At 26.8% G+C, this 235,281-nt stretch overlaps 13 protein-coding genes, 3 long non-coding RNA genes and 1 pseudogene across 44 annotated transcripts; 3 read left to right on the top strand and 14 right to left on the bottom strand.

Moving 5' to 3' along the window:
- Positions 1 to 466: 466 nt before the first annotated feature.
- LOC132919179 (uncharacterized) lies at positions 467 to 2,781 on the bottom strand. 3 transcript variants are annotated; one of them, XR_009660596.1, is made up of 4 exons: positions 2,642 to 2,781; positions 2,451 to 2,583; positions 1,160 to 1,385; positions 467 to 1,055 (listed from the first exon to the last, which is right to left on the bottom strand). It is a non-coding gene; the product is annotated as an uncharacterized LOC132919179 (long non-coding RNA). The 3 variants fall into 3 exon arrangements; XR_009660595.1 differs by having other exon boundaries at positions 467 to 1,385; XR_009660597.1 differs by having other exon boundaries at positions 467 to 1,385; positions 2,653 to 2,776.
- A 294-nt stretch (positions 2,782 to 3,075) lies between these two features.
- Positions 3,076 to 11,483, bottom strand: LOC132919169 (suppressor of tumorigenicity 14 protein-like). The gene is made up of 12 exons (XM_060980546.1): positions 11,155 to 11,483; positions 9,846 to 9,906; positions 9,030 to 9,146; positions 8,783 to 8,974; positions 6,945 to 7,153; positions 6,242 to 6,409; positions 6,024 to 6,157; positions 5,777 to 5,944; positions 4,880 to 5,036; positions 4,255 to 4,454; positions 3,551 to 3,764; positions 3,076 to 3,458 (listed from the first exon to the last, which is right to left on the bottom strand). The coding sequence occupies exons 1-12, from the start codon at positions 11,198 to 11,200 to the stop codon at positions 3,262 to 3,264; spliced, it is 1,863 nt and encodes a 620-aa protein (XP_060836529.1). The 5' UTR covers positions 11,201 to 11,483; the 3' UTR covers positions 3,076 to 3,261.
- Positions 11,484 to 13,481: 1,998 nt separating this feature from the next.
- LOC132919177 (modular serine protease-like) lies at positions 13,482 to 21,596 on the bottom strand (annotated as a pseudogene).
- A 2,504-nt stretch (positions 21,597 to 24,100) lies between these two features.
- On the bottom strand, positions 24,101 to 24,429 carry LOC132919184 (uncharacterized). Its single transcript, XR_009660602.1, has 2 exons — positions 24,186 to 24,429; positions 24,101 to 24,133 (listed from the first exon to the last, which is right to left on the bottom strand). It is a non-coding gene; the product is annotated as an uncharacterized LOC132919184 (long non-coding RNA).
- A 3,289-nt stretch (positions 24,430 to 27,718) lies between these two features.
- Positions 27,719 to 34,187, bottom strand: LOC132919178 (uncharacterized). Its single transcript, XR_009660594.1, has 7 exons — positions 33,894 to 34,187; positions 31,816 to 32,676; positions 30,085 to 30,249; positions 29,532 to 29,738; positions 28,860 to 29,065; positions 28,639 to 28,749; positions 27,719 to 28,262 (listed from the first exon to the last, which is right to left on the bottom strand). It is a non-coding gene; the product is annotated as an uncharacterized LOC132919178 (long non-coding RNA).
- Positions 34,188 to 35,261: 1,074 nt separating this feature from the next.
- LOC132919163 (uncharacterized) lies at positions 35,262 to 56,316 on the bottom strand. 11 transcript variants are annotated; one of them, XM_060980520.1, is made up of 25 exons: positions 56,098 to 56,315; positions 53,713 to 53,773; positions 52,415 to 52,531; positions 52,167 to 52,358; positions 48,941 to 49,146; positions 48,186 to 48,353; positions 47,974 to 48,107; positions 47,722 to 47,889; positions 47,421 to 47,580; positions 46,879 to 47,078; positions 46,225 to 46,438; positions 45,917 to 46,132; positions 44,668 to 44,838; positions 44,467 to 44,600; positions 44,219 to 44,386; positions 43,767 to 43,926; positions 43,224 to 43,423; positions 42,536 to 42,749; positions 42,216 to 42,431; positions 41,496 to 41,666; positions 41,298 to 41,431; positions 41,056 to 41,223; positions 40,043 to 40,202; positions 39,349 to 39,552; positions 35,262 to 35,451 (listed from the first exon to the last, which is right to left on the bottom strand). In XM_060980520.1, the coding sequence occupies exons 1-24, from the start codon at positions 56,141 to 56,143 to the stop codon at positions 39,380 to 39,382; spliced, it is 3,951 nt and encodes a 1,316-aa protein (XP_060836503.1). In that variant the 5' UTR covers positions 56,144 to 56,315; the 3' UTR covers positions 35,262 to 35,451; positions 39,349 to 39,379. The 11 variants fall into 11 exon arrangements, with proteins under 11 accessions (XP_060836503.1, XP_060836502.1, XP_060836504.1 ...); XM_060980519.1 differs by lacking the exon at positions 35,262 to 35,451 and adding an exon at positions 35,970 to 38,094; XM_060980521.1 differs by lacking the exon at positions 35,262 to 35,451 and adding an exon at positions 35,970 to 38,094 and having other exon boundaries at positions 39,349 to 39,432.
- A 3,278-nt stretch (positions 56,317 to 59,594) lies between these two features.
- LOC132919165 (uncharacterized) lies at positions 59,595 to 77,284 on the bottom strand. 10 transcript variants are annotated; one of them, XR_009660593.1, is made up of 26 exons: positions 77,052 to 77,283; positions 75,283 to 75,343; positions 74,522 to 74,638; positions 74,274 to 74,465; positions 71,385 to 71,590; positions 70,630 to 70,797; positions 70,418 to 70,551; positions 70,170 to 70,337; positions 69,869 to 70,028; positions 69,327 to 69,526; positions 68,672 to 68,885; positions 68,364 to 68,579; positions 67,115 to 67,285; positions 66,914 to 67,047; positions 66,667 to 66,834; positions 66,215 to 66,374; positions 65,672 to 65,871; positions 64,983 to 65,196; positions 64,663 to 64,878; positions 63,532 to 63,699; positions 63,335 to 63,468; positions 63,090 to 63,257; positions 62,077 to 62,236; positions 61,388 to 61,591; positions 60,983 to 61,198; positions 59,595 to 59,772 (listed from the first exon to the last, which is right to left on the bottom strand). XR_009660593.1 is itself a non-coding variant. In XM_060980531.1 (26 exons), the coding sequence occupies exons 2-25, from the start codon at positions 75,838 to 75,840 to the stop codon at positions 61,419 to 61,421; spliced, it is 3,930 nt and encodes a 1,309-aa protein (XP_060836514.1). In that variant the 5' UTR covers positions 75,841 to 76,107; positions 77,052 to 77,283; the 3' UTR covers positions 60,935 to 61,198; positions 61,388 to 61,418. The 10 variants fall into 10 exon arrangements, 9 of the variants coding, with proteins under 9 accessions (XP_060836514.1, XP_060836517.1, XP_060836513.1 ...); XM_060980531.1 differs by lacking the exon at positions 59,595 to 59,772 and adding an exon at positions 75,813 to 76,107 and having other exon boundaries at positions 60,935 to 61,198; XM_060980534.1 differs by lacking the exon at positions 59,595 to 59,772 and having other exon boundaries at positions 60,935 to 61,198; positions 61,388 to 61,471; positions 77,052 to 77,284.
- A 3,935-nt stretch (positions 77,285 to 81,219) lies between these two features.
- Positions 81,220 to 96,835, bottom strand: LOC132919167 (modular serine protease-like). Of its 3 annotated transcripts, XM_060980545.1 has the most exons (14): positions 92,997 to 93,440; positions 90,720 to 90,780; positions 89,818 to 89,940; positions 89,570 to 89,725; positions 89,139 to 89,255; positions 88,891 to 89,079; positions 88,239 to 88,444; positions 87,931 to 88,146; positions 87,195 to 87,362; positions 86,992 to 87,125; positions 86,737 to 86,904; positions 86,236 to 86,392; positions 85,728 to 85,942; positions 81,220 to 81,493 (listed from the first exon to the last, which is right to left on the bottom strand). In XM_060980545.1, the coding sequence occupies exons 1-14, from the start codon at positions 93,040 to 93,042 to the stop codon at positions 81,491 to 81,493; spliced, it is 1,959 nt and encodes a 652-aa protein (XP_060836528.1). In that variant the 5' UTR covers positions 93,043 to 93,440; the 3' UTR covers positions 81,220 to 81,490. The 3 variants fall into 3 exon arrangements, with proteins under 3 accessions (XP_060836528.1, XP_060836526.1, XP_060836527.1); XM_060980543.1 differs by lacking the exons at positions 81,220 to 81,493; positions 92,997 to 93,440 and adding an exon at positions 96,710 to 96,835 and having other exon boundaries at positions 85,444 to 85,942; XM_060980544.1 differs by lacking the exon at positions 81,220 to 81,493 and having other exon boundaries at positions 85,444 to 85,942.
- Positions 96,836 to 101,225: 4,390 nt separating this feature from the next.
- On the top strand, positions 101,226 to 103,472 carry LOC132919170 (uncharacterized). Its single transcript, XM_060980548.1, has 2 exons — positions 101,226 to 103,234; positions 103,304 to 103,472. The coding sequence occupies exons 1-2, from the start codon at positions 101,741 to 101,743 to the stop codon at positions 103,310 to 103,312; spliced, it is 1,503 nt and encodes a 500-aa protein (XP_060836531.1). The 5' UTR covers positions 101,226 to 101,740; the 3' UTR covers positions 103,313 to 103,472.
- Positions 103,473 to 113,244: 9,772 nt separating this feature from the next.
- LOC132922566 (modular serine protease-like) lies at positions 113,245 to 128,061 on the bottom strand (the record flags this gene model as incomplete). Its single annotated transcript, XM_060986139.1, is given in 13 exon segments — positions 113,245 to 113,565; positions 116,046 to 116,202; positions 117,009 to 117,176; positions 117,264 to 117,397; positions 117,468 to 117,635; positions 118,243 to 118,458; positions 118,551 to 118,756; positions 121,203 to 121,391; positions 121,448 to 121,564; positions 122,232 to 122,396; positions 122,504 to 122,626; positions 124,515 to 124,575; positions 127,998 to 128,061. Coding segments are annotated over 13 exon segments (1,959 nt in total), but the record flags the coding sequence as incomplete, so codon positions are not given.
- Positions 128,062 to 140,868: 12,807 nt separating this feature from the next.
- On the bottom strand, positions 140,869 to 143,714 carry LOC132923515 (RING-type E3 ubiquitin-protein ligase PPIL2). Its single transcript, XM_060987562.1, has 10 exons — positions 143,477 to 143,714; positions 143,142 to 143,352; positions 142,930 to 143,073; positions 142,709 to 142,874; positions 142,490 to 142,638; positions 142,298 to 142,421; positions 141,911 to 142,211; positions 141,605 to 141,794; positions 141,339 to 141,511; positions 140,869 to 141,030 (listed from the first exon to the last, which is right to left on the bottom strand). The coding sequence occupies exons 1-10, from the start codon at positions 143,506 to 143,508 to the stop codon at positions 140,955 to 140,957; spliced, it is 1,566 nt and encodes a 521-aa protein (XP_060843545.1). The 5' UTR covers positions 143,509 to 143,714; the 3' UTR covers positions 140,869 to 140,954.
- Positions 143,715 to 143,850: 136 nt separating this feature from the next.
- On the top strand, positions 143,851 to 148,563 carry LOC132923513 (MICOS complex subunit Mic60-like). 2 transcript variants are annotated; one of them, XM_060987559.1, is made up of 15 exons: positions 143,851 to 144,018; positions 144,095 to 144,192; positions 144,273 to 144,515; positions 144,621 to 144,670; positions 144,868 to 144,948; positions 145,636 to 145,707; positions 145,819 to 145,956; positions 146,017 to 146,155; positions 146,221 to 146,425; positions 146,497 to 146,634; positions 146,709 to 146,834; positions 147,117 to 147,345; positions 147,412 to 147,555; positions 147,653 to 147,938; positions 148,017 to 148,563. In XM_060987559.1, the coding sequence occupies exons 1-15, from the start codon at positions 143,992 to 143,994 to the stop codon at positions 148,201 to 148,203; spliced, it is 2,163 nt and encodes a 720-aa protein (XP_060843542.1). In that variant the 5' UTR covers positions 143,851 to 143,991; the 3' UTR covers positions 148,204 to 148,563. The 2 variants fall into 2 exon arrangements, with proteins under 2 accessions (XP_060843542.1, XP_060843541.1); XM_060987558.1 differs by having other exon boundaries at positions 146,206 to 146,425.
- A 1,197-nt stretch (positions 148,564 to 149,760) lies between these two features.
- LOC132923514 (sphingosine kinase 1) lies at positions 149,761 to 169,251 on the top strand. 2 transcript variants are annotated; one of them, XM_060987560.1, is made up of 9 exons: positions 149,761 to 149,802; positions 150,809 to 151,361; positions 158,884 to 159,025; positions 162,539 to 162,736; positions 162,802 to 163,022; positions 163,111 to 163,262; positions 163,352 to 163,562; positions 163,869 to 164,008; positions 168,207 to 169,251. In XM_060987560.1, the coding sequence occupies exons 1-9, from the start codon at positions 149,776 to 149,778 to the stop codon at positions 168,402 to 168,404; spliced, it is 1,842 nt and encodes a 613-aa protein (XP_060843543.1). In that variant the 5' UTR covers positions 149,761 to 149,775; the 3' UTR covers positions 168,405 to 169,251. The 2 variants fall into 2 exon arrangements, with proteins under 2 accessions (XP_060843543.1, XP_060843544.1); XM_060987561.1 differs by lacking the exon at positions 149,761 to 149,802 and adding an exon at positions 150,409 to 150,646.
- Positions 169,252 to 169,683: 432 nt separating this feature from the next.
- Positions 169,684 to 174,786, bottom strand: LOC132921271 (ankyrin repeat domain-containing protein 54). The gene is made up of 5 exons (XM_060984200.1): positions 174,244 to 174,786; positions 174,000 to 174,144; positions 173,784 to 173,934; positions 173,589 to 173,704; positions 169,684 to 172,748 (listed from the first exon to the last, which is right to left on the bottom strand). The coding sequence occupies exons 1-5, from the start codon at positions 174,565 to 174,567 to the stop codon at positions 172,456 to 172,458; spliced, it is 1,029 nt and encodes a 342-aa protein (XP_060840183.1). The 5' UTR covers positions 174,568 to 174,786; the 3' UTR covers positions 169,684 to 172,455.
- A 999-nt stretch (positions 174,787 to 175,785) lies between these two features.
- On the bottom strand, positions 175,786 to 178,142 carry LOC132922683 (uncharacterized). The gene is made up of 4 exons (XM_060986328.1): positions 177,707 to 178,142; positions 176,713 to 177,023; positions 176,531 to 176,636; positions 175,786 to 176,460 (listed from the first exon to the last, which is right to left on the bottom strand). The coding sequence occupies exons 1-4, from the start codon at positions 177,723 to 177,725 to the stop codon at positions 176,339 to 176,341; spliced, it is 558 nt and encodes a 185-aa protein (XP_060842311.1). The 5' UTR covers positions 177,726 to 178,142; the 3' UTR covers positions 175,786 to 176,338.
- Positions 178,143 to 180,342: 2,200 nt separating this feature from the next.
- On the bottom strand, positions 180,343 to 181,770 carry LOC132922740 (large ribosomal subunit protein bL9m). Of its 2 annotated transcripts, none has more exons than XM_060986411.1 (6): positions 181,681 to 181,770; positions 181,502 to 181,578; positions 181,187 to 181,349; positions 180,931 to 181,100; positions 180,664 to 180,867; positions 180,343 to 180,584 (listed from the first exon to the last, which is right to left on the bottom strand). In XM_060986411.1, exons 2-6 carry the CDS (start codon positions 181,568 to 181,570, stop codon positions 180,417 to 180,419), a joined length of 774 nt encoding a protein of 257 aa, XP_060842394.1. In that variant the 5' UTR covers positions 181,571 to 181,578; positions 181,681 to 181,770; the 3' UTR covers positions 180,343 to 180,416. The 2 variants fall into 2 exon arrangements, with proteins under 2 accessions (XP_060842394.1, XP_060842393.1); XM_060986410.1 differs by having other exon boundaries at positions 181,502 to 181,598; positions 181,681 to 181,769.
- A 4,839-nt stretch (positions 181,771 to 186,609) lies between these two features.
- On the bottom strand, positions 186,610 to 231,670 carry LOC132921038 (single-minded homolog 2-like). 3 transcript variants are annotated; one of them, XM_060983850.1, is made up of 12 exons: positions 231,009 to 231,670; positions 204,759 to 204,999; positions 202,366 to 202,542; positions 202,161 to 202,261; positions 201,733 to 201,822; positions 201,513 to 201,630; positions 201,349 to 201,443; positions 192,541 to 192,728; positions 192,184 to 192,290; positions 191,976 to 192,123; positions 191,682 to 191,907; positions 186,610 to 188,370 (listed from the first exon to the last, which is right to left on the bottom strand). In XM_060983850.1, the coding sequence occupies exons 2-12, from the start codon at positions 204,865 to 204,867 to the stop codon at positions 187,945 to 187,947; spliced, it is 1,785 nt and encodes a 594-aa protein (XP_060839833.1). In that variant the 5' UTR covers positions 204,868 to 204,999; positions 231,009 to 231,670; the 3' UTR covers positions 186,610 to 187,944. The 3 variants fall into 3 exon arrangements, with proteins under 3 accessions (XP_060839833.1, XP_060839834.1, XP_060839835.1); XM_060983851.1 differs by having other exon boundaries at positions 202,176 to 202,261; XM_060983852.1 differs by lacking the exons at positions 204,759 to 204,999; positions 231,009 to 231,670 and adding an exon at positions 202,654 to 202,831 and having other exon boundaries at positions 202,176 to 202,261.
- Between the last annotated feature and the right edge of the window lie 3,611 nt (positions 231,671 to 235,281).

The raw sequence follows: 235,281 nt of genomic DNA, 5'->3' as shown, positions 1-235,281 counted from the left end.
ATTTGAAATTTTGAAATATACTGGTTGAAAAGAAACAGATTTTTTATTTCATATTAAACATGAAGAAAAATCAAATTTCATAGATTTTTTCAATAGTTGAGACTGAATAATTCATTATTATTATTATTAAGGGTACTATTTTATACTATATAACTGGTTTTACTGTTGAATAGTTACTTAAAATAAGTGATTATTCGACATGTAAAGACAATCTCATAGAACTGTCAAGTGCACATAACTGTAATCATAAACAATAAAAATGCCTATTCCATTTTAGCTGAAGTAAAAAATAGAAGAGAATTATTCAACATTTCAAAAGTGTAATGAAACTAGTTAAATATATTTAAAATCTATTAATCAAATATACAATTTTACTTCTAAAAATAATTCTTGTTTGTTTACAACAATAATAATTTTATTCAAAAATTATGATTAAAATTTCAATATCTTACAAAATGTGACGCTTTCTTATATTTCATTTTTAGAAAATCATAGATCAAATTTAGTAACACTTAACTGACAGGAATATTTAAAAATATCACTATGCTTCTCATGTTGCCAAATCAAAAATTTCATCTATTGTTAGTAAACGGCTTTAATTAACCAAATTAATATTATTTAATAATATGTAATAACTAATAAGTACTGTATGTTTTATTATAAACTAATATTTAAAATAAGTTTATGTTTATGATACTCATTGTTTTTCTCTTTAATTATATTTGGTTTAACCTTTAGTCTTTGAGTTTATTTAAACCTTATTTAATAAAGAAATATTAAGAACACAAGTTTTTAATCGTTTTAGAACAAAATACATAGTGGAAGTATGAACAATGATAAGTGCACTCCCGTCTAACTTCATAATTATCGATTGTAAACTGTGAATTTCTTTCTCTGTCCATCTCAAACATGCAGCATACCAAAATATAAGTATTTTCATTCCAACGCACCCATCTATTGTTGCGAAGTGATTAGAAAACACGTTTGAATTTGTCGTGAAGAGTACTTATTAGATCGACTATTCCACTTTTATAAATCAATTTTATTGTACTGATCTAAAAAACCGTAATTTAAAACAAACAATACTGTATGACGCTGAGTTGATTAGTGATATACGAAATACGATAAGCAATTTCAAATTAATAACGAATATTGATACCTTTTAATGCCCGTTTTATTGATTTCGTTTGGTTGTAGTAAAATTATCTGGTTGTTGGTTGACGAACCTGTATTAACAAATGAAGAAAGCGTCAGTTTACTGCTATGATGCCGCTTGCTTTGGTACCATTATCGGGACAATTGGATACACAGAGAATATCAGCAGTACAGGATAGTGGTCGAAAATATATTTGGAACAATAAATTGGTGCAGATTAATCCTGATCCCTGTGGAGAGTCAAAAATTTTAAAGATATTGTTAACACTTCAATACTAGATGTTGGTGATATTGTTAAATGTAAAATAAATAATTTTCTTGTTGATACCAATCACACGATTCTCAAATCGAGATTTATTATCTGTCGACAAAATTTAAAAAAAAATAGCTATCCAGATGACTTAAAAGAGAGCTATAGATAAATAGCTGTCTCCAAAGTTAGAATTGTCTAAGAATATTCTGGACTTGTCTGCGTACGATTTAAGGACATTTAGAAGTTATTCGATACTTTCTTGGAACGATGCTGTATATGAAAGTATGATAACAAATATTAATGATGATTATAACCTTGCTAAGAAGTTTATTATAATATATGATTATAAATAATGTAACTTTTGCTGTGATATTGGTATACGGCATAGGGAAACATTTTTGTATGACTAATTATGGTGAATTATTGGTATTCGATTTCCGAAAAAATAGTACCGTATAATAATATAAACATGTGAAATAGTTGATTTCGAGAAAAATATAATATATATAATGAAAAGATTTCATAGAAATACTAATAAAGTATTAACTAAGTCATCACGAAATCACAAGATAATGAATTCTTAGTGGTTCTCACATCATCTGATATAATTTTAATCACGTAAAAATATTACTCATCCTTCGAATTATGAAAACAAAACAAAAATACAATAATATTTAAAATATTGAATGATGACTAAGTAATATTTAGTAAAAATGATCTGAGAAATAATACAAGGGAATTTTTAGAGAGTCACTTACCTAATATTAACCTATCATACAAATGGCAGTAGCAAATGGTAATCGTAATAAAGTAACTGTAATTAAATCATAATTTCTATTTATAATTAAACTGATGCAACAGCATCATTAATATTAACTTTGTTTGCTAACACGATAACAGCTATATAATCAGAATAGAACCGATCATATCTATAATAGTCTTCTTTCAGATAAATTGTTTCCACCTATAGAATAGATATATTTATAATATAATATTGTACCTGTTTTTAGTTTCTAATATTCTACTTCTAACTAAAACTTACATCCATTATTTGAGTAAAATCATTGTCAATAACTGTGTAATTTCTATAATATTTCCCAACAGCAATTCTATATAGGCCATCGCTTATTGATATTCTATTAGAAAGCATACCATCTTCCAAAAACAATGAGCCGCTAAAATTGTTATTTATTTTAATAATTATTCTTCTTTCTTAGGTCTTAAACATATTACTTTGTTTTTACCAGAAACAACTAAATTTGAACTAATTAATGATCGCCGCATATCATGTTATACTTGGAACTCTCTTTATTTAATCGATACATTTTAGCTTTCCAAGGAGCTGTTCCAACATGATCGTTCATACCATGAATGATCAATGTATCACTATTGGTATATACTTTACCAATCTAAAATTATAATTGAAACAATTATTGATGACAATAATTATTAATAAGTATATCACCTATATAATAACGAATAAAACGTGATGGTGAAAGCTTAAGAGTACGAGTATATCCACGCAATGTTCTAAAAAAACACAATACAAAAATTATATAGAATTATATTATTAAATGTATGAAATATCAAGTTTTATTAATGTTCTTGTATAAAAAAAAAAGTTTTTATTTTAGAAAAGAATATAAAGTGATATCATATAAAAACAAATATTAGGTTGAATTCCACTTAAAAATGTATATAAAACGATTGAACCTCAACAAACAATTTTTTGGTCATCTTAAATTTCAACTTTTATAATAAACACATAAAAAAAGTAAAATAATAAAGTAAGATAAGAATAAATGAGTAACTATAATAAAATGAATACAATTACGTGGAACGTATTTATATAGCTAATTATTCCACATTCCATTAGACTGACAACGTAATTGAATTGGATTATCATCTTGTCCACCTGGTAGTGAATCTTTAAACTTACATGATAGTTTTGCTTTTGTACCATTTACTGATGGATTTGAACAATCAACATAATTACCATTTAGAGTACATTTAACATTTAAACTAGTTGATAATAAAGGCGGACACATTTCTATAAACATAAACATACAATATTCAAACATAATCAAACATTAGACTAATAATATTCAAAAAGATAAGTGAACATTTCAATATACAACTTACTGAAACATAATTTTTTAATAACCGATATCCATTTTCCATTTTCCTGACAAACCCTAGAACTTTTAGGGTAAGCTTTATGATATCCAACTTCACAGTTCTCAATTACAGTGCGATCAGGATTAATTAATGTCCCGTGAGGTAAAATTTCATCTGAATCTTCATAAGTATATACAATACCTTCCACAGTTGGCAAAACACATGCATTTTTTTTAACCTGAAATAGTATGAGTTATAAAAATAAAATTAAAAAATAAATATTATTCCTGACCTGATTGATTTAAAGCAGATGTTAACATTTAGCATAAGGAAGTCATAATCAATAATACAAATTAATAATAATAGGTACCTATTAAGAAATAGATATACGGTCATCATCATAAAAAACTAAATAGTCAATGATATGATTGAAAATTGATTTTAATTATCAAGTAGAATAATAATTATTATTATGATGAAACAATCTGATATACAAAATAAAAAATGAAACATTTTTTTACGTAAAAAAACCATTCAAACGCATTAAATGTTAGTAAAATGTAACACGTTGGTATTATCCATATACTATAACACGACATATTAAGTTGAATTTAAATTAATATTTATAAAAAATTAACTGTTATAAATCATTACATGAAAGTAAATCTAATCAAATAAATACTGATTTCAATTACATTTAGAATAAAATATATTTTTTATATAATTACCGGCATATTATCACTTTCGTAAGATGTATAATTATTATACATTTCACGAAGCCATTTAATGTGGGTGCTAACATTAGTAAAAACTGCAATTGAATTATTTGTATTTGGATCCTTAAGACTCACTATTCCGGTTAAATAATAGAAATTAGAATGAATAAACGTTAAACCTGCACCACTGTCACCTTCACGAACTCCTTGTCCTGAAATTTAAGAAATGTTATTCTAACGACAACAATTATTAATCATACAATCATTCTTGAGAAGTGAGTATAACATATTTTAAAATGATAGATGATAAACACACCAGTTTGTTTTTAATTTTATATTTTAATAATAATAATAATAAATAAATTGAATAATAAAATTATTTAACATTTGAGCAAATCGTTCAAATAATTCTAATAATTTTAATTCATTCAGCTTTACAGTCCTAAACTCACACAGTGCCGTTTATGATAATCTAATGCTTATTAGATACCAAAAGGTAAGGATCAAAAAGTTATATAATTAATTAAAAATAGTGGTTTATATTTATATGCATGGGGATATGATAATAATTATGTATATTGTTATATACTAAATTTGTTGAAAAAACATTGAAATATTAATATATAAATATTTTAACCTGATGTAGATCCGGCACAAAATTTATCAAAAGTGACAAACTTTTTAAAGTCATTTGTATACATGCTTCGACAAGAATTATAATCAATGTACGGTAAAGTTGCTTCTAATAAAACTGGACTTGGTATGTGTTTTTCCGTATTTCCCCAACCAACAATCTGTAAAAGTATAAAATAGTGTAATAATAAGTAAGATTACTCACTTTTAATTGAACTATGTAAATATTGGTAATACATAATATTACTGTAATTAGTTAATTTAAATCCAACTGATTAAAGTTTTATTATTTGAACATCAAACAAATAATAAATAAGAATAATTTTTAATGGTTTTGTAATTTAAATTATGAAGTTTTTTTTAGTATTCTTTTTTATGCAATACGATAGAATATCTGACAGTAGTAATGCTTGTCTTATAAATGCAAGACTGTGCAAGTTAAATAATTATTGAAAACTCTAAGTTAAATTAATACTGAAAAATGTAAGTTTAATTTAATGTTAAATCTTTAAAAGTTACTTTTTTTATTTATTTAACTCGTTAAAAGATAATTTGAAAAAAAAGTAATTTCACTTTGTTAAAAATAAATTACTTTTCTTTTTTCATGTAAAATTAATCACATGCACAGGAAGCAAACAAAATGTTATGAATAAATAATAATTGTTGACAACACGATGAATTTATTTATTGCTTAATAGTTAATATGTTAAAATTGTTGGGGGTTTTCTCTCTAAGTTATAAGTTACTTACGAAAATTAAAGTAACTTGTTAAGTAAATTAGTTAAAAGTAACTTAAATGTTTAACTCGTTAATGCCCAGCCTTCTAAATGGACAATGATGATCGGTTGTATTATACTTATCTGTAAATAACTTATAATTGTAATAATTACAAAAAACCAACCTTTCCTTGAGTTCCATTTGTTACATTATAACTACAATTCCAATCAACACAAATTGGTGCAACAGCATCACTAATATTAATTCTGTTCGATAACACGATAACAGCTATATCATCAGAATAGAATCGATCATATCCATAATAGTCTTCTTTCAGATAAATTGTTTCCACCTGTAGAATTGATTTATTATAGTATAATATTTTACTTAAAATTAGTTTCTATGATTCTACATTTAAACCAAAAACTAACATCCATTATTTGAGTAAAATCATTGTCAATAACAGTGTAATTTCTGTCATATTTCCCAACAGCAATCCTATATAGACCATCGTTTATTGATATTTGATTAGATAGCATACCATATTGCCAAAAACAATGAGCCGCTAAAGTTTTATTTAATTAATCACTATAGATATTTAAATCCAATATATATAAAAAAAAAAAAACAACACAAATACAGTTTTTACCAGAAACGACTAAATTTGGAGCGATTAGCGATCCTCCACATATCAAGTCATACTCGGAATCCTCTTTATTAAATCGATATATTCCTACATTCCAAGGCGCTGTTCCAACATTTGCTGTCCAACCATTATCGATCAATAATTGATGTCTGATATACGATCTACCGCACTCTAAAATAATATTTAAATGTAATTACAGATGACAATAATTGATATGTAATATTACGTGTAGAATACAGAATAAATCATACTGTTGAAGGCTTAAGAATATGTTAGCGCACATTTATAACATCACATATTACAATAATTGTAATGAATAATATTTTTGATAACATATCGAAATGTATATTGTCTCAAAACAATGTTTCAATGTTCATTTTATTTGAAAAAATGTTTTTATTTGAAATTTGAGTACAAAGTGAAATAGTAATACAATGTAATAGCGACATGTCTAACACTCAAAAATGCATTATTCTATAATTTTTTATATGAAGGTGATTTATGAATGTTGCAAGTGAATTTCATAGAAAACAAATATTACATTTACATAATTCAAAGATAACAAATAATATTTAAATTATCAGACAGTAGAAATGAATATATTTCTATAAATATAACAATTTATAACCAATCATTTCTGAACATTGCACGTATAGTATTTGCATAAGTAATTTTTTAAATATTGGTATAACAATACATAACGTACTGAAACATAATTTCTCATATTTTGATGTCCATTTTCCATTATTCTGACAAACCCTAGAACTATTGGGGTAAGCCTTATGATATCCAATTTCACAGTTCTCAATTATAGTTCGATTACTATTTATCAATGTTCCACGAGATAAAATTTCATCAGAACCTTCGTAGGAATATATAACTCCTTCAAGACTCGGTAGAATGCATGCATTCCTCCTTAAACAATAAAACGTTAAAAATTAAAATCATTTTGACGTTTAAACCTAATCTACGTGAAATTATAATAGATTAAATCGTTATATGTCTAATCGTCAGGGAATTTCCCTCTTAATATATATTTGCCTCTTAGAATACACGACATTTTTATAAGTTTTAAAATTCGAATTTTTATTTTATACTTATTATCATCAAGTTTATTTGAAAATACGTCTCATGCTATTCCTGAAGCTTATATACTTAGATATTTAACCTTTCCTATCCTACAAAATGATTCTGATAATAACATTCCAATTAGTTAGAAAGTGTAATTTCAACAGTTAAAAACCCGAAGATACTTTTTATATACAGTGTGTTTCATTTTAAGGGTAACACAAAATATTGCAGTCCGGTGATTTTAGATTCATATAGGGGTTTCATGAGAAAATGGAGAATAACTAAATACACATTTTTTGATATTTTTCAAAATTTTATAACTTTCGGTGTTCGTATGTGTAATAACACTTTTTTTTTAATACCAATAGGTGTTACTGTGTTAGTAATATCAAATTCGGAGAAACAGAAATATTTTAAATAATTTTGAATTCTTTATCATAGTTTTAAAACCAAAATTGACTGAATGACAACGATTAAACGTTTTAGTTTATTGCATTGAATTTGTAAAATCATAGAATAATCGTCAAACAATTAAATAATTTAATTCAAAACATTTGATCGTTGTCATTCAGTAAATTTTGGATTTTGATCCATGGTTAAGAGATCAAAATGACTTGACAAATGTAGTCTATCGAAATCTTGTATTAAAAACACTTGATATAGTTTAAAGATATGCAAATTGTATTGTGCATGGGTACTCTGAAAGGTCTCAAAATTCAAAATTCATAAATAAATGTGTATTTCAGTATTTTCTACTTCCTCCAGAAAACTTCATTTAAATCTGAGGTCACTGGACTGAAATTGTAAGTGATGTTATTTTTAGAAAGAAACACACTGCAATAATATATTAAATTTGATTCTAATTCTGGGTTTTCGTTTATTAAAATTACTAGTCCCATCGATTAATTATTAATTCTATTAAATTATTAAACAAAGTTACACAATATAAAGCTTTTCAATAGTTTTTCTAATAAAAAAAAATAAATATTAACCTATCAAATATTTTTATTTCAAACACATATTGAAAAAAAATGTTACAAAATGATACTTAAAAGCAAAAATAAAAGCTCTCAAAAATCCGCAAAAAAAAAGAAAAGAAAAGAAAGCAAAAAACGTTTCATGTAATTGATTCTAAGGATACTAAATCAAATTAGCTGGCATGGCTTCGCTAATGAGGAATAGAAATAAAAAATTTAAATACTACCCAAATCCGTTATCTACTTAAAACTATGAATAGTGGTGCCTATAATGGTACTTATAGGTTTATTGATAGCTCTAGATTTCATATTATATTTTCTCACTTATAAAAAATTACACAATTTAATGACAGTATAATGTTTATTGTTGTCATTATTAACTAATTAATTACATTTTTGAAAAAATGCATAAGTTAACTTTTATTTGAATAATCCCTTAATAATCTACAAATAAAACGAATGTTATTTTGTTTGGCTAAAAAAAAATAATAAATACTTTTTATTGGACTCCGTCTTTAGTTCTGTTGTATCATTAACAAATTTTAGTGTTGATGTATCCGCAGAGATTGAAATAGGACCAGGACAATTTTCTTCATCAGACCCATCAGCACACTGTTTTACACCATCACATTTACATTCTTTATTTACACAAGCCCCATACTTACACCGAAATTTATAATTTTCACACCTTAAATTTAATGATTTAGTTAAGTATAATGGTTAATTTACTATAATAAACTCACTGAACTGTTTCACATAATGCTAAAGTTTCATCTGACTCATCGATACAATCTGGAGTTCCATCACAAGTTAATGTTCCATTAATACATTGGCCAGATATACATGTATACTGATTTTCACTTTAAAAAAAAAAAAACTTAAATGTCAACATGTGTATGGTTTTGAAATAAATATTTAATATTAACTATAATATTTTATATTACATATCAAAAATGATACATGTAATTATTCTTCAATTTAGTTCAGTTTTGATCGTTTTCCTAAAAAGACGTACTTTTGATGTTTTATTTTTTTTTATCTATATCTGCCAAACTTTAATTACGGATTTACAAAATAAGTTGAGTTATAGATTTAATAAATACGCATTAAAACAGAACAAAAAATATCATTATACAAAGGGCAACTTTATATAAATTAAATGGTAATATAATACAACTATTCTACTGCAACTTATAACTAAAATGTATATTTATATTTATTTGTACTATACACATATTAAAGTAAATACTAATACTGTTTAAAGTACGAAACATTCGTTCAATACTCAGGGATATGGTTAGTTTGACGATTTACACCTTTCTTCAAGCTCAATCTCACCAAAATATTTTTATCTCGATTTTATATTTTACATATATGAATAAAAAAAATGTATAATTATATACAATATGTGTCTATTGTTCTACTGTATTGCTTGTGTATTATTTGATATAGAGGACTAGGGCTCGTTGAGGTTTTTGAGGTCCGGGTCTTCCCCTAAGCTATCATATTTTTATTCTTATTATATAACATTATAATAATTAATATTGTAGTACACCAACATTTTACATGATGAAACAGTTTGTCGTTTTTCAAATATTCTGTCACAAAAAACGTGTATTCCTGAAAAAAATAATTTGTAATGTTAAATGGTGTCATATTATAAATCAGAATTTTTTGTTTTATATTAATATGTTTCTATATTATATTAAGTTGAAACAGAAATATTTAGCATTGTTTTTTTCTTTCTTCGTCGTCTCATATTTTAATTTAAGAACATTTTTTTAAACATATAAAATATATTATACGAGTTAGTATTGGTAAAGAAAAATAAATAAAATATTAATATAATAAAAATAATTTAAAAGTTCATCTATCGAAAATTGTTTAATATTTAAACTATTAAAAATACATATTATTATTATTATTATTATTATTACTTAAATGTTTAATGAAATTATTTAAAAAAAATGTTTTCATTGTTATATTATGTCAAACATTTTGTTGTTGAATTAATAATTTTGTACATATTTTTGAAATTATTATTAAAATTTCTCGATATGTATTGATGTAATGTTAGTGCGCGAGAATATTCCTTTTTGATGCATTGAGGTATTCCATAAATAATATGAACACATTCGTGGTAAGCGTCTCAAATTTATATTTTCAGTCTGTAATGGTCAATTTATAAATTAATTTATTGTTATACGTGGCAAAATACGTTTGAATGTAAAAAAAGATAACATTTAATTATCAAAAGAAATATTACATTACAGTTTGATAAAAATTAAAAACTGAGAAAATAATTGAGGACTAACTTTACATATGACTTTTTTTCACGTGTACATGTTTTGATTTAATAAAGCTCTATTTGTATATATTATACAAATAAAATTATCTCCGCTATAGTCCCAAAAATGTTTATACAAATAGCTAAGTACAATATAAAAAACCACGTACTTTCATTGTGTTATTTTTAATTAAAAAAATTGAATCCAAGTAAAAGTACAACAACATTTTTATTATAAGTAGATTTTATTTTAATTAATTAGTATATTATCATATATTTAATAATAATAAAAATATACTTCAACTTAATACTAGTATAGTAGTGTGTAGTATAAAGTAATACAATATTGTTTTTGCTGACACAATTTTTATCACATTTAAATTTTGCTTAATTAGTATAATATATTTATTTATGACAAATTAATGTTTTCAAACAATTTTATTTTTATTTTAATAATTAAAAACATTTAAAAATAGATGAAAAAATGTTTACCTACATATTTTTTTATATCACCAACCATCTATTCAATGTTTTATATTTTTATATTTTAAACAATAGTATCAAATATTACAAGTACGTACCAAAAATTAAACATAAAAATAATAAACAGGAATACACCACCTTCATGGCTAATGTCGAATTAATATTGAAGCGAAATCTTATAATATACAAGATAAATTATAGAAATATCACTAAACAATATTTTACGATTATGTACTCATAAATTATATCACTGTGATGTTTATTAACCACTAAAATATATTTGTAAGGAACTAATTAATTTTGAACTTTATCAGTAAAATACATTATTTTTAAAACGATCTGTATGTACTGCAATATAATACGAACGATTATAATATCACAATTACAACTACACAACACATAATGTTAAGTCTAAGTCTTATAAATTAGTATTGCAGAATTCAAGATATCAGTCGGTGTAAATAAAAATTATTGTTTATTACCTATAGGCGGAGCTACGTTCGTATGCTCGAACAAACAACATATTACGTAGATAAGGAATGAAAATCAAGCGAGTAAGCAAAATTGTATTAAAATTCAGTGTACAGCCCTACAGCAGCTAAGTCAAGCAACTAATTTCGACATGGGTAAACCAATGTAAAACAGGTTATTCTGATTTAATGACTATGCGTGTACATATATACATAAATGTTATAAACAGTTTATGTGTACATATCAGTATAATATTTAATATATATTACACTCTCATATAAATTATTATAGTAAAATCAATAATTCTAACTTATTTTTTACGATATTACAATAATAATATATAGTTGTAGTAAATATTATAAAAATTGTTGTATGTATGTGACTTTCCTGTTATACAAAAGTTATAAATTCACCTGAATGTTCAGTTAATTACTTACACAAATGATATATTATGCTCTATACGGGTAAATTTTGGGTTATTTATTTGGCCGTTGTACCCATATATTTTTATTAGTTACCCATTCCAATGTATCCTGAAAAAGTGAGTATGTTTATGAAAAAATAACTCTGAGAAATCTTCGGAAGATTATGTCAATGATCAAGACTAAAAAGGTTTTGATTTTCCATTTTTTTTTTTTTTTTTACTAATAAAATTATAAAACAGATTATTATTTTTTTAAATACTGGTACGTATACATTGTTATTAAATATTCACTTTAGATTAGATAGATTAGATTAATGTAATAAACATTTTTTATTTATTCGATTTATTCATTGTAGGCATATATTAACATAATGCCATTATAAAATTATTTTGTTTTTTTTATTATCGTATTGTTAACATTTATATATTAAGTTATTTAAAACTAAACACGAGTATAATAACTAGGGATACTTCATCTTAGTGGCTAATGGTAGGCTTTAATAAAACCAAACATACTTTTAAATATAAACCACAAATGACAATACAACGGTTATATTCAATTAATGATATTTAATACTAAATAATATTCTACCATAAATTTAAAAAAAAAAACATTTAAGTATAGTAAAATATACTATGATTTTATATAATTAACACCGATAAACACAACTTGAGAATTAATAAATATTCAACTTTATAAGATAATAATATTCAGTCGATAATAGCAACATTGACTACAATACTATACACAGAGATCCGGGTCTCTATATTATAATTTCATGATAATGGAATAAAAACTATGTTGATTTATTAATCTCTTACCAGCTAAATGTGTTTACATGATCGATCGAAGGACAAATTACATAGATATATGGCAATACAAATGAAAGTGAATTTCGAATTTCGCTTATATTTTTTTTTATGTATCTATACACATTAATACGCGTGTGATTGAATATTCGTATTATTTAAAGGCAAACAAACAAACATTCATTGTTAATAATTTTCGAATACTTAACCAAGTTTATTTATCTATATAAAAATTGTATGTATAATATTATAATATTTTTATATAGTTCTTTTTTGTGTCAAGCCTGTTTTTTCGCCCACAGTAATGGAGGAAGTATAATTTTATTTTATTTTTTTTCAGTTATCTTTCATATTTTATGTTTTTAGAAATATATTTTTAAAAATACATTATTTAAACTTAGTCAATCATAATTTATGGTAAGGAAGCAGTTATGAATATTTGGGTTAATCTTAATTTTTCACAGACTGTAACTTCTTCATTTATCAATGGGTTCACGGTGAACAGTTCACCGATCACTTACTTATTATTCAGGCATGCACTATCTTGTTATTATATATATTATAATATCTTTAATGATTCTTGAAACTCAATATCCACGTAGATATTTTTTATTATTTCAATAACTGTTACCTACAAAAATAATGACTATGAATGAAATATTGTACCATACAAAATATTTAAACGAGGTTATTTGAATTTGATATGTTATACGTATTTATTTATGTATAAGTCGTAATTTAAATAAAAAATTTCTATTTTTAACAGCTCATACAATTTATTAGGTATACAACTGTTAAACATTTTAACTCAAAAATAAAAAGGCTTAATATTGATTTCAATTATAAGTAGAATTAATTATTTTGGCATTGCCATTAAAAAAAAAAAAAATTGGATTTAGATATATTTTCAACTGCTTAAGATGTATGTTTGTCATATAGCGCACGAATCCAACCAATGTGTGGCTTAACATCTTGAAAAACTGTGATTGAATTATTTTTGTTGGAATCCTTGAAAATTACAACTCCAGATAAATAATAATAATTAGAATGAAAAAACGTTAAACCTGTGCCTCTCTCAACTTTATGAACTTCTTCTCCTGAAATAAAAGACATTTTATTCTAATGACAATAATATTAATAATACGAGTAACACGACCATTCTTGAATAGTAGTTATAATAAGAGTTATATGACAAATTATTTATCGGATTTGGTTTGTTGTTAATTTCATATCATAGTAATAATATTGATAATATTAAATACAATTGAAAAATTATATCGCCTTTGTGCAAATAATTATTGTTTGTAAATAGAGAGGATCACAATAAAAATCATTATTATCAATTAAGTTTATTAATAATTTAGATTTTATGTCTTGGACTTATACAGTGTTAATTATGAAAATAAATGCTATAATATAGTAAATGGTAAACTTTAATAAATTAGATCAACGATTAAAAATAGCTGATAATATGCTAAAAAACTATATTATTGAATTGTGTTTGTAAGAAAAAAATTTAAAGTATAAATAATAAAATATTTTATTACCTAATGGAGGCCCCGCGCAAAACCTATCAAAGGTCACAAATCTTTTAAATCCATTTGTCAACATATCTTGACAAGAATTAAAGTTGATAAATGGTAAAGTTGCATCTAATAAAATAGGACTTGATATGTTTTGTTTAGTTCTTCCCCAACCAACAACCTGTGAAATTATAAAACAGTTTTATAATGTATTTGATTACTCTCCTCCAATGTAACATAAGTAAATTCTTGGATACTATAGCAGAGTTTCTTACTGTATTTGAATATACATAAAAATGGACGATGGTAAAAGGTCTGTAGTTAAATCACAATTTATTTTAACAAAAAAACAAACCTTTCCTGGAGTTTCATCTGTTATATTATATATATCATTCCAATCAACACAAACCAGTGCAACATCTATACTAATATTAATTCTATTTTTTAACACGACAATCGATAAATCTTCAAAATAGAACCCATTAGGTCCATCATAACCTTTTCTCACATAAATTGTTTCCGCCTGTACAATTGTTTAATCTACAATATTTATCATAGTTTATTATATTAAAGTATAATCAATATTAGTTATTAGGATTCTACTTTTACACTTATAACTTACATCCATTACTTGGGTAACATCATTATCAATTACTTTCATATCTTTATTATGTTTTCCAACAGCAATTTTATACACACCATTTATAGATAATCTATTAAATTGCATACCATTATGCGAAAAACAATTAGCCGCTAAAAATATTATGAGTATAATTAGCATTAAATTCATAATGTTTATAATACATTTTTTACTAGAAATTACAAAATTTGGAGCAATTATTGATCCTCCACATATCAAGTCATACTTGGAACTCTTATTATTAAATCGATATATTCCAACATTCCAAGGTGCTGTTCCAACATATGCAGTCTTACCATTATCGATCAATACTTGGTGTCCAACATGTGGTCTACCGCAATCTAAAATAATATATTAATGCAAATATAGATCATATAAAATTAATTAAAATCGATACTTATAATGCAGAATATATAATAATTCTCATACAGAAAACGAGACTAGACGCCATTGCTAATAGTGCAACTGTTCATTTATATGTTTTGTTGTATATACGTCGAAAACAATACAGCAGAAATCGACTATTGCCAGAACATATTTTAATACTAAAAACCCTAATTAAATACTTCTATTAATATAATAAAAAAATTACACGAAACGCATCTATATAGTTGATTATTCCACGTTTCATTAGACTGACAACGTAATACAGTAAAGTTGGAGTATCTTCTTATTGTTCGTTAGTTGGTAGAGTATGTGATTCCTTACATGATTGCATGGCTATTGTTTCGGGTATCGGTGGATTTGAGCAATTAACATAGTCACCATTTAGAGAACATTTAATATCTAACGTATCTGATAATAAAGGTAAAATATAAAAGAATTATAATCAAACATAACCAATCCTTGGACATACAATATTTAAATAAATAATAATTACAGCACACAAATTAAATATATAACTCACTAAAACATAATTTTTCCGAATTCGATATCCATTTTTCATTTTCCTGACAAACCCTAAAACCATTGGATAAGCCTTATGATATCCAACTTCACAGTTTTCAATTACAGTGCTATAATAATTTATCAATGACCCGTGAGCTAAAACTTTATCAGAACCTTCGTAATTATATATAACTCCTTCGACAGCCGGTAAAATACATAAATTCTCCATATCCTGTAAAAATATTAATTGTTAAAAAATATATTTTTTTCCTATAACTGGATTAACTGATTAAGCAAAAGTTGATATTTAATATAACCAATATAATAATTAAAAATTAAAAATAATACTTATTAAGAAATAAATTTACGATCAAGCTCATATGATAGTATGTGATTTCATTGAACAATTTATTATTTTAAATAAACTAGCAATAATAGTAATAATAATAAACAATCATAAATTGCACTAACTACAAATTGTCCAATATAAAACTTCTTTATGCAAAAAAACAATTCAAACTCAATAAGTGTTAGTAAAATATACAATACTTTTATGTTATCTATGTGGTTTTTTCATATTAAGTTTAATTCAAACGCATAATTGTTAAAAATAAATTGTTTTAATTTATTACACAGTGAAACAAAAATAAAAATAGGTTCACGTAAATATTGATTTAAAAACATATAAAATAAATATTTTTTCATATAATTACCATAATATTGGGTTCAGATATTATATTGTCACTTCCATAAGATTTATATTGGTCATACAATTCACGAAGCCATGGGATGTGATGCTTAACATCTGTAAAAACTGCTAATGAATTATTTGTGTCCTGATCCTTTACACTCACTACTCCGATTAAATAATAAACATCAGAATGTAAAAATATTAAACCTGCACCACTGTCACCTTAGCGATCCTCCACATATCAAGTCATACTCGGAATCCTCTTTATTAAATCGATATATTCCTACATCCCAAGGCGCTGTTCCAACATTTGCTGTCCAACCATTATCGATCAATAATTGATGTCTGATATACGATCTACCGCACTCTAAAATAATATTTAAATGTAATTACAGATGACAATAATTGATATGTAATATTACGTGTAGAATACAGAATAAATCATACTTTTGAAGGCTTAAGAATATGTTAGCGCACATTTATAACATCACATATTACAATAATTGTAATGAATAATATTTTTGATAGCTATAAATTGCTCACTAATTTTATGGATTACGATAAATAAGACAATTTAATGACAATATCCTGATTAATACAGCAATATTTCATTAATAAATTCAATTTTTGTAAATATTCATTATTTTCCTTGTGTTTGAAAAATTGTCATTTAGTATATAAAATATATGCCAATGCTGTTCATTATAGTCTAAAATAAAATAATAAATATTTTCTATTGGATTGCATCGTTAGTTTTATTGTATAATTCACAGGTTTTAGTATTACTGGCTCTGGGATTAAATAAGGAACGATACCTACATTTTTCTTCATCGGATCCATCAACACACTGTCTTACACCATCACATTTACTATTTTTACTGACACAAGCACCATATTTACACCGAAAAGTATACTTTGGACACCTTAAATTTAAAAATTCAGTAAAATATGATAGTTATTTTATTAAAATCAACTTACCGAATTTTTTCACATAACTCCAAAGTTTCATCAGACCCATCCTTAACAATCTTGAATTCCATCACAAATTGATGTCTTATCAATACATTGATCAGATATACATTTATACTGGTCGGCGCTTTAAAAAAAAAAAATGTCCATATGTGTAAGGTTTTGAAATTAAGATTTAATGTAGAACATAATATTCTATTTCATGTATGATACTATGATAGTATATTAAGTGCATAATATCGTAGCATATTGTATAATGTAGCTTAAAACCTACATACAAGCATTTGATTGACCCATTTATGTGTTGAGTACTGTTTATAGAGCTTTGTTTACATTCAGGTAAGTTTTCGTTAGATCCATCGATACAATCGTTTTTACCATCGCATTTCGTACTTTTATCCACACAAGCTCCATATTTACATCGATATTCATAACCTTGGCATCTATATCATACAAATATATTATATAAAATTATGTTTTAACTAGTTATTATTGCTATACGCTATAGTTATATTTATTTCATACGTTTGTCTAGCACATAAGTCGTTGGTCTCATCTGAGCCATCTGAACAATGCACGTGACCGTTGCAAATAACCGACGTTAGACGTCACAGTCCATTTGAACAATTAAACGCGTTTTCGGAATTTCTAGAATTGTAAATTCAAAATCCAATTATACAACAAAATATAATGATTAAAAATTACAATTAGTTTTATCCTTATAGCAGCTGTAACTCATTAAGCCATTTTTTTACATTGATTATTTTTTAAGTCAATTGGTTTTAGGTCAGTGACGTCTGTCACTTTTATGTACCACGTGTGCGTACTGGTTACACATTTATTTTAGTTCATTTAACAGTTTCTAAATACACTATATATAAATTATAAGGCTGTATACCACATAATCGTAGTGTTGTTAGTAACTTGCTTACACTCTCCTAATTACTCCCTAAATCCAACTACTCTTCAAGTCTTATAACTGGAAAACTCTGGTTAATTTAATTAAAAATATAATATATGTTGCTTTAATAACGAAAACCCACTACACTTATATTAATAAACATTTTCTTCCCGGGCACCAAGTTCATAAAACCGATCAATCTGATTGAACCATACCCACGTGAAATCTGCCATTTTATCCAAAAAAAAAAAAAAATACAGAATTATTCACATCAAAGTGTTGATAAAGTGTTGTCGTATCTCCAACACAAGCTCTGCTTAAATGATATAGATAATCGAAAATGTTATCTTTAAAAATAATTTATTGAACATTCTTTCTTTTCGATCAATAAAAAAAAAAGTCTTCAATCACCGCCGTATTGAAATACTAGCAAGCAATATATCCTAATTGTACTAAACCATGTTTGTTTATTGTCCTTCTCTGTAGACAATAATACTCTTAAAAGTCACTAGGTCTTACGTTCAACCCTATATATAGTAATTAATGTAAAAAAAGAACTTATGCATTATTATATTGCATTATGCTAAAATGTGTAATGAATAATATTAAAATACAATTTGGTAAATAAATATTGAAAAAATTAGTTTGTTTTGTATTAAGTTTTATCTTAAATAAATTTTTGATTTATGCTAATGTAATTATAATAAGTACCTATTTTAGGTTCCTGTTTTATATTATTCAACGGAAATTAATAATTATTTTTACTAGATAAGTTTTTATACATATTACAATTATGCAGTATTTATAAACATAATATTAACTAGTTGTATAAAAATGTAAAACTGTAAGAGGAACTTCAAATCTAACGTTTTATTCTTTATAGGTTGGAAGGTATAGTATAAAATTAAAAATTAAATAGACACTATACAGGGTGTCTCGTGAGGATTTACCCATTGCAACATCTCTTTGAAATAATGGATATATCACAATAACCTTTATTTTTTAAAGACTCAAAATAATTTATTATTTAATTATTTAAAAACAAAATCAAAGATAACCACTTTGTAGTTTATTTTTCTGAAAAATTTGACATTTCGTCATTTTATTTTCATTAATTTCATAATTTTTAATATTTTTCTAGCTTCGAGAAAAAATGTGAATTATTTAATTCAGTATAAGTTCTGGTGTTAACAAAAATAATGCTAATAAAATAAAATATTAAAACGTCAAAATGTTCAGAAAAAAAACTGTGCGAAATGGCTATCTTCGATTTTTATCGAGAATATTTTTTTAACTTTTTTACCAAAACATTAAATTAATTTCAAATATGAAATATTTATGGTCCTTGTATAATGTACCTGTGATTCTTTAAAAAAAAAAACATAATTATGAAATCATCTCCATTATTTCAGGATGTATCGAAATGGGTAAATCCCCACGGGAAACCCAGTAGAGTAATAAGAGAAAGTTATGAGAAATGTATCAAGTTTGTATGTGTTATGTATAAACGTTTAATAATGTATAGTAGGTATTTACTATATAGCTTGTGTATTATTTGATATAGGAAAAGTTAAGGTTTTTGAGGTCCATGACTCCCCCCAGAACAACCCTACTTTTGACAATTATAATTAATACTATTGTTACCAACATTGTGCAAGATGATACAATTTGTAGTTCTTCGAGCTTTCTGTCACAAAAAACGCCTATTCCTAAAAAAAATAATTAGTAAAATGTAAATTTGTATACTAATTTGTGTATTTATTTTTAATTTTCTGTTAACATGTTCTTTATATTTTACTATTGATTATAAGTAGTACGCTATTTACAATCAATTATTATACTAATAAAGTTATCATTATTAAAGACTTAAAATAATTTTTATATATTTAAATAAGTAAAAATTTACCAAACCTAACATACATACTTTTGTTATTTTATTTTAAATTACAAAAATTAAACCCGAGTTAAATTAAAAACAAGATGTTTGTTATATAAGTACGATTTAGCTTAATGTATTAGTATATTACCATTTATTAAATAATAATACAAGTATAATTAAATTTAATACTAATATGTAGCGAACAACAAAATTTTGTTTTTATAAGTTTTTAAAATTGTCAACATTTTTATAGCATTTAAAATTTTGTTTAATTAGTATAATAATATATTATTAAAGCATATTATTATTTTAGAAAAAATTGTATTTTTTCGATAATAATTAAAAACACTCCAATCGATTATATTATGAATGAATAATTAATATATTTCCTACGTTTTTTTTTTCATTTAACCAACTATTCTATATTTTAAACAATATTAAAATAATATGTTATATTACGTACCATAAATTAAACATGAATATATTAACCAGAAATACGTCAAATTCATGACCAGTGACGAATTACTATTGAAGTTATATTGAATATTTAACAGTTAATTGACAAGCATTATCTTACTGTAATGTTTAATAACCGCTAAAAAATATTTTTTTAAATAATTGTTGAAATTTATCAGAAAAGTACATCGTTTTTAAAAAGATCTATGAATAATAATACATCAATACAACTACACAACATATAATGGTTTGTCTTCTAAATTAATGAAATTCAGGTTATTAGTCAGTTTTGGTATTATTATATACCACCTAAATGCAAACTTGTTTTAAAATTGATTGTACAGCTCTAATGCTATGTCCAGAAGCTAATGATTGTTCGACGTAGGTATACATTAATAACTGTAAAACTGGTTATTCTGAGTTCTGGCTGTATAATTATGTGTATATTTATTTATTCGTTTAAAAATTCCGAGATAAAAACGATAAATAAGGGTTTGGCGTCTTAGGTGATAGTGATTCAAGACGGAATCTCATTTTTAGGGTGATAATTGTGAGACGGATTAACTAAGATTAAACTGTACCCAGCATAATTCAGACACACCTGTTGTACTGCACTGTATCAATTGTTTGTGAATTTCTTATGGCTTATGGAGACCAGACAAAAGCCCCAGATTCTAGTACTTATATCTATCAATGTGCGTAACCAGGATTTTAAAAATGGGGGTGTTAGAGGGTTTCAAATCCACTGCATTGATATCTTTAGAAAAAAAAAATAATAATAAATTATATACTTATGACATTTTAATACACAATATGTAACATGCTAACCACTGCCAATGAACTATTTAATTGTGGCCTTATGTTTATAATAAACAAAAAATTTAATAAACACTGATTAACGCCTGTTAAGAATTAAGTCATTTTTAAATTTATAAGAACATTTTAATATTTAGACCATAATACCATTTATCATTATAAATTACATCATTCTATACACAAAATCGATTCTTCTATACTTAAATTAAAATTCAGTGATTCTGATATGTAAACGATATTGATTTATGTATTTCTTACCTGCAATAAGCGTTTACATGATCACCCGAAGGACAAACTAAATAGATATGAGGTAATTAACATACGAATCAATGAGTAAACTTGTTTTCAAATTTATTTTATACTATTAAATAAAATTCAAATAATAGTTTTAGTATGTATCTATATACGTTAATACGTGTAGTATTATGAGTGATTATTCAGCTTAATTAAAGGCATATATATAAAAATATGCTTTATAAACAATTTTTAAATGCGTAACTAAGTTTATTGTAATTATATTAAAACTGTATGTATATAATACTATTTATACTTTTACATGGTTATTTTTGAACCGATTCTGTTTTTTATCTCTCGCCAAATATTGAAGGCCGTCGAATGTTGAAGTTCGAGTAATTCGTACTGCGTTACAACCGTATTGATTGTGTTCCGTGGCGGGGCACTCCGATATCTCCAACAGAGCAGCGGTCTATTTTCCATATTCTCATCTCTTGAAACACAGGACTCTCGTTCTGTGAGACCCTAAACAAAATGGCTGATGGCTATAATATTTAAAGAATATTTTCATTTAAGCCCGTAAAATATTCAATCCGTCGAAAAATAATTTCAATGTAGGTACAGTAAAACACTCGTGTTTTTTCCACGACGATATTTTACACCCATTTAAATACCTTCAATGTAACGTGGCGTAGTAGAGAAGCACCACAAACTATGAAATAAATTATTGTGACATATCCTAAGACATTATTAGAACAAAAATATAAAATTTATATTTAACACTGAATAGGCTATAGGATGGTTTAACGAACTTGTCTTCGGCTTCTAAAGTTAAAATCAAAGTTTTAAATGTTTAAATAATGTAGTCATGTAAAACTGGATAGAAGATTATTTAGCTACACGTCAACGTTGGGATAATTTTTCTATATTCTTACTATTATTATTAAAAAAAAAATAAGCTCAATGTCCATTAAAATATAATATGTAATATAAGTAGGTTCAACTACAATATTTAGGTGTCTAAGATATTTTAAATTATTTTATACTGCTATTTGCTAGTAACAATACATCATTTCATATTGCTTTATTAACTATGAAATATTTAATCATAAGCTAATACCAAAAATGAAACTTATGTTAAGGTACTTATAGGTAATCGATGCACAATATAATTATAATATAGTGTCGTTACCCGACCGATATTTTTTTTATAGTGCCTAAGTATTCGAGATAACATTATTTTTTTTTTTTAATATACAGTAGATTCTCGTTATTTAAAATCTCAAGGGAAACAGGAAAAATTTCGAGATATCTAACTACTTATTAAAATTTTTAAAAAAAATTGAAAAATTAGTAAATAATTTGAATGCTTAAAATACATAATTTTAATACTTTAAGTACTAATACACTACAAACATGTCAATACACTATGAATATATTTTTTTAAATCTGTCATAAAGTTTGTTTTATATTACTTTTATTTTTGTAAGAATATCAAAATAATTGTAAGTACATTTAATTTATGCTTATTTTCCATTTCATATTATTGTATACGAATGACTACAAATATTGACTTTTACTTGTGATGCGTGAAATCATAATCACTATACTGAATGTGTTGCTTAATTGTTTGTTCTTACATGATAAAAATATAATTTGTGTACTCGAGATAATAAAAAACAAATAATTTTTTCGAGTTATTCAGAGCAAAACGCTATATGTGTAATGGTAGTTTCAAGGTGATTTCAATGTAACATTTTGTAACACGGCGTTCTGTATAGATTATTTAGCTACACCATACTATATTTTCTATCGACTAACATTTTTTATACCTATTAATATTATAAGAGAACAAAAACATAGTTCCTCATAAAATATAGATGTAATAAGCTCACCATTTAACTCATTCAGTTTGTGTTTATCTAAATTCTAAATAATTTTTTTTTGAGATTTTATGAATACATATTTTGAGTATTAAATTAAATACTTTTAACATTCTGGTTTTGAATAGCTTTTGTTAATTTTAAGTAATTTTATGATTGTTGCGTTGTATGTAATATGTGCCTACTTATGTTAATCGCTTTTCTAACAATAATAAACAATTATTATTATAACTTATGACCTAACCTAATAATTTATAAGTATACAAAATTAGAATAAAGTCAACCTTTAATGGCTACATAAATTATATTAAAAGATCAATTTACATATACCTAAAAATAGGAAACACCCACTTCACCACGACAGGCTCAAACATACACTGACCAATACTAGTCTTTTAATATTTGCATGATTTTTGTACAGTTAAATTTCAGTAACTCAATTTATTTTCTTCCTGTTCGTTGTATTTGTAAAATTCCCAAATAGCCTATAAACTATAGAGTATGTTATTTTTAAGACTAAAATAAAATAATAAATACCTCGTACTCTAGTTTGTTGTGCTGTGAATTTGTATTATTCATAGATTTTGGTATTATTGGTTCTGAGATTAAATTAGGATTATCACATATTTCATAAAACCCATCAGCACACTATCTTACGACATCAAATTAACTCTATTTACTGATACAAACTCCATATTTAAATTGGAGTAAGTACTTTTGACACCTTAAATTTAAAAAAATTAGTAAAATGTAACAGTTATTTTATTTAAACCAACTCACTGAACTATTTTACGTAATTCCGAAGTTTCATAAGATGCATCCGGCATCCATACAATCTTGAGCTCCATCAACGCACTGGCCATATTTACATATGTACTAGTATTCGCTTTAAAATAAAAAAAACTTAAATGTAAACATGGGTAATATTTTAAAATCAATTATTAATATGGAATATTCTATATACCTAACATATAATTTATGTAATTATTCATCAATTAGATATTATACAAAAAATTTAGAGCAAAACATCATCTCTCGTGCATTTCTAACATATTATGTTACATAGTATATATTAAATAACTTATAATACTTTGTCCATCAAATATAAGATAGTAAAATATTATATTATATAAGATTTCATTTTACATATTTTATACAATAAATTATGGTTCAGTTAGGTATTTTTATAACATTCAGTGTTTAAAAAAACCACGATAACTGTTTCCTTTTAAAATTTTGATGGAATATATGTATAGATTTTAATATTTTATTATAATATATTTATTTTCAGTTCGTAATCTTCTTTTGGGACATTAAAAATGTATTTATTTTGTTCTTTGAAAATGATTTTTGGTAAAAAAAAATTCGGTCTAGTTGATATAATTGAGAGATAAATGGAAGAATGTTTAAATTTTTTATTGAGAAACTATAGAAATAGAAAAACAAAAAAAAAAATTAAGGAAAAATGGGAAATTTTAGACAAAATCAATATTCAACAAGCATTCATTTTATTTTTTTATTTTTTTATTACTGATACAAAAAATATATAATTATAAATACAAATGAACATAATATACGAGGGTTATAATAAGTTATAATATTTTTTAATAGGATTTAAATGTTTATAGTGATATATATTTATTTATTATTTAGTACCTATAAAATTGTGATTTAATACAAATTAAAATTGAATGTAACTTACAATTTCTCAAAAAATTATAAACACAAATAATTATAAATAACAACGTAAAAAAAAAACAGTAAGAAATGTATTAGATGTAGCATATAATAGAATACAAAATCGCACAAGAATATAATTGTATGTCAGTAATAAACTACGAGTAGAATAGTAGAAACAAAGTCAACCTATAAATATTTATGTTAAAGATTAAGTATTATTAGAAGATAACGCACATAAAGGTAAATTACATTGATTGTGGCTATGTCCATTTGAGATCATTGAATTAATTAGTAATGAATATGAAGTAATACAAAGTGAACGAAGAAGTCACAGCATACATAAGATAAGAATAATATAAAATGATATAATAATGATAAAATAAACGAATAATTAATAATATTACAATATTAAAAATAGCCAATAAATATAAACAAATATGAAACATAAAAAAAAAGTATTTTAAATATAATTTACCTACAATAGTAAAAATATGTTATTTATTTTTTTGATTGTATTAAAATAAACCTAAATTATATTTACATACCTACTCTTTTTTTAATTAACCACCGAGTAATTTCACAAGAAATATTAAAACAAAAAAATAAAAATACACGAACATTAATTATGGCTAGAAACAACCTAATTATACAGACTACTAACGGTAATAACCCAAGCAATTGATTTACTAATAGAGTTGAAAGAAGTTCTAATGACGAACCCACGTGCACAATCATTTAATGAAGTTTTCAAAGTAAATTAGAGGATATAACCACACTAATTTTAGATCGAAATCTATGTCTAGCTATGGAACCTGTATCTACTTTGGTACGAACAGTAATTGAAAACGCGTGATTAAAACACAAGTTTGCATAGAGTTAGGTGAAATCTCGCGGAAACTTATTGAAGTATAGAATTATGTAATTTTTGAAAAAGCGCAAGTTACCTGTATTTATTATATTTTTATGAAAACTGCAATATGTTTATATGTATAGTTTTCATAGAGATCTAAGAGTTAACTAATACATGAAAATATGAAATATTGTAACGAATGCATGCTTAGCTCCCAAACGATTCTTGTGAATTATTTTTTTTATGTTTTGTTTCGATGTTTAATATGTCAGTACTTTCAAAAAAATTCAATCAAATTTTCTTTGAATGTAAAGGTTAAAAAACTTAAAAACTTAAAAATCTTGTTTAATTTTAAAATACCAAAAAAATAACATTTTTTTTTTTGTAAATGTAAGTTTAGGATCAAAAATAACCTATCATACTTACTATTCATTTAATATTTTAGTTGATTTTTAATGACTTTAAGGATTATATATTATTTTTATTTCTAAATTGTAATAATTGAACTGTTATTATAATCAAACTTATATGGACATGTAAGTAGTATTAGTTCTTTAAATATTCAAATTATGTATTTTAAATTATTTACCAATTTTTCAATTTTTTTAAGAGTTTTAATAAGTATAGTTAGATATCTCGGAACTTTTTCCCGTTCCCCTTGAGATTTGACATAACGAGAATCTACTGTAATTATTAATAATTGATACACATTAATTTATTGAAAACATTTTTCTACCTACAAGGAAATTCATTATTTAAATACCTATGCTTGTTGAGGTAAAAATTATTTATAGAGAAAGTCTACAACTTCTACTGTCAACTTAGACTCTTGAATTCTACTAATTATGAACATTAATAATAGTTGATAAATCTATCTAACGTAGTGATTAATATCTGTAAAAGTTACAATTAAATTATTGCTCTGACAATATAGCAAAATGTATATCTACTATATCAGAGTATTTCACGGTGACGGCATTTGATGACATATTATACAAGTTAGTAAATGGTAATAATAACCAATAATGACTAAAATTATAACTTTAATTAAATCACAACCTCATTTTTTAAATAATACTATAAACTAACATTTAGTTAAGGTTAGATTTCCCGTTATTCCAAAACTAACAAAGAATAAATACAGGAGTTGACCAACTGGAGTACGAAAGCACTACAACATCGCTGGCCAAAGTAATAAATGTGAATTTTTAATACAAAAGTTACTATTATTTGATACAATTTTAGGTAGATTTATTATTTATAAAATAATTATAAAAACCATAAAGAATACATTTAAAATAGCCAGTTAGGAAATAGATTAATAAGTGTAAGCAACTTTTTTTTATACATTCGCTATAATTATCATTATTTTGTATAATTTTAAAATATTTGATTTGAACTAATCTTTCAAGTTCAACTGAAACATAAATCAATAATAACATAAAAAAAAATAATGTAATGAATAGTAAAATACGTTCCTAATCAACAAAATAAAATATTGTAATATTTTATAAATTATCTAAATATTTTAAATTTGTCCCAAAAATATTTGTTTTTAGACCTTGTTATTATCTAGCATCACAGTCCGTGCCTATATAAAAGTTAATACAGTTGTATAATGTATTTTTTTCCGTTAAGAACTAAATACTTACATTTTAGTTGACATCTATAAATTTGTCAAATGGTATTTTTTTTTATGTGTATTAGTTAATATGCATTAGTTGTAATTTAAATGGCAAATTTTAATTGTTAACTGATCATACAATTGAAACTGTTTTTTTAAATATTAAAAATTGTAAATTAAGAGAAAAATGTATACAGATATTGCTTTCAATTACTATTATAAATAATTATGATTATGGCATTGCCATTAACACATTATTGGACTTAGATATTATATTGTCATTTGCATAAGATGTATATTTGTTAAATATTTCACGAATCCATTGAATGTATGGCCTAACGTCTTGAAAAACTGCTATTGAATTTTTCATGTTTTAATCCCCGACACTCAATACACCGGTTAAATAATAATAGTTGGAGTGTAAAAACGTTAAACCTGCGCCTTATCAACTTCGCGAACTTCTTCTCCTGAAATTAAAGATATTTTATTGTAAAAACAAAAATTAATAATGCAACCATTCTTTAACGGTAAGTACAACACAATGTTCTAGGATAAATAATATATCGGTTTGTTGTTAATTTCATAATATGATAATAATAGTATTAAATAGTATAGTTTTAACAATAATATTGCATTTGAAAAAACAATGATTATAGAACGAGAGGATCACAATAAAAATCATTATTTTCAATTAAGTTTATTAATAATAAAGATTTACGGTACTGGACTTACACAGTACTGTTTATGATAAGTTAATGCTTGCCAAATACTTAATGCTAAAGCTTAAAATTAAATTAATAGTATCTTCTTTTTCGTTAATTGGTAAAGTATGTGATTCCTTACATGATTGCATGGCTATTGTTTCAGGAATCGATAGATTTGAACAATTAGCATAGTTACCATTTAGAGTACATTTAATATTTAAACTATCTGATATTAATGGTGGACACATTTCTAAGAACATAAAAAAATTATAATCAAACATAACAAAAAATCAGGCAATATTTAAATAGCTAAGCAATAATTACAGCATTAAAATTACAGTATGAGTACATTATACTTACTGAAACATAATTTCCCAGAACTCGATATCCATTTTCCATTTCCAGTACAAACCCTAAAACTATTAGGATAAGCCTTATGATATCCAACTTGACAGTTCTCAATTACAGTGCGATTATTATTAATCAATGTTCCGATAGATAAAATGTCAACTGAACCTTCGTAAGAATATATAACTCCTTCGACGGTTGGTAAAACACATAATTTCCTTAAATTATGAAAATATTAATAATTAAAATCGCATTTTTTATGATAAAAATAAAAATAATTAGGTTCATAAAAAAATTAATCAAAAAAAAACCACCAAAATGCCAAATAAAATTTCGTTTTTTTGAATATAAGTAGTACAAATCAAAATACGTATAGTTACTTAGCAGGACAATAGAAAACAAAACAAATTTAAAAAAATCCATACTCTACTTTTCGCTGTGAGTAGTGGTGCATATAGTGTTTATAGACTTATTATGTTTATGCTACAGATTTCACATTATGCTTTATCAATTACAAAAAATAAGACAATTCAATGACAATATTCAGTTTAATAAAATCATATTTAATTAATAAATTCAATTTTTGGAAACATTCATTATTATCCTTATATTTAGAAAATTTCCAAATAGTCTATAAATAATACATTTATGTTGTTAATTAGTCAAAAATAAAATAATAAATACTTTTTATTGGACTGCGTCGTTAGCTGTGTTGTATTATTCACAGGATTTAGTGTAATTGGCTCTGATTTTGAATTAGGAACTACTACTCACTGAACTGTTTCACATAATTCTAAAGTTTCATCGGACCTATCATTACAATCTCGAGTTCCATCACAAGTTGATGTTTCATCAATACATTGGGCAGATATACATTTATACTGATCTGCACTTTTAGGAAAAAAAAATTAAAATTAAAATATGCACATGGTTTTGAATTCAACATTTTATGTAGAATATAATATTCTATTTAACATATCATAATGTATGATATATGTATTATGAAGGTAATTATTCTTCAATTAGATAGTATACAAAAATTCAAGTATCATAACACATTTATATGTTATACTTACAATAAATAAGTGTCATTATAGAATTCAATGATTTATAGGTTTATAATGTTATAGTTATGTATATTATGTAAAAAATTTAATATTCAGGAATGTGTTTTTAGTGTCATGTGGTAAATTTTTTATAAATATGAATAAAAAAAGTATTCTTATAACCCGCTTACAGGCATTTGGTTGATCCATCGATGTATTGAGTACTGTTTATAGAGCTTTGTTTACATTCGGGTAAGTTTTCGTCAGAGCCATCGAAACAATCGTTTTTACCATCGCATTTCGTACTCGTATCCACACAAGCTCCATATTTACATCGATTTACAGATTTTGGGCATCTATATTATACAAACAGATACATAATATTAAATGTTATTTTATAATTATTGTTTTGTATTTATAAGCTATGGTAATATTTATTCTTTATATTTGCCTAGAACACAATTTTTTGGTCTCGTCCGAACCATCTGAACAATCTGCACGACCGTTAAAAATAGCCGACGTCTCGATGTACAGTCCATTCTAACAAATAAACGCGTTCTCGGAATATCTGTTATTGTAAATTCAAAATAGAGATGTACGACAAACAATGGTTAAAAACTACAAATAATTATATCACAAAAGCTATAATTAACTCTTTACACCATCTTATGGCTTATCGTATTATGTATTTTATAAACATAATAATAACTAGTGAAATCAATAACAAAAATTGAAAATTCTTTGTGAGGCTTTTAGCCCATGTTTTTTTTATAAGTCTTTGTAGTCGATGGCTTAAAATAATTTCATCTTCGGAATGTCACTATATATCTTATCGTATTTATAATCATACAAATGCCTATATTATAATATAAACATCTGTGATTATACAGTAGCGTTGTGCTAATCCAAAGTGAATTGGGGAATGGGGTCCATCGGATTACCAATTCATTCGAATTACTTATAACTGTCACAAAATTGTCTTGTAATTTAAATTTAAATTTTTTTTTCTTTATTAATTTGTGTTTAAGCTATTTGAATACAATAAATAAAATAATTGCTTACATTATTATTTTTTTTAATTAAAAATATTATAATTATTTTCAATAATTATATTATACAGTATTAAATGTTATTATATATAAGTACTACAATAATAGAATGCTGATGGCTATTTATTATTGTATGTATTATTGTACACTCGAAGCCGTTTGGATTACCGTGACTCTTCTACAGACTTAGATGATACTCGAGGTATCTGGTACCCTGAACATCCATAGGATCTCAACAACCGCGATCTAACTGTGTATGCCCCCGGTTGTGGTTATACACTCATGCGTAATAAGTTATATAATGTACCTATACATTTAGAGTAGTATTTTTTTTTTTTAATTAAATATTTTTTCTAATATTTTCAATGTATTAATATTGTGTTCTTGTTTAATATTAAATTATAAATAAATCAATATTAAACTTATTTTTTTTTCCTTAATATACATAAATAATGAATTATGTATAATTAAAAAGGTATATGTATTACGCACATCACGCTCTAGCTGTTTTTACATCACTACTGTAATAACGCAAAAATAAGAGAAATTAAAAATAAGATGGGAAACCTATAGTGAGATTATATTAATTTTAAAGTGACAAGTATAAAGGACACAAGCCTTTAATAAATGTCGGAACTATGGAACCTTTCTCCTACACTTATAAGTGCTAGGGAATTATGGTGACCGTTTATAGATGTAAATATTAGAATTATTTAAAATTACGTTATTACGTTACCTTCCTCCTGATGGTCGGAGGGCTCTCGAGATCGTGATTCGAGAATATAATCAAATACACTGTATACATAGTGATTAAGTGTAGAGAAGCAGATTTACACAAATCAACGCAAATAAAATAATGCTCATGCACCTTACCTTATTCGCTGTTGAACTCGTTAACCAGTAATTTTCTTAACAAAACTAGGATGTGTTGATCACACGAATCCAAATAAAAAACAACACTGAAGCATTTCGTTGTGGTGAAAATGGTCCAGTTGTCGCTCGCAGTCTGTCTCCGGTGTGGTGGGTGTTTTATTAAAGTATTAGGTGCTCATGCACTCTTGAGAGATGTTACTAATTCTAATGGTGCGTACGCACTGATGAGAGAAGACGACGTGGTCAAGCCTGCCAGCGTCGCAGGCGGCTCCAACAAAGGCCTCCGCGTCCTTCGAGAAATCGGCTCTCTCCCTGACGGCGGAGAGCCCCATTGGACCATCCCTTGTCTCTGGCGGCACACGTAAAAGATCACACGCCTTGCGCCATACTGTCGCAATAAAGTGTGAGTTCCTACGTGACCAAACAATGTAAATCGTTTCTTTCATCAGTGATCAATAGAGATTATTGGTTTTTATTGACTGCTATCTGCGTGCGACAACTTTACCGTTATTTATTTAAAAAGATAATAAATTATACAATAAATTATATAATGTGTAAGCATATCATTACACTACAGTAGAGTATAAGATAAATTAATGGGAAATGTATAATCTTTTATATAATATATGAATGTAATAAATCTGTAATAATTTACAGTAGGTGTAAAGCATATATTGCATAGCTTGTTTATTATTTTATATAGGGCTCGTTAAGTTTTTGGGATCCAAGCCTCCCCCTAGCAGCTACTAATTGTCGATACTTATATAATAACATAATAATAGTTAATATTGTTGTTACCAACACATGATGATGATTCGATTTGTCGCTTTTCAAGCTTTTTGTCGCAAAAAACATCTATTCCTGAAACAATTAAGATGTAATGTTAAATTGTGTAATATTATAAATCAGAGTTTAGATTATCCTGGATTTATATCGTGCATATTATAAACTATAAACCGTTGATACATACTTTTCGTTTTAAATAAATAATATCAATATTGTGTTGAATGAGAAATAAAATAAATACCTAAACCTTACAATAACGACTATAATAATAAATTTACTCGAATGAGTCATCATTGGTTGGCTTCTTCCTTCGCCTCATATTTTAATTTAAAAACATTTTTTTCCTCATTTCACATATTTTTTTAGTACTTACTAATAAATTTATAAAAATAGATTTTTATATTAGCTATTCTTTCAATTAAAAATAATTTACTGTATTTGATAAGGCTTTAGGTCAATAATTGGCCCCCGTGAAAAAACCGTCGTATGCGAACAATAATAGACCGGTGTAGTAATTGTATACAATCTCACAATATAAGTAACTGGCCAAAATATTCCGAAAAAAAAATATAAAAACCACTTCATTTTTGAAAATGTTCACAGACATATTATATTTTTTTTAATAAAGTTGTACATTCATACAATTATGATGAGGAACTGATTGTCCAAATAATAGGTACCTTTTTTTTTTCGTGAATACCAATTATATTATATTATTTACTATCGAATAAAGAATATAATAGACACACATATTTTGCAAACATTTTTCATTTTTTAATCCCAAAATCATTTTTACATAATTGGAAAATAAAAATGTACAATATGCATGTAACATATGCATGCAGATACTTTCGTCATGCTATTTTAAATTACAAAAATTAAACTCAAGTAAAATAAAAAACAAAATTTTTATTTTAAGTACAGTTTATCCTAATTTATAATTATATTATCATTTATTAAATAATAATACAAGTATAATTAAATTTAATACTAGTATGTAGCATACGGTATTAAAATAATATTTTTATAAGTTTTCAAAATTGGTGACATTTTTATCGCATTTAAATTTTGTTTAATTAGTATTATAAAATATTATCATAATATGATATAGGATATCATTGTTTTCGAAAAAATTGTATTTTTCTATTAATAATTAAAAATATTTTAATATAGATGGATAAATTTAATGAATTATCTACAGTTTTTTTCATATAACCAACTATTCAAAATAAAAATATATTTTTATATCGTAACTTGTGAGCAATATTAACATAATTAATTATATTACTTACCAAAAATTGAACATGAATATATTAACCAGAAATACGTCACCTTCATGATGAATAACGAATTAATATAGAAATTATAATGGATATTTTACAGTAAATTTACAAACATGTGCACGTAGGTATTATTTAACTATTTTAACTACAATGTTCAATAAACACTAAACAAATATATGTAATAAATGAATTAATAATCAACTTCATCGGAAAAGTACATCATTTTTAAAATTAGTAAAATTCAGGTTATTATACGGCGTTGTTAATTATTACATAGTGCTATCTATACACGGAGCTACGTTCTTATAATCGACCAAAACACATACTGCGTAGATAGGTAATGAAAATTAAGCGAGTAAATACAATTATTTTTAAATTCATTGCACAGCCCTACTACGTCCAGCAGCTAATTTTATTTCAATGTAGGTATACATTTTAATAATTTTAAAACTGGTTATTCTAATTATGTATAGGTATGGGTATATACAGGGCCCCTGGGGATATACCGAATTCCTAGGGGTGATACCCGATTCCGCACATTTTGTAGCACAAAATATTTTTGTTTCTATCTGATCAGAATGTAACACGATTCTGCAGAAAAATGTCTGTGACGTTGTCAGTTATGTTAAAAAAAAAATTCATACGTTTAGTATTAATTTTTATCAAATTGTATTGTAATAAAAATAAACGAATACATTAATAAGCCCGATAAAAAAAAAATTTAAAAATAAAGTATATAAAAAATGTGAAAAGAAGTTGATTTCAATTTTTTCGATTTATCATAAAATTCAAAAGTACCCCTTCCCCCCTCACTGAATTTTTTTTCAGTTACGGCCTTGCGCCGATCCTGAGTACCTACGTCATGGTTTTTATTTCTATCTTTTTCATAACACGGCCGCGTTCGCAGTATTAATCCACAGTTATTATAGGTGCATGTTTTATACACACCACCTAGATAATATATAAATATACATTTTTATAAATATTAAAAATTCAATAAAGTAACAATTCGGATAGTCATGCAAATAACAAGAAAGCAAAAAGGAATGCAAGACAATTTCATACATCGAAAAAAATATAAACTAATTTAAAATTAATAAATCAAGACTAGATTTAGTCAAATGAATGGCATTGAAATACCAGCCTATATATGTATAGATAATCTAAAATCAAAAAATAACACAAAATAATAAATATACTAAATATTTGTCCAGACCCTTAACAAAAGTTCCAATAATAAATTTACGATAAATTATTAAATATAAAAATTCATAAACATTTAAAAAATAATAATGTCTTTTTTTTTATTACAATATTATCGAAAATAAAAAAATAAAAAAAGAGTATAATATTATAATCTTAATATAATATAAAGAAATTGTACATTTTTTTAATTAAAATTTTATTTTACGGGCTTTGAACACAGCAAACTGAGTTATGACATCGTCTAAATGTATTGTTTAAGTCAATGAATTCTCTATGAATAAAAAAAGCAAGTGAATTTAGTCGTTATTGACTCGTGCATTTCTCAAATTACTGAAAGACCATTCTACTCCTGTTACAGTCACTGTAATAATATAAAATATAATATTAGCCAGGTAATGTTAAAAATCCGTATTAAAATAAATATAAACACCTTGATCAGTGATCGGTCTGATTACGACACATAGCCTATAGCAGAGGTGTCCAAACTGCGGCTCGCATCTTATCGTAAAAGATACAAGACATAGTTGGCGCGTACGAACTTATATTGTAATAAATCGTATGCACGACTGCATAACGGCCGTTTATAACATTTTATAAAATTATTACTTTGTTTTATTTTAAAATTTGTTTTTAATTGTTAAATTATATAAAATAATAATAAAAGTAATAACTATTATACTTAATAATTATTCAAAACAAAGGAATTATTTTATGCGAGTTGTAAAAACCCAATGATAACTTTAAAAATCATACCTGTATTTTCTAGGTAAGTACATAGAAAATTAAAAAAAAAAAAAAAATTTTTTGTCTATTTATAACCTATTTAAAGTAATATATCAAAGAATTTTTTTTTTTCAAAAAATTGAAGAGTTGGCCTGGAAAGGGAATAATACCTATTTTAAAATTTATAGAATAATTATATGTAAACTATAATACCAAAAACAATCACAGAAATTAGAACATTTTACACGAAAAGTCCAGTCTTCTATATTAAAATTAAAACTTTAGGATTCTGGTACCTATGTAAATAATGTTGATTTATGTATTTCTTAGCTGCTGTATATGCGTTTAGGTGATCGACTGAAGGAAAAACTACATAAATAGGTGGTAATGAAAATATTAAAATATTAATGAGTGAGTAAACTAGTTTTAAAGTTAATATTGTATACTACTACATCAAATGCAGCTAACAGTTGTTTGACGTTTCTATACTAATGTATAATACGTGTATAACACATATAGTAAAACAGATAAATATGCTTCATAAACAATTTTTGAATACATAGCTAAGTTTGTTGTAAACGTATTAAAGTTGTACGTATAATACTATTATACTTTTGCATGGTAAATTGTGTGCCGAGTCTGATTCTATCGCCAATGGAATGCCGAATGCCGTCGAACGGTGAAGTAATGTGACGTCACAACCGTTTTGATTGTGTTCCGCGGCGAAGGATTCCATGTCTCGTTAACGACTAACCAGCACTCTATTTTTCTTATTTTCATATTTTTAAACACGATGACTTTCGTTATGCGAGACCCTGAACAAAATGACTGCTTACTCTAATTTTTAAAGAGTATTTTCCTTTAAGCCCGTAAAATATATTAACCGTTATTTTGTTTTTCAATATAATATAGTTAAGCGTTTGTGTTTTTCCGTGGCGGTGTTTCACACCAATTTAAAAATAATGTGTCATACTGGCATAGAAAAAAAACTGAACAAACTATAAATTTCTTTGTGATAACATTTATTAAGAAATTATTAGAACAAAGGTGTTATAGTATATATTTAATACTAATGAGTAATGACCATAGAATGGTTTAACAAACTTGGCTTAGACTTCTAAAATTAAAATCAAAGTATTATTTTGTTACTTATACTAACAATATTACTTGTGCAGAATTATTGCAATTTATTTTATTATTTTATTTTTATGATTTAAAATTATCTATTAATTATTTTTCTTCAGCAGATTGTTTTTTATTACTAGGTAAGTCATAATTTCTCCGTTTTTCTTCTCAATCTCATCTGACCTAAGCTTTAATAACAACAATATTGCGTACTCAGATACTTTTCTTATGTTATACTGACTTACAGTAAAAGAGAAAGTATAAATCGATATATATTTTTTTAATATGTTTGAATATTGTGATTATGTAACACGGCATAACATATAGACTATTTAGTTACACATTAGTGTTGGGATAATAAATTATCATAATATATAGTTACTGTTATTAAATATAGCTTTATAGCTATTACAATCTACAATATAGTATTTCTACAAATTATAGTCGTGTTCAATTATATTCCATACTGGCTGACGTAAAAAATAGAGGATAATTATTAAATTATTAATTTCACAATAATATATAAATTATCTATGAATCAGATACTTTTATAAAATTCCATCTCATCATCTTACCATAGTAACTGTATTAAAATGCACAATAGCAGCGTTGAAATAATATTATTAATGTATTTGAATATTATACTGGTTGAAAAAAAACAGATGATTTATTACATATTGAACATGAAGAAAAATCAAATTTCTTAGATTTTTCAATAGTTGAGACTTAACAGTTCATTATTATTAAGGATACTATTTTTCATTATATGACTGGTTTTACTGTTGAAAAGTTACTTAAAATAATTGGTTGTTCAATATTTATAGACAATCTCTTAAACAACTATCAAGTGCACATACATATAGTCATAAACAATAAAATTTCCTATTCCTTGTTGACTGACGTAAAAAATAGAGGACAGTTAAAGAGTTCAAAAAGTGTTATTAAAATAGTTAAATACATTTAAAATGTATGAATCAAATTAACATACAATTGTAATTCTAAAAATAATACTTGTTTATTTGCAACAATAATAATTTCATCTAAGAATTATGATTATATTTTCGATATCTTACAAAATGTGAAACTGGCGCAATCTAAAGGCTACGACCATGGAGTAACAAATGCGATCACCCAATCAATAGTCATCTTCACTATTCTGTAAAAAAGATAAAAAATCGAACAGTTGAACGAGATCGTCCTAGAAAATTCCTGATAACAAAAAATACAGTATAGGAGTGCTTCTCAAATTTTTTTTGTCTTGCCCCCCCCCCAACGTTGTGGTAATATTTCCTAAGAAATTATTTGAATAAGAGGTTATAGGGATTTGTTGATTTACTAATAAGGCTATAGAATGGCTTAACTAACTTGGCTTAAATTTCTAAAATTAAAATCAAGGTTTTACTTTAATATGAATTTTTACTAACAAAATAACAATTATACTTGTGTGTGGAATTATTGTAAATCATTGTATGTATTGTATTATATGAATCAATTATTATCTTTGACTTGTACAGTTATATCAACTCATAGTTAGAGAGGATATTATATAAAACTATAAACAAATATTTTTTGTTTTAATATGTTTGAATAATTTTATGATAATATACAGCGTTACACAAATAGATTTTTCAATTATTTTATACAATTTCTCAATATACGATGAACGTTTTTTAAATATTTGTTCTATATTCATGGTTTGTAAATATAAAAATTTACTTCTCCGTAATAATTTAAATACTTTGTCCGATTGCCTCGAAGCCATTGAACCTATCCTATAACTAGTTATTCAGATTATATAGGCATGTTTATATTTATTTATTTATTTATTATATAAGTAAAATCTCCAAGTATCACTTTAAAATATTCAACTATTTATTTTTTATTAGATAAAAGAAACATACCTATTATTCCATAACTTGGATATAATTAGCTCACTATTTAACTCATTCGGTTATATATTTTTAAATAACATTTTTTCGAGATTTAATAAATACATATTCTGAGTATGAAATAATGTACTTTTTAAATTTTGGTTTTGAATAGCTTTTGTTAATTTTAAGTAATTTTATGACTTTTGCACTGTAAGTAATAAGTAGCTTGGTTAATCACTTTTCTAACAAAAATTAACAATTTTAATTTTAATTATGAAGTACAATAATAATAAACGTGAATTAATAAGTTGTAAAATAATAATATTGTTACTGCAACACAAGATTAATAATACTAAACAAATGCAAATTAATTATATAATGTTTATGTATTACCTATAATGATGATGTTGTATTAAATTAAATTAATATGAACATTTGTTCAAAATGAATATATTAAAAACTGTTTTATAACAGTAAAAATATATCCATAACAATTTTAATTTTAATTAGACATAAAATATGTTATTTAAGTATCTTACTATTGAGCTTAGATAATTATGTTATCGCTTGCTAAGTATATTTGTTATACAGTTCACGAATCCATTGAATGTGGTAATTAACATCTGTAAAAACTCCAATTGAATAAGATTTAAGTGGATTCTCCGAAGATAATATTCCATTCAAATAATAAAAATCAGAATGTAAAAGCGCTAAGCCTGTACCAGTTACATAAAATATACGGTCTGAAATAAAAAGATATTTTATTCAAAAAACATCAACCACTACAATGATTCTAGAACAATTGATATAATACAGATGATTATCATGATTATTATAGTAATAATAAAATTGAAAAATCATTTTGCTCTTTTAGCCAATAGTATATTCAATGTAGTTTATTTATAATTCAGGTTAGCAGTTCTAAACTCATACAATTACGGATATGATTAATATTTGCTTACTAGATACCAAATGATAAAGTTTTAAAAATTATATCATTGATTAAAAATGGTTAATAATATTCAATGATAATAATTAATGTAAGTTAGGTTAGGTTAAACATCTATATAATGTATTTTCGTCAAAATTCAAAATCTGGACGAATTTCACTATCTGAATATCCAGTTCATGAAAAGATTGATTTCACTATGTGAATGCGACATATATTATAAGAGAATAATTGTGTTTGTTGAAAAAATGATTTCAAATATTAATAATTAAATATTATATTACTTGATGCATTTACAGCACAAAACTTATCAGCAAACAAATACCCTTTAGAAACTTTTAAATACATGCTTCGACAAGAACTTTGATCAATATACGATAAAGTTCTTTCACGTAAAACGATTCTTGGTAAGTTCTTTTTGACCATAATTTCCCAACCAATAATCTGTGAAAGTATAAAACAATTTAAGAATTTTTAATATAACTTATGTTTAATTTAACAATATACATTTTAGTTATATTTAATAAGTATATTTAAGTAATTAAAATTCAACTATTAAAGTTTAATCATTTGAAAATTAAACAAATATAAAATACGAACAATTTTTAGTGATTTTACAATTTAAACATTAAAGTATAAGATTTTTTTTATTAAATTCTTAATTTATTATTACAAGAACATTTACATATAGGGTGATATTTTTATCATAAAACACTCATTATTTCCAAAAGTATTCATGTTATTGAAAACATTTTTTTAAGTTTTAAGTTGTTAAAAAACAACGTTTTTATTAAAAAATTATATTTTTAAATATTTTTTATCCATATATTTTTTTAAGTTTTTTACTTTTTTGAATGACAACATAGAGTTTAAATTAAATATCCCAAAGCAGAATAATTTACTGAGTATTTGGATAAACTACTCTTCCTAAATACGATTTTTATGTATCAAAATACTCAGAATATTATTCTGCTTAAGAATATGAAATGAGAGGTCTATGTTGTCATTCAAAAAAGTAAAAAACTTAAAATAATATTTAAAAATATAATTTTTTAATAAAACGTAGTTTTTTAACAACTTGAAATTATGTAACAAAATGTTTTCAAAAACACGAATACTTTTTGAAATAATAAGTGTTTTATAATAAAAGAATCCCCCTGTATATTTATACTATAAACCTATAGAAGAGTGTCTTTTACTATTTTTCTTTCATACAAATGAATAATATTGAATGGTTATATAGTACTAAACTTCAATTAGTTACAATTTTATTTTTATAAATATTTAACAAACAAACCTTTCCTTGAGTTGCATTTGGTACATTATATTTACCACTCCAATCAATACAAACCGGTGCTACACCATCGCTAATAGAAACTTTATCATTTAACACAATAACAGCTATATCATTAACAAAAAATTCACCAGTTCTAGAATAATCTTCATGCAGATAAATTATTTTCACCTTTAAAATTATTTTAATCGATATTTAGTATATCATAGCCATAGTAAAATTTTACTTTTGAATAAATAACTTGCATCCATTATTTGAGTGAATTCATTATCAATAACCGAGTATTCTTGAGTATATTTTCGAACAGCAACTTTATATGAACCATCGTTAATTGATATTAAATTAGACTGCCTACCATTTTCCCAAAAACAATGAGCGACTAAAAATGTAATTTAATTAATTATTTTTTTCTTAGATTTTTAATCATATTGTTCTGTTTTTACCTGAAACGACTAAATTTTGACTAATTAATGATCCTGAACATATAAAATAATAGTTGGAACTCTCTTTACTAAATCGATATATCAATACATTCCAAGGTGCTATTCCATCTTGTTCTGCAGTATTACCATTATGGATCAATAATTGGTCCCTGATAAACGGCCTACCACAATCTAAAATAAATGCCCATTACACGAATATTATTGTAAATTGTTCAGTGTTGGGAAGGAACTCGTTCCAAAAGGAACGGATTCCTGGAAAGAGTTCATTCGTAGGAACGAAGCTTAAAACTGTTTCATTTAAAAATAAAGGAAAAAGAATACGAACGAATTCATTATATTGAGAAACGTGAACGAAAATCACAGTTCCTCATGAAATTAAAAAAAAAAATGTTTAATCATTTAATTTAATTTAAAAAATAAATAAAATAAAGACAAATTAAATCTATATTATTAATTATTATACATTTTTATTTTTTTATATATTATTCAATTGTTTAATACTCAATTCCTATTTAGATTCATTTTTTTTTAAGTCTAATATTCATTTATCATTTTTATCATTCATTTATTGATATCAAAAATATAAAGGTAATATTCTAAAACCCCTAGTTTGGGCAAGTTAAAAAAAGTGGAACGATAATTGGAACGAGTTCCCATAATAGAGGAACTGAATTATATAAATTAAACATTTATGTTTATATAATGTAAAAATACAATTACATGATGTGCATCTATACAGGTCATTATTCCATGTTCCATTAGACTGACAACGTAATTCAATTGGAGTCTCTTCTTGTCCGTTTAGTATCATTTGTGTTTGTTTACATGATTGCTTTGCTATTGTATTGGGTATAGACGGATTTGAACAATTAGCATAGGTACCATTTAGAGTACATTTAATATTTAAACTATCTGATAATAGAGGTGGACACGTTTCTATAATCATAAACATATTATAATCAAACATCGCCAATATGTATATTTAATATTTAAATAGATAAAAAATACTTAAAGCTTACAAATTACAATATATAACTTACTGAAACACAAAATCTCAGAATTCAATTTCCATTCTCCATTTTCCTGACAAACCCTAAAACTATTTGGGGAAGCCTTATAATATCCAATTTCACAATTCTCAAAGACAATACGAAGAGGATTAATTAATGTCCCGTGAGATAATACTTTATCTGATCCTTCATATGAAAATATAATACCTTCCACAGTTGGTAAAACACATACATTATTCGTAACCTGAAATCATTATATTTAATAAACATTTAATTGGAAAAATCAACATTTTTTCCAAACACAATAGCTTTGAAGCAAAAGTTAACACTAAAAACAACCATGTCAACTCAAAAATAAAAAATTAAAATGATACCTATTAAAAAAACATATACAGGCATCATCATATCATAGTCTGTGACATTTTTGAACATTTATTTTAATATTATCCAGTAAAATGATAATAATAATTATTATTATAAAACAATTAGGTTTAAAAAATACAAAATACAAAATTTTTTTACGTAGAAAAACTATTCAAACAAATTAAGTAGTAACACTTTAGTATTACATATGTACTATTATGCCATATTAAGTTTAATCGAAATAAATAATTGTTAAAAATGAACTGTTATAAATCATTAGACGAAAGTAAATCTAATTATATGGATACTGATTTCAATAAATTAAACATAGAATAAATTATTTTTGTATAATTACTAGCATAGTATCACTACCAAAAGAACCATATTTATTATATAGTTCATGAAGCCATTTTATGTGGAGCATAACATTTGTAAAAAGTGCAATTGAATTATTTGCATTTGATTCCCTGACACTCATAATTCCGGTTAAAAAATAAAAATCAGAATGTAAAAACGTCAAGCCTGCACCACTGTCACCTTCGCGAACTGCTTGGCCTGAAATTAAAGATATTTTATTTAAACGACAAAAATTAATCATACGACCATACTTGAGTGGTAGGTATAACACATAGGTAAATGTTATTTGTTTGTTGTTAATTTTCTATTTTAATAATAATTATAAATAAATTTAAAAACAAATTATTTTGCATCACTCAAACAGCACCGTTTATAAAAGATGCTAAAAGGTAATTTTTAATAAGTTGTGGTATTAATTAAAAATAGTGGTTTATATTTTATACACACAAGTATTTTAATAAAAATGTATATTTTTATATATTGTATTTATTGAAAAAACATTGAAATATTAATTTCCAGTATACATAATTAAATATTTTACCCGATGTAGATCCGGCACAAAATTTATCAAAAGTAATAAACTTTTGAAAATCTTTAATTCTATATATGTTCCGACAAGAATTATTATCAATGTACGTTAAATTTGCTTCTAATAAAACCGGACTTGGTCTGTTTTTTTCCGTATTCCCCCAACCAACAATCTGTGGAAGTATAAATAGTTTAATTATAAGTAAGATTACTCACTTTTAATGTAACTATGTAAATATTGGTAATATTTTTTTTATGTAATTAGTTAATTATAACCCGATTGATTAAAGGTCTAAAGGTTAAGCAATTTAAATAATGACCTTTTTTTTAGTCACTATTTTATACAATAAAATTGAGGTATCTTACAGTAGTTGTCCATCTTATAAATTAACAATGTTAATTGGTGGTATAGTACTTATTTGTAAATAAATCATAATTGTAATATTTATTTAAACAAAAACCAACCTTTCCTTGAGTTCCATTTGTCACATTATGTATACCATTCCAATCAACACAAACTGGTGCAACAGCATCGCTAATATTAACTCTTTTTGATAATACGATAACAGCTATATCCTCAGAATATAACCCACTATATCCACGATAGTCTTCTTTCAGATTAATTGTTTCCACCTATAGAATTGATTTATTTATAATATAATATTTTACTTAAAATTAGTTTCTAAGATTCTACATTTAAACTAAAAACTTACATCCATTATTTGAGTAGATTCATTTCTAAAAACTTTGTAGTTTCTATAATATTTCCCAATAGCAATTTTATAGAGACCATTGTTTATTGATATTCTTTTAGATAGCATACCATTTTGCCAAAAACAATGAGCCACTAAAATTTTTTTTAATTAATAAATTATTGTTTCTTTTTAAATTTGAAAAACATGAATGTTTTTTACCAGAAACGACTAAATTTGGAGCAATTAATGATCCTCCACATATCAAGACATACTTAGAACTTTCAATATTAAATAAATATATTCCTACATTCCAAGGTGCTGTTCCAACTTGTGCTGTAGTACTACCATTATGGATCAATAAATTGTCCCTGATATACGGTCTACCACAATCTAAAATAAATGCCCATTAGACGAATATTATTGTAAATTGTTCAGTGTTAGGAAGGAACTCGTTCCAAAAGAAACGGATTCCTGGAACGAGTTCTTTCGTAAGAACGAAGCTTAGAACTGTTTCATTTAAAAATAATGGAAAAAAAAAACGAACGAATTCTTTATATTGAGAAACGTGAACGAAAATCACAGTTCCTCTTGAAATTAAAAAAAAAAATGTTTAATCATTTAATTTAGTTTAAAAAATAAATATAATAAAGACAAATTAAATCTATATTATTAATTATTATACATTTTTATTTTTTTATATATTAATTCAATTGTTTAGTACTCAATTCCTATTTAGATTCATTTTTTTTTAAGTCTAATGTTCACTTATCATTTTTATCATTCATTTATTGATATCAAAAATAAAAAGGTAATATTCTAAAACCGCTAGTTTTGGCAAGTTAAAAAAAGTGGAACGATAATTGGAACGAGTTCCTATAATAGAGGAACTGAATTTGGAGTGAGTTCCTTCTTTGAATGAGGAACGGGGATCTGGAACGAGTTCATATATTAGGAATTGAACGAGGAACGTAACGAGATCCATTTTAAAAAGAACTTTCCCAAAAATGAAATTTTTACACATTATTAATTATTCTACATTGTTATACATTATGAAACATTAATAAAATAGTCAGTATGTTAAATGCAATCAAATTTTACTAAGTAATTTCGTGTTGTGAAAAAATTCTTATGTAGATTGCAAGAATCAGAGTTGAGAGAATCTGATAGCTGATTTACTTTGACTAAAATAATACATAAAAACATAATAATCATTTAGATACAGTAACAGTTCATTCAATCAGTAAATTATACAGAATGTAACTAAATCCAATGAACACTAGATGTCAAACCGTAAGTCCTTACATAAATCACAACACATTGTCCATTCCTCTAGACAAACTACTCATAAGGACAATAGGGTTAGCAACCATTGTTATCAGTCAAACGCATACGTCGAAAACAAGACAGCGAAAATCCAGAAATAGGTTAATTAAACATTTATGTTAATTTAATGTAAATATATAATTACATGGGGTGCATCTATATAGTTGATTATTCCACGTCCCATTAAACTGACAACGTAATTCAATTGAAGTCCCTTCTTGTCTATTTCGTAGTCTATGAGTGGACTTACACGATTGGATTGCTAATGTATTGGGTATAGACGGATTTGAACAATTAGCATTCTTACCATTTAGAGTACATTTAATATCTAAACTATCTGATAATAGAGGTGGACACTTTTCTATAAACATAAACATATTATAATCAAATATAGTCAGATGTCGTATACATAATATTTAAATATTTAAGTAAAGATTACAATACATAACTTACTGAAACACAAATTCGTAGAATTGGATATCCATTCTCCATTTCCCTGACAAATCCTAAGACCATTAGGATAAGCCTTATCATATCCAACTTCACAGTTCTCAATTACAACACGATGCTGCTTAATTAATGTCCCATGAAATAAAATTTTATCTGAATCTTCATAAGAATATATTACTCCTTCGGCAGCTGGTAAAACACATGCATTTTTCATATCCTGGAATAGTAAAAATGAAAAATTATAATTTTTTCCTAAATAGATTGCATTAAAGCAGATGCTATTATTAAACACAAGCAAGTATTTTCAATACAAAATAATGATAATAACACCTATTCAGAAATAAATAATCATCATCATAAAATACTAAATGTTCCACAATATTATTAAACATTTTTTTTTAATTATCAAGTAGAATAATTATTTGTACAAAATAAATGCAACATTTGTTTTACATAGAAAAACTATTCAACATATGAAGTGTTAGTAAAATGTAACACGTTGGTATTATCTATGTAATATTTTATCATATTAAGTTTAATTGAAATAAATAATTGTTAAAAATAACTGCTATAAATCATTACACAAAAGTAAATCTAATTATATGGATACTGATTTCAATAAATTAAACATAGAATAAATTATTTTTGTATAATTACCAGCATGTTATCACTACCAGAAGAACCATATTTATAATACAAATCACGAAGCCATTTCATGTGGAGCCTAACATTTGTAAAAAGTGCAATTGAATTATTTGTATTTTTTTCCTTGACACTCACAATTCCGGTTAAATAATAAAAATCAGAATGTAAAAACGTCAAGCCTGCACCACTGTCACCTTCGCCAACTCCTTGACCTGAAATTAAAGATATTTTATTTTAACGACAAAAATTAATCATACGACCATACTTGAGTGGTAGGTATAACACATAGGTAAATGTTATTTGTTTGTTGTTAATTTTCTATTTTAATAATAATTATAAACAAATTTAAAAACAAATTATTTTGCATCTCTCAAACAGCACCTTTTATAAAAGATACTAAAAGGTAAGATTTAATAAGTTGTAGTATTAATTAAAAATAGTGGTTTATATTTTATACATACAAGTGTTTTAATAAAAATGTATATATTATATATTGTATTTATTGAAAAAATATTGAAATATTAATTTCAAGTATAAATTATTAAATATTTTACCTGATGTGTATCCGGCACAAAATTTATCATAAGTCACTAACATTTGAAAATTATTATCTCTATACATCTTCCAACAAGAATTATAGTCAATGTACGGCAAAGTTGCTTCTAATAAAACTGGACTTGGTATGTTTTTTTCCGTATTTCCCCAACCAACAATCTGTGGAAGTTCAAAATAGTTTAAAAATAAGTTAGATTACCCACTTTTAATTTAACTGTGTAAATATTGGTAATACATAAGTTATGTAAATAGTTTATAAATAAAGCATAACTGTAATATTTATTTTAACAAAATACCAACCTGTCCTTTAGTTCCGTTTGTTACATTATGTGTACCATTCCAGTCAACACAAACTGGTGCAACAGAATCACTAATATTAACTCTGTTTGATAACACGATAACAGCTATATCCTCAGAATAGAACCGTTGAAATCCCAAATAGTCTTCTTTCAGATAAATTGTTTCCACCTATGGAATTGATTTATTTATATATTACATAATATTGTATCTAAAATTAGTTTCTAAGATTCTACATTTAAACCAAAAACTTACATCCATCATTTGAGTAAAATCATTGTCAATTACTGTGAAATTTCTATAATATTTCCCAACAGCAATTCTGTATAGACCATTATTTACTGAAATTCTATTAGATATCATACCTTTTTGCCAAAAACAATGAGCCGCTAAAATTGTTTATTAATTAATCACTATAGCCTTTCAAATCCAAAACACAAATAAAAAACCACAAATACAGTTTTTACCAGAAACGACTAAATTTGGAGCGATTAGTGATCCTCCGCATATCAAATCATACATGGAACTCTCTTTCCTAAATAGATATACTGCTACATTCCAAGGTGCTGTTCCAACTTGCGTTGTCCTGCCATTATAGATCAATAATTGATGTCTGATATACGATCTACCGCACTCTAAAATAATACTTGAATGTAATCACAGATGAATATAATTAATATATATAATAATACCTATAGAATTATGAATAAATTAAACTGTTGATGGTTTAAGAATATGTAAGCCCGCTTTTATGACATCACATATTACAATGAATATAAATAATAATATTTTTGAGAGCATGGTGTATCGCATTGTATATTATCTTGAAACAATGTTTCAATGTTCATTTTAATTTACGAAAAAAATGTTTTTATTTTAAATTCGAATACAAAGTGAAAAAGTAATAAAATGTAATACCAATATACTTAACACTAAAAAATGCATTCTTCTGTAATATTTTTATATGAATGTGATATATGTATGTTGCAAGTGGAATTGAGAGAAAAACAAATATTTTGCACTTCCATTGTCCAAAGAGAACAATTAATATTTAAATTATCTGATAAAAGAGATGGACATATTTCTATAATTATAAACAAAATATTATAACCAAATATAACTAAACATTTGATATATAATATTATATAATTATATAATGTTATGTATTATAATATTTCCATAAGTATAAATTACAGTATAAATATTACACTACTTAACGTACTTAAACATAATTTCTCAGCATTCAATTTCCATTTTCCATCATTCTGACAAACCCTAAAACTATTGGGGTAAACCTTATGATATCCAATTTCACAGTTCTCAATAACAGTGCGATTGTGATTAATCAATGTTCCGTGAGCTAAAATGTCATCTGAACCTTGGTAAGAATATATAATTCCTTCAAGGCTCGGTAGAATGCATAAATTCCTTAAATAATAAAACGTTAAGAATTAAAATCACACTTTGACATCACCCATCCTAATCTACGTGAATTTATAATAGATTAAATCAGTATAAATATGTCTAATCTTCAAGGAATTTCTCTTTGGATATTACTTTTCCTATTAGAATACACGACATTATTTTAAGTTTTAAAATCCGAATTTTTGTTTTGCACATTTTATCATTAAGTTTTTTTGAAAATACGTCTCATAAAATTCCTCTGAAGCTTATATACTTAAAAATGTTTTACCTTTTCTATACAACAATATGATTTTGATAATAACATCCCAGTTATTTAAAACATGTAATTTCAACAGTTAAATATCAAAAAATACTTTTTTTATACAGTGTGTTTCCTTTTAAAAGTAACACGAAATATTTCAGTTCGGTGATCATAGATTCATATGGCGTTGTAATAAAATGTAACTTTTGTTAGTTTTTAGTTCTATTAACAATTTATTTTAATATTATTGTCTGTATAACATAGACTATGAGGATACAAAATACATACATTTTATAATATTATTCAAGCCTGGGGAAGTTAATGATAATTTTTAACTGAGTTAAGTTTAGTCAATAGTTAATAGTTAATAGTAAATCATCGTAAATTGAAACCTGTCAACATGGTCTGGGATTAATATCTCTCTGTATTATTTAATTATTTCCTTGTGTAATAGTTATCCGTTTTTTGTGATTTTTATTCCAGTATAACAATAAAAGTGCGCTTACAGTCTTGTGTTGTTGTTGTTGCTGTCTGCCCTCAATCTCTTCCCTTTTGGGCAGTTTTCCTTCGATACTCAAAGGTTCAGTTCCAGTTATTTTAATCTTATCTACCAATTACTGTTCGAACTTTGAGTTTTCGTGCTGGAGTGTGTCAAACGGCAAAAACAGAAATAACTGAGTTGGTTATTTATGACGAAAATATTTTATAATATTATATTCTTGTTTCTTGAGAATTGTATATTTGTGATTTATGCGTTGTACCATTTATCAATATCATATTATATATTAGTTATTACTTTATTAGTATTAACTATTAACTATTAAATATTATTATTATTACAATATACCCGTATGCCGCGGTATAGAATGCTATACCTACATAATTTATTTATTTAAGTTATTTTTATTAAACAATTCTGGTTAATAGAACAAGAATTCAGTTTAATTTAATTAATTTTAGTAAATGTTTATGTTTATGTTTTATGCAATATGGATCGTAAATCAATAATAATATTATTTTATTTATTATTTAATTATTTATAAAATAACTCAACTTGGATTTGATTAAAAATAACTCGTTATTTATTAAGTTAATGTCAATAAAAATTAATTAAGTTAAAAATTAAGTTAATGAAAATTGAATTTAAAAAGTTAAAAATAACTTAACTTTTTAACTCGTTTATGCCCAGCCTTGATATTATTATGCTCTTTTATAGAGTTAACAATAAAAAAGAGTGGAATTACAGTACTCACAAGACATTTACATATTTTGAGGTTGTATATTCAGCATACCAAAGTATATACGTACCACCAGATTTACGAGGGGTGTATAGGGTGGTGGGTTAATACTAGTTGACTTGTTCTACACAGTAATATAACGCTTTTTACGGCGTAGTCTGTGAGGACGTAGAGTAACTGGTGTCACATACCTGATACTTTACGGATCTATACCTTGGTTTAATAGTTCTCCTTTAGCAGCAGCAGGCGGTGACTCATTGACGGCAGTGATGATCAGCGGTGGCTCATTGGTGAAATTACGGCAGCAGTGGTTAAACGTCAATAGGGGTTGACAGGTTGCGTTATCGGCGTACGTGCTCCAAATCGGCTAAAAACACTTTGATGCTTAAATTCATGAGACGTTTGCCGTTTACAATGCTTTTGACTATGTATATTCGGTCGTTCATGAATATAGTAATCAAAGTACCTACTGTGAATTGCGAGGGTGTGGATTGTTGTACCAGTGGCAATGAGTCGTATTTCTGCATGACTTCGTTTATTGCAGTATATCAGAACTCCAATATGGCTATGTATTCTTTTATACATTTGTCATTGATATACGACTTTAAAATGTATACATGCAATTAATTGTAATGATTGGTATAAATAGTTTTTGTCTTTGATTTGCATTTTGAATTTGGTATTTAAAACACCTGTTGCTATTTAAAAAAATGTAATTGTATTGTGCTTGGGTACACTTAAAGGTTTAAAAATTTAAAATTCATAAATAAATGTATATTTAAGTTTTTCTTCCTCCTCCCAAAAACCACTTTTCAATCTAAGATCACTGGACTGAACTTGTTCGTGATTTTACCTTTAAAATGAAAAACACTGCAGTAATATAATATGTATATAATTTGCTTCTAATTCTGGGTTTTCAATTTAATGTATAAAGTTTTTGACTTCCAGTAAATATTCTGTCTTAGAATCAAAGCGCAACATTTTTAATTTGTTAAAAATATTCAAATTAATATTTGATCAATTAAATATAAAAAAAATAAATAAATATTAACCTAGTAAATATTTTTATTTCGAACACATATTTTAAGAAACATGTTAAAAAATGGTACCTACTTAAAAGTAAAAATAAAAATACTCAAAAAACCACCAATCAAAAAATAGAAAAAAGCAAAAAAAAAGGTTCCTTTAATTAATTCTAAGGAGTAACAATAATATATCAAATTAGCTGGCATAGCTTCGTTAAAGAGGAATAGAAAGAAAAAATTTAAATACCAACAAAATCTGTTATATACTTAAAACTATGAATAGTGGTGCCTATGGTGTTTATAGGTTTATTTACAGCTCTAGAGTTCATATTATATTTTCTCACTTATAACAAATTACACAAATTAATGACAATATTATGTTTATTGTGGTCATTTTAACTAATTAAATACATTTTTGAAAAAATGCATGGGTTAACTTTTATTTGAATAATCCCTAAATAGTCTACAAAATATAAAGGAAATGTTATTTGTTTGGCTAAAAAAAAAAATAATAAATACTTTTTATTAGACTCCGTCTTTAGTTCTGTAGTATTATTAACAAATTTTAGTGTTGATGTATCTGCAGAGATTGAAATATGACCAAGACAATTTTCTTCATCAGATCCATCAGCACACTGTTTTACACCATCACATTTACTGTCCATATTAACACAAGCCCCATACTTACACCGAAATTGATTATTTTCACATCTTAAATTCAAAAAAATTAGTTAAATATAATAGTTATTTTATTAAAATCAACTCACCGAACTGTTTCACATAATGCTAAAGTTTCATCAGACCCATCATTACAATCTCGAGTTCCATCACAAATTGATGTTTCATTAATACATTGACCAGATATACATGTATACTGGTCTGCGCTTTAAAATAAAAATAAATTTAAATTTAAATTTAATGTTATGTTTTAAAATAGACATTTAGCATGGAATATAATATTGTATATTACAATATATTAAATATGATACATATAATTATTCTTCAATTTAGTTCATTATTGTTCTTTTTGCTAGAACGATGTACTATTGGTATTTTTCCTTTTAAATTCCAATCGTCAATTACAGGTTTACAAAATAAGTTTAGTTTATAGTTATATTTTTAAAAAATACACATAACAAATAACAAGGGCAACTCAATGTAATTTAAATGTTATTGTACTACCATTAATTCTACAGCAGGTCAGTAACTTATAACTAAAATATATATTTATATTTTTTTTTACTACTTTTTATATTTAAATCAATAAAAATGTAAAATACTATTTAAAGTACGAATAAATTCGTTCAATATTCAGGAATATGGTTAGTTTGATGAAGTAAACCGTTCTTTAGCTCAATCTCGCAAAAATTTTTTTTATCTCGATCCTGCAGACATTGATAACAATATTTTTCTCCTAAACATGTAATCAATACTAAAATACTTCTACAATATAATATTCTCATTGACATTTACATAATATATAAATGTTACATGGTTGATGGTTGTAATGACGCAACAACGGCGAACAGAGCACTCAACTTACGGCGTGCCATAGTCTATTATATTATAAGTGTTAAGAAAATGCAGTTCTCACCGTACCGTCACACACGTATAATATATATATATATATATATACATATAATATATTACACGTATATACATACATTATAGTTAGGGCTTGGAAGTTGACGCATTTTTAATTTTTTTTTTTTTTTTTTGTTGAACTTTTTAGACGGTGCTCTCCTGGCCACAAATGTATTTCATAAGCATGTGAATCTGAATAACTAATTTTTATTTTGCATTTTCTATGTTTACTACTTTATAAGTCATTTTTTGACATTTTTAGGTCATTTTCCCACATTTTTAGTAATTTTTACTGATTTCACAATGTATAATAATTTACAATATATGTCTACTGTTCTGCAGTATAGTTTGTATAATATTTCATATAGAGGACTAGGGGCTAGGGCTCGTTGGGGTTTTTAATGTCCATCTCTCCCCTTGAACTACCATATTTTCGATTCTTATTATAACATAATAATAATGACTATTATAATATACCAACATTTTGCATGGTGAAACAGTTTGTCGTTTTTCGAGTATTCTTTCACAAAAAACGTCTATTCCTGAAAAAAAAAAATTTAATATTGTTAAGTAGTGTCATTATAAATCAGAATTTTTTGTTTTATATTAATAAATTTCTATATTATAATATTAAGTTGAAACAGAAAGAGTAATCATTGGTATTCTTCTTTCTTCGACTCATATTTTAATTTAAAAACATTTTATTGTTACCATACAAAATGTCTTATAATTATAATACATAAGAAAAATTAATAAAATAATTTAAAAGTAAAATACAAAAATAAATAATTAATGTTTAATATTCACACATGGAAATAACAAATAATTTAAAAGTTCTTCTATCGAAATTTTTACAACTTATATATTTAAACTATTAAAAATAGATAATTTTATTTCTTTATACTTAAATGTGTAAAAAATTATTTAAAAATAAAATTGTATTTTTGTTTTATGTTAAAGATTCTGTTGTTGAATTAATTATTTGTTAAGATTCAATAAAAATATAAATACTTGGATACTCAGGACAAATTGTTGATTTTTTTTTATCAAAAGAAAATTTTCATTACAGTTTGCTAAGAATTAAAAACTAAGATAAAAAAAATAAAACCAACTCCACATACGACTTTTTTTCACGAGTACCTATTTTGATTTATAGGTAAGTACAAATCTAGCGAGACGGTAAAAAAAAAAAGCAGAGCGGTCACTACCATAGTACATTACACGAGCCAGAGTCGACCCTTTGAATGTGTGTAAATTTGCCCATTTTCTTGTGTATTCATGTTTTTTGCGTGTTTTGTAAAATATATGCATTATTACACCTGCATATTTGTATATTTGTCATTTGATTAATTTTTTTTTATTATTATATAGTCAATCATTTACCACTATCAATATTTTTCACTTACAGATTAACATCTTGTATCCTGTGCACTGCGGTTCATTACTCAAATACTTAATACTCTCTAATAGTCTATATAGTCTCTTACGGATGTCGGGAACTGAATAATAGATCTGATACTTACTTCTATGCAGGGTACACATGAAATATACACATATGCACAAGTATGAATACGTAATTTTACGAGCTATAAAATTCATGATGAGTCATGGTTCGAAATAATGTATATATTTTACAAAAAACGCAAAAAACATGAATGATCCCAATGCTACACGGGTTTAAGTAGCAACCTTAGCATACGCAGTGCCACCTGTGGCCGTTTAATCGTGCGACTCATTTTGGGACGTTATCAGAAGCGGAGTTTGGTCTCCTTATTCTAGTCTTCGTGGGTATTGCTATGCCGTTTACGTTTTCGTCGCGGTCACTATTTGTTCTATTAGTCCATGGTCGCGGTCGAACAATGAGCAGCGGTTCCCACCGTTGCCAGGTTGCCTGCACCTTCGCTTATCGTATTCGGGTTTCTGGCAACATTCAGTGTGCATGTACATAATATAGTGCCGCGCCGTGATATTGTTAATTTATTATATAATATTGTTAACGTAATAACCACGTGTTATAATTGTATTCCATTGTTGTAATGGTCAATGGTCCGCGTGAATCGTCAACAATTAATATTAATTATAAACTAAATTTGCAAAATGGTTTGTAAGTCGTATAAACTATAAAGAGAAAATACAAAAAAAAAAAGAACTATTTGAAAAAAAAACATAAATACGATAATATCATGTATGGTTGTAAGTCCAAGGTTAGGTTAATCCAAAAATAATTCCACCGCCATAGCCAAAAAATAATTTTGTAAAAAATCAAAAAAATTATTTCCATTTTATGGGTAACAAATGCCATAAATGTTGAATGAAATGCTAATAAGTAAATTAAATTTAAAATAAATGTATTCTATCTCAATAATTTATTTAAATAATTTATTTACTTTGCGAAAATGTATTGCAACCAATAAACATGTCTGTTCGTAACTGGACTATTTAACAAATTTCCATGAAAAATGTTACTAAATTTGTTTAGTAAAAAGGTCTTAATCTTAATTATTAATTTATAAATAAAATAAATTCTCACAATGTAAATAAATTATTGATATAGAATACATTTATTTTAAATTTAATTTACTTAGCAATTATTAATGATATCAAATCTTTATAATGCTGAAGATGACCAGTTTTTTTGACTTGGCAACTTTTTACATGGAGTTCGACGAAGTGTTTTTGTTGGGATATATAGAATCGCATACTTTCATCGAGTTATTTTTAATTACAAAAATTGAACCCAAGGAAAAGTAAAACAACATTTTTATTATAAGTACGTTTTAACTTAATTTATTATTATATTATCATATATTAAACAATTAAACTATCTACTCAAAGTTCTATATTTTTATATTGTACAAATACTTACCAACAATTATGCATGAGTATATTATCCAGGAATACGTCACCTTCATGGTCAATGATGAATTATACTATTGAAGCGAAACTTTATAACATATTAGATAAATCATGTAAACATCACTAAACAATATTATACAAACATGTATGTATTTTCTCACTGCAATGTGAATTAACCACTAAAAAATATTTGCATACAATTAATTAACATTGGACTTTATCAGTAAAGTACATCATTTTTAAAACGATCTGTATGTACTGCAATATAATATAAACGATTATAATATCACAATTACAACTACATAACACAGGTCATGTTAAGTCTTCTAAATTTGTATTGCAAAATTCAGGTTATCAGTTGGTGTTGATAATTATAATGTATTACCTATACGTGGTGAGACCAAATAACAGACTACGTAGATAGGTAATGAAAATTAAGAAAATAAACAAAATTGATTTATAATTCAGTGTATACTGTACGTCCAGCAACTAATTTCGACATAGGTATATATTATTAACTATAATTGTCTGTAAAACTAGTTATTCTAATTTAAAGGGTATTATACGTATATACATTTTTTATAAAAATTAAAAATGTTATTATATGCATTTAATGTATTAGATTATCTTATAAATATATAATAATACAATTCAAAATTTTATCTTAATTTTTACGATATTATAATAATATGCAGTTTTAAACGTTTTAGTAAATATTATAAAAATTGTTGTGTTTATAAGTATATTACTTACATATTATTCAATAATTTATAAATTCAACTAAACGTTCCGGTGAAGTATGATTGCACGCGTTTTACCTTTTTAGGTATACGATTGCGTGCACTACCAGAAATCAGAATAACAAAGAACATGATTTTAACTATTCAAAGGCGTACGTTTGCGCGTCAAATTGGGTGCAACGTTGCCGAATTGTTATTAAAAAAAAATTTAGCTATATTTATATCAAAATTATTTTTAATATTTAAATACAGATACAAATACATTTATTCAGAAACTAAGAATAATATAATATTAAAAAAATGTTATTATGTACCGTCATAATAGAAAAAAATTATTATTTAAAAAAAATATCCTTAAAAATATATCGTTGAATTTACGTAAATAACACAAAATAAAAAAAGATATTAATTCAAAAACGTGGACAAATTACATTTAATATAATATTTAAATTCAATTTTAAAGTCCCAATACCTCTTTCCAACTATGAGCAAATACTTGAGTAAGTTTTTTGGTGTTTTATTATTTATATAATTTTTGCTTTTAATTTTCAAATTTTCAATTTTTTATAATTCATCCTACGATATTGATTTGATTATTCCTTTGGAAATGGTAAACGGATTTATCATAAACTTATATATTTGGCAACGTTGCTTAAAAGTTAAAATAATATAGCGTGCCGTTATGGACCACGCGCTATCGTATCGTGCCCATTATTACCTACTAATTATTATTGTTAGTAGGTACAGAGTACATTAACTGTTTTAAAAAAATCCCTTTTCCTGTAGTAAGCGTCTACTAAACGTAGACGATGTTTGGAAGAGATTTATGAGTAAGGTATAGCCTATTGATAGCAATGTTTCTTGCAATAATCGTAATGTTAATAATTAACGTAGTAGTATTCATATTCAAAGTATACATTGAAATCTAATCACTCGAGTTTCTACTCTAAAATTATTGTAATTAAATAAAACGAATTGTACATCCCTACTGCTACGTCCAGCAACAAATGATATTTCGACGTAGATATAAATTATTAACTGCAAACTAGTTATTATGATTTAAATGGTATGCGTATCCAGCAGTGACTCGAGTTAAGTAAAAAAAATAAAAATCATAGTAGCCACTATTATATAGTAACAGGAAACTGAGTTGTTTCGTTGAAAAACCGTGTTTTGTACAGGGCAAACAACTGAATATAATATAAAGTCTTATAAGGTATCAATTGATCATGATTTTTTCGTAAATGGAAACATAGGGACAGGCAAGCAGATTGTTTAGATGGCCTAAACTTTATAACCGAAAATGTTCAAGCACTTTTAAGACCAATATTTCGTACGCGACGGAAATATCGTAAAATATTAAATGTCCTCTGATCCACACTCATCCATCCCACTACTATCACTGCTGCTGTTGTGGCGGCGATCTCAACGTACGACAAGTGACGATGACGCCGTATCCACGGACGATTAACAACTGTGGCGACACACCACGTGCGTAGCGTCTACATTTGGTCTTTGCCGGTTCGTCATTGTAAAAATGATCAAAATTCATCTTTAGGTGTAACAAAGTAAAATAAAATGATGACTTTTTTATGAAAAATTAGTCGATATTACATTAAAAACACTTAGTTATAACAACGTGTAAATAAAATCTAAGTTAAAAAAAGTCCTATTGGGATATTACATTATATTTTAGTAATAATTAAACCTTTAAATGAAGTAATATAATATGGAAACTATAAGTATAATGACCTCTTGTAATATTGCAAATACCTATGATGACAAATTTAATGAGATTAATTATAAAGTATATTGTTGTTAGTAATAAGTGTTTATTCAACATATCGTTTACCTTTTTGGCAGAAAGTGTAAGTATACTTTAATAAATATAAATAAATAACCACCATAGTGAATTTCGTGAATTAATTAATAAATTATATACAATATTATGTTGAATAAGTGTTTAATTTTACACTTGATCTCATGTGTCGTCATAGGTAGTTATTTTTTTCAACGGAAAGATTGAGGCAGAATGGTGAAGATGACACTCGGGCAGAAATAAGTAGCAGAACGCGCCAGGAAGATGGGTAGTTTCAAGTTTGACAATCATGGTTAATTCTGTGGACCAAAAACCAGCTATTCAGGGTGGTTAGGGCCCTCCTCAATGCGTATTACATTTTTTTTGAATTTGTTGATTCAAAGATACGTTGTAGTATTGTGGTAAACAGCTCCTATCCGTTCCTTGTTCTCAGAAAGAAAATGAATGGTATTTTTAATATTAAAATATGGCATTTTAATTATTTTCCATATTATATTAGGTCATTAATAGGTTTAATCATCACTAAATTGTAATAAAATGTATAGTAAAATATGCTTTCGTGTGATATCGTAATAAGATAAACAGTTAATCAGAACTTCATTAATTTTCAACTTTGTAAGATAATAATATTCAGTCTATAATACCAACATATCAACATAGATTACAGCACTATCATACACAGAAATTCGGGTCTTCTATATTACAATTTCATGATATACTGATATGTAACAAATGTTGATTTGTATATCTTTTACCAGCTATGAATATACGTTTACATGATTGATCGAAGGAAAAACTACATAGATTGATGGTAATGAAAATAAGAGTGAGTGAGTGTAAACTTGTTTTAAAATTGATTTTATACTACTACACAAATTTAGCTAATATTTTAAGTTTATTCAATTAAAAATATTATGTCAAATACTATAATACATTTACATAGTTCTTTTTGGATAAAGCCTGTTTTTATCGCCTACGAAATATCGAAAGCCGTCAAATGGTCCGACGTCACAGCCGTGTTGACTGTGTTGCGTGGTGGGATGATCTTACCTCGTCAACAACTATGCAGTGGTATATTTTTCTTAATCTCATTTCTTGAACACGGTGGATTTCATTCTCTAAGAATCTGCAAAACACACAGCTGCTAGCTCTAATTTGTAAAGAATCTTTTACTTTAAGTCCGGAAAATACTTTAATCATCATTTTATTTATCAATGAACAGTAAAAAACTCATGTTTTTCAATGGCGGAGATTTGTACCAATTTCCCGTTAATGTAATATACTATTATGACGTTATAATATAGAAATAGAACAAACTATGAACCACGTTGTGGTAATATTTCCTAAGAAATTATTTGAATAATTGGTTATAGGAATTTGTTGATTTACTAAAAAGGCTATAGAATGGTTTAACTAACTTGGCTTAAATTTCTAAAATTAAAATCAAGGTTTTACTTTAATATGACTTTTTACTAACAAAGTGACAATTATACTTGTTTTAAATTATTGTAATTCATCTTATTATTATTTAATTTTTATCATTTAAAATGTTCATTAAATTATTTTTCTCCAACAGATTATTGTTTGTTAATAGATAATTCATCTTCTTTCAGCTTTTTCTCGCAATCTATCCTAACCTAATCACCGCTTCCATTTCGATAACAATAAAATTGCGTTCTGAAATGTTTTTCTTATGTTAGAAATTAAAAATTTAAAACCACTCAGAGAAATTTCAGTTTTATATTATATAAATCAATTATTGTCTTTGACCTGTACAGTCATATCAACTCAAAGTTTTAAAGGATATATAAAACTATTAACAAATATTTTTTGTTTTAATATGTTTGAATAATTTGATGATATTATACGGCAATAAATATGGACTATTTAGCAATTTAGCTACACTGAAGTGTTGGGTTAAAAATAAAATAATTTATATTACTGTTTTATGAATAATTAAGTTAAATAAAAATAATTATAAATGTGTATGTTTTGCTATGTCTACTTCTATAATTTATATATAAAATAATTATAATAATTTTGGTTATGATAACATCAGATATTTTGTAAAAGAAAGGTATTCAACCACAATCATTGTAGGGTGTCCACGATTTCTAAAAATCTTTAATCGTGGGTCAGTGTTCTACAAAAGATAAAGAACCTCTGTAAAATGTTATAACTTATATTTTTAACATGTTTGTTGTTTGAATAATAATTTTCCGTAACACGGAGTTCTAGAACTACATAGATTATTTAGCTACATCTTTGCATAAAAAAATCAACAAGTATCACGTTAAAATAAGCTATTTATTTTTTATTACAGAAAAGAAACATACCTATTATACCATAACTTGGATATAATTAGCTCACTATTTAACTCATTCGTTTATATATTTTTTCGAGATCTGTTGAATATATATTCTGAGTATGAAATATTGTACTTTTTAAATTCTTGTTTTGAATAGCTTTTGTTAATTTTAAGTAATTTTATGACTTTTGCACTGTATGTAATATGTAGCTTGGTAAATCAATTTCCCAACAAAACTAAACAACTGAATACAAATGTAAATTAATTATATAATGTTTATGTATTACCTATAATGATGATGTTGTATTAAATTAAATTAAGATGAACATTTGTTCAAAATGAATATATTAAAAACTGTTTTATAACAGTAAAAATATATCCATAACAATTTTAATTTTAATTAGACATAAAATATGTTATTTAAGTATCTTACTATTGAGCTTAGATAATTATGTTATCGCTTGCTAAGTATATTTGTTATACAGTTCACGAATCCATTGAATGTGGTATTTAACATCTGTAAAAACTCCAATTGAATAAGATTTAAGTGGATTCTCCGAAGATAATATTCCATTCAAATAATAAAAATCAGAATGTAAAAGCGCTAAGCCTGTACCAGTTACATAAAATATACGGTCTGAAATAAAAAGATATTTTATTCAAAAGACATCAACCACTACAATGATTCTAGAACAATTAATATAATACAGATGATTATCATGATTATTATAGTAATAATAAAATTGAAAAATTATTTTGCTCTTTTAGCCAATAGTATTTTCAATGTAGTTTATTAATAATTCAGGTTAGCTAAACTCATACAATTACGGATATGATTAATATTTGCTTACTAGATACCAAATGATAAAGTTTTAAAAATTATATCATTGATTAAAAATGGTTAATAATATTCAATGATAATAATTAATGTAAGTTAGGTTAGGTTAAACATCTATATAATGTATTTTCGTCAAAATTCAAAATCTGGACGAATTTCACTATCTGAATATCCAGTTCATGAAATGATTGATTTCACTATGTGAATGCGACATATATTATAAGAGAATAATTTTGTTTGTTGAAAAAATGATTTCAAATATTAATAATTAAATATTATATTACCTGATGCAAATACAGCACAAAACTTATCAGCAATCAAAAACCCTTTAGATCCTTTTATATACATGCTTCGACAAGAATTTTGATCAATATACGATAAAGTTCTTTCGCGTAAATCGAGTCTTGGCATGTTGTTTATGTTCGTAAATTGCCAACCAATAATCTGTGAAAGTATAAAACAATTTAAGAATTTTTAATATAACTTATGTTTAATTTAACAATATACATTTTGGTTATATTTAATAAGTATATTTAAGTAATTAAAATTCAACTATTAAAGTTTAATCATTTGAAAATTAAACAAATATAAAATACGAACAATTTTTAGTGATTTTACAATTTAAACATTAAAGTATAAGATTTTTTTTATTAAATTCTTAATTTATTATTACAAGAACATTTACATATAGGGTGATATTTTTATCATAAAACACTCATTATTTCCAAAAGTATTCATGTTATTGAAAACATTTTTTTAAGTTTTAAGTTGTTAAAAAACAACGTTTTTATTAAAAAATTATATTTTTAAATATTTTTTATCCATATATTTTTTTAAGTTTTTTACTTTTTTGAATGACAACATAGAGTTTAAATTTAATACCCCAAAGCAGAATAATTTACTGAGTATTTGGATAAACTACTCTTCCTAAATACGATTTTTATGTATCAAAATACTCAGAAAATTATTCTGCTTAAGAATATGAAATGAGAGGTCTATGTTGTCATTCAAAAAAGTAAAAAACTTAAAATAATATTTAAAAATATAATTTTTTAATAAAACGTAGTTTTTTAACAACTTGAAATTATGTAACAAAATGTTTTCAAAAACATGAATACTTTTTGAAATAATAAGTGTTTTATAATAAAAGAATCCCCCTGTATATTTATACTATAAACCTATAGAAGAGTGTCTTTTACTATTTTTCTTTCATACAAATGAATAATATTGAATGGTTATATAGTACTAAACTTCAATTAGTTACAATTTTATTTTTATAAATATTTAACAAACAAACCTTTCCTTGAGTTGCATTTGGTACATTATATTTACCACTCCAATCAATACAAACCGGTGCTACACCATCGCTAATAGAAACTTTATCATTTAACACAATAACAGCTATATCATTAACATAAGATCCACCAGTTCTAGAATAATCTTCATTCAGATAAATTATTTTCACCTTTAAAATTGTTTTAATCAATATAATATAGTATTTCATAGCCATAGTAAAATTTTACTTTTGAATTAATAACTTACATCCATTTTTTGAGTGAATTCATTATCAATAACCGTGTAATCTTGAGTATATTTTCCAACAGCAACTTTATATGAACCATCGTTAATTGATATTAAATTAGACTGCCTACCATTTTCCCAAAAACAATGAGCGACTAAAAATGTTAATTAATTAATTAATTTTTTCTTAGATTTTAATCATATTGTTCTGTTTTTACCTGAAACGACTAAATTTTGACTAATTAATGATCCTGAACATATAAAATAATAGTTGGAACTCTCTTTACTAAATCGATATATCCCTACATTCCAAGCTGCTGCTCCAACATGTGCTGTATTACCATTATTGATCAATAATTTTTGTTCAACATCCGATCTACCGCAATCTAAAATAATATTTGAATGTAAATACATATGAAAATAATTAATATGTAATAATACCTATTACATAAAGAATAAATTATACTGTTGAAAGCATAAGAGGATGTTAGCGAACTTTTATAAAATCATCTGTTATTATAAATATAAAGAAAAATACTTTTTACTGTATGACATACCGAGTTAATTCAATATTGTCTCATCACAATGTTCTACTGTTTATTTAAATAAGAAAATATATAATTACTTTAAAGTCGAATACAGAGTAAACTAATGTGAAACTCATACATATAACCGTCAATTATATATACTGTAAACTTTTATTATTGTTGATTTTATTCTAAATTCTTACAAATGATAAAAGAAATCCATTTTACGTAAAACCCATAATTTGTCTAGAGTAAGAGAGAGAAATGAAGTAAAACGAAGACATCCTCTTTAAAAAGTATTTTTAATTTTAATTTTAACTTTTTTTTTAGAATATATAGACTTTGGACGAATATAATAATTGTACATTATTACACATATGATTAAACATAGTAATTTATAATTGAACATTAATAAAATGGTCAGTATGTTAAGTATAATTAAATAAATAATTTTGTATTGCGAAGAAATTTTAAGATACATTGCACGGATCTGAGTTGAGTAATCCTGAAAGCTGATCTGTTTTGACTTTAATAATACATAAAAATGTCATTTTTATACAGTCATAGTAATATAGTTCATTAAATTAGTAAACATTCAGAATCTAGTAAAAGTAAATAAACACTGTATGTCGACACACATGTCATTACAACAATCACAGCACATTGATTATTCTTCGACGCAAGCTACTCTTACGGAAATTATAACTTGCTGTTATTAATATAAGATCAACCGTTCCTTAAAATTCGTTGTGAAATCGACTTTTGTTTAATCATGTATATAAATTAAACATTTATGTTTATATAATGTAAAAATACAATTACATGATGTGCATCTATACAGGTCATTATTCCATGTTCCATTAGACTGACAACGTAATTCAATTGGAGTCACTTCTTGTCCGTTTAGTATCATTTGTGTTTGTTTACATGATTGCTTTGCTATTGTATTGGGTATAGACGGATTTGAACAATTAGCATAGGTACCATTTAGAGTACATTTAATATTTAAACTATCTGATAATAGAGGTGGACACGTTTCTATAATCATAAACATATTATAATCAAACAACGCCAATATGTATATTTAATATTTAAATAGATAAAAAATACTTAAAGCTTACAAATTACAATATATAACTTACTGAAACACAAAATCTCAGAATTCAATTTCCATTCTCCATTTTCCTGACAAACCCTAAAACTATTTGGGGAAGCCTTATAATATCCAATTTCACAATTCTCAATGACAATACGAAGAGGATTAATTAATGTCCCGTGAGATAATATTTTATCTGATCCTTCATATGAATATATAATACCTTCCACAGTTGGTAAAACACATGCATTATTCGTAACCTGGAATAATTATATTTATTAAACATTTAATTGAAAATTCAACAATTTTTCCAAACACAATAGCTTTGAAGCAAAAGTTCACACACAAAAGGAACCATGTCAACTCAAAAATAAAAAATTAAAATGATACCTATTAAGAAAAAAATATACAGGCATCATCATATCATAGTCTGTGACATTATTGAACATTTATTTTAATATTATCCAGTAAAATGATAATAATTATTATTATTATAAAACAATTAGGTGTAAAAAATACAAAATACAAAATTTTTTTACGTAGAAAAACTATTCAAACAAATTAAGTAGTAACACTTTAGTATTACATATGTACTATTATGCCATATTAAGTTTAATCGAAATAAATAATTGTTAAAAATGAACTGTTATAAATCATTAGACGAAAGTAAATCTAATTATATGGATACTGATTTCAATAAATTAAACATAGAATAAATTATTTTTGTATAATTACTAGCATATTATCACTACCAAAAGAACCATATTTATTATACAGTTCATGAAGCCATTTCATGTGGAGCATAACATTTGTAAAAAGTGCAATTGAATTATTTGCATTTGATTCCCTGACACTCATAATTCCGGTTAAAAAATAAAAATCAGAATGTAAAAACGTCAAGCCTGCACCACTGTCACCTTCGCGAACTGCTTGGCCTGAAATTAAAGATATTTTATTTAAACGACAAAAATTAATCATACGACCATACTTGAGTGGTAGGTATAACACATAGGTAAATGTTATTTGTTTGTTGTTAATTTTCTATTTTAATAATAATTATAAATAAATTTAAAAACAAATTATTTTGCATCACTCAAACAGCACCGTTTATAAAAGATGCTAAAAGGTAATTTTTAATAAGTTGTGGTATTAATTAAAAATAGTGGTTTATATTTTATACACACAAGTATTTTAATAAAAATGTATATTTTTATATATTGTATTTATTGAAAAAACATTGAAATATTAATTTCCAGTATACATAATTAAATATTTTACCCGATGTAGATCCGGCACAAAATTTATCAAAAGTAATAAACTTTTGAAAATCTTTAATTCTATATATGTTCCGACAAGAATTATTATCAATGTACGTTAAATTTGCTTCTAATAAAACCGGACTTGGTATGTCATTTTCCGTATTCCCCCAACCAACAATCTGTGGAAGTATAAATAGTTTAATAATAAGTAAGATTACTCACTTTTAATGTAACTATGTAAATATTGGTAATATTTTTTTTAGGTAATTAGTTAATTATAACCCGATTGATTAAAGGTCTAAAGGTTAAGCAATTTAAATAATGACCTTTTTTTTAGTCACTATTTTATACAATAAAATTGAGGTATCTTACAGTAGTTGTCCATCTTATAAATTAACAATGTTAATTGGTGGTATAGTACTTATTTGTAAATAAATCATAATTGTAATATTTATTTTAACAAAAACCAACCTTTCCTTGAGTTCCATTTGTCACATTATGTATACCATTCCAATCAACACAAACTGGTGCAACAGCATCGCTAATATTAACTCTTTTTGATAACACGATAACAGCTATATCCTCAGAATATAACCCATGATATCCTTGATAATCTTCTTTCAGATTAATTGTTTCCACCTATAGAATTGATTTATTTATAATATAATATTTTACCTAAAATTAATTTCTAAGATTCTACATTTAAACCAAAACTTACATCCATTATTTGAGTAAATTCATTTTCAATAACTCTGTAGTTTCTATAATATTTCCCAATAGCAATTTTATAGAGACCATTGTTTATTGATATTCTATTAGATAGCATACCATTTTGCCAAAAACAATGAGCCACTAAAATTTTTTTTAATTAATAAATTATCGTTTCTTTTTAAATTTGAAAAACATGAATGTTTTTTACCAGAAACGACTAAATTTGGAGCAATTAATGATCCTCCACATATCAAGTCATACTTAGAACTTTCAATATTAAATAAATATATTCCTACATTCCAAGGTGCTGTTCCAACTTGTGCTGTAGTACTACCATTATGGATCAATAAATTGTCCCTGATATACGGTCTACCACAATCTAAAATAAATGCCCATTAGACGAATATTATTGTAAATTGTTCAGTGTTAGGAAGGAACTCGTTCCAAAAGAAACGGATTCCTGGAACGAGTTCTTTCGTAAGAACGAAACTTAGAACTGTTTCATTTAAAAATAATGGAAAAAAAATACGAACGAATTCTTTATATTGAGAAACGTGAACGAAAATCACAGTTCCTCTTGAAATTAAAAAAAAAAATGTTTAATCATTTAATTTAGTTTAAAAAATAAATATAATAAAGACAAATTAAATCTATATTATTAATTATTATACATTTTTATTTTTTTATATATTAATTCAATTGTTTAGTACTCAATTCCTATTTAGATTCATTTTTTTTTAAGTCTAATGTTCACTTATCATTTTTATCATTCATTTATTGATATCAAAAATAAAAAAGTAATATTCTAAAACCGCTAGTTTTGGCAAGTTAAAAAAAGTGGAACGATAATTGGAACGAGTTCCTACAATAGAGGAACTGAATTTGGAGTGAGTTCCTTCTTTGAATGAGGAACGGGGATCTGGATCGAGTTCATATATTAGGAATTGAACGAGGAACGTAACGAGATCCATTTTAAAAAGAACTTTCCCAAAAATGAAATTTTTACACATTATTAATTATTCTACATTGTTATACATTATGAAACATTAATAAAATAGTCAGTATGTTAAATGCAATCAAATTTTACTAAGTAATTTCGTGTTGTGAAAAAATTCTTATGTAGATTGCAAGAATCAGAGTTGAGAGAATCTGATAGCTGATTTACTTTGACTAAAATAATACATAAAAACATAATAATCATTTAGATACAGTAACAGTTCATTAAATCAGTAAATTATACAGAATGTAACTAAATCCAATGAACACTGGATGTCAAACCGTAAGTCCTTACATAAATCACAACACATTGTCCATTCCTCTAGACAAACTACTCATAAGGACAATAGGGTTAGCAACCATTGTTATCAGTCAAACGCATACGTCGAAAACAAGACAGCGAAAATCCAGAAATAGGTTAATTAAACATTTATGTTAATTTAATGTAAATATATAATTACATGGGGTGCATCTATATAGTTGATTATTCCACGTCCCATTAAACTGACAACGTAATTCAATTGAAGTCCCTTCTTGTCTATTTCGTAGTCTATGAGTGGACTTACATGATTGGATTGCTAATGTATTGGGTATAGACGGATTTGAACAATTAGCATTCTTACCATTTAGAGTACATTTAATATCTAAACTATCTGATAATAGAGGTGGACACTTTTCTATAAACATAAACATATTATAATCAAATATAGTCAGATGTCGTATACATAATATTTAAATATTTAAGTAAAGATTACAATACATAACTTACTGAAACACAAATTCGTAGAATTGGATATCCATTCTCCATTTCCCTGACAAATCCTAAGACCATTAGGATAAGCCTTATCATATCCAACTTCACAGTTCTCAATTACAACACGATGCTGCTTAATTAATGTCCCATGAGATAAAATTTTATCTGAATCTTCATAAGAATATATTACTCCTTCGGCAGCTGGTAAAACACATGCATTTTTCATATCCTGGAATAGAAAAAATGAAAAATTATAATTTTTTCCTAAATAGATTGCATTAAAGCAGATGCTATTATTAAACACGAGCAAGTATTTTCAATACAAAATAATGATAATAATACCTATTCAGAAATAAATAATCATCATCATAAAATACTAAATGTTCCACAATATTATTAAACATTTTTTTTTAATTATCAAGTAGAATAATTATTTGTACAAAATAAATGCAACATTTGTTTTACATAGAAAAACTATTCAACCTATGAAGTGTTAGTAAAATGTAACACGTTAGTATTATCTATGTAATATTTTATCATATTAAGTTTAATTGAAATAAATAATTGTTAAAAATGAACTGCTATAAATCATTACACAAAAGTAAATCTATTTATATCAATACTGATTTCAATAAATTACACAAACAATAAATTATTTTTGTATAATTACCAGCATGTTATCACTACCAGAAGAACCATATTTATAATACAAATCACGAAGCCATTTCATGTGGAGCCTAACATTTGTAAAAAGTGCAATTGAATTATTTGTATTTTTTTCCTTGACACTCACAATTCCGGTTAAATAATAAAAATCAGAATGTAAAAACGTCAAGCCTGCACCACTGTCACCTTCGCCAACTCCTTGACCTGAAATTAAAGATATTTTATTTTAACGACAAAAATTAATCATACGACCATACTTGAGTGGTAGGTATAACACATAGGTAAATGTTATTTGTTTGTTGTTAATTTTCTATTTTAATAATAATTATAAATAAATTGAACAACAAATTATTTTGCATCTCTCAAACAGCACCTTTTATAAAAGATACTAAAAGGTAAGATTTAATAAGTTGTAGTATTAATTAAAAATAGTGGTTTATATTTTATACACACAAGTATTTTAATAAAAATGTATATATTATATATTGTATTTATTGAAAAAATATTGAAATATTAATTTCAAGTATAAATTATTAAATATTTTACCTGATGTGTATCCGGCACAAAATTTATCATAAGTCACTAACATTTGAAAATTATTATCTCTATACATCTTCCAACAAGAATTATAGTCAATGTACGGCAAAGTTGCTTCTAATAAAACCGGACTTCTTATGTAGTTTTCACTATTTCCCCAACCAACAACCTGTGGAAGTTCAAAGTAGTTTAAAAATAAGTTAGATTACCCACTTTTAATTTAACTGTGTAAATATTGGTAATACATAAGTTATGTAAATACTTTATAAATAAAGCATAACTGTAATATTTATTTTAACAAAATACCAACCTGTCCTTTAGTTCCGTTTGTTACATTATGTGTACCATTCCAATCAACACAAACTGGTGCAACAGCATCACTAATATTAACTCTGTTTGATAACACGATAACAGCTATATCCTCAGAATATAACCGTTGAAATCCCAGATAGTCTTCTTTCAGATAAATTGTTTCCACCTATAGAATTGATTTATTTATAACATAATATTGTATCTAAAATTAGTTTCTAAGATTCTACATTTAAACCAAAAACTTACATCCATCATTTGAGTAAAATCATTGTCAATTACTGTGAAATTTCTATAATATTTCCCAACAGCAATTCTGTATAGACCATCATTTACTGAAATTCTATTAGATAGCATACCTTTTTGCCAAAAACAATGAGCCGCTAAAATTGTTAATTAATTAATCACTATAGTCTTTTAAATCCAAAACACAAATAAAAAACCACAAATACAGTTTTTACCAGAAACGACTAAATTTGGAGCGATTAGTGATCCTCCGCATATCAAATCATACATGGAACTCTCTTTCCTAAATAGATATACTGCTACATTCCAAGGTGCTGTTCCAACTTGCGTTGTCCTGCCATTATAGATCAATAATTGATGTCTGATATACGATCTACCGCACTCTAAAATAATACTTGAATGTAATCACAGATGAATATAATTAATATATATAATAATACCTATAGAATTATGAATAAATTAAACTGTTGATGGTTTAAGAATATGTAAGCCCGCTTTTATGACATCACATATTACAATGAATATAAATAATAATATTTTTGAGAGCATGGTGTATCGCATTGTATATTATCTTGAAACAATGTTTCAATGTTCATTTTAATTTACGAAAAAAATGTTTTTATTTTAAATTCGAATACAAAGTGAAAAAGTAATAAAATGTAATACCAATATACTTAACACTAAAAAATGCATTCTTCTGTAATATTTTTATATGAATGTGATATATGTATGTTGCAAGTGGAATTGAGAGAAAAACAAATATTTTGCACTTCCATTGTCCAAAGAGAACAATTAATATTTAAATTATCTGATAAAAGAGATGGACATATTTCTATAAATATAAACAAAATATTATAACCAAATATAACTAAACATTTGATATATAATATTATATAATTATATAATGTTATATATTATAATATTTCCATAAGTATTAATTACAGTATAAATATTACACTACATAACGTACTTAAACATAATTTCTCAGCATTCAATTTCCATTTTCCATTATTCTGACAAACCCTAAAACTATTGGGGTAAACCTTATGATATCCAATTTCACAGTTCTCAATAACAGTGCGATTGTGATTAATCAATGTTCCGTGAGCTAAAATGTCATCTGAACCTTGGTAAGAATATATAATTCCTTCAAGGCTCGGTAGAATGCATAAATTCCTTAAATAATAAAACGTTAAGAATTAAAATCACACTTTGACATCACCCATCCTAATCTACGTGAATTTATAATAGATTAAATCAGTATAAATATGTCTAATCTTAAAGGAATTTCTCTTTGGATATTTCTTTTCCTATTAGAATACACGACATTATTTTAAGTTTTAAAATCCGAATTTTTGTTTTGCACATTTTATCATTAAGTTTTTTTGAAAATACGTCTCATAAAATTCCTCTGAAGCTTATATACTTAAAAATGTTTTACCTTTTCTATACAACAATATGATTTTGATAATTACATCCCAGTTATTTAAAACATGTAATTTCAACAGTTAAATATCAAAAAATACTTTTTTTATACAGTGTGTTTCCTTTTAAAAGTAACACGAAATATTTCAGTTCGGTGATCATAGATTCATATGGCGTTGTAATAAAATGTAACTTTTGTTAGTTTTTAGTTCTATTAACAATTTATTTTAATATTATTGTCTGTATAACATAGACTATGAGGATACAAAATACATACATTTTATAATATTATTCAAGCCTGGGGAAGTTAATGATAATTTTTAACTGAGTTAAGTTTAGTCAATAGTTAATAGTTAATAGTAAATCATCATAAATTGAAACCTGTCAACATGGTCTGTGATTAATATCTCTCTGTATTATTTAATTATTTCCTTGTGTAATAGTTATCCGTTTTTTGTGATTTTTATTCCAGTATAACAATAAAAGTGCGCTTACAGTCTTGTGTTGTTGTTGTTGCTGTCTGCCCTCAATCTCTTCCCTTTTGGGCAGTTTTCCTTCGATACTCAAAGGTTCAGTTCCAGTTATTTTAATCTTATCTACCAATTACTGTTCGAACTTTGAGTTTTCGTGCTGGAGGGTGTCAAACGGCAAAAACAGAAATAACTGAGTTGGTTATTTATGACGAAAATATTTTATAATATTATATTCTTGTTTCTTGAGAATTGTATATTTGTGATTTATGCGTTGTACCATTTATCAATATCATATTATATATTAGTTATTATTTTATTAGTATTAACTATTAACTATTAAATATTATTATTATTACAATATACCCGTATGCCGCGGTATAGAATGCTATACCTACATAATTTATTTATTTAAGTTATTTTTATTAAACAATTCTGGTTAATAGAACAAGAATTCAGTTTAATTTAATTAATTTTAGTAAATGTTTATGTTTATGTTTTATGCAATATGGATCGTAAATCAATAATAATATTATTTTATTTATTATTTAATTATTTATAAAATAACTCAACTTGGATTTGATTAAAAATAACTCGTTATTTATTAAGTTAATGTCAATAAAAATTAATTAAGTTAAAAATTAAGTTAATGAAAATTGAATTTAAAAAGTTAAAAATAACTTAACTTTTTAACTCGTTTATGCCCAGCCTTGATATTATTATGCTCTTTTATAGAGTTAACAATAAAAAAGAGTGGAATTACAGTACTCACAAGACATTTACATATTTTGAGGTTGTATATTCAGCATACCAAAGTATATACGTACCACCAGATTTACGAGGGGTGTATAGGATGGTGGGTTAATACTAATTGACTTGTTCTACACAGTAATATAACGCTTTTTACGGCGTAGTCTGTGAGGACGTCGAGTAACTGGTGTCACATACCTGATACTTTACGGATCTATACCTTGACTTAATAGTTCTCCTTTAGCAGCAGCAGGCGGTGACTCATTGACGGCAGTGATGATCAGCGGTGGCTCATTGGTGAAATTACGGCAGCAGTGGTTAAACGTCAATAGGGGTTGACAGGTTGCGTTATCGGCGTACGTGCTCCAAATCGGCTAAAAACACTTTGATGCTTAAATTCATGAGACGTTTGCCGTTTACAATGCTTTTGACTATGTATATTCGGTCGTTCATGAATATAGTAATCAAAGTACCTACTGTGAATTGCGAGGGTGTGGATTGTTGTACCAGTGGCAATGAGTCGTATTTCTGCATGACTTCGTTTATTGCAGTATATCAGAACTCCAATATGGCTATGTATTCTTTTATACATTTGTCATTGATATACGACTTTAAAATGTATACATGCAATTAATTGTAATAATTGGTATAAATAGTTTTTGTCTTTGATTTGCATTTTGAATTTGGTATTTAAAACACCTGTTGCTATTTAAAAAAATGTAATTATATTGTGCTTGGGTACACTTAAAGGTTTAAAAATTTAAAATTCATAAATAAATGTATATTTAAGTTTTTCTTCCTCCTCCCAAAAACCACTTTTCAATCTAAGATCACTGGACTGAACTTGTTCGTGATTTTACCTTTAAAATGAAAAACACTGCAGTAATATAATATGTATATAATTTGCTTCTAATTCTGGGTTTTCAATTTAATGTATAAAGTTTTTGACTTCCAGTAAACTATGTAAAACTATGAATAGTGGTGCCTATGGTGTTTATAGGTTTATTTACAGCTCTAGAGTTCATATTATATTTTCTCACTTATAACAAATTACACAAATTAATGACTATATTATGTTTATTGTGGTCATTTTAACTAATTAAATACATTTTTGAAAAAATGCATGGGTTAACTTTTATTTGAATAATCCCTAAATAGTCTACAAAATATAAAGAAAATGTTATTTGTTTGGCTAAAAAAAAAATAATAAATACTTTTTATTAGACTCCGTCTTTAGTTCTGTAGTATTATTAACAAATTTTAGTATTGATGTATCTGCAGAGATTGAAATAGGACCAAGACAATTTTCTTCATCAGATCCATCAGCACACTGTTTTACACCATCACATTTAATGTCCATATTAACACAAGCCCCATACTTACACCGAAATTGATTATTTTCACATCTTAAATTCAAAAAAATTAGTTAAATATAATGGTTATTTTATTAAAATCAACTCACCGAATTGTTTCACATAATGCTAAAGTTTCATCAGACCCATCATTACAATCTCGAGTTCCATCACAAATTGATGTTTCATTAATACATTGACCAGATATACATGTATACTGGTCTGCGCTTTAAAATAAAAATAAATTTAAATTTAAATTTTATGTTATGTTTTAAAATAGACATTTAGCATAGAATATAATATTGTATTGTTTTGAACCTCTGTCTGTATGCTATACCCAGAATAAGATATAGTTATAATATAATATAATATAGTATAGTGTGTAAGCATATTAACATGTGAACCGATAGAGTGACACGGTTTAGGGAATTCGCTGTGTGGACAGTTTTGAGCCCGAGCGAGCCCCTACCGTGTCTCGCCGTCTGTGTAATATTTAGTGTAGTTCTGGCAGACCATCGAGCAGAGCCTCTGTTATTTTCTTAAGTCTAACAATTATTCTGTGTAACTAATTTCTTTTAAAATTGATTATATTAATAAAGTATTAGTGATAACTTAAACACCGCGTATTTATTACTAGCGAACAAACTCGGTTGTGGAGACGTCCATAACATTTTTGGTTATTACAATATATTAAATATGATACATATAAATTATTCATCAATTAAGTTCATTATTTGTTTGTGTAATATTTGATATAGGGGACTAGGGGCTAGGGCTCGTTGAGGTTTTTAATGTCCATCTCTCCCCTTGAACTACCATATTTTCGATTCTTATTATAACATAATAATAATGACTATTATAATATACCAACATTTTGCATGGTGAAACAGTTTGTCGTTTTTCGAGTATTCTTTCACAAAAAACGTCTATTCCTGAAAAAAAAAAAAATTTAATATTGTTAAGTAGTGTCATTATAAATCAGAATTTTTTGTTTTATATTAATAAATTTCTATATTATAATATTAAGTTGAAACAGAAAGAGTAATCATTGGTATTCTTCTTTCTTCGACTCATATTTTAATTTAAAAACATTTTATTGTTACCATACAAAATGTCTTATAATTATAATACATAAGAAAAATTAATAAAATAATTTAAAAGTAAAATACAAAAATAAATAATTAATGTTTAATATTCACACATGGAAATAACAAATAATTTAAAAGTTCTTCTATCGAAATTTTTACAACTTATATTTAAACTATTAAAAATAGATAATTTTATTTCTTTATACTTAAATGTGTAAAAAATTATTTAAAAATAAAATTGTATTTTTGTTTTATGTTAAAGATTCTGTTGTTGAATTAATTATTTGTTAAGATTCAATAAAAATATAGATACTTGGATTTACAAAAAACGCAAAAAACATGAATGATCCCAATGCTACACGGGTTTAAGTAGCAACCTTAGCATACGCAGTGCCACCTGTGGCCGTTTAATCGTGCGACTCATTTTGGGACGTTATCAGAAGCGGAGTTTGGTCTCCTTATTCTAGTCTTCGTGGGTATTGCCATGCCGTTTACGTTTTCGTCGCGGTCACTATTTGTTCTATTAGTCCATGGTCGCGGTCGAACAATGAGCAGCGGTACCCACCGTTGCCAGGTTGCCTGCGCCTTCGCTTATCGTATTCGGGTTTCTGGCAACATTCAGTGTGCATGTACATAATATAGTGCCGCGCCGTGATATTGTTAATTTATTATATAATATTGTTAACGTAATAACCACGTGTTATAATTGTATTCCATTGTTGTAATGGTCAATGGTCCGCGTGAATCGTCAACAATTAATATTAATTATAAACTAAATTTGCAAAATGGTTTGTAAGTCGTATAAACTATAAAGAGAAAATACAAAAAAAAAAGAACTATTTGAAAAAAAAACATAAATACGATAATATCATGTATGGTTGTAAGTCCAAGGTTAGGTTAATCCAAAAATAATTCCACCGCCATAACCAAAAAATAATTTTGTAAAAAATCAAAAAAATTATTTCCATTTTATGGGAAACAAATGCTATAAATGTTTATTAAAATGCTAATAAGTAAATTAAATTTAAAATAAATGTATTCTATCTCAATAATTTATTTAAATAATTTATTTACTTTGCGAGAATTTATTTCAACCAATAAACATGTCTGTTCGTAACTGGACTATTTAACAAATTTCCATGACAAATGTTACTAAATTTGTTTAGTAAAAAGGTCTTAATCTTAATTATTAATTTATAAATAAAATAAATTCTCACAATGTAAATAAATTATTGATATAGAATAAATTTTTTTAAATTTAATTGACTTAGCAATTATTAATGATATCAAATCTTTATAATGCTGAAGATGACCAGTTTTTTTGACTTGGCAACTTTTTACATGGAGTTCGACGAAGTGTTTTTGTTGGGATACATAGAATCGCATACTTTCATCATGTTATTTTTAATTACAAAAATTGAACTCAAGTAAAAGTAAAACAACATTTTTATTATAAGTACGTTTTAACTTAATTTATTATTATATTTTCATATATTAAACAATTAATATATCTACTCAAAGTTCTATATTTTTATATTGTACAAATACGTACCAACAATTATGTATGAGTATATTATCCAGGAATACGTCACTTTCATGGCCAATGATGAATTATACTATTGAAGCGAAACTTTTTAACATATTAGATAAATCATGTAAACATCACTAAACAATATTATACAAACATGTATGTATTTTCTCACTGCAATGTGAATTAACCACTAAAAAATATTTGCATACAATTAATTAACATTGGACTTTATCAGTAAAGTACATCATTTTTAAAACGATCTGTATGTACTGCAATATAATATAAACGATTATAATATCACAATTACAACTACATAACACAGGTCATGTTAAGTCTTCTAAATTTGTATTGCAAAATGCAGGTTATCAGTTGGTGTTGATAATTATAATGTATTACCAAATACATATGGTGGTGAGACCAAATAACAGACTACGTAGATAGGTAATGAAAATTAAGAAAATAAACAAAATTGATTTATAATTCAGTGTATACTGTACGTCCAGCAACTAATTTCGACATAGGTATATATTATTAACTATAATTGTCTGTAAAACTAGTTATTCTAATTTAAAGGGTATTATACGTATATACATTTATGTATTATTGTCATATAACTTATATTTATTATCTTAACCAATTTTTTTTATTAGTATGGTATATCATACCCGTCTGTTTAATAAAAATGTTATTATATGCATTTAATGTATTAGATTATCTTATAAATTATTATAATACAATTAAAAATTCTAACTTAATTTTTACGATATTATAAAAATTGTTGTGTTTATAAGTACATTACTTACGTATTATTCAATAATTTATAAATTCAACTAAACGTTCCGGTGGAGTATGATTGCACGCGTTTTACCTTTTTAGGTATACGATTGCGTGCACTACCAGAAATCAGAATAACAAAGAACATGATTTTAACTATTCAAAGGCGTACGTTTGCGCGTGAAATTGTGTGCAACGTTGCCAAATTGTTATTAAAAAAAAATTTAGTTATATTTATATCATAATCATTTTTAATATTTAAATACAGATACAAATACATTTATTCAGAAACTAAGAATAATATAATATTAAAAAAATGTTATTATGTACCGTCATAATAGAAAAAAATTATTATTTAAAAAAAATATCGTTGAATTTACGTAAATAACACAAAATAAAAAAAGATATTAATTCAAAAACGTGGACAAATTACATTTAATATAATATTTAAATTCAATTTTAAAGTCCCAATACCTATTTCCAACTATGAGGAAATACTTGAGTAAATTTTTTGGTGCTTTATTATTTATATAATTTTTGCTTTCAATTTTCAAATTTTTATAATTCATCCTACGATATTGATTTGATTATTCCTTTGGAAATGGTAAACGGATTTACCATAAACTTATATATTTGGTAACGTTGCTTAAAATTAAAAATAATATAGCGTGCCGTTAAGGACCGCGCGCTATCGTATCGCGCCTATTATTACCTACTAATTATTATTGTTAGTAGGTACTGAGTACATTAACTGTTTTTAGAACAGCCTTTTCCTGTAGTAAGTGTCTACTAAACATAGACGATGTTTGGAAGACATTTATGAGTAACGTATAGCCTATTGATAGCAATAATCGTAATGTTAATAATCAACGTAGTAGTATTCATATCCAAAGTATACATTGTAATCTAATCACTCGAGTTTCTACTCTAAAATTATTGTAATTAAATACAATTTGAATTGAGTGTTGGGACCACCACGTTTAGACCAAAATCCATGCTTAACTATAATATTTAGGTGATTATATCTTAAATTATTTAAATTTTAAAATTTAATCCGATTGTATATTATGTAAACATATGGTAAATGTCTATTGCAGCATTTCATAAATGTATGTTTCCTGTCCCCTTATTATCCCAATATTATTAATTGTATTATTTAATATTATTTTATTAACTACCTATGAAATACATAATCACGATCTATTAAAAAAAAAATTAAACTTATGTTATAATTTCACGTTGTAGTATACCTATTATAGATTACTGATACAGAATATAATTACGTTATCCAACCGTTTTTCGTTACAGTTCCTAAGTGTCTGAGATAATATATTTTTTTATTAAATATATGCTTGATGTTTGAAAAATAGCATTTCGAAACAAGGTGTTCTAGATAGATTATTTAGCTACATCTCTGTCTCGATAATCTTTAAGTACCCAGATAAAATAATATTAATATAATACTATTATTATTTATTAGCGAAAAGAAACATAGTATTCTATAATACATGGATATAATAAACTCACCGTTTAACTCATTCAGCAATGTATTTTAAAATAACTTTTTTTGGATTATTTTAATACGTATTCTGAGTATGAAATAAAGTACTTTTAACATTCTGGTTTTGAATAATATTTTTTAATTTAATGTAATTTTTTTACTTTTGCTATTTATATAATATGTAACAATGTTAATCGCTATTCTAACAAATCTAAACTACTTTTACCAAAATAAGGGTTAAGTTAACCTATACTTAACACAAAAAATATACTAAAAAATGAATTAAAATATTATACAAATAGAAAATACTAAAATTTACTACGTAATATTTTCTGTGTTTAAATTTAAGGAAAGAGTGGGATTCATAAAATAAAAAAAAATTGTTTTAACATCAATAGATGAAAATGTAATTATTGGAATAAATTAAAATTAACACGCGAGAGGTCTTACGATCGTATGTTTCTTCTGCAGCCACTAAGGTTAAATATCCAAAATGAATATTTGTACACTAATTATGCCATTGACTTCATATTACATCTGATATATTAATATATTAATTTATTTATTTATTAATCGGTACTTATTTATATTGTTATGTACTACCTATACGCGGGGCTAAGTTCGGAGCGTACTTTCTTATGATCGACCGAAGGACAAACTATGTAGATAGGTAACAAAAATTAAGTGAATAAGCAAAATTGTATTAAAATTCATTGTATAGCCCTACTGCTACGTCCAGCAACTAATGGTATTTTGACGTAGCTAGTAGGTATAATATATTAATGCATGCAAACTGGTTATTCTGATAATATAGGTAGGTACGCGTTTACATATATATACATAAATATTATAAATTTATAAAAAATTCATATGTTTATGTTTAATATTAAAATAAAATAATAATTCATAAATAATAAATAATTTATTACTCTATTACTCTAATAATAAATGTATAATGTATCAAATGGTGTTTAGAACGAAAAAATACGTAAACTAAAAAAAAATTTTTTAATTTATACCTAGTTCTAACTTCACCAATTTTGGGTTTATAATACATTGTTGATAGATACAATTTAAAAAAATAATTAATTCGAAAATTAAATTTAAAATTTAGATTGCCGTTATATGCACAAAATACATTAGTTAAAAAATTGTAAACCATAGGAATTTAATATGATCCATTAGTTTAGTTAAACGTCCCGGCAAACAGAGTTGAAAAATATTTATAAGGTAACGACTTATGAGTGATAAAGTTTACCCTGTTTTCTGGGACACACGAACGCAGTATATAATATATTTATATTAGATATTAAATAGTATCATACAAGTTTAGTATAATGTTATATCTTATACACATAGGTCATAGGCGCAATTTCAGTTTTTTTACTTGGAGACCTTTTCCACATTTAAATAAAACATACCCGTGGAGAACTCTGTCCTTTACAACTCCTATTCAAATACCATTTTAAATACCAATAAAATATTATTATTGTCACCCAATTTATTATATTTCATATATTATAAATTATAATACATCTATTACTAAAATGAAAAATATTTTTACTAAAACAAAGAACAATATTAAGGTACTTATATATTATAATTAAAACTATCGACTCAAAATTGATAATCCATTCGATAAATCCCATTCAATATAAATTATTGAACAGTTTTTCTCTACTAATATTTCTGACTGAAAAGTATTTATATCCATATTTTATAAGTCCTAAAAAATAAATTATAAAATTGATCTATCTATTAATATTTAGAAAAATTAATAAAAAATTAAATACTATAATTTATACTGTTTAACAAAAAATTAGCACTTATCATAGTTTCTTTAAGTGATTCAATATTTACCATGGAAAACATAGGTACCGACGAATAATGAATCGTCGCTTAAACTTTAGTCAATTATTTCTTCAAACAACATTTATTGTATTATGTATATTAGATAAATAATCAAAAATTTACTACTTCTACTACTGCACGTTATGCTCCTTTATAAATAAAAAAGGTTTGCATGAAATACTCGCGTTATGAGGTTGATTGAACAATAATGGTAAATAACAAATTTTATGCTAATTAATAATAATAATATGAACAACAATTCTGTGGAAGATAGAGCCGGCTGAAGTGGGGAGGTTGAAAATTGTGCTCCGGCACCAGTCCGCGCGCTTTTACCTTACTAAAATAACACAAATAAAACCAAAAATAAGTTTATTCTTAAGCAATAAATTAATAAATGTATTGATATTAACTGTATGGTACTACTAAAGTATCTATAATCAATGTTTATACCTATTAAAGTTAATAATGAATATTATTATTTTTTTTTTTTAAATACTATTGAGTATTCTATTATAATTATATATTTTATTAATGTTCCTACATGTAGTGGTGCTCAATGGGCTATATTGGTGGATGGCAAAACAGAACAGACCTGCTTCGAAGCAGCACGCGCAAAGGTCGGCGGACTAGACCGATATCACATCCGAAGAGAGATAGAAACGATTAGCACTGTCTATATCTTAAGTACAATTTTACGAGTCAATCGGTTTTCTCAGTGGGTGCAAAAACGATACGGATAGGAACAACGACTTGCGCAAACAATTCCAATTTAAATAAAACAATTTGGAGTTGCTAAGCTCCTCCAAGTCTCACCAAATGACGCCTATGGTTGTACATATTTTTTTCAAAATAATTAATATAATATAAATAATAATTTATTATTTTATTATTTTAATGATAAAATCAAAGGATAATAATTATTATTTTTATTAATATTTTATATACGTTAGATTCATCGAACATATTCACTCGTCACCCCCATTCATTTCTTCTTTTATTAATGCATTTATTCACATTACTATTTTAAATCATTTTAAATTCAAATTCTCACGAAAATAAATATTCATCCTTATTATAAACTGTTTATCCTTAAACCGATTTTAACGTAAAAAAGTTGTCACTGGATCAAATTCTAATCAATTTTGTACAAAATCTTATGTGCGTTATTCTTACATCTGTACAAAAATAAAGAGGTACAACTTTTTTTATATATATCCATTTAAAACACAAATTTTTATAGAATCAATTTAAAAACTTCAAGTATTTCTTAGTAAAAAATGTAAAAGATCTTCAACTTTTTAGCTAAGGTTTCCAAATTTAATATAATGTTCCTCATAAGTAGACCATACTGTAACTAAATAACCTAAAAAATCATAATTATAGAATTTTTAGTTCAAAAATATACAAAATTACGTATTTAAGCGACAAATAACGATGTAACTTATTTTTTTTATAATTTAAAAATATTATTCGTGGAAACTTAAAATTTTTACTTATATTATGAACTTAATAAATACACAATGACATTTTGAAAAAAAGTATGTAGATTAATTTTAAAATATTATTTATTTATATGGTCGTAACTCTCATGATTAACTCGCCCTAAAAGGCTAAAACCAATTACGTCTAGCGACTAGCGTACGAATTGTGTTAAGAACTGAAAGATTATTTTTATACATTTTTCTTTAGTAATCCAAAATATTTATAATAATATAAAATGTGGACAAAAAGTTCTATAACAATCTTGGACGAAAAGGGAAAATAGATATTTGGGCGAAAAGCGAATGGTCATTTTTGGGCGAACAGAGTCTTGCCAAATGGGGCTATATATTATGAATTATTAATATGTATATATTTATTTTTTGTCTAAACTTTTTAGGCCCTAGAGCTAATGATCCGCGTATCCTAGGTAAGTTTTTTTTTTATATTGTGGGTCTTCTAATCAATATTAAAGTTATTAAAAACTCCATTGAAAATATAAATATATCTATTATCTAAGTATTTTATTTTAACCACCCGAGTTTCTATTATAAAAAAAACTGTACCTAATCAATTTCAAAGATCAATCTCAAGCTATGCAATAACTTAACATGTATTTGTACATTATCTGTGTAAAAATATTAAATAGTTTCTCATTTATATTTTTTTAAATAAATGGTGTAACTTACAATATAATTCATCACATTTTTCTGTTTAAATAAAATGATGGAACCCCATACAATTTTCATACCTCAAAATTTTACAGATTTTTTTGATTTATTTTTAGTATTTTATGTTATTTAATTTTCAATAATGCAGTAACAAAATAATATCTACTATAACTATTCTATACTACTATTTTGTTTTTATAGTATTAAGTTCACATGCATACATAGTCATAGATTTTCAATATTATATTTCTATAATATAAAAATGAATCGCAATATGTGTTGGTAAGCGCATAACTCAAAAAGTACCCAACGGATTTTAGTACAGTTTTCACTAATCAATAGGTCTAGATTCAGGGAAGGTTTTAATATACATTTTATTTATTTTTTTTTTCCCACCCGGCGTTGCCTGGGCAAAAGTCACTTCAGGTGAAAACCAAGATTTTAAAATGTAAAAAGATGTTTGTATTTCTTCTAAGTGGTTGCTAGGATACCATAAATATGTCTAATTTTGTTTTATTTTAATATTTAATTTATATTTGATATGCCTCCTATAAGACGAAGCAATTTAGGTAGAAGAACCAGAAATGCTAAAAACCAAGCTAATTACCGATCTAATCGTACTGCACAAGAACGTGACGACGGAAATGAACGTGAAAGAATTCGGATATCACAAACGCGTGAAGCGCGAGCGCGACATTCAACTAATAATCGCGCAAGTTTGAATCGAGCTGCTTTCAGTTACGATGTGTCAATGGACTACAGTAACTACCAATGTGTTGTTATTGGTTCTATGAACTCGGTTTGCTCACACTGTAAGGCATTAAAATTCAAAAACGAAGCCAATGGATTGTGTTGCGCAAATGGTAAAGTGAAATTGATACCATTGGATCCACCACCAGAACCATTGTACTCATTGGTTTCAGGAATAGGAACAGATTCTATACACTTTTTGACACATATCCAACAATATAACAATTGCTTTCAAATGACTTCATTTGGGGCAACAAATGTAGTTCGGGAAAATTTTATGCCAACTTTCAAGGTATGTATTATAGCAGTTACTCATAATTATTTTAGCTGACAATCCATTAATTTATACCACACCATAATATTTTTTTTTATTTACAGATACAAGGGCAAATATATCACAGAGCAGGTTCACTGTTACCAGTGTCAGATAGCGACAACAAATTCCTGCAAATTTATTTTATGGGCAATTCACCACAAGAAATTGATCTGCGTTGTGCACATAACAATTTAGTAAAGAGGTCTATTGTAGAACAATTACAAACTTTATTTCATCAACACAATCAATTGATTATATTGTTTAAAACTGCCCTGGATCTGATGCCATCCGATAATCACAAAATTGTAATCAGAGCTGATAAAACACCTGCAGGTCAAAAAACCAACTACTACACGGGCAACGCCGTGCCGGGACAGCTATTTAAAATAAATACCATAATAATATGACCTTCTTTTTTTAAAAATATATTGTTTACATTGATATTACATACCGGAAACTAAACATGAATATATTAACAAGGAATACGCCACCTCTATGACGAACGGTTAGGTGAACTCTAGTTAAACAAGGGCTTTGCATCCGAATTAACCTGAACCCGCAATACCGACAAAAACCCTTAAAAATCAAACATCTAAAACAATATAACCCGTAAGATTTTTTTAAAAAACACCCGTTAGTTTGATTTTGTAGATAGCTTAACATTAATAATACTATTTACATAAATTAGAGGTAAAATTAATTTAAAACCAAAATCCTAAAAATAAACCGAGTTTGGTTTAAAACAAAATATTTTACGCATTCGTGTTATATAAATTATAAATAGTTTTAAAACAATTTGTTTTGAACTTAAGAATTTTTCGGAGGGGGGGGGCAACCTTCAATAAAAAGTTTTAGGTTTTCTAGACTACTAAACACCGGTATTAACCAATATTAACCAAAGTAATAACAGTTAATAACACCCAAACGTTTGTTTAAATTTATTATTCCGGTGTTTGAACACCCGAATACACCCAGTACCCAAAACCCGAAACCCGAATAATTAACTTAGTCGGGAACGCGGATACATCAACAACTTTGGGTGTAACCATTTGAGTATTAAATGAAGGCAAATAAAAAAAAAATTGTTGTTATTTTAATAACTAAGTACAATAATAATAAATATAAAATAATTAATTATAAACGAACAATTTGTTAATGCAAAAGACTATTTAAACATAATATTATATGTATATAATGCTTATGTATCACCTATAATAATGACGAATTAAATTTAATTTAAATTAACAAATGTTAAAAATGAACTGTTAATAATTATTATTATTTAAAAGTAAAAAAATATTCATATAAATATTGATTACAATTACACGTAGAATACATTATTTTTATTTAATTACCATACTATTAGGCTTGGATATATTATCACTTGCATAAGAAGTATATTTGTTATACAATTCACGAATCCATTGAATGTGGCGCTTAACATCTGTAAAAACTGCTATTGAATTATTTGTATTTGGATCCTTGACACTCACTACTCCAGTTAAGTAATAAGATTCAAAATGTAAATACGTTAAGCCTGCACCACTGTCACCTTGATGAACCCCTTGTCCTAAAATTAAAAACATTTTTTCTAAAAATCATTATTTTTAATGGAGTTTATTAATAATTCAGATTTACAGTCCTAAATTCACACACAGTCAGATATGATAAGTACTCGTATATGTTCACTATAGATAATAAATTCTTAAGTTTAATAAGCAAAATAATTCATTAAAAATAATTAGTAAAACTTACAATCAAATAATATTCTAACAATATATAATATAGTTGAATTTTGTTTGTTGAGAAAAAAATGAAAATATATTTTCAAATATTAATATTTATTAATAAACAACATATTACCTAATGCAGACCCAGCACAGAACTTATCAATAGTCACAAACGTTTGAAATCCATTTGTATACATCTTTCGACAAGAATCATGGTCGATGTACGGTAAAGTCGCTTCTAATAAGATGGGACTTTGTATGCCTTTTTCTGTTTGTCCCCAACCAACAATCTGTGAAAGTATAAAATAGTTTTATAAGATTATGTAAGATTACACTTCTTTAATATAAACATGTAAATGTTGGTAATGACTAATAAGTATAATTAGTTATTTATAATCTGACTAATTAATGTTTTATCATTTTGATAATCGAACAAATATAAAATAAGAACAATGTTAAAATATGATTTTACAGTTTAAATTATTAGATATTTTTTTCTTTTGTATAATACATAAAAATTCATACAGTCACTTACCTAATATTAACCTATCATACAAACGGACAGTAGTAAATGGTAATATAGTAACTGTAATTTAATTAATAATTTCGATTTATAATTTATTAACAAACAAACCTTTCCTTGAGCTCCATTTGGTACACTAAATTTAGAAGTCCAATCAACACAAGCTGGTGCAACACCAACGCTAATAGAAACTTTGTTTTTCAACACGATAACAGCTATATCTTCAGCATGAAATCCATTAGCTCCATAATAATTTTCTTTTATATAAATTGTTTCCACCTATACAATGGTTTAATTACAAATATATATTATATCATACCTATTATTATTAGTTTTTAAGATACTACTTTTAAATTAATAACTAACATCCATTATTTGAGTGAATTCATTGTCAATTACAGTGTAATCTCTATCATATTTTCCAACAGCAATTTTAAATTGACCATCGTTAATTGATAATCGTTTAGACAGCATATCTTTTTGCCAAAAACAATGAGCGGCTAAAAATGTTATTTATTTTAATAAGTATCCTTCTGTCTCAGGTCTTAAACATATTACTCAGTTTTTACCTGAAACAACTAAATTTGAAGTAATTAACGATCCTCCGCATATCATGTCATACTTGGAACTCTCTTTATTTAATTGATAAATTCCAGTATTCCAAGGAGCTGTTCCAACTTTAGCTTTGACACCATTAGTGATCAATACCGTGCTATTTGTATATAATCTACCACAATCTAAAATTATAATTCAACACAAATATAGATTACAATAGTTTATAAGTATTTTCACCTATATAATAGAGAATAAAACGTGATGTTGAAACTTTGAAAGCTTAAGAGGATGCCAACGCAATATTATAAAATGGCACAATACAAAAATGATTAAGAATAATATTATTAAATGCAAGACATATCGAGTTGTTTTAATGTTCTTTTAAATTAAAAAATATATATATTATTATTTTAAAGGCTAATGTAAAGTGATATACTATAAAAATAAATATTGAGCTCACATCCTCTTAAAAATGTATATCAAACGATTGTACCTGACCAAACAATTATTTGTTAATCTTAAATATTATAAACTTTTATAATACATACAACAAAATAATTAAAATACTATAGTAAGAGAGGTAACTATAAATGAGTGACTTAAAATAAAATGCCATTGTTATCATTGTAACTGTTCCTTCATATTCATTACACATAAATCAATAACAAGATAGCGGGAACCGACTTTTGCCAAATCATCTACATATATAAATATAAGATTAATGATCATAAAATTAAAGAATATAATTACAAGGAATGCATCTATATAGTTGATTATTCCACATCCCGTTAGACTGACAACGTAATTCAATTGGAGTTTCTTCTAGTCCATTTGGCAGTATATGTGTTGGTTTGCATGATGGTATTGCTTTTGTATCATATACTGATAGTTTGGAACAATCAGCATTGTTACCATTTAGAGAACATTTAATATCTAAACTATCTGATATTAGAGGTGGACACATTTCTATAAACATAAACATATTATAAGCAAACATAATCAAACATCGGACAAATAATATTTAAATAGTTAAGTAAAAATTACAATACATAACTTACTGAGACATAGATTTTCAACAGTCGATGTCCATTTTCCATTTCCCTGACAAAGCCTATAACTTTTGGGGTAAGTCATATGATATCCAACTTCACAGTTTTCAATTACAGTTCGAAAATGGTCAATCTTCGACCCGTGAGATAAAATTTCATTTGAACCTTCGTAAGAATATATAACTCCTTCGACAGTCGGTAAAACGCAAAAATTCCTTAAAATATTTACAATTAGCACCATATTAAATAAATATATCCTCTACATTAAACTAAACTCTAGTTTAGTTGATTCTTATTAGACCCATGCTCAATGATTTCTTGATTATAACTATGAATTGTAAAGCCAATGGTACCAATAAAATTATTGAAAACTATAGATTTTATATCATATTGTATTAATCAAAGTAGTATAAACCGAATTTATATCCGACAGCTTCGGTATTTCATTAATAGAAGAAAACGCTAATGCCAACATACTTAACAGATATTTTTTTTAAAGTCGCACTTATAGCACAATAATTATAACAAACAAAACAATTTAATGACAATATTAAGTTGATTAAGAACATTATTATCTAATAAATTCAGTAATAAATAGTTTTTAAAAAGTCTGAAAACAACGCGTATGTTATTCGTATAGCTAAAATAAAATAATAAATACTTTGAATTAGTGTCTGCCGTTTGTTCATTAACAGGTGTTGTTGGTTTTGGTTTTGTTGGTCCAGGGGTTGTATTAGGACCCGGACATTTTTCTTCATCAGATCCATCAGCACACTGTCTTATGCCATCACATTTACTTTCTTTACTAACACAAGCCCCATAATTACACTGAAATGTATACTTTTGACACCTTTAATTTAAAATATTTAGAATTATAATATGGTAGTTATTTTATTAAAACTAACTTACCGAACTTTTTCACACAATGCTATAGTTTCATCAGATCCATCTTTACAATCTCGAGTTCCATCACAAGTTGATGTTTCATCAATGCACTGGCCAGATTTACATTTATACTGGTCTTCACTTTAAAAACAAGAAAAACTTAAATGTAAATATGAGTTATATTTTAAAATTAATTATTATTAATATAAAATATAAAATTAATTAAGTATTATACGAAAAAATAAGAGCATAATATCATTAAAATCGTATACATTATACCTAATACCAACTATCATAAATTATTATACAAAATACAAAAAGTTTCTATGTTATAAATAATAAATATGTATATTAATTATATACAAATGGATAATCAGTGATATACACATTTAATATGATTAACTAAACGTCTTTTTAAATAAAAATTAAACTAAGCATGTTGAAAAACCGCTTACAGGCATTTAGATGGACCATTAGGATTTTGAGAATTTATAGACCTACATTCGGGTAAATTTTCGTCAGATCCATCGGCACAATCATTTTTACCATCGCATTTCTTACTTTTATCTACACAAGCTCCATATTTACATCTGTATGCATATTTTGGGCATCTATATCATACAAACAAACACGTAATATTAAATTTTATTTTTGAAACTATTATCTTGTAGCTACATAAGCTATAGTAATATTTATTCCTTACGTTTGCTTAGAACACAATTTGTTGGTCTCGTCTGAACCATCTGAACAATCCGCACGACCGTCACAAACAGCCGTCGACTCAATACATAATCCATTTGAACATTTAAATACGTCCTCGGGATTTCTGTAATTTATTATAAATTCAAAATTCAAATAAGCAACAAAAATGATTTAAAATGATAATTATTCACATTATATTTGCTATAGTTAGCTTATGAATTAATCATCTTTTCACATAAATATTTTTTTTAATCATCGAATCCCTAAAATGGTCAATAAAGCGATGTAGGAACAAAATTTCAAATGGCGCCTAATCTGACATAATCACGATATTTGTAACTAACATTGAAATATGATTTTAAAAAATATCGTTTATTAATGTCATTATTATTTATCAGATGTAAAGAGTATAATAATTCTTGTAATATAATATTAATATATGAATTATTATATTTTATTTTTTTTTTTTGAAATTTATGCTAAAATATATTATTTTAAAAGTATTAATGACAAAATTTACAAAAACTAATGACTGCGAAAAAAAACGATTGAAACAAAAAACCATTAAGTATGAATTGATGCAAATGTTTACATTTTTTATTCTTAACCCCACGGATAATATTCCATAAAAAAAAGTGTTAGTATTCCGCCAGTTGGTGACTCATGTTATAGAGTACATGAGAAAGTCATGAGAAATATATCAAGTTTGTATGTCATGTATGAATGAGTAATAATTATAATATTTACAGTGTGTATCTATTATATATTTAATCAATATAGGTAATTCATGTATTCTTAATATAACTTTCTTTAAGGTTTTTGGAGTGTGCGTCTTCCCCGAAGCTACCCTATTTTTTAGACAATTATTATAAAATTATTTTAATAAATATAATAGTTACCAACACCGTGCAAGATGTTACAGTTTGTCGTTTTCCAAGTTGTCTGTCACAAAAAACGCCTACTCCTGAAACAATTAATTTGTATACAATATTAAATAGTGTCATATTATAAATCAGAATTTTATGTTTTATATTTATATGGCATATAAACTATAAATCATCGATGTACGAGTAATATACGTTTTTGTTTTAAATAAATATAATGAATAAAAAATAAAAAAAATAAACTATATATTATAATATTATCGAAGTAGAAAAAGTTTTCATTGGTTGACTTCTATCTTCACCTTATATTTTAATTTAAAAATACTTCTTTACTCATTTCATATATTTTTTAGTTAGTACTATTATATCTATGAATGTATCATAAACTATGTGTATATTACCTACTCCTTAAATTAAAAATAATAAAGTAATTGATTAAAATCTAGGACAATCGGTCCTAATGGAAAAATTTCGTATGAGAATCTACGATAAGTCTCCATTATTCTAAAAAACAAAAATTGTATGTACCAATATACCAAAAGATATATTATAAGCACTTATATTTTGAAAATTTTCACAGATATATTATATTTTTGAAACATAAAAAATGTAATAAAATAATTTAAGTTAAATAAAAAAAAAAAGTAATAATTGCTTAATATTTTCATGTAGGCAATACAAATGATTTAAAAATTCATCTACAGTTTGCTAAAAATAGATACCGATCAAAATTTGTATCTCATCTTATTCTATTTGAAAATATTACATAAAAATTGTGTTTAGTAATGAAACTAAAATAATAATTTTAAATAATTAATTATGCTACTGTTACTGTTGCTAATAATACAGCAAAAAAAATAAATAAAAAATGAAGACCAATTGTCCATTTATAAAATTATTATCATGGGGTTCGATTGTTTACATAATACGACTTGTTTTGCGAGTACCAATTATTATATTATATATTTATCATTTAATAAAGAACATAATAATATACTACCTATATCATTATATCAACGTCAGGCTCAGGCACGTATTTGAGGAGTGCGGTGGGGGCGATTCCCTCCAAAGCTCGTATATTATAGTCCATTTTAGTATGTATCTTATAACTTATATAAGATTATAAATATTTTATGATCTGTAATTTTTTATTATAAATTTGTATAATAATTACGAATTTACGATTTAAAATAGTATCAGCTAAATATTGATAATGATTGAGATAGAATATATTTTTTTTTTTAAGAAAAGACGTCGCACCCGCATATATTGTTGTCTCCGTCTTACACACGTACTACATAGGCAAAACGCGTTTACGCAGTCTGAATAGAACTCGCTAAAATTTTGGTTCTTAAGTAAAATATATATATATATATATATACATATTATAAAATTAAAAGATAACAGTATTTTGGATGCCAAGACGCTTAGTTTTTTTCCATTATTCCCAATATAATGTTCATTATAACCGTTTAGAATTTAACTTTTCAAAATTTTAATTTAAAAAAAAAACTCATCGTCTTGCCCTTCAAAATATTGTCATATTTTGATTTTATAACATGTATATTTACTCAAGAACCAAAATTGAGCGAGTTCTACTCCGACTGCATAAACGCGTTTTATCTATATAGTATACGTGTGTAAGACGGAGACAACACATGCGGGTGCGACGTCCTCTTAATATAAGAGTACACCAGTATAATTAATGTATCGTGGAGGATTTGGACTATTCCTAAAAATAAATAATCGACCCTCCCAAGGTGAGGTTTCAAATACGTGTCTGGTCAACATAATATATATGTTATATAGTATTTTATTTGTTTGGTCCCAAAATCATATTTACATAAAAGTAGGTACAAATTTGTACTTACGCACGCATATTTTCGTCATGTTTTTGTAAATTACAAAATTTAAATATGAGTAAAATAAAGAACAAGATTTTATTATGAGTACCTACGTTTTATCTTAATTTATTGATATATTATCATTAATTAAAATATAATCCGAGAATAAATAATACTTATTGTATGTAATAATATACAGTATCAGAATATTATTTTTATAAGTCTTTAAAATTTAAGACAATTTCATCGCTATTCAATTTCGCGTAATTAGTATTATATTTTATATGATAGGTATATTATTATTTTCGAAAAAACTGTATTTTTATATATATTAATAATTAAAAACATTTTAATGTAAATGGATAAATGTATTACCTAAATTGTAATTATTTTATATTATATTAACATGTTTTTCCATTATTTATTATTATATTGTAAACAATATTACTTACCAAAAATTAAACATATATATATTAACGAGGAAAACTTCACCTTCATGGCAAATGACGAATTAATATTGAAACGAAAACGTTTAATGTATTAGATAAATCGAATAAACGTCACAAAAGAATATTTTACAAACATGTAAGTATTAACTTTATGTAATGTATAATAAACACTGAGGAATATCTGTTAGGAATGAATTAATTTTTAACTTAAATCAGAAAAGTACATCGTTTTTAAAACGATCTCTAAATAATAAGTATGTACTGCAATACAATATGAACGACTACAATATCACAATATTACAACTAAACAACACATAATGTTAGATCTTCTAAATTGGTATTGCAGAATTCAGGTTATTAGTCGGTATTGATATATTATTATGAGTATTATGACCACCTAAGCGCACGGCTACGTTCGTTTGAACGACTAAAGAACAGACTGCGTAGATTAGGTAGGTAATGAAAATTGAACAAGAAATCAAACTTGTTTTAAAATTGATTATACAGCACTATTGCTACGTCCAACAACTAATGGTATTATGACGTAGCTAATGGGTATAATATTATATTATTGCATGTAAACTGGTTATTCTGATTATGTTGGTATACGTATACATTTATACATAAATATTGTAAACAATTTATTTATATGTAGGTACACAAGTAAATTCAGAGGATTTTTATATTGTTTAATTATATATATAAATATGTATATTACATTTATTATATATTTAACACAAAGTTCAAAATCGATTTTATTACCATTCCCGTACAATAATCTCGATTCTCGACCATTACAAACACCCAATATATAGTATAACTGCAGTAGTTGTATGTTTAATAACATAATATTCTAATTAATTAGAAGAAACCGTACCAACACATTATCGTATAAAAAATAATTGGGTATTCACGAGAGAATATCAATTAGCAATCCTTGGAAAATTTTGTCAAAGGTCAAAACCCATAAAAAAAACATGTTATAGACCGTTATAGTCTAAATATAGTATATTAAACATAATATCAATTTTAATTATTCTAAATAAACAGTATATTATATTATTAAATAGCTTAATTTCATATTATATTTACGTTATTATATATTTGAGAAAAAAGAATATTTAAAAAAATTCTAAATATAAAAATTAATCCAATTTTATATTTTCTGAATAATAATTAATGATTTTAATAATAAAAACAAAGGATAATGAATTAATTGTTTCATTATTATTTTATATAATTTATACTATTATACAGGTTGGATTCACCAAGCATATTCGCCCTCATTTCTTATTTTATAATCAATTTATTTATATTAATATTTTAAATCATTTGAAATTTAAATTCTTATGAAAATAGATATTAATCCTTATATTTTTATATTTCAATATATTTTTAAACCAATTTTAGTTTTTTTGTTGAAATTCATCATTTTAACAAAATGTTTCTTTTCGAGACATTTATAGACATTTAACATTTTCAATTTTTTCTTAGTCTTTTCCTTATATTTAAAATTTATCTCTTGGTCCGGGGCCAAATATTTGATAATTTAGTACAAAATCGCATATATATTGTTCTTATATGATATAAGTTATATCTGTATAGTGTATATAAAATAATATATTATAAATGTATTAATATATTAAAAAATAAATAGACACAATATTGTTATATATATATATATATATATATATTTTCATTTGAAACTCAAATTTTCACGGAATCAATTTATGAACTTAAAAATGAGACACGAATCTAGTTATATAATGTATAAATATTATTTTTGAACTAAAAGTATTGAATTTTTTTTGAGATCGACAGATCGATTGCTGACAATTTCAAAGACGATCATGTTAGAATTTATTTTTAGGGCCAAGCTCACGAAAATTAATCGAAGTTGTAGTATTATTATTTATTATATTATTGTTAGTAATTAGTAATTAGTTTATAATACTTGTTGTATTTTTACACTTTATGCAAGTATGTTTCTTAATAATTATAGTTATTTAATAATAAAAAAAAATTCCTACGGAAGTCGATCATCAAAGGTTAAGTATATTTTAATAGATCGTGAATAAACAAAGTTTGGTCACCCCTGCTGTATACTAACAAAACTGTATAAATAATTTATTTTTCTTACAATAGTGAAAATACCTATTTCAAAAATATATAATTAATCCTAATGCGTCAATTTCGTCAATTTATATTATAAAAATATTTAAAATTACCGAGATTCGTATTATTGACAAATTAAATGGTAATAGTGAAAAACTATTAAAATTTTTTAAAATTATACAGTTAAATTTAAAAATTTAGTATAAATCATATTTTATGGAAAAATAATGGATTTCATACTAACAAAACTTCAAAAAACACATATAATTATTAATTACAATGGTTAATTCAAATACATATGATCATATGAACTGGATCAAATTAAAAAAAAAACATATTGTAAATTGTTCATTTTCAATGAAGAAAATACCAATAGAAAAACAATTACACATTAAATTATCAAAGATTACTCTTAAACAACGATATGAAATTAATTTATTATATTAAAAATTAAATTACAGGAACAGGCTTTTGTTAAAGAAATGTTGAAAATACTTAATAATAGTGTTTAGTCCGTATTCGTTATCCTCTACACAACAGTGTACAGTATACACAAACGCACGTCGATTCGGATTTGAGTTTTAAGGGGCCTCGCTACGGTTATTATTTAAAGGGAAAAGTTTAAGCAATTTACAATTTCGTAGTTAACGTTGTCTGATCTTGATTTTAAAAAATATTTAAATTCTGTAGATCATACGAAACACTTTCCATATTCAATTTTAACTGTGATTTTAAAAAAATCATATTTTCAAGTTTTTATTAACATTTCATTATAATATAAGATTTAATTTTTAAAAAGTATTCTATACGATTCAATTTTGTGCTGATTTTAAATCTTTTTTTAAAATCAAAATTGAACAGCTTAAACCAACTTTAATTTTATCAAAACTTAAGGTTTTTGAGTTAAAATTGATAATATACCCAGGTCTAGAGAACGTATTTGTATGACAAATTATCGTGAAAATTGGTGGTCAATTTCCAAAGCAATAATACCGTATAAACAGATTAGCATGTCACAAATAGTAGTTGGTTTCAAAAACAAAATGAAAAAAATCATATATTATATATTAACATTTTGGAAATCAAACAAATATGAAATAAGAATAATGTTTGGTGGATTTACAATAATAATATTTTTTTTATATGATAAAAGAACGTTCATTTATGCTATAGAAAAATCTCTCACAGTATTTACCTATCATACAAATAGAAAATAGTAAATGGTAGTATAATACTTAACTTACTGTAATCAAATCATAATTTCGATTTTTAATCATTTAACAAATAAACCTTTTCTTCGGCTCCATTTGATACATTATATTTACCCTCCAATCTGGTGCAACAACAGCACTAATAGAAGGTAAAAGTCAATAAAAAAAAATTGTAATAATAATAAAATGTAAAACTAATTTGTCAAACTTTCAAAAACGTATCTTCTAAAATTCTTTTAATAGGTTATTTTCCTTTTAAATTTCGTATTAAAAATACTTCAATATAGTTTAATAAATCTATTACCTACATTTTTTTTCATATAACAACTATTCAATGTTATACATTTTTATATTGTAAACAATATCAACATAAACATTTCGAGTACGTACCAAAAATTATACATGAATATATTAACCAGGAATTCTTCACCTTCATGGCCAATGACGAATTATATTATTAAAGCAAAAATGTATAATATTATATTCGATAAATTAAATGAACATCACTAAATAAAATTTTATATTAAATTGATAAACGTGTAAGTATTATTTAACTGTAATTTATTATAAACACTAAAAAATATCTTTTAACTTTATCAGAAAAGTACATCGTTTTTACAACGATCTCTAAATAATATGTCCAGCAATATAATTATATACACGATTATAATATCACTATTACAACTACACAGTACATAATGATAGGTTTTCTAAATTAGTTTAGTAGAATTTAGGTTATTTTTCGGTACTGATATTATTACATATACCACCTATGTGCGCAATTACATTAAAATGATCGACCAAAAGATAACTACATAGATCGCTAATTAAAATAATATGAGCAACCGAAATTGCTATACGGTGCATTGTACATCACTACGTCCCGTAGCAGCTAATGATATTTCGACGAAGGTTTACATTATATTAACTATAAAACTAGTTATTCTGATTATAATATGATGTATGGGAATGCTTAAATTTATTTATATATTTTATAAGTGCGTATAAATATATTATACAGTATACACATAAATATTATAAACTATTTGTATGTACATCAGTAAATGTATAATAATTTTATATTGTATTATTATATGGTATATTATATTATATTATATTTTAGAATACGTGATTTACTTATCTAGTTATCTAATATTATACATTAGTAATGTAGATTGGATAGTTTACAAATAAACATATAGCTAATATAAATAATTTATTACAATATAGCATTTTTTAAAAATATAAAATCAATTTTTATTACCATTTGCATACAACAAATTCACAATATGATCTCGATTCTCGATTTTATTAAACACCCAATATAATATGACCGTTGTACCTATGTTTAATAATATATTGTAATTAGTTATCCCTACCAACATATCGTGGAAAAAATAATTGGGTATATATATATATATGAGAAAATACCAATGAGAAATCCTCAATAGATTGATTCAGAGGTCATAACCGAAAATTAATGCGTTATTGTCTTGTATGTAGTAGATTAAACATATCACTTAAAAATTTAAACAGTATGTTAGCTTTTTTTACTAAATACTAATCACGATATTATGTTATTTGACGTTACTATTAAAGTAATTTATTTTAGAATTAGTAAATAAGTCCATTAAAATATTTAATTTCATCAAATTCGAATTTAAAATATCTATAAAAATGGAATTTGGATTTTTAATTCAATTATGAATGCGTTACCGAAATCTAAACATGAATATATTAACCAGGAACACGTCACCTTTGAAACCAATTGTGAGCTCTAATTAAAGCAAATATATTTTAAATATAAAACATAAAATTATAGTTCATTAGTTATATTGTGGGTATGTCCATGTACATTATTCAAAATGAAAAAACTAATAATTAAATAAAACAAAATGATTTACACTCACGATATTATATCTGTAATTTAATATAATATATTATTATAATAAGCCATACGCGCCACACTATGCGGACGGTTACAGACATACTGATTCACTGATTTCACAAAATTATAAATAATAATAAATTGAACAAATATTATCGTTATGGTCGTGGTCGTGGCGATTGTTGTCGACGTACGACGATAACGCAAACAATTGGTTTATAAATAACTGTGAAATAAATAATAATCACTGCAGCTCGGCCAATCCTGACATTTTGTTCGTCTCGAACAAGTTTATCTTTTACAAGTTTTCTGTTACAAAACGCATATCCCTGAAACAATTAATTTGTAAACAATGTTAAGTGGTGTACAAGTGTACAATTATAAATCATAATTTTCTTTTTTATATAATGTTATTAATTATTATGTATTTATATCATGAATATTATAAACTATACACCCGTTGATATATACATTTTTGTCTTAATTAAACAATATCTATTATGTTGAATGACAAATAAATACCTAAACCCTACAACAACTACTATAACAATTTATAATAATTGATTAACTCGAAATGGAAGGAGTCTACAACATATTTTGTTGATTTCTTTCTTCTGTTTAAATTTTTAAGTACATTTTTTTTCTTATTTCGCATATTATTTTGGTTCTTTCTGTTAGATCAATAAATATTAATTTAAGTAAATATTATCCACTCCTCAAATTAAATGCTGTACATTGAGTGTCAAAAAAATCATTTGTATGGTATCTCTTAATTTTAACTAATAAAAAAAAAAACTAATAGAAAGATTTCTCCAACGATATTAACACAAATACTTAGGGCAATCCGTTCAAGTAGTCAAAGTCAGGCCCACGATGAAATTCTACAGTTTATACTATTTTAAACGACGATGAGTTCTCCATAACTAGCTGCGAAAAAATTGGAAAACTTGCTAAAATTATTATATTAGATCGTCGTGGTGCTGCGTCAACTGTAACTTAAGGTTTAATAATAAATAATTAAAAAATAAAAATATACATAAATATAACATTCCATAACACGGCGTTTCAGATAGATTATTTAGCTACACCTCTGTATTGGAAATTTCTAAGTATCTCGTAATAATACTATTATAATAACTAATAAGTAATAGTATTATTTATTAGAAAAAAGAAACAAAGTATACCATAACTTGGATATAATAAGCTCACTATTTAACTCATTCGGTTATATATTTTTAAATAAAATTTTTTCGAGATTTGTACTTTTTTGACTCGATATTCTAAAAAAAATTAAACAACTGAATACAAAAAATTAATTAATTAATAAAAATAGAAAACAATCGAATTCAATACATAATATTTTATGTGTTTAAATTTAAAGAAAAAGTAGAATTCGTAAAATAAAAAAAAAAACGATGTACAGTCTTAAACTCCTGAAAGTAGGTACTGTGTATAATAAGTAAATGCTTATAACACACTAAATCTTAAGGTTTATTAAGTTATAATAGTTTGTTATATTTATATCAGTGGTAATATGCTAACAATATATACAATTGAATTGTATTCGTAGAAAAAAATGAAAAAAATGATTTCAAATATAAATAATTAAAATAATTAAATATTTTATTACTTGATGCAAATCCGGGACAAAACTTATCAATAGTTACAAACTTTTTAAACCATTGGCATGCATAGTTCGACAAGAATTATAATCGATGTACGGTAGAGTTGCTTCTAATAAAATGGGACTTGATACTTAATTTTTAGTTATTCAACAACCAACAATCTGTAAAAGTATAAAATAATTATATAATGTATAATTTCTCTCTTTTAATGCTATATAAATGTTGGTAAAAACTAATAAATATATTTAGTTAATTAATATCTGACTGATGACATTTTTATCATTTTAGAAATCGAACAAATACGAAATAAGAGTAATATTTAGTGATTTTACAATTTAAATAATAAGATTTTTTTAGTATTCTTTTATACTATTATATAGAAGAGTCTCTAACATCTTACAGTAGTCACCTATGATATAAATGGACAATAGTGGATAATAATATATAGTACATGGCTGTAATTAAATCATAACTACAAAATTTATTTTGACAAAAAACCAACCTTTCCTTAAGATCCATCCGTTACATTATATCTACCATTTCAATGAAATCTTTAAGCTGCGCCCCGTTTGTAAATTATAAAAAACTTTTAACTTATTAAAATAAATCTATGATGTGTACTTTTTCGATCAAAATGTATTTTTATCCAAAACCATATAATAGTATTTATAAAAATACTAATACGTTATCGAATAACTATTGCGGTATACGATAACTGATGATTATCACTACATCTGGCATAGGTCTGCTAGTACTTTAATCAGTGAAGTCACGATGGCCGAACAATATGTATCACAGCGCGAAAATAGCTTAAAAATAATTTCAAATTTTAAATTTCGTAAAATAAATCGGCCTCTAAGTTCAGGTGAGGTTAAGTGGCGATGTACAATCAAAACTTGCACAGCATTTTTAAAAACGGTAGGTGATGACGATAGAATCACTGAACAAAATTTAAACCATATTATAATATGGCTGTAATGAACCAAGTATAAATAAGAAATGTTATTATTTGTCCTAATATTGTACTTTTTAAAATTATATATATTTTTTGATTTTTAATTTTTAATTTTATGATTTTTTAATTACTATTAATGGCTGTATTGAATTAAGTATAAATTAGAAATTTTAATTTTGTAAAATATAGCTTTTCAGTCTTCATTTTTAAAATTTTACTACGGCGCAGTTTACAATCGTCGCAATTTTTAAGTTATTAAAATATTTATATTAAAATTAACAAACCTAAAAAATAGTTGTACAGTATACCTAAGGTGAAATATTGAAGCTGGTATTTATTGTGCAAATATATAGTATAGCGTAAAACCATAAATATCAAAATGATTTAGGGTATAATAAAATGTAGATAGGTATGATAATATAGATAATAACTAGGGCTGGGATTTTGATGCAAAGGCATCTTTTTTTCTGGTGTTTTGAAACATTGGTCCGTAAGTATAAAATGTGTTTTGGGTGATACTGATTATTTTAAAGAATTTTTTATTTTGCATTTTTTGCATTTTTTGACAAAATTAACTCTTAAATGCATTTTTAGGACATTTTTTATGTTTTTAGTGCATTTTCTTGGTTTTTAGAGCATTTTTCATAATTTCTTCATAAAATGAACGAAAATTGTTGCGATTCACAAAAAACTTTCGGCAAACTGCTGACGGTACGCTAGGGTTTTCCCCGAAAATTATCACCGTTATATTATACCTATTATGAATTATTATTTTTATTACACCATACATACATACATAGGTACAAGTTATCGTCGATAACAATTTTATCATAGCTAGGCTTAGATAACTATTACTGAATTAGTAACCAATTAGTACGTCCGCCGTCGTAGTCTCGATAGCATTCGTTGTGTTTCGTCGTGTCGTGTTTTTTCGTGTGATTCATAAGTTCAATATGCCGAAAGTAAAAACGTCGAAATCAAATCGATTAACGAAATATGTAAATGAATTCGGTAAAGAATTTTTTTCTACAGACGGTGAAATATTATTTTGCAAAATATGTGAAATAAAAGTGGCTTCTGAAAAAAAATTTACCGTTGTACAACACATTTCCCGAGATAAACACGTTCAAGGATTACGTCGCCGAGAACTTAAATCGGACCAACAGGTATCCACAATGCAATTTATAAATGAAAATCAGCTATCTCCGTTTTCTTATGATTTGACTAATGCCTTTCTTTCGGCCAATATACCACTTAATAAACTTGAAAATCCAATATTAAAAGGTTTTTTAGAGAAGTATACCAATAAATCAATTCCTGATAGATCGTCAATTAGAAAAAATTATGTAAGTAAATGTTACAATAATACCATGAATAAAATAATTCAATATGCAGCAGATAAAAAAATTTGGGTTTCTTTGGACGAAACAACCGACGCAGAAGGACGTTTTGTTGCAAACTTCATCGTAGGTACGTTAGAAGTCGGTTGTCCTGGAAAAACATTTCTTTTAAACTGTGAGGTATTGGAAAAAGCGAACCATTCTACTGTTGCTAAAATGTTCAATAATTCTCTATCTTTATTGTGGCCTGGAGGTATTCAATATGACAACGTATTACTATTTGTAAGTGATGCAGCACCTTACATGGTGAAAGCTGGAAAGTCAATCCAGTCATTTTATTCAAAAATGATACATGTGACTTGTATTGCACATGCCCTGCATCGAGTCGCTGAAGAAATAAGAGGGAATTTTTCGAAAGTAGATAAATTAGTTTCAAATGGGAAAAAAATATTTTTGAAAGCACCTTCCCGCGTAGAGAAATTTAGAGAAATAGCAAAAGGTATACCTTTACCGCCGCAACCAGTTATAACTCGTTGGGGAACGTGGTTAAACGCTTCAATTTATTACTGCGAACATTTTGAATCTATCAAAGAAGTTGTCAATGCACTTGACAGTGAAGACGCTATTTCTATTAAAAAAGTGCAAACAGTAATTAAAAGTTCTAGCTTACACAGGAATTTAATTTATATAAAAGCGCATTTCGGTACATTGCCTGAATCGATTACTAAATTAGAAACTCGTGGACAGACTTTATCAGAATCTTTAAGAGTATTAGAAGATATAAGAGTTTTAATAAATGAAGCACCAAATGAAATTGGTACTGCAATAAATAAAAAAATGGAAAATGTTTTGAATAAAAATAAAGGGTTGAAAATACTACAAAATATTTCAAAAATTATAAATGGTGAAAAACCAGATGAAAACAACATACCGGAAGATATAACGACGGACGATATTTCACACTTTAAATATGCTCCAGTATCATCAGTCGAAGTCGAAAGAAGTTTTTCTACTTACAAAAGTATATTGTCCGACCAACGACGATCATTTTTATTTGAAAATATAAGACAGCATATCATTATTCAGTGCAATAGCGATTTTGTTCAGGTTAGTATTAATAACAACTAGCAAAAACAAATTAAAATGTTAAAATTTTTTTTTAAATTATTATTTTAGAATGAATGATTAAGAAAACAGAAGCATAAAAAAACTAAAGAAGCAACAACGTACAATAAACAAAAAAAAAATACATTACTGTAGTATAATTTAAATTTTTTTCTAATTTTTAACCTATAATAAATATAATTTAAATGCATTTTTTTAGTGCATTTTTTGAGTTTTTTAAGTCATTTTTGCATTTTTTTAAGGGCATTTTTTGAGATTTTTTAGGGCATTAAAATCCCAGCCCTAATAATAACAATTATTTCAGGTAAAAAATAAAAAAGGTTCGTAAACAAATAACAACCAAATGTATACCATATTATTAGATCAACTTATATATAAATAAATCAAAATTTAATTAAATAGTTCCTTAAAAAATTAAAAATAGATTTATGGTACCTTTGAATAAATAATATTTAAAAATAAATCAAAAATGTCATTGCATATATAGTAAAATGCATAAAAATTAATATACGTATAACATATTTACACATATTTCGTGTGTAAAAGTTTAAAACACAAATAATGTTTTTGATTTATAACAAGATAATAAATTTCGTCACCCGACATGATACAGCTTTACAACATTCGAAATTCGAATAAAACGATATTATGTTGATTAGGCCCTAAAGTAGATTGCAACTTTATAACACCACCAACAAAAAACTCGTTATTATGCAATACTTCGTGCAACATTATGTAAGTATGATGAGGAAATCTGGTACTTATATAATTGATTGTCACTTAATGAATGCTTAGGTGTTGATGAGACTTGTAGTGCAAAAGTGCAGCTTAAAATATATTATAATTATTTAAATTATATTACCTGATTACTAAGTCAAATACCTTTATCAAATCAAATGGTCATTATTTTCACTTGAAAATCAGAACTGCAGAATGTCGTTGATGTAATAAACCTTTGACCAAGATATTCGTTCTACTATGATTTTAAAAATATAGTAATTACAGTATATACATCAAATATCTTCGTCAGTATATTATATAACCTTAAAAATTGGGAATATCTGACCTGAGAATAAACGAATAAACTTTTACTCGGCAAAGAAGGTGCATTTACCATTTATACAAATATTTGAATAGACAAACAGTAAAAATATTTTTCGAATACATTTTGGATGTATAATCTCATTTTATTTAATTAGGAATTTGTTAAAATTCTGGTATACGGAATTTCGAATATAAGTACTTAAAGACCATATTTAAAATTGGTGAGATTTTTTGTGATTCTAAACTCTAAAGAAGTATTCCGTGGTGTTCCAAATTTTGGTTTTCGAATTGAAACACTCTTTTTTCTGATACTTTAATATATAATTCTTTATACGACATATATGATACAGCTTTACAACATTCGAATTCAAATACGATGAGGAACAAGCACACCGGATAAAATAAAAATTATGCACCAAATACAAATGAAATAGAGTAATAGTTTAATATTCATGCAATAATACATATAATGATTTAAGTTCACCTATCGATTATGCAGTAATATTTTATAATAATTTATCGACTTCACTAAATTAATAATATAACATTTAATAACAATAATAATTTACATTAATTAATTAACGGTTCATAAAAAGTCATTGAAGCGGCTAACATCGAATTCAAAAATACTGTGTGACATAAAACCGTGATATTCAAGTCATCGGTTGTGATGGTAAGATTTATAAATATATTTATATATAATTGCAATTTGTTTTTTTACCTAGCCTGATTGAGGTACGTAGTACGTACGGAACCAAGTTGCAACAATCGTCAACCATTTTAGACGGCAATGTGCATTTACACAATTCCGGGTCGACAGCATTTGCGCATATGTAACACGTATCGTAACACGTGCACCACTCATTCTTCGCACACGATGACTCGCAATCGGCTAGAGTAGAACTGGCGGTCACCTTCAAGACAAGTTTCTTCACAGATAAGACAATCAAACGTTTCATTGGTTGGACCGAGAACGCATCTATGTTTCTCCGTTGAGTAGCAATCCGAGTACGTGATTGTCACTTAATGAATTCTTAGGTTTGAGCGGACTTGTAGTGCAAACATGCAGCTTAAAATATATTATAATTCTTTAGATTATATTTCCTGATTACTAAATCAAATACCTTTATCAAATCAAATAGTCATGATTTACACTTGAACATATATATTTATTATGTAACCTTTAAATTTGAACATATCTGACCTGGGAATAAATGAATAGACTTTTACTCACAAAGAAGGTATGTTGACCATTTATATAAATATTTGAATAGAAAAGACAATAAAAATATTTTTCGAATACCTACATTTTGGATGTATAATCTCGTTTTATTTAACTAGAAGTGTCTTAAAATTCTGATAAACCGAATTTCGAGTATAAGTACTTAAAGACCATATTTAAAATTGCTGAGATTTTTTGTACTACTACAAAATAAGTATTCCGCGGTATTCCAAGTTTCGGTTTTCGAAAGAAAACACACTTTTTTCTGGTACTTTAATATCTAACTCTTTATACGACATGATACAGCTTTAAAACATTCGAAATTCGAATACGACGAGGAACAGCACACCGGATAAAATAAAAATAAAGCACCAAATACAAATGAAAAATAATAATAGTTTAATAATCATTCAATAATATATATTATAATAATGGTTTAAACTTTAAGTGTACCTATCGAGTACACATTATTATTTTACAATAATTTATCGACTTAACTAAATTAATAATTTAACAATAATAATTTAAATAAATTATACAATAGAATTGAATAATAATAATAATATAATTTAGGTATTTTTGTTTTTTTATCTACAAACGAATTAACGTTGATTTGTTGACAATAAGTCATTGAAGGTGCTAATATCGAATGCAAAAATATTGTGCGACACAAAACCGTGATATTATAGTCATCGTTGTAAAGGTCGTATGTGTAAATAATAAATTTATATATAATTGCACCTATTTTTTTACCTAGCCATTTTGAGGTACGTACGGAACTTCGTTGCAATCATCGTCAACCATCGTAGACGGCATTTCGCAACTCACAAATTCCGGGTCGACAGCTTGTGCGCACACGTAACACACATCGCTGCACAAGCACTGTGTCTTGTCATCACACCATGCTATGCAATCAGCTTTAGAGTAGAACTGAAAGTCACCTTCAGGAGAATTTTTGTTACAGGTAAGACAAAAATAAGTATCGTTGCTTAAACCGAGAACACATGTTTGTTTTTCCTCTTTATGGCATGTCGATTTTATGCATTCTTCACACGTGTTGAAGGTTTCCTTCGATTGGGTGGGATCAATGTAAAAGACATTCAACAGTACTGTAACAGCAAATACAGAGACGACGGCGTGCGAAATAACAAACATATTATTTTGCGGTTATGTATATTGTATAATAAATATCACTGTAGGTATTTTATATAAAAAGCATGCAAACAAGTTTCAACTGAATTTATAACATATGACTTAAATAAATCAAAATGTAATTAAACAGTTCTGTAAATACCTTAACAAATTAAAAATAGATTTATAGTACCTATGAATAAATAATATTTTAAAATAAATTAAAAATGTCATTGCGTATAGTTAAATTTATAATAATTAATATACATATAACTTATTTACACATATTTCGTATGTAAATGTTTAAAAACAAATAATTTTTTTGATTTATAACAACATAATTAATATCTTTACCCGACATGATACAGCTTTACAAAATTCGGAATTTTAATATAACGATCAACAGCTCACCAAATCAAATAAAAATAATGCACCAAATATAAATAAGATAGAGTAATACGTAGTTTAATATTCATACTTCAAATTTCATATTATTTAAATGTATACATTTATGTATGGTACTGGATGGTTTGCGTAGAAATACTAAAAATACAACTTGTTTGTACACAAAACTGCTACCATTCGATAGCGTACGTTAAGCCTTAAACCATGTACATATGGTTTGCGCACAGACAACTTTTAGTTACCTTGTATGACCTTGCATGATTATATTTGTTTATTAATAATTATTAATATTCATTATAATATATAAAATTATATTACATTTAAATTAATCATAAGAATTACGTGTCTAATATTTTTTTATTATTTTTATTTAAATTAAAAGATATTAAATATTTAAATGTCATATTTATCTCATCTTTTATCGTAATTTTGAATTTTCCACCTATACTTATTATAAGAACTCACGCGTATGTAGTTGAGTTACCTAATTAATATCTGCAGTAATAATATCAATTATCATCATGGAAATTTCAAATAAAATTGAGGATACCTTTGTGGAATTAATTAGTATTTGTCCCGATCAAGAAAATGGAACAATTTTTTCTGATTACGTTTTGCAAACATTTGTTTCACCCGACGGTATATTTCCACCAATTGTGAGGGCTGGTGAAACATCACTAAATTCTAGGTAAGATAAACAGCTGTCTGATTAAAGATTTTTTTTTTATTTAATTTATATTTTCACTTTTAATTTAAGAACTTAAAATGGTCCGGAAAGGTTTCGCCGTACTTTTAACAGACAGTTTTATACGGCCACCCTCCAGTTCCAGTAGTAATTTCTATTTTAATTCAAACAAGCTGAAATATCCACAAAATTGTATACGATCACTCAAAAAGGTTCTGCTAATAAAATGGCAAAAAAAAATAAACTACGACTCTGTGATAAAACTATCGGTTTGTACAACAATTATTAGAATAACAAAACACCTGACGAATTAATCAATCATTTAAGTGAACTTAACCAATTTTATAAACCTAAAAATGTATATTGACTGTATACTCAATACTCATATACTTATATTTTTTTGTATATTTTATATTGAATTTTTATATTTTAATTTGTATACGAATTTGGACTAAATTATTAATAACTCTTAACCCAAGCCAAATTACATAACTTTGTAAATTATTTCAATGTATTGTTTTTTTAGATTTATTAATTATAACTAATCATTATTCAATATTCTATATCTCATATATCAATATTCAATATTCTACATCGTGGGTGGTTTTAATCTACAATCCACTCTGGCCCACCAGAGAACGCACCTGTACGGTGACCAAAATGCGTCCAATCAAGCACATCACACACCAATTTCACATACCGATTACGGATGCATCGATCGCTGCCATCAGTCTACACGCACGAAACAGCTGTTACATAACTATTATGGATTAAAATAAATAAAACATAAATATCGAATGTTCCCCCTATTATATATGGGGAAACAAATTCACCCATTATTTTCTATATTATGTGGATTAGGCCCTAAAGTAGCTTGCAACTTGATAACCACGAACAAAAAAACTCGTTATTATGGAATACTTCGAGCAAAATTATTTAAGTATGATGCGGAAATCCGGTACTTATGTAATTTATTGTCACATAATGAAAGTCAAATAGGTATATCAAATTAAAATGTCATGATTTTCACTTGAAAATCAAGACTGTAGAATATCGTTGAAGTAATAAACACTCACCGGAGATATTCGTTCTATTATGATTTTAAAAATACAGTAATTACAATATAATATGTTTGAACAGCAGTTCCGAAGTCGAACAATCACGGTTTCCTGCTACGCCGATGTTTAGGGGAACGAGATTGGATAGTTGAGGAGTGGGCATGAAGATAGTCAATTGATGATAATATATTTTACGTGACCCTGGGGGTAGTACGTCGGATCTGTGCGTGGCGGTGTGGGTGGAACAGTTGTTAATGTTGAGATATGGACTGTCTCCCGGCGTGACAGACAACAGTGATGAAGTGGATGTTCACGGATTCACGGCAAGTTCACGTATTACGACGATACCCCAATGGGCCCAATGGGTGATTACGAGTGATGCCCGCGAAGATAGGTGACTCGACGGCGGACCTGATTAGCACCGCAATCAGCAACCAGTTCGTAGACGACGCGGCGGAGTATATATGTATTTATATTTATATGTATATAATATGTGCACGATGGCGCGTAGTTCGATGGCGACGCGTACTATTACACAGCGGCAGATAGAAAAAATAATAAATACGACGGTAGATTATGCCGGACGTATTGACGTCGTGACGGTGGATAAGATAAATTATAAACAACAAGCGAATGACTTTTATCGGCATTGACGCAAATCCTCATTAAATCCTAGAGGTGCTTAAGCCCCAACAAAAATTACTCATCACAAACCCGAGAGTGGCTTGAGGTCCAACCTCACACTCTCTATTACTCTCAATAAGTGTTGTATGTGTTAACATTTAAAATAATAACTTAATTTAAAAAAAATAAATAAAAATTTAATAAATACAAATTTTAATATCAGTCACTTATGTCTTATACGTAAGTTCTAACAAAAAAAAAAAACAGTAACTTAAAGATAAATTAACATGTATATCGTTTATGTACAATATAATATTATGAATTTTAAATTAATCGATGATTGCAGAAACGATATGGGTCAATTTTTTAAAACTTTCGGATAATTCATAAAAAGTGTATAATTTAAATAATTCTGAAAAAAATTCTTATTTAAAAATGAATACTTGTAGAAATATATAATAAAAACGTTATGACTAAAGCCGTTTTTCCACTCAACACATAAAGCACGTGTTTTGCTAATATCTAAATTTCACAAAAAAATGTGACTTGTGTCGTTTTTGTAATCATCGATTCAAATATATTTTAACAATAATCAACTATAATCATTTTCTTAATAAACCAACATATTTCTACCACAGAATTATTCCGTGCTTCCGTAATCGTATTAGTTACTAGTTAATATGGGACAATTTGGCACAATTCCTTATCACTCTAACAAATATTGTCTTCATACTACGGTAGATTTATACCAATACATAATTAATTATAGAAGGTATAACGGAATACAATGGAAAATAATTGGGGGTTCTTAGCACCCTTAGCGCCCCTGGGATTTGCGCCAATGCAGTTTTATGGTATAATATAGTATAATAATATTATTATGATACAGACATTTCGACGGCGGCTACAGTTACACACACACACACACACGAGCGCGCGCGCGTGACACCTGTACGGACGACAGTATACACACGACGCACGGTGTTAGACTAAAGAAAAAGATAATTATATTTGCATAAACGGAACGGAAGATGCTGATAACAAATTGCGTAAAGGCACCGACGACTGTTCGTATCGCGATAGCCGCTAGGGCGGCAGTGCGGCCTTGATAATGACCGGACACTCGTAATTATTTTGATACGGCGGCAACAATATAATATATACATCGAATATCTTCGTCAGTATATTATATAAACTTAAAAATTGGGCATATCTGACCTGAGAATTAAGATTATTCGATTATAATGTGTTTCACTGTTAATTGGACGCCACAGACTTCGCATGTAGGGGGTTCTTCCTTTGCCATTAGGTACCCATGTATAAGTCGTGTATGTCCGATTCTTAATTGATTTAGTATCGTTTCTTCTTTTCTTTTGAAGGAAGTACTTATCCACCTTATGGTACTCCTTTTTATTGTATTAAGTTTGGTGGTTTGTTGCAGGGATTGAAACTGACCGAAAATAACTGGTTTTGGAACTAGAACCCTTTGAATTTTGGGGACCGGAACCTCGCCGAAACTTTAATTTAAATTAATTTAAAAATCGGAAGCTTGCCGGAACCGTTACTTTTTTGTAAAGGCTTTTTACGATTAATTTCGATTTTTAATAGATTAAATAGTATACTATAGATATAGTATGTGGACATGTGGTGATAATAAATAATCAGTTTGTGATATTTTAAAATTTGAAATACCGAATAATATTGATACAATAAGTGGTAATTAGTAAATAATACATAACAATTAAAGTATAAACTGATGACAAAAATAATTAAAATAGAGTTGACAACCTTCAAACAAACAAATCCCACTCAGTTAAAAAATTGCGCACTTTATAAGACACCCTACTATATATTAGATTTAAGAACTGTAATATAAGTTACTGAAAATGAATCATGTATTACATTTTTAAACCTTAAGTATAAAACCGAAAAAATGTACGAGTTTCCAACTACGTGTAACAATTATTTGTGAAATAGTTGATTTCAAGAAAAATATAATACATAATGAAAAGATTTCATAGATATACTATTAAACATATCAACACGGCATCACAAGATGATATTTTCTTCGTAGTTCTTCCACGATATAATTCCGATATAATTTTAATCACGTATAAATTATTCACCTATCAAATTAACAAAAAAAAAAAAAAAAAAATACAACAATATTTAAAATTTTGATGATTGCGTAATATTTAGTTAAACTTAAAACTAGAAAATAATTACCTAGTATTTATTTATTTTTTTTTTTTTATAGAATTTTATATTGTTACTAACATTAATTTAATATTAACTGCAAACGATATTATATGAAAAACTGTACCAAGAAGATACTAAATAAGTCATTATTATATTAAAATATTTAAATGTAAAAAAATTACACTATACCTACAATCCAAATTTCCAAGCCGATTTTTTAATTTAATATGTGTTTAATATATTTATATCGAAGAAAACAAATAAACACATACATAACTGTATTCTATGCTAATCCGAAAAATGTCATTTTTCATATTTTATTTTATACACAATGTCTTCGGAAAAAACGTGTGGTAGTAATATCGTAGACTCCAATACTCCATAATATACAATAGTGTATACCTATTTGCGTCCAAAACCGTCGAAAAAGACCACATTGTCACCGAAATGACTGATACAATTGTGGGTAGTTGATTGGTGTGGTGAAAAATATTCGCAGTGCAGTTAATGGCTGGGACACATGTTCGGTATACATTTGGTCATTATCAATGTCTATTTCGTTATTTGATTTTTCGTCTACGACGTTGAGTGCGTCAATACAATTTATTGGGAGTGATATATGTGAATTTGTTGTGGTCGTTATTATTCCCTTTTTATTTACATGGGGTACTTCAGGTACTTGTGGATGAAGGACGTTTTCCATTTTTAATTACCCATTTTTTTGTCAGCTAAGGTGTTCTGTGTGTTTTTCTCTGTGAGCATTTTAATGATGAGGTTTCAAGTTTTCTTATTTGAGTAGCTCTGTATAGTGTTGAGTATGGAGGACTGGCTATCGATAAGCGGATTATTCTTGAGAAGCTTTTTATTATTATACTAGATTATCTTAATGCGTCAGCTGTAACTTAAATTTTAGGAATAGGCTAAAAAAAATATATATAAATGTTTATCGTGAGGGGAATATTTTATTTTCTTGCCGTCATTTATGGAGATAGATCTATAAATTTGTTATTTTTGAATAAAAACAAAGTTATTATTTAAAACATTTTTTAGAAGTGTACTTCTAAAAGTGGTAAAAATGTTACAAACGGTTTTTTAATAGTTTTTTTTTAACACATAATAACTCGTATATTATTTTGGTTGGATAAGATATTGTTTTCTGACTCTGGCTGCTGTGAATTACAATAACAAAGATAAAACAAATTTTATAATTTCACATTATATAGTACCTATAATAAGTACCAATGCATAATAAAGTTACGTTACCCGACTGATTATTCATTAAAATGCCTAGAAATCTAAGATAATATTATTTTTATTTAATAATATGTTTGATGTTTGAATAATAACAGCCTGTAATACGGCGTTCTAAATAGATTATTTAACTACAACTCTGTATAGAAAAAATTTCTAAATATCTCGATTTAAATTATAATATTATACTATTATTATTTATTATAAAAATTAAAATTAGTACCTATCCCGTAATATATGGATGTAATAAATTCACTATTTAACATATTTAGATATGTATTTCTAAATGACTTTGTCAAGATTTATTGAAATTGAATACATATTCTGAATAAGAATTCTTAAAATCAAAAAATGTTGTTTAAGCATCAACACATAAGAATGTAATTAAGTTTTATTTAAACAAACAAATGTGCAAAGGTGAACTGTTAAAATTGTATCACAAAAGTAATAATCTAATCATACATAAATATTTAAATAATGATTTTGATTACAATGAGAATAAATTATTTATTATTTATATTGTTATTTGTATATAGTTCACGAATCCATTTAATGTGAAACTTAATATCTGTAAAAACTGCTACTGAATTTTTTGTATGTGGATCCTTGACACTCACTACTCCATTTAAATAATAAGAATTAGAATATAAAAACGTTAAGCCTGCACCACTGTCACCTTCACGAACCCCTTGTCCTGAAATTAAAAATATTTTATTCAAACCACAAAAATATAGGTATAGAAAATTATTCTAAAAATCATTAAAGGGGCCTCGCTACTGCCGTCAATTTTAACTCAAAAAACCTTAAGTTTTGACAAAATTAAAGTTGGTTTAAGATGTGCAATTTTGATTCTAAAAAAAGTTTAAAATGGGCAAAACATTTTCTATAGATCGTAATTTGTAAAAATTAAATCTCTTATTATAATGAAGTGTTAATAAAAATTTGAAAATATGATTTTTTTTTAATTTATAATTAAAATTAAAAACGGAAAATGTTCCGTACAATCTACACACATTTTTCTGCAGAATTTAAATGTTTTTTTCCAAAATCACAATCAGGCAACATTAACTGATTAATTTTGTCAAATCATTTAGTAGGGGAGACCGGGTCTAGTTGTAACATGGGGTAAGATGTAACATAGGCGTTAAGTATTTGTAAATTGCTTCTATAGAATTCTAATAGATAGCGTTAGATTCATAAATAAGGATTATTATATGTTTTGTTGTTATCAGAATCATGTTGTAATTATTAAAGCGATAACAATCATAAAACTAATTTTATCAGTAAATAGTGAAAATATTTTGTTATCTTACTATTCAGTTTGTTATCACAGTTTTAAAACTTAATCACAAGTTTCAGTCACACTTCGATCCAAATGTTGTGCAGATTTAATTGCAACAACACTCATTAGCGTAAGTATTATATTACCTTTTTATTTACAATAAATATTAAAAAAGTCATGTTGGGATACAATGTAACAAACTGTTTGGGGCTAGTTGTAACACATTTTTTATCATAGTGTTTATTTTAAACAAATTCACCATTTAATTATGTCACACATGAATAGTATTTAAATAACATATTAATTTATTATTACACATTTATACTTTTATAGAACTTTCAATATGCCTAGACACTATATAAGAAAAACAAATAGAGGATTCACAGCAGAGTTGATTAAAGCTGCTGCAGATGAAGTTATCATTGAAAATAAATCAGTAAGAAGTACTGCAAAAAAATATGATTTGTGTCATGTCAGTCTGTCGCGGTATGTAGCAAAATTTAAAGCTAGTATGAACAATGGTGATGTTAGTACACTAAATGTAGGATATAAGGGGCCTAAACAAGTATTCAGTGTAGACCAAGAACAAATACTATCTCAATACATAAAAAATTCGGCAGATATGTATTTTGGACTCACCCCCCGTGACATTAAACAACTAGCATACCAATTTGCACACAAACTAGGCCTGAAGTATCCTGAGGTATGGGGAAAAAACCTTATGGCTGGGCCTGATTGGTTTACAAAAGGTGTGATAACTGCTACTAAAAGACTGAACAATTTAAATACCTAATTAGCTATGTTTTTTTATTATTCTTAAGTAATGAAGGTTCCTCTAACTTAATACTGAAAAGTGATTTTATTATAATTAATTTTTTTAATATGTTTATTATTATTATTATTATTTTTATTTTTAATGCTGTTATTAATATTATACTCATGTGTAAAAACTTACACATGACACAAAGAGCTATTTTATTTTAAATTATTTTGTTCGTTATTTTTTAATATGTATACCTACTTTTATTAATGTTATTATTTTATTAATACAACTTACTTATGTGTAAAAACTATTACACATGACAGAACTATTTTATTTTAAATACCTAATTTATATGACTATTATTATTATTCTAACAGAATTGTTTTATTTGTTTTTTGATAAATATAGAAATTAAACAATATATTTGTGTGTGTTACAACTTACCCCACACCCTGTTACAATTTACCCCACTACTGGGGTAAAATGTAACAAAAAAAAAATTATGATATTCAACTTTATATTAATTTAGGTGTTTATAACTAAGCGCCTACAAAGCATAATATGAAACAAGACAACATTCTCTATCTATTGGTATAAGAAAAAACTGATAGTGAATATTATTTTCTAAGATACAGCCACAAAAATTAAAAGTGTTACAACTAGACCCGGTCTCCCCTAAGTAGTTGTAAAATTCATATAGTGAATTTGTATTGTTATCGAATTGTTGACATGTGCATGAGCGTACGAGAGTGACATTCGTCGATCCAGCCGGGACCTTCATTGCATTTCACTCACACAAATAATTATTTACAACTAATACATAGATCCCGCATGGCTACGATAACATTATCAATTGCCTAAATGTTGCCCCTAAATAATAACCGTAGCGAGACCGCTTAATAATAAATCAGATTTGTAGTCCTAAACGCACACATTGCCAAATATAATAAGTATATTTGCTCACTAGATAGTAAATTCTCAAGTTTAATAAGTTATATCATTGATTAAAACTAGTAAGTAATATTTATAATCAATGGTAATATTTTAACTATGTATATAATTGAATTTTGTTTGTTGAAAAAAAATTGAAAAAATTATTTCAAATATTAATAATTAAATATTGTATTACCAAATTCAGACCCGGCACAAAATTTATCATAAGTCACAAACGTTTCAAATCCGTTTTTATACATGTTTCGACAAGAATCATGGTCGATGTACGGTAAAGTTGCTTCTAATAAAATAGGACTTGATATGTCTTTTTCTGTTTTTCCCCAACCAACAATCTGTGAAAATATAAAATATTTTTATAATATTATATAAAATTGCTCTTCTAAAAAAAATGTAAATGTTGATAATGACTAATAAGCAAGGTTGGGCATTAACGAGTTAAAAGTTAAAATTAAGTTAATTAACTCGTTACTTTTTTTTTAGACTAACTTGTTAACTTCAAGTTAATTTTATTCAAAAGTATCTAAATTAAGTTAATTTTTGTCTGTAGAATAATACAAGAATAATTCAAAATTGTAGGGTCTATTTTAGAAAAACACAGTTTTTGATAGCTAATTGGTACTAAGATGTATCATTTAAAATTTTCCTGGTAATTTTCTTGAGCGTAAAGAAAATCTATCTAATTAACAAGATTATGTGTCTGGAATTTATTATTTTTGCAAGTTAGAAAATTTTAACTTTAAACTACGTTAAGTTACATTTTTTTTTAAAGTTAACAAAAAAAATATGAGTAACTTTTACCTTAATTTAACTTGATTTTTTTAAAAATAACTTAACTGAACGAGTTAAAAAAAAAAACGTTAACTTGCTCAGCCTTGCTAATAAGTACCTTTAATTAGTTAATTGAAAATCTGACTAAATAAAATTTTATCATTTTGTTAATCGAACAAATATAAAATAAGATGTTAAGTGATTTTACAGTTTAAATTATTAGATTTTTTTTCTTTTGTATAATACATAGGAATTCATACAAAGTCACTTACCTAATATTAACCTATTATTCAAATGAACAATAGTAAATGGTAATATAGTAACTGTAAGTAAATCATAATTTCTATTTATAATTTATTAACAAACAAACCTTTCCTTGACCTCCAATTGGTGCATTAAGTCTAGAACTCCAATCAACACAAACTGGTGAAACACCAACGCTAATAGAAACTTTGTTTTTCAACACGATAACAGCTATATCTTCAGCATGAAATCCATTAGCTCCATAATAATTTTCTTTTATATAAATTGTTTCCACCTATACAATGGTTTAATTACAAATATATATTATATCATACCTATTATTATTAGTTTTTAAGATACTATTTTTAAATTAATAACTAACATCCATTATTTGAGTGAATTCATTGTCAATTACAGTGTAATCTCTATCATATTTTCCAACAGCAATTTTAAATTGACCATCGTTAATTGATAATCGTTTAGACAGCATATCTTTTTGCCAAAAACAATGAGCCGCTAAAAATGTTTAAAAATGTTAATAATTATCCTTCTTTATTAGGTCTTAAACATATTACTCAGTTTTTACCAGAAACAACTAAACTTGAAGAAATCAATGATCCTCCGCATATCATGTCATACTTGGAATTCTCTTTATTTAATTGATAAATTCCAGCATTCCAAGGAGCTGTTCCAACTTTAGCTTTGATACCATTATCGATCAATGTCTTGCTAGCGTTATAAGGTCTACCACAATCTAAAATAATATTGGAATAATTATTTAGATGGTAATAACTACTAAGCTATAATACAGTATTTAATAGCTATACAATAAAAAAAAAAACCATAACGTTGAAGACTTATAAAGATGTTAGCGCTATGTTATAAGATTACACATTACACAAATTATAAACAATAATATTTTTGAAGGTATGATATATCAAATTGTTATAAGGTTCAGTTAATTTTACAAAATTATTTTTTATTTCAAATTCGAATACAATAGTGAATTAATAATAAAATGTAAAACCAATATGTCAAACTCTCGAACATGTATCTTCTATAATTCTTATAATAGGTTATTTTAATCTTAAATTTTGTACAATCGTAAAAAACAATTTTATGTGAATGCAATTTATCTATACTACGCGTGAGTCTAATAAAGAAAACTAATATTGTGCTCACATCCTCTCAAAAATGTATATCAAACGATTATACCCGAACAAACAAATATTTGTTTATCTTAAATTTTCACCTTTATAATACATACAAAAAATTCATTTAGATTCAATAATCATTCAGTAAATTAGTAAAATATATATTTATTAGAGATATATATTTATATAATAAAAAAATACAATTACGTGGAACGCATTTATATAGATGATCATTCCACATTCCATCAGACTGACAACGTAATTCAATTGGAGTCTCTTCTCCTCCATTTGGTAGTTTATGTGTTGGCTTACATGATGGTATTGCTTTTGTACCATGTACTGATGGATTTGAACAATTGGCATAGTTACCATTTAGAGTACATTTAATATTTAAACTATCTGATATTAGAGGCGGACACTTTTCTATAAACATAAACATATTATAAGCAAACATAATCAAACCTTGGACAAATAATATTTAAATTGTTAAGTAAAAATTACAATACATAACTTACTGAAACATAGTTTTTCAACAGTCGATGTCCATTTTCCATTTCCCTGACAAAACCTAAAACTTTTGGGGTAAGCCATATGATATCCAACTTCACAGTTTTCAATTACATTTCGAAAATTATCAACCTTTGACCCGTGAGATAAAATTTCATTTGAACCTTCGTAAGAATATATAACTCCTTCGACAGTTGGTAAAACGCATAAACCCCTTAAAATATGAAATATTAACAATTAGCTTCATATCAATAAAGTACATTATATCAATAAAAAAAAAAAAAAAATTATATTTCAGGTTTAATTGATTCTTATACAATGCATGCTCGAAAGTTTCATGTTTATATTTATGAATAATGGTAACGCCTATGATAGCACTTATTAACCTTATTGATAACTACAGGTCTACAGATTTCATATTATATTTTATAAATTATAACAAATAAAATATGATGAAATGGATTCAATTAGTAATTTTAATAATGTGAAAGTTTTTTTTATCCCAAGAATAGATCAGAAAGTATTTTGGTTATAAAAACTCAAAAATGATTTGTTAGTCTAACCATATTTTATCATTATAAATTATATTTAGATTTATAGTGTTGCTGATTCATGCCGTAACTTTGAATTGACCAGCACGCATAAAAAGTTTAAATATAAAAATAATATAATTTTTATTTTATTGGTCATACTTTCAAGATTTACATAAAGATAAACATTTCAATAGATACAATTGATGGAAAAAATAATTTTTCATCAAATTTTGTACACAGTCCAGTCTCCAGCAAAATATTAGTTTAAACTTGGTGAAATAAGTAAACGACCACTTATCTTGATTGGAAGATAAATGATACCTACGAAGATTACCTTGCAGTACAAACTTTTAATTCATTTGTTACTAATATGTTTAAATTATTTAAACATTTAAATATACCAGACTTTCGAAACTGTAAGGTTCAAAATCTATCATTATTCATTAATTAATGTGTATTTTAAAATAAAAATTATTATATATATTTTAATATTAAACTAATAAGCTATAATAAACAATGAAAATAAAATAAATTTAATATACAAAAATATCGTGTCACAATAGAAAATGTATGTCGCCAAACTCTTCCGAAACGACTTAACCAATTTTCATCAAATTGTGTGTGTATATTCAGTAGGTCTGAGAGAGTGATAAAAAATAAGAGTACAATGAATTCAAAAAATAAATATTTGGTAAATATATTATAGGCCGTCATCGTTCACAATGCTCCATTCCTCTTTCAGTCATAAACCACATTAGAAATAATTTATATGACAAAACGACGTTTGCCGGGTCAGCTAGTAATAATATATAATGTTTATTTAAAAATTAGAGGTGAAAAACCGATAAAATTTATTCAAATAGGATTTTTAAATTCACGTTATCCATTTTACTTGAGATTTAAAAACAGTTATATAAAGAAGATATTGATAATATGAAGAATAAACAATTGTGTCATTAGTTGATTATTCATTAAATATTACAGGTAAGAAAGTAACACTACACTCATTAGTCGTACTACACCACATAAGAAGTTTGTATTTGGTAAGTTGTTTTATTTACTTAGACTTACATTTGTAAACAGCATTAAATGTGGTTAATAATTTAAAACTTTTAGGTTTTTCTATTGGAGTTAAATTAATTTTTACCATTACCTAAGAATTTTTTAACTAACATTTTCAGTACAAATACCTCTTAAGCTATATATTTTCGAAGGTGTAGGTAATAATAATAATCATAATGCAATATAATATAAATCATCTATTAAACAGATGTTTTTAAAAAATTCTATTTCATTATCTTACACTGCTTTAAAATACGCTGACTGAAAAGTAACTCTGATGACACATTGAAGATGAAGAAAAATCAGATATCCCAGATTTTTTAATATATGAGTCTGACCAATTATCATCATTAGTTATTACTTATTAGTTATTACATATTAGTGTTATTACTATTCATTATTATATAGGTAACTGGTTTTATTATTGGAAAGTTATTAAAAATTATTAAATTGTTCAACCTGTAAGGAAAATCTTATAGAACAATCAGGTGAATATAACTATAGTCATAAACATGCCTAATATTCACTGACGTAAAAATAGTGGAGAATTAGTGAAGATTGAAGAGTTCAAAAAGTGTTATAAAACTAATTCTTGTTTATTAGCAAATTATATATTTTGTAGACAAAATTATGATTATAATTTCAATACCTTTAAAAATATGACATGTTCCTATAATTCACTTTTAGAAAATCATAGATTAGATTTGGTAACACTAATCTGTAAGGAATATTTAAAAATACGACTAATACGACTATATCATATGTTGCCAAATAAAAAAAGTCATCTATTATTAGTAACAGCGTAAATTAACCAAATTAACCTTATTTAATAATATTATGTGATAAGTACTGTATGTTTTTATTATAAACTAATATTTAAAAAATGTTAATGATTGGAAAAATATAATATTTGTGATAAAAATTGTTTTTTTTTCCTTAATTATATATGGTTTAATCTTTAAATTTACACAATTTGTATAAAAGTCCCTTATTTTTACTAAATTCCCAAACAGTCCATAGATAATGCATATGTTATTCTTATAGCTAAAATAAAATAATAAATACTTTGTAGTAATCTGTGTCATTTTTTCAGTAGTGGGTGTTGTTGGTTTTTGTGTTGTTGGTACAGTGATTTTATTAGAACCCGGGCATTGTTCTTCATCAGATCCATCTGCACATTGTTTTAGGCCATCACATTTATTCTTTTTACTGATACAAGCCCCATACTTACATCGAAATGTAAACTTTGGACACCTTTAATTTAAAATATTTAGTAAAATATGATAATTATTTTATTAAAACCAACTCACCGAACTGTTTTACATAATTCAAAAGTCTCATCAGACCCATCTCCACAATTTAGAATTCCATCACAAATTGATGTTCCATCAATGCACTGACCAGATTTACATTTATACTGGTCATCGCTTTAAAATAAAAAAACTTAAATGTAAATATGAGTAATATTTTAAAATCAATTATTAATACAGAATATTCTATATTACATATCATTATATCAAACATGTAAAATGTAATTATTCATCAATTAGGTATTATACAAAAAAATAAGAGCATTCTATCATTATAAATGTAAGCATAATTATACTTGTAATAAATAATTATATGAAAAATAATAAATTACTCTATTATATTAGTATAAGTATCATAAAAAATATTTAAAACATCTGGATCTGAATCATATTAGGTATATTATAAACAAATACTTGTTATTGTATTTTCTTTCTATTACATTTATCTATATCAAATATGTTTTTTTTTTTTATAAAATGAAATACGTCAATAATAATATAAATATTATATGTATATTATAAATAATAAATTGAAATATGTTAGTATTGTATTGAACTTGCTGCACCCACCATAAGCTATGCTTTTGGGGCAGCGTCATAAATTGTTTTATTTTTCTTTATTGTTATCTTTATTATGTAAAATATTATTTTGACAATAAACTATTATTATTTATTTATTATATGTGTATGTATACAAATGAATATTTGGTGATATATTTTTTGTTTATGGAAGTAAATATTTTATAAATATAAATAAAAGTAAGTATGTTGAAAAACCACTTACAGGCATTTAGATGGAGCATTGGAATTTTGAGTACTGTTTGCAGGGGTTTGTATACATTCAGGTAAGTTTTCATCAGATCCATCGAAACAATCCTTTTTACCGTTGCACTTTGCATTTTTATCTACACAAGCTCCATATTTACATCGATATGCAAAACTTCGGCATCTATATTATACAAACATATACCTACATAATATTAAATGCAAATATCACTTAATAGTTAATTAAGATAATTCTTGTAAGTATAAGCTATAATTATATTTATTCCATACGTTTGTCTAGAACACAATTTGCTGGTCTCGTCTGAACCATCTGAACAATCCGCACGACCATCACAAACAGCGGAGATGTCGATGCATAGTCCATTTGAACAATTAAATGCGTCTTCATGATTTCTGTAATTGTAAAATCAAAATTCAAATATGCAACAAAAATGATTTATTAATTGTATTACAATGGCACAATTGCTACAATTAGCTCATAACTCATAAGATATCTTTTCAAATCAATTCTTCTTTTAAATTAATGAATTTTTAAAATTGTCAATATGGTGATATAGATACACAATTTTGATAAGTGCCTAATAAAACGTAAACACGATATTTTTAACTAAAATTGAAATGTGAAACAATGGTTACTATTATTTTTCAGAGGTGAATAATATAGTATTATTAATATTAATTCATGTAGTATAAGAATATACGCATTATTTTCCTACAATTTATAGTGAAATATATTATAATAAAAATGATTATGTCATATATACAAAAAACTAATAACTGGCCATTAACATATGCAATCATAGATTAAGGGGATTCGATACCGTGATTTTCTGTTTTTGTCTAGTGCACGCGTGACATAGGATTTTAGACGGATCCTTTGCTAATAATACCAGTTGATCCAATGAAGCGATAAGAATTCTAAAAACAGATTTGAATTTTTCGTTGGGTCTACTTGAAATTGATTTTCCCAGATTTTTGACTTTTTGATTTTAACTTCTACAAAAATTGAAATACAGCAATTTTTAATTACTCTTTTTTAATATAAATTTTTTAGGAATTTGGAGGAAAAAATCAAAGCTGCGAGAAAGTCGATTTCAAATAGACTTAACGACAAATTCAAATCTGTTTTCAGAATTCTTATCGCTTCATTGGATCAATTGGTATGATTGGCAAAGGATCCGTATAAAATCCTATGTCACGCGTGCATTAGACAAAAACAGAAAATCACGATATCGAATCCCCTTAAGTTGAATCAAGTAAGTAATAATACTAGTAATTATTAATAATAATTAATCATTGATCAAAAAGGTAGATTATAACACGTGTATCAAATATTTAGATAAGTAATTAAATAATTCTAAAAGATCAAAATTAAAATAAAGGTTAGGTAAACAGTGTATGAATGCATAATAATTCATAGTAGGTACCCTAGGTTAGGTTACATTGCTTATGTATTATTTGATATAAAGCTCGTTAAGGTTTTTGTGGACCACGTTTGCCACGTTTCCAAAACGTAGCTATTTTCGATACTTATAATAATATAATAATAATTAATATTATAGGGACATCGTCCGTTTCCGCCAAAAATTAACTTTCCTTTTTCGCCAGTTATAATGTACATAAGATTTAATATTATATTTTGTTAGTAACTATAATGTATGTAAGCACTAAGCTGTACATTTGAATAATAATTCTATATTTACAACTACTTAAATCATTACTTACGATTTTTTTCAAGTTACCTATTATATAAGTTTAATATTTTTGTTTTTATATTAATTTATAAGCCAAGAGATGGTATTTTCTTCCACCATAAAAAAATATTAGTCAAACGAAATCTACGACCGATGATATTAATTCAGTAACTGAATTTATAATAAATAGCTTTTTCATAATCAATAGTCACATTTTTCGGCAAAAAAATCAAATTAATATCTTTTCATCTGGTAATTTTATATGTTTTGTCTTAATCAATTCTTAATAATTTAAATAAATATTGTACTTAAAAACTTGAAAAAAATCGTGCCTAATGATTTAAATAATTGTAGATGTATAATTATTATTTAACTGTATAGCGTACACACATTATAGTTATTAAAAAGTATAATATTATTAAATCATATGTATAAGGTCTCCCAAACGACCCAAACTATAAAATTCTATAATTTATAACTAGTGGAAAAATAATGCCGTTTTTTTTAATTTGGAAGAAAAAGGATTGGTGGAAAACAAAAAGTTAATATTTAGCAAAAACCGGCGACGACCTATTATAGTTACCAACACTGTGCAAGGTGATACAGTTTGTCGTCTTTCAAGTTTTCTGTCACAAAAAACACCTATTCCTGTAAACAATGTTAAGTGGTATAATATTATAAATCAGAATTTTCTGTTTTATATTAACATAATTTTATATCATGCATATTATAAACTATAAATCATTGATTGGTATATACATATATGTTTTTGTTTAAAATAATTAAAATAAATTGTATTGAATATAGAATGACTACCTAAACCCTACAAAAACGACTATAATACTATATTTAATAAGAATCTGGGGCAGGTGTGGCAAACCTTTTGAACACTATGTGCCAAAAATTACCTTCTTTTTTTTTCGAGCGTGCCATGAAAAATATTATAATATTATATATTATATTCAATATTGTAAAAAAAAATTATTGTAATTTTATTGTATGATTATGTATTCATATAAAAAAGGTTAATTTAGGTACATAATATTATAGTAATATTACTATGTTAATTATTTAATTTCTTTCTTGATGTGTTTTAATAATCTATTATACATAGTAAAAATATTTTAATTTTTCGCGTGCCTCTTTGAGCTTTCAGATTCTAGGGAAATTTATCCCTGTCACAGTGTGACGTCGTTTGCGGACAATAGATTCACGTAATAATTTTATACACCAACAGTAGGTTACGACCAAAATATTCTGAAAAAATTTTATACCATGATATAAGCTTTTAATTTTTGAAAATGTTCATATTTGTATTACATTTTTGAAATAAAAATAATGTTCTTAATATAATAATACATAAAAAGAAATTAATAAAATAATTTAAAAGTTGAATACAAAAATAAATAATTAATGTTTAATATTTTACACTTGGACAATACAAATAATTTAAAAATTCGAGAAGTTGATATTAAAAATATTACAAATAAATATTATTTTTCTTTATTACTTAAAGGTTTCATAAAATTATCTTATAAAACATTTTTATTTTTTTTTTATCAAAGATATAGTTGTTGTTGAATAATTCAACATTAATTATTAATTATTTCATATTTGTATAGATTCGATAAAAATATAAATACTTGATTATTCTGGACAATATGTTGAAATTTATTGTTAAAAGTTTCTGATATAAAATTTTATTGAATGGAAATTACCCTTTTTTTAATGCATTGTATTACTATTAACTTTATAAATATGATAGAAAAATTGACGTTTGGCGTCTCAAATTCGTTGTTTCAAATTTTTTAATGGTCGCTTTATAAATTTCATTGATAAGCATTGTATAAAAATACGTTAGAATGTAAAAATAAAAGATAATATATATTAAGGTAAATATATCATTACAGTTTACTGAAAAAGTGAAAATAGATAGTATAGTCTACTGAGGCATATTTATAGGTACCATTAAACAGGATAAGCAACTGCAAATGGCCTTGGTTATTAGGGGTCCTAATGTTTTAACTGGAACATTTGTTTTTAGAATAAAACTTTCACCGTATAACATATAAGTGAACTATTATATTTACAAAAATAAATTATTAATCCTGATTACTATAAGTATGACGTATATAATATTGCAGTCAATATCGTTCAAATTAGAAATAGAAAGCGATCATACAAATTTTTAAGCTTCAATGGTATAATAAATCAATTTGTTTTTAAAAAAAGTAATAAAAATTGTATTATAAAATAATTAATTTTTAACATAAGTATAAAAATGTATCGTTTTAGATTTTGAGCAGAGCGAAGTATAAATTTATTCTACACTGCAGATGTGTGGTTTTTTTTTATATGTGGCCTATGTACACCATAAGTAGGTAGTCGAGAAAATTCTTTGATTTGAGAGTGGTTTTGGATTGAAAAACGATTTTAATTTATAACTACTTCAAACAGGACAAAATTAAAAATTACCATTTTTTTATTTTTAAATAGCCCAAAAAATAAAAAATTAGGAAAAAATGAGAAATTTTACGCATTTTTACTAATTATTTTTTAACCATGATTACCTTAAAACTTTTACATATATTATTAATTATATAGAATGAAATTTTAAAAATACAATTTTAAGATATTAGGTACCTACCTACAAATTTATACTATGAACTTATTCGCACTGTCTTACAGTAAGGTGGTATTGACTCAAAAATGAATAGCAATAATATAATAATATGGTATAATTATATTTATTTTTTCATAGCTACATAAAAAAAACATATCATGAAATATACTTAGTGATATAGACTGAGTCTCCGTATCGTTTTTCATAAACGATAATATATTATTGAATTCAAATTTAACATACCCATAATAGTGATCGAACTACTCGACACCTGATATACATCAGAGCAGTACACACTTGTCTACTTTTTTTATAGATAATAATATAAAAAATTGTTAAATTTTATTTGTAAAAATATAGAATTTGAGTGGCTGATTAGTAAAAATATTTAAAATAATTGTTTAGTGAAAGTCAATCAATTCAACATTTCAAACGTTTTATGCGATCGAGTGACCAAGGTCCAAGATTTAAATTATAATTATTAATCTGTTTTATATAACTCATGAGTTGAAGGAAGCATAGATATTAAATACACTACTGTTGACTTAAAGAGGCCGCATTTTCTATATATATTAAGTCCTCAAAATTCTTAAAACAGGCTTTGAGAATAGATTCGACTAATAGTAGTTAAAATACTAATAACTGATTAAAATGTGTATCTCATCTTATCCTATTCAAAAATGTGACATAAATAGGTATTGTATTTATAAGTGACACTTTGTGATAATTTATATTAATGAATTATACTGCTGCTGCTCAAGCAAAAAATGGAGACCAGTTTTTCATTCATAATAATAGTATGATGTGGATTGATTGTCCACATACAACTTTTTTTAACAAGTACTAATTATCTGCAGTTTTCATTTAATAAAGAGTATAATATACTCTACATATTATACAAATAACATCATCTTAGTTATAGTTCCAGAACCATATTTATATATAGATAAATACAAATGTACAATGCGTATTAGGGTACAATAAGCGCATACTTTGATCATGTACTTGTGTTATTGTAAATTATAAAAATTGAACGCGAGTAAAATTAAAAACAAACATTTTTATTATAAGTACATATCATCTATAATAATTAAATAATAATACGAGTATAGCTAAATTTAATACAGTATCAAAATATTATTTTTATAAGTTTTCAAAATTGAAAAAACTTTTATAGTTTTATCACATTTAAATTTTGCTTTTATTTTCAATTAGTATTTATAATAGACTTATAGTATGTTAAATTATTGCTTTCGAAAATATTATATTTTTAAATAAATATTTAAAACATTTGATAATAGATGGATCAATCGATCAATGTATTACTTATATCTTTTTTTCATATAACCGACTATTTAATATTATGTATTATTGTATTAACATGTTTTGATGTTTCTTCATTATTTATTATTATATTGTAAACAATATTAAGATAGATATTACTTACCAAAAATTAAACATGAATATATTAACTAGGAATACGTCATCTTAATGGCCAACGACGAATTAATGTTGAAGCGAAAATATATAATAATATATTAGATAAATCAAATGAACGTTACTAAACACTAAATAACATTTTACATTAAATTGACAAACGTAAGTATAATTTAACTGTAATGTATTATAAACACTAAAAAATATTTATAAGGAATGAATTTATTTTTAACTTAATCAGAGAAGTACTTCATTTTTAAAACGATCTCTAGAATATGTACTGCAATATAATATAAACGACTATAATCCCATCAATACAACTACACAACATATAATATTAGGTCTTCTAAATTAGTATTGCAGAATGCATGTTATTAGTCGGTTTTGATATTATTATTTACCACCTAAACGCGCAACTACGTTCGTATTGTAAACCAAAGGACAGACTAACACAGATGAGCAATAACATTTAAATGAATACCTATAATCAAACTTGTTTTTAACATTGATTGTACAGCACTTCGTACATCAGGTAATGGTATTTTAACGTAGGTCATACGTGTAAAACTGGTTTTCTGATTATGATGAAGGTTTTCGCATAAACAATATACGGAAACATTATAAACAATATATATATATATATACATACATAGAATTATTCGCGATAATATTATTTTGTTTGCTATAGTAATTTATTATCATTTTATTATTAGTAGATAAGTTGATTCAAATATATAATTTTGTCTAAATTTGAACTTCAAAATATATCTATAAAAAAAAAAGTGATTTTTTTTAGTTACCTTATGAACTATGCATTTGAGAAAAACATCGTATTAAATTACGTTAACCCAGTAAACAGATTTAAAAACAAATTATGTGGGATCAAGAAAATTTTACCTAGTCAATAATTTTTTGTCATCGTTTAATAAAAAAAAAAGGTAGGCAAGTGTGGTGGATACCGTTCATTTGGGTTTCGAGTGGAACTCGCGATCGAGTAAATCACTATAACGGATTTAATTAATTTTAATTCAACATTAACTCACTACTGCGTACGACGAAATCTAGCGAAACCACAGCCGAGCGAACGAACGTGGATAATCCAGTCGGTCTCCGTACCATTGCCGGTCACTGTGGTTTCGCCGGTCGTGAAACGCGAGATTGCGCGTCCTTGGGTTGCGGAGAGCGGAGAACTCTGCGCGCAGAGTAATCGCGAATAATTAATAATAATAATAAGAGGACGCTACACCCGCATGTGTTGTCTCTGTTTTGTACACGCGTAACATAGTTAAAAACTGTTTTAGGCGGGACAACTTTACTCCCTCGATATTTTAATCAAAACAACCAAAATTATAAATCCCATTGGGAAGAACTTTACCTGTGTCGTAGCGTTTTAATTATTTTGATAACATGAATGCAACTAAAGTCATCGGTTTGAGAACTTTAGGTTTTTTTCATTTAATTATTAAAAATGATTGGTTACCACTATCAAAAAAAATTAAAACGCTACAACACAGGTAAAGTTCTTCTCAATGCGATTTAAAATTTTGGTAATTTTGAGATAAATATCGAGGGAGTAAAGTTGTCCCGCGCAAAACAGCTTTAAACTATGTTACGAGTGTAAAGACAGAGACAACACATGCGGGTATAGCGTCGTCTTAACGACCGTCGACGACCACGTGCAATTATTTACTTGGCGTTCGACGACGGAAGGTCGACATTCGTGCCGACGAAGAATGGCGATCGGAACGTCAGCGGTGGCGTCAACGTCGGTCTTTCCCACCGCCGTCGCCGCCGTTCAGTCTGTTCGCGTACACGGATGACGTGCCGAGCGGCAGGCGAATTCGGCACCGCGCAGTGTCCCAAGTGTCGGTCGCGCTTCCGGTGGCTCGCCGGCCCATCAAACCCGCTTTGGGTCGTCGGTTGCCGCGGTTTCCCGCCTCCGCCGTGAACCAATCTCAGTTCGCGTGTCGGTTCGGTGCGGGCTTGCGGTTTCCGTTACACAGAGAACCGGTGATGTACCGTTAGTCGTTACTGCGGCGGCGGCGGGTCCCGCGACTTGTCACAGCGCTTTTTATACGCGGTCAACTTACTACCACCGCGGCCCGTGAACAACGCGCACAGCGATCGCTAATAAGCCGATTATAATGTTTCCCTTAGTCTGTACTTGTATTTTATATGTGTGCGTACAAATATTAAAATGTTCGCTCAACATGCGGTATTTGAAAGAACATCAAAGAAAATGTTTGCCAACGCTGTCTTCCGTGTGGACGTGATCGGCAACAAATACACATACCTATACAATGTATATATCTGATTAAATAAATAACTATATGATTATTATGATTTCAAACTTAACTATAAATACTTTGAATTATTATTGTTTTATTTCAAACTTTTAACATTAATTATATTTAGTATGCTATCTATAAAAAAAGTCATCAATATAGTGTACACAGTACACACTATAGCTGTATCACATAGGTATAGGTAATAATTAATAATGTAGTTATATATTTATCTGTTCTATTGCCTATGTCATACCTACCAATAGATATTATTTATTTCATTATTCGTATAAAAACTTATAGTATATATCAGTTTCAAAACGGATCTCTATAGAAATTAGTTGGTGACCCCTGGTTTATACGTTTAAGTGTTCATTAAATAAAATAAATAATTAGCATAATAATATACCAATAACCTCAATCACTATAGTTATTAAAAAGTACTGGACATGACATATGAATAACATAGGTGATATAGTTTAAATCTTACTTAAATATATTTTTCTAGATTTGCATTTTTATAAATCTTTAACAATTATAAAATATTAATTTTGAAAAATTGCAATCCAAACGTGTTCCTAAACTTAAATTGGTAAAAACTATTTTGATATTTTGATATGAAAATTTTCGATATAGTTTGCACTTGCTAGATATTAAAATTTAAATAACTTAATTTTGCAATAACTACGGTGTAACTTTTAGTTTATTCATCAAAACGTGTTTAGTTAAAGATAATCTAGTATTTAAAGTTTTAAAAATTTCCAATTACCATTGTATTAATATACTTAAATATATAATCAATACAATTACACTAATGTATAATATGTAGCCATAGCCATATAGGTACGCTTTTTCTCTAAAAACTTTAGTTCAAAATTATTTTCTGCACACAAAATAAATATCTAGGTACGTATAAATATATAAAGTAACATTTTTAATTAACGGAATTAATTTTATAACTTAATGTTTCCACGATCCAAAGTTCAAGAATATATTGTGAAGCAACAACAAAATAGATTTGTAACTATTAAACTTATTTAAACTACACACATATAAATGGGACAATTGTTTTAACTACATACTATGTTGTCAAGCATTATAATTGAAGTAAACTGCATTTGTAGGTTAAATCAACTGCAATAGAGCGTTGATCTAAATATAATATTTCAACTATTTGAAGGTATTGAAATAACTCGTAAAAATTGTTATTTTGAGAATCCAGGTTATTTAATTTAACATGTTTTGAGGATTAAAATGACTACAGGTTAATGAGTTATTCTGAATTATTTTTATTTTTAAAATAAACATCGATGCACGTTGTTGTGACTAGCCTAGTTGATATGATAATTGATAGTGCACTAACATGTGCTGTGTTCTTGTTTATATTATATAAATAACATTATTAGTTTGTGTATTTCTTTTGTTAATATTTTTGATATTCGCGGTATTTTTGTTCTCGTTGTTCGTCTTTTCAGTTTTTCACTTATTGTCTCAGTACAGTGATTATTGTGTAATTGTGCATTTTATATTTAACGCCAGACACCAGTTCACCTACAACTTTAATATCACAAAATTAATTATGAAGATCATATTAATCAGGCTAATGTTTCAATAACTGGTATAAAAGAACGTTGTATTTTTAATGATGTACCTAATTATCATGTTGTTGAAAATATAGTTTGTGACTTTATGCATGATATTCCAGAAGGAGTAGCTCGCTATGATATGGCAGTTATCATTAATAGTTTAATTCAAGCAAAATATTTCACTTTGGATGAACTTAATAGTCGCATACAGCTTTTTGCATATGGGGTGACAGAACAAAAAAATTCTCCACCTAGCATTAGTCAGTGCAATTTAAACAATGGAAGTATAATAATGTCAGCATCAGAGATGCTATGTTTCATTAGATATTTTGGTCTTATTATTGGAGAATTAGTTCCTTTAAAAACTGAAGTTTGGTATTTATATATTTCATTGCGAAAAATAGTTGATTTGTGCTGTGCTATAACTATTCAACCGGAATGTTCAGTTCAGTTAGATGCTCTGGTTGCTGATATCAATGCTGAATGGTAAATTGTAATTAAGAAAACATTATTATATAGCTATAATAATAATTATAATTGATAAATAGTATACTAGTATTAATATTAATAATTTAGTGCATGCTTTTACAAAATTAATGATATAATCAAAATATCTAATCGATAGCAATTACTGCAAACCTAGTCAGATTTTACATATTTTTCTTAGCAATGGCACTTACCGTACCGCTTAAATTTTTTAAGTTAACAAAAGGACAAAGGTGTACATTATTCGTTGTAAAAAGTCTATTGGTTTGTCTATTCATAAACACGTTAATAAATATTAAAATTAAATTTATAACGTATCTATATGTAAAATATAATAATATATACAATATTAATATAATAAATTAATAAGCGTACAAAATTTTAATTTTCCTATAAACGGGTATGTTTCTAATTTTAGTTACGTATTATTTAATATTATAGAAGTTTAATTTTAATAAATTATAAAATAATTATAAATAATTTACTTTTAAATAATATTATAGTTTAATTGCATGGTATGTAGCAAAATTAGTAGGTTAAATAATTAGCTATATCCATAAGTGAAACTAGGAGGGGCTTTGGGGCTTACCCCCCCCCCATCACCAAAAAAAAAAATAAAAAATATTTTATACATTTTTGAATTCAATGTGCAATAATTATTAATTCGTTTATATCAACGTAATAACAAATATTTTTGACATCGCTCAGCTACATTTTAATCTCGTACAGTAACATTTATTCAAAACAATTTTTCCAAACTTGTATAAAATGATTCAAGTTGCCAATATATAGCCAATTTCCTCTGTAACATCTGAGGGTGCGTTGTCAGCTATGAGGCGAATAAATACTACTTGAGATCTATAATAGATAAAGATCGTTTCAGTAATTTATCCTAACTAAATACTAAGTATTGAAAAATATGTAAAAATTGATCCTGAACAAATTTTACAACAATTTACAATCGTAAATAAAAGAAAAATTAATCTTGAATAACATACTAACAACTGTTGTGTACTATAATTTAAAATAAAATGTTGATATTTTTGTGGTATTTAAATCTTAAGATAGATGGGGGGTGGGGGCAAAGCCCCTCACAGCTGACCTTTGGTTTAATATTGAGGTGGAGCTGTAGCCCCCCTAAAATTTAGTGCTAGTTGCACCACTGGCTATATCGTATATTGATTTTAATTACTCAGATATGCGCATACGGTATGCTTATAATTACTTCTCTATCGTTTGCTCAACGTCTGTTTACTTGTTTCAAATATCATACATCGTTTGTGCATCAACATAATATTATCGAACAATTAATAATGGCACGAGTGTACGACAAATATTTAAAAGTACATATTAAACTGCACATGTAACAAATGATATAGACTTTTAATACCAAATTCTGGTTGAACTTAAAATTTCGATATATGTTATAATTCACATAATAATATAATATAATATTTTACATATTCATATTTTTTAAGTATTATAATACCTATTCATTATTTTAAAATTGAATATTACAAGCATCAAATTATAAACTGAAAATTAGTAAACAACTTACGGTTTTGGATATTCTAAATCTCTTCTAGTTATATTGTTGAATACACTGATGTACAAATGATGCACGATAGTACTACTTGAGGAGTTTACCTTGAACGATGCGTAAACATATATACATAACGATGCAAAATGTAAAACCAAAAAATTTTATGATTTTGGTAATATTTTAATATTTTATAAATATCAGTTATAGTAATAATGTTATTTCACCAGTAATGTGAAAACGATATCAATCGATGTAATTAAGATGATCGAAAACCAATATGGTAATCCCATCATAGTTTTTAAAGCGACGCACGGTGTGAAAACTGTTATACCAAGGTTAAGTATAATTCTAATAAAATATGTAGGTAGCAAACGCAAGCCTCCTCACAAGTTTTGATTTTAATCGCATATCTAAGTAGTTAAGTACTATAAATAGATAAAAAAAAAGAATTTTTTTTAAATATTTATATTATATAGATACATGCTATTACAGCGAATAATAATTATTAAGTGGTAATTTTGTAAATGGAGTCTAAAAGACTGATTCCTCTGTAGTTTTCTACTCTTGATGGGTCACCTTTTTTAAAATTTGGGCATATGATCGCCATTTTCCAATCATACTCAATCTGTTCACTCCTCCATACTTCTGCAATGAGGCGTTGTATAATTTTCAGAAAGTCTTTTCCTCCTATCTTTAAGAATTCTGAATTAATGTTATCTTCGCCTGGTGTTTTATTATTTTTTAAAGTATTCACAATTTGTTCTGTTTCTTCCTGGTTTGGTTCTGGCATTTCAGGTTCTACGGTGTCTCTTATTACTTGTTCATAAGACAGGTCGTTACTGTATTGATTGTCATTATTGTTATTCAGTAGTCTCTCGAAGAAAATTTTGAAATTTTTGGCTATCTGCCCCGGATCGGATAATAAATTATTATCATCATCCTTCATTATTGAAGTACGCGCCTTAAATCCTTCTTTAATTGATGTGCATTTTTCGAAAAATATTCTTGGGTTCATTCTGTATGTTTCCATCTCTTCTAGGGCTTTCTTTTCAGAGAGTCGTTTTTGTTGTCTGATTATTTTATTGACCAAAGTTCTGGCTGTTGTATAATTATCTATATTGTTTCTAATATCAGATATTACTTGTAATAAATTATTGAACATTTATTCTGATCGTTTTTATTGAAATATAGTTTGAGAATATTGTGGAGTTAAAGATGCTATTAAGAAATTAGTTTCCTTTGTTAATTTGTATTTACCATCAACTATTATTTCTTTTTCAGGCCCGACGGTAAAAAAAGCTAATGTATACAATTAGCACGCGATTATTATAATGAATTGGATGTTACGAACAAAACTTGTATCATATATAAACGCCTGGTGGTTTCATAATTACTTTTATTTAAATAAAATTACAAACCAAATTAAAAAATCTATATTCCTTTTTTTGTATTTCACCACAATGTTAGGTTATAGGTTTTAATATTATTAAAAATTCTTTAGTTCCATAGCAACTTACTAATAATATGTAATATTATAAAGCGATTTCTATCCTAATCACAAATTCTTTAACATAGTGTACGCCAAGTTGACCGCTTTAATCGTGGTAGTTATGATTGGAACAATGATTAACTTGATGCTGGTGATCACACCGTTGTGGCTCATCGTATTTCTGTTGTCCGGCGCTGAACACGGGCACCACCAACGTACTGTGGAACCCGTTACGCTTAGGCCCGGCGCAGCTGATCGGCGACCCCCTGACCACAAACGCGGTGATCATAGCCCGGCACAATTCCATCCTATACGACGTGGACTTGAGCAAGACGCACACAGTCCAGCTGCCCGAGACCGTACCGGTGCGCAGCCACCGGCGCGCAGTTCTGTACCTTTGGCCCGTCGGCGTGGCCCGCCACCCTCACGTGTACGTCATGTATTGGCACAGCAGCGTCAGGCCGGTGGGCATACACGTGCGGGACTCGGACCGAGACACCGCCGACGTAACCTGGAAGTCGTTGCGCTTAATCCGCGAAGTCTAATTCGGGACGGCCGGCGGCGGCACCGCCACGATGGCGTGAAACGTATGACCGTTGGAAGTAGAACGCGAAGATGCGGAGACGCGCAGATTTGTGCTAATCCACTGAAGATAATTGACCCTGAAATCCACCGCTATAATAACTTTATGAACAAATATGATAGACGATGGAAGTTAGAGCTTGTCAGTAGTATATTCACAGATAAGATGACCCAGCTGATCGGTAGCGAGCTTGACCGGATTATAATGAAGGTAATGGCCGACGAAGTTTCAGAACGACCGATGATGGTGCAACACGCTGGAAAACCCGTTCTTTACTCCAGTCGGATCCCCAAATCAGCCATGAAGCGGAACTTGGAACGCCAGCCTACCTCCAGCACTCGCAAGAGGTAGTGCAAGCCGGGACTACACCTCACAGAGCACCGACACCGCTACAAGTGTACCTTGTGTGGCGGTTAGGCGGGGGAGTATGACACAGTTCGTAGCGGTTGCCAGTACAAAATACAGGTACCGCATCGACTGGTCTCAACTGTCATAACAGCCACCACAAGGTGCACTTGTGCCGGTACATTTCGCGCCGCATGAGTACCGCCCGAGTATTACCAAACCGACTAGAGCCCCAGTTAATTTGTTTATTCATAATTCATTGGTTCATTTGAAAATCTTATATATTAATTATATTATCCATAATATATACTGTTATTTTGTTATAATATATGAGTTTATTTATTTTATTAGCGAAATACTCGTAGGTAATAATTTATGATTAAACTTAAAAGAATGAACCTATACAAGATTCCTATATTATTTTATTTATGTAGTATTGTATAATATGTTATACTCTTATTCAAAAATGTATATTAGATGTTTGGCTAAAGAATACATGTCTTATAATTAAAATTATATAGGTAGCTAGTGGCTAGACTAATTTCGAAATCACTTTAAATAATAATTAAGGTGTAGGTCCCTATTTAGGTTATATAATTTTATCTTGCAAATATATACATTATAAATACTATACCTAAAGATTTAGCTATTTTTAACCCAGAATAGATTTTATTTTTAAACAGTTACCCATAGGTTCATTTATAATAAATAGTAATAAATATACATGAAATATGAAAATATAATAATATATTTGGTGGCTCGCAAATCCCTTCTCGCTGGCCACCCCTATTATATTATAGTAACATGTTACTCCCAAAATTAATTATTGAAATTATAGTGAAAATTACGCAGGTCCGTACACCGATCAAACATGTCAGATCATGAGTCAGTTTTGAATCATATCAATATTTTTTTAATATAATATACTACAGTAATAGTGTATAATATATATTAATATTATATATAAATACACGATAAAACAAATCCGTACCTATTAAAAAGTTAAATTAAAATTATTAAATTGTATACTTGTTTTGCCAATGTAATGCTGCATATGGTTTCAAAAAATACTGACAAAGTTTTCCCTTATTTTCATCGCTGAGTAAGAAGGTCTCGTTCTGTTATTTTCTAAATTTCCCTCAATATCTTCATATAATATGTCAACATTGTTGCTGAATTTCTTGTGGGATTGAATACGTACCATCATGCACACAAATAAAGTTATGCAAAATGCATACAGATTTTACCGTTATTGAAATTCTTTCGGTTATAAAATTAATAGGTCGTTCCAATGATTTGAATTTAAATACCATCATTCCAAAAGCGCATTCAACTGATTTACGACTTCTGGATAATCTAATAATATACATCTATGAAAATCACTTGTATTTTAATCATTAATTTGATTTAAAAAATAATAATTATCAGAAATTATAAGATAAATGATATATTGTTTTAAAATAATAAATTAACTGTAATTAAAAATTATTTTTGTATTTATCAATGAGCGTCTTAGATAGGGTCTCATAACATTATCGAGTAGAGGAATCCTTGGTCTGCAACAAAGTATAATAGGGAAGCGATGGATCGTTTTCTTCGTGGGGTTAACATGAATTTTCGGGTAGGTTAAGTTGTTTTTTTTAATAATAATTGACCAAATGCACATTCTTTAAAAACTCTTCCGTCAATGTTCCGACCATATTCTCCATCATCAATAGTTATAAACTTTCCGTCTACGTCTTGAGACTGACACGGAGCGCGCCGCCCAAACCTTGTGGTCAATTTTTTATACCCAACGGTTTTTTACTTGTGTGCGTTAACGCCACGGTTATCTACGGTGTAGATACCGTGGTTAACACTATAGTTTTTAATGACATCGCAAGCTGACTACAACGGTCGTTTAATTATTTAAATATTATTGTGCTGTGCCTCCTCGTGTGCGAGTCCCACTTCGTTGTACTAAATCATCTCACCGTCCTCCAACTGCGAAGGACCTACGTGTCGCCGTCTACCAGGAAGCCGCCGCAAACCAGATCGTCTTTTTTATTTACATACCTTTTTGTACTTGATTTATTTCATTATAACTATTGTTATCGAGGCTGCAACTGGACACCCATATAAAGGTGTTAGGATTAGTATTAGTGTTGTTAGATTATTAATTATTTTTCTATTTGTTTAATATACCTGTTTGTGGTGTTATATGCACCCGTATTAATGTATTATAATTGATGTGCTATTATATTATATATATATTTGGCCATTTGGGTAACCCATTGGCCATTCCGCAATCCGCTCCTGTCTTAACACATACGCAAGTCGTTGCCGATAATCGACAACAATTATTGTAGGATCGGTATCGGCGTAAACAACTCTTATATCTTATAGTGTAAAACTTTTAAGAGTGTGGACCTATGTTCAACACTGCATTTGACGGTCGAATTTCGACCACCCAGGATCTTCTATGGTAAAGTCAATATAGATAAATATCATAAATTAGATAACTAGCGGTCATAAGCCCATATAATAGTTCAATCCTCATCACGAACGCTATCGGTTCTCTTTCCCCCATTTTTTATCTATCTATCCTGTCACAGTACTTTTTAAGTATTTTTCGTTAATTTATACTTACGAGTATTTGTTCATTAGGCGGGTCTATTTTCCTCCAAAAAAATAAAAAATAATTCTTGACCATTTTCCTCCACTTTCCATTTTTCTCCAATAAATAAAATAATAAAATCGTCATTTGTTGTCAGAATGTTAAATTAAAAATAAAAGAACAAATTAAATAGGTATTTCAAATATAACTATAATATAATAATACACAATACGCGCCATACTTGGCGGGTGGTTAAAACGAAAATGAATAATATAAAAAAAAAGTAGGTATGTAAGTCGATAAAGATGCATCAATCAATAAATAAAATAATAATTAATAATAAGTGGTTGATGATAACGCATCCAGACATTATGTAAAATATACTATATATAATATAAAATATAGTAAAATCACTATAAAAAAACCTATTAGATACTTATTGTACCTATTATACTATTATAGGTACAGTATTTAATATTATATTTTTTCATAATTATAGGTAGGACATTTTAAGCAACAAATGAATAGGTACCTGTTTAAAGAAAATAAAAATTAGACATAATATGAATAATTATTTTACTTTTTGTAATTACATACTTAGAAATTAAGTGACCAGAATTTAATCAACAGATATGTGCGCAAATGTGATCCGAGTCATTTTCTAACTTTATAATACGGAACGCGACACAACACTGGAGGAAAATAGACATAATTTTAGTCAATAATAATGTGTAGGAAAATGAAAACTAACCTTTTTTTTGGAAAAAACTGAAGAATGGACAGTGGAGGAAAACGGTATCTCGCTGTTGGATGAAAATGGCTACAGCCGTTCATTATTGTTATAAGTTACTTTTGTTATATTGTAATATAAATAACATTTTTTTTTTGTACACAAAAACAAAAACTTTGTTTATCATTTAGTAATTTATTATTCACATTGCAAGTACCTAAATGTTTTATTGTTTGAATTTAAATGATTTATACTCAATAAAAAACCTGACGATCCATCATCCATCGCTCTACTGTACAAAAAGTTTCGAGTATAATGACACGGGCCACAGCTGATCAATATCGAGAAATATCACTGTAATAGTGTAATGGATATGTTAAAAATTGAATTCAAGTGGTCTTTTATAATAAACAATAGTATTTTTCATAATTTATCATATTATGAGTATTTAATTAGAATTAATAACACATAAAATATACTATATTATATTATTTTTCAGCCTACATCATCAAGTGATATGTTATTTACATATAACTATTAAAGTAATTTATTTTACTTTTAGTGTTATAGTAGGTTAGACCTCCCAAATGTACACACTTGCAAAACAAAGAACACTCATCATTATAAAATCAATATATTCATTGCTCCGTTCAGTCATAGAAGTTTGTTAAATATTATAATAATGAAAACGAAAATGTTTGACATTTTACTAAAATATTATAAAATTTAGATTACCTACTACCTATCTGTATGAGTAATAAATTAGCTCAGTTACTTAAGTGTAGTTTACATATTTTTACTAAATTAATTTCATCAATGATGAGTAACTTCATTTGAAAATGTATATAAATAAATACAATTAAGTGTCTTACAGTATCTTAATAAATTTATAATTAATTAAAAATACTATACATAGACTACCTACTTCAACTGTTGAGTGACCGAGAGAAACAAGAGACTCTTTTGAGAAAAATAGATAGTACATACAACTATTAAACTATTGTTCTCATAGACATAACATATTAAATAAAATATGTCTGTAATTGTTCTACAAAAAATTAATTACAGTGAATCCAACAATAGATGTTTAAATATAATATACAATTATTACAATTATTAGATTGAACTGAAATAGCATGAAGAATAAGAAAATAATTTTAAAAATGTGCATTACGATGAGTTAATTAATCAAAATATATACTAAACTAAATAGTTCATAATATATAACAAACTTTACAGTTATAGTAAGTTTTTTTATATTTAAAATCAGAGTTATATACATGAACAATTAATGTTATATATTTATAATTTGAAATTTCTGAAATCACCAATTATTAAATCCATGAAAATCATAACCAACAACTTTCTTTTTTTTGTTAGGCAATTCTTCGTTTTCAATTCTAAAAAAATAAAAACATTTATTATAATAAAAAATAAGGGTCTACTTTGGAAAAAATGATTGCTTTAACTATACATACATAAAATGAAAATTAGAAACATATTGGGATAATTATAAATTCTAGTACAAAATATCTTAAGATATCAACACATATTTTTTCAAACCCAAGTGTGAAACATAGTTAAAACACATTTACATTTTACGTATAAAAATGATTTTGTATGAATGCATTTTGTCTATATTTCCAGTGGGAAAAAAAATGGTTAACACCATCTTAAAGTCAATTTAAAATAAAATAAAATAAAATACTTGTTTTTTTGTAAAGCTGAAGGGTTGATGTATTTCCCTACTCCAGATTTAAATGTTTTGAGTTTAACACCTGGAATTGCTATACTTGATATTTTATTTTCTTCTGTTTGTACATTTGAAGCCACACTAGTCCCAGGTGTATTTATTAATGCCTCTTGCCTTTCTTCTGCTATCTACATAGAAAAAAATCAGAAACAATAATATAATAATTATTAACACCAACACTTAAACAAACACAATTATACCAAACTATTTAGGATTTATACCTTATCATCAACTTCTTGAAATGGATCAACAAATACATGAGTTTGCAATATATTAATATCAGTAATTGGCCGATCTTTATTATCCACTTCGATTTCTTCGATTGCATTAAGTGTTTCAAATCCTCCTACTATACGTCCAAATACTGTATGTTTGTTATCCAAATGTTTACATGAACGGTATGTAATAAAACTATAACAATTAAACAGATGTATTGTTGATTGCATATTTTAATATTTATATCTAAATAAGCAATATTTATTAAAATACCACAAATTAAATTGTTTTAATTTATGTAGAATACTAACAACTGTGATTTATTTGTATCAGGACCAGAATTAGCCATAGATAATACACCTCGTCCAGAGTGATTTAAATTTTGTTTAAATTCATCTTCAAAAGGCTGTCCCCAATACGATTCACCACCTTTTCCGGTACCTGTTGGATCACCACCCTGAACCATAAAATTACGAATAGATCGATGAAATTTTGTACCATTGTAATAATCTTTTTGACAAAGTTTTATAAAATTTTCACATGTCTTAGGTACTTCTTTACAAAATAATTCCAAATTTAATGGTCCATAATTAGTAGTTAATCGAACATAACCTGTAAAAATAAACAATTATCTGTAATACACTTTCAATATCATTTAACATTTTTCTTAAACAACAGTTTAGAAATGTTAAGCTCACCCTTTTTCTTTATACGCTCAAATCGGATTTCATTCTCTTCTATAATTGCTGATTCATGTTCCAGCACTGGAACCATTGCAGTCGATGTAAAGCTAGCAGCTACACGGCCAGTAGAGTAATGAGCCTTGAAACAAAGGTTAATCCGTTAATGGAAAATCTAAATTTTATACAATATTGTTATTTGATTCTTACAGTATTTAATTTATCTGGTTTTTGTGCTACTTCATCGACTTTTTTTGCTGGTTCTTTGTAATCTCGATCCAATGTATCCAATATATCTCTTGTAGTTTTTGACACTGATTTTAAACGCCCTTCTGGGTCCTTAGATTGTGCTTCTTCATCTAAGATATTAAATAAACTGTTTATAGTAAATACATAATGATATGTGATTATAATTTTAATTATGTTTACCGGGATCCACAACTTTAATTTTTTTTACAACATGGTGAAATTTTGCAATATTAAATTTTGTTAAATTAGTTGGATCTTGAAGAGTGATCATGTCTTTACGCAAGAATGGTTCGTCTGTTAAAAGATCTTTCCAATTTTTTGTTTTAATATTCAATTGTTCTATAGCCTAAAAGTACAAATGTTTAAAATAAATCAAAAAGAAAATAATCGCAATGATTTACCTCATACGAAAAAACATTTCCTGTTGTTTTAATTGCTACAATATGTGAATGTTTAGTTAAGGATTTGAACAAGACTGGACAATGATACTCCCCTGCTGCATTACGATGGAAGTTCAACTTGATTAATTTTTTCAACTCAATAGCCTAAAATATATAATAAAATTTATGATAATAACATAACACAAAATAAATGTTAAATACAATATATTAACCTTTCCTGTCACTGGGTTGTGTTTAAACTGTTTTATATATTCAAGTAATGCTTCATATTCGAAAATATTACCATCAGGGTCGCAATATGGTGTCTTGAAAGCGACAAGTGATAGGCAACAATGGTCAAATGGCAATCGAGCAAATTTCGGCTTTTCAATACCCGGTCTTTTTCCGCCATACAGTGTAGACCATTCTGTGTACGTAAGGTACCTAAGCATAAACAGTGGAAATACATAATAAAGTAATTATTTAATTAAATTAATGCAGTTAGTAGAAAGTTAATCTGTATGGTATAATGATATATGTTTTGAACAATTATATGACAAAAACTTACATTTTATCTTTTTGATGCTGTCTCTTACCCATTTCAAATGATTTTTTTTAATAATAAAATCAAAAATTGTCCAATAAATTTACAACGACACTCACTATTTGTAAATATTAATTAATTACTTAATACTAAATATTTAATTGTCAATTTGTCATCAGTAACTTATATTATTCAGTATTTTAAATTTAAAAAATAATAGAATAAGTTAGTTGTTAGTATAAACAAGATGGATAATGGTCATAGATAATAATGGTGAAAAGAAAGATCTTTTACTGATAATAATAGTGATAAATACTGACCACTGCACAGAATATCTAAAGCCGTGCTGTGGACTACTGATATTTATTATCACGGAATATAACGTTCTTATCAATTTTTATGAAAAAACATATCGGCTTACTTTTCTCAAAGACTTGTCATTACTCGAACACTAGAGTTGAGTTCATTCAGGTTAATTATTAATATACTATATTTTTTTCTCAATTCTCCGTTAAACTATTTAATTTTCACTGCAAACGATGTACAAAATACCTCGATTAAATACCGTAAGTGCAATAATTGAGGGTTAAAATAATCTATACAGTTCTTTACAGTTTCTAAAATACTGATACTTGTTTACAGGTCGGATCAATTTTGGCTAGGCAGAAGGTTGTACATTTTGAAACTTTGGGCCATCACCTACGTGCTATTAACACATCTACCAATGAAGTCAAACCCAAGTAATACTAGACTAAGATGAAAATCAATGCAATGTTAATAGTTTTGAAGTTTTTATTTTTGATTGGTACTTGCATTTCAGATCTCGATTTTTGTTTTATGTAATGGGCACTGTACTCACCGGTGTTATGGGCACAGCAGGAATCGTTGTCTATTCAAAAAATGATCCTAAATTTCGAGAGCTTCTAACAAATAATATACCAGGCGCTGACAAGTTTATAAAAGTCTGTTTATTTGAAGATACAGAGTTTGTAGATAAGAGCAAAAAAATAGGAGGCCGTGTGGTTTGCAAGGTTGCACAGCAAGTAAAGTCAATAAAAGAAAGGTAAGTTATACTTTTAATTTTATGTAGAATTGTTGTTATTCTTATAATATTTATGACAATTTATGGTACCTAATTTAAATATGATTTATATTTTATTTTTAACAGTATTGGCATTGATCAAAAACATAGTTCTGTGGAAAAATCTGTAGACCCAAGTAAATACAATTTTAAATTTATTTGTAATTAATAAATTATGGCTAGATATGAATTTAAAGTTTTAAATTGTTGTTAAAAATAATATAGTTTTTTTTTTCAATCTATTAATTTTATTCTAGTTTATAGAATACCAATTTAACACATAGTTATTCACAATCACATATCTTTAACATGTTTTTACTATATTTTTTTCTAGTTAAATCAATTACCAATAGTTTTCAATCATCTGTTTCTCCAGCTTCAAATAATGAACAAAGGATACCAAAAGAAAAACAAGGTTATAAGTTACAATTTATTATAATTTACTAATAAATAGATTAGGTGACTTATTATATTAAAAATCCTTAAAATATGCAATTAAATAGATTCTTTTTATTTGAAAAAGAAACCAATAATAAGTATAGTACTTAAATAAAAATTTTAAAATGCTAAAAATAATTGAAATTAATAATAATTATTGAACCTAACTCAAGTATATATTGATAAATAGGACTAATAATTGTTATTTTTGATATTTATATCAAAATTAAAGGTAGTTTCTAGTTATACAATGTGGTGGTGTGTTGGATTCAGGTATGATATACTGTCTTTCAATATACGAATACTACTATCACACTTTCTGTCATAAAATATAGACCCTAGATGTCATTAAGTTTCTAATCGTACAATACTTAATAGTAGTCTCATGTATTATAAAATATATATTACACTTATCTCATAAAAATTATTAGATGTAAAAAATACACCAATATGCTAACAAATATTTAAATATACTTATTTCCTAAAATACTGCAATATATGCAAATAAAATCTTGGTATTTCATCTAAATAATTTACTAAATAAATTTATATATTACCTAAAATAATTGGTGGCCTCGACAAAAAAATATGCAAATGCTAGAAGTTCCAAATTTTACATTAATAAGTAATAACTGAATTAAATATCAATATTTTTTATTTTTAGAACCCCAGCAATCTAAAAATCAACCACAGAATGAATCCATCAAAGCTAATTTTGTACAGACTAAGCCTGCTGGTATATTTATTTAATTTTAGTATTATTGTCTATTGTAGTCAATTTATTACATATTATATATTATTTAATTTGGTATTCTACTTTTTCAAATTAAAGCTTAATGTTGTTTAGAAAAACTTCAAGAACTTCCACCTGCACCACTTGATTTACCACCTCGCCAATATACATTAGAAGAACTAGAAACTGAAATTCTTAAAAATTCTTCTTTGGGTATTAGCGCTTTAAAAAGTGCAACTGAAGCAATAAATGGTAAATATACAAATATTCAATTTTATTCAAACATTAATATTTTTATATATTATAAAATAGATTATTATGAAAATGTTTATAAACTCGTCAATAATACTACAGAAAACATAGATCCAAACTTGAGTGTTAAACTACAAATCCTTGAAGATAAGAAAAATAAAATTTATAACAATGCATATGAAAATGCAAATAAATACAGGTAATATCAATTTCATATGATCAAGAATTTTTGTACAAAATTATTCTTAGATGCTCATGTTTTAGGAAAGAAATATTAGAAATACAAAAACTATTAAATAACTCTAAATTTGAGGAAACTTCTGACAAATTAGCCAAGACTATACACAGAACTAATGCAGTATTGGAAGAACTGAAAAGTGCTAGTATAATATTGGAAAATGAAGTACATAAGTTGGGTTACATAAATAAATATAAGTCCAGTATCAATGAAGCACAAGCGAGCTTGATTGTAATTTTTTTGTTTTAGACCGTATAAAAATATAATAGTTAAATACTTAAATTAAATTTTTTTGTCTACAGGCTGAATTTGAATCATTGTTTCCAGGTTCAGACATAACTCAACACAAAATTAATATTAACAATAATGATTTTGATATATTTCTTCTGTATGCACTAAAAAAACTAAACTATTACAAAGACAATCTTTCCAAACAAGAAGTGAATATATAAATTAAATTTTAAAATATTTAACAGTGTAAAAGAGTTTTTTTAACATCATATTTTTTACATAGGCAACTTTAGATCGTAAAATAAACAATGCAATGAATGCAGATTTTTTGAATGTTGAAACTATTAATGAGATGAACTCACGTTTAAATTCAGAAATTCATAAATTAGATGAACAATTTAAACATCAGGTATGACTAAAATAATAAATATATTTATTTTTCTATTTTTTTGGACAAATTAATTAACATAATTGTAAACATATTGGAAATTGTAATTTTTATTTAGGATTGTAAGTCAATGTATTAAGAATTGTAGAATGTTCGTAAGTTGTAACACAAACAAAAAACATATGTCATGATTTTTTTTTCTAGATGTCCTTACAATTATTTAATTTATTTTCATCTTGTTGTTTTGTCAACAATAGTCTTATGTTTAAAACGGTTAACTTATTGTGCTTACTTAAATTCTAGTTAAATCAATTTAACATAAAAGTTGATGAAGACTTGAAAGAACAATTGAAGACACATAAGAAAGCACATGCAGATCTTATAACTAAAGCAGTAGACTTTACCAAGGAAGAATTTGAAAACAGAGTACGTCAAGAACTATCGATTATAGAAAAATTAGAGCGTCAAAAATATCAATCACAGTTAGATTCATTGAAATCTGAACTTCAAAGTGTTATTGATAATTTAAACAGTAATTATACAATTTAACTGTTGTCAAATAATGTTTAAATATATTAAGTTAGCTTATATATTATAGACGAAGTTGAGAAAGAAAAAAAACTATTTACCAATAAATCAATTTGGGAAGCAAGCAGAAATCTAAAATCTTCTCTTGGTAGTTCAAATAATGAACAACCAATCAACATAAAAGATCAAATAAATGCTATCAAAAAATTAGGAGGTATGACTTGATTTGAAGTATTTTTATGTTTATCATAAATTCATAACACATAGTCTATGCATTGAATTTGTTATCAAGTTTATGATACATTTTTCAGCTTCAGATTCAATAGTGGAAGAAGTAGTGAGTGCTGTTCCCACCAAAGCTCTTGAAAATGGTGTTTTATCTAAAGGCCAACTAAAAGAAAATTTTAACCAAGTAGAAAAAAGAGTATATGAGACTGCTCTTATACCTGATGATAGCTTCAGCTTACCTTTAATGGTATTCAGTTATTTGGCTAGCCTCTTCGTTGTACATCATTCACATATTTCACCTAGTGAAGTGAACAATGAAGAATTTGATCCCCTAGAATTAAACACTTATGAAATTGTTGAAAGAGCCAGGTACTTATAAACAATTTAATAACAAATATTTATATAATATTTATATTTTTAACTTAACCGCTTTTTAACCTGTTGCAGGTACTGTGTTGATAGAGACAATATTTTACAAGCATTGCGATATTTAAACTTGCTGACGGGATGTTCACGAGTCGTTGCTAAAGAATGGATAAAAGAAGCCACAGTTTTTTTGGAAACAAAACAAGCTGTTGATCTTCTATTGTCTTACACTACAAGCAAATCTTATTCATCTGTTAATGGCAATTAAATGTATCTGTTATTTTAATATCACCAGTAGCCAAGTAATTAGAAAGCATAATAATAAATGTTTCTATTTTGATAGGCTTACATATTATGTATTTGTTATACATTTTCTGTTTATTACTCTATGTCAAATTCCAATGTAAATAAACATTTTAATTATATTTCACTGGAAAATTTTACAAATTAATAATTATTAGCCACTTTTATAAATATTGTGATAGTTTAAACTTTGAACTACTCAAAATGAATAGGTTTTATATAGGTGATTAAGTAACCACTTATTATCAGGCAGAATAATAAGCAAATGTAACTTTAAAAATTAAAAATCTTTTAAAAGAAAATAAACATGATTTGTAATTAGTCATCTATCTGGGTATTTGAATTATAATTTTTCCTAACATTTTAACAATTTTATTAACTTACTAATATTAGAATTCTGTCTTGAAAAAAAAGTTCATTGAGGCTTCCTTACCATTCAAACCATGATTTTGCATTATTATATTATTTATTTATTTCTAAATATCTCATTAAATCAATACAAAATATAAAAAATGTCAATTTCTATTTGGTGATTAATATTATCATAATATAAAATATGTATTATATTTATATAAATTTTTTTTAAAACCACTACAATTTACATCTATTCAAATTAATTTCTTAATGTGAACAGTATTGAAAAATGTTTTTTTTTAAATAAGATAAATATGTAATACCTATAACATTGTTTTCAAATTAACATAATTATGTTATAAATTATAAATTGTAATACAACTAGTGCTACGGGTAAATAAAAATTGTAATAGTTCTCGATAAGTATTCAGTTCAATAATAACCAAGTAAAATATTATGTATACGTAGGTAAATCCTATGATATACATATTACATTATGAGTAAAAATTATGTATCGAAACTGAATTTATGCAAAAATTAATTATTCTGTTTGTGATAAATATTTGTGTTTACACAATACATAATACATAAAGTATTCAATTTGGTAAGTAAATAATATTTTGCTTTTGGTATTATAGTGTTCTTATAAATGAAAATGTATAATATATAAAAATACTTCTTAGAACCAATTAACACTAAATTCTATACTCATATTTCTTGAGCACAAGGAATGGACTTTGCTTTGTTAAACTAACCCTTTGATAGGTTGTTACTCTATGATTATATTAATTAACATGAATTTCATATTGGTTCAAATAATAATTTGTATTTATATATATTATATAAAATTGGTATAGATTTTCCGACTTGCCTTGTGTTGTTACACAATTTTTTTTAAAACACAAAATAATATTTAGTTCAATATTTGTTATTAAAATGTACAACGTAAGGCAATTTCTATAAGTTTGTGATTTTTTAACCAATAAGGAAATTTTAACGAAAGTTTCAGAGATTGTTCTTACTGAACATGATATCAAGAACTTTTAGAGAAGTCTAAACTACTTTCCAAAATTCATATAGTGGTCGATTGAATTAGTTCACAAAGATCTATATAGCCGTAAAATGAAGTAACTGGAGTTTAATAATACCGAGATACACACCGATACCCACGCCGTCGTATTTTATGTTTGTCAATGTTTCCCAGGCAAAGGTGAGTATATTATACAGAAAATTTAGTATATATTTTAATAATTAAAAGAATAATTTATGATATTGTCTTTGAAACCTAAATCAACAAATTGTATTAAAATATATTTAAATCGAATATTTACTATTTGGCATTAGATGATTGCCACTCAATTGTAGGTCATTTTAGAGTAAGGCTAATATTAAAGGGATTTGAAAGAATTGTTTTTCATTCTTCAATAGGCTATCTAAATGAAATGAACTTGAACTATAAATTTAATACATATAAAGTTACATTATACAGTGTCATAACACTCATAACAGTCACAACTCATACTGTATAAATGTACAATAGACAAAGAATGAAAAAAAATAATAATGTGTACAATAATCTTGAATTCTTGATGTCTATTGTCTATATAAAAATAAAATATATTATATATATTATATTTAAAATATTAAAATCTCTTATTATCTACGAAAAAGTAACCGTGGTAGTAATTCAAGTTTTAATCATGAACATTAAAAATCTTCAAGGTAAACATTCAAATGAATATATTTGTTCATTCTACCTATGCCTCAACAACCGTGGTGATGAGATAATACTGTTGACTGACGGGCGACACTGGGACAGCGATAAGTTCGATTTCAATTTTCAACGAACCGTACTCGATATTTTCGTAGTATTCACTGTTCGTCCAATACAATCGTACTTCGACAGTTCGTCAGTACTCAGTCGGTAGACCTTGATCGTGTTTGATGATTCGACATTTCCAATTCTGAATTCGTATTTTGTTCTTTGCGAAACCCGTCACACGCGTTAACATAAAAATCATAATAATTAATAATAAAAATGACAACAGAATAAGGTATAAATTTTAGTTACGTTTTGGCGGGCTCCAATTGCGAATAGTATTAAGACGAGTGCTGTCACTTTAGTTAATCGTTCTAGCCGCTCTATACTGATAGATTTTATTTTAATAAATAATTAATATCGATAGAATATTACATTATAATCCATATATGTCCAGCAAACCGTACACACCACCATGGATGGAAATGGACTTGCCACCTCGCCGATACTCGAGGAAACATTTTACGCGCTGTCAAGAAAGCAGTACTCATATAAGGTGTCACTGACGAACGAAGGTCTACACTTGACCAAGAAAAGTGACGATGGGACTGAGAAAACCGACCTGATACACATCCGCGATATAATTGGCTGTAAGTGCATGCGGAATAGTGGCAAGTCCGGCCACTGTGCCTGTCGGCCGGTAAAAGGAGGCTCAACAAAAGCCACCAAAGACACCACAACAGAAACAGATGAGTGTCAGGTGCGAGTGCCGTATGTAGAGGCCGGTGATTACAGTGCGTACTTAAGTGTATATGCATATGTACTGAAGAATGTTGGGTCTAAGAACGAGAAGCGTGACAAGATGACTGTCACACTGAGGTTCAGAAACTTCAACAGTTATGATGAGAACAACCGAGTGGCAGCGAAGTGGAAATTGGCCATCAAATCACTATTACGGGCTAGGTGTGAGGACGGTACTATTGTTGCACCTTCAGACGACCATTACTTAGGTGAGCACAATTGAAATAATAATAAAAAAAACATTCTTTAATCCAAAATGTTTAATGGTACAATCATAGAAATTAAGGAAACCCGAAATACGAATACTTGTTAATAAAGTTATTATCATATAACCGCATAAAACTAAATTACTTTATGAAATATTTTTCTAAACTATTTATCTGAGTTTTACACTTATTTATCAATACAATATTGATATGATTATATATATTTATATTTTGATTTTTAAACCCTTTATGCAAGTATAATCAAACAATTCAATTTTTTTTTTTAATTTACCTACATTTGAAGCATAGTTTTTATTTTAAGAATTTAAAGAGAATATTTGTAGGTTTTTTTTAGATTAGACAAACAACATATTTAGACTTTTTAAACATGACTTTAGTTATGAAGTTATGTTTTTTTTTTCAGTAAAAATCAAACATTTAGTCATACAGTATCAAGAGGTATCATTAGATATTTTAGTAGTATGATTTCAGATCAAATAGAGTTTTTGGTTGACTTTTCAGTATTCATATGCATTAAAAAACTTGTTTTATTTTAATAGCAAATCCACTTTTTATCTACAGATTCAAATAGACTAATTTTTGTACTATAGTTTTTTTTTATTGCAAAATTAACAAAGTTAGAACAAGTTGAATTATGTGAATAATATAATTCAAAGGTTCCCAAACTTTTAACAGTATGGATTAATTTTAGCAACCTTCAATATACTAATGACTTTTTTTTATTGTTTCATTATTAATCGTCATCTTTACAACTTTTAGTCTAACAGCGTCACTGGTACAGTGGCGTCATTTGGGAGGGGGGGGGGTTGGCAACTTGGGAATTTGCCCTAATCTAACATTTACATCAACCTTAAGTCGGCACATTATAAGAAGTCTTATTTTTAACTACTAAAGGCCATTGTTATAAATCATAATATTGAATATTGATATTTTATTAGTAAAAATTTATTGTTAAATTTTTTGTTATATTTTTTAAAGAAGTTTATTATATTATTAATCAAGATGTTTAGTATTTAGTATTTACATTATGTGACTGTAACTACTTGTAAATCTGCAGTACTAAAAGGTACCTATTACCTATTTATTATTTATTTACACATTACTCAATTATTCTATATTTGACTTTCTAATTCTAATAAATACAAGTATTTGACAAAATTGTTTATATTTAATACTTCAAAATCCTATGTGTGACGTTTATATACCTGAAACCCCTCACCAACTATGGTACTATTCTATGTGAACTGTGTGGAAAAAATTTTGAGTCGGCAAATCAGTTAGCAATTGCCCTAGTCATACAAAAACTGAAATGACACCACTGCACTGGTGGACATCTAATCATTAGGGATAATAATCAATGATAAAACAAATTCTTATGTCAATGTACAATATAGTTACACAGAAAATACTATGTCTTGTTTATTTTAAATTTTATAAAAATAATTCAAAGTTAACATGACTTGTCAAAAATATAACTGTGACCCATAGTTTGTGAACGTCTGATATAGTTAATTATTCGTTTTTAGTACTTTGTTTCAAAATTTATTCGAATTAAAAAAAAAATACAATAACACATTAAAAAATAATTTATTTAGATGTTAATTAATTGGCACTAGTATTTAATTGAGTATTTTCTATGTATAAATTGCCATTTAAAAATATTAAGGGGATTGGAAGCGATGATTTTTTGTCTTTGTCTAACACACATGCAACATAAGATTATAGATGTGTTCTATTTCCAATGTACCGATTGATATAATGAAGCGATAAAAATTCTAAATACAGATTTGAATTTGCCATCAAGTTTTCTTGAGATCAACTTTCTCACATTTTTTGATTTTTACTACTCCCAAAATTGAAATATGTCAATTTTTTAATTACTCTTTTTTAATATAATGTTTTTCGGATTTTGGGAGGATAAAATCAAAAATGTGGGAAAGATGATCTCAAGTAGACTTTATGACGAATTCAAATCTGTATTTAGAATTCTTATCGCTTCATTATGTCAATTGGTACGTTGGAAATAGAACACTTCTATAATACTATGTTGCGTGTGTGTTAGATAAAGACAGGAAATCATCGCTTCCAATCCCCTTAAGGATATCTCAAATATAAAATAAGGGTTAAAATATTACTAAAAACAGCAATTATTTATACATTTTTACTTACTCCGGGACTTACTCTAACTTCGTCAATTTTTGTCATTATATAAAAGTTTAAAAAAAAAATAATAAGTTGTACACATCATATGAGCTATAAAAGGTTTACAATGTTGAAAAGTTTTCAAACTTTATATTTTGGTTCTCTATTTAACTTTCCAAAAACTACATTTCAATTTAACATGAACACGTATTATATCAGATACGACAGCATTAATAAATAATATATTGAATAATTTTTACATCATTGTTTTTAATATAATTTATTTATCTAAAAATATATCTGTTTAATCTACTTGTTAAGTCTTTATATTGTTTTCAAATCCATAGATACCAAATACTTATATCAAAATTTAAAACTTTTAACATTTCTGTTCTAAGTACTTATAAAATAACTTTTGACCTTTGGTGATAACCTGTTTATAATTTGTATTACTGATTAGTTGAATAAATGTTAATTAGCAATTTATTCTTTTAATAATTCTAAATTTCAAGAAATGAGTGTTTTGTTTTTAGAAAATTAAAGTTAAAGTTAATAAAATGGTAATCAGTAAATATTTAGAATATAAATTAAACACATATTTTACTTTATTAGATAAGAAATAATTTTAACTAAGAACCTATACTTAATTTTAGTGGTCCTATATTTGTTCAATTGTATGAAGAAGTCATGCCACTTTTTACTATTTTTGATTACTATACAAAAAAGTATAATCCACTATTATAACACGGGTGTAAAATATAGTCATAGTCTTGTTTCATCAACAGCCCGTGAATTACTATCGGGTCATCTGTAAATTCAAATATATTAGGTAAATTTGCATTTTACTTTAATATAAATTAAATTGTTTTCAGTATAACTAAATGTCTTATAAAATTTAATTTCAAAATACTCTTGTAATCCTTATTTTAGTATTTATCTATCACTGTTAAAATGTCTTTGAAAGTTACTGCCATAATGATAAATTATGAATAGAAATGTTGAGAGATAATATTTATTCTATTTATTTCATGTAATATTTGAAATTCTGGAAAAAAAAGTTAATAGGGAAAAAACCCAATGGAAAAATTAACTAAACATTTAAATATTATTAAATTATTTATTTAGGTATTTTTTACAATTCATTACGCTTATTGTAGGTTCTACATACATATTATATACAAATAATAAATAAATCTATTATTAATTTAATATTTTTAAGAAAAAAAATAAAACTACTAAAGTAATAAAATAAAAAAAAATAACATTTAAATATAATTAATAACTAGGTTTAATAATTATAAATAGTATATTAAAAAAAAAAGCACATATTATAATGATACAAGGATATTGTTATTAACTAAGTTGTGATTACTTTGTATATACTAAGTACTCATATATTAACATATTTTATTAAATTATTACCATGATACTATGTATTTTAGGTCCATATTCCAAACATAACAGAATAAAATCATACATATTATGTATAATACTGCAGATAAATTGTAGATTATAATCTGTAAATATACTAAAATTATCTTTTTTATTATTTATAATATATTTATTAAATCATTATTTTGGTTTTTTCATATATCATATATAAAATGTAAGTTTGACAATCAAAATTATATAGAACATAGTGAACATACCCATATACCCATAAGAGTAGATACCTACTAAAATATTGAGTTAAAAATGCACCATTAATAATTGTTAAAAGGCTTATAAAATACATTAATTAATAAGGTATTTATACAGTATATGCATATGTCCAATAAAATATAATTTGCTAAGATTTATTTATTATTCAACTTATCAATAATGTAGGTAAATAATTTTTATTTACTACTTTGTTAATGATATTTAATTAATAAAAATAGTGTATAACTTATCACCTACATTATTAATGTATTATATATATTATTATGAGTTATGACCATATAAATAAATGTACAATACCTACAGCTTCATTATAGAATAATTCTTCTTAACTTATTATTTATATAACTGGCAACCTATAAACTATCAACACCTTAATAAACATAATTATTTATTAATTAGCTTTTTTTAATCTTGTATTGTATTATCTACTATAATATTTTACTTCATAGATTAATATGTTGATTGATTATTAACTTTTGATTTTATATTATTTTTATGTAGACCTTGTTGTCTAACCCTAAAAATGTATTCATCATCTGTCATTACTTAAGATAACTATTATTTGTTTATTTTAATTTATTTTATTATGTTTGTAAATAACTTTCAATTTTCATTAACAATTAATATATTATTTTGCTATAAATTTGTTCCTACATAAATATATTTACTTAATTCCGTTATTGTAATTTATATAACAAAATATGAAATTATTTCAAGTTCACACTTCATATTAATGATAAAATTGTATCTTAAAATCATGTTGCTTATTGTTGAATATGCAAACATATTGACATATTAAGCTGTCAAGAATCAAAAAAATTATTTTTATATCAGTAGTATAATATATTTGTGTTATAGTGTACCACAACAAGTGACACCAAGTAATAAATATAAATCAGTTCAATATATTTTTGATCAATGTTAATTGTGCATGATAACTAATTAATAAAGATCATCAAAGGTTATGTCTAGTCAATTTGTGAATTAATATTGATTAACTTTTCTTGGTTTCAATATTTGAATTAGTAGAACTGTGGGACCATAAAATGAAAGAATACTTCATTTTTTTTCTTCTTTAAATCTATTGATTTTGCAACAATGTGATGTTTTATTATTATTATAGAACATATTAGAGAAATTGTAAAAAAATTCTTTGATTTCCAACTTTGAGGATGGTTTTTGATAATAAATTAGATCTAATTGATACTTTAATACTTTACCCTTGGATAAGTTAATATTGAAAAAAAAATAAGAATTTTTACACAAAAACAGTTGAAATTGAATTTGTTTTTTTGAAATAACTCATATACCATTAATACTTATGATTAACATCTTATGTTTATATTACCATTCTCTGTAAATGACCAAATGTTGATAAAAAAATTTATTCTGCTCAATCAAAAAATTTCAAACTGTAATACAGTCCTTAATAAGTTATTCATATACCAATTAAAAAATATTGAATAAACACAATCCCAATATTTTTCTTTATAAGCTTTTTCATAAGTAGTTAATACTGTAACCAAAAAAATTAAAATAGTATTTAAGTACATATTTTTATAAACATTTGAATTTCGCATTTAGACAAAATTCAATATTTAAACGAAGAATAACAATTCTAGTAATTTAGTGTTAAAAAAAAGTTTAAAAAGTAATATTTTCAGTCAACTATAATTCAATCTATGTTATTACTAATAATTTATTTTATTATTATTTTATTTACTTTAATAGCAATTTAAATACATTATAAAATGTAATTGCAATATAGGCTGACAGATCATCTTCTCAGCATGGTTTTTCATGATTTATAATTGAATTCAATAATGTATATATAATAGTGATACAATGATAGGGTAAACTTGACACCCACTATATAGCAAACAGTTATCTACTTTCTCTCAATGTATATTTTGGTAGATTGCATGGGTATTTGTTTTTAATTAAATATAATTAATTAATAATTATTTATTATTCATATATCTACAATAAGTCATTTAAGCTTCAGTCCCATAAATATATATGTTTTTACATAATATCTTGACTAGAGTATTTCGATTTCTTATAATTCACTAACTATATTCTATAACTAAAATGCTTACAACTGTTAATAAAAATTGATTTTTAATTTTTGTTTTCTCAAATAGGTAGTAGTATATGTTGAATTTATAAATTATTATATTATATGAAATATACAATTATTATTTATTAATTTGGATCGAATCCCATGATAATATAGTATTGCATATTATAGTAAATAATAAATATAGGGCTTTATTTTGAAATTGTACGTATCAGGTCAATATAATATGTCCATATCTCCAATCAAATGATTTCATGGTCAATTTTTATGTGTATGAATATCTATTTTTTTTAAATAGGTTTGCCATTTTTCTTCCAAATAAATTTAAAAACAATTTTGAAAATTGTATCATTAGATTTTATAATATTAAAATATAGTATACTACAAGTAAATAGGCTAAGTATAAAAACAACTGCGTAACCATCAGACCTAACCTGGCATAATAATTTGTCATAATATCCATCATCTGTTATGAATTATTATAAACTATTTTCAAGGTCAACACACAATCCTGTACATTATTATGGTTTTATGTTAATATCAATAATTACAGTAATAATATTACGGTTCATCGTCATTGTTCTAGTTGTAAATAAACAAATATTTATTAATTAACATTGAGATAATGTCTATTAACATGATATTTATAATGGTCACTGAGTTATATCCATGATTATAGTATTTTTGTATAATTATGTAGTTTCAACTTGCAAGTTACATATTTGTATATTGTATATAATAGTAAATAAAACACAAGACACAAATAGTAAAAAACAGTCATAATTTTAAAAAATGTAGTGCTCTTTGGATAAACTAAAAATGTGCTACCCAGGGTTACATTAATATGTTTGCTTCGTCCTAAATACAACCTTAGGCACAATGTCATAATATTTGGAAAAACTTTAAACCATACAAAAAGAGAAAGATTAAGAATTTGAGATTGTTTATAACTATAAAAGTGAAAGAAAACATAAAACAGCAAATTTTTTCTAGTCAATACATTTTCTAATTATATTTTGAAGAACAGTTCATTAATATTGTCTAGGTATGTATACTTTATATTTAAACATTTTGATCAGAAAGTAACTTTTTTACAATATTAACTTCAAAAAGTTGTATTATCTTATTAATAAAAAAGGTTTTTTTTATTAATTTTTATTTAATTTAAAAAATATGGTGAATATTTCTTTGCATATCATTTTAATAAATATTTTTAAAATATTCCAAAATTCGTTCATACTGAACAATATGAGAAGGATTTATAGGTAGTATAAAGTATAATTCACTTCAGCGAAAAGTAAAATACCTAATTATAATTTCCATGCTAAATTAAATCAAGAATTAATTCTTTTAAAATTAATAATTTAATTGCACTAGATAATGTTAATATTTTATCAGTAAACACCATTTAAAAACAAAACAAATAGGTAATAGTAGGTATTTTTAATTATTGAATTAATTATATTAATACCTTTATATTAATACCTATATTAATTGAATAAATAATTTATGTTATTTAATAATATTTATTGATGGCTGCAGAATTGAAATTATATATAATAACTAATAAGCAATAAAAAATTATTAATTTTAATAATTGTATGTATTTTTATGTTTCAGGTAATCATTTATTAGTGATTGTGAATCCAAAAAGTGGTGTTGGAAAATCACGTGAAATATTTCAACGTAAAATAGTACCTATTTTAAATATGGCTGATGTTGACTACGATTTGCATATTACATGCATGCAAAATGATGCTAGGTAAATATATTTGAAGTATTTATAATCAACTATACTTACCCGGAACTTGATATAAATCTATATGTACATTTGTCCTCCATTCAATTAAAATTAATCCAGGATTTCCTCCTTTGACATCATCTATTGTTTTGCATTTTTTATCCTCACTGCATTAGCCCCATATACAATCACTTTACTTATTACATTAAGTTACATTTATCAGATGTTTCTGTTTAAATATAATACATTGTTAGATAAACTGCCTCTAAATTCACAACCATTTTTGTTATAAATATTTTATGTAAGACCTTAAAATAGTCTATAAATCAATAATTTTGTTAAATTTTTAAATTTTTAGAAATTTACCATTCAATTATTATAATATAATATAATGATATATGTAATGCTAAATCTTTATTGTATAGACCTATTTTAAAATTACGTGTGAAGGTCGATCACTATTGTCGTTATACTTATTTACATTTGTTCAAATATCATTCAGTTAAATAATTAGTGTTAATACAGTCCTTTCAAATTTGTTAAAATCCTGTTCAAAAAACCTATAATTACAAAAAAAAGAACTAATTTAAGCATTTTACTCTAACAAATCCAAGGACATAATGTTAGTTCAGTTGTTTTAGTCTTACCTATTTAATCTTTGTTTACAATACATATATAATTTATTTAATATATTTACTAACATCTATGTTGCATTTTATGTTTTATTCTATGCATTTTTGGTACATTTATCAAATTATACCTCAATAGAAATACTATACACCTATTTGTCTGAAATATTTAGATATTTTTAATTATTCAGTTTCATTTAAAAAATGGAATTTTTTGTTTCGAATTAAATATTGATCAATAAATAAAAGTAATTAGTTTGTATTCTATCCATGATTATATCATATTCTATTACTTCTATTAGGTCTGGTTTAAAACAGTGATATTTACTTTAGAATTAAATATGTGTTAACCTTGATTATTATTGGATATACATTTGCATTTCTCTTAGATAATCACCTGATTATAGTAGAAAAGTTATAATTGTGCGTGATTCTTATTTAATTCGATTTTTTGATGATATTTCACACTTTTTTATTGTTATTGACTATAGTTATCATTTTTTATTTAAATGTTTAGGTAAATCATACACAATTATTAATTATTATTTAAAACCATACATTTTAATCATAACTACTAAAGTCATTAAATTAAAATTACTATGATATTAATTAGAACATTTATAACTTATATATGGCTGAAGTATGTAGGAATTTTCCATATTATTTGTCCATGAATAATTTGTTCTTATTTAAATCTTTGACTTTGCTTATCTATTTAAAATAACAAAGATATAATTAATTGATAATCACGCCGTATCTTGTTCAGCTGAATTTAACTAAAATCAATGGTATTACCAACATTTTGTTACCAGCAACACGGCATAGTGAATTGAGAATGCACCTTTATTCATTATTATGTTTATATATAAAAAAAATGTATAATGATTTAAAATTAAAGAAAATAAAGTTTGATCTATTTTAAGTTTAAATGAAAACTAACGTATGTCAATTGGCAATGGGGTATTAGGGTGTACAATATTTATTTATTACCTACATTATGCTTTTATTAATAATAATATATATTTTAAATTTTAACATTTATAATAGTTTTATTACTAACTGCTTTTCTTATTATTATGTATTTTTCTTTGAAAACTTTCGGTTGATAAAAAAAACTCCGAAGATCTTAACATTGAAAATCGAACCTAGTTGGTACTTATTGAAGGAGGCAATTTGATGATAATGAATACCTACTATAGTTTTTCAATCAACATATGTATTTGAAATATATTTTTTATAATTTGATATAATATGTGGGGCATAGAAACTGACGTCTGACGCATATTAAAACAGTAAAATACACGTGGACTAATAATCTCACATAGTGATACGTAGGTATCCTGAAAAAACCAACGAAAATTAAATTTAAAAATAATCTAAGAAAAAAAATAAAATTTTCATAAAAAAATACACTTTTTTCTTTATGTAATACAAAAAAATAAAAATTACAAACAGGTACCTATTAGCTATTAATGTCTAAAACAAACAGAAAACTACACACCATATTATACAATAATGCAGTACTATAAACTAGATTGTATATAGATATTACAGACCATAAATAATTTATGGTATTAATTATTAATGATGACATTGATTTAATAAACTTTTTTGTGGGTTTTTCTGCAGGTAACTAATATCGGCCATTTAGGTCATAATAAACATAAGTCTAATAATAAATCATAAATTCAAAAAAATAAAATGTAGTACGTAGGTACATTTGATTTTTTTTTAATTGGTATTTTCATTTTGGTTTTTTTGCTTACAACTAAACTAATACGTATGCTATAAAAACATTTAAAAATAATTATTATATAAAAAATATATTTACGTATTACGACAACTCGATTACCTTTAGTATTTTAAATCAAATTTTCAATTTTAATTTTGCATTGTTGGCAATTAGGTACTATTATTATTACGATGCGTTTAAATTTTAAATGTATGTACATATATATTTAAATGTTATGTACTTGTAAGAATGTAAGATAAGTTATCCCTGTTGATAATTCCAATTAATTACCTGCAATTATGTATGATATACCTATGTAATATATATATATATATTATATCCTCCTCCGACCTCCGTTGTCTTAAATATATGTAGGTTACGAAACGCGCATTTAATAATATAATATATGCTGTTAAGTATATCGTAATATGGCGTTTTTATGTAATAAATCTGTGTTATCGGTTTGTAAAAATGTATTGTGTACGCGAGTTATACTGGAATACTACCGTATAAACACGTCCATTCACGATGTACAGAATAAACACGTTTTGTTTTCTATCTATTCTTGCGTACAATATTTTGTCTCAGTAATTTCGGAATTCGACGCCAATTTACACAATTTATACGATGGCGAAAAGCGACGATCGACAATGCCATATTATTACTGTGTGTATTACCCGCAATAAATTCATATACGTAGCCCTTCAGCCCTTTGGGTACCTATATATTATATAAGGTTACCTAACCAATATCTATAGTATAATATACTATTTTCCATCTGTGCTTTTCTTACAGGATTACGTGTTCCTAATAGATCGTCAAAAAAGTAAAAGTCTAATGATTGTTTTATTTTCTATTTACCGATTTGGAAATGTATAGGACGTATAACAAAAATTACACTAACAAAAACGATACTAGTTTGTAAATTGTTTACTATTAATAGTAGCATAATTAACATCTAATATTTCATAGTTACATGTAAAAGAAATAAGACAGTTTTCTAAAGATTCTTAAATATTGCATATTTTATTTGTTCTAACAATAATTGTTATTGTAAAAATTGAATGCCAGTATTAAATATTACGGAAAATAATTCATTTAAATTACTTTTTAACAATATTTTAATAATCGGTACTTATGCATCGTGCATATGATGCTTTCATCTGTTATTAGGAACTTGATGAGAACGAGTAACATCTATAAATGGGGCCGAGGTGTGGTAGTGCTCGGCGGTGATGGGCTTATGTTCGAAGTGATTAACGGTCTCATGGAACGATCAGACTGGCAGCGAGCCTTCGAATATCTGACCCTGGCCGTCATACCTGGTGGTTCCGGCAATGGGATGGCCAAGTCGATAAGTTTCGAGACCAAGTGAGCTCAAATTTTATTTTATACAAACTACTGCACATTGAATGCAACCAGTTAAAAATTTATAGCGAACCTTACAATCCGGATCCCATTCTCATATCAGCGCTAAACATTGTCGGCGGTAACAGGTGTCCAATGGATCTAGTTAGAGTCGAGACTCTAACACAAGTCGTATACTCTTTTCTATCGATCGGTTGGGGTTTTATTGCTGACATTGATATAGAGAGCGAGAGACTTAGGATGATAGGTAGCCCCAGGTTTACTATATGGAGTATTGCTAGACTTATTGGTAAGGCTCGTCATTCGTACGCGCTATGTAGTAGCGCGTTTACAGATAATTTCCGTACGTAAACGTTATGTTTATATTTTTTTTATAGGTCTAAGGAGTTATCCCGCCCGATTGTCGTATTCCAAAATTGACAATCTAGAAACCGAGACCAGAATGAACAATTATGCGAGAGGCTCGTCAGGTGATTTCCAAGAGGTCATCGACGACGAACCAGTATCGATTGAATTCGGAATGGATCCGGTAAATACAATAAAGTAGTGATTACGCGCTAATCTGTAACATTTCTTGTTTTAAATTAATAATTATTTTTTAAAATTATTTTTGCTTAGTTACAAGGAGACTTCGAAATACCACGTGAGCGGATCGAGAGTTTTTCGTCGATAATATCCAAGCGCACGGCGTTCATGTCTGTCAACGAAGCGCCGAGCTTTTCGTCAATACCAGACGTAATCGAGGGATCCGAAGTTTGGGTGCGCGGACCTATATCTAAACTCCCTCCGCTTTCCGATCCGGTTCCGTCAGACTGGGTAGTCGTTGAAGGTAAGAACTTCAACTACATTATTAATATAATTCAACGATTTAGTTCTCACTATATACACCGTATTATTTTATCGCTAATTTATTTTCATATCTGATTTTTACCAATTATTATTTTTGTATTTCCGTGTAACAGTATTATATCTGCTAGTTTTAGTATTCGTTCAAATAAATAGAAAATAATCGAGTAATAAAAAAAAATAGTTAGAAAGAAAGGAATTTATATTACAACAGTTAGCTTAAATATGTTGGTCGGATCGCATAATATACAAATATTATAAAAATACAACTATTATGTTTATTTTGTAGACGAGTTCGTGATGATACATGCTTCATATCTATCTCACATAAGCGAAGACGTAATACTAGCGCCCAAATCAAAATTGAATGACGGTGTGATCTGGCTGCTTGTTATTAAAAATGGAATATCCAGAACGACTTTCCTACAAGTGAGTGAATCATTATTTAGTGATAATATTTACGAAAATCTTTTCAATAACGTATTTACACTACAGCTAATGATACCTTGTTAAAAAAAAGTTTTGCCAATAAATATCATAAATAAACAAAAAGTTTACTCACACACATATGCATAAATGTATAATATATATATACATCTATCATTTAACGACAAACACTAATCATTTATGTAAATTTTTATATTTTTCAAAAAAGCAGATTTTATCTAGTTGTATAATGCTTATAAAATATAACACATAAAAATATCTAATAGTTTTCATTTTTTCAGAATATTTTCAAATTTCATAAGAATGTTAATCTATAAAATATATTAGATATTGAATGAATAATATTTTCATTTACAAGCATTTTAGTCAAGATAGCTGAAAGAAAAAAAAATATAAAAATCGTAAAAAATGACGAGTCATTATAGATATATAAATATATTAGATATTAGTACTACAAACTACTCAAAAATTGACAGAGATAACAACATTATAAAAGTGTTCACCATTCATAAAATCGTCTATAATAAAAATTATTCATATCTATATCGTTTATACAATTATTTCAGTGTCGTTCAAAAATCGTTGTAGGACAAATACCGCTCCCATAATCTAATATGTGTGAACTTGGTAGTTGGTTGTACCAACGTAATGTTTCAAGACACGTGTGTTCCTTCTATTGAACTTAGTGACGGCTTTACCTATGTATCTATGATTCAGGTTAAATCTAAATAAGCGGCGATTGATTGTTGTCTAAGGTGCTTCAATATGGTCCAAATTAAATAGACCTTGCAGGGCCCAACTGTCCCTAAACTCTCTATACCCGTAGGAAATAATTAATTGTTTACATGGTTTCTAACGTAGAAGAAATCGGTCGAATATCACATTACACTCACATGTATATAACACAGTAAAATCCCGTTATAACGAAGGCATAGAAGTCCCCTGCTGAAAAGCAGAGCTTATAAAGAGCTTATTCGAATTTTCGTTATAACGAAAAAAAATTCGGTCCCCTGGAGTTTGTTGTAACAGGATTTTACTGTATATATTAATAAAGAATTAGTTGTCAATTTTTATAAAAATAGAAGTTTTAACATTTATATTCACACATATTGACATTATTTTGGATGTACATCATAGTTAGTACAGTACGTTAAAACGGATCTGCATTTTACGTTTTTTTTTATCGAGATTATACCAGTATACTCGTAGTACTATAGTCTGTGGGCAGTGCGTGTTCGAATGTTAAAGCCTATCGAGAAATCATTATTTTCTCGGTGCCCTTTCCTTTCTATGTAAATGTTTTTTTTTAATTGAGCCTTTATTCATCGTTTAATGCAGCGTTTCTCAAAATGTGGATCGCGGCCCACTAATGGGTCGTCAGTCAATTTTTAGTGGGTCGCGAACAATTTTTTGAATTATAATGTCAATGCTGTTATTAACTATAACAGAAAACAAGCACATATTTTGCTACACCTCATTATTAAAAGTACATTTATAAAAATAAATTGATTATAATAATCCTATAAAATACTAAATATATATTACAAATTTATACATATTTAAATAAAACATTTGTTTTTTATAACTACTTTTTGAAAAGTGAAACCATATGGGTCGCGAAAGATTTTTTGGGGTAAATTTGGGCTGCAGTACTAAAAAGATTGAGAACCACTGGTTTAATGCATTGGTGATTGAATATACATAATCATATAAATTGCTAAAATGCTAAAATGTAGCTAAGCACAATTTACCGCCGTGGTTAAAGACAATAGAATTTTACCATCACCACTATAGTGTGATAGCGAATAGGGACAATTGAACGTAAAAAAAATATATAAAGAAAATAAATAATATTACAATAGATCATTATCAAAATATATTAATAGATAGGCCTTTACGAAGTCTAAATTATATAGTAACTACAATATGTCAGTATGCGACCAATGACCATAATATTACAATATAAATTTGAAAAGAACTTAAATTTAGTGTTATTTTGGGTCATTTGGGGCTACAATTACAAGAACACTAGAAATTAGGAAGAACTTTTCTGTAAATTGTTCTGAACTTAAGTTACTATGTATGTGTATATGTAATACGGTATCGTAATATATCAACGAAAATAGTAATACAAACACAAAGAAGAAAGTAGGTATTTAGAATTTATACTCGTTACTCGTTACCTAGTTATTACACAGACTCTTACTTTGCGTAATCATGTTTAATGTTTTTTCTTCATCGATTATTTTATTGAATTTTAAAATGTTGATTATAAGTACATTTTTATTTTTGATCTTAGCTGTAAAAAATATATAAAATTAACAATTCCAAAAAAATAAAGAGAGAAATGCTAATGTGGCTTTCACTTTACTTATAAGTTTATGCTTACATTATCTATCTCTTGCATGGGTTGAATGTGAAGGTACTTTCTTTAAATTCAAATATGTCGAACATTATTTAAGAAATACTTTAGGTCAACACTTACTACGGAGTTTATTACCAGTGAATTTCTTAAAAAGACATTCTGAAATCTGATCCATTTATACTATCGATTCTCTAGAAATAAACACATTTAATAATAAAAGTTAGATATTGAATAGGCAATAAGTTACAAAAATGTAAAATAAATTTGATGATTATCTAACATTTCTTTGGTTATTAGTGGAGCTTGGGATTTAGTACGCTAAAGTTATAAAAATGTACATTTACATAAGCATAAAAATATATTTAAATAATGATGTGTGTATTTTTAATTTAAAACCATTTAATACATTTATATACCTGTACATACATATACATAAGTATATAACTATATAAGAAATGAATACATATATATGCATATACATTATTTTTTTTTTAATCATTGACTATTTTTTATATTATTGTATAGCCCACAGGTACATACCAATTTAAAAACAATTTATATCTAACTGATTTACAAAATACGTAATGGAGCAATACTTGAAATTTTTTCTTAAGGCATTTAAAAAAGTAAATACATTGAAAACACAATTACAAATTGAAAACAATGAATATTTTTATGCGATACGCACGATCTCCACAATTGATTGTTTAGTGTTTACTGCCATAGCCACATAGGTACCTTTTACCAATTTCATCGAATAAAAACCGAGATAAAAATACGAATTAACTAAATAAGTCCACAGTAATTAATCGTGTAATTTAGCATGTTCTTATCTTAAGATACGTTTTTAATAGAATCGTGATCGTAATAGTAAAATGACTAAAATTTGGACGCTCCCGTCAATCCACTTTCAATAACCTAATAACCTACAATTTCAAATTACCTAGTTTAAAATCAATTAGTAAAATAATGAGTTTAAAATATGTTTATTTTAATAACAAATTACATCTTTTGTGTAAATAATTACAAATATTTTAAAATATCAATAAATCTTTAAAATCTATTTTTATAAGTGAAAATTTAAAAATTTTCATATTACGCATAGTCCCGGTCCCTTATTATAAAATATATATACAGTAAATATTATATTTAATAATTGTAAGCAAAGTAAATGATTTTTTTCCATGTGGGGGGATCTTCATAAAATGTCCCGTTAAACCAACAATGGCCATCACCGTTTGTTACAGCGTTAACCTAAACTAACTAAATATTTATATAATATCAAATATCATTGACTACAAATTTATAAATAATGGTATTTATAATCAATGATACTATGTATCTGTTAATATAATATTCCAAAAATGTATTGTTGGTTTTTTTCAAATATCTAATATTATTTTAGTATCTCAATCGAGCTCATTAAAGAGATAAACTTAAAAATCATTTTTTTTCTTAGCCATTGAATATTTTTTCCATCACAATAATACCTAGATGGATGAGATGGTTAGGAGTGAAAACATTTGTATGACCCATTCTCCAAAATACTATCTATCATAGGAATCAACAATTGTGATAAACTGATAACTTATAAGTTTCCATAAAAATTTCTGTGAAAAATAAAATCTGCAAATTAATGTTTTCAAGCCTTTGCACATTATAATATTATTAACAAACCGCATACATAGACTATGTGATAGATGCATCATAATGTACTTACCTAACTATTGTAAATTAAATGTACCAATTAATCTTTGATTACATTTTTTATATTAGTTAATCGGCTATGTGTTGTATTTTTTTCATGGTTCGCAGTTTTTGTTGGGCCTGTCTTCCGGAAACCACTTGGCCGTACCCAACGTCGAAATGATCCCCGTGCGAGCGTTCCGGCTCGAACCACTGTCGCAAGGCAGCCACCTGGTAGTCGACGGCGAAAAGCTGAAGCACAGTCCGATACAAGCGGAAATCATGCCCGGCATCACTAACGTGTACGCCCGGCAAAAGTTCTCCTGATGGCTCGTCTCAGGCGGGTGCGATCGAACACGACACAAGAGTGATGAATACATTATTTATAATAATGTAGTTTACGTAATTTGTTATTTTTTTATAATTTTTTAAATCCACAGAAAATTTGTCGATATTATTACCTCGCTCGTATAATATTATGCATACCGCGTTGTTGTTTCCCGCCTCTTTTGTTGCTCGAGAGGCGTGTTTTATATTTAATTTATTATTAACTATCAATATTTATTTTGAATTATTCGTTCTATTCGCCACTAGCGACGTTACCATAATGTAATATTATATTTTTTCTCTTTAAATTATCCTCGTGTTATGGGACCATTTGTTTATTAGGTGAATAGGTTGTTAAACGTTACGTTATAATTATTAAGGTCAAAAAAAATATGATAATTAACATATAGTCAATAATTACCGTCTTGGTAAATGAATAAATTATTTGTATTTTTTCTTCGCTCAATCTTTATTGTACCCAGTGCTAACACTAAGTTTTAGGAGGCTCAGGACTGAATATTTTACAGTACATAAAGCACACATCAACATATCAACTAATATTATTATTTTTATATTGTAATAGCTAATATATATATATATATATGTAAAAAATATATAGTATAGATATTTGGTGTTATGAACACAGTGTAGAATAAGAAGAGATTTTTTCTCACAGAAACATGTTAGTGCGATGGCCTGCTTGTCCGTCCTTGATTGTGCCTAATCGAGAATTATGGAATTACTTTACAATTACAAGTCAATTACGTATGTCTATCATTGTGATTATACTTTTTGTACTACTTAAGTTAAAAAAAAAAATAATAATAAAGTTACCATGAATTTTAAATTTGCTGTTGTTCTTTACAAAAGTTGATACCCACAATTTGGTATTGCGGTTGAAAACTAGTTATTAAATGTCATTTCCATGTCTAAGAAATATTCAGTGTTGATATTATTGCTAACAAATAAATTAATATAAAATATATTATATTGGTATAAGTTCTGTGTACTCGACACTTAGTTTTACTAAATTAAATTATGTGAAATTAGTTTATTAATTTTATTTACATCAAGCACATCTATCATTAATAATTATACCACGGTCCTCACCCTTCATTCTAAGTCAATTTCAAACATAATTTCAGAACTTACTAATTTTATGAGAAATAATAAAAGTTTATAACATTCAACATAGGTAATGTACTTACAAATTTATTGCATAACATTCCCTATTAATTTAAATACCATACACAGACTTAGCGTGACACATAAATAAACATTATGTAGATAAATTATTTTTATTGTTTTTAAACTTTATTTTTAAATGTTTCTACAAATTTAAATATTTACAATTTAAAATTAATTAATAATAAAATAACATAAAAATTTAAACATGAAAAAAATAATCACCACCATAAATTAACAATACAATACAAATGATAATCAAAATCCACAAAAAGTCATAAATATTAAAGAATATAATATTTTACATTTTTCTATAATCAAAAATAATTATCAATAATTAATATGAAAAAAAAAAAACAAATTCCTTATATTTCCTAAGATATTGCCTGGTGTTACGATAAAAGAATCACTCTGTATATATTTATTTGATAAAAGCTTAAAAAAAATCTAGTAAAAATATTTGACCTGCTGCGTTTAATTAAAATACTACATCAGTTTATTCATCACGAGTATAACTACATAATTAAAAATTCTACCACACCAAATATATTTGCATAACCATATACATAGTTTGAAAATATTCAATTTAGTGAGTTTTAATCTATAAAATATTTAAGGCCTCTGGATGCCAGGTATAAAATAATTATATGGTTTAGGTTACATCTACTTTAATATTAATTGTATTTAAATAACTTATTTCGTATGAAACAAATATAAACTATACAGTGCATGTCAACTTTTATGTTATTTTTAAATTCATAAAGTGCATCGTAATGAATAATTTTGAAAAAAGATATAGGATTGTTTTAAATCGAAATATTATGTCTTATTAAAAAAAAAGTGAAAATAAAATAATTGATGTTGGAAAATTAGAATTTTTTCATTTAAGCAAGACGAATAGAAAAACATATAAACAAAGGTTAACATGTATTGTATGAAATGTAATCATTGTAAAAAATAAATACTATGTGCACTGATTTTTTTAATAAATATACTCAATCTCTCAGCCAAATTAAGTTAATTGAACCGAGAACTTTTTGTCAAGACAAATATTTATGTATAAGAACTAGGAACATAACACATTTTTAATCCTCTTCGTACATGTATGTTCAGTAAAACCATTGATTAAACAATAGCCATTTTAAATTTTATCATAAATATTTCTTTTAGACTAATTAAAATTACAACAATTTGTTTCTTGATATTTTTTCTGTTATAAAACGTTCTAAATAGTAACTTTACCTTTTAGTTAGTCAAAAAACATCCATACTTAATACAACGTAATATGATCAAGAAGTTGAGTAATATATCTTTTATGTATAAAAAGTGTGATTCACCAAGCTTGATTCTGATTTTTGAAAGTTTTGAGTACCTATACTTACAACTCGGGGTCTATATTTTCAAATACTTAGGATTTTTTATACCATTTAAGGAGTGTTCTGTGGTGATAGTTTTTTTTATTATTATTATGAATGATTGTTAAGATGATAATTTTTTTAAATTAAAATCAATTCGAATTTAATCTAAGAGTATCCAAGTTATTAAACCTTGTGTTCTAATGATAGAAAGTTTAAAAGATGGGCATATCATGTATATATTATGATTCACAATATTATAATTATTACTTAAAATGTATAATACATCAAAATTATCAGAATTAAATAAAATAAATATTAAATTAAAAATTATACCATTTTTATATGTTATGTAAAATCATTATTAAGGACTATTTTCCTTAGTTACTTGACATTTAATAATTCAGTAAGTAAATATTTGAAAATATAAACCTCAAGCATACTTAAAAATTCCAAGTCACAATACTTATAATAATAATAAATGCATTATTAAAGGTTACGTTGAGCATGCTTAGTAAATTACCCTATATAATATTTAAATCCTTATAATGAATTCAGGTTAAAAAGGAACCAGCATGCCAATGGAAAGTGAATATAACTGTCACAGACAAAAACTTGTCACAAATATGAGTATAACATGATTTGAGAATTAACTTATAAAAATTACTTTAAATACTTACTTAAGACTATATAAAAAAAACTATTATTTAAACACATTCTCAAAAACACAAATATGTTTAAAAAGTAATTCAAATATATCAAGTCTATAGATTTCTTAACAAGGTGTGACACCTGTGTGTGTTATCTAAGTTTTACAACTATACAACATATAAAAATTGCCATCGGTAAACCCAACTGTGTATTTAATATTTATTGTGTTCATAAGTTGATTTTTTAAAAATAAATATTTTGAATTATGAGTGTTTTTACATTATAATATTTAATTACTTATTCATTCTGTAGTTAAATGTAACAAACGACACAAAATTGGTTCTACTGAAGACAAATTTTTAGGTTGTACATTAAGGAGACTATACAGCAGAGTTGAGTTCCTTTTATGACTAAAACTAATACAACATATAACTATAAATTAACAAGCTTATCATACTCGTTGTTGTTTAAAAAAATATTATAATGATAATTTTAAAGTGTGATTACTTATTTAGTCTTGAAGTAGAATGGAAAAACTATCAATTAAATATATTTTTTTATACTATTAATAATAAATAAAATTAATTTACTAAATAACTATGTTTTACAAACTTTCAGAAAATTTTTATTTCATTATTTCAAAAATTATTCTCACAAAAAATGAATATCCATTGGTTATAATTATTAAAATCTACAATCAATGCATAGCTCAATAATAATATAAAAGTTTAAATTATAATATTAGCTAATTAGCCTAATTAAATAAATAAAAAAAAAAAAATTCCATAAGATAGTTTAACCGATAATATAAATATAAAATTGTATTAGTCAAAAAAAAAATGTTTTCAATGATTTCAGGCTTATTTATTTAATTTTAATGTAGATAAATTGTTTAAAAGATCTTGAATTTCTGTGCTAACCCTTTCACCTGTATCTGATATTTGTAATCTAGTTTGGAAGGCATTCAACAGTTCTGCTTCATCTGAGCTGTTTTTTTTATCAAAATATGCCAATAGCATTTCAATTACCTGTAATACCGTCTGTTTAACTGATGTGCAAACGTCACTTTTACAATGAGTCAACAGACGTAACTTTGATTGAGCCAAATGTAGAGGACTTCGGCCTTGTGCATCACAGCTACTTACATCTGTTCCTAACCACACAAAAGATAAAATTAAAATATTAAAACATCCTCTAATTTTTAAATTCACAATTGTTTACATATTATTCAATTACCACATGACTATTTGCCAACTGTTGGTTTTGAGGGATAGTGAATATGACGAACGTGTTGCTTTAACTTTTTTTTTAATTTCAGTAAGATTAGCTTATGAAGAATCTTAAAAGTAAACTTTTAATCTATAGGTATTAAAATTAAACATTTTATGAATTTAAATTTGAATATCTTAATAAGTTTAATTAAAATCATATGAAAAACTTTGACCGATTATTTATTTAAAAAACATAACTAATTGTTGAATATACAAAAAAGTATTCAAAATGTTTAAAGCAAAATTTTGATAAACAAATGTCCAGATTTGTCTAAAGGCTAGACTATAAATAAGACAATGAGGAATTCAAGCTTGTTTTCAAAATCCATATTGAGTAATTAGATCAGTATTTCTCAACCGGTGTTCTACGGCACATAAGTGTACTGCGAACTAGCTGTAGGTGTGCCGCGAGTTGCGGCCATGGTACACGCGTATAGTATTATTAGGTGTTAAAAATAGAAATTTTCCAGTACTTAATTTTCTTAATGCTCCGTCAAAATGTATTGTTATAAAAAATGTGCCGTGAGCATAAAAAGGTTGAGAACTACTGAATTAGATTAATTAATATATAGGAATTAAAATAGATATTTTTAGCATGCAAAACATTCTATTAGGAATCCCTTCAAGTGTTGTTTAAAAAAAAAATCGTACCACCTGGTGGTTAGGTTAAGTTAAATATTCTATTCTTCAAGTGGTAATTGACCAAATACCTATTAACTTACCTCCTTTTAAGAGTAATGTTACTACATCCATGTGATGTGTACAAGCAGCCAAATGTAATGGAGTGTTTCCCAAAGCATCTTTTATATTTGGATTGGCACCATATTTCAATAACAATCTAAATAATAAGTATTCAGAATGAATTTTAAATTATCAATTTTTCGTAATACTGATACTAATGTAAGACATCAATTTACCCCACAGCTTCTGCATATCCTTTGCTTGCTGCCAAATGTAAGGGCGTACGTTTTCTACTATCCCAACAATTTGGATCAACACCGTTCTTGAGAAATTGCTCCAGTAGTTCAGTGTTATTCATGTTTGCTGCTCGACATAGTTTGTGACTGTCTATAATCATTGAATTACATGAATTAGCTCATAGCTGTACTAGTAATAACCACTAAATAAAATACCTCTGGACTGAAAAGCATTTGACCTCATATAACTACGACACGAATGGGCACGGCACGGGCCAATATTGCTTTTGGACTGAGTGGAACTGCCTTTCTTCTCCATTTTCAACAACATTTCTGTGTATTCTTGTATGGGAGTTAGACACTGGATGAGAAAAAAAATCCAACAATTAATAATGACCAATACCGACACATACATGACATTATGAGGGGCCTGGGGGAACGGGGGGGGGGCGATACTCACAGATTGAAATCTATCCAACGTGCCCGGAAACGCGGGGTTGGCCAACTCGAATAGGCACTTGAACTTACGACCGGGAATCTCGTTGATCATGGGCCGGGCGAATACAATCGGGGGTTCGGATATTGAGTTCAGGCACAGCGACAACGGAAAATCATGGTTCTTCATCCTCCTCACAGGCACTAGGGACATCTCAGCAGACGACACAAGCCTCTTGTTGAACCTCGGCTGCGCACAATCGTCGTTGTCCGTGCTGCTCTCCACGCCAGAATCGTTGGACGTCATGTCTTCGAATTCGCGGTCTGGATCACTTGTCCCAGCTAGCATAGCGGACAGCCGGAGACATATTCTTAGACATGGATTTGATAATTTTACAGTATTGTAAAATAATTGAGTCGTACACAAAAGCGAAATGCGATATGTGAATATTAAAATAAAATGTATACGGCACCGAGTCTGACATTACTATTTACTATTATATTTATTATTATTGTTTTTATCGCGTTATCAGTGTTAGTCCGTTGACGTTCCGTTTTTGTCACGGACTAAGATCTTAATCCGTGGTTTTTGTAAATACGTGACCTCACGGCTCAAACAGCTGATCGTATAATCTCTTAACAGGAATTCCGGTTGATATTAAATATTAAGCATCAAGCAACTATAAAAATAAAAAATAACTTTTCTATATAGTCTTGTCTTTTAATGGTAATTGCCAATTGGTAATGGTGAATACTTTCATAGAAATAAGTAATAACTAATAATTCTTAAAACTAGACTTGTACAATTGACATTACTATTTGAGTTTTGCGGATTTGTAAATAATTTTTTAACATGTAAATTCGTAATATAATTAATAATTATGCAACTGCTGATCTGTAATTACTACAGCCACTTTCGTGTCTGGAAAATAGAATACTGTTAATATACAGATAATATATCGATTAATTTCCATAGAATCAGTTTAATGACTAACCACTGTGAAAATAATCATGTTTTTCACATCTTTCTCGTAGTAATTAAAATGAGTTAAGAGGCTGATGGATAGATTTACATATTATGTCACATTGCCTCAAATTTTTAATATAATTGATACCAAAACATAGTGTGATCTCAACCTCCACTCATAAAATAGTAACTAAATTCTAAATAGTATGATTTTTTTTTTTGGCAAACTATTTTTTCTTATAAGTTTTGAGTATACTAATTACTAAAAGAATAAAATAATTTTTAAGTGTTATATTTCAAATTATAATTATATAATATGCAATAATAATATTTTTGAACAATTAATGTGCAGATTAAGGTTGCTGTATTCAGTAACCTTTGTTCATTGAAATTGTTGCTAATTTCAAGATATAGATTTTTTTAATTTAGTAAATACAGTATTTCTATATTAAATATTATTAATTATTATAGCATTATAATAATTAGTAGTCATACTTGTATAAATATCAAGGATCTCGGTAGTTGAATAACAGAGGTATAACAAACTTGATATACAGTTATTTTGGCACATCTTATAAAATTAAAACAACCATAAATAAGTAGTATTTAGAAATGGTTTTTATTTCAATTCTATACACAGTAAGTAATATAGGTACTAAGTACCAAAGAACAGCAATTCCCACGAAAAAACTGGGGGTGCTGAAGCTTTTCTATTTTTTTTATGACATTATTTTATGGTTATGGATACATATTATTATTATTCAAATATAAATTAATACAGAACAATTTGGGGGTGCTAAGCACACCTACTAAGCACTATTTAACCGTTCAACTATTAGCATCAAATTTTGAAATTATTAATTAATTAATAATATGTCTGTAATGTACTAATTTATATAATATATAACAATTCATTTTTACCTATACATATGTGATATTGAGCTTATGATAGTTTTTTTTAATTTTTTTTAGGCATTTATTGTGATGAATCATAAAAAAACTGTGAATGTAAAGGTAAACAAAATATAGAAATAGAGGATCATGAATCATGAAATTATACACATGGTACACGTAATATGAACTAAATTATTGTATACCCAATTTTAAAATCATCTTAATTTATTTAATACATACATATTATAAATATATAATTTTATATGTGATGATTAATTAGTTGTCGAATAGCTGGTATCCAAGTGTTGCATTGACGTGTGTGGTCAACCATTAATGCCATTTGTAGTCTATTTGCTTCAGCATAATCATTGATTTTTATTGCTGTAAAAGTAAAATGCAATTTTGGACTGTTATTAAAGAATCATAAATGTTTACAAAGATATATTTTAACCTTTAACTAATGCAATAGTTTTTTGTTGTACTACATCTGTAAATTGAATATCTTTCCAACTGATTTCCAATCTTGACAAACGTTTACTAATATCCACTTTCTTGGACTAAAATTTATAAATTAGATTAAATCAGAGATTGAAAAATAAATTAAGTTAATAGTTATTATATTTCACTACTTACATCTGGTAATGTTGATTTTTGGATTGAATCACTCAGAGATGACATTACATACGATAAGCGATCTTCCACAGGAATGTCACATATCGATGACGAAACTGCAGGGATTGTTGTTGTATCATTGAAAATTTCATTGGAAACTATCTCATTATTTAAGGGTATTTGTTTATTTTCTAAATTAAACTGTTCACTAGGAGCATTTGACAAGACTCGTGCAGGTATTCTATCAAATATTTTGGGTCGATTTTCATGTTGGGCACTCACTGTGTCTTCAAATGAATATGAAGGTGGGTCATTCCATCCAGGAGTATAAGCTAAACAAATTTAGAGTATCAACATATCAAAATATATATAAGTTTTCTTAAAGCTAATAACAATTAATTAAATTAATATATAAAACTGAAATACTATAAAATTATAAATCTTATGATTCATATGCACATAAAACAGTTGAGTACAATTAAGAAAATTTAAATTAGGTACCTATACAATATTTAGATATTTCCTTATTTAAATTTTGTAACTTTTAAAATATTTTCTTTAAACTATGTATGTATTTATTAAAGTAGAAAAAGATATTAGTTATGATTGAATAGGTTAATAGTTTTATTTATCTTCTCTTTTATATTTCTTAAGTATAAAATATCTAAAAGTCAATTTATTAATATAATATTATATTCAATATATATTCTAAATTTATCATTTGCCATTTTTTTAGTTTCCCATTAGTATAAATTAAATTTTTTTATTAATTTATTATATATTAGGCTAAAAAATGTAATGAATAATAAATTAATAACTACTAAAATTTAAATCATACCCAACTCCTACAAACACCTAATTAAAATTTATCTCAAAATATTATAATCTAAAATATTTTTTGGAAATATGATTAACAATTAACTAGAAACATATTTCATTTATAAATGATATGTGGTACCTAGTGCATACTATCATTCATTAATCATTATTTTACAAGTAAAACAGAAAAACTTACATTTATATCCTTCGCTCATTGTATAAAAAATGCGAACAACTTTAACAATAAAGTTTAAGTATATGAATAATAATGGTATTACAAATTATAATTAGACATTAGTCATTAGTACTCATTACCTATTAACTATTAAGTAAAGGCAAAATACAATCATAAAATATAATAATAATTAATAAATATTTATAAAATTTTCAAAATTCGTGCTTAGTGCTTACAAATTATAATTTTTAAATAAGACCTTACAGTTGAGAACAGTGTGCAATAAAGTATACACCACAAACGGCAAAGTCTACAGACTAGAAAAGCATGTACAACGTGTATGAACACACTGACACGTTTGACGCTGAGCGAGTGAGCGACTGAACGTGTAAAAATCTGAGTAATAAGAAGGGCTAAGAGCAGAAAACCATAGATAAGGAATTGGAAGATCAAACTCGGGCGACCACTGCTGCCCAAAACAAATTGATAAAAAACTCATTAATAAAATGGCCACTGGCTGCGCTGCAGTCGCATCTGTAGCTACTATAATACCTATTTTAACCTGTCTAAAATAAGGATTTATGATGTTATAATGATTTTTGAAATATAATGTTAAATGTTATATACAATATGTGGGCTGTTATTTATTGTATAGGTTTATTATTTACGAATTCATGCATATTGCATAATATGTCTATGTGTACTTTTTAATGATTATTAAATTGAATTAAATAATAATAATAATAATAATAATTTAATTTAATTAATTATTTAAATTATAATAACAACAATTTTATTAAATTACTCAATAATAATATTATTATATTCGTGGTTATAGCAACAATATATATTTTGATCTATAATATGAAATAAATAACTATTCATATTAGGTTAGTTAAATACTTAAATAATAAAAAATAGGTAATTAATTAAGAATTAAAAACAATAATTATACTCAAATTGTAAATATATCTATGAACATATAGTTATAAAAACCTTCTTCGATGAAGGTTTTTGGTAGCAAATTGAGTCTAGTTGGAATTTTTAAATTTTAAAATTTTCATTATTTTTTAAAATTATTGTAAGAAACAAATACAAACATTAAAATTTTAATATAATTATCGATATAAATAATACAATTGTTTATCAAACAATGTTGGTAACCTTTGTTGCCAAAAAGTTTGACAGTCTTAAATTTTTTCCATAAATGTCAATAAAAAAATATTCGCTAAGTCGAAAAACTTAAAAATTAATATAACGTTTTTTATAAGTTGTTATAATGTAATTTAAAAAAAAGTTGTATATAAATCTATAAAAATGTTTTATTACTGTTTGTAGATAAAATTTTAAGCTATTTATTTATTGTACTATTTGCAGTTTTTCACATACAAATTAATACCTTTGATAACAATTATTTAAAAAAATCCATTTAATTGTAAAGTTTACTCGTATGATCAATATTCATTATTTAAGAGGACGTTATACCAACATGTGTTGTCTCTGTCTTACTAACGTATATCATAGCAAATTTGGGTTCAGCAGAACATACTTTATATTGTTAGCTTTAATATTGAAGTCACTTTCCTTATTATCCAACTTAAAGGTAAGAATATTATTTAGAGCATCTCATATTCATATGTTTTTATTAATATTACTATTTTAAAGTTGTAATAATTGACTTAGCTATAACTCACTTTAAAATTATAAAATCAATAAAAGCATATGATATTTTCTAGATAATATTCTTACCTTTAAATTTGAAAGTAGGTAAATCTACTCCAATATTAAAGCTAACACCACAAAATGTGTTCTGCTGAATGTAAATTTGCTATGATCTATATTAGTAAGACAGAGACAACACATGCGGGTCTAATGTCCTCTTAATAATATCATAACTAATAACTAAAAATATGGTTCATAATATGTAGTTTAAAATTGTTTAATATAAATAAGTATAAAAAATAAGTGCAGTTAATATTCATTTAATTTTAGTATTTTATAGTTTTTATTGCAGCCTAATCTCGATAAGAGTAGATGACTATAACAGATTACTGACCAGTGACCACAATATAATGAATAGCCCATACGCACAGCATTTTAAATGAAGGAAAAATTTTATGTATTTGAATTTTTTTGTAACAATTTTATTGTATTAGCCATTAAACAAAAGTATTATAAATAGTTCAAATTTATTATTATAATGTATAACATACTAAGAAATGTTAAATTAATTTTTATTTGTTAGGAACTATAGTTATTAGTTATATGGCTTAGTCAACAATTCTTATAAAAAAAAGTCCAATTGATTTATTTATGTTGGTTTAACTTAAATCTCCTATAGTCATTAGGCTTAGTCACTTATTAAATTATTACACAATATACAAGTATAACTAAAAAAAAAAATTATTCTCAAAAATAATGTTAACACAAGCAATTAAGTGTTTGACATTTAGGAAATTGCTGAAAAAATTATTATTTAAAAAAATTGTTTATTTATTTATAATTAAAAAAGTGTAATTTTATGATAGACCAATAAAATTATCTCTTTATTTTAATAATGTATAAAAAAAAACATTGCATCATTTTTAAAGGAGATCTTTGGAGTAAAAAAGTTGATATGAAATGGGAATTTTTGAATTAATAAAAATTGAAACTGGTTATTGATTTTAAAATCATTATTTATTTTAAATTAAACAAATTAGATACTACTAGAAAAAGAAACTAAACAGATTTAATTTTTATTTGAATTTTCTCTCATTGACATTAAAAGTTCAGCCTGTTCAGGAAGAATAGGTACTGGAGTTCTAGTAAAAAATTTTGTTCGAGGTAATCGATCGGCAAGTTTTGTACTCCAATGATGAAGATTACATTCCACTGGTACTTTTTCTTTCTTATTTATCTATTAAGAAAAATTGATGAAACATATTTTTTGATTAAAAGACAATATTAATAATAGTAGAAAACTAAGCATAACTCACAGTAATATATACAACAAAGGATTTTCCTTCTAAAGTAAGATCAGGTCCACTAATCGGCTGTTCCGGCAATTCTATTGAATCGTCACTTAATACGTGTACATTCATTTTACGTAGTGATACTCTTATGTGCCAAGGTTCAATTGTCCAAGGCTCGTCTTTATTCATGCTTACACTAACAACCATTTTTTTTAAATACTTCATTGTCTAAAAAATATAAATTGCATTTTTTTCTTTTAGATTAATAAAATAAGATAAAATGTAAAATACTTGAAGAGCGTGAATAGAGCTAGGTTTCTCTTCGTCTTTGGTTTGATATAAATTGTTTTTCATACGTTCCAAATTATCAGGAGAAGCATAAATAGCTAATTTTGGCAGAAGCAATTGATCATATGCATATGTTGGTCGAACAGATACCAGTTCACCTTGATGCCCTAAGCCTAAATCAATAAGACAATTTTTATAAACTGTTTAATATTGATATAACTTTTAATATATGGTTGCAAGAAAATATAATTGTGCATACCTTCGACATATTGAGTTAATATTACGTCTATCTTTTCTTGTTTCATTCTTTCTGGATTTTCCTCAATATCATAAATAAAATGTCTTCCTTTCAAAATAGGTTTATGTTTGGAGTTCTTTTTTTGTAACTGAACTGGATGGCGTCGTTTAAGTATAATTAAAGTCTAGTAAAAACATTAATAATTAATATTTATTATGCATAAATGTCCATATAGTAATAGAATGGCAGATTTAATAAATGTTTTTATTATAATAATATAATATGAGCTAATTTAAATAATAAATCCATTGAATGGAAAAAAATTAAAAACCTTACCCTGTTGAACTGCTGAATTGGGCTCTGCACCAAAAGCAATTTAGAAAAATTTCTGAGTATTCCATCCATGATGTCTTCTATAATGTATAATATAAATCTACGTAATTATAAATTCTTAAATAAAGAAAACAAAACACAATTTGGGTAATTTGAATATTCGTTAATTCTAAATTCCAAACCTGTGATCGGAGTATTCAATTTGAGTTTGAGCCGTTCAACTCGTTCGAGGATTCGAGATTTCGAGCACCACGGTCTGTTTGCAACGCTGCACGGCAAATCACTTATCAGTTATCAATAAAATACAACTACCAGTGATAAGCACTTATCCGAAAATGATAAGGACTCGATAAGGTCATACAATATACAATTGTTGAATTGTATAATATGATTTACCTTAAGTTTACCTTAGTTATTTAAAAACTAAAAAGGACAGTGCGAATGGTCAGGGGAACAACATTTGCTCCATTGGCGGAAGTGTATCGAAGCACAAATAAGTTTAAAATGTACAAGTATACTTATTTTATGTAGATTTATTATTGTGATTTAATAAAAGGGCCAACGCCGATTATTCATGTGGTTATGTGAATTTTCAACTTTTGATTAGGTAAAATTCAACACTTCAACTTCAAATACTTTAAAAAAAATGTATTCTTTTATATCTTTAATATTTTTAAATAGCAATAATAAAACGTAGAAGAAACATTTTTAAACATTTTGACTTAGCAAAAATTTTTCTATCGACAATAACTGGAAAATGTTCACACGCCTATGGTTAGCTCAAAAGAATCAAAATATTTTAACAATTTTATCAAATAAACAAAATGAAACATTTTATTCAAATTTCAAATCTTTAGGTAGTTCTTTATTTTTGAAAATATCAAAAATCGTTTGAGGAGTTATAATAGTTGTATTTATAAATTACTGGCTAATATTTTGCATTTTTGCAATGTCGTAAAAATAAAAATTAATGTGACCAGTAAACTTATTTTATTATAAATAGAAAAACTTATGAGGTATCTTGTCTTAAAATTTAAAAGCTTAGATATAAAAATATAATTTTGTATAAATTACAAACTACAAAATAAATTGCAAATTTTTGGACTAGATTTGTATATTTTCACTATTTTTCTTTAATTATTTGTTTATTATTTCTGATTATTTTGAAAAATAATGCGTACTTTTAATTTTGACCTGTCCAAAGTACAAGCTATACCTATCCAATTGGCAATTTTCCATCTGAAACTAGTAACTACCTTCAAAGTTGAAAATCGAAGTTACTATACTTATCGATGTTTCAGCTAGAATACATACAAAATTTTAAATTTTAGTTATAATTTATCTAACTTTATAATTTTTTAGTACAAAACTCGAATTAAATCTTTTAACCATTTGTCACATATAAATTGACAAAAAGTACACTCAAATACATAATGTACATAATGTATTATATAAAATTATTAACAATATTTCCTAACCTAATCTGGGAGGGAAATTATTTTTAGTAGAAAATTGTAAACTTTATATCACTCCCAAAAAATTAAAAAACTTCAAACTCTATTAAGAACACAATAAAATAGTTGGATTACAATTAAATTATAAATATTGTAAAATATTAGTAAAATAAGGCTCGGGGATCTATTCTCCTCAATTCTTCATCCCCCCCCCCTTAATTACGCCTCTTCGTGCTGCGTTGACGTACTATAATATATATTAATATTTTAAACACAAAATTATATCAATGTTGATTGCAGCACATTAAAACTTTCATTAGTTCAGGATGATCCAACCTTTTGTAGTTGGCGGGCCAATTTACACTTTCATAAAAACACTGAGGGCCGCCAGAAGAAAAAATTATATTATTACCTATTTAAATTTTATTTTATATAATGTACAAATCATTTATTATTATTATTAATTATTAATGTGATGATTGGCATTGTTTTTCAGTAGCCAATTTATCAATTTCAATTGAACACCCTGTGGTGGCTAATCTGATGCACGATTCTAAAGACGAATCGTGAATACGGTTTCTTGATTTAGACTTTAGTATAACAATAAAATGTAAAATGTATAGTATAAATTCGTAATATAATTGTATATATTTTATACGATCATATTATTGCGATTTTGTTATAATATTATTGTGATTTGGGCCAAAAAAAAAAAGGCTTCGAGGGCCGCATAATAATTAGTTTATCAGAACCAAAAGCTAAAAACACATATTATTTTGTCAAAATATCGAAAATCTTTATTGCAAATAATTCATATAGCTAGGTTTCAATTTTTTATAAAGCTTTACCTACTGATTCAATAATCTATAATACCTAATAATTGAACTTGATGTTCACTTGATGTTTTACTACAGTTTGCACATTATATAATAATTAATAAGCAAACGGATTAAAAATAATATATTATCGGGATAATAAAACTATTCACATAGCGCATGATCATCAAATATAATATATATTATTAGTTATTACACATTTACCATTACCATTTACCAACATATACGAGACCATTCCAATTATCTGCAAAAATTCTCTAGGCGGAGACACAATATATTGTGTACGTGAATCCAAAAGGGTTGCCGCTATTACACGCCATTAGGATTGTTCTTTTAATACGTATAATATGATGTATTGTAGTAATGTTGTTCGCGTTGACACGCTGTGAAGTCAAAACGCGTGTGCAGACAGACCGACGTCTGACGGTCAATTATACGTGATGTCCCGCTGACATTGTTCCCATTATAAACACTCTGTGGCACACGCGACTTACAAATTATTATTATTATTAAAACGAAACGGCTCTCTTATTCGATTTCTCCCACGAGTCCCACGAACCACGTGGAGTCGGTGTGTGCATGTGTGTATTTTTTTTTGTTTTTCTCAACAATAATAATAAGTTACGCGTACCAATTAAGATAAAAATACGACCATCGGGCCATATAAATATATATATTATAATAATTATATTTATTTTCAGTGATTGTATTGAACAAGTCATTTGGATCCCACCAAATGTTTGGTCAGAGATTTGTCTGTGAATGTTCACCCCGAACATTTCACGCGTTACGCGTGGTAAAACAAAAAAATGTGTGTACTTACGTGGAAAATTAATTCTTGAAAATAAGATAACATCTCTCAATAATTATCATATTTAAATAAAATGTTTATAGGTCACGACAGTGGCGTGTCCAGAACTGTTTTTGTGGATGGACCACAAAAGTTAAGTTCAGAATGGTTTTACCCCCTCCCATATTATAATTTAATCTATTTAAGTTTTAGTATTTATATTCTAAATGACTAATTTTAATATTTTATAATAGATGGTAGCTTACCTAAAAATAATTGTAATAGAAAAAGTTATGGAAACAAAAACAATATTTAGAATACAATATCCTGAATAATATAAAAAAAAATCCACAATTTCTCTTTAAATATTCAAATCTTACATTTTTATTGAAATATCTACCTAATCTAATCAAAACAATTTTTTTTCTTTTTATAAATCATATTTTCATTTTTCATTGAGCATCGGATTTATACTAGTCTAGTACTTATATAAAAATGTGAGTGGGCACTTGCCTACCAGGCCCACACCCTAAACACGCCACTGGGTCACGAAAATCAAAAATGTAATTACTCCAGTCGATAAGAAATAAGAATACCTCAATTGATCTTATAAACCAGGGATAGGCAGCTGGCGACCCGTGTACCATCTTTAATTGGCCCGGTGGGGCGGTGGGCCGTGTTACATTTCAAATTAGTTTATAAAAGTATACAATTTTAGGATTTTTTTGTATTTTATTTTATTAAAACCGACATAGTTTTTATTATAAAACGTAGATATGAAATCTTATCTAGTATTGAACTTTAAATGTAAATTGTAAATTGTATTGAACTTTTTTTTGTTTTTGCTTTCTATGTTCTCTGGCCCGCTAAATTTTCACTTTAAAATAATTGGCCCTCTAGTAGCATTGAGTGATATGAGCAATTTTTTATATTATAATAATTTTGATGCAGATACAACGTTATATTATTTATTTTTTGCAGTAATATATAGATTATCTAATTATATTATTATTTTCAATTAAATAATAATATAATATCCTTTAAAAGTTAAAGATTAGGTACATAAATAGCCTAATAGGTACATTTATTTTTTATAGAATTATATTAAAGTCAAATAAATAATATTATCTTATGAGGTATCGACGCGCGTTGCCGCGTTGGTATATACTGACATAAACTAATTAGTTCGTAGTTCGTACATTCAGAAAAGTGTACTTTTTTAAATTTTGTTATCGCATTGACATATATTTGTACATAAATCTGATTTATGATAAACGGATTGTTAAAGAAAAACTGACCAGTATTGTATACTTGTGAGTATGGCTTATGGGTCAATAATCTACCTATAAGCAATAATTTATTACTAATAATCAAAAGTTGTTTTCTAAAAGTCAACAAAAAAGAAAGTCGATGATGGAAGGAATATAACCCCCCCACCCCCTGGAAACGTCACTAGATACGGTAAATGTTATTGGTATGAACATATCATTTTCCTACGAATATACGTATTAATATAGACAATATAGTACTAAACTTATTAAATGTTTTTTCTTTAGTTTATCTTAAATTTTTTTATATTTTTCACTATAAAATACAAATATGTAAACAAATTATCACTTAATAAACTATTAAGCTGACAACACTATGGTACATAAATACATAATAGGCCCTTTATAGTTTATAAATACTCTGGCCACGGAAACGTATAGCTCTCACCAGGGTTAGACTAGGCCACCGGGACACCGGGATTTTCCCGGTAGGCCGCCATGATAATGAGTTTATCGGGGCTGCAGTATAGGCTATTTGGGGCCGGTAATAAGCAGTACGCGGGCCTTTTTACATGTTAAACGGGGCTTGTTAAAAAATTATTTCCCAGGCCGTTTGTTTGAGCTAGTCCAGTCCAACCATGGCTCTCACTTTCCATTATGTCTCATTCGTTATTTCGGTTCTATGTATAATACGTATACAGCTGCAGATAAATTAATACAATTACGTATAGGTATAGGCAATATCGACTAAAAAAAATATATATATTTTTTTAAATGCATGTCTATATTAATAAATTATATAGGTAAAATTATCATAAAATGTACAAATAAATAATAAATAAATATTCTACAGAGTTAACAGGAATAATAAGTATAAATCTACTTATTTATATATATTATTATATAATCATGACGTAAAATTGTCATTGCAAAGATATTATGTACAGTTAAAATTTACTATAAATTATATTATTTTAATATACCTACAGCACGCGCGTATACAGAGTAGCGCCTATTGAGTGTTTTGAAACGTTCCAACAAAAAAATTTAAGCCGTTTTCGAATACACTGTGTAGCCGGTATGCCCTGTGTACGACGAGAGTGTAGATATTATCGACTTTGACGCGCATATAATCCGGATTCCGGACACATTATTCGTCGGACATAATAAATTTTATAAAATCAACTTAAACCCACGAGCGGGTTTTGGCTGTGTACGAGTCACACGTATATTTATTGTAATTTAAGTGACTAGCAACCACACCCGATTATTAAGACTATAAGTCATAAAAGTCCGCTTATAATGAAATGGAATAAATTGTTGTTGGTCGAATATACACGTATGACATAATAATTTTAAAAATAAAATTAATTTTTTATCAGAACCAATTCGTACGTTGCCTATATTTACGACTAGGAAACAAATTCGATGATTGGAACCGACTCGTAGTCGTCGGTCGCGTGTCGAGTGCCGTATACTCGTCATCATATCCGTCTCCAGCTTTATATAATACATAGCCGTGAACTTACAATATATGTATTCGGCGAACAGTCACACGGTCCCCGCACAGTCCTCATTTGAACCATCAACCCCCTTGCCGAAGGTCGTGTAGCACGAAATTTATTATTGATGACAACCCGCCCCGTGGTCTGTGTCAGATCGAGCGATATCCCGAGTACAACACACAACATTATAATATTATGTTCATAGGCCGTACAAGGGCGTCCGATATATATATATATATAGCAGTTTTTATTCATTTATACACGCTATCGCTCTACTCGTACATACACAGCGAAACCTTCCCTAACTGACATTTCTAAATAGCGAACACCTCCGAAAAGTGGAGAAAATTTCAACAACCGACGGTGTCCGGTATTAAGAGGTTTCACTGTACATTCAACGTTTAAAATATATCATAACTATTATTAAACTATTATAATCTATACACTAAATTATATGTACACATATATACGTATATAAATATCCTAGTATGTATAATATAACCGCGGTCGTTCCGCGTTGGAATTTTGCCGCGAAAAAAGTACAGCTACTCCGTGTCATGACGTGATACGCAAGTACGTCCGGCGGCGGGCGATCAGTGGACGTACTCGTTGACGGCGGTGTAGTGTTGGGTGTCGACGATGACGCCGTGGTGGTGGCCGACGGCGGACGCGGGCGTGGAGGCGCCGATTGGCGTGAGCGCCTGGTACGCGGCCGCGGCGTGATGGTCGTCGTGGTGGCCGGTGGCGGTCATGAGCATGGCCGCGGGCGGCGTGTAACCGCCGCCGCCGGCTTGATGCGCCAGCTGCAGCCTGTCGCTCTCGTTCGAACTGGAACAGCTGGACGCAGAGCTGAACGGCCGCGTGCACGTCTGGTCGTACGGGTAGAACAGTTCTGGGTAGATGTACTCCTCCGCCGCGTACAATATGTTGGACGCCTGCATCATGTTCAGGTGGGACGGGTGGTGGTGGCCAATGCCGTCACCGCCGCCGACGGGGCCGTTGACCAGCGATTGCGGTTCCTGCAACGGAAAATATGCAAAATGGTTAATTATTGTAACTCGACGTCTCGACGATTTACGATAATAATTTATTATAATCAACGATATGATGCGTGATGTACTGACGTACATTATAATTTATAACATTTTTCATGACGATTGACGTTGATTAATCATCATCGAGAATAAAAATATATCTTAATTCATGTTTATATCTCTATTAAGTATTACGAGTAGGTATATCTTAATTCTTAATTCATGCTTATAACTAATATTATCAATTATGATTTGATGAGTTTAACTGTTCGTCAATCAAATAAATTAAAACGTGATTGTTACAAATGTAATTATAATAAAAAAAGTTTTCCACCGTTAGCAAGAGTGATGACAAACAACACGTAACAAAAACATATGTTAATGGCGGTAATGCGTCAAAATCGCATGTACGGAGTTACAGTGGTACAGTAAATATAGTGGTTAATTTGACATTTTTATTTAAAAATTGTATAAAAAATATATACTTTTATACTAATTTAAGTTGGTTAGATTTTAATCTAAAGCTTCCAGTTTTATATTAATGCGACGAGGTCCATAAAAAATCAACAAATAACTGGGCTTAAGAAAAATAAAAATAATAAATTTCTTAACAATAACTAAAATTGAATATCCGTATAATTGATAATGGTTTATTTTAAGGATTTTTTAAATGACGTGGGGAAGGACAAAAATTCTTAACGCGTGTAGAAATTTGTGTGCTGACAATTCTTTTCATAAATGTACGTAAAATAATGAGAAACATGATCGTATAATTGTATATTATATACTTAATCACATAGGTACATCGTACATAATATTATGTTTTTATACAAGAGCAGGAAATGCATCTCTAACGTGTATACTGTATGGGTTCAATACGTACTTGTATAACCACAAAATATTGTTTAAAACTCGTTTGATATAAGCACACAAAATGTCACTGGTGAAGGGTAATATCGTCACTCGAACAACGTAGTTTCCTCCCAACTACAGCCCTCCGACCACTAATTTTAGCTCTGAGGATCACCAGTAGTGGCGCGGCTGTAGCGACGACGAAAACGACATTTTATAAACCAAGTTAAAAATTTAAATACGCGGCTTGTAAGTTGTAATATGCGTGCTTATCAAAATATTTCTAAAACTAGCCCATGCCATTTTGCGATTTGCAGCATTTGATTTTTAACGATAGGTTAAGGGTTACGTTAGGTTAATGTTATTACGCTATATTATTATATTATACATTTTAGTTTTTATAAAAAAAACTTATGTTTGTCAATTTTATATGTAAAAGCGTGTCAAATAATATAATATGCTACCACTATCAATGACTGTGACACTGTGTGTATAATGAATTATAGTCTTAGACTGCATATAGGTATTGGTATAATGGTAAAGTACTCACTATATTGATAGTTTATGCATAATAATTGTAATTTATGAAATTATGCAAATTTAATTGATTCAAGCAATTTGAAATATCCAATAATCTCACCTATTTATTGGGTTTAGAAAAATATGTTTTGAATAGGTAATTTAAAAAATATAAATCTATTAAAATAGAGGGGATCCGGCGTTTATAGTTTAAACATAATGAGCCTTCACTTATTGTACCTGTGTTTAGCTGTCATTAAACTCATAAAAAATATTAATTTTTTTAGAAATCCTTAAAAAAAGTAATGATTACTTATTAGTAATTAATAATAAGAATTTGAAATGTCGGTCGAAAAGTGAAATTTAACAAAGACATCATAAACGTTTTAGTTTACAACATTTCTAATCGAATCAAATATGATTTATATGTGAACATAAATCACTAGTGTGCAAACTGTCATGTTACACAAATGACTAACCATGGTGATTGTATATTCTGTATACTGTTTATAGTTAATATACAAATAAATAAATAATAAATAATAATTAATAGTTTAACATATATGAATGTTTAAATCTCTTACATTCTCAAATGAAATTTTTATATAATTTTCTAAAGTTTTATTTATGAACCAAGAGATAATAATATGTTATACGTTGAAATACGAAGATAATACTTCAAATATGCATAATTGTTGTGTACTGTAAACTACATAACCGTTTTTGTAACGGTGTAATGCTAATGCGAATAATTAAAAATAACTTTATTTTGTAAAGTTTATGTAGGAAAAATAAACAATAACAAAATGGTAAATTATAACAATCACATACAAATCGAATCATAAACCAAGTAAAGTTTAATTATTATGCATTATATACATATAATATATTATAAGTAATATAACTAAATGTTTTCGCTGTATTCATTGTAGGTAACTGATTACTGAAGAAAACAATTACAACATAAACATAGTACATAGAAGTTATTTTAACTTTATTTTTGGATTTTGAGCAGAGCGATTTGATGGTTTTAGAATACCTAATGTATATGTATTTTTTTATTATTATTATTTTATAAGGTTTCTTTGATTTTCAATTTTAATATCTTTTTTAGTATAAAAGTGAATCTAGTTAGTAATTTAGTATAGCCTACTTTTTGGAGTTTAAGATTAAAAATTCTCAATACTTTTCAAAATAATCAGGAAAACGTTAATAAAAATAATATTATAATGTTTTGATATAAATATATAAAATTATAATAATTAAATATTAAAAATATACACTCCACATTTACTTTACTGCATTGTGATTACTTAATTTCCTTTTTTTAAATCAAATTTTTATTATTATTACTTTATATTTTTTTTTCATGTTAATTATACAAACTATTTTGATATTATATAATATATAAATCATACATTTTGCTACCTGCGAAAAAATTAAAAAAGTTCGTATCAGTAGACTATCATCTGAGCACTGAGCATACCGCGAAGGTCGTCATTAAAATACATCATTCTATTTTTTAATTTTTATTTTAACAGTTTAACATTATAATATATAAGATACAGCTACGGCTATTATACTACTAAGAGAAGAGAATGTTATCCGTCAAAAGGTTTATTGCGCACAAGTCTATTTTAAATTGGTTTAAAATGTGTTGTAATCATACACCGCAGTTTAACGGAACCTATATAGCCATATAGGTATAAATAAAAACCATATACAATATACATACGCTCGTGTAGCAATATTGACAAGCAAAGATATAACACATATTACGTCATTGTATAATGTATATTACTGTATTATGTATAACACCTATTGGTGGGACATCCTTTTAAATACAAACAGCGCTATTCACCGGTATAATTTATAACGGACAAGAACTAAGATGTTTTTTTTTATGTTTTGTTTTTTACACTTACGCTATTACTGCTCACGTAGTCGTTGAAAAGTCCACCGCTGGAATCACTGTATTCTTCGTCGGTCACCACTGGTGGTCTGTGATACCTGTGATTTTGATTCGATTGTCTTTGGTTTTGTTGCGCTTTGCTGGGTTTGTTTTGGATTGCCGCGTCTTCATTGCCGTTCTGTGACGTCGCGCAACCGTTATTGCACACAGACAGGCAAACGTCTTTCATCTCAGACTCGCTGCAAAATAAGCACATAATATTTAGCTTTGTCGATAGTGTTTTCGAATATATATTTAATTTACTCACCTCAGTACATAATTTACGCTAACTATACAATGAGGCCTCGAAGATCTACTATTATGGACTATGGTGGCGTAACTTTGAACCCACACCCAACCACCGTCTTTGGCCAATAGCCTATAGTACTTTGTTGTTACTTGGCCTTTCAGTAACACTGGAACAAGCAAAATAATTAATATTTACTGCAAATTCAACGATTTTTTTCAGTACTTACGTGTGTGATGAGAGAGTTTCATGTTATGAATATCATTGCCGTGTATGTAATGGTAGAGTGTCTTTTCAATTAAATCTTGAGGTTCGTATCCTGTCAGCTGCGATACTCTAAAATTTTATAATGAATTTTATAAAATACCATACTTTGTACACAAAGTTACGAAATGAAATATAAAATAATATGGACAATAAAACAAAGGGTGTGTATTGACAATTTGTGATAATACATTTTTAACCATTACTCATCAGTTGAAAAAAAAAATGAAATGGAAACCAGAGTACCATATTATGACGTATACATAATATGAGTGAAATATTATTATTGATTGTAATTTTTAAAATAGTTTACTTGACTTACCTGGCATCTAAAAATATGAGCTTCAAGTCCAAACTCGCACGGAACATAAACATATTCGAGTGCAATTTAATCTCTGTGATAGCATGTGGAGGTAATGAATGACCAACTGCTACTAGGCCAACGGTTTCTATTCCGGGCATTCCGGCAGGGTATTGTCTCACTTTAAGGTAACCAGAACAGTGTATAACCTAAATATAAAGTTAAAACAAAAAATATGTATGATGTAATTAATAATTGTTGTTTAATTATAATTATAATTAAGTTTATAACATAGATAATATTGGGTAAAAATATTTATCGTAAAATGTAGTATTTAGTCATTGTTTGTTACTTGTTTCGAAGTAATAACTAATAAGTATTTAAATATTATAATATAAAATACTACAAAGAGTAAATATATGATTGAATTATTGACATTCATACTGCATATTATATTTTTACAGTGGATAAAATAACAATCATATGCAAATCAATTTATAACTGATAACTGATGAACTATAATATAATAAAATAGATTTTAGATTTTTAAATACACATAAATAATAACAAAAATATTATGATAACATTTTTTAGACAAATTATCGAAATCTACTAACACAAACACACATGTGGGCTATATGTGTACGAATACAATACGATACTGTTTTTTTGCATGTATATTACGAAGGCAAACAAAATATATAGTTTACATTCACTTTAGAAATATGATCCCCTTGGGTGTTCGACGAAATATTCAATATGACAATATCGAAACGGATGTATACTTACATGTCTAAACAAATACGGCCATTGATAAAGTCGTATAATATAGCCATATAGGTACTGCAACATGCACTAGTCACAACTCACAAACACAATATAATAAGTATATGTATGCGAGTTTGTGTTATTATATTATGCCGTTGAAAAAATACCATTATAAAATATATTTAAGTATTATACGTATATACATTTTACGTATATATGAAAAAAAAAACAACAACATAAGACCTGTTCTAAAGGTCGTTGCTGCATCACAATCATCACATAGCCACATGGGTTATAATAGGCTAGGTAATATAATGTGCACGTTGAGAAGGTGTCAAGAAGTCCATTCATAATAGCCGAGACGTGACCACAACCAAAAATACGAGATTTAAGTATTAGAATAAATTAAATACGGGTCTCTTCACAGGTGTGAGATATTTTTTTCTTCACCTCCACCTCGCTGTCTTTCATTTCGAAAAATATACCCAAAAAATTTCAAAATGTACCTTCGGCACCCGGGACAATAGGTACTGAATAGTAATAAAAATCATAGGTGTTCTCCGTGGCTCAGACACGTTGGAGCCGATCGTGAGGTATCAATAAGCGGTCGGGATTAGAGACTATTATAATATTGTTTACTGTGTATAGTGGTACATACTACGAATGCGACCGGTTCGCGTAATCAATCTTTGGCTATCGATACCACATGTGGAGTATATAGGTTGTTTTAAAACGTTTTCACTCTTGCATTCGACATGCTTGGACTTGGACACGTTTCGGAAAATTCACCTATAGCGAGGACGCTCGTAATATTGCGTTACACAATGGAAAGGATTCAAAAATTCCTGTACGTTATTTTTACTTTGACGTATAATTCTCCAGAACGTGACTACCTATTGCGATTCGAATTTTCGTGTATAGTCAGTAGATCGTGCACATAAATAAATGTTATCACACCTGCAACTGTATACCTATGTCCTATACATGTACATATACAATACACTATTATTTGTATACATTATTAAGAGTACGCTACACCCGCGTACGAATTATTCGTCTTACAAACACATAAATTGGCAAATTTTAAGTCCTGAATAATCGATTTAAATAATTTAAAATGCTCATAACTCATTTTTAAACTAAAATATAAAAAAATCTGATGCGATTTGCAAGATAACATTCTTATTTTTAAACTGTGTAATATGTCGATTCATTCTAATATTAAATATAACGAAGTTAAATAAATTATTCAGAACGTACAATTTGGTATGTTATGTACTTGTAAGACGGAACCGAGTCTTCTAAACATAGTGTATAATATTCTATATTTATGTTCATAATATTTTAACTCGTAAGAGTTGCAATAACAGTACAAAATGTTGTACTTCATAAAATTTAATGCTAAAAAAGTAACAACATATAATTGCAGATCACATAAGTCATAGCATAACAATATGATATAATAGTGCAGTACTGCAGACTACAGTTGTATTAGCCACTAGGTATCTGTATTCCTTGTATACAATTTTATTATATACTACGTAATTACGTTTATCCAATTCCGATAATGTTAACAATACTACTATACTAGAAGGTAATAATAAGCGTGCTCAATTTATTTTGCTGATGTTGCTAGAATTTCTTACTCCTAAAAAGCGAACCATAATAGAAAGTTCTGCATGTACTCGTATACTATCACACTTCACTCCACCTATTAACATTATCCGATTCAAGCTAATATTTTATAAGAATTATATTTATCTAATCTTAAAAAAAATATGACAAAACTGTGCGTGTTAGACTTAGTTATTTTATATGGTGGCATTGTGATAAGTAAAATATGTTTATTTTAACCTATCAAACAAAATAAAAAATAAAACAAATAATGATTTTGACGAAAGAAATTCAAATTTAAATAACAATTGTATATGATCGTTGTAAAACAAATAGTTAATACGGCTGTTTTATGGGTATTTAAATATTTTAAATATATTTAACAGAATAAAACGAAATCCATTTCAAAAACCATTTATAGGTACCTGCCTATAATTGTATTTCAACTATAATAAATACAAAAAACATGATCAAATATTTTTTATCTTGTACTCGTATCGTAATAATACACCAAGTGCCTACATAAAATCGTGTTAAGATAGTACAAGAATCAAAGAATGAAATTTACATTATTCTATATTAAATATTAATATATTATACACATTATAATTAATAGCATAATATCTCAATATTTTACACTTATATTATAAAACTACACTATAACAATGACAATTGTTTTTGTCAAATACTGAAATTCATGTATAGTATAATACTATAGTCTATAATATATTATGACTATTAGCGAGTATAATATTACAAAATATGAGAAAAAGTTTGTTTAAGCTACATTCGACAGCCATTGCTGACTATTTCTAAAAATTATAATCGCACACATCGCTTATATGCATGTATTTACATCAGTAAACAGAAATATTATGTGCCTAACATTAATAATAATATAACAACATAATACTTCTACACTAATTTTAGCGGATATTTTATATATACGTAGGTATTATCTATGTATCAAATATTTAATATACGCGCGTATTATAGATAATAATAATATAGGTAATATAGCAACCAATAGGTGATTATTTAGTAGTTATATGAACAGTGATAAAAATAACTATTAGGGGAGGGATAATTATTTGTAGACTAAAATCGAAACTATAGTCTAATTTTTTGTCTTTACACAAATCACATTTTAGGCATCGTAGGTATTCGATATCTTTAAAATTTTAATAATATTAAGTAAATAAGAGATCTTTAAAAATCAAATCAAGAGATAATTTAAAAAAAATGATGCTATAACTAGTAAATAATGTAATAATAATAATCCTGTAATTATAATTATTCATGAAATAATATTGTTAGGATTTTTTTGAAACTCAGATAATGCGATAATGATGTTGATAACACGTCAACATATTATTATACAACAGATGAAAAGTAAAATAATTTTTGTACATTATATAATAATTTGATAGGAAAATATTTTAACCTTATAAATAAATAAATATTTCTTGTCAGGTGGCACTGCTGGGGGGAGCCTTCTTTCTCTTTAATTAATGTTGATATTCGTTAAGTCACTACACTTACTTATTATACACTATATGTATAGATTGTAAATACACTTTTATTTAATAAAAAAAAAAAAAACCTTATAAATGCATGTTGGACGCATTTATTATTAATTTTAGATGATTAAAAGATTTTTGCTATTGGCATATCTAGTGAGAACTGAGGGGTAGCAAAATTATTAAAAATTAAAAATATTGAATATAATAAATTGACTATATGGTCTCGACACTGGCTGCAGATAAAAACTAAAAAAAAAGAATCTAAATAGGCGTTATCCAACGTAACGTCATGTAAACATATTATACCTGCAATAAATGGTATCCAATAAAGTATTTATTATAGGGACCTCCGATTTTTCAAGTTTTCCTGTGTACGTTAAGACAATAATATGTAATATTATACGATAATCATCTAAATAGGCCCACCCGTCAGCAGTACACGTACCGACGTACCTACCGCTGTGTAATATGCGCAGCCTCTGTGCGGCTAGATAAATAGATATCGCGCGTTTTACAAATTATCCTGGTACGCGAATTCGATCGTCCTGCGGAAGAAGAAGTAATGGGGAAAAAATACTGAAAAAGAGGAGGACTCTCGAAGAGTGTTGCGAGGACGCCCGCGGCGAGCGCGGCCAATGGCAAACGGACGGCCGAAAACACAGGTAAATATACGGCGGCGATTAAACTCACTCGCGCGCGCACACCTGGGCCCCCGCAACATGGCGCCGCCGCCCGTTGTATTTTATTATTTCACTCCTTTTTATTTTCCCCGCTCCTTTCATCCCATATCCTGCCCTCTCATATGTATATTGTATAATATTATGTTATATTATTACGTATATTATAACAATCGACACGGCACACATATATACCGTGATGTGTAGGTATATATTTATATAATATATTGTATATATTATTATATACATGTATATTTATTATAATGCTGCAGCAATACGCGCCCGTTTGTTATATGAGCCTATATATGCGTAAGCATTAGCTCCGTAATGTATGCACGAACACACGCCAGGGCACACGAGTGATTTTTATGGCCTACACTTAAGCCGTCCGCAACAACAAAAAAATGTACATTATATATATATATATATATCATAAATCAAATGTATGAAACTTTGCTATGTCTAGGGAAAGAAAAACGTATAATATTAAATTATAATATAAGTATACGACCAATACTCGCAGTAACTATACTAATATATAGTGCTATCCAAATTCGATGTGTATAATATTTTAATGGTTTATAATGTAATAGACACATATTATAAATCCTAGCATTGACCGTGCGAAGCATTTAAAATTAAGTATACAATACTATATGATACAATATACAGCCATGATGCAAGATATATTTTTGGTTATAACAAAAACTGGTACTATACCTATATAAAATGCTTTTAATTTTTAAGTTTTTAACACGTTCACGTATAATACGTACATTTTATACTACGCAGTGTTGTGACGTAAAAAAATCTATTTTGATTTTATGGCGGTAGTTAGACGTAGTATAAAAATCAATACCGAGCAAACGTAAAATCAAAATAATAAGAAGTGATCGAAAATAACCTGCAGGGTTGTATACAAAAAATGAAATCTATCTATATTTTCAATATTATTACACCTATTCAACATAAGCCGCGAACAATTAGGATATTGAATTAATAGGTATCTGTACCATATTATTTTATTTTACAAAGTATATGCATGTTACGATGTTTATCAGTGCGTATTTATTATGTATAGTACTTTAATTGGGAAGAATGATTTTGGGGGACACCTAACACTTGTTTTTTTTTAATATTTTTGGGTATTTAATGATTTTTTTTAATCTAAATGGGATGCTGAGGACGAAACGATTAGAATTCTGTATTTTCATATTTTAGTTAATTATACTTTATTAAAAAAAAATGTGCAAAAGAAAAAACAAATTATTCACATAGATATTATATTATTCAATTATTGTTATTTATGTAGTATACCTACACCTACAACTGCAGCTATGAAAATAATACTAATGATAGCTGTTTACGTAATATTTTTTTTCTAAACTAGTTGATTGCATTGATTGTCAAGTGATAACACACGTTACAGTACTTTTTAGTATTCTATTTTTTTTAGTCATTTTTAAATTAATATTTAAGTTGTGAATTTTTTTACGCACCAAGAGATTACAGTAAAATGAAATAAAACTATTTTCTTAGAATAAGCTCTTTTTTTAGAAAAGATTTCACCCCCTTACTCTGTTCTTCCAATTCAAACATTGGTAATTAAAATCTATATCATTAAATTCCACAGTTATATTAAAAGCAAATGGCAATTCAAAGAATACAGTGACGTTTTCATGTAAATGGTTATTTGTATTTCGAATGATGAACTTGATAGTTTATACTGTTTATTAAGTGTACCGATCGTATCAAATATGAAACTGAACGCCAATACGCATAAAAAAATACCTATTAATTGTTTAAAAGAAAAAAGTTTTAGGAAGATTAATAGGTACATCCATTGCGTGTTTGTGTTATTATGTTCGCTCACTCGCATTTCCTCAATATATTTCTTCAATTGGTTATAATTCGACCAGTGGTAGGTAATAAGTTTATTATATCCATCAATATAATTCAATAAATGATATAGAATATGTGTAATAAACGATTAATAGTCGTTCCACAGTTTTTTATAGTTGATTAGTGTTTTCTATTTTTCTAATACGCCACGGAAATTACATACCTACACAAATTATACACAACGCACATGTCGATATAACATAATAATATAATATAGTAGTTAAGAATTTTACACGATCGTTAAGACGATCCACACACGACTAATTTAAAAAAACTTGTGTCCGTTATATTTATTTTGTAAAGTTAGGAAAATACAATGAACGTTTATTATTGTATAAAAATAATAAATATATTTAAACGCGACAAAAACTATTACAATATCTATTTCATATTTTTATATCACTATTTTTTTTTTTTTTTTTGATAAACAATAAAATTCTTATATTATGTATACAATTATTTTAAATGTATAATAATGGTGAAGGTTATTGCATATTGTTTACATGCTATATGCATTATTATTGTTTACACATAAAACTATTTTTAACTTTACTTATTATTATTATTATTATACATAAAATATATTATTTTATAAACATTTGTTTTTAATTATTAATTAGATAATGTTTTGTTAAAAACAATTACTGCAGTAAAATTTTACATTATAAACCATACAGATACCTACTACGATTAGTTGAAAATTGAAATTGTTGCATTGTAATAATGATTTATTTGTAATGTAATTGTTTGAATTTAATTAAAGCTACGTAAATTATTCTGTACATAACCTATATTATTTATTCGAAACTTTAACTGTGTATCTTAAAGTTACATTTAAAAAAGTTATAATTATAATTTTTATCTATATCCATTTATCGATTGATGCCTAGTGAAAAAATAAATAATTTCAATACTGCAATGAGATTATTTACAATTTAAATATTGATTTTAATTTAATTTAAATATTGATATTTTCGCCTTGTTAGCTTATATACGCTCATTTATGACATGTACAAGATGACTGAATAGTAAATTACAAAAGTAAACACGTTCAGGTTTTGTATTGGCAATAAGTGTTTAAACTGCCACCAGACCATTTTATAGTTTTATTGTTTAGGCTGTAGTTAGTGATTCAGTACAACAATAATATTAAATGTCATTAACCCACAGGTATAGCTTTGTTTCTTCGTGTTTGTCGTGATAATTGCAGAGAACTCTTTATCCTTATAATTAAAAAATAAAATAATATGTTAAATTGTTTTTAATTTTTTTTATCATTATCTCACGACCTCACGTACCTACACCAAAGATAGATAATTTTACATCACCTACGTGTTGATATGTAAGTTACATTTATATAAAATTTGATAACAGTATAAAATTGATGAAATACCTCCAAAAATTGATAAGAACTATTTTTTAAAGTTATTCAACATTATGTTTGTAATTTATACCAATGTATCAATTGTATACTTTGTATTAATATTTTTATAAATCTATTTACAATAATAAATTTACTTTTTGCCCTTACAATCAATAACCAAAAGAATAATCTTGCTATTATTATTTATTATTAATTATTAAACCGTATCTTATGAGTTTATGACCAATAGGAATCAAAAAATAATATTAACTGTACCAACATTTTGTTAACCTAGTCACTGAGATATATACACCGATATAATGACGTAACATGGAATGACCAAACCTATTAGCTTAAATTTGAATAAGTAGTAAATATTTATAATATTTCTTATAAATAAATATTTTTTATAATATTCAACTATGATTAATATATACCTATATATCATTAATAATATATAATTAAAAGTTACATCATATTATAGGTCTGCAATACTATGGAAAAATAACTATTTTTCTAATAATTTTCTGTACCAACCCTCTTTACTAAATTTACTCTATTTTATTAGCTAATACTATTATAGTATTAGCTAATATATTATCATCAACGAGTGATAATTACTAAATGTTCAAACATTAAGTAAATTGCAGAATACCACCATAACCTAACTTTTAAACTTATAGCTTTCAAAAATTAATTTTTAGTTAATTTATAAACATGAAAACGTTTTCTTAAATATTTTTTAAAACATTATTTTTATGCTTGAAACCTAATAATATGTGATATCACATAACTATTTGACTATTCAAATATTACTCTAAAATTAATATTTTAAAAACAGATCCTATACTTTCATTAAGTATAAATAATACTAACAATCACAATCAAAAACGAATCATCAATTGTACTTGTTTATGTTCTTAACTTAATTTATTTATAAATTATAACTACATAATATACTTAATATATATTTATAATTTACCTTGTATCCTCCTGTGGTAAGTCCTGCGTTCCGTTTTGCCAATACACATTTCATTCGTAAAAAAAATACACGTTGAAGTTCAAACACGGTCGAATCTAAAATTTTTTTTTTTTAGAACCAGTCATTTAAAAAAAATATGTTTATAGTGTTTTTTAATAACATACTCATCATCATATTCTCCGCTGGAAGATTTTGAGGAAGAGGTGGACTAAGCACTGATATCATTTCGTCATGATCAGCTTGATGAATATATTCAAATATACTGTTGCCAGTCAATTCCACCTTAACGAAATAATATGAATCAAAATTAAAAATTGATTAAATAATTAATAAGTGTCAAAACATCTGTTATATTATTATAATACAACAATATATTTTATATACCTGCGATAACCCCAAGTGAACAGATGCTGTTTCAGATATATACATAATCTTCCCATCGCCGCCTACGACGAATATAAAACCATCAAGACTCTACAAATAAAAACATAGGTAAATATTATAAGAATTATACAATTATAATTTTAATTATAGAATATATAGCTTTAGAAAAACACATGTCAATAGTTTTTCAGAAGCTAATGGTATAAAAACTAAAAAAAAGTGGATCAATACAAATTATATATTTATATTATTAATAAAAAAAATATGTTGTAAAATATTTGTACAGTTATGATTTGTCATTAGCTTGATCATTGATTAAACACAATCTGCAATGCTTGAAAAAAATAATTAGGAAATTAAAAACAAACCATTGTCATTTTATTTCCGAATTATCACGAATTATAGTTTTACCCGTTTTATCTAATTACCTTTAATATATTTACCTGTAGTAGATATGAACCCAGCTCTTTAATGCAAGCTTCTTTCGCATGATTTGCTGGAGTCGCTGCACCCCAAGCGTCACCTAAGCCTAAATTATGATAGGTGTAATAAGTATTAGTTCCAAGTACTTAAGAATTAACATTTCAAACGAATTCTGAGTACAGATAAGAATAAAACGCGTGTTGTTCTTACCGTTAGGGAAGACGTGTCTCATTTTTAAGTAGCTAGTGGTCAACCGGATGACTGAAGCTTTATCTAATTGGCTAGTAATGGCCGCCGGTAATGGCAAGAGTTTGGCCAACTCTAGGAATTCGGCGTTCTCGTTTTCCCTACGTGTCCTTGCCGCATTCCTGCTCCTCTCTCTCATCTCTATAGACCCGAAAACAAGTAAAAAGTCACGAGTATTAATAATCAATTTACCCATATTTACATAAACTGAATCAGTTCTCCGACTGCAGTACATCGAGTGCAATATATTACCACCGGCGTGCATTTTGAATTCCACGTTTTTCCTCAATAATGCACACATAAATTAAACGCTATTTTTTTATTAAAAATAAATTTAGATGCATGGCTGAAAATTATGAATTCTGTAGCAACAAAAACCAGTTCTATCTGACACTGACTCACCGAGACAACTACACAAACTATCGGAACTAAAACAATTTGACTACATAGTACATAGCACAGTTTGTTTACTAAAGCAACCTTGACACCAGGTTTGGACATTGTTTATAAAATGGTCACTTTGTTTTATTTCCTAGTCTTTTACGTATTATATGTTTATATTTATAAATTAAAGAAAAAACGTTGACCTCGAGTCTAAGGCAGGTCATTTTCCTCTGGTATAAAAATAATTAATAGTGAAACACTAATTATAAATATATAGCCATATAGGTACCTACATAGAATAGAGAATGATTTTTCGCATGGAATCTAATGTAAATTATTGATAAATAATGATGAACATAAACGATGATCGTATAATTTCATACTATTAAAAATTGTCTCTAGTATCATTAGTATTATCATACTGTTTTGTTTTAATTAACTATAAGGTATCATATTTTATTATAAAATAACAATACAATAATTCTATCTATTTCAAATTTTAGTGTATGGTTAGGTAATTATTAATATTATACTAATATAGTAAACAATAACTACAAATAAAATATGAATCATATACATAATTCATATTAGTAACTAGTTTAATTTGTAATTTAAGCGTTATACTCAAATTGATTTCGTGTTAATAAATAAAAAAATAATTTAATATCTACCTATGCATATTGAATTTAATGTAACATATTTAATCGTAGTACAAATTTTAAGTACATCCACTACCTAGATCCAATGTTTAAATATAGCTGCTTGCCTGACTGTATGGTGTAATACCGGTGTAAAACATTTAAAGCATTTTTTTTTTTTACAGTAATATTGTATGACTTACTCAAAACATTATGCGATAACGTCATTTTCACGAGCGCAATAAGGAGAACGTACAAAATGTGTATAATGCGATAAAATTAGCTTCGAAGTATTACTCTAATGTGTTACAATGGAAGTATAAATTTAACAACCATGTAACATAAGTGCAAAATATTGTACAGTAGAAAAATAACCATATTCAACAACAGGTTAATTAGAAGTTTTATTACATCACAAAACAAAAATTATTTGATACGATTATACTAAGAAGTGAAATATTAACGCTATAGAAACGTTGCTAAAGATAAGCTGTAGTTTTTGTATTGGACAGTTCGTGAAGGATAACATTGATTAGGTGTATAGTACTAATAATAAGTAACTGTATTTTGTATAGTTCAATGCTTATAAGTTATAAATTATAATAATTTCTTAAATCAAATAAAAAAAAATAAAGATAATTATTCATACACTGTAAAAGTATACAATAAACATAACATTTATATGTATGTGTGTATTTTAGACATTTTAAAAATGACAGAATAGTAAGGATAATGTACACTTTTCTCAATTTTTTATACATATATATAATCGTCATAATTCATGTGTAAACTCTATTATTTCACCTATTATTTTTCTTTTGTTGTTCGTAACGAATGCGCTCATAATAAAAAATAACGTAAAACAACTTTATTTATTCGGGTTCCGAAAAGAATTTAAATAAATCGTTTCGACTTGTAATATTATGTGCGTAAGTAAATTTGAATACAATTATTTATAGACCCGATGTGTGTGAACAAGAAAACTTAGGTATTTACTATTTCATCCCATTGGCGTGCGCACTTTTTTTTAACGCGACCGACCGAGAAAAGTGGGCAAACCGCCGGCGCGTCGGCGCACGTGCGACGGCGGTAAACGGGTGACGCACTCGGATCGCGAAAACGTGATTTATCTACTAACAATCAAAATCCATTTAAGCAAAAATGTTTCCAGACCACGTACTCGAATATATCACTATAGGGTACCCACCAGTGTACTGATAAAAAAAAATAATGAATAAAATTATAATAAAGTAGAAGGGAAATTGCAAAAAAAATTTTAAATCAAACGTATTATACTAACGTGAAACATACATTATTATTATATATGTACTGTACCTTTGGGCATCGGCAACGGGGATTTTCTGTAACATTTCCTTTTGGTTTTCATTTTCAATTCTTGGCACATAGTCCCGATTGCCGGTGACAGAACGTTTTCCCGGCACATGTATTAAAACTGCGTTTGACGGTCGAAGCACACTCACTCACTGACCACCACCACAGTTCTACAGACTGTCGAATACTATACAAACACTAGACCTGCACTGCAGTGCGGGCACCGCCAAAAACGAATGTACACCTATATGCCGACAGAACGGAGAAATTTCAAAAACATAATAGACGCACACCAGGTATGAACGGCTGATGGCACGGTGGAGGGGGCGAAAAAGGTAGACATTGGGTCGCCGGGACCTTTGGGCTCCTAACAGTCTGGCTGACCGGAGGTATTGTTCGGCCAAAACCTTTCGGAAGAAGTCATTCTACGAACAGATGTGTATTTTATTGATGGTCCCGTCTTTTTTTAAAAACACATTTTTTTTTTATACGATTTTATATTGTAGGGAGGATTTTAGTAGGAAATCCATTGAGTTTACAGGTAAAATTTAGGTCGAAGATGAACAAAACAAAACGTATTATTTGCTCATCGTGTTGCCGCCGCTGAATACAGTATATAAATTATAAGCCAACAGTTATATGACAATACCTAGAATACTATGTATACATATTTATATATGCTATATATATGATCACACATATACTATACATGCAGTATATACTATATAGTATATAATAAATGGTTCTACAGTTGTATTTATATAGGTACATTTTACTACAACAAGCAAATATTATTATTTTGAAATATATATTATACAGTATGAACATTTATACATTTGTATTGTTACAGGTTAGATAATAAAAGATAATATTAACAACACATTTTAAATATTTAGTACAAAATTATTGTTATTTAAATACTAATCAGAGCGTTAAACAATAATATGGAATAAATTGTTGTGTAGGTACTCCTCAGTATGTTTTTTAAAATAACCGCTCCTCAATATGATTTTAATTAATAATTATATTATGGAAAAGTATTATTATGGATAAGTAATACAACTTAACAATTATTAGTACCTATCAACCTATATATAGTAGTTTATTTAAATATGTTAGTTTTAAGGTGACGATCACTCACAACTCACTGTACTAATTGTTAGAAATTGAATGGCACATTATGTAAATTATAAAGAAAAAATAAAGTGTAACTATTGGTATTTGGAATACTTATTATACTTAGAATGTACAAACTATAGAACAATAATAATTTTAAATCGGGGCTATCACAGGATGTATAATAAATGCATATATGTATATATAGTTTATAATCCTTTAGAATGAGCTTTATTATAGGGGTACTTAAATTTTAGCACATAAAGGGATGGCTTATAAAATATTTTGTTCGTTGGTTATTTTACCAAAATTCAGAGACCTTCATATTTAATATAATAGATATATGTTATACCATTATATATAGGTGTACGTATATAATAACAATAATAAATTATTTTTTTTGGCAGAAGGTTTTTTTTAACTCCAATTTTGATTCTCATTTATTTAAACCATAATGTTTTTGAAGCATACACGAAAAAAAAATGTTGAAAATATTATGAAAACGTATGTTTTTGCATTCAAATCTACTGAACGAATTTTATTCAGTAGAATTTTGAAGAGTACAAACATACATACGAACACTGATTCCGGGGACCGAAATAATTCCGGCACACGTCCAAAAGATCAACCATTATAATAATACGGTTCGAGTGTGATGGTGGGATGTAGGGATGTGTAGGGCTCGTCGCGTGCGTATACAGACTACAGAGAGGGACTAGTGTACAAGAAAAACACTCATACTTCCCTCTCTTATACAACACGAGTGCTTATGTGGGATTTGTAAAATGTAATTGAATTCAATTGCCAATGGGTGGTAAAAATCTGCTACCCTTTATATACCATTTCGGGTTGTCATACCGTGCGAGACACCCACCCAACGATAAATAAAAGGCTAAAGCTCTCTTTGATCGTATTAAAAATAATCCATGCACTTGAGTCGCGGATAAATAGTGCTGAAAAAATATTTGTATATTTAATTGCGTTTTATAAAAATATCATGTAAATATGAACTAAAAAATAAAAAAATACGTTTCGACATGAAATAATATTTCGAAATGGTAGTAAATAAGTAAATAGTAAATTAGTATTGTTTACGATGACATACGTAATATTAAAAAAAAAAAAACAATCGATGATTTTAAATCAATTGGACAAAATGTTTTTATTTTTTCAAATAAATAACCTTAACTTGTGTAATAATAATAAATAACTATAAATAGGTACTCCGGATGTCGTTAAATAATAGTTTTAAATGAAGCAAGTATAGATAAATTATGCAAGTGTAATATATGCAAATTAAATGCAGTGTACATTGACGTCTGAACAAGGCATATCAAATCAAGACGGATGCGTCGGTTAAAAGATCTTAACAGCCAACACTACAGAAAATAATATTTTTAATTTTGAGAAACCTTATGTTTTGATGGTTCAAATTTATAAGTTATAACGTATAACCATTAATTATAATACTATTTATAGTGTATTTATAATCAATGATAATACTAAACTTTATTATTTTATCTTTTTATTAGCAATACGGTATGTCAAATTTGTACTAATTGTTGACAAAATTAACGCATATATCATATTTTAAATTACTAATTAGTATTATATTTTTATTAACTTATAAGTTATAATAATTATAATAAGTCAATACCGTCAATACCGACGTAGAATGCAAGTGTAGCTAAATTCGTAAATAAATATATTGAACATTGCAATATGCATACAACATAACAATTAACAATGTGTACATATTACTAGCTTTAAAATTACTACTACAAATATTTTTTGAATCAGAATTAAATAAACAAAATCGTATTTTTCATATACAATTTCTTAAATATTTCAATTTAAAATGCTTATAGATTATAAGTGTTATAACAAATAAATTATGTAATATGTATTATTTTTGAAAAGCGATAAGTACTTGATCGATTTCTAATCAACAGTATCACTGATAGCGATTTGTATGGATTAAAATTATGTTAAAATTAGTTACTTGCATACTATTTTCTATTCCCTTTTTCCTTTTTTCGTTATTTCTCGGAAAATATTTAAAAAGTCCTTTTGCAAAACTACATAAATATAAGATTTTTGGACTCATTCCAATATATAATGATTATAATGTAGAATTCAAGTAGAGGGTGACGAGGCGATATTTAAAAATAATCTCAAAACTAATAGGAATATATTAAAAAAAAATAAAAAATATATAGTTTATGCATAACGGTTTATCAAGCATGATTAAAATATAACGCTGTATTATACACGGGAACTAGAAACGTAGGTATTAATGGGGTTGCTACTGCAGTTAATTTCTATAGGGAGTATAGGAGGTGATCACTTTGAATGACATTTATTTTATGGAATTTTCGCGTTTATAATTGTTATGATAACAAATATTGTAATATGAAATTATTTTTATTATTATTAACATCTTCTATATTTGCAGTCGAGTCGTGTAATGATAAATCGAAAAATATAGTGTCATGAGTTCTGCGTCTGTATTCATATTTAGTTCCTTATAAATGACACTACACAACTACACCCTCGTATTCGTCTTACAAGTGCGTAACAGAACAAATTTAAGGTCGGCAAAAATAGCAAATAGCAATTCACGTTTAGTTTCATTAATTTTAATATTGGAGTACATTATAACCTATTAAGAAATTTAATGGTAAGGGAATTATCAAAATTCATATTATGCTATGTCGGTTTTTTACGATAATTCAGGGTTTAAGAAGACGCGTTCTTACCTAAAAGTTTGATAATAAGTCAATTCACTAGAATATTAAAACTAAAAGCACACTATTGAAACTGGTGAACGAAAATTCACTATGTCGTACGTGTGTAAGACGGAGACAATACATGCGGGTGAGACGTCATCTTAAGCGAGTTATGATCATTTTTAAATCACACTATTTTATAAACGTTACTCGCTTAAAATTTAACTATCGTAAAAAATCTACACATAAACACAGACATTTTTAAGTTTCGTAATAAGTCAATTCACTCTAATTTTTTAACTTACAAAACTGAACCTGAGCGTAAATTTGCTATGATACACACTTGTAAGACGGAGACAACAAATGCGGGTGTGGCATACTTTTAACCATTTTCGCAATCGTACGAAATCGTATGTAGTGTTTTTGCATAACACCGATTAAAAATAACGCATTAGCCCGTTAATGTTTTTTATCGAAATATTACTGTTCACATGCGCTCCGAAAACCCGTACGGTTATTTGATTATCGTATAATCGCGGTTATTTTTTTTTTATAATTTATCATGTAAGTACGTTACACATATTATCGTAATCGGTTATCAAGTTTAAATTATAAGAATTTTTTATTTGATAAATGATTCTTTACTGCTTTACCGGTAATTCAAAGCCTATGTTATTTATATTAAGACAGGTTCACGGCTATATCGTCATCTGTATGTAATGTCATGTCAAAAAGTTAAGTTCGACTCAACTCTGGAAGTTTTGGGGGTTTCCGTTTTCTTTTTAAGTGACCCAAGTTCGTTATCTTCATAACCGTTATCCGCTAGAGGTTATATTTCAATTTCCGTCAAAAAAATTATTTTAGATTTGTATTGAGAACCCCCGAACCTAAATTCATCAATCTTAATGATTTATATAGGTATATGCATTATTTTATCACAGATATTGATCATAAACTATTATTTTTCATCTTATATTTACTAATATTGCTCACATAGCCAGTGATGTATTTTCCAACATATACGCTATTATACTGCATTTAGCTAGATTTATATTTGAAGATACTCACTAAACTCACAGTGTGTAAGTACAACATAGTATTATAGCATTATGGTATTGTAAAAGTTAATCGAGTCGGAGTTTAAAAACCTTTGTTTAAATTTATTATGAATATTAAATGAATAAATAAATTAAACGAATAATAGGTATAATTGTATAAACTGTAATAGTGCAATGGTTACAAGCACTGAAGCACCACAGGTTTTGCGTCAAAATTATGCATTAAATTACATAAAAATTAAAAAGTACGACAATGCAAACATATTTTAACATATTTGACATATACGAAAAAGATAGGTATTTTTTCACAAACTCGAAACTGGTTAAGTGTCCATAAATTCTTCATTTTTTATTTGCCTTAAACTAATTATATTTCGTGAAGCTTTTAGTTTCTTCACACTTGACATTTATTTTTACAATATACACTGATCTGTACTTCAATAATTACCAAATTCTAAACCCACGTAAAAATGTAGGGTGAGTTTTTATGAATAACGGGTTCCGCCCGCGATGAAATGATAATAATAATGCAGAATATGACTGATATATATAAGGGGCTCTCAAAAAATATCTAAAATAGTTTATTAATTATTTTCTAACGTAAATCGGATTACATAACCTTCGGCAGAATACGGTCATCATGATAACGGGAGAGTGTCATTTCTGTCCGAAAATTCATGGTATCCGATGGCTTATGAATGATACATCATTTACCAACCACGGCTAATCGCAGAACATGATAAAATAGTTTCACGACACGGCAGACGACGCTGTAGCTCTGAACCAAACTTTACGATAAAAATATTGACGTATGATTTAACCTACCGTCATATTTAACTGGCGTTGTGCAAAAAATTCCTTTAATGATACGCGTATGGCCGTATGGGTATATGAAATAAGGAAAAACGAAAGATAATAAGCGTTACGATTTTCGTGCTATGCAGTATAATATAAGTGGTAGGTACTAGATTTGTTCTTTAGCACTCAGACAACCGCAGCGTCCTTTGAAATTTTTTTAGTGTTGAATCAGGTATTTTCCAGAATTTTCATTTTATATATTACTAATCCACACAAACAAACAGATTGATCCATGTCCAAATAGGTCTATTTGTTAATTTATATAAATATATTTGCTTAATATTATGTCAATAATAACTAATAAGTATATTGTAAGCATAAGGCATATACATATATAATGTATACTGTACATAGTACATGAAAATATTACAGAATTGTTATTTTTAATGTTTTAGGCAGGCATTTCGCTTAACGTTGCAATAAAATATTCTTAAGATGTATATTATATATAATTTTAAGTTTATTTGATAAAAAAAATCCTAGACTTCGTTGTATAATATATCCATTTAAGGCCCGTCAAACGGTACGCTACACCGTACGAGTATGTAGGTACTTATGATACAGTTGCAGAGATACCAAAGCCATTATATATATGTACTTAAAATTATTACATATAAGTTATGAATGGACAATAGTATCTATTTAGAGTGCATCGTGCAGCAGTACGTCACATTTAGAATGTATAGTACGAATTTACAAATGTGTAAAATATAAATTTAAAAAGGGCCGGGTAATCTGTTTTACTGTATAGTAAATTTTGAGTGTACCTCGCCATTAGATGTAATAAGGTGGAGGACTGTAATAGATATTTAATTAAATATTTGAATTTAATAATAGACCATTGTTTATGAAAAACGATTTTAAGCGTGAACCACCGTCCCACGTGTCAGTTTTGCCTAGGGAAATTTTATAATACATAATTTAAATACATAGTATATATATATATATATATACACTACGCAAATTATAGTTATTTATTTTACTACTATACAAGGTTAGATTAGGTTAGGTTAAAAAAATCATCGTGTATATTTTATTATTAATTATTATAATATTACATAACATCTTATTGTTATTGTCAATACCAACGTACGCAGAATCGTAAATTGACATAGGACGTGTTGCGTAAATATTCCCGTTTTTCATAATTTTTTTTTTCAGTTATTATCTTGTAATGTACCTACTCAATTTCTCTATTATTGACTCCTAAATCATTATTCAATTTTTTACCAAAAAAATACCATAAAAGTTGAAAATGTATGCATATTTTTTGCTCTAAAACGTGTTAACATAAACACAAAAAAACACTTCATTGTGCTTGTAAAACGAATAATACATTTATCACTCCAATCGATCAGAATCTAAAACTAAAATTAAATGAACGAATTAATACTTAAATAATACTATAATATTGTGTATATCGCAATAAAATTTTAACTGTTGCAGTCTCCACGTGTGAATGGAATAGTTTCATATATGTAATATGTAATATGTTAGCAATAAATTGCCAATAAGTATTATTGTGTTCTTATATAATTTATTGCTTAATGATATTTATAAATTTTAAATCAAACTTGACAGTCGAATCGAATATAATTAAACGTGAGTACAATATTTATTGCGTTTATGGTATATTACGTACATCGCATATACTACATATATAACATTTACGTACGTACTTCATTATCTGGTTGTCACCAATAGGTGTGGTGCTATAATTTTTTATGTCGGTGGCCGGTCCACGCGATCAGCTGTAGGGAAGGTTAGATTAGTTCAATGATTATACTGATTTTTCCTTCAAATTTGTTTTCTATCAAACATTTCTTTATTCCAGCCATTCTATCAACATTTGCCAATAATCGACTAATGTATTAAATAAATCTGGCTGCATAGTGCATATTAACTTGCGTTCTTAAAAAAAGTTAAGTTAGGATAACTAAATAGATGTAAGTTAATTATAGCATAAAATATAAATTATCAACAGTGATTGTAAATAAAGTAGATAATCCTTTATTATTTATTTTTAATGTTGACCCATCATATAACATATTTTATGACGATTTAATTGAAATTATTATTTTATTTAAGTTTTAGTTAGTAAAAAATACACATTTCAATATTTTTTTAAACATGCATGTACCTATTATAGTATTATGTATGAACAAAGAACTGGCATTTCAATAGTACCCACCTATGCAGCGATATAACCACATTACCACAGGTCCACATCTATACAATAATAATTGGCATTTAATTTTATAATTACATAACTACAATTGTTGTAATAAAATTAAGAATTGTAGGTATATATCCTAATATAGTTAATGGAACCGAAATAACGTGTAGCCTACCGAAATAATTTATTGTAGTTTATAAAATGTAGGTTATACGTTTCAACTTATAACTATTATCACCAAATTTAAAAACTATTGATATAACTGATTAGTAATTACGTTTTAAAGTATTAGCATTTCCATTATGTCACTATTGTTACTATACTATAATTGTTACTTAACCGTGACTATTATTCAATAGCCGAATTTACAATAATTATAATTACGACTATACGTCTACACGTCTAACGACAAGTTTGAGTGGCAACCTGTCAATAACGCACGCGTCTGCACTTCTGCAGTATAGTATAATGTCTTAAAAACATATTTTTACAACAGATCCAATTTAATTAACTGCTGCCTAGATTGATTTATAGGATTTATGAAATTATTGAAATTGCTTTAAATCCATTTTACTACCAACTGTGACTGCATATATAAATGTAAATTTATGTAATATATACTATTACAGTATTACAATGCGAACGCGTGTAACATTTTGTCATTCGACAATAAATGTACTCCAAGGGGCAAGGACGGTAATATTAATCGCGTGTTGTAGAAATGTAGTCTGCTGTAGAGGCGCAAATCATGTTATTTGTATCGGTCACACATATGTATAATATGATGTATCGGTCTACAGTGTGCACTGTCTATAATTTATATAATAATATATATAGGTACGCATCGTTTAAATGCTGCCGTGTCACAGGTGTCCCCCCACGGTAATGTGGTATATTCATAATCATCATCACCGTCATCGATGTCATAAATTATCGTTTTGCGATTTACCGTACGCGTCACAAGTCACAACGGTCACTCATAAATCGCGAAACCAACAACTACATAAACGTAATCCGTACAATACGCGTGTGCTTTATTACAAATGCACAAAATATATAGTATACTGTAAATATATAACGCATGGGTATACAGAGGTGTGCCTGCGTCTATGCAATAATAATATTTAAAATCGGTTGATTGCAATTTGTTTTGCATAAAAAAAACGAACCTGTCTAATAGTGTTTGCAGAAATCCAAACGGCGGCGTGGCCAGCTCTACAATGACCCTGACCTCCGCTATTATCTCTAAATTATTACATTACGCTGCTACATCATTCCCAGAACGCGATTAAATGTTGGCGATACCTATACGATACATTTTCACGTTTATAAATCATGTGGTGCGTTTCACACTACAATACGCTGGTACAAATTGTGCGGTAATAACTCGTTCGGAGGCGACGATGATGACGGGAACCACGCCGGTCACTATTATAACAGAAAATTTTTAAGTTTCCTTCTCGCGACATATTTTTCGATCGCCTAACGCGCGCGTGTATGTGTGATAAGCGCGTTAAACTGATTTAATTTCACGTAACGTTAACGTCGCACAGTCGTTATCAATTATGTCCAGTGTGTATACGTATATAATGTATATATATATTTTAAGCGCAGTATAGTACGGACTACAAACTATTATTATTATACATTATATTATATATTATAATATAATGCATATGATATACGTGTGTGAGCTGTTCGCCTTCGTCGTTCGTCGAACGACGAGGCACAGGTGTCCGAAAATCGATTATGCATACGTTTTGGAACCGATTTGTCATAGTCGGGAAACAAAAATGGAAAACAAAACAACAATAATAAAACAAAATAAAAACCCGTAAAAATAAAAACGAAACAAATAACGTCTGGACCCCATAAAAAACAATGGCATTATATATGTATATAACTCTGCGCGTCCCCCGCGCCCATAACCTTATATAACGCATACCTACTAATAAATATAATATTATATGTGTGCAGTGTGTAATGTGTATATTGTTTTTTGTGCGGGTACGTTTTAAAAACTCACGACACCGGCCGATTCAATATTCCGCTTTCAACTCAGCACAGATGTTATACCTTATAAACCCACCTACAATGCAAATATAATGTTGCAGTTCAGGGAGGGTACATATATAATATTAATATATTATATCGTTGCTTTGACAGGCGATCCGAAACTTAAAAATCCGAAAGACAATACATATCACCTATACACTCGAACGCTACAAATAGATTATGTGAAAATTTTTGAGATTAATTTTATCGCTTGTTTGGGTTCAACCATAAAAGTATAAATCCTATGACGATACCTAATACTATGCATTATAGTATAATAGATACTGCAGATACACCGACATACCTATATAATTCACACTGTTTAGCAAATAAACCATTTTTGATTATAATAATCTAAGACGACCTGTGTAATAGACTGAGAAGTGAAACGGATATTTGCCTCCTTCCCCCCACAATCATCAATACTCTGTCTTTCTCATAGTATACTCATAAAATTTAATATAATTTATTTACCTAAAATATTTAATGTAAAGTAGGTATGTACGCTGTCGAGCCACAAATCGTTTTTAATAGTTTTACATTAAATATAATTTAAATTTTTAAATACTATATTGTATAGTATAGTCATACACTATATACCTCCGTCCTCCATATTCAGGTGTAAATTATTATAATAACAATATTACACATTGACTTTCTAGATAACGTTACTATATTTCACTAAAGTGTACCTACTTAACTTGACTTTTATAAATGTATTAATATACAAAAATAATAAATCCTAAACAAGTGTCAACATCAAAAATCGGTCATTTGAGTGGATGTATGACTGTCTCTTAAATCTTAATAGATAATTATCGTAGAAAAATATTTGGTGAAATAATATGGAAATATTTGGTATAAAATATAAATATACTATAAAGTATAAATAAAAATTAATAAAAATTAAAAATTAAAAATCATAATACGAGTATACATGTTACAGGCAAAACATAATACAATTTTGGTATTTTCTACAATACCCGGGCATTATATAAAATGGCCTCCGTATATTGGGCAATTTAGATAATATAATATTTCATAGTTAAGTATTGTTAAAATATAATGAATAATATTATATATTTGTATTATTAGAAAATATAATATTTTTTTAACCAAATTGGAAAATTTCCGTGCTGTCTCTTGGTGTTTTCTAATTGCAGACAAAGTGACAAAAATTATGTAAGTTGCGGACGAAATTTAAAAAGGTAGCATACGAATTGCGGACACAAGTATAACATACTAATTACGGACGAATTTCCAATTATTATTTTTGATATGACGATGTGGACGTTGGGAAATTACTGTTTTTGATATTGACAATATTGAGACGACTGTCAAAAATATGTTTAATCAATTTAACGACAACTGTCAACTACCTTACTCGTGTTTGCTTAATATCTGTTATCTTTCTGTTCGTTTATTTACTGTATAAAAATGTACAGTGAAAAACTTAGAGTTAAATGTGATTGACAGTTAGGTCCCAAACACGGAAGTGCTGTAAGTGCAAAGCAGCTGAGCGACTATGCACATCAAAATGCCATATGTTATGACAATACTATTATCTATATTGCCCAATATACGAAGGCTATTTTATATAATGCCCGGGCATTGTAGAAAATGCTCAAATTGTTTACTTTGCCCGTAACATATATAAGAAAAAAAAGGTTTTCGTTTAACCGTCTGTTCATAAACTTGAACTGTCATCCTTACAAAGAATTTATGATGCATGACGAGTGTCTTACCTTAAAGTGTCGTCCTCAGAACACGGGCCTTGCGTTGAACCGGAAATGATGAGGCTTGCAAATATATGTACACGATTTGTTCAGATGAAATGTACTCACCAGTACACTACTATTTATAATACGCTCTGAAAGATGACAACGTGAAAACTGTTTGATCAAGAATCGAACTGCGCATAGTGGACGCGGAGAAAAAGACTGACAATGACCATGTTTTTTCTACGAGTTTAATTAAACCGACAGAAAATATTGCGGGTAAATGGGTGTACCGGCCAGCTACCCATCATCTGCAATCGCAAAAAAATGGGTAGGATTGTGTAGGAGTGTTCTTGAATGATAACGGTGAAAGCAAATACCCAAATTTCGAGAACACTGCCATCTGTGTAATAGTAAAACCGAGTTTCCACAACGCCATGTCGACATGTCGCGTTAAGTTGAATATTTTCAATTTACAGGTAACGTCACTAATGCAGACATTGTGCCACAACTCTATATGTAGAGAGCACTGTTTAGATTATTTACGTTAGTTGCGATTGAGTTACTGCAATATTTTCGAAGGCGTTAGTCTTAATTTTAATGAAAAAATAGTTACCTACCTTTTACTCCGTGTACGCGACGTCGATTGATTCTTAATCAATTAACATTTAACTCTATCAATATGATTCTCAAACTTTTTTCGCGTCATTTTCGCAAGTATTGTACATATGTGCGATGGAATTTCGTCAAAACGAATCTTGGATATCATAGTGATCATACGTAAATTTATAAGCTCGTCGCCAATCCGATGAAACGCGTCACCTGTTTCCTGAGAATTATAACTTATTTTCAACATCATCGGTGTTCTACGAACGTTATTTATAATTTATTGTGGTATTACTGGTATTTAATAATTCATGTTCATTTTACGTGATTACGATAACATAATAATACATATTGTATAGTAGAAGTACCTACGTATGTGTCTGTATATATTTTGTAAATAACAAGTACATCACGGATAAAAAAATATATAGTCGGGTTCGATAGTGCTATAAAAAAACATTGAAAATCCATCTCCGTAGACTTAGAAAAGAGCAATATTCACAAACAGTCCTTACTCCTTAGTATTTTATAACAATGTTAACATCGAGTTTCCAGACCACGGTACATCAGCGAGATGTAACTCGACGGCTCTAAAGAAATTTTGAAATTGCTGGTATATCACTATATGCGCTGTTGCTTATGCAGCCGCGAGAAATATAAATAATTACACGTCTATAATACGCCTATTCGCACATTGCACGTTATATAGAAAACGATGCCCTATGACTCACGAGTGTACGACGAAGGAACAACGAGCTTTTGACGACGGTTTCCGCAGTATCGTTTGAAATAATATGAAATCGATATTCACTATACACCGAATTTCGTATGACGTGTTGTATGCCGTGCCGCGTTTTTATTGTGAAATGTATTTTACTACATAACCGTCAACGACAGTTCGCCGGGACGACAACGACGATGTGTAGTTTGACATTTTCGGTACTTACTACGCGTTTGAAGAAACTCCGTTTTGACACACACACATACATACCTCATCGACCGCATCGAGAGAGTGAAATGGGACGACAGAGTTTTGTTCACTGCGACTGATGTTCAATAATAGGTAATTACCTACTCGCGAGTATTTACCGTATTCACATATAGTGGACCGCGGTTACTGAATCCGCCGTCCATATGGTTTATGTTACTTACGATCGGGTAACCGCGATAGTTTCCTTTGGCGAATCTTATGATATTATTATCAAGCCGATAGCTTATTGCAACTATTTATACGTCGTCTGTCATGTCGTGTCCAAAAATTGAGCTCGACCCAACTCCCAGTAGGTCGTGATACTATATGATTGCGCGACGACCAATCAGAATACGATAAAAATCACTCGACACGACGGACGACTTGAGCTGTGATTACACTACAGCTTAAATCTGTCGTCGTCATCGCTGTATTTCCGCGTGTGGTTCGTTTTCGGAATGTTCTTGTTGTTAATCGAATCAAACAATAATACTGTTTAGGTAAAAATATATCACTTAAGCCGGTTTAACAGATATATCGTGGTTAGTCAATGATACCACGATGACAACGACCAATAATAATATACAATCTTACGATACGACGGACGGTGTAGTTGTGAGTCCGGCTATAGTTAAGCTGTTAAACATAATAATAGTGCGCTTTAAAGGAAAACGGCAGCATGGCCACGTATTTCTTCAAGATCATCGCGTCGTCCAGTTCTCAATGAATCTTTTAATACTGACCAATGGAAAATATTACGATGTAAGTATATGGAATACACTCCCGTAGTTCCATGGTGGTAACCTCGGCATTTTAAATTATCGAATAATCGTTTTCCTATCGCCCTTCGCAAATTCGTGAAGTGATGCGTTGTTGAAGTGTGAAATTTGTGTTTATTTTCCAAATTAAAATTCATAAGACAACCGTCACATCGAAAATCCCGGGCGCGAAAAATTTGAATACTTTTAAATATTTCTATAAAGTGATACGGGAATTCAGATATTGTGAGCGAGACGTTTTTACTGATTATGTTAAAAAATATATGAATATAATATGATATATACACTCATTAGTATGCAGAGCTTTATTATTCATGTTTGTTTTTACGACAGGTACAGCACTATAGCGGAATAGGTACAATAAATCACAACGAAAGAAATCGAGGTATAGAGCGAAATCTTAACTAAAAAGTTTAGCAAGTAACAACGCATTACGTATATTACTTATATATTATTATTATGTGTGTACACAGTATGTCAACGTATACTGTGTAATTAAAGTGTGTGATATACTGATGTGCCGATTACCAACACGTTACGCTGAACGATTATTTTAACGGCTATTAGACTTTGAAAATGTCACGGGTATAATCTGTATTTATGTAGGTACTGAAAAATGTATAATTATACAATAAATTATAAATATTGATTACCATTTATGTTATATATATACTTATAATATATGTAATACATATATCCGACAACTGTGTAAAATGTAAGTACGATGGTTGATAGTTGACTTTTTTTTTTTGCGTAATTTCATACAAATAAAAATATATAATAATATTTAATTTATCGATTTTCGCGTGAAGTAGATTTCGATAATATAATTTTAATACCTATAAGCACTGCACCTAAACAGAGAGTTGAGTTCAACTATAATATTACTTTTTATGCCTTTTTCTTCGACAGCACTTTAACAACATACAATAATACACACACACACACACACACACACAAAACGAACGCGTGTCATATTACCGGTGAGTTTATAGTGTATAGTTTTTTTGTTTCGTTTTTCATATTTTATTTTTTTTTCTAACTGAAACCGCAGTTGCCCGATACCATATAATCTGTATAGTATATTTTATGTGTAACAAAACGATGTGTATGGATTATGGATGTTTATGTTTTATATACGATGGTCATCGTTTTCGTACAATCGTACGATTCTGAACACTGCGTGGAGTGTGGACCACAATATATACGGACTTGTACAATAAATATTTAGTAGGTATACGCGTGTAGTAGTATATATATATATATGTATATAGTGGCAATCGGCTTAGTTGGCAAAAACAAACAAGTCGTAAAAATAAAGGGAGAAAAAAAATGAAAATACCGTAGTCGGATTATTGTTATGATTAGTTTATATCGGTGGTGGGATGGGTGTGGGTCATGGGTGTAGGGGAGGCAAGGACTCGCTGCGATTGCAGTGTTTGCGCGAAAAGAAATGAGCGCAATAATAATATTTGTCGTAAATGTATTAAAAACGCGACGTCGGCGATGCTGACGACTACGACGGTGGCTACGACGTCGACCGAGCGCTAATCGTATGAATAATATTACGCGTGCGAAGGGTGACCCTCTTGTACATTATAATGTCAGAGCGGAGACTGAGGGAAAAATTACACCTCTGATGCACACCCGGTCTTGTATAATACTATATAAGTACATAATATTACATTAACACGGCTTAAACGGAAAAAACCGAATTGATACTTATAAAATATAATACACGCATGCTAAACCTAATAATATAAATATATTACATTACATATTATTATATATTATGGCGATTGCATTATTGTTTCGCAGTGTAAAATACTACAGTCGTTTCGGTAAATCGTCTGTCGATTGTATATAAGACGTACGTAAGTATAATACATAAATTGCACTTGTCCAAAAATCAGTCGATTAATTGAAATTTCGACCACGTATTTAATGTTTATTCAACGTATCGTTTTTAATGAATAATTCCAAACGCTATAATATGTATTATAATGTATTATAATTTATAACGCGTATACCAGATTTCATTAGTTGTTATGTTATCCACGTTTATTCAATTGTTATAAATGGCAAATAAAATTATGTACTTACCTACATGGGCGTTCCCAGAGGGGGGGCAAGACGGGGCACTTGCCTCCCTCAGAATAAACATAATAATATACTATAAATAAAATGTCTGGGGACGCCCATGCTTACCTACTTTATATAGGTAAGTCATAGGTAAGTAAAGGTACTTACTACGTCGTACACAATAATTAATTTCGACATCTTTTTTTGGCAATATTGAATTATTTCTATCAATAGGTAGGTATTAGCGTCTGAGATTTAACACCATAATTTATAATATTTAACTTACAGCGTTCTTACAAAATCGACAAAGTGTCGATTATAAATTAGTGAAATAAGAGAATTATGGAGAAGCACCTATGTATGAAAATACGGACAATGCTATTTGTTTGAATATAATGCCAGTTTAATTTGTGAAGAAAATTATTCAGAAATGAAAACAATTTCTGAAACAAAAGAAATATGTAAACCTAAAATAATAACAAAACAAAAAGTATTTTAACAAAAAAGAAAAAAAAATTTTACAATTGAAAACAAAATAACGTTAATAAACAATGTTCCTAATAAGGTTTATGTTATTTTTACATAATAACATATACAACACCTAATTGCTATAAATAATCATGAAAAATTAATAATTAAATATAATATGGTATAAGAAAGAAATGTTCATAATATTATACTTGTATATCGATTATCGATATGTATAATATATTAATATTATGTACTCTACCTATAATATGTATGTAAATGCATTTGTTCATTACCAATCAATATGGGGAATTGTAGCTATTCTACATCTGTTATATATATTAGTATAGTACATACCTATATATTTTAGGTTAAATACCGACATTTTTGAATTGAAAGAGAATAATATAGTTCTAATTTTCGAATTACGTTAAAACCTTTTTTTTTTTTTTATTAAACTACCTCAATTTGGTTAAATATTTTAATATAGTAAATAAAAGTAAAATAAAGTAAATAAAGTATAAATAGTAGTGAAATAAATTATATTTTAACTATATAATTATATAATCTTACAACACTACTGTCACTACTAGATTTTATTATTTATACATTATTTAATATTTTATTAAATACATTTAAGAAAGTAAAATAAAACAATTTATTTATCCTTGAATCTCAGAGACTTAAAATTGGAAAATAATAACTAGTCGACTTATGTAGTTATGTATTAAAGTACAGATCTACATAATATAAGAAATATATAATATATAGTAATTTTAAATAACTAGATTAGGCAAAAACACTGTAACTAACTTTTTTGTAAATATGTTTACAAATATTAGAGATATTTGTCAGAATTGTGTATAATATACTTGTTATATATTTTGTTTTATCACATAATACGAAGTACGCCTGTGGGCTGTGGGCCGTGGCTATATTAACTATCCGGATACAAAACAGAAAAATCTAAAGCAAATTCTAATATACTATAATATTTTCATACTTAAAAAATATAATATTGTAGGGTGTAATAGTATAGGCATTGCTGCACAAAATCCCCGTCCTATAATCAAGAGTGTATAATATTATACTTCCGATGATAGTAACTGTGTGAAATGCGGGTATTTTTTTCATTCAAAATCACAACTCTGTGAGAACGATGTATGTATAAGATTAGATCATGATTACACGATTATTTAAAATTGAATGCTAAAGATGAACTATAAAAGTGTTTTTTAATGATTACGCGTGTTATATGATTAAGATTATATTGTTAGAAACAGGTCATAACTATAAGCAAAACTTTACCGTTTTTTTTTTCGATTGGAAGGGTTACTAATCATGTATCGTCATCGTCATATTAAGGTTTTAATAACAAATTCATAGTGTGTATTCCATTTGGATTGATTTCAATCAGATATGAATTTACTTTATTCTGTTACAAATAATAGATACTTAAGTCCGATTACACAGTGTACCTTTAATCTAAGTATTATTATATATTTATAGGTATATACAAAAGTAGGATGAGTTCATATATTAATTAAAACAAGAAAGTGATTATATAAATTTCATAAAAACCTCTTTTTACGCCTTCATTTACCAGTTGAACTAATTGTAATTTATAATAGCCAGTATGTTTAAGTTTCAATTATTATAGTATCTAAACAATAATACTAAGTATACATTTTTTTTACTATTTATTCGTAGTATAGTGCATTTTAACAGCGATGTGTATAATAATAAATAATAAAACATGCGATCATAATATGATGTTTAACGCCAGATTAAGAGATCATATTGTAAAAATAATGTTTTTTATCTATCCCAATTCTCAATAGAGAATTTTAAAAAATGAATATAATAATAATTAATAAATAATAAGTACTCTTAAAACTTATCTTTGTAAATGTTTATAATTCATATAAATTTAGAATTCCAGTATAGAATTACATTAATTGGGATTTTGAGGTTAGGTTAGATATTTTTATTGTAATTATTGTATCTTATAAAAGCTTTCTTTCATAAATTTAAAAATAATTATTATTACAATAATTTTATAATAAATTATCCACGTTCAATGAATTCAGATACTATATAATTCATGACCATTTTTAACGAGCTTAAAAATATATTGTTTCAATAAATTAAAAATCAGTTCAACTATTGTATCCATTTTAGTAGGTTATATAAGTAAATATAGCAACAATATAGTTTGTAAAAAGTAAATACCTGTAGAACTAATTTAGAAAGTTTAGGTCTAGGTCGATTTTATGGATACTTAAGAGTTATTAAGACCATATACAAATTGCTTTGCATACGTTTTCAATTTAAATTTTACAAATTTAAAACACTGGAATATTTTTAATGTACGATCATTATTTTATGTTTAACCTTTATAGCGTAGATATTGTATATATATATTTGTTCTTGTTTGTAAATTTGTAATAGAACAAAAACTATAAAATGATTACTTCAAAACTAGTTTTATTTTAAATTTATAATTATTTATATTTATTGATTTACCTTTATTTATAAGTTATAATACATTATATAAATCTGTACTATGTATGTTATTTATATAACTGTAAAATAAAAATGTACTAAGTGTCTAAGTTATATATTATTTTTTTAAATTCCTGCGGAAAATTTAGACAAATTATTGAATTTAGATGTACATATAACATATACTAGTATATATTAGTAATTTAATGACCACATAAATTATGGACATTTAGAAAACGGTATGTATAAGACGACAAAATATATACACACGCGCATCAATGGTGCGTCGTAAAAACAAATGCATTCGTCACATTATAATAGTTATTAGTATTTAGTACCATAATAATATATGTTGGCTGTTTAAAAATGTGCTTGGCTACATACGTGACAGCTTTGTATTAAATTATTATAGTTGTCTCTCCTTTACATAGCTATACACGAGTATATATATATATATAATATAATGCTATAATATATATACATATATTATATATTATTATTATGTTATGTGTCTACCGTAGGTATAGACATATAGTAAAATAATAATAATATATATATATATGTATGTAATGTGTGTGCGCACGCATAATGTTCGATCACAATAGTACCTATATAATATATATATATGATATATAATGTCTATACACAAGTAATGTGTATAGGAAACTCAAATGAAGTCGGATATCCAACCACCGCATCCGCCCGTATGGTATTGTTACTTCTTGTGCAACGCAGTGAACGGTTGTCGTGCGTATGGATCATACACGTATAATATATGTACATATTGTGCGTGTGGGGTACTCCGATAAAATATATACACATTATATAGTGGCGTTCGCGAAAAAAAACACGTGAGAAAGAAAGAAGAGGAGACCCTCTCCAACCTGTCAGATGTAATATTATGTGCTCCTCGATCACGTGCGAGATAAACACGTACAAATATTGCACATAGAAAATCGTCGCCGTTATGATTGTTATTATTATAATATAATATATTGTTGTCCACGTCCACGACATTGTCGTTATTGTTAGGTATTCGTTTATTTATAAAATATAATATATTAGTTTAGTATACATTGATGTTAAACCATAATAAACTCGTCGACATCGCGCGTTTATATTATAATGTCATATTATGTTGAATACTTGTATAATATATATTTATATAATATATTATGTGATGAAGGATGTGATGTACGCACACAAAGTAAGAGTGTACCTATTTATGTTTATGTCGAAAATCAAAATGATATCTCCATCTCGTCGTAGCATCATTATTTTTATTGTATATATAGGTCTTATAGGTATACTGTTATAAATGTGCAAAAAATTGGACCACCTCGTCATTCTATTATTTCTATTTGATATGCATACGTTGATAATATAAAATTCAACAATATGAGTATTTGTAACACAATAGAACACATATAATAGTCATAGCATCTGTTTTTAATATACCTATTATTTAATGCCTGCGGGTAAATAAATAAAATCTTTTTTAAATAAGATTAAACTTATAAGAATAAGTTAACTATACTGGAAATTTAGAAATTCACATAACCTAAAGGAAGTATTATAGTATAAAAATATTAATGTATCGTTCATATTCAAATAAGATATAAGATACAATATTTGAAAAATATCTTCAGAATAATATGTGAATATAGGATGTCGGACTACTCACTTATAAAAAATCAGGTTATAGACAGTTATCATGATATTATCTGAGCTATAATGATAATTACAATATACATAATATTATGATTAAGACCGTGCGTGTATACCGTATGGTATTATTATTATTATTATTATTTTACGTAAAAAATATAAATTATTCTTTAATAATACTATTATATAAGAAACAATACTAGGTATGTTATGTTTGCATTATAGAAGTATAGAATGTGGACACATCCATATTGAACATTGTAACATTGTATATATTTTGTATACCTATAAAGGTATAGATATTATATTTTCTTTGTATTATTGAAATAATAAATTTAGGTACCTACCTATTTTATAACATATGTAGCTACTATGATTATCCTATAAAAAAATTAGTCAGGAGAAAAAAAATCTAATTCGTCTATTGGTTGATATAGTATAGCCTAAACGGAATTAAAAAGATTTGTAAAATTTGTGTTATTTTATCATCAACACTGTATTAACACATCATCATAACTATTTACTACATAAATCATTTTCATGAGCCACGCCAGACACGTGCATGTCAATTATTAGATAAAAATTCCAAAACACGCCTCAAAAAGTCAAAAACACCGTAGTATTCTAATATTATAAATACCATAGAAATTAGAACAAAATATAATATTAGGTGCGTATGCATTAAAATATATAGGTATTTAGCAACAAACATGTAATAATTTATATTATATACGCGTTACACCGGCTGGAATATTCAATTTAATTTACACGACACGCACTGTCGTATTATATAGTCCGCCGCCGCCGAGCAGCTGCTGTCGGTGTCGCGTTACCGTTTTACTAATACCGATAAAACAAAAAAAAAAGGAAAAGGGAGAGAAAAAAGGACGGATTCCGAACGCGACCACACCAGCGCGTTAAACGATTTCAAACGAACCGAATCGTCAAGTCTTATAAATCTTGTCGGAAGAAATACATATATTAAGTATATAATATATTGCACGTCTTGTATATCATACATATGTGATGTAAGTGTGTGTGATGGGCGTGTGTGTGTGGGACCTAAAACCGAAATATTTAGGGTATAATATTATATAATATAATATGTGTTATGTATATATTATAAATATACATATACTCATGAGTGTTCATCACCTAGAACGGTAATTAATCATTATGTGGATTTGTGAATTCTGCCGTGTTTACTACAAATACAATAATATGTGAAACCAGAGAAGCCGCCGTTACAAACATCCTTTATTACGACGACGATACCGTCAGCTGCTGTCTGTGATTTGTGTATATTAGAGACCCATCCAATTCGAGCACACTACTATTATATTCGTATTTATAATTTATATAATCGCACGCGTACTTTGCGATATATCATATATATCTATATATAAATGTGAGTGTCGAGTGATACAGTTATTCGAAACGTATCAACTGTTATCGACATTTTCTCTATAAAATATTGAAGAAACAAAAAATTCTAACATTTGTAATAATGTCTTATTTTTGCACTTTTGAGTTTGTTTGTGAAACCACTATCAACATATTTTGATTTGATAATTTAATTTCATGATAGAATTATTTTAAACAGAATATTTTTACGAAATTAATTTAATATTATATTAATTAAATTTTTATAAAAAAAAAATATTGAACTATTAAAGTAATAAAGCAATATAATATGAGGATTTTATGTATCATACATTTTTCACAAAAAAAATTTATTTAGTATTTACCTATATAGTATAATATATTAATATTCTATACTATACTGAAATTTACTTAATAATTAATAAATAAATATAATATTATAATATTATTGAAGTCTTCCGGAACGCCACAGCGAACTACAAGCCTCATCCAGCTCATGTTATATATAATCTCAAATAGTTATTAAAATATAATACCTCCTAAAATAAAATATGATACGCGTATCAAACAATTTGCTTTAATGAGAATAATGACCAAAATAAATGAGAAGACCTAAAATATTTTAATGTTTCGAGAATATAATTTCAAATTTTTCACAATGTATATTTCACCCTGTTATTGGAAGGGCAATAATATAAATATTTCAGTATTTTATGATATTATATATTTATATTATAGTTTTATTGTACCTACTATATTAATAATGTGGTAGACTTTATACGGTATAAATAGGCTTAAAATTAATCTAACTATTTTGAAAACGTCATTTCATGTAAATAAATTTAATAATGATAAAGGTTTTAAATCTACACAAATAACATTTTTGAATTACAACAAAATAACTATAAAAACATTATTATTCGTTTATTAACATTTGGAGAATATTTCAAATATCTACTGGTTTTTTAATTACAAGTTACAACAAAATAAGTAAATCGATTTTGTCGAAAACAAATGCGTACAAATTCCCATTTTTCCTTAATGTTTTAATTGTCTTCACGATTATTTTTAAAAGTACTGTGGATTTTTAATGTGAACATTTTAAAAGTACCAACTAGATCTCATTTGTAGAAACCTTTTTCAAAGTCGAAGATCCAAGCACTCTTTTACTATAAACCGGATGTATACAAAAAAAACCTCACTTTGCTCAGAATCTAAATCATCATTGTTAAATAACTAGATTCTAAAATTTTATTATGGACATTTAATGCATTAGATAGTAATATTAATCTGCAAAACTAACAAATTATGAAATCAATTCTATATTATCATATTTTTAAAATACGATAAAAAAAATCGCATTTTTAAAGTTTTCCTAAGTATATGTATAAGATGAGCAAAGATATTTTAAATAATTTTTAATAAACACATTTTATATTATATTTGTTATAGATTCCAAAAACAATGGAAAGTATAAATGTCTATTGTCAATTTATAAATTTCTGAATAGCTACAAAATTTTTAGAGTTAACTATACTCAAAACAGGTTTGTTTGAATATATTATATCTGCTTATTATTTATGTTCCAATAATAAGTACTATAATCTATATTCAATTTCACAAATCATATAGAACGTCGTACCTTTATATAAAAACTTTTTAAGCGATCATTTTACCCCACATCGTGTTAACAGAAAATAAATCACTGTAAAAACGATAAAAAAAAAAATAAAACAATTTTCCTCTACAAAGCAAATCATTTTATAATATACATCCACACCTTTTTATAGAGAATGTGTAGCGATGTTGGAGGGTTGAGTGTAAATGCGTACTGCGAATAAGAACCCTTAGGGGTGGACCACGCAAATAACGTTGGCTATAAAAGCACTCGTCAACTTTAAAGTTTGCTAATGAGAATCCCCTTGAGGAGGATGCGTCGTTGGGATCCAATACCCATCATTTTGTACAGTAATTGACGGGAAAAAAATGCATACAAGGAGTGACTATGTATATTTATTTAATATAATATCATAATAATTGTCAAACAGCTACAAAATTTTAAATTAAATATTCTGCTATTAAGGAATATATTATCACGGTATTAAAATTATTTTTTATTAAAAATCTGATAACAAATTAACTGTAAATAATTTTTCAAAACAATATTATTTCATCATCATGTACCTACTTAGAATAATTACCTTTAAATATTACTGATATAAAACATACTATAATGTCCATTCTAGATATTTTTATGAATCATATAATAGTACTTCCTTCTTAGAACCTATATTGATACGTGATACCCATATACAGAAAGATATTAATAATTTATGACTATAGTTTAAACTCTTTTTAAATTTTGTCAATTTTAGTTTTATATCATTATGGCATTCTATACAATATAGATACATGTACCTAGTAGAAATACTTATATTATTGTAGGTACATTTTATTGAACAATTTTTAAAATATTCATTGGTTTGAAATTTTAAGCTCAATTTTATTTTAGTCAATCTATTTTAAGAAGTAAAATTTAATTACGTGACGTTAAATTATGAATTGACAAATGCATCATTTTTTTTTTTTTATTAAAATTATAAAAATAAAACTTTTCAACAAATTAATAATGAACATATCAATATAAATAGTTCCTTGATATTCACGCAATTCTTAAATATTCAAAATCAATAATAATTATTATTTTATTTTGCAATTTATAGGTAGTTTGTTTTTATTTTTTTAAGTTGGCAATTTTTTTACTTTTTACGAATACTTTAATTATTTTTTAACTATCTACAGTATTTTATAAATTGAGCCCTAAAAAAATAAAACTATGAATATCATATTGTTATGATTTTATGAATCGTTTGTCTATATAATTGAAATTTTTCCATAAATCAATATGATATATACTTCGAATTGTAAAATGTATTATGTAACTATACTTAAATGTTGTATCCATACAAACAAGTACATATCAACGGTCAATACAAAATACACACATAAATCATTTAATATATAAATATAAATAAACGACTTAATACGCCTTTAAATTATAAATTTCATACTTTTGGCGAGACAACAAAAAAAAAGCAATAATATATATTTAATGTATTTGCGATAAGGATAATTATTTAATACATAATATGTAAATAATATACGTATACATAGAAATATAGTAAAAGGATCAAATAAGTTTACTGTACAGCTGGAACTACCTAAACCAATTATAAATTGTGTATATAGATATAATGTAGACAGATTTTTCGTGTTTTCCGTAAAAACTTTGAGAATTGAGAATGATCACCTTGTTAGTTCGAAGTAATAGGTACTTGCGATCAATTATCAGGTGCAAGCTATCTTGTTTAATTTTAAGCATTTGCTATTAAATATAATAACAACATCACAACAATTATCGTCATTTAAAATGTCTGTCCTTATTTAGTCACGCAATCATTTACATAATGTACTTATAGACACCATCCAAAATCGAGTGATTTGTCGAAATAAAAGTTTTGAAGAACAAAAAGTTTCATTTGCCTACTAGGAGATTCAATTTTTTATACAAATGACAATTATTTAAAGACTTATCAATAAAATTATAACTTTCGACTTTACTCACTATAGTCAGTATAGTCACCAACAAGAAATAATTCTCAAAGTTTGTTTAGAAAACCCAGAAAAACATTCTATGTATAAACAAATAAAATAAAATAATCACATAATATAGATATAGCCGATTCGATGTGTTGCGATTATATATATGTGGTCGGGACGTCACATAATGATGTATTTGATGAGATTTAAATACGCACAACGTAAATCCGTTATAACTTATTATGACTTATACCTACGTGTTATGGAAATAAGGACGAACACGTCGGTTTTTTCTTAACAAGTCGATTATAACTGTTTTGTTTTTCGTCATTATCATTTCGTTGTTTCTCGCGCGAAATTTACAATATTATTATATCGTTTTGTCGCGGTAATTGCGAACAAAACTGTATACCGTTAATTACGTATATATATATAAATTAATTATTTAATAAATACGCGTATTTGTTGGCTGTTGTACTCACCTAAAAGGTTCGGCGCGACAACGGACGAAGATGAGACTTCAACAGCGGTTATGGACTACGCTATAAATATTATTATATTTTTGTAGGTATACGCCGTGTACGATCCTCCGCGGTCGTGTAGACTCGAGACAACGACGCGTTCGTCCTCGCGAACTTTATTAGTTTTCGCGGTGGCGGCAAAAGTTTACCGCGAAAAGTGTGTTAGTTATTGATATAAATTAATATACCCACGAGTGAAGCGCGACAACAATATTTTATCGTACCGACGTTTTTCCCGTACAATATTGTATATTATATCGCACACACCGTCGCTTTTTACGCGTATCGTGTATATACAATAAAATTATGTCGTTAGGACGCGGGTGTTCGCCGCGGCGATGTTGAACCTGTACGAGTGTCGACGACTCGTGAACCTACACACACACTCAATATGTACCTATACATGAATGTATACAAACAAGTACACGCGATAACAGCTACTGATGTGCGCGGTATCTAAACGTCCGACGGTAACGCGGGCGGGCGTATATATAGGTAGGTATTATATTATCATACGTGTGTTACGGCAGCGCGCGCGATCCGTCGCCGTTGGTATCGCGGTCCCGCGAGATCGTAAAAAAAAAAACCTCCGGATCCCGGTGGTGTCGTCTGCACTGACGACGGTGGCGGCGATCGTCCGGCGGTGGTGCTCAGCGCGCGGATGACGCTGTAGTTGGTGGCCGGTGGCCGGGCGGGGCGGCGACCGCGGCGGCCAATCGCAATCGCCCGACCGTAATCGCATCAGCCGGCACCGTTATAGTTGACGGTTGCCGGCGGATGCTGCGGCGGCGGCTGTGGCTGCTGCTGCTGCTGCTGCGCGCGGGCGCCCGCGCGTCTCGCACCCGCCAGCCCGCCAGACACCGCGCCGCCGCCGCCGCCACCGCTTTTTTCGCGACGCCCTCAAATGTCGATGTCACACACACAGTCGAATATTATGCTATAATATATATCGATACATAGTATTTTACAATATATTATATGGGGGAAAAAAACTCCACATAATGATTATACTTAACCACGATGATTACATTTGATGAGGATTACGTTAATATCGGTTATAATTAAACAATAAACTGCAATAATTAAATGGTTGAATCCGGCACCACGCATTATGACGCATACGAATATAATATAATGATTTAAAACGTATGAAAATAAAAATATAAACATAAGTAATTGCGGATAATATTATTATTAAATTTGTGTTTTATGTTTTGACTAATTTTACTAACTACATTTTTACCTATAGACAAAATGTATTTGTCATGAAATCAGCTACAAAAAAACATCATCTCAAACCTAATGAGCGTTAAACAATTTAAATCAATAAACATTTAACAAATCATATGATACATTTTTAACTATAATACATGTAAAAAAAAAATAATAATACTTTTACAAAATTTAATTATTTAGTTATTTTATCCAACGCTGATATACATATATTATACGTTTTGCACATTTGCAGAACGCAGAAGAATACCAAAAAAAAAAAAATTATCGATAACTTTATAATTATTAGACAACTAATATACCTTTATACTATTATGTATCGAGTATAAACAGGTCACAGGTGCACATTTATCATAGAGGTTGTAATTTGATTTTATTCTTGGACGCAACCATGCTCTATTGCAATAGAACCGTAAACACATTCACTTATAAATACCCTATAAGCCATAAGAGTCATTAACCCTTTAAACAATTTAATTACCTTAACGATTATTTATTTATCTAAATATGACATTTTTTCAACGATTAGTTTACAAATACAGTTTAGAGCATTATACAAATGAAAAACAATTTAAATTTAAATTAAATTCATGTTCATTTTATTGAAGATAGCACCTAATTACAAATGATTATGCTTCCGTTATTACCTGTGTAACAATGTAACATGTATTATAACTACCAATTAGTAATTACCATAGTTACAAGACGATGTGTGCTAATATATGCTTGTGATCCATTTAACATTTTGCTTAGAACCTACTATTTGCATGGTTATTATGATAATAATGACCAATAATAAGTCGTTACCAAAGTACGATAATAATTTGATTTGAAAGACACGATTCGCAATTGTAATATCCCACTAATCACGCTATCAAAATTATGATAAATATTGAATTTAATAATAATCTTTAGTTTATTTTTAGAAATATACATTACAAAATAATAAATAAATACCTATTACCTATTACCTATGACTTTGGATATATATATATCCATTTAATATTTATAATTTTATTTTTATTTACATAATAATGTATAAGTCTACTTATAATATGGTTTATTAAGATAGTATATGTCCGTCAGCTGATTGCAACTAATAGATAGTATACTGAGAGCCTGTATAGATACAAATATAAATTACTCTAAAATGTAGATCAACGAAGATCTTGCAAAAGAGAGATATTTTGAAGAAATTATAAAAACATTTGGTTTTAAACTTTTTTAAAGTAACCAATAAACTATAACTGCAAATTCTATACTTATTATAGACACATATTATAAATACACGACTTACATTTGTATCATTAAAAACTATTTTATCCATGAGTACTAAAGTACAACAATATAAGTTGTTGACATTAAACTAAATAAACTAATAATTGCCAATTGGTTATTTAACTTTTCTAATTATTCATAAAATATATAGTGTAAAAAGTGTACGGTTTTAGTAAGTTTTATAGTTTTAAGTTAGCATCCACTGTTGTCTGTTCCGTGTCCGTGTGCATGCTGCCTAGGATGGTTGTCAGCATCCTTGACTCAATATGTCTTATGAGTTATGACTTATGACTTATATAATATACATATGATTCAGGCACGTAAACAGGGGGTGTTTTGGGTGTTCAAACACTCCCCGAAATACTTGTGTTTTTGTATGGTTATTTACTTATTCAATTTTAATGTTAATTTTGTTATATCAATGTTTGTATTTAAAAAAAATTATTTTAAGTATACCTAATTTTCATAAAAAATTGTTGTATATTTATTAAAAAAAAGTTCTACTTTTCAATAACTGATTCACAAAAACACCCCCCAAAACTTTTTTCTGCGTACGTCCCTGATATGATTGTATAAAATACGAATACCATATACATAAAGTCAATAATTGGCATTGTTATGATCATAACACAATTTATTGTTAGTTTATAACTAAAAAGTAGAAAAAAAAATACCAAGTGGTATAATTGTATACTATTATATTGTACACATAGATATTATTATAGTATATTATATTAAGGAGAGTCTAAGAGTTTAAAAATATATATTAAATTTAGAGTATTAAATAGCATGTAAATCTCTCTTTTCTGCGGTCTCCCTAGGTCTTTTAGACTAGATTAAGCAAATAATGATTTTATTCATTTTGAAAATATGTAAGTTGTATACTTGTATATATGCATACCTACATTAAAATATATACAACTATATTATACAAATCCGTTATTTAAGTTTCAACTCTACTCGTTATATTTCGACATGAACTGTACTTTAAAATGTACAGAACAAAATTGAATCTATTTTAAAATATTCCCCATTTTCCTACCACCCTAAACATGCCCATTTTTCTCTCTTGCTCTATATATATATATATCTATACATATAAATGCAGATTCATAATTATTTGAATATAAATAATTAACGTAAGGATGTAAGATAGTCAAAATAGTTTATACATATTATAATAATTAATAATATATATTATAATTGTATTGATTTTCATTTGGGCAGATTTTATAGAAACAAATATAACATTAAACTGTTAAAGTAAAGTATTAATCTGACTTATATCTGTTCTGTCTCGAGGCGTCTTTTATTGCATATAATAGTTGTATTCCATTACGTCAGAACACTCGTAACTTTGACACTATATATTTATATATCTAATGTGTGTATGCTTTGGCAGTTTCGCGTCACTACAAATTCAAACCTGTATACCTGGGTATTTAGGTGTATATTTTTTATGTATACACTATACACCTATATCTATATTCTATTTATGTATATCATTACCTATTATATATTTATTTATATATTATAATATATACACCAATAATATTCAGGTTAGCGTTCGAATATAATTAATAAGTAATTACATTAGATGTGTAAATGGGCGTGTGTCATGTTTTCTTATTTAAATTGAAATTAAAAATTAAGATAAAACACATGAATATAAATAAATATTTTCATGTGACATCTGTCATACAACAATAAGTATATAAGTACA

Source organism: Rhopalosiphum padi, chromosome 2 (assembly GCF_020882245.1).
Source record: "Rhopalosiphum padi isolate XX-2018 chromosome 2, ASM2088224v1, whole genome shotgun sequence".
NCBI lineage: Eukaryota > Metazoa > Arthropoda > Insecta > Hemiptera > Aphididae > Rhopalosiphum > Rhopalosiphum padi.
The sequence above is the reverse complement of the archived record's forward strand: the minus strand, read 5'-3'. Positions and strand labels throughout refer to the sequence as shown.

Coding starts and splice junctions, on each gene's coding strand:
- LOC132919169 (XM_060980546.1), bottom strand. CDS start 11,200: ATGAAGGTGGTGTATTCCTGTTTATTATTTTTATGTTTAATTTTTG. Junction 9,147..9,845: donor ACTGTTTCATCATGTAAAAT/GTTGGTGTACTA, acceptor TTTTTTTTAAAG/TGAAAATCAGTATACATGTA. Junction 7,154..8,782: donor AAGACGGAGTCCAATAAAAA/GTATTTATTATT, acceptor TTATTGTTTAAG/GAGGAATGCATGCATTCTAC.
- LOC132919163 (XM_060980520.1), bottom strand. CDS start 56,143: ATGAAGGTGACGTATTCCTGGATAATATACTCATGCATAATTGTTG. Junction 52,359..52,414: donor GCATTATGTGAAACAGTTCG/GTGAGTTGATTT, acceptor TTTGAATTTAAG/ATGTGAAAATAATCAATTTC. Junction 43,927..44,218: donor CAAATGGAACTCAAGGAAAG/GTTGGTTTTTGT, acceptor ATACTTCCACAG/ATTGTTGGTTGGGGGAATAC.
- LOC132919165 (XM_060980530.1), bottom strand. CDS start 77,097: ATGAAAGTGACGTATTCCTGGATAATATACTCATACATAATTGTTG. Junction 70,029..70,169: donor CAAACGGAACTAAAGGACAG/GTTGGTATTTTG, acceptor GAACTTCCACAG/GTTGTTGGTTGGGGAAATAG. Junction 68,580..68,671: donor TTCTACGAATTTGTGTTTCA/GTAAGTTATGTA, acceptor TTATGTTTATAG/AAAAGTGTCCACCTCTATTA.
- LOC132919167 (XM_060980543.1), bottom strand. CDS start 96,755: ATGAAGGTGAAGAATTCCTGGTTAATATATTCATGTATAATTTTTG. Junction 87,363..87,930: donor ACTATATAGATGCATTCCTT/GTAATTATATTC, acceptor TTATAATTTTAG/ATTGTGGTAGATTATATACA. Junction 86,393..86,736: donor CAAATGGAGCTCAAGGAAAG/GTTTGTTTGTTA, acceptor ATACTTTCACAG/ATTGTTGGTTGGGGACAAAC.
- LOC132919170 (XM_060980548.1), top strand. CDS start 101,741: ATGCCGAAAGTAAAAACGTCGAAATCAAATCGATTAACGAAATATGTA.
- LOC132923515 (XM_060987562.1), bottom strand. CDS start 143,508: ATGGGTAAGAGACAGCATCAAAAAGATAAAAT. Junction 143,074..143,141: donor ACAACCCAGTGACAGGAAAG/GTTAATATATTG, acceptor TATATATTTTAG/GCTATTGAGTTGAAAAAATT. Junction 142,422..142,489: donor AACCAGATAAATTAAATACT/GTAAGAATCAAA, acceptor CTTTGTTTCAAG/GCTCATTACTCTACTGGCCG.
- LOC132923513 (XM_060987558.1), top strand. CDS start 143,992: ATGTACAAAATACCTCGATTAAATACC. Junction 144,949..145,635: donor GATACCAAAAGAAAAACAAG/GTTATAAGTTAC, acceptor TTTTATTTTTAG/AACCCCAGCAATCTAAAAAT. Junction 147,556..147,652: donor TGCTATCAAAAAATTAGGAG/GTATGACTTGAT, acceptor TACATTTTTCAG/CTTCAGATTCAATAGTGGAA.
- LOC132923514 (XM_060987560.1), top strand. CDS start 149,776: ATGTTTGTCAATGTTTCCCAGGCAAAG. Junction 149,803..150,808: donor TCAATGTTTCCCAGGCAAAG/GTGAGTATATTA, acceptor ATATATGTCCAG/CAAACCGTACACACCACCAT. Junction 163,023..163,110: donor GAGTATTGCTAGACTTATTG/GTAAGGCTCGTC, acceptor TTTTTTTTATAG/GTCTAAGGAGTTATCCCGCC.
- LOC132921271 (XM_060984200.1), bottom strand. CDS start 174,567: ATGCTAGCTGGGACAAGTGATCCAGACCGCGAATTCGAAGACATGACG. Junction 173,935..173,999: donor AAATGCTTTTCAGTCCAGAG/GTATTTTATTTA, acceptor CAATGATTATAG/ACAGTCACAAACTATGTCGA. Junction 173,705..173,783: donor GGATATGCAGAAGCTGTGGG/GTAAATTGATGT, acceptor CTTATTATTTAG/ATTGTTATTGAAATATGGTG.
- LOC132922683 (XM_060986328.1), bottom strand. Junction 176,637..176,712: donor AAAAATCAACATTACCAGAT/GTAAGTAGTGAA, acceptor TATAAATTTTAG/TCCAAGAAAGTGGATATTAG. Junction 176,461..176,530: donor AACTATTGCATTAGTTAAAG/GTTAAAATATAT, acceptor TTACTTTTACAG/CAATAAAAATCAATGATTAT.
- LOC132922740 (XM_060986411.1), bottom strand. CDS start 181,570: ATGGATGGAATACTCAGAAATTTTTCTAAATTGCTTTTGGTGCAGAGC. Junction 181,350..181,501: donor CAATTCAGCAGTTCAACAGG/GTAAGGTTTTTA, acceptor TGTTTTTACTAG/ACTTTAATTATACTTAAACG. Junction 180,585..180,663: donor CCTTTGTTGTATATATTACT/GTGAGTTATGCT, acceptor TTTTCTTAATAG/ATAAATAAGAAAGAAAAAGT.
- LOC132921038 (XM_060983850.1), bottom strand. CDS start 204,867: ATGTGCCGGGAAAACGTTCTGTCACCGGCAATCGGGACTATGTGCCAA. Junction 201,444..201,512: donor AGCGGAGAATATGATGATGA/GTATGTTATTAA, acceptor AAAAAATTTTAG/ATTCGACCGTGTTTGAACTT. Junction 192,291..192,540: donor CTCATATTTTTAGATGCCAG/GTAAGTCAAGTA, acceptor ATAAAATTTTAG/AGTATCGCAGCTGACAGGAT.